Consider the following 288,358-nt stretch of genomic DNA (forward strand, 5'->3'; position numbering starts at 1 on the left):
CAGTCTCACCTCCATCCTTGGTAAAGTCTTTGAAAAAATTATCAAGGCTTACATTTGTGAGAGCCCGGCAGGACAAATTATGCTGAGGGGAAACCAGCATGGGTTTGTGGCGGGCAGATCGTGCCTGACCAACCTAGTCTCTTTCTATGACCAGGTTATGAAATGCCTGGACACAGGAGGAGGGGTGGATGTCGTATACTTAGACTTCAGGAAGGCCTTCGATACGGTATCCCACCCCATACTGGTGAACAAGCTAAGAGGCTGTGATGTGGATGACTGCACAGTCCGGTGGGTGGCGAATTGGCTAGAGGGTTGCACCCAAAGAGTCGTGGTGGATGGGTCGGTCTCAACCTGGAAGGGTGTGGGCAGTGGGGTCCTGCAGGGTTAGGTCCTTGGACCGATACTCTTTAATGTCTTCATCAGCGACTTGGACAAGGGAGTCAAATGTACTCTGTCCAAGTTTGCAGATGACACAAAGCTATGGGGAGAAGTGGACACGCCGGAGGGCAGGGAACAGCTGCAGGCAGACCTGGATAGGTTGGACAAGTGGGCAGAAAACAACAGGATGCAGTTCAACAAGGAGAAATGCAAAGTGCTGCACCTAGGGAGGAAAAATGTCCAGCACACCTACAGCCTAGGGAATGACCTGCTGGGTGGCACAGAGGTGGAAAGGGATCTTGGAGTCCTAGTGGACTCCAAGATGAACATGAGCCGGCAGTGTGACGAAGCCATCAGAAAAGCCAATGGCACTTTATCGTGCATCAGCAGATGCATGACGAATAGGTCCAGGGAGGTGATACTTCCCCTCTATAGGGCTCTGGTCAGACCGCAGTTGGAGTACTGCGTGCAATTCTGGGCGCCACACTTCAGGAAGGATGCGGATAACCTGGAGAGGGTACAGAGAAGGGCAACTCGTATGGTCAAGGGCCTGCAGACCAAGCCCTACGAGGAGAGACTAGAGAAACTGGACCTTTTCAGCCTCCGCAAGAGAAGGTTGAGGCGCGACCTTGTGGCTGCCTATAAGTTCATCACGGGGGCACAGAAGGGAATTGGTGAGGTTTTATTCACCAAGGCACCCCCGGGGGTTACAAGAAACAATGGCCACAAGCTAGCAGAGAGCAGATTTAGACTGGACATTAGGAAGAACTTCTTCACAGTTCGAGTGGCCAAGGTCTGGAACGGGCTCCCAAGGGAGGTGGTGCTCTCCCCTACCCTGGGGATCTTCAAGAGGAGGTTAGATGAGCATCTAGCTGGGGTCATCTAGACCCAGAACTCTTTCCTGCTTATGCAGGGGGTCGGACTTGATGATCTATTGAGGTCCCTTCCGACCCTAACATCTATGAATCTATGAATCTATGAATTTCTACCCAGGGGAACTTTTAGAATCTTTTCTCCAATGCCTGAAGAAGTGTGTTTGTGCCCAAAAGCTTGCAATTTAAAGATTTTTTTTGCAAAAATCTAGATGGCCTAATAAAAGATATCACTTCTACCACAAGTCTTACTGATCATTCGTGAGGTACCTTTAGGCCAAAAGGGTATAAGTCTCCACTTGATGTGTATGTAGATGTGAAGAAGGAGGAGATATATGACATTTTGATTTAGACAAAGTAATTTTTTGCATTTTGGACAAATACCTTTGGGGTGAATTTCCTTGAGTAACACAAAATCTCATTCCTTTCCACCAAACATATATTCCAAACTTAGTATTCCTGAGTACTGACCAAGGGATGAGCCAGGTAACTTTAGGCCAATCAGTCTTACTTCTATCCTTGGGAAAATACTGGGAAAAATCAAAGAACACATTTGTGAAGGCCCAGCAGGGGAAATGATGCTGAAAGGAAACCAGCACAGGTTTGTCACAGGTAGATCCTGCCTGATAAACCTTATAGCCTTGTATGACCAGGTCACACACTGCCTTGACACAGGGGCTGAGGCTGATGTCATCTACCTGGATTTTAAGAAGGCCTTCAACACAGTTTTGCATCCTATTCTCATAGGGAAGCTAGCAGGCTGTGGAATGGATGCTTATATAGTCAGATGGGTGGTCAACTGGCTTAGGGACTGCACCCAGAGAGTGGTGGTGGACGGGTCATTCTCATCCTGGAAGGAGGTGGGCAGTGGGGTCCCACAGGGTTTGGTCCTTGGACTGGTGTTATTTAATATCTTCATTAGCGATTTGGACAAGGGTGTGGAGAGCACCCTCTCCAAGTTTGCAGATGATACCAAGTTATGAGGCAAAGTTCAAACACCGGAGGGCAAGGAGCAGATACAGGCTGATCTGGACAGGTTGAATCAATAGGCAGAATGAACTAGGATGAAATTCAACAAAGATAAATGTAAGGTACTCCACCTAGGGAGGAGGAATCCCCAGCACACTTATAGGTTGGGGGATGACCTTCTCAGCAGCTCAGCGGCTGAAAGGGATCTTGGAGTCATAGTTGACTCCAAGATGAACATGAGCTGACAGTGTAACAAGGCCATCAACAAGGCCAATTGCACCTTATCATTCATTAGCAGATGCATGACCAACAGATCAAGGGAGGTGATGCTCCCCCTCTATGTGGCATTGGTCAGGCCACAGTTGGAGTACTGTATCCAGTTTTGGGCACCGCACTTCAAGAGCGACATGGAGAATCTGGAGAGAGTTCAGAGGAGGGCCACTCGCATGATTAGTGGCCTTCATGAAAGATGCTATGAGGGGAGGTTGAGGGATCTGGATCTCTTCAGTCTTTACAAGAGACAGCCAAGGGGAGACCTTGTAGGTGCCTATAAGTTTATCAAGGGAGGACAACAGGGAATTGGAGATGTGCTATTTACCAGAGTGCCCCTAGAAGTAACCAGGAATAATGAGTGCAAACTAGGGGAGAGTAGATTCAGGTTAGACTTTAGGAAGAAATTTTTTGCAGTAAGGGTGGCCAGAATCTGGAATGGGCTTTCAAGAGAGGTGGTGCTATCACCTAACTTGGAGGTCTTCAAGAGGAGGCTTGATAGTCAAATGACTGGGGTCATTTGACCTCGGTCCTCTTTCCTGCCAGGGGCAGAGGTTCAGACACGATGATCCTTTGTGGTCCCTTCCGACTCTACAATCGATGAATCTATGTGACTCTAACACCTTTATGGGGATACTATGAGCATTATTTCACTGTGTCTGAGGTGTAAGCTTTATGAATTCAGGAGATGAGCTTTCATCTTCAACTTTACTAGCCTCCTCACTAACCTTTCTAGAGGTTTGACAGGCTATGACACTGACCCATTTCTAATAATAACAAAGCCTCAGGAAATGACAGTGAATTATAAGCTCATTGTTTTCTGACTACAGTAAAGAGCAATTCCCTTCCAAAAGCAAGTTCGTAGCGTGAATTCTTCTCATTTCAAAATACTATATGTGACAGGATATTTCCTTATTTAGAGCCTAAAGATTTCCCCTTATTTATCAGCCTGTTGAAACAGAGGAGAACTTGCCATCTGCCTCATTTTAGAATGGTTTTATTGACAGTGGATATTATAGTTCATCTTTTAATGTAAAGAAAGAAAAAAATGAAATATTTGCAATGACTCTTTCTGGGTACCTGATTTTCTTCTGTCTCATTCATGGTGCTTTGCAGCTGCTGGGTAAGTCACTGTTGTTTATCCTCAATAAAACTGAATATGAAAATGCTTTTATTTTTTACTTTGCTCCTTAGGCATTTTATTAGTGTCATAAACAGCCTAACTGTTCTTTTTTTAAAATTTAAGACAATATATGGTATTGCTGGGATATATTTGAACCCTCTCAGGAGAAGACATGGCTTCACACAAGAAATAAGGAGAGAGGGAGTTCCTAACAGGAGATTAGAAAATGGCAGAAAGAAGGACACAAGACAGGGCATTTAATTCTGAATTTCCAATTTTCAAACAGTTATGAAAAGATCATTGATGGCCCTGTGAGTGCGGGTTTGGGGTTGGGGTGGGCTTGCAATAGGAGATGAGGAAGTAACTAGACTTGTTTACCTTCCCCTGCCATTACATCAATTGTCCAATGACCAGACAAAGCAGTTAGCACTATGGGTGCCTCTGACTTCTGCAAGCATGGGAAACTGGCTTCTGCTCTCTCTCTCTCTCTCTCTCTCAAACAGATCAAAAGTAAAAACCCAGCCCAGAATATTTATATAGACAGGTACTTTTATAAAGAGCCACACCATCAGGCATATAACTGGAAATATAATAAAGGTATAATGTGTGCATGGGTGTAAACAAAAAAGACTAAGTATGTTAAGGTGGAACTGGGATTAAGAGTGCACACCAAGAATCTATGGTAAAAGAACTCTTCTGCAATACTGTATTTACCTGAAAAAACAAATATTAGAAACACAGGAACTTCACAGTTAAAAGTGAATATATTTGAGTGCTAAACATTTCAAACTGTGGAAATGCTCACCTAAGGCATCCAAACAATCTTAAATCTTCCTCTGGAAGCTCCTAACTTCTATAGCCTTTTAAGTGAATTGGGCCTTGTCTGGGCCCTACCTTTAAATGTAGGAGAGGCAAGCTCAGACCTTGGCATCAATTTCTTGAAGCTACTGAGGCTCCCACATTTCCACACATAGTCCTGCAGAGTTCTTCCTTGCCTGTGGTAGGCTTCTGGTTTTGTTTGGGGCAACCTGACAGGAAACTAAGGAACAGAGGCACAACCAAGACATATCTTAACTATAGTTACTTTCCTTTTAAACAGCATTATGAAGTTACAGATGTTTGCCCCCACATTCTGATCTCTCCTTTTCTGTGACTTGATGGCCTTGCCAAGCTTTCTGGCCACTGTGTCTAGGCTGTGAAACTTTCATACCTTCCCCCAGTCATGCTAGTTAAGGAGTCTATTATTCTGTGGGACTGGGACAATAGTTAAGAAGGAATTAAAGATGCACCCTAAACTGCACATTCAAGTAGGTGTCAAGTACCTTTCGTAGGTCAGGTAGCAGTTTGGAATGCATTACAGTAACATACTTCTGTGCAAAGCTAAATGTGTCCAGCACCTAACATAAAAAAGGATTTCAAAATCAAAAATGAACTTGTAATTCAATATGGATTCTGAATTTGACTTGGACATATAGGACACGTCCAGACAAGTATGGTAATGTGGTATGTGGTGCTACAAACATGTTTGCAGCACCACATACCATGCAGCCTAAAGCTCTCTGCACAGAAAGGGCATGCTGCCCAAGTGTGCGCTGCTGTTTTTTTCCCATGGTTTTTTTGACCCCTGGATATCTAGGGGTCAAAAAAGACTGGGAAAAAAACCCAAAGCAGTGCATGCTCGGGCAGCATGGGCTGCTAAAAAGCAGGGCCAGGCTGCTGGGAGCTGTGCTGCAGCTGCTGGCCAAGCTCTGCCCAGAAGGATCACCATGGCTGTACCTCTGGGAGGCCCCAGGACCCCAGGTAAGGCTGCTGGGGCCATTATAGTGATGGGCCCAGCCTCCTTTATGCCACCCAGGGCAACTTGCCATGTGCCAAAGTACGTGTGGCACGGGCATTCCCTGGGAACAAGAAGCACTGGTGCAAGGTGCACCACCGCTACTTGTCCCCAGGGAACCAAACATCCATACACTTCTGGATGCACCCATACTGTTTTGTCATAATATCAATACAATCTTCTTTTGTATACAACAGGTGGTAGGCACCTCACTGTGCTGAAAATCCAGCTGAGCTCTAATCTGTATCTATGGACACCAATTTCCTTAAAAAATCTGGTCTGGAATAATTTTGTTTCAAATCAGTATGGATGATATTAACTACTTTTTAAAAAAAATTAAACTAAAGTGTTCTTGAAAAGTTATATTAATACCAGCTAAACAGATATTTTATCGTGTGTATTCCTTAGCTCTTTAACAGAGTACAGTGGCTGTGTCCACATGTGAACTTTACTCTGGAGTAGACTAATTAGCTGTGGAGTAAAACATCACCGTCTATACATGCAACATTATTAGGCTGCAGTAAACTAATTAACACCATTGTAAGATAGTACTGTTTAGGACAGTACTATCTTACAGTGGAGTAATTAACTGCAATTAAATGTATGTGTAGACACTGACCATGGGCATAAACTGTGCCCAGTCAGCCCAACCAGCAGAGGCCCAGACTCCTGTCTGGTGCCTAGCCACATGGCTTCACACTTTTAGCACCCTCACGCCCCAGCCAGTCCCTCTGCTGCCTGACCCCAACTACCTAGAACCCAGGGCAGAGCAAGGCAAGAATGGCCCTGGCACAAATTGCCCCACCCCAACTCAAATTGCTGCTGTCTGGGGCTCATATGTAGATGCTTCACCTGGGAATAGTTTACTCTGGCTGAAACTGCTCTAGAGTTTATTGTTTCAAAATAATTGCACTTATAGATGCAGCATATATCATATATATATGATATCTATATCTACTTCACCCAGAGTATATCATATCTATAGGTAACAATATGGGAAAGGGTGAAAGTCCCTGAGATACCCCTAATGTTTGGAAAGGAATGGTACTACATTCCTGTAGACTTTCTGAAGTCAGCAAAAATCATGGGTCCAATGTGTACTCTCCTAGATCCAGACACCCTCCTATTGACTTAAAAGGTCATCAGGGAAGCCAATTTGCTTTTAGGTACCATCAAGTTAAAATAATTAAGTTAATATTTTTAGTGGCTATGCATGGCTATCTACATTCTAGTGAATGGTTTTTAGAGCCAGATATACTTTGGCTTCCTGTGCACTTAAGCTTTGTGGTTGGATGACAACATACAATCACAAGGTATGTGTACCAATTTTTCTCATGTTTCATAGTTTCATAGTAGCTAGGGTCAGGAGGGACCTGAACAGATCATCTAGCCTGACCCCCTGCCACAGGCAGGAATGAATGCTGGGTTCACAAGACCCCAGACAGGTGATCATCCAACCTCCTCTTGAATTTGCCCAAGGTAGGGGCAAGGACCACCTCCTTGGGAATTTGGTTCCAGATTTTGGCCACCCGAACTGTAAAATATTGCCTTCTGATCTCCAACCTAAACCTATTCTCCATCAGCTTATGACCATTGTTCCTTGTCACCCCAGGTGGTGCTGGGGAGAAAAGAGCTCTGCCAATTTGCTGTTGATCCCCCCGATAAGCTTGTAGGCAGCTACCAGTTCCTCACTCAGCCTCCTCTTGCTGAGGCTGAACAGGTTCAGTTCCTTCAGTCTCTCCTCATGTTTGTTGGGAGAAAAGTGAGCTAAGGAAATTTGGGCTAAATGATACTACTATCAAATGAATGCATAACTGGATAGTAACACTCAAAAGACAACTGTCAGTGGTCCAGTGTCCAACTGAAAGGAGGTATTGAGTGGTATCCTTCTTATTGGCAGATTAAAAACTGAATATAAGTCATAGAGTGAGAATATGAGTGGCATAGAATCATTCCAAAACAAACTGAAGAATATTAAGGTTGTATTACCAGGAATGATGTAAGTAAGTCACAGAGGGCATGTCTACGCATGTAATTATTTGCGCCTAAACTTAATACACCTTTGTTTAAGGCGCATGAAGGTGATTTAGGTGCACATCTACACTTGGGTGCCCTAATGTGCATTAAGGCATGTTAAAATATGTGGAGAAGCTTGAGAGAATCCAGAGAAGAGCCACGTGCATGATCAGAGGTCAGGAAAACAGACCTTATGACAACAGGCTGAGAGCAATGGGACTCCTTAGCCTAGAAAAGTGCAGGCATAGGGGTGATCTGGTGGCCACCTATAAGTTTATCGGGGTGTTCACCAGGATCTGAGGGAATGATTGTTCACCAGAGCACTACAAGGGATGACAAGGTCGGACGGTTATAAACTCCATCAAGACCAGGAGGTTCCTGGCTGAGATACAGGACCTCCACTTAACCCAGGAGGTGCACAGTCCCACCAGAGGAAATGCCTTGTTGAAGCTGGTCCTGGCCACAGGCGATGATCTGGTAAGGGGGCTTCAGGTCCTTGACCACCTGGGTGATAGCTATCATCGCTTGCTGAAATTCATCATCCAGCGCAGGGTGTCAAGGGCCTGCAGCAAGGCGGTAGCCCTAGACTTCAAGAGGGCCAACTTCAACGAGTTGAGGAGATTGGTGGAAGAGGCGCTGGGGTTCTTGAGGGCAGGGGAACTCAGTGCCCAAGATGAGTGGTCGTTCCTTAAGGAGACAATACTCAGGGCCTAAGGGGTGACAATCCCAACAAGCAAGGGGGGGAACGAGTGCCCCAAAGCTCCCCTGGCTCACCAAGGATGTCCGGGAATGTCTGGTTGCCAAAAAGGCGGTGTACATCCGGTGGAAGAGGAGGGGGTGGGCTATCTCCAAAGAGAAGTATACCTCCACTGCTCGGGCCTGTAGGGGGGCTGTTAGGAAAGCTAAGGTGGACATAGAGCTAGGACTAGAGTCGAAGATCAAAGATAATAAAAAGTCCTTTTTCAAATATATAGGGAGGATGAAGAAGGCACCGGGAAATGTGAGGCCCCTTCAAGATACACTGGGCAAATCTGGTGGTTGCGCCAGAGGAGAAGGCAGACCTCTTTAACAAATTCTTCACCTCTGTTTTCTTGTGCAGGGACCGGGACTCCCCCACCATGATTCAAGATGGACTCAAGGGGAATGCCTCCAGACCTAAGGTTGAGGAGGACTGGGTTAGAGTGCTTCTGAAGGGTCTGGACATGTTCAAATCAGCAGGTCCAGATGCTCTCAACCCCAGGGTGTTGAGGGAGCTAGCAGGGGTTATTGCAGGGCCCTTGGCATGGCTTCACAAGCGCTCGTGGAGCTCGGGCCAGGTGCCAGATGATTGGAAGATAGCCAACGTGGTCCCCATCTTTAAGAAAGGGAGGAGGGAGGACCTGGGCAACTATAGGCCTGTCAGTCTTACCTCAATCCTGGGGAAACTCTTTGAGAAGATCATCAAGGAGCACATCTGTGATGGGCCGGCACTGGGGATGATGCTCAAGGGCAACCAGCACAGTTTCATTAGGGGCAGGTCATGTCAGACCAACCTGACTGACTTTTACGATCAGGTCACAAAAGCATTGGATGCAGGTGTTGCCGTGAATGTAGTCTTTCTGGACTTCAGCAAGGCCTTTGACACTGTCTTCCACCCCATCCTCATTAAAAAACTAGGCAACTGTGGCATCAATGCCTACACAGTCAGATGGATTGCAAATTGGCTGAAGGGTCGTACTCGACCTGGGGGGAAGTGGGCAGCGGAGTCCCCCAGGGCTTGGTCCTTGGGCCCGCACTGTTCAATTTCTTTATCAGTGATTTGGATGACGGGGTGAAAAGCAACCTGTTTAAATTTGCTGATGATACCAAAATTTGGGGTGAGGTGGGCATGCTAGTAGGGAGGGAAAGACTGCAGAAAGACCTTGATAGGTTGCAGAGGTGGGCTAACAAAAACAGGATGCGTTTCAATACTGACAAGTGCAGGGTGCTCCACTCGGGCAGTAGTAACTGGCAGCACACTTATAAGATGGGAAACTCCCTTCTTGAGAGCACGGAGGCAGAAAGGGATCTTGGAGTCATTATTGACTTCAAGATGAACACTGGCCGACAATGCGAGGTCATGGTCGGTAGGGCTAACCAGACCTTATCGTGCATCCACAGGTGCATCTCAAGTAGGGCCAAAGAGGTAATCATCCCCTTCTATGTGACACTGGTCAGGCCACAGCTGGAGTACTGTGTCCAGTTCTGGGTGCCGCACTTCAAGAGGGATGTGAACAAGATTGAGAGGGTCCAGAGGAGGGCCACCCGCATGATGCGGGGACAGCAGGGCAGACCCTACAATGAGAGGCTACAGGACCTGAACCTGTTCAGCCTTCACAAGAGAAGGCTGAGGGGGGACCTTGTGACCATCTATAAACTCACTAAGGGGGACCAGAAGGGTTTGGGGGAGACCTTGTTTTCCCTAGCACCCCCTGGGATAACAAGGAATAATGGCCACAAGTTGTTGGAGAGTAGGTTTAGATAAGACATCCATAAGAACTACTTCACAGTTAGGGCAGCTAGGATCTGGAACCAACTTCCAAGGGAAGTGGTGCTGGCTCCTACCCTGGGGGTCTTTAAGAAGAGTCTTGATGTGTACCTGACTGGGGTCTTTTGAGCCCAGTTTTCCTCCTGCCTAGGCAAGGGGTCAGACTTGAAGATCTACAAGGTCCCTTCTGACCCTACTTCTAGGATTCTAGGATTCATTTCAGGCTGGACATAAGGAAGAATTTCTTTACTGTCCAAGCCCCCAAGGTCTGGAATAGCCTGCCACCTGGGTTCATGCACCTACATTGAATGCCTTCAAGAGAAATTTGGATGCTTATCTTGCTGGGACCCTATGATCCCAACTGACTTCCTGCCCCTTGGGCAGGGGGCTGGACTTGATGATCTTCTGAGGTCCCTTCCAGCCTTAATGTCTATGAAATCTATGAAATTGAGGCATGAATAGCTAAGTTGCATTAGTGCACATGTAGATACAGTAATGTACATTAACGCAGTGTGTATCCATTGACACACACCGCCTTAATGCTCATTAATGCATCTGCACATGCAATAATGTGACATAGATATTTGTGATTAAATTTGATACTTGCTTTAATGGGTATCAAATCTAGGCTCACATAGCTTTAAATCACCATTTATCAGGCTCATTAAGGGTGCACACATATAGAAGTATGCTCTTAATGAGCCTTAACTTGAGTTAATGCACATTAAATATGCAGATGTAGACACACCCAGAAAGTGGTTCTTCTACTCTATTCCACAATGGCAAGGCCTCTTCTGGAGTGTTCTGTTCAGTTTTGGGCACCACACATAAAGAATGATGTGATTAGATGGAAAAAATCCAGAGGAGGGCTCTGTGATTAAAAGTCTAGGAAAAGTGGGTTGCAGAAAGGTTGGAAGAACTGGGCTTATTTAGTCTGTAGAAAAGAAAAGTGAGAGGGATTTGATAACAGCCTTCACATATATGAAGTACATTTATAAAGAGGATGGTGATAACCTCTACTGTGTCCACAGGGGATGGGACAAGAAGTAATAGGCTTAAATTGCAACAAAGTAGATTCAAATGCTACATTACTCAGGGAAAGCACATTTTAAAGGTTGACTAAATAGATGATATTGCCTCCTACCACAAGGTAGAAAAGATTAGAAAGTTATGTAAAGTTTGTTTCTAGTATCAATTTGGAATTTTTGGCCCTTTTTTTCCCTCTTTAGTTGTCTATATGCTACACGGAAATTCATTTGGGGCCCCTGTGTCTTCCTTTTTAAGTTCAGTAACAGCATGCACTCTGAGGGTGCATCTACATGTATATTAATACACTGTAGTTACTGCACATAAGGTTTAATGCTTGCATAACCAAATACTAAATCAATATGCAACAGCTGGCTCTACTGAGCAGTAGTGCCAGTACATGGCTTTTTAGTGATATTAATTGTGCAGTAGCCTAATACTACTGTGTAGTGCAGTATTAGCATGGGCGTTGCCCTGCACATTACTGTGCAGTAGAATTAGGCTACTGAACAGTGAATATCTTGTGTAGATGTATCCTGAGTGTACAAATGCCAGCAGATCAGGTGGCTGGCTCTGATGTACAACAACTGTAGACTTTGATACAGACCAATGGTATGGATTTTGTCCATTGAAAGGTCAGTCTTGCCTTATTATGTATCATGTTTTTGATCAAGCCAGCTATTAAAATATCAAGTTCTGTGCTACCCACTCCCTCTTTCTTGCCTGCTTGGTCTTGCTATATCTAGTTCAGTGGCCCTCAACCTTTTAGACTCAAGGCACCCCTCAGAAAATACCAGTTCTTAGTTTTTACCTGTTTTTTGACTATAGAAAAGTAATAGAACAATTCTTCTGTTGTAAAGAACCCAGAAAGACCACACCATTGGAGAATGATTTTAAAACTGTGAAATCTTATTTGCAATCTCTAATTCATGTATGTACACCTAACAGTACTAGCATTATGTGGTACCCCAATAGTACCCTCTGAAGGATCTCAAAGCACTCAGGGTGCTGTGGCACCCTGGTTGAGAATTACTGTTCTAGTTACTGAATTTTTGCTAATCACTTAAATGAGATATATTTATGCTCCATATCCTCGATGACTTTCATAGATTTTCATAGATTTCATAGACATTAGGGCTGGAAGGGACCTTGGAAGATCATCGAGTCCAGCCCCCTGCCCACAGGGCAGGAAGTCAGCTGGGGTCATAGGATCCCAGCAAGATAACCATCCAGTTTGCTCTTGAAGGTGTTCAATGTAGGCGCTTGAACCACCTCCGGTGGCAGGCTGTTCCAGACCTTGGGGGCTCGGACAGTAAAGAAATTCTTCCTTATGTCCAGCCTGAAACGGTCTTGTAGTCGTTTATGACCACTCGACCTAGTCGTCATCCCTTGGGGTGCTCTGGTGAACAAACGTTCCCCCAGATACTGGTGGTCACCCCTGGTAAACTTATAGGTGGCCATCAGATCACCCCTGAGCCTGCGCTTTTCCAGGCTAAAGAGCCCCAGGGCTCTCAGCCTGTCATCGTAGGGTCTGCTTCCCTGACATCTGATCATGCGTGTGGCTCTTCTCTGGACTCTCTCAAGCTTCTCCACATCCTTTTTGAATTGTGGAGCCCAAAACTGGATGCAGTACTCCAGCTGCAGCCTCACTAAGGCCGAGTACAAGGGGAGAATGACGTCCCAGGATCTGCTTGAGAAGCATCTATGGATGCAAGCCAGTGTTTTGGTCGCTTTACTAGCCGCAGCAGCGCACTGCAGGCTCATGTTCATCTTGTGGTCAATGATGACCCCCAAGTCTCTTTCTTGCATAGTGCTAGCCAACATAGCACTGCCAAGCCTATAAGGATGCTGCGGGTTTTTCTTCCCAAGGTGGAGAACCTTGTATTTATCGGCATTGCACACCATCAGATTCTCGTCCGCCCACTTGCTGAGCCTGTCCAGGTCAGCCTGGATCACCCGCCTGTCTTCTGGTGTGGATGCTTTGCCCCAAAGTTTGGTGTCATCGGCAAACTTGGCCAGTCCGCTTCTGACTCCAGTGTCCACATCATTAATGAAGATGTTGAACAGTATGGGTCCAAGGACAGAGCCTTGGGGGACCCCACTGGTCACAGGACACCATGATGAGTGACTTCCATCAATTACTACCCTCTGGGTCCGACCCCGGAGCCAATTTTCCAGCCAGTGGATCGTGGAGGACCCAAGGCGACAATTGGCCAGTTTCTCCAAGAGGCGATCATGGGACACCAGATAAAAGGCTTTTTTGAAGTCAAGATATTTGACATCAATCTCTTCTCCCTTGTCCGGGTGATAGGTCACCTGGTCATAGAAGGAAATGAGATTGGTCAAGCAAGACCTACCCGCAACAAACCCGTGCTGGCTATCCCTTAAGATGTTGGCATCGGCCAGTCCATTAAGGATGGCCTCTTTGATAAACTTTTCTAAGATCTTCCCAAAGATAGAAGTCAGGCAAATGGGCCTATAGTTAGCCGGATCCACTTTCCTCCCTTTCTTGAATATAGGCACCACTTTGGCCTTCTTCCAGTCTTCGGGCACTACACCAGAGCGCCAAGAGTTTTCAAAGATCCGTGCTAGAGGCTGGGCTATGATGCTCGCCAGCTCCTTGACTACCCTGGGGTGAAGATTGTCAGGGCCGGCTGACTTGAAGGTATCCAGCTTCGCAAGATGTTGCTTCACGAAGTCAGCATTAATGGAGGGCAGGGGATCACCCTCACCTGGACTTCCCTGTCTCGTAGCGGGCGTGGGCGTCCCATGGGACTGATGAAAGACCAACGCAAAGTACCTATTTAATAATGACAAACCCTTTAGTTTGGGGAAGACTCGGGGAACAGCTTTTTCTGGTCCAATCCTCCCCCAGAGCAGAGCAGGAAGGAGATATACAAACTTTCATTCTTGTGAGAAAGAGGTTGAGAACTAGAACATCTCCCTTAAGGGGTGGGAAGTGGGCAGTGGGGTTCCCCAGGGCTCGGTCCTTGGACCCGCACTATTCAACATCTTCATCAGTGACTTGGGCGAGGTGGTAGAAAGCACCCTGTTCAAATTCGCAGATGACACTAAGATGTGGGGAGAAGTAGGCACACTAGAAGAAAGGAATAGGCTGCAAGAGGATCTAGACAGGTTACAGGGGTGGGCCGATGAGAACAGGATGGGTTTCAACGCTGACAAGTGCAGGGTAATGCACCCAGGGAGGAGGAACCAGTGGCACACCTACAGGCTGGGTAACTCCCTTCTAGCCAGTGTCAAGACAGAAAAGGATCTTGGAGTCATCATTGATGCCAAAATGAACATGGGCCAACAAAGTGGAGATGCAGTCAGGAAGGCCAACCATACCTTGTCTTGCATCCATAGATGTATCTCAAGCAGGTCAAAGGAGGTGATCCTCCCCCTCTATGCGGCACTAGTCAGGCTGCAGCTGGAGAAGTGCATCCAGTTCTGGGCACTGCACTTCAGGAGGGATGTGGCCAATATGGAGAGGGTCCAAAGCAAGGCCACCCTCATGATCAGGGGTCAGCAGGGCAGGCCCTACGAGGAGAGGCTGAGGGACCTGAACCTGTTCAGCCTCCAAAAGAGAAGGCTGAGAGGGGATCTAGTGGCAGTCTACAAACTAGTCAAGGGGGACCAGCAGGCATTGGGAGAGTCCCTGTTACACCGAGCACTCCCTGGAGTTACAAGAAACAATGGATACAAGCTAGCAGAGGGTAGTTTCAGGCTATACATTAGGAGGTGCTATTTCACTGTCAGGGCGTCTAGGACCTGGAACCAACTTCCAAAAGAAGTGGCACTGGCTCCTACCCTGGGGGTCTTTAAAAAAAGGCTGAACGAACATCTGGCTGGGGTCGTTTGACCCCAGTACTCTTTCCTGCCACGGCACGGGGTTGGACTTGATGATCTGCTCAGGTCCCTTCCGACCCTACCAACTATGAAACTACAAGGAGCATTTTTCCTCTGGGAGAAATTCAATGAATTCTTGTATGCTTCTCACCTCTACTGGAAGAACGTTGATTCTCTCAGTAGAAATGTAAAACTTGTATGTAGCCTGTAACCTTTATCTCATCTTTGCCCTTTCTTCCAAGCTGACACTTCTACTTTGGACTCTCTCACCCTGAAAGCAAATTACTTCCTCATGTAAAATGCTTTTTTAAGAACACATCAATACTGTTTCTGTGAATGAGGAATTTAAAGTACTGGCCACATTAGCACTTGCTCAAGCTCTTTCCTTAGCCTGTCACTTTACCAAGGACCCAGTTTTGCTACTTTTATCATTTTATCTGTTATCTTCTTTCAAGATAAGCATAATTAATTTTGATGACAATTTTCTGTGAACATGGATGGTTCCTAAGGTGACAGGACATTTAAATGACCGCTGTTTTCTTTTTTTGAGCTCAGGGCTGGCTCTTTGTTCACCAGTGTAATAGTTTACCCAATATTACCTTTTGTGAATCCAGCACAATGTCCCTCTCTATAGAGTAAATGCAAATGTTCCTCTAGCCCCTGAAAATTCAGATGTTTGAGAGAATGTTGTCAGTTAAAGCTGTAAAATTAAAAAAGAAAAAATGAATTCTCATCCTCATTTTATTTCAGTTTTTCTGTTGCTGATGGTATTGATGGGCCTGAGGAAGAATGTCTTGAATTCAAAAGCTTGTCTCACTCGATCGTAGTTACATAGTTGGTCCGATAAAAGATATCACTCTAGAAATCCTTGCCTCTTGGATGATGGTACTTTATAAATAATATCACATACTGTTAGACTGTGGCACATTTTACATTGGTAGAACTACATGCTCCATCTAATTGTAGTTGGGGCAATCATAATTAATGGCAATATTCAATTTCCCTTTTCAGATAATACTGAAATATTTTGGACTGCAAATCCTTTGACAGGTATCCACTATCAGATAAATCCAAGCTCATTTCTAACATGGCACAAAGCAAGGAGTAGCTGTCTGCAGCAGAATGCAGAATTAGTAAGCATCACAGAGATTCATGATCAAGCATTCCTGAAAGGTAAAGTAACAAAGGAATTATGAGAGAAAACACTGTGGGATACCCTGGTTCCTTTGAAGTCAGTGATAAGATTTCCACAAATTTCAATGGGATGGGGATTTTTAATTTTTTTCTGCCTGTCACAACTGTGTCTCAGTAACTTTCTGATCAAGCTTGTCAGCAGCAGTCTTAATGTTGCCTTTGAAAAAGAGAGAGCCAAATGTTCCTTTGTTGCCCAGGCCCTTGAAACCATCACTGCCTACAAGACAGGGGGAAGTGATCATTCCCTGTTTAGGAAACATAGTGATACTGGCCCTCTCTCCATTCCAGGAAAGATTTTGCATTCCATGTCTTCTCATCTCAGTTCATGATGACAGAGTAGCCATAATTTGTTCATATTTTAATTTTTTTTTCTGGTAGTTTTCAAGGAGTATGTATAACTGTAAGGTAAAGCCTAAAGGAAGTTAATATCACTGGGAAATGGGTGCTTTTACAGATTTCAGGAATTAGTCTGCAGAAATAGATGTTTATAACTGTTATGAAGGAGGCTATTAGGCCACAGATTTGGAACATGACAAAGAGGAGGTTAATTATTTTTAAATGTTTATAATTTCCTTCTGCCTTTAGTCTATGGAACCCCTTAGAAGATGATTTTTCAAGAGCTCTAATACGATTATACTTAGCTTTTGTGAAGTTTTGGATTGCAGAATCTAGTAAAAGAAGTAACCTTCCATCCCAGCACTAATATAAAATGTTGATTTGATTCTTTTCATTGACTAGGATGTCAATGAAAAATCTTTTAGCCTTTAAATATCTCTCCATATGTTTAAATACTGTATTCTTTTCAACTATTAGTATGTTTTTTAGTAGTCTGAAAAGTGTCATTTTACTGGATGGTTTTGATTAAGGAAAATAAAGTTTCTTAGCTTTTCATTTTACTTGTTTTAGTGCAATTTACTAATTAAAAAGCAAAGAAGTCTCATTCAATTCTTTTTGTAACTTAGAGCTAACAAAAAATCTCAGCTCTACACTCTGGATTGGACTTAATGCTCTGGATTCCAACAATAGATGGCAATGGATTGGTAGGAATCCTTACAGATATTTAAACTGGGCTCCAGGTAGGTGTTAAATCTGTTTAATACCAGGAATTATTTAAATAGATTTTTCAGCTTGTTTCATGGAGATGCTCTTTGATTTCAAAAGAGCTTTCCTGCTTTCTACTAGCTGAATTTCTGGCCCACCATTTTGATGGTATCGTGCACAAACGCATACTTTGGATTTCAGCTCCAGTATGTTTTTTCTCATTATAAACATGAAATTTGTCCACAGAAGTTGAATTTCATTTGGAATTAGGAATCACCATACAGACTGGAGATCAGAATTCTGTACATAGATAAGGAGGCACTATATCCCTTTAGTTTTACACCAGTATAACTAAAGTAACTCAGTAAGGAATTAGGCCTGTAGTTGCTTATACAATTTGTCTCGTTTCCTATTTTTTATTTTTAGGGACAGTGGTATAAAAAAAAGGTTGTGGTCGGCATGTGCTCATTTCTTCTTTTAGCTTCCTTCCTTGCTGAAGTATATCCATTGCTTCTGACAGGGTAAAATTTGGGGTAGGAGTAAATGTGGTGGTACTTTTCTGACATTGTTCAAAAAAGTAAGTCTTGCTCATGCAGGCTGTCACAACAGATGCCCCAGGATTTCAAAATTTGATCGTGTGAGCTCTTTCATATCTCTTCAGTGGGGCTAACCTAGGGTTCTTGGGATTGATTTTTTCCTTAATTAGGAAGAAAAGTAATGGTGATATTTCCCAAACATTCACATAAATGGATGTCACTTACAAAACATTACACATATTTGTGATGTTTCATATTTTTGAATAAACAGTGAAATAATTAACAAAGTTGACACTTAAATTATCATTACTGGGCTGTAATTATCATAATTGCATGCTATTAATCAAAGTAGGCTTACTATGCAGTAAAAATCCTGTGCAGTAAGCCTACAAGGGAACAACCTAGTACAGGGCTGCTCCAACCCTGCTCTGCCCCAGTGCAGCAGCCAGGGAGAGCTCCAGGATCCTGCCCCACTGCTAGTCTGGGGGCTGGTAAGTTGCAGGGGGTGGTCCCAGTGGGCATGGGGCCAAGAGAACTCTGCCAGTTGCAGTGGCAGCTGTCTCCTGGCCCCATGCACATTGGGAAGGGGCCTGATGTGCATGGGGCCAGGAGAGAGTTGCCCCTGCTGCAGACAGAGCTCTCCTGGCCCCATGCATATCCAGATACACAGCTGCCAGCAAGTCCCCTGATGGGCAAGGGGTTTGCTGGGAGCCACCTGGGGTGTGGAGCAGCTGCGGGTGAGCCCCCTGCTGGGTGGGGGGCCAGGCACAGAGCTTGCCAGTAGCTGCTCTGCTTGGCATAGAGCCAGCTGCTTTAGGGAGGGGCTGGGGCTGGGAATCCAGCCTTTGCTTATCACCTAGAGGAGCTACCTCTGCCCCGCATGGAGTGGGCAGCTCTGGGGAGTGACCCGGGGCTGGGAATTCCATTGTTCTGTTGAAATACAGCAAAATACTAGCAAAATATAGCAAAATTCTAACTCTTAAATACTGATTCTAACCCACTAAAATTTCAAAAAGGAATCCCCAGACTCTGCTCACTCCCCAGAGCAGCCAACTCCATGCAACACGGAGCTGGCTGCTCTGGCTCTGCGGGAATGAGTGAGGGCTGGATTCCCAGAGCTTCTTGCTCCCCAGAGCAGCGAGCTCTGTGGGGGGAGCACAAACAGGGGGCAGAGAGTTCCCCACTCCTGGCTCTGCTCACATCCCAATTCCTGGGGGGAGCTGGGGAGCTAAGCAGCATCAGGACCATGTGGCCCCCTGCTGGCTAGGCTGACCAGGAGTACATTTGCTCATGGCCAGTGTTTACATGTTGCATACTGCACAGTATCTACTGAGCAGTTAGTTTACTACCTATATTTATAGGTAGTAGCTAACTACACAATAGACTAATTTACTGCACAGTAAATGTGAGCGCATGTAGACAGTGATGTTTTACTGTGCAGTAAACTAATTTATTGCACAGTAAAGCATTTCATGTAGACATACAGGAAACCCTCACTATTCATGGGTTTGGCATTTGTGGTTTCAAATATTTGTGGTGCGCCAAATATTCCCCGTGGAGCGTGATGAGACTGTGTTACAGAGCTGGCAGCATCTGCAGGAGCTTCATGCTTGCTGCCGCCAGGCTCCCGCCATTCATGAATGCAGACAACATTCATGAACACAGTTCAGTATTCATGGATTTCGCCATTCATGGGGATCTCCAGAATGTATCTGCCATAGATGGCGAGGGTCTCCTGTACTCACTGAGCAGCTGTGTTAACTTATTACCGAGAGGAATGGGGAAGTTTGTATGCCTCAGAGCTATTGTTCCAGAATCTCTATAACTACATCACTGCTGTAGTTCAAATTAGTTTACATATTTGAGTGGTTTTTTTCACAAGTTAGAGACCAATTTGTTTTAAAAAAATCTGAGATACTGGAGAACAAGAGAATTTCACAAAGGTGCTTGTATAGCTATTCCTTAACCTTGGTGACATCATAGTTTAAGATAGAGGTTCTCAAACTTCTTAGACTCAAGGCATCCATTTCAGTCATTTCTTGACTCATTTCTATTTAAAGAACTCAGCAAACCACAGTAGGTCAGAATGTTTTTGATGCTATGGTATCCCATGTAGGCATTTCAATGACTAACTGTGCTAATAATGCACAGTACTCTGCAACACCTTTAAAAAACAGGGTGCTACTTTACCCTGTCTGTGAATCAGGTAAAAGCAATCGCTGTGGAATTTAGTGTCCCAAAGGTTATCATTTCTGGAGAGGAACAAAATAGGCAAAGTAAAGGTATAAACATTGTGTGCCTAAGGCGCCTCTACACCTTACAAGTATTGCACAATTAACTGGTTAATTGTGCAGTTACCTTGAGACCAGCTACACATGCAAACTGTTTACCAAGCCATAAAAAGCTCCAACCAGCTCTAAAATTAGACCCCGAAAATGTATACAGTATAACTTCATAAATCCGGATATCAAAAATGCAGAATTATCAAAAATCTGGCACTTTTTAAAACTACACTCCATCAGGGAGTAGCAATGGACAGTCCTGGAGCAGCAGAGGGGGAATCTTGCACGTGGTGGCTGCTGCCATCCACCACCCTGAATCGCCTTTCCGCATGCAGCCACTGCTCTGGGACCAGCCACTGCTACCCTCCCCTGCACCCTCACTCCGGGACTGGCTGCCGCTCAGGTTTTAAAAATCCAGAATTTTCACATTTCTGGCAGGTGTTCAGTCCTGAGCATGCCGGATTCATGAGGTTATACTTACTAAATTTATAGCTGATTGCTATCGAGCTTTAATTTGCCCATGTAGCAGGGTCTCCCCTGCAGCTGGGAACCCTGTCACCTGACAGGGTTCCCAGCTGCAGGGGTGCACCAGGCCCAGCTGGGGTTGAGAGTTGCACAACTGAGGGGACTCTCAGCCCCAGCAGCTGCTGACTGGGTTCCAGCAGCACCCTGCAATGTGCCTTCCAGTGCTGGGACCCAGCTGGTTCCAGGCAGCCGCACAGTGCGGCTGTGATCTTCAAGCCCCTGGAGTATGTGTAAGCCCTGAGGCTGGGAGACTGTGGCTGGCTGCAGTGTCCCAGCTGTGGGGGTTTCATTCACCTCTGAGGCCTGGAGATCATAGCAGCTACAATTTCCTAGCTGTGGGGGTTTCGTGCATCCCCGGAGGCTGAGAGATCAGGACAACCACCATATTCCATCCCTGGGGGTTTCATTAACCCCTGAGGCTGGGAGATTCCAGAAGCATGTGTGGCGTGGCAGGAGGCATGATTGTGTAGATTGCACATTAGATCCCATTGCGCCTTTACCTGCATGTGTAAAGAGGCCCTGATTCTACACTACTTTCTGCGCTGATGTAGTCATTTCCAGCTGTGCCAACTAATATCAGAATTCTACTTACTCATGCCAGTGATGGATTTTTTACAGTCGTGTTGCACAAGAATACATAGCTAGGTCCAAGAAAATGGAGATTTAGAGTCAGTATTTTGCTATATTTAAAGAGTAGTTTCTTTTTTTCCTTGAAAATCTGCTACTCAGATATCCTGCTTTCATCAGTTACTCTGCACAATTTGAAATAAACTGAACTGATACTAACTTTGTCAGGCTATAAAGTTATCTAGCCATATCCTATTCTTCAAATGATAATTATTGGCTAAGTAAATGCTAATGAAATGACAATAAATCATTCAGGATGTTGCTCTAGATGATGAAGAAAGAAAACATAATTCACTGATAATTGGAGTGAGGTGATACCTTTTATTCATGTTCTAAATTATTAAAATCAAAATTGCCTCTTGAAATTGATATTTTCATTAAAATTGTGGCTTTGAAAACCATCACTGAAAGTGAAATGTCAAATTTCTGAAATTTGTTTTCCTCTTTTCTCTCTGTATGTTTTTTTTTCCCTTCCTGCTGCTATTTCTCCTTTTTCCCCATTTCCCCTTTGGCCAGTGTTTAACATTTCAGACCTCATCAAGCTTTGGAAAACATACAGATAGTCAAAAAGGAACTAAAACTGTTATTCATGTATCTTGACTAAAATTTTTTCTCTATCAGCCAATTTCCTGAATTACTTACATGGCTGTTACAGATAGCCATGGAGAAGCGGGGGGGAAAAAAACCCTTGAATAAATAGAAGCTATAATGTAAAGTCATCATTATTAGCAAATTATTGGAACTATTTTTAACTCATCATTTGAGAATAACTAGATTTCACATTCATGGTACTCTCAAAGGAAGGCCCCACCTCACCCACACAGTGCATCCAGGGTCTCAGGAGAACAGTTAGAATCCAGATTACATGGGGAGAGATTGTGTGACCCTGTGTACAGAGCTTCCTGATATTCTCCAATCAGGGCTCTGAAATCCACCCAAGTCCCAGATTTAATCTACCCCCCATACAAACTCTGAAGGGCGGGGTTCTTTATAACGTTCATCACAGTAAGAAAGAAATGTCAATAAATCATTCCTACCTTTGGCAGTATGATTTTTGCAGTGTTTACACATATTTTATTTTATCTGTTTTTATCTGTTTTATCTGTTTGAATCAGGAAACCCCGTCCCAGCTCCTGAGAAGTCCTGTGCGGTGCTAAATCCCAGAAAAGAAGCGAAGTGGGAAAACATGGACTGTGATTATAAATTTGGTTACATTTGTAAAAAGGAAAACTCCACTCCAGAGTTCCCCAGTCTCCCCACAGGTAGGTTTAATGTAAAAACATTAATAATGTTTGCTATGTTGTAGAAACTACAATCTGCAAAAGTCTGCCAAGGATAGAAGGGAGGTGTGTATCTTATTTCTATAAAATTACCATAGAAGTTATTTCATTGAGTCCTCTTAGTTGTCATGTCACAACTAACTCGTGGCACTATGTTTCATAATAGAGGAACTAAGAAGCAACTAATGAAAAAATAAAATGGTAACTTTAAAACAAAACTTTTTTTTTTTTTTTTTACAGAATGCATGCTTAACTTGTGGAATTTTTGCCACAGTTTGTTATGAAAGTCAATAGTATAATCAGGTTCAAAAGGAGATTAGACAAATGCATTAAAGATGGATCCATTGGGGCAATTCAACTCAATGTTCCAGGGTGTCAACTAAGTGTAGGGTGTGATAAGGAATGGATCTACGCAGCCTGTTTCCTTCATACTTTTCCTTTAATCCAGGCATTCTTTGCCACTGGTCAAAACAGAGTTTTGGGATAAGTGGACCTTTCTTGGAGTGGCTAAATTTTTCACAGGTATAAAGCCATATTTGCAATTTGTCAAAATAGGTATAAAACAGAATTGTAATTTTATGCCACTAATTTATGCCAAAGGAGAATTTGCAGGTACTCTAATCTTTAATGCAAACAATTGTTCCATGCAAGCATATGCAATGCTTTGTGTTCAGTTGAGGCAGGACAGGAGGAATGTCCATCTTCACTATCTCTATAAAGGGTGTCACAAGCTCTATTTTCCATTTCTTTTAACCACATTCAACTCATGGACCATCTTTGTCCTAAAACATGAAAGTGACAATTTAATAGCAGTCCTAGTCAGAAATATACTGTAGAAGTATAGAAGTGACTGGGTATCCACTGTTTTCTAGTAAATGCTAAGTGACAAGCATTATTTTAAAACTTATATTTAAGAATAACTGAAACTGTAAATAATAAAATTAAAAAGAATGAGTCAAGATTTTTCAAAAAGAGAGCTGAAAGTAACTATATAAATAAGTGGCTTAGTATGAAGGGGAACTGAGTAGACAGGAGATTCTATTGAAATACATGAAGAGGAATCTTCCTGTACTTAAATAATGTATAATGATATCCAATAGGCAGTACTTGAGATGCAGTTGCTAAAGATTTAGAACATAAATTTCAGTGGCCAAAGATTATAATGAAGTGCTGCATGGGACATTATATATTATAAATCTTTCCCAAACTGGACCTTTGACTAAGCTTAAGTACTTATAGTGTAAAGCCCAATACTTTCTTAATATTCATATTTTATATATTTAATACCAATCATATTTTAATTTAACTTGAATATATTTCAGGGTTTTTTTTACCTTAAATTATGTTCATAGTCAGATAGACCATCTGCATTTTGTACAGGAAAATAAACCCCAAAACACTGTCAGTCTCATTTTGCTTCAGTTTTTGTTTTAAATTGCTCTGAAAAGTTTTATTACAATTTTAGAGACATTTCAGCCTATTAAATGCCAAGACAGCTGGTCGTCATACAGAGGTCACTGTTACAAAATTCAGAGAGAGCCCCAAGAATGGAAAGAAGCTTTGGCTTTATGTAAGAAGGAAGATGGAGATTTGGCTAGTATTCACAATGTTGCAGAGTACAGCTTCATTATTTCTCAGCTTGGCTACAGTGAGTATTTCTTCAGAGTGAATAAGGCAGAGGCATGCTTTCATGCCCTTCTCTGGACTCATGGTTAGAGCTACCTCAGCTCAATGAAGGGGTACCCAGTCATTCAAGTTAGGGAGTAAAAGGCAACCAGCTATGGTTATATGATCCCACTCCCATTACTTCCTTGTGTGTTGTTGGCCATAAACACTGGTGTGCCTTAGGCAGGCTAGCCCAGTAGACTATTTGACTCAGGATGATATTTCACCTTTGTTGATTTCTAATGGAACAGCCAGCTGTTTTTAGTTCTGAGAAGTAACGTTAACATCAAGGTCTAAAGAATGAGTAAAGTACAAGGACTAAGTTATATAAAGATAGAAGAGCAGATGGCTCGGAAAGAATCTGAATCTCCACCCCGACACTTCCACAAGCACACACACACATACCACTCTTGGACACCCCTGAAATAGAAAGCCTGAGCACCACTGTGGGATGTAAATTCAGGGCCATATATTTGGCTTAATTGCCAGCCTCTTTCATACATAATGGGGAAATGAGTGGGCAGGGCTTATTTTGACAGTGGCAGTCCCAGTGTCAGGCAGGCAATGTTAGAGCAGAGGTTTTAAACTTATATGGCCCCATGGGCCAGATGAGTGGCACAGAGCTGGACCACAGGCTAGAATGGGTCCATGGACCACCCTCCACCCCAACCTTCACCCCTGCATGCCAAATCCATTGCATGCCATTCTGGCTGCCCCATGATCCATGCCACATGTGATGTACATCTGGATTGACCAGGGTGGGTAGTACAAGTGGCATATATCCCAGAGCAGCTGGAATGGGTGCTGCATGTGGCACAGGCTGGCTGGGGCAGATGCTGCATGTAGTGCAGGTCCCAGACCATCCAGAGTGGGTACCATGTGCTACAAGAAGTGCTCACCCCCATTGGACTGCATTACATGTGGCACCCATTTTGTCTGCTCTGGGAACTGAGCAGCATGTGGCACCCCTCCCCTTCCCCCCACAGCCTGGCCAAGGACCCTGTAGCATACATAACCTTAGGCTGGTCCATGACTGTGCACACCTGATTCAGCTGGAGAAGGTCAAAGAATGACTGGAGCATATGTATGGTACATGTCCTGGGCCCTGCCAGTAGGCCTGGGAGATGCAGGGTGAGCATGAGGGGCCAGATGATGGGCTTTGTGGTTTGTATCTTTGACACCCATGCCTTACAGACATAGATGAAGCAACTGTCTAGTGCCTCCTGGTTGTTCCTTCCATCCCCATTGGTTTGCTTCAGCCAGTCATGACAGAAATTAACTGGAGAGTAGATCTTCAATTGGAAAGCTGACCCACTGATTTTGGTCAGCTCCTCTAAAGGACATGATGATTGACCAACTGACTGCAGGGCTGGTGACAAACCTTCCTCTTCCTACGCTTAGGAGTTATTTTGTTGTTTTAGTTTATATAAGATTGCTTAGAATATTGTTTATATTTCCTGTTCTGCCACACACAAAGAGCTTTTTATCTGTTTGCTAAATGCAGGATTCTCTGAAAAAGAGTAAACCAGGTTTTTTGTCACAGATGAAACGAATATTCCTAAGAGCCTTAACTCCCTCCATGCCGTATCCCAGTGTTTACTAACATAATTTTGTCATTCTAGATCTAACAATGTACACTGTTATTGCATAGAAAGATCAGTTACAAAACTACTGGTTGTATGTTTTTAGAGCCAACAGAAGAATTGTGGATTGGATTGAATGACCTTAAAGTCCATCAATATTTTGAATGGAGTGATGAAACTCCAGTGACATACACCAAATGGCTACGTGGAGAACCTGCCTATGCAAAAAGCCTAGAGAATTGTGTTCTTATTAAGGGACAGGTAAAATAGTAGAGTTGTCTTATAGTTATGCTAATCCTTAACTAGTTCAAGCTGAAACTGCCTTTCATTATGCATTGGGTTTTGAAAGATTTGTATGCCTCTCTCCTCTTTAATTTTGTGCAAACCAAATCTACCTGAAATTTCACATGCTTGATCTTAACCTAAAGTCTATTTACATATGAGTTTGGGGCCAGCCAAAGAAGGCATCTAGAAGGTGAGAGAACTCAAAATGAGGGAGTAGTATTTTTCCCAGTCTCACCTTGTAACGTTTCATAGCTCCTAAAGGAGTTGGCCCAGAAATTCCAAATTGTTTTAATCAAATTACTATAGCTAAGACTAGAGCTTTGATTTACTTTTGGAATCTTGTTGTATATTATTTTTGTTATATTATTATTGTTATTTAATTCACTAAATCATCATGTGCTTCACTGAAATCACTTAGGTGCAAACCCAATTCCATCTCAATGACCATTTCTTTGCTCCCACCCTCTCTCCCCACTGCCACCTAATAATTCCTTCTCCACATGCACTAGAGACCAGCAATTATGCAGTGTAACACCTTTCTAATGTTCTCTGTCATTTTATCAAGATGCATAAGCAGTTTTGGGAGAAGGGAGCATGTACCCATCAGGTTTTGTGTACTTCCACTCCCAAGCAGCAGGGGATCAATTGTTCTTATCCCACCATTGACTTTCCTCAAGCACTCTTGCTGATCATATGCCACCTCCCCAGGAAGACCCCTGGTACTTGCCTTCCACATCTTCTTGTTCTTTTCTGGAGTGGGAAGCTCCCTCAAAGCTGAGACTTGCTGGGAGGTGTTGTCAGTAGACGTTCCTGGGGCTCCACCTCCCCTACACCCCTTCCATGTGCCCACCAGCTGAATTTGGCTGGGTGTTAGTCAGCCTGAACACTTCAAGTGCCAAGCCTAGTAGCATGACCCTGATCTGGGCCTCAAGTGTGAAGGTCTGAATGCTGTGTCTGTTTTACAAGCTGCTTACTGGAGAAGGGTCCTTTGTGTTCAGATCCAGTAACATGGGCCTGGGTTATGCCTCTCAGTCTCATCCCTGACTTCGGACCATGTGCCTATTGGCCACCAGGCCACCTCATTGACTTTCTAAGTCCTGGCCTGGAGTCTCTGAAAGCCTCTCGTTCCTTGGCCCCAAGAGTGAAGTGTGCAGCTGTCCTCTGGCCTTAAGGGAAACCAAAAACAAAGAAGAAAAGAATAACTTAAAGCATCAGGGAGGTACAGACTCAACTACCTACTCAAGCTTCCTGCATGTGCTGCTGTGGTCCATCCCTCGGCATCCTTCCCAGTTCGGGTGTCAATCGCCACTCTGGTTGTGGGGCAGACCCCTCTTCAGGACCCCGTTCTGGGTCCCACTGTGGAGGTATCTCTGGTCACACTGGAGGGAGCACACAACTTCCTCTCAGCTGTTGCTCTCTGCCACCAGCTTTTATCTGAGCCGGTCAGCATTCTCCAATTATGTCATTGCCTTGTGCTGGCTCCAGCTGCATAAACTGGTGGCTGATAAGCTGCACGGGTGGTTTGCTTGTTTGGGGTCATTTTTCATTTGGCATACCTGCTGTGGGTAAGTATTTTCCCATTATGGGGCTTCTATGAGTGTTTCCCTAGGACTGTAGGGGTTCTCCATCGTGGTTCTGGCTCCAGAGAAGGTGTTTCCACCCTTTTTCTCTCAGCGCCCTGAGCCAGAGCAGAACCAAGGGTTATCTTTCCTAGGTGAGTCCCCTTCCCACTGAGTTAAAGTCAATCGTCATCTTTTTTGTCTCTCGACCCTATGATCCTTGCTTTCTTTTCAACCAGTGCCTCCTTCAACTGGAGGGGTGGAGGATGTTCACCACTTTGGCAAGCCTATAGCTGCTGGTTAGGGTACTTTCCCTGTTGTGGAAAATGTGATTTAAAACATCCTCAGGCTGTGGGGGATCAAAAACCTAAGTTTTCTACATGCTGGAAAAATACCTTGCATGGGTGGATGGATTTCCCCTCTCAAATTGACCTCTTCCCCTCCTCCCCAGTAGAAAAGATTTCTGAGACAATAGACCCCTCCATCAGCCCTGAGTCAGATGTTTCAGTGGTGGAAGTTCACTGTGCCTATTCCCCCTTCACTGTGCCTACTCACACAAACTGTTGAGTAGGAAATCACCTATCAGTACTCACATGCTCAGGAGGTGCCTATGGTTGCCTATTGAGGAAAAGAGAGTTCTGTAGTACTCTGAGTAGAATAGGATTGCTCTCCTAACACATGGCAAGATGAGGTGAAATGCGTAGACTTAGGCCTTGTACATATATTCTGTTTCTCCTGGTAGATTTGCTCCTCTCCCATGAGAAACCATGAGTTCAGCCTTTTTTTTTTCCTAGGATAGAAATAGCCATTTCATCAGGAGAAAAATAAAACTGGAAACAACCAGGGTTAAATCACTCCCAGAATTGTTTCCCCTTGGGGAGTGAATGCCTATACATGCTGTGGCTTCTCTCAGAGGAGAATCTAGTCCTCCAGCCTCCTCCTCTCCCCCACTAGAAACATGGGATGTTGCTTGCTCCAGCAGCGAGCAGAACACACCCTCTTCACAATTTCCTCATTGTGCTACAGAGACACACAGGCTGACCATGGGCAGTCTGGAGCAACCAGTCAGGACTGCCCTATGTGCTGCTATCTTTTGTTACCAAGCACAGTAAAAAAGCTTGCAGAGAATGCCAGATGTGTGCCCACCACCCTTCTCCCCCCCCCCCCCAATTCCCTGCTCCCCCACCCAGTTACAGTGTCAGCACTGCAAGCTTTCTACTCTTCAGGGTCTCAACATTCAAATGTCTGTATACATTGCTGTGTGTAAATTTTCTCTAGAACAAACCTAGAAGAATACTCCCAAATTATTTGAATGTATGAACACAGCCTTAGGCATCTAAGCCTAAGAGTCAAAATAAGATCTAAGCCTTCATATCTGAATTTGTCTCCTCAACTATAAAATTGAAATAATAAAACTTACACACCTATTAAAAGTGTTATGCATTTGAAATACTATTTATTTCTGCATGTTTTATTTACTAGCTTCAGCTATGTTTTTTAATATATAGGTTTTACTGTAGGAATATTTTAAAATATAATTTCCTATTTTTTAATACATAAATCTAACAAGGCAGAAATGTTATGGTATAAAACGATACTGACTCATCTCCCAGTATCATGATCAGGGTTGAAACACAGATTAAGAATACAGACACCTAGCATTTGAGCTAGCCAAGTAACCAATAGCAGCAGTAAGCTGTTATCTTCTATGTACCTGTTTCAGACTTTGGAAGCCCTGATGGTTACATAGCTACATTTCTCATCCTTTCATGCCTTGCCCTTTATGTTAGTATATGTGCCTTATTTTCCATTATCACAAAGCCTGTCTCTGTCCCTCTGTATCTCACAGCTTGCCTTTGCACCATTTCAGTCTCTATAGTCATTATATGGAACAATCTTAAGTCAGAGATGGATTCTAAAGAATTTAGTAGGTACAGATTATATATTAACTGATATTTCTCTGCATCTTATAACTTGCCAAATTACATAGATTTTCAAAGGTGAGCAAATACAGGAGACCCTCACCATTCATGGAGGATATGTTCCAGAGATCCCTGCGAATGGCGAAATCCTCAAATAGGTCAGGAGTGCAGCAGCGGGAGCCTGGCATCAGCAAGCAAGGAGCTCCTGCAGACACCACTGGCACAGGCAGCGGTGGGGTGGGGGGTGTGGGAGCATGGCAAGCGCGTGTGGGAAGAATGTGTGTGTGGGGAGAGAGCGTGGATTCGAATAGTTGCACCACAAATATTCGAAATCATGAATCCACGAATGACAAGTGTTTCCTGTACCCCATCCCTGATGCAACACATCCCCCAGCCTCATTCTAATCCCTGCTTCACTATTGCCAACACCTGTGATTTTATTGTCCATCTTTCATGGTGGATCTAGGATTTTGAAAAAGGCAGTGTATCTGGTGTGGAGAAAAATGATAACACATTTTTCTCTATTTAAAGAGAAACTAAAAACTTTGCTAATATGCTAGGGGCTTGTTCAGTTTAAGGTTGAAACAAAACAAATATAACTTTAGCAGAGTATGCATTGATTTGCTATATTATATATTAAGTACAAAAACACAGTGAATTAAGCAAGTAATGATCAAGTCATTAGAATTAAATGTACATCTCTTATTCAGCTTCATAAAACAAAATATATCCTTCTTGAACATCTTGACTGTGCATCCCATATCTCACTAGCAGTTATTTCCACATCTGAGTTCACATTCAGTATGAGCAGACCATTGAGATGCTCTTCACTCATTGTTGAATGAGCCAGGTTTTAAGTCTCTGGCAAGGGTTTTTTATGATATTGCTCATTGAACCATCTGTATTGTTGGGATAACAGGTATTTTAACAAATGGTGACTCTGGTACCTGATACAACCAGGAGATGCAAAAAGATAACCAACAACTCATTGCCTCTCTTTTCAACAGTAATGAAGGAAGACACTCTTTTACTCTAAAATTTGCTAATTGGTACACTTCGTAATTCAAATGGTAAATGTACCTTGCTCCCCACACTCAATGAATTGCTCAGCAGAGTTCTAATGGTGTAGATCTGCCAGGCCTCTTACAAAACAGAGGACAGGAGAGGCATCTTCATTTTCAAGTATATGACAAACTGTGATTGCAAATATGTAAATTAGATTTGAATAAGAAAAATTAAATAGCAATATGTGGGGCATTATCATCAGCATTATTAGCATTGTTCTGTATCATTTGTAGACTTTGGCTTTTGTAATGTAAAGAGAAAGAAAATGAGCAATTTCTAAAGATTATAAATCCTTCTTACTTGTTTTTCCTTTCTTCCCTTTTATACTCAGGAAGGATTTTGGGCAGCTACTGTTTGTGAGAAGAAACGTGGTTACATCTGCAAAAGAAAGCCATTATTACAAGCTCCTGAGGAAGTAGAAATGAATGACCTGGGCTGCCAGAGAGTAAGTGTGAAGTAAATTATTAGGAAATGCATGAGGAATATTTGGCTTAATAAGCTGGTCTCACTCCGTAGAGTAGTTTATCATTGATGGTGTCTCTTTCAATAACAATTGTTGTAAGTATTTTACTTTCACTCTGAAAATACTCAAGGAAATCCAGTTGAAATTCCTTTTTCATGTACGTAAAAGATCCCAGTTCCATACATCTCTTCCTCTCTGTGATACAGTCCATATCTACCATTTAGTCAGAGATCTTAGGCTCTTAGTCAAACTGAAAATGCACACAACACCCACTAAGGGTGTCTCTATCTCAGTTCCCAGGTCTTCTGTTTCTTTAAAGTTTTTATTAGCAATGGGCACATCTAAATGGTCATTAATGTGTAGTGGTTACTGCACATTTAATTTAGTACTTGCATAATCAAGTACTAAATTAATGTGCCGTATCCAAAGCTACTGCACAGTAGTACTGGTGAACACCTTTTTAGTGATGTTACTACACAGTAGCCTAATAATACTGCATAGTAGCATATTAGCACTGTCCATGCTGTGACATACTACTGCGCAGTATTATTAGGCTGCTGCACAATTGTATCTTGTGTAAATGCGCCAAGTAACCATAAAAAACCAAAAGCAGTTCAAAGTGAAGAAGAACTGCCCTTTCCAGCTACCCATCCTAGATTTTTTACTTGTGGGCTACCTGTTTGATCTTTGAATCCTATGCTTAAGTTACATTGTCTCTAACTGGCAAGCTTAGTCATTGGGATACAAAACTCCACTTCTTTAGCCTATGCTGATAAAGCCCTGTGATAGAGGAGTGAATTTATTTCTACAAACAATCCTGGGCTGTATTGCTCTTATATCAGAGGGGTTTAAACCAGGGGTGGGCAATTATTTGGGCCCACAGGCCACATAGGGAGTTTTGGTGAAGTGTTATGGGCTGGGTCAACACCTCCCATCCCTGCCACAATTCACCAAAACTCCCTAAGTGGCCTTGGGCATGGGGAGTCTCACCAAGACCTGTGCAGGAAGGGTGTGTGGTGGGGTGGAAGGGATGGGGCTGTGGGTAGGCAGGGAGCTGCATCTGGGGTTGAGTCCATGGCAGCTAGACTGTGACAGTGTGGGGTCAGGGCCAAGACAGAGCTGCGATCCACTCCCTGCATGCCCCTGCCCATTGAACCCATGTCCATCACACAGCCATGCAGGGTCTGCGCAGGTCCTGCCCCCAGCGCTGTGTATGGGGCAGATGGGCCAGGGTGCCCAGGCAGTGGTTTGGTAGTGGCAGAAGCTGGAATGAGCCACCACTTCTGGGACTGCCAGGAAGTGAATCCAGTCACCACCCCACCCCACCCCAGCCCCACTGCAGGCCTGGGTGGGGTGGGTGGGGCAGGATCGGCCACACGCACTACAGCCTGGCCTGCCTCCTGCACCTGTCTGGGCAGGACCAAGGGATCCACCATGGGCCAGAGAAAATTCCTCAGTCAGATATATTTTGCCCACCCCTGGCTTAAACCTTACCATTTATAAACTATTGATGTCAGGCATCAGTGTTCTATTGGATATCAGACTATTTTTTTATTCTACGGATCTAGAACCCATAACACTTACCTACATATTTCAAATGTCCTTCTAAATAAGAGTAAAGACCGTCCCTTTTTCTTCCAAGGACTGCATCAGTAACCTTGTAAATAACTGGAAGTCCATATTTATCCTCAAAGTCAACATTGAATGCCAAGCGTCATAAAAGATAGGATGAAAATGCAGGTCAGAAGCAAGCAATTTGGGGCAAAAGTCCAGTATCATCCTCTCTGTAACAAGAAGGCTGATCTCTGTGAAGCAGGGAGTCTTCTTTGTTACTTTACAACTCAGCTCATGAGTGGCAATTAAATTCCCTTTCTGTTTCTCAGTGTAGCTTCAACAATGGATTTCACATTAATGAATGATAACTGTATCTATATATATATCTATAGCTATCTATTTATCTGTCTGTCTGTCTAAATATATCTGCCTATATTAAAGGGCAAAGCAAACAATACTTCCCAGTGTATTAAGAAATTGTGTGTGTTTACCTAATGTTTGTTGCAGGGCTGGAAAAGACAGGGCTTTCATTGTTACTTGGTTGGACACACATTTCTAAAATTCTCAGAAGCAAGTGAGGCATGTCAAAGGAGCTATGGCTACCTAGTTACTGTGGAAGACAGGTATGGAAAAAGGCTTTTTAAATCAACTTTTAATTATTCAGACTATACAGTAACATATCTAAATCAACCATTTGACCATCTTCTCCATTTGGAATGATTTCATTAAAATTATAAGCTTGAAGCAGAAAAGAGTTAAGACTAAATCTTTAAAATGTTGTAAAACATGTATGTTCTTTCCCAGAAATGAACAAGCCTATCTCACTAGTTTGGTTGGGCTGAGTCCTGAAAAATATTTCTGGATTGGTCTCTCAGATGTAGAAGAACAAGGGACATTCAAGTGGGCCAATGGTGAAGTTGTTTTGTTCACTCATTGGAACTCAGGAATGCCTGGTAAGCACCTCACTACCATATGATCTGTGATGTTCATGGTTTGACTAACTTCTCACAAGTTTCCAAATGCTGTCCTCTGAGGGGCTAGACAGGATTCAGTCAGGCATCATCTCATGTCCTCATACAGGAAGGTAAATGAGGCACAAGGAGTGAGCTAGCCATCTTAACTTACCTGGTGCAAGGGAATAATGTAGCAAGTTGGTATCCCTCATTCTGAAACTGTGCAAGCAGGGCCTCCAGTGGTCTAAGATAAATACTGGGTAGTGCCTGGGCTAGAGGCGTTTCATGGTCTCAGCCAATCCAAAATTTTAACACAGTAGTTAGTGGCTGACAATACTACACCAGACTTTGAAAAACTGTTGTTGGATGTTGTTGGCAACTTGGACAGCAGTGACCATGAGATGATTGAGTTCAGGATCCTGACAAAAGGAAGAAAGGAGAGCAGCAGAGTATGGACCCTGGACTTCAAAAAAGCAGACTTTGATTCCCTTGGGGTATTGATGGGCAGGATCACCTAGGAGGACAGTCTGAGGAGGAAGGGAGTCCAGGAGAGCTGGGTGTATTTTAAAGAAACCTTCCTAAGGGTACAGGAACAAATTATCCCAATGCACAGGAAGAATAGCAAATATGGCAGGTGACCAGCTTGCTTTAGCAGATAACTCTTTGGCAAGGGACTTGAAGAGTAACAAGAACTGTTTCTACAGTGGCAACAAGAAGAAGGTCAGGGAAAGTATGGGTCCCTGACTGAATGGGGAAAGCAACCTAGTGATAGATGATGAGGAAAAGGCTGAAGTGCTCAATGCCTTTTTTACCTCAGTTTTCACAGAAAAGGTCACCTCCCAGACTACTGCACCTGGCAATGCAGTTTGGGCAGAAGGTGAGCAACTCTTAGTGGTGAAAGAACAAGTTAGGAACTATTTAGAAAAGCTAGATGTGTAAAAGTCCATGGGGCCAGACACAATACATTTGAGGGTGCTGAGGGAGTCGGCTGATGTGATTGCAGAGCCACTGGCCATTATCTTTGAAAACTCATGTCAACAAGGGGAGGTCCTGAATAATTGGAAAAGAGCAAATATATTGCCCATCTTTAAGAAAGGGAAGAAAGAGGATCTAGGGAGTTAGGGAACAGGCCAGTCTTGCCTCAGTTCCTGGAAATCATGGAACGGGTCCTCAAGGAATCCATTTCTAAGCACTTGGAGGAAAAGAAAGTGATCAGGAATAGTCATTCACCAAGGGCAAGTCGTACTTGACCAATCTAATTGCCTTCTATGATGCGATGACTGGCCCTATGGCTGTGGGGACAACAGTGGACATGATATACCTCGACTTTAGCAAGGCTTTTGATATGGTCTCCCACAGCATTCTTGCAAGCAAGTTAAGGAAGTATGGGCTGGATGAATGGACTGTAAGGTAGATAAAATGCTGGGTGGATTGGGCTCGATGAGTAGTGGTAAATGGTTCAAGGTCCAGTTGGCAGCTGGTATCAAGTGGAGTGCCCCAGGGCGCAGTCCTGGGGCTGGTTTTGTTCAATATCTTCATTAATGATCTGGAAGATGGGATGGATTGCACCCTCAGCAAGTTTGCGGATGACAGCAAGCTGGGGGAACTAGTAGATATGCTGGAAGGTAGGGCTAGGATTCAGAGTGACCTAGACAATTTGGAGGATTGGGCCAAAAGAAATATCATGAGTTTCAATAAGGACAAATGCAAAGTCCTACGTTTAGGATGGAAGACTCCTATGCACCAATACAGGCTGTGGACCAACTGGCTAAGCAGCAGCTCTTCAGAAAAGCACCTGGGGGTTATAGTGGACAGTGGGACTGTGCAAAATTTTGCCGGCTATTTCACTTTGACATTGGTTCAACTTGTTTTGAGCTCAAAACAGCAAAATCAAAATGAAACGAAGGTCTTCAAAAAAGCCTCGAAATGAAATGAGGGCAGTCAAAATGTTTCAAAAGTTTTGAAACATTTCATGTTTTGAAGCTGAAGCTGGGCTTGCCTGCAGGGAAACAGAAAGTAAGGAGAGGGAGAGGAAAGAGTGGGGAAGGAGTACTCTGGTATTGACCATGACAGTTTGGCTGCCTGAGATGCTGCTGGTGCTACTGTACTGCTTACTAAGTTATTACCTGCTGTCATTTAAAGTGGTGGACCAGAATGAGGCTGTAGGGGAGGAGGAGACCTTATCGGGGCACACTACCATGTCATGTAGAGGCCCCAACGCCAGTGATGGCATGCCTTAACACACACACAGCCACACACGTCATGAGTTTTGCTTGTCAGCAGCTTGAGGTACAGTTTCCCAGAAACCCCTGCATCTATTTCCTTGAAACCTGGCAGACTTCAGAATACTGGGCTGCATTAATGGGAGTGTTGCCAGCAGATCAAGGGAAGTAATTATCCTACTCTATTCTACACTGAGCAGGCCACATCTGGAGTACTGTGTCTAGTTTTGGACCCCTACTACAGAAAGGATGTGGACAAGTTGGAGAGAGTCCAGTGTAGGGCAACAAAAATGGCTAGGGGGCTGGGGAACATGACTTGTGAGGAGAGGGTGAGAGAACTGGGCTGATTTAGTCTGCAGAAGAGAAGACTAAGAGGGGATTTAATAGCAGCCTTCAACTACCTAAAGGAGGGTTCCAAAGAGGATTGGGCTAGACTGTTCTCAGTGATGACAGATGACTGAACAAGGTGCAATGGTTTTAAGCTGCAGCAAGGGAAGTTTAGGCTAGATATTGGGAAAAACCTTCTTACTAGGAGGGTGGTGAATTCAATGTCATTTTGTCATGAGATTTCACTCGGGTAGAAAAAAATAATTAGCCTTGTTCAATTTTTTAGTTTTCTCCCTTTTGACATGATGGGCTCATGGGATTTGTTAAATTGTACCTTTGCTGCTGTTCTGCATATTCATAGATCATATGTCCCTAACTGCAGTAGATTTTTCCATCCTTCAGCTATTAAAATTAATTTGATTTGAAGCGGAAGTCTTACTTTTTTGATAGCAAAGCCCTAAATTCAGGGATAAAACATAAAAAAGACTGTGCATTTGTCACTTACATATTTTTAATTTCTTGTATGACTCACTAAGGAAGAGAACCAGGCTGTGTTGCCATGGGAACTGGAATTGCAGGTGGATTATGGGATGTTCTTAACTGTGAGAAGGCAGCAAAATTTCTCTGCAAGCAGTGGGCTGAAGGAGTGACCCCTCCTTTGATTGCAGCAACAGTTTCTGATGCCCCATGTCCTGGGGGCTGGGAATTAGCCCCTTATACTAGCTTCTGCTTCAAAGTAAGTATTAAAGTTCAGTGATTCCTTTACTATTCCTCATCCACTGCATGTACTGAAGGGTCAATGCTCCTCTCAGTTACCCAATAATGTTTTGTATACCTGAAGGATGTCTTTTTAGGCAGTTTGTTTCTTTATAGTATTGTCAACCCCATTGCTCAAAATCATGAGTCAAAGTGCCAAACTATAAAGAGAATTGGTTAAAAAAATCACTAGAGTTTATAATATATACATACACATTGGACTCTCTTAGTGTTAGTGCCTCATTTCTAGATATTCTTGCTAACCATTAAGGCTAGAACCTTTTTTTTAAAAAAAATGACAGCTTAGGTTCTCTCTTCCTAATTGCCTTCAAGGGTTGTGGTTTTTAGAAAAATATCAGCTGTCAAGAGACTCGTGATAAAAATCACAAAAGCTGGCTAGATTATTTTCATAAGAAAAAGATGAAAAGTCACGGGAACTTGGCACCTTTCCAGACTTTTTGACAGCACATATGATGCATCTCAAAAACCCAGTTTCATTTTCAGAATTTTGATGGCACCTAGGCAAATAGGAAAAGCACTTTCTTTGTGTGTCCATGTTAAAATAACAGAAACCAAAACTAGAAAGCCAGACCTGCCCAATAAAAGCTCCTGCAGCATAATCTCTTCACCCTGGATATAAAACATGCTAAGCATGGGGTCATTCCTTTAAGGCACTGAACACCATTGTTGTAATCACAGAAAAGCACATGTGGAACTATTTATAGGCTTAAAACAAACACTTGCTTAAGTGATTAGGCCTTTGTAGGATTTAGCTTTATGTCCCTATTTCCTCATTTCTCCCATTAGTTAGATCTGTACTTAATCCATTTCTCAAAAATCTCTTACTTTTCACCCTGGGGTATTTAACATCATGCTATTTTTCCTCCCCCTCAGTAATCAAAATTCCCATTAACACATGAACTAGCTTTTATCCAAATGTACATGGCAACAGTTTTGAGTCTCCCCACTCTCCACCAGTATTTAAACAGCTCAGTGGAAACGGCATTCTGTAATCCAGGTTACAAGTGTAAATATGCATGTAATTTTCCAGGTTGTGTAAGATAATAGCTGCAAATATTTTGCTTGATTTTTATCACATCAGCAAGGTATTTCACACTAGGTTATTATGAAATATTTCCTCATTAGTTTTTTATAAGAGTGGGAAACCAAAGGAAAACCTGGTTTGAAGCTGAAGAATTTTGTAGAGAAATAGGAGGGAATCTGCTCAGCATTCACAGCAGAGAGGAACAGTTTCTAATATGGAAATTGGCACTGTGAGTATCTGTAAAAAACTGCTTCTGCCATTTTAATGATATGTTTATTTAGAATTATCAAATGTACTCTTGTGTCTAGAGCTGGATGCATAAGGGATTTTTATTTTGGTGGCTGCAAAGATTGGGAATAATTGGTTTGGGTTCAAACAAAATAGAATTGTTGTTATTTTTCAGCAAAACAACCAAGATTGTTTTAATGCTCACTCTCCCCTCTCCCCACCAAAAGTTTTTTTTGACTTAAAGATGTTTTGTCTCATGTTGGATTCTTTATAACCACCTTATTTAACTTATCTTCTTTTCATTAGGCTTAAACACAAATCTAAAGATGAAAAGTTTTACTTAAAATGTTGAAACAAATCCTTTTAGCAATTCCAAAATTAGTTTATTTGAAAAATGTCAAAATTAAATATGTTGACTTAAAAAAAAATTCTCCCATTTTTTGGCCAAAACTATTCATTACATTTGTCTGAAATTCACAAATAGTTTCATTTATTTCAAATGGCATTTTTCAGTGAATTTACTATTCATCACTTTTCCCCTCAGCTCTAGTCAACATTTCTGAAATAGTGAATTTAAAGTTAAAATATGGTTATTATATTTTAACCCAACTTATTTTTTAATTGCCATATTTAAAAAAGGGTTCAAGACTTTAGTCTGAAGTGGAGTTTCATAATTTGGGTACCAGATTAGCCCACAAAAATATGAGATAAGAAGTTATTTTAAAAAGAAAAGAACTTCTTCTAGATCTTCTAGATAGGGCTTTAAATTAAGATTGCCGAGGGATGGGGAAACACAGACTGGACCGGAGCTTGCCTCGCCACCAACATACAAGAAAGCTCTGTAGACAGGGACACTAGAAGAGCCACTTCCATGGGAGCTGAAGGAGTAGTTTTCCATCAGCATGACAGGAAGTTGAAAGCCTCAGTAGGAGGACTCAGGTACCTGTACACTAATGCCAGAAGCATGGGGAACAAGCAATTGGAACTAGCCCTCCTGCTCTCCAGTGGGCATTTTGATCTAGTAGGGATTATGGAGACCTGGTGGGACTCCTTACATGATTGGAGTATAGCCATAAATGGCTATGCCCTGTATAGAAGAGACTTAGTAGGGAAGAAAGGTGCAGGTGTGGCTGTCTATGTGAAGGAGCATTACACCTTCTTGGAGGCCAACATTGGCTCCAAAGAAGGACGACTCAAAACCCTTTGGGTCAAACTGCAGGTGGTTGGAGAGACCTAACTGTAGGTGTGTACTACAGAACAGTAAACCAAGGGGAGGAACTTGATCTAGAGTTTGCCTGAGAACTGACAGAGGCTGCACATGCACAGGACATGGTCATCATGGGTGACTTCAATTACCTAGACATCTCTTGGGAGGAACACTTGAACACTCGGCCAAGTTGGGTCAGCTGTGTTCCTTTCTGACCTGCATTGAAGAGATTTTTTTTTACTTGGGAGGTGCAAGGGCCAACCAGAGGTAATGCTCTTCTAGACTCGGTCCTGGTTAAAGGAGATGACCTGGTGACTGACTTAAACATAGAGGGCAGCCTGGGCTACAGTGACCATGGAACCAGCACACTCACTGTCCATCACAAGGTGGACAAATTAGATAGCAGGACCGAAGTTTTGTTGGACTTCAAAAATGCAAAATTCAGCAAGCTCGGGTCATTAGTAGGGGAAGTGCTGCGGGACCAGGGACCAAAGGCAAAAGGAGTACATGAAGAATGGTCATTCCTTAAGGACATGATCCTTGAAACACAAAGGAAGTCCATTTCCACATGGAGGAAATGTATCAAAAGGGCTGGGAAGCCCTCTTGGCTAAACAGGGAAATCATGGTCCTCTTACGAAACAAGAAAGAGATGTACAAACAATGGAAGATTGGGGCATGTCCCAAGGAAGATTATACAGCAATGGCCTGCACTTGTAGGGAACAGATTAGAAGGGTTATGGTGGCAACTAAACTAGAATTAGCAGTGGGGATCAAGGACAACAAGAAGTCCTTCTTTATGTATGTAGGAAACAGGAAGAAAACAAATGGGAGTGTGGGGCCACTGCTCAACAACTCAGGACAGCTGGTTACCAACGCTCAGGGGAAAACTGAACTCCTGAATGACTACTTTGCTTCAGTCTTTCACATGGCCAAGGGGGAAAACATACCAGATAGAGTACAGAAGGAGCAGAGTAGGAATGACTGCCTTCCTACTATGGCCATAGAACTGGTATGTGACCAATTAAAAAAATTAGACATGTATAAATCAGCCGGCCTGGATGAACTTCATCCAAGGATGCTGAAGGAGCTGACTGAAATTATCCTGGAACCCCTGGCAATGCTCTTCCAAAATTTGTGGCACTCTGGAAAGGTCCCTGAGGACTAGAAGGGCACCAATGTTGTGCCCATCTTCAAGAAGGGGAGGAGGGAGGACTCGGGTAACTATAGGCCAATTAGCCTAACTTCTATCGCAGGGAAAATCCTGGAAAAATTCACCAAGGAGTCTATTTGCGATAGGCTTGCAGAAGGTAGGATTCTGGATGACAGCCAGCATGGCTTCGTCATGGGCAGGTCTTGTCTTACCAACCTCATCTCTTTTTACAATCAGGTAACTTGCCACCTGGATAAGAGAGAGGAGGTTGACATTGTATACCATGACTTCCAAAAACCTTTTGATTTGGTATCCCACAATGTTCTCATAAGAAAATTAGAAGACTGTGGGTTTAACTGAGAGACAGTTAGGTGGGAAGGAAGCTGGCTATGGGGTAGGGCCCAGAGAGTTCTACTGAACAGATATATGTCCTCTTGGCAAGAAGTGGCCAGTGATGTCCCTTAGGTGTCGGCGCTTGGTCCAGTGCTTTTTAACTTCTTCATCAATGATTTGAATGTGGAAGTGAAGAGCTCACTGGCTAAGTTTGCGGATGACACCAAATTATGAGGAAGCATGATCGCACTTGAAGATAGGCTGCAGGTACAGGTGGACTTAGACAGGCTGGCAAGTTGGGTGGATCAGAACCAGGTGAGGTTTAACATTGAGAAATATAAAGTGCTCCACCTGGGGATGAGCAATCCCCTGCACACCTACAGACTTGGCAATGCCAATCTGACCAGCACTATGAATGAAAGAAACTTGGAGGTAATAAATGACCACAGTATGAACATGAACCAGCAGTGCAATGTTGTAGCCAGCAGAGCAAATAATACATCAATCGATGTATCTCAAGTAAAACCAAGGAAGTGATTCTTCCACTCTACTTGGCATTGGTGAGACTGCAGTTGGAGTACTGTGTCCAGTTCTGGGCACCGCAGTTCAACAAGGACATGGAAAAGCTTGAGAAAGTACAGAGAAGGACCATATGATCAGAGACTTGCACAGCAAGCCATACGAGGTAAGGCTGGGACTCTTCAGTATGAGGAAGAGAAGGCTGAGAGGGGTTTTAGTAGCAGCTTACCACTACATCAGGGGCGTACATCAAGGGCTCGGTGAGAAACTGTTCACGAGGGCACCCTAGGGGAAAAATAGGAGCAATGGTCACAAACTCCTGGAAGACTATTTCAGGCTTGACATTAGGAAAAACTTCTTCACAGTCAGGGTGTCCAGACTGTGGAATAAGCTCCATCCAGAGGTAGTGCAATTCCCTACCCTGGAAATCTTCAAGAGGAGACTGGACAATCACCTTGCTGGGGTTACTTGACTCCAGTTGTCTTTCCTGCTTGGTGTGGGAGGCTGGACCCGATGATCTTCTGAGGTCCCTTCTAGCCTACATTCTATGACTATGAAAATCAGACAGTTAATGGCTGATTTCAGTCAGCTACAAAATGCTATTGTGAAATGTCAAAGTCTGTTGTTTCCCCGTGACCTAATATAAATGGGTTTATTGTTGTGTAAAAAGGCAGTTTAGAAATTCGGATTTAGTAGATATATTATATATAAGAGGCTCTCTGGATTAAACTATGCCCTCCTGGTTGAGTGGCTATACAGTAACCAGTACCATGAGGCCCCCATTTCAGTTGTGAGCAATATGTGCTATTATATTAGAAATACAATACTGTACAATGAATAATATGAAAGAAACCTGGATTACAGAAAGGGAACAAGATTTTTAATTAACAATATTGTTTTATAATGCTTTAGTTTTGATTTTTTTTTTTTTTTGTTAAAAATGATTAATACAAACTCCTACCTGCAGTTGAGAGAAGATACCTGAAAAGAGACCTTTATCACTTTGTTATAGGTCGGAGATACTGCTCCAAGATATATTTCATCAAAAACAAGATAAGAATTGTTATACTGACCAGACTCCATGATCTGCTCGGGTGAAGCCATCTTGTGTGGTAGACAAGGGGCACAGTTAGGGAGTTGGTTATGGTACTATTATTACTGGACCACATTAACAATGTCTGCTAGTGACTGCTTTAAAGAATGCCAACTTGGCAGTGTTATACCTGGGTCTGCTACCACCTTCGGATTGCCAGAGAACAACATGCTCATCATGCTGCTTACATAGGAAATTATAGCAGGCAGGGTTAGCGTAGGATCTAGTTTTATGTCCTCTGGGGAGGTGAGGCTGATTTTCTCTGACCAAAACCACATAACATTTGTGGAACTTGCTCCAATATGTCCAGTAGCATAATAAAGGTGAGGTGACTGTGCCACTACCTCCAGGTACTGATGCTGGGTGGGGGGGAGAGGATGAAAAAAAAAGAAATGTGACTGCATTGCCTGACTAACAGCCCCCTTGCCACTGGCAGCACAGCTAGTGACGCTTCCCAGTGTGGTGCTGCTGCCCAGTGTGCTTAGGTGTCATGGTATGCTTCTGAAAATACCAGTGGTAGAAAACAATCAGAAAGCTTTTTTTAAGAGGTCCATTTACAGTGGCCTTCATACACAAACAGAAACAAAAAGTGCATAAACACATCTCCTTCCTTTCCAGGTTCCTTTTAAGAGAAAATTTTATAAAGAAATGCTGTAACTTCTAACATTAAATGCTGTAACTTCTAACTTGTGTTTTTAGGGTTTACGTTATCTTATCATTACTTACAATTTATATTGTGTATTTCAGGGATGAAGGATTTTTCTTTCAGCCTTTCTGGATAGGTTTGTTTCACTTGAATCCTGATGATGGGTATTTCTGGATTGATGGCTCTCCCGTGAGTGCTCTAGTTACTGGACAATACTTTTCTTTCTGACTTTTATGATATTGTTTTCCTAATCCCTTCTAGGCCCTTTCCTACTTCCTTTCCCTTCCCTTTTAAATTTTCATATTTGGGTTCTTACTTGATTTCATACTTGGCCCATACTTCATGAACAATTGGAATGGTTTAGTGTTAGTAGTTGCTGCTTGAAGGAAGAAAACTGCCACTGAGTCTCTTCCAAAGCCATCAGACAGGAGCATACATAATCTGCATCTACAGGTACATTAAAATAGACACAAGCAGAGTCTATTGCCAATCCCTAATGCTTCATATTTTGTGAAATGTACATCAATTTGGAAGGATGATGTGGGAAAATACCCTTCAGTAGACAATGTGCTAGTGAATGTGGATCAAAGATACTTCTCTCTAGGTCAGCACTAACTTCTAGAGCAATTTGCTTTCCAACAGAGTCTGTTTGTACCTAAGGATGCATACAGAAGTTTAGGCTGCCTGTCGGGGAGGTGCTCTAACTAGGGTGCTTTACATGGAGCACTGTGAGTTCGAGTGCCATTGAAACCAACAGGTGTTTTCCTGTTGTGTAATGGTGGAGAGGGAGGGTGGTTCAGAGCCTTTCTGTACTGGCCCAGGCCAGCAGGTGGGGGCACTCCAGCAGCTTGCCAGGAGGCTGCTGGATCACCCCTCTCCCTAGTCTCACTCCCCCCCACCAGGTGGCAACTGTCAGCAGCAGCTTACTGAGCCTTTCACTGTGTGCCCCCTCCAACTATTCCTGCTGGGGTCTTGGGGAGAGCTGGGCCAGGCCCATAAGATGCGGGGGGGCTCCATTTAACCTGCCCCTCCATGTGAGCATCTTGACAATGACAGCCTGGAGCTAGGGCTGGGGGTGGGAAGCAGATCTCCTTTGTCTCATGGGCCCAGCCCAGCTCCCTGCAAAAGCCCAGCAGGGGTAGTCAGGCTAGGCCTGTAAGGCAGGGGGCTCTGTTTCCCCCCAACTCCCTGCCACAACTCCAGATGCAGCAGCCACAAAGCAGCTGCTGTTAAGATGCTCACAAGGAGGTAGAGGAAGAACGGAGCCACCCCTACTGCATTGTCCCATCCTGCTCCCCCCAAGACCCAAGCAGGGGTAGCTGGGGGGCACGTGCAGCTGGGGGCACCTCTTCCTCCTCCCAAGCAGCTACGCAGGGAGGAGACAGGGGTTTTCTCTCTTCTGTGTGATAGTCCTGGGGGCAGGGCTGAGCACCAGCCCAGTTGTGCAAAGCTGCATGAGTTGCAGGGGGAATCACCTGAAATTAACTCTCCTGGAGGAACCGCACACAGATTCTCTAAGGTGCTCTGCCCTGCAGCACACTTGTCTGATACTACATCAGATGAGTGTTAAATTTTGGTGCAATTAGCCATTTTAAAAGTCCTCTGCAGCCATGAGCGCTTGTTGTGTTACAGCTACAGAGTGCTTTTGGGGGCCTCATCAGGTGAACAATTTAACTGTACACAGGCTAAAGTTGGCTCACCAAGAAGGTTTGTCCCTTCATGGGTATGAGAAAAGTCCCTGAGTATGTGAAGTGTGTGAAATACAATCCTTCCATTTCATATGGTATACTATGTTTACTCCTGTTTTATAACACCCATCCACCCTGATGGTTCTTCCTGATCAAGATATACACAACTATTTCAGCCCATCTGTGTTGTCCCATCAGACATATGAATATCAAGATAGTGCAATAGCCTCATTTCCATCTGACAAAGTGTGTGTATAGATTCTGCAGCTCCTACTAGTCCTAGAAATGAAATGTCAGAAGACAAGCCGACTCTGAGGCTGTTTAACAGATCATAGCTCTTCCTCATACTGAAGAAAATGGTAACAGTGCAATGCTTCTATCATAGGTAGTTTATGAAAACTGGAATGAAGGAGAACCCAGTAATGATAAAGGAATTGAACATTGTATAATGTTTGAAGGCTCAACAGGAATGCAATGGAATGCTACATACTGTGAACACTTGCTTAATTGGATTTGTGAAATAAAAAAAGGTAGGTTTACTTCCTCATTTAATTAAAGTCATAAACCAAATCTTGTTGGACTAACTAAAATTAAAAATAGGTGTGCTACTGAAATATTTTTGTATGGGAAAAAAAGAAAAAAAGAAAGTGATGTAAAATATGAGGGCATAAATTCAATTCTTTTAATTAAAATATTTCTATACAGGAGGTCAAAAAAGTCTCTGCCACTTTATTTGTAACTTTATCTGCTTAATATTGATTGAACTGACAAAGCGACAATGTCTATTTCTTCTCATCTTGTGTCTATACTTACATCTTTTAAAGCTTTGCTAAGGGGAGCTGGATCAGAAGCAATAGAGCTCCAGCTTCCATAAGTAAATAGGTGTGATATTAAATACTTTTGAGAAAATAATAATCAAACTCAGAGAGATGAACCATCTACTTCAGCAAGAGGGTAAATAGTTAAGAATTTAATTCAGGCCTAAATTACTTCAGCTTCCACCAGCATTTCCCTGTCAGCAGGGCCCTAAGCACCAGAATGTACAGAAGTAAAGGCTTGTGGCAACATCTGATTTGCCTAGTGGCATAAAGACTGCCACAATATAGCTCAAACTAGCACAGTGCAAAAGTGACCTGGCAGGTATTGTGGTCAGTGTGCCTGGGTATGTGGTGATTTGGTTAACTGAGGAATAAATCACTCAAATTCAAATAAAACAATAAAATATTTAATGCATTTTGATCTATTTTCTGCCCTCCATCCTATGTAGAATTCCAGTGTCCTTCCTCCCACACCTCTCAGCTGAGTATTTTAGTGCATAAACAGAAGGCCTGGACACCCTGCAAGATAGGGGGTAGGGACCAAGAGACTTTGTCTGACGAAGATGTCTGGGAAACAAGGTTATAAATAATTCCTGCCTACAACATTGCAATACAGATGGTTAGGACCATTCAAGAAAGCAACTGGGGTTGAGAGGAAGTTAGGAATAAAGAAGCAGCTGCCTAACAGGAAATGAAACTGGCCCACTCCTGAGGTCTCCTGGACAGCAAGATCATTCTCAAACACTGAGAGGCATTACATTTCCACACTGAATACATTACCCTAATGGAAAAATCCATGCTATTTTACTAATGGATTACTCATGACAAATATGCCCTCAGGCCATTGGCTTTCAAGCAGCAGCTTGAGACAAGTTCATCATATGGCAGTTCTTTTTAGCACTTTAAACACTACATTTTATGTGGTTTGTTTTTATCAGCTCTTCACATAGTTAGTCAGAAGGACTTAAGAAACTGAGAGGCAGAGACCTGAGTCAGTTTATTTTAATCTTCAATTACCTATTAGGAATAACAACGACAATAGCAATAACAATAATCATGATAGTAATAAAAACACCCGAGGCTCTAAGTATGGATTTGTTTTCAATCATTTTGTTGTTACTGCAGAGAAATAATAGAAATTCTGCCCTTACTTGCTGGATTTTTTTGTATTTAACTCTGTAGTTTGGCCTGAGTATGACTGAGGAACTTTAATAGTCAAACAGTATGGGATATACTTATTCCCTGAAGACTGGCATATCCACTTTTATAAACTGGTACATTTTGTTATAAGAGATCATTATTCTCATATGTATGGCAGCCTTACCAGGAGAACTGAGGCATGAATATAGTGGGAGCCCATCAAGGGCAATGATACTGGGACACAATGACTGGGCCTCTATCATCCCTGCTTTTACAGGCCTCTAAACCAATATCATGTGCAATGGCTAGCAATTTTAACAATGCAAAGCACCTATCCTCTCATTTTAACTGTCTAGGGCACTCTGACTCCTTTCCAGTGGTGAATCTCCCCATATCAAGTTAAAATAATATTTAGATTGATTCCACCTATCTTCAAATCATTCAGCATGGCACATAGCAACACTGATGGTGGATTTTTGGGAAGTATTCATGTCTGAGATTTTACTTTTTTTTTTTTACAGGTAGACAATAAACCTATAGTAAGCATAAGGGTAACCATTAGTAGTATGGAGCAAACTATATTACAGAGATATTGTAACTGATTCTTGACTAAACCTTACAAGGTCAAGGAAGTCAGAGTTTGGGTTACACTTAAAAAAAAGTCCAGATATGCTAAGGTACAGAGATACTTATCTAATGCCCTTGAATAACCTTAGTGCCAACCTATATTAGCATTTTAAAGAGAAATATGAAAAACATCTAAGTTTGTAAAAATCAGATTTATCTTATCTGTTTTCTGTTCCTTGTTCTTTGCATTTCTGTTCCTCATTCCTTTTGTTGCTATTGCTGATTCATAACATTTTCCCACTAAGCAGAGCAAATAAGGAACTGGGAAAGGTAATGGCATAAATAATGACCCATATGCAAAAAAACCCCAAAACCAAACAAACAAAAACCAACCAACTAAACAAAGAAAAAAACACCCACAAGACATTCAAAACACAATGGCATCTATGGAAACTAAGACACTATAGCTGGACCTAAAATAAGAGATGGATTAGCTTCCCCCTTCTAGTCTACCTCACAACAGAATTGCAGCTCTACATTAATCTGTTCCTCATAACTTCTCCTTATTTGGCAAACCTTGGCTTCCCTCCTGGCTGTTCTGCTCTGCCAGTGTTCCCACACTGTACATTTTTTAGTTTCAAAATGAATCCTGCTTTTTCCATGCAACCCTTAATATTTTGCTCAAACTTCCTACACTCATCACAAAATGCCTATTCCTCTCTCTCTAATGTCCTCATGAATAACAAACCTGGAGCACAAGGGGAAAGGGGCGGTAGGACTGAGACACTGAGTAGGGACACTACATGGAAGGGCTTAACTAACCTGTAGGCTGTCCTGGGGCAGGCACCCAGGGTGGGTATCACCAAGGATAACTTTTGGTATTGTTCTTTGGCAGGGACAAAGACAGGAAAATGGTGGGAAGGAGTGGTATTGTATTGCTTATTCTAATTTTTTTTAAATAGAATGATGTGGTTCCTGGGGGGAGGGCGGGGGGGGGGGGGGGGAGGATGAATGGGGGTTTTTTGTCTCCTGTAAGAGAAAGGAACAAACAGATTTGGAAGGGGAAATGAAAGTGGGGAGGGATGCCCCTGAGTGTAAGAAAGGGGAATGGGTGGAGTAGGACAGCCATGCCACCTCTGCTATAGTGGGAAGCCCATTCTTGGGAGGGACAGTTGCAGGGCTTGTCCCACACCAAGCTGCGTGGAATAGTAGATACACTGGAGGATAGGGCTAGGATTCGGAGAGACCTAGACAAATTAGAGGATTGAACCAAAAGAAATCTTATGAAGTTCAGGACAAGTGCAGAGTCCTGTACCTAGGACAGAACAATCCCATGCACCAACACAGGCTTGGGGACTGACTGGCTAGGCAGCAGCTCTGCAGAAAAGGACCTGGGGGGTTCAAGTGGGCAGTAAGCTGAATATGTGCCAACAGCATGCCCTTGTTGCCAAGAAGGCTAACAGCATACTGGGTGCATTAGTAGAAGTGTTGCCAGCAGATCAAGGGAAGTGATTCTTCCCCTCTATTCAGCACTGGTGAGGCTACATCTGGAGTGTACTGGGTCTAGTTTTGGGACCCCACTTCAGAAAGGATGTGGACAAATTGGAGAGAGTCCAGCATAGGACAACAGAAATGGTTAGGGGGCTGGTGTACATGACTTACGAAGAGAGGCTGAGGGAACTGAGTTTATTTAGTCTAGAGAATAGTAGGCTGAGTGGGGATTTAATAGCAGCCCTCAGCTACTGGAAGAGTGGGTCCAAAGAGAATGAAGCTAGACTGTTCTCAGTGGTGGCAAATGACAGGACAAGGAACAAAGGTCTCAAGTTGGATCATGGGAAGTTCAGGTTAGATATTAGGAAAAAACTTTCTCACAAGGAGGGTAATAAAGCACTCAAACAGAGAGGTTGTGGTATCTTCATCCTTGGAAGTTTTTAAGAGCTGGTTAGACAAAGCCTTGGGTGGGATGATATATTTGGGGACAGTCCTGCTTTGAGCAGGGGGTTGGACTAGATGACCTCCTGAGGTTCCTTCCAAGCCTCATTTTCTATGATTCTATGTCTGCTTAGGTGTGAGGCAGGGGAGTGGCAGGGAATACAGAGATATCTTTCTTTTCTAGAGGCAGTCAATATGAGTTGGAAAGCAAGGTTGGATTGGTGAACAGGAGGGAAGGGAGGTTAGGGGAATGTTTTCTTTGACTAGAAGCAGAGCAGTGGGAGGGAGTGAGGTAGTGACTGTTTTTGAACTAAGAGGGAGAGTGATTGCTTGTGCCCTTCTTTCAATATTTTATTCTTGCTTCTACTTTTTTTGTCTTTTACTGTAAGCCACCCTGAGTCTTTTTTGGGAAGGTGGCATATATATCTAACAAACAGAATGGTAGAAGTCAAGAAGGACACTGGGAATGTCTTATGAGTTATGATATTTATATGAGGTCTGTGTAATTTTCAGTCCTTGTGATTGGTTTGCATTGATGTAGGTGGGCCACATCTCACTACAACTTGAGCACCTCAGTGTGGTTGGTTCTTACTCCTCTAGTATGAAAAGAATTTGAATGATATAATTAACCATATGCTACGGTGCATCATGATGGTCTGAAACCATGATTTCACTTTATGAAAGACACTGTGGGTGCATCTATATGAGACATTTACTGTGCAATTAACTAACTGTGCATTAAACATATTTAAATACAAGTACTACCCTGATGCAGAGTTTTTTTGTGCATGTCAGTGTACATGCAGATACTGCCCTGGCTGGCTGGTGCACAAGGTGCTTCAGTGCAGCATTAGCCAGTAGGCAGCCCCCAGACTGGAGTGTCTTCTGCCCCAGCCAGCCACTCCACAGCCTCTTTGGAGGATACATGGGCTGGCAGGCTGACCCCCTGGGTTCTCTGCCCACTTGGGCCGCTCTGAATGGGCTCCACATGCAGCACACGAATAAACTCTGAAGCAAAAAGCTCTGAAGTTTATTCATGAACATTAATCACATGTGTAGATGCACCCTGTATGCATTCACATCTCACACACTTCTTTCTTTGAAATAAGACATTGAAATTCTGAGTGCATGTCTTAAGCAAAAAATCATGATTTCTACACCACAATGGAGGCAGGGGAGTGGTGAGCCAGTACTTTGACAGGTAAGACTGGAAAATTATTTTTTCGTTCATTTTGCCTTGCCGAAACAAAGTGTTTATCTTATTTGTAAAGTGCCTGCAATGGGAATGGATTGAAACTTGTAGTTTTCATAATGTTTTTTCTGCATGGAGGATTACTGCAATCCACTACCTTGATGTTTTTATTGAAATGTAACTATTTAATAATATTCTTATAAATGTAAACATTTTCAACTTAATCTTATGTCATATGTCAAAAATCTGTAAAGCACATACATTATACTTAGTATTTCACTTAATCATGAAGTCATTAGCTACTACATAAAATTAATCTCCTTAGATAGATATGTAAGAAGTATTATTTATGCTTTTTTTGTTTTACAGGTGCATCACTAAAACCTGAACCAAGTACCATATTTGGTAGGGGTTTTTTTCTCCTTTTGCCAGATAAATATTATTGTATGATATACAAAACTTATGTAGTTCAAATACAAGTATAGCTTATATAACTTCTTTATCTTTCAGAATATGAAGTCAGTGATGATGAATGGGTTAAACATGAAGATAAATGGTACTATTTCAGCATAGAGAGTACCTATATGGAGAAAGCCCAAGAAATGTGCAGGAAGAATTTTGCAGATCTTGTTGTCATTGATAGTGAAAGCGAACAAAAGTTCCTATGGAGATATGTAAGGACCAAATACATTGCTTCAGAAATAGGTTCAACGTAGGTTCAGCCTAATCTTGCCTTGAGCAGGGGGCTGGACCAGGTGACCATATAAGGTCCATTTTAGCCCTACTTTCCTATGATCCTCTGCTGAATATGGATTGTGTGCAGTTTACTTTCGGAGATTGTGCAGTGAAGTACTTCCATAACTGTACTGCACCTTGTTCAGGGTTTATCTGACCAGCTTGGTTTGTTCATTATATTTACATTCTTTCTTTGGCTCCTTCTTAGCAACAACCTAAATATAATGCAAAATAATGATTCCCACCTGATAGGCTTGCAAAATCCAAGTGTAGCAGGCACGTTGGCTGAGACATACATACAGTACTGGGCTTTTATTGTTTAATCTAACAACTATTAGCTAGTTTGTTGATCTCCCAGTTCCAATAGGGCGTGTCCTGAGCTTCAGGTTTTTCACTTGTAACAGAGGGGCACACTGTGAGAACAGAGGCAGAGGACACAGGAGAGCACTGACATTGACAGCCTGCCTCATTCTCCAATCCCTCTCCCCATGGAAAGAGAGAGGAAAAAGCAGAGCATTGTGGGATGCTGGAGGATCCAGCAAGCTCCTATTGCTCTCCATAGACTATCAGATGTAACAGGAAGTGCTTCAAAATGAAGTGCTTCTGAGAAATTACTGTTTTCTACAAAGTTATTTTTGGAGCACTTTAAAAAATATGTACATCTGTCCAGTCACCCTTTGAAGTGTGTCAGACATATGAAATGCTTCAAATATCCTGAGGAGAGTGCTTTGAGAATGAGATCCAGCAGAGCAGCTGAAAAAGTAAAGGCAACAAAATTAAAACCCTGGACCACAGCCCTATTTTGGAATTTATGTATTTATTTGTCCCCTTTATTTTCCCTCTGGGGAAGGAAAGAGAGAGACAGAGGGTGTGTGAATGTTGGCAGAGAAGGGAGACACAGACCTATATGGGCTATCTCCTTTGCTAGAACTCTGTAAGGCTGTGCAGCCAGGAGACAATGCTGTACATCTCTGTCATGCACCCCTTATGCCTTCTCCCTATCTTTATCTTCTCTATACATGTGCATCTCAGAACCACAAAGTACCCAATCTGGGAACCACAAAAGAGGAAAACTGCACCACAGTGATGGTTGAGCCCTTCCCAGGATGTAGTTGATATAAAAAGAAATGTTTTAATTTTTTTTGTCTTAGATTCACTATAAAAACAGAATGGATTCATATTTCATTGGTTTATCTGGGAGCTTGGATCAAAAGTTTAGGTAAGTAAAGAAGCAGCAGTAAGGATTGCAATAATTAATGACACTCTTAGCATGGCTAAATTAAAGAGTTGTGGGAGCTTCCATTTCAAAAGTGTGATAACTCTGTTGCAAAAATGTGTTCCAGTACATAGTCTCAGTAGACAAGTCTCATATTAAAAAATATATATTTATAAATCCTTGGAAAAGAGTGAGTGAGTAAAATTCATTCCTAAGTGTTCATCAATTTGTTTGGTTTGCACATGTTTTGAAATGTTATTCCTTCAAAAGAGACAAAGCTCAGCAGATTCTCGTTCTTGGGATTGTGAGCCTTCTTATGGATATGTATGGTGCAGTACAGGTAGTCCTTGACTTACAACATTTCGAGTTACAACGTTTCATACTTACAACGTTTATAAATTGACACCTGTTTCAACTTTACAATGCCAGTTTCAACTTACAATGCTTGATCTGATGCAATGCCATGCCATGCCAGCGAACAAGTTCACTATGTCACTCATCTCCCTGGAGAACATCTGTCCAAACTTCCTTGTACACTTTCTTTAAGAAAGCAGACTGTCACAGGGAAGAGGCCAGGGAGGAACCCCGGGGGCAGGAACCCTTGGAGGGAACTGAAAGTAAAAGAAAAGAAAAAGAAAAATACTTACCTGCAGCAGGACCCACAGCAGACAATAAGGGGGAGTGGCCCGTAGGCTACCTTGGATACATATAGGGCCAAACATAGGCCAACTAATATCGGGTGGGTATTGGTCAGTAGGCCAGGGAAGGTGGAAATTAGGGGCAGCTGGGCCCCTCAGTGTATATCAGCGAGCTTTTTTGTGTATTTTATGTTTCCCACTGTTGGAGGGGTTGAGGAGTAGAGCTCGTGGAGCCTGATTGTTAATTGAGCCTTTAGGTAGTGGGTAGCCTCAGGGAAAACGGGATGGCCTCAGGCTGCAGGTGGAAGATCACGGGCTGTTTACCCGTAGGCAGAGAGGACCACCCTGGCGAACATCTTCAGGGACTCAACAGTCAGGGATCAGGCCAAGAGAACATCGGTGACCCGTCAAGGCTGGGTATAAGGGCGAGGTAGAGGGGAGGTGGAGTCTCACAGAAGACAGCCAGACAGATGTCCCACTGTCAAGAGACTCCCAGTGGTTGGACCCTTCACTGAAGGAAGATTCAAAGTCGTGGCAGGCGAGATTGTGAAAGACTACACTGGGGTAAATATCCACTCAATGGAACACCGGTGACAGAAAGGCGAACATCACCGAACATCCAGGCCAGAGCAGCACGGGACCAGATATTCAAGGCCAGATGAGCACACAGACAAGACTCCAGAAAATCCTGCAGCCAAGACTCCTGAGAAGACTCCAGCCAACAACCCTTCAAAAAGTCCAACCAAGAGCCCTTCAAAAAGTCCAGCAAAGTCACCTTAAAAAAGTCCTTCCAAATCAATATGATTGCTATTTACAATATAAATATATTAATGTAGCTATATTACTTATCTATAAGTGATCGACTACAAAATTCTGGGGTATTTTAAGTGAAAATAGGGTATTAGGCCTTGGTTCAGGAACCAATCCCCCATTTATAACATTGTTTCTTATGAGAAAATTGGTTCCGAGTTACAATGTTTTGACTTAAGACGCAGTTTTCAGGACCCAATTGTGTCGTAAGTCTGAGGACTGCCTGTATTACTGTGCTTGCCTCCTTGCAGAAGGGACGAAGCAGGAGGAGAAGGAGTGCAGGTAGGGTGGCCATCATAGAGGACATTCCAATTTTCTGCTACTTTATCCTCTATTGATATGGAACCCGATGCATTTATGTCCTCTATTTTTCTCTTGAAGGGGGATGCAGGAAGTGTGAGTAGATAAACAGATATTTTTCTTGAAGAGAAAAATACAGGACATAAAGGTTGTCCAGGTCCGTATCAATAGAGGACAGAGGACAACCAGACTGTCCTCTATGATGGTCTCCCTGGGCGCAGGGGAGAGGCAGGGCAGGGAAAGCCTGAGCCTGCTCTTATCTGTTTAGTTACTCACAGCTCCTGCATCCCCCTTCAAAGCATCTTGCAGCACTCCAGGGTATCCCAGCACCCTGGTTGAGAATAACTGCACTAAAGCATTTAGAAGGAATGAGGTAGGCAGAAAAGGTACTAGAGTTAATTCCTCTATACTGATTGATATGGCTAGTGGATGAAAAATGCAGCAAGTCTCCACAACATGCAATGGCAGGTTTCAGCCATACTGAATTACTAAAGGAACTAAGAGAAAGCTGACACTGAGAAGAACGGTGTTTTGCCTTTCTAAGACTGTAAGCTTTTTGAGGAATTCAGCCTTTTATTATACATTTTTATAATGTCTATTATACAGGGTATTGATGAGGATGTAGCCTGAAGCTACTACTATGGAATAAGTAGTATTAGTACTACCACTACTACTGAATAAAGTCTATATTTTCTAGTTGATGGTTGGGGCTTTCATGACAGCTCACATTACTAGTTAAGCAATATTTCTTTTAATATCTTTGTCAAATGAAAAACCCATGAAAAACTAAAGTTTTTGTGAGACTACATAGCCAGGAGCTAATGTCTGGTGTTTTTAGCTGGATGAATGGAACCCCTGTGAACTATGTAGCCTGGGCCCCAAATGAACCTAGCTTTGGAAATGAAAAATGTGTGGTCATGCATAAAGATTTTGGTAAGTAAAATGACAGTATCTTTGGATCATGTGTTTATGTAAATATATTACTGGGAATTGAAAAATGTGTCCCAAATATTAGGGATGTGGATAACCTGGAGAGAGTCCAGAGAAGGGCCACTCGTATGGTTAAGGGCTTGCAGACCAAGCCCTACAAGGAGAGACTAGAGAACCTGGACCTATTCAGCCTCCACAAGAGAAGGTTGAGAGGTGACCTTGTGGCTGCCTATAAGTTCATCACGGGGGTACAGAAGGGAATTGGTGAGGTTTTATTCACCAAGGCGCCCCCGGGGTTTACAAGAAATAATGGCCACAAGCTAGCAGAGAGCAGATTTAGACTGGACATTAGGAAGAACTTCTTCACAGTTCGAGTGGCCAAGGTCTGGAACGGGCTCCCAAGGGAGGTGGTGCTCTCCCCTACCCTGGGGGTCTTCAAGAGGAGGTTAGATAGGCATCTAGCTGGGGTCATCTAGACCCAGCACTCTTTCCTGCCTATGCAGGGGGTTGGACTCGATGATCTATTGAGGTCCCTTCCGACCCTAACATCTATGAATCTATGAATCTATATGCATATATTCAGAACTAAACCATAAAGAGGTGGGAATGATTTATGATACCATCCTTGAGGTATTCTGGGGCAAGCATCAATGCTATGTGAAAGAGGGCTTGTGTGCAACAGTTTCTGTTTGTTCTCAATGGAATCTCAGTTCTGTTTAACTGACAAAGTTTGAGGCTCACCTTTCTGAGGTTGATACCACAAATGTCAATCCCAGATAATAACTCTATTTTAAACTTATTTTCAGGTTTTTGGAGCAAAATAAACTGTGGAATTCGAAATGCTTTCATCTGTGAAAGGCACAATAGTTCTGCTCATTCAGGAGTTGCTCCTACAGCATCTTCACCTCAGGGAGGATGCCTTGAAACTTGGCTTTTGTTTAACAATCAGGTTCAGTAACACAACAGGCCTTTTATAATATTTGGGCAGAGGAATTAAATATAGAACAAATAATTTATTACTTTTTCTTATATTGCATCATATATAGCATCATCCAAAGGTGTATTCTAATTGGCTGACTGAGTTTGGTGATGTCATACCCATGTTAAAAATTCTAATACCATTAATTAATGACTTTAACAGAATAGTTGGGCTGTTGTGGTCTTGTGATGGTCCAAAAAATGTGCAAGAAGCAAGGTTCTTCTGGCAATATCTTTTATTGGACCAATGGTATGGTTGGAAGAGATGTTAGACAAGGTTTGGACGTGAAATGTCCTTCCTCAGGTCTTGCTTCTCTTTAAAAAAGTATTATTATTGAATATAATATTACCATAACTAGCCTTCTTTTTCTACAATTTGTTTTTGATGTAAACACATGTAGTAAATGAAAATGGCAGCTGATATACTGAACTAGAAGTGTAAACAGTTTTCTGAATGAAAGAAAATTTTAAAAACTTATTCGGTCACATTTTAAGTAAATAACAGCTCCCCTCCCTCCCCCCAATTAAATCAATTCTAAAAAACTTCAGACTTAAATTGTTCCTTCACTGTGTTAAACAGAAATACACTGCTATGAAAAACTAATAAGGAACTCAGTTATGCTCTTTCAAGGGCAAGAAACAGGGGAATAGACAGTCTCATTTAAAAATAAAATCACTCATATTCTGCACTCAGACAACTGAGGAAGATTAGCCAGTGGACTGGGAGTTTGGCTCAAAGACTCTGACAACCTCATGCAAGAAGCATGCTTGAGCAATACCTGGAAAAACAGAAACACCAAAAGTACTGTGCACAAAGTTTATTTCCAAACAGACTGTTTGTCTTACACAAAACGTCTAGAAATAAACAGATGTTAACTCCACTGCTTATTACTCTCAGGTGATTTCTCTGTGTCATCTCAACCCTTCCCTAAACCATAATATTTTTAAGAGACAAAGAGCAGTCATATCATTTCAGTCAGAGTGAATTTTATTTCGGTTAAATTTCAAACAGAATGAAAAAGTAATAAGTTCCCTAAAAAAGCACAATTCATGCTCCCAATGTTACAGGCTACACCTGAGCTGAATGGAAAATGACACAGCCTTTCAACAGACAGTAAATTCCTAGAAATGTGAAGCTTAAGTATATGTTAAAGAAAGCCATATTGCATAATAATAACTACCTCGTCTCATCAATAGGTCTCAAAGTAATTTACAAGGGAAATAGATATAATTATCCTTATTTTAACAGATCAGGCAACTGAGCCATGGAACAACAAAATGATTTGTAGGCCAACATCAGAGCAAATAACAGAGCCCAGATCTCTTAATTTCTAGTCCAGAGCTCCATCCACAAATGGCCACTGTCTTCTCTTAGTTATACTGAACTTCTTTCCAACTGGCGTATGTAAACCTTCATAGTGCTGCCCAAACAGCATCACTTTAATACTCTGTATCATAATATAACATTTTAAAATTCGTGTTTAATGAACTTAAACCAGATCTCATTCATCTAGGACACGTCAGGTTTGAATGATCATTGTCATGTATGATGGAGTTTGGAGCTTTGTAAACAAACTGAAAAAAATGGGGAAAAAATCAATTTGGGTTGAACTGAAACAGAGATTTGATTTGAAATGTTTTGCACAACCCAAAACAAAAGTTTGTGTCATTTTTGGGTTATTAAACTTCTTTGTTTAACTTCTCATCTTTTACTTCATGTTTTTAAATGCTATTTTGAAGGCAAAAGTAAAAATTTAACACTGAAAGTGTCCAACAAAACATTTCAGTACTTACAAATTTTTTTGCAGAGTTTTAAGTTTTTTCCTGCTTTTTTTTCTGGCTAAAACTCTCTCGCACCATTGAAATTTTGCTGCACATTATTCTCATACTATATGCGCACTTATAACTGTTTAAACTATAATTTACATTTTGTTTAGAATTTCACAACAGTATCTGTCTAATCCTTTCTTCCCCTCACAGTGCTATAAAATTTTGGGTGCCAATGAAGAAGAAAGATTGAGCTGGCATTTGGCAAGAAATGCTTGTATAGAATTAAGAGGAAACCTGGCTTCTATACATAATGAACAAGTGCAAGGTACATCTAGATCCCTTCGTGGTAAATAAGGTTTCATCTGGTTTACTTAAAACAGGGGTGGGCAAAATGTGGCCCGGCAGCCGGATGTGGCCTGTCAGGCCATTCTATTCAGCCCGCGGAGCCCCTAAAAAATTTAGAAAATTAATTAATCTGCCCTGGGCTGCCTGTCATGCTGCCCTTGATGGCTTGCCAAAACTCAGTAAGCAACCCTCTGCCCAAAATAATTGCCCACCCCTGCCTTAAAACAATCATAAATATTGGTTAAACTGCAAAGCTGCAGCTGCTATAATATAGTATGCTGCTGTTGCAAGCAATAGTTAAATATAGGGAATAATGATAATAATATAGGGCAAATGCAGGTATCAAATTTATGCACGAATAGCTAACTCACCTTAATGCATATCCGGATGTGTTAAGGTGCATTAACGCTGTGTGGGCATATCTACATGTGCCTCTTTTAAGTGGGCTTAAGCTAAAATTGCAATTTTAAGGTGCATTAAGGTCGTGCCCTTAATGTGCCTTAAAATAGGTGATTTAAAGCTATGTGAGCCTAAATTTGACACTTGGATAAAACAGGTGTCATATTTAGGCGCAAATAGCTAAGTTGAATTAGCCCATGTGTAGATTTGTAGATGTGCTAATGCACATTAACATGTTGTGCGTCAATGGATACACACCACATTAATGCACATTAGCACATCTGGATGTATGCTAGTATGACCTAGCTATTCGCAGCTAAATTTAATGCGCCTTAATGTGCATTATCACGTCCACAGGTAAATGAGCACCTAAATCACTTTAATGTGCCTTAAACAAAGGCGCATTGAGTTTAGGCATGCATAAATACACATGTAGACATGCCCCTTATGTTGACTGACTTGGGACTAACTTTAGATTTTAGTCCCAAGTCAGTCCACACACCACATTAATGCATTAGCGCAAGCATGTGTAGACAATGCTTAAATCACCTTAATGTGCACTGGGCAAATGCACATTAAGTTTCAGCACATGTAAAAGCACACGTAGACACACCCACATTGTTGTTTTCTATGAACAGGTTATAGGGCTGTGGACAGAAATGCATTTGTAGCATTATAATTGCCATAGCATTTTGAAGCACTACAAAAATTTAGCACAAATATGGGAGGAAACAGTACTGTAGCAAGGGCAGTGCCAGTGGTAAAGATCCATTTACTTCAGTCATTGGCTGCAATTACCATAGTTTATGACTCACCAGCCCCTGATAACTTCCTGTACTTCTGCTCCCATTAGAAAAGCCTTGCAGCATGATGAACAAGATCCTAAAGAATGTTGATTATAACTTGTTACTGCATCTTTTTCCTGGGGAACTATAGGTGGGGCTTTTATACTGAGAATCTTCCATTAGTATTGTACTTAAATAAATTTTTCTGTCTCATTAAATTATACTATATACATTTCCTTCCATTTCACCATCAGACATGAATCTAAAGTTATACAATGTAATAGAACACTTGCAAGATTTTTCTGTTTAGTCCTTGAACTAATTTGCTGTTGCCATAGATTAAATTCTGGACAAGCAAGTGTCCTTATTGTTTGAGGAAAGACAATCCTTCTAAAACCTTTGGCATTTTTCAGCCTTTCTCACCTTACATATAAAGGATATGTCTGAAACCTGGATTGGACTGATTGATATAAACACTGAACAGGATTATCTTTGGACAGATGGAAGTGTGTTTGACTATTCCAAGTGGGCCCAAGGTTTCACATTTAAAAACGATATCAGCGATAGCTACTGGGGCGATAGGATATATCTCAACCAGGAGGTAAACATAAACAGACCAAATATTGCTAACCAACCATAAGCTAGCTAGCAAATCCAGATATATATAAACAGCTCAACATGTTTCTCATTTGCAGTTTGAATTTAGTATACAGGTAAACTTCAGATCAAAGTAGTACAATACTCTAAGGACAGGGTTCAAACTTTTATTACACTCATACTAGCAATTCTGATCATGTGTATATACATGTGCATGTGTATGTATGTGTATATATATGTGTGTGTGTGTATGTATATGCATATATGTATATGTATGTATATATGTGTATGTGTATATATATTTGTAGAAGTCCAGGATGATAGCAGAATTTATTGAATTGACAATATCTAGAATTCTTCAATTTTTTTTAGACTTTGCTTTATTACCTCTTCACCTTGACATGGAATGAATTAAAATAAATAAATAAACCAGTATATTAAATATGAATGGATACATTAAAGATTAATAATACTCTTTAGCATGCTCCTGTACACCAAGAATAGCCTGGGAGCATCGTAAAGGATTTAAAAAAATTCTTTCCCTAAAATTACATTTAAAAAATAGTTACTCATTCTCCCTTGTTAAATGCTGTTATATTATGTACTGGATTAGAAATTAGAGAATAAAACTGTCTATTGGACCTGATTTTTTGCAAACAGTCTAATTTTCTACCACTCTTGCACTTTTACCTACAAATTCTTGTATCCTTGTTCTGTAGAGTGCTTGCATCGCAATGATGAAGAGATCTGTAGAAGAAACAGGATACTGGGGATCTGCAGGTTGTCAACATAAGAAAAGCTATGTATGCCAGATGGACAGCAGTGAGTTCCATTTCACCGCCTTCTCAATTGAAACACATTTATGAACCCTTAGGCTTCTATGCTTGTGTATACACTGGGTGCATCTACATGTATGCTTTACTGTGGAATTGACTAATTACCTCTGGAGTAAAGTGTCATTGTTTACATGTGTGCTGGCATTAGGGCACAGTAAATTAATTAACTCCATCAGGGGCAGTGCTATCTTACAGCAGAATCATTTACTGCACAGAAAGCATGTGTGGATGGTGACCAGGACCACAACAGCTTAAGCCAGGCCAAAGCAGCCCTGGGCTGACAACAGGTTTGGGGGGTTCATCCATATGACTCCACACTTTGGGCACTCTTGTGCCCTCCACCTCAACGTTGTCACCTGGAGCCTGGGGCCAGAGCCGTCCCTAGGGGTGTGCGGGGCCTGGGGCATATCAGCCTGTGCAGGGCTGGAGGGTGGGGATGGCGACTGCTCGCAGAAGCCAGCGGCAGTGTTGGTGGGGGTGGGGGGAGGTGACAAGTGGCTGGAGCCAGCGTAGGGCCCCCCAAAGCATGGGGCCCAGGGTGGCCACCCCAATTTGCCCCCCCAGGGATGGCCCCAGCGGGGCTTATCCCTGAGCTTGCTGTCAGCCCAGGATGGCTCTGCCATGGCTCAAACTGCTAAGGTCCTCAGCACATGTGAAGATACTGTACCCAGGAGCAGCTGACTCCAGCATGAACTGGGCTGGAGTTTATTGAGGCATACTAGTTGCACATTTGATTTGCCCTCTTGGCACTCAAGCAACTGGTATCAGAGAGCTTCAGCTGTCATTTTATCAGCTTGGATACCAGATGGAATAGCAATTATGAGCCAAAGGATCATAATAGACCTGCATTTTATGACCTTGAATGAATTTCCCCTTCAGCTCAGCTTTGCTTCCTTAGATTTTACCCAGGAGGAGTGGATTTAATCCACTGTGCTGATTGTGTGACAGGAAGGAAGTTTAAATTTTCCCTTTAACAGGCTGCCACCAACATTTAGAAAAATAACTACTGGTTTTGGATATTTCAGTTTTTGGATTCCAAGGCTGGGAAACCTTAAAAGAACCTGACATCCAGAGGATTGATGTTTAACACTTTCTGAAAATCAAAGCCCTTAATTTGACTTATACACTCAGAAATAACTTGTGAAAATCTTGGCTTGAGAAATAGGAAAGTTTGTTCCTGGATGCTAAACCATAATAAAAGTTAAAAAATAGTTACCAGTTTTGCAGTATTGAAATACTATGTGGTTGTTGTTTACTGGGCTTTAACTTTCATGGCACGAACTTCCCTTTTTAACTCTTCTGCCTGCAGCCTGTATGCCTCAGGCCTACAGCTGCCTATATTAGTCTTGACCCTCTCGTAAGTGAAGACGTCTGTATGCACATAATTCTGTTGCATAATTTTGTATCTACTTAATTCATAAAATCAAAACAAAAATGGTGTAATAGATACCTTGCTGAATATATGGAAAATCCAGAAGTGACTTCAGGTATGCAGGCTGCAACTAAACCATGTCTTAAAATTAAAAACTAAACAAAAGCATTTTTGTGGATTATATTATTGGCATTAAAAATAGTTACATAGCCCATCTGAGTCTAGCAAGTGCTACATAAATATAATTGGTATTATTTGGGGAATTGAAAACTCATGACCCAGATTCCCTTCTAGATCTTCAGGTTAGGAACTAGCTATGGAACAGATGCATCCGGAACATTACAGAGCCTGCAGGAAGAAGTAAGGGGAAATGGTGGCTTCCATTTCAGAGCAGATTGGGTATCACATCCTTTCCTCCAAACAAGGACATAAAGTTGCCAGAGTAGTTGGGGTTTTCATTTGACTGGCAAAGAGCAATCTGCCGGTGCCATCAGTGTTGGGTGACCACAAAGGCAGTTTCAGTCAAATTTTGCCCTAGTCCTTTGCGGTTGCATATTTAGCTCAAGTGAGCCAAACCTGAGGATCCTGCTTCTGGGTATGGAGCACCAACAGGAGAATGCTGGTTTAGTGTTCTACCTATACCTTGGAAAGCGAAGAAGAACAGTTGCTTTGTTTGTCTGTTTGCTTCTTTCTATAGGATTAAGTTCACCCTTGCTTACTTCTATTTGGAGGACCTAAGTAATATGTAGATCTCATGCTGGACTTAAATATGTGACCTCCTGTCACAGCTGGTTAGGAAGAAATCCACTCTGTAATAGATATCTGGTTAGCTTTCACTTGTAACCTGATCTGTATGTGTTCCTGTGTCTAGGTTTTAACAGTGAACATATCCCACTATCTTCCCCCTCTGCCAAGCACATTGCTTACATTTATTATCCATTTGAAGTCGTCTTTAAAATATCTGTTTAACCTGGGTTTTAAATGAGGAATGGTTTTTTTTTCTCTTACTGATTGTGATGTTAATTTTGCAATAGAGTAGATCCTAGATACTTCTCAAGATTAGGTAACTAAACCCCACCCTCACCTCCAGAACAGCAGAGAACAGCTGCATGAGGTGTTCCAGCTGTTTGCTGCATCTTTTATTTCATAGTGTGCTTCTTCTCCAGTTACTAGCAGGGAATACTGATCAGCTGCAGCTGAGCTGAGAAGGGTACCCTTTGGAGTAAAACCTGAAATCAACAGTTGAATAGCTGGTCCTTAATTTGGGATCTTGCTTTGCATTAAATTGGTTGTGGATCACACAGATATGAAGGACTTGGGTTCTGTTGTAATACATATATTTGTTGCTCAGTGGTACCACATCTTTCTTTCTTTTTTCTTTCTTTACAACAGAGCCTGAATTATTTTATTCCCCAAAAGTTCCAGTTTCTGACTTGATTCATTATGATAATAGTACCTATTCTGTCATTCATTCCAAAACAAATTGGGGAGAGGCACAAAAAACCTGCAGGGAAAAATCTGCAGAACTTGCCAGTGTTGTTGATATATACAGTGCTCTGTTCCTGTGGATACAGATTTTGCAATTTGGGGAGCCTGTATGGATTGGTCTCAACAGCAATGTGGTAAGCACAGCAAAGAGAAGTAGTTGGGTATTATGAAACTATTCTAAATAGCTCTCTAACTTTCCTTTAACTTTTGCTGCATGCTTTTTATAGGGCTGCCAGAAATACACTCCAGGGCTGGTCTGAAGCTGAGCCTTGGGTGTGTGGGAAATCTTCATATTAGACCATGTCTTTACTGTAGTTACCAGAAGTGAGTGTATCACCCAAGCTACCTTACAAGCTACCACACAAGCAGTTAGCTCAGGTAACAATGCAGAGTATGTGTGGCAGCATCAGTGTCAGATACCCAAGAAAGTACCCAGGTTTCTTGGAAAGCTAATAGAGTCTACAATGATGCCCGTGCCCCGCAATCTATGCAGCATTTTTAAATGAGCTAACTAGAATAAAGGTAGCTTGGGATTACTGGTGCAATCAGACCTCAGGCGCAGACCGATGTTAGGGCCTGGTTCTAACTCATTGCAGTTTACATGAAGCACTATGAGTTAGCGCATGCCTCCCCCACACCAAACCCAAGAGACTGTTGGGTGGGAGGGGCAAGTGGGGGAGCTGGAGCCAGCCTGCACCAGTCCAGGTCAGCTCCAGGGCTGTCAGCAAGGGAGCTCCCAGCTGCTGAATGGCCAGACCTGGTGGGAAGGGCAGAGAACAGGGCCTCACCCTAGCTACCCCAGCTGGGGTACTGGGGGCAGGTGGGGTGGGGCAGTGAAGTGAGGGGCTTCCATTCCCCACTCCTCTCCCTCAGCTCTGGCCTTTACAGCAACTGACAGCTCTGTGCTAGCTGCCCCCAGCTGCTGAGTGTCCAGAATGAGGGGGAGGGGGGCAGGAATGGATCCTGCTCATCTCAGGGGCCCAACCCAGCTCCCCCCAATACCCCAGCTGGGCTAGCTGGGTGGGGGCATGAGGCAAGAGGGTCCTGTTCCCCACCCCCTTCTTCCCAGCTCTGGCCATTCAGCAGCCAGCAGCTCCCTTCCCTTTTCCCTGACAGCCCAAAAGGGTAGGGCTACCCACCAGCCCAGCCTTGCCCCCCACACGATAAAGCCCTGGAGGCAACACAAATTTCCTAAGGCCCTCTGCTTTTGAGTGCCTTAATGTAATGCCTGATTTAACCAGGGTTAACTTTTCACAGAATCGGCAATTTTAAAAGCAATCTGCAGCCATCCATGTGTGTTAAGTCACATCTGTAAAACGTTTCACGGGCCCCATTGCTCAAAAACTGTCACTTCTGTCTGTGCCACGTGACTACAGAGTGTTAGATAGAGGCTCAGAGGCTTCCTTGGGTGCCCCTCAGATCGCATTCCCCCACGCAATCTGCTCCTCTTCTTTCTGTTTCCTGCCCTGTGCTCCCTGCCTGATCTGCAGTTTTGCTTTCTGCTCCCTGTCATGTGCTTCCTAACCATTCTGCTTTGTTTTCTGTTCCCTGTCCTATCTGCCACTCTGCTGCCTGTCCCCTCCCAGATCTGCTGCATGCCACACACAGAGGCTGCCCATGCCACTTGTGGCACCTGTGCCACAGGTTGGCCATCTTTGCCTTGGATTAAGTAGGTCTTCAGTTATGTTCACACAGGTTCAAAAAAAAAGATTCTTTTCTTCTGTAGCCCACACAAGTACATTTATCCTGCTAAGATGGGGTATGCTTGAATAGTTATTTGCCTTTACAAGGGCTACTGTGTTCCATACCCTGACAAAGTCTTCCTTCTTCATTGAAAGCCTCCAGCTGGATTCAATTTACCATAAACTTCAAATCTGAGCCTCTAGGCTACATCAATTCTATATTGCCTAGGCCTTTTCCTTAATTGCTTCATCTGTCTTCAACATCTTTCTAAATTCTGTGTCTCTTAAAAACTTTTCCTTTTGGTCCAGCCTGAGCTCCGTAGACCTGTTACCCTGTCAGAGGTCCATGTCACAGATGGTTGTAGTGAAGTACACCAGGCCCACTCCATACACTCTGGACCCTGAAACAGGTGTAATGTAGCAGCATTAGTACATCAGTAGATATCACCATAGATAATCCTGGGAGAGCAAGCTTGTTAACATGCACCTGGCATCACAACAAGGAAGTTTCAATAGATCTGTCTTGGAGTATACTATGTACAGAACAGGCCTGGCAAATTGTGGCACTCCCTAATTCGGTATTCCTATGGTCTAGATGTGGTCCGTGTTTTCCTCACTGTCATACTGGAGAGTTCTTTCCCTTCAGATTTCATTACTAATCCCTCCCGGTTTTCCCACACAGCTTTTCTGGGCCAGAGTTCCCAAATTATTCTTGGCTGCTAGCTCCTATTTTTATCTGTCTTCTTAGTAAGCCATATACTTTTTATACAGCCTTACTTTAGAAATCATATGGCATCTCTGGAGGAGCTACCTCTTCCAATACACTCTTCCTTAAGAGGCTGAGCTTCAGTAACACCAGGGCAGCAACAACTTTCCTTTAAGAGACCATCAAAATCTGAATGTATAGGGCAGTGATTCTCAACCAGGGTGCTGTGTCACCCTGGGATGGTGTATGATCTTTTTAAGGGTGCCATGAGGTGCAAACATTTACACATGATTCATAAGGTAAACCAAGATTTTTCAAACAGGAATCCATAATATCACAAGCATCCTGACCCATTGTGGTCTTTCTCTTTGCAGCAGAGTTGTTCTATTACTTTTCCATAGTAAAAAAAAACTAGGGAAAGCTGGCATTTTCTGAGATCGCATTGAGTCTGAGAAGGTTGAGAACCACTAGTATAGGGCTTGTTGTTCTTATTACCTGCAGGCTGTTTGGTGTTACTTTGAATATTGTTATGTTAATCACAGTTAAGTTTGTTTTGCTTTTAGACTGACGGTTATTACAAATGGACTGATAACAGGAGACTCAAGTATGCTAAATGGGCCCATGGGGAACCAAAAGCAAGCATAGCCTGTGTTTATTTAGACCTTGATGGAGCTTGGAAGACAGCATCCTGTGATAAAAAGTATTTCTCTGTCTGTAAATGGTCTGATGGTAAGCAGCCAAATGGAATAATTTTGGTTTTGTGACATGGAGCGTGAGTAGCTGCACTGGAGGCTGGATCTGGTTCTACTACAATATATGAATAATTAATATATATTAACAGACAACCTGTCTTCAAAATGCATTTTTCATTCACAGTGGATTCATTCAAAGCACTACTATTCATTGATATAGATCCCTGTTATCTTTTGGGACTCAAAGTTCTCCCTTAAAGCAAAATGTAAAATGTGGTTTATGGAAATGTTTCACAGTTCTTTAGGAGCCTGTAAAAGGAGTCTACTTATCAAATTACATGAATACATTAGAGTTTTTGGAAGTGGCTTTCATCAATGAAGGTATATTCTGCTCCTTGAAAGTAAGCAACATGAACGCAATAAGGTGATGAGTTACTAGCCAATATAGACAGTGGTTGAAGGGCAGCATGAATACTTAGACCTGGTAATTCTTGTTAGCCATGGTTTCTGGTGATTGTTGGCTAGCGGGCTGTGGGACATGCATTGGCATAATCAGAAAGATTGAACTTCGTAGTGATTCTACAGACTGCATATATGAATTTCACAAAGCACTTATAAACAGTCTTTGAGAGAGAACCCAGCCTCCCCTGCTTTATCACTTGAGTTACAATAGAGTCCTTTTAACTGTAGCAGTATGGAGGTTTAAAACCCTGGAGAACTTGGTACTTTTGTGTTAAAGATGTCAGTTCAATCCTTTTGGTGGTGCATATTCCAGCTCATATGTTTTTGCATCCTGAAAATTTCACTCTGATTCTCAGTTTTACATATACTCCTAAACTTAGCCAAAACACCATATTGTGTTTTGTTTCATGTGCATACCAGAATATTCTATATGGTTTCCAATATTAACTTATTACAATCATTATTTTGATTAAGAAAATGTGATGTATGGCTACATATGTTTAAGATATGCACAGTTCTACTTATTGCCTCCTGTGGGTATCAATTAGGGGTTTATGAAATGGGCCATATTCAGTTCAGATTTGGATTCAGCCCGAATCGGAGACAGTGATTTGATTTGTTTATTCGAATCACTGTCCCGATTCGATTTGGCTGAATCCGCATCTGTAGATTCGATGCTAATTTGGAGAATCAGTGATTCTGCCATAGACACAGCTTTAAATGTTTTTTTTACATACCTTGAGGTAGCAGGCACAGCTCATGAATGCTGTGATCTTGGGCAGATGGAGCATCCCAAAGGGAAGGGGGGGAGGGGGGCCCACGCACTTGGCAGCGAACCCAGAAGTGGACCAGAAGTACTTCCAGTGCACTTCTGGGTCCGCTGCTGAGTGCACTGGGATCCCCTCCCCTGCGCTTCTGTAGGACGCTCCATCTGCCCCACCATCTCAGCATTCATGAACCATCTGGTACCTTGAGGTATGTAGAAACAGCATTTAAAGCTGTGTCTATGCCTGAATCATCAAATCTCTCTGAATTGATTCAGAAGTTTCTGAATCAATTCAGAGCGATTAAAGGGTCTCCTGATTTGATTTGGATTTGGAGATTCGGCCACCGAATTGGGCTGAATCTCTGCCAAATAGAATCAGCAACTGAAGTTTTGCACAGCCATAGTATCAATCATATAAATGTTAGCAGGTCAGATATTGGATATGTTTGGTTGCTATAATGTGTACGATCTGATAAGTCTGGCACAGTTAGAGTGTGCTACATCCCATTCTTTCCTCCTTCTCACCTCTACCCACCCTCTAGAGCAGGTGGTGTGGGGAAATATTGTATTACCAAATGATAATGTCATAGGGGTCAGAAGCTTCATTTGTTTGATTGCATACCTCATCACTGGGTGAAGATAGGCAACCCAAAGAACCTATGGGTCATTGGTCCTAAGGTGGTTCACTGAGCCCCTTACAAGGAAGCGAGAGAGAAATAAGGTATTCCAACATTCTTTCTGTTGCCTAAATGAGGACTACTCAAATTCAAGTTACATTTGTAATAATTATGTGAGACTATACTTTGATGGACTGCACCATGTTCTCATTTACTAAAATCCTGGCTTTCTTTAGACTGGCGATTTTTCTTGCTTTAGTTGTGTTTTAGTTCCTCCTTTCTTAAGCTTCATACTGACCTTGATCAGTATTTCTAGCTTCTGTGGATGTCAACGAAGGTGCATGTAAAGGCAAAGAGCATTGTTTCTTTGTGACTCCAAGAAATTATGGGTGCCTATAGACATGTGGGACATCTGTTCCAATGTGCTGTAATTACAGCATGTCAGAACAGACTCGGTTAATTAATTAGCACACACTAGCAGCCTCAGCATCTTGTGTATTCAGCGTCTCCATGTTTCAAATGGTGACGGGGTACTTTAACTAAAACTCATCCAACAAGCTTTAGTTACAGTGCCCCTGCTGCCATTTTGAAGCATGGAATACCAAACGCACAAGACATTGCCAGTGCTTCAATTACAGCAGCTTACAAGAGCCACTCTAATTAAAGCCACTCTAATTTACACATACCCGCCCAGCACTTGGACTACGTGTAAAGTTGTTTTATATGCAGAATGAACTACTATGTACCAAGGCACTACAACACTACTATTTCACTAGTTTCAGGTTATTCCAATGTGCTGTAATAGTTATTTGTGCTCAGAAATCTCCTGGTGAAATTGTTTTCTTTTGTAAAATGCTGATTCATCTAAGACCATATACAGACATTCATTTTTTCCTGGGAGAGTTGCTGCTCTCCTAGGAGAAACCATGACTGTACAGATGTTCAGGATTTTTCTCCCAGAGCAAAAATGGGTTAAAATAAGCTGGAACAATCAGAGTTAAAACATATCTGGGAGAGTTTCTCCTGAGAGAGTGAATGTCTGTACACCATCTCTTCTGAGAAGAGCTACAGCACAGACCTCCAGCATTCCAAGATGTTTTTTTCTATCCTTCTCCCTTCTCCCACAGGGCACTCACTGACTCTACTACAGGTTTCCCTCAATTTATGCTGTACATGCATTCCCAAAGAACAGTGCATAAATTGCATTTGCATAAAGCGAACCCACTTTACAATGTAACAAAAAGGGATAGATTCCCATGGTGAGGAGGGAGGCTGAGACTAGGGAAGAGGCAGGGGGAGGGGTGCCACTCCAGGGGCTGCACAAGGCAGCAAAGCAGAGGGAACAGAGCTGCACTCCTCCTGACCCCAGCTGCAGTGGCCCCAGGAGTCGCTGGCACCAGCTGCCTGTAGCCAATGAGCTGCACCATGCTCTGTGTGACCCCACTCACCTCTGCTCCTGGGCTGTACCATGCCCTGGTGCAGGCAGTTGGTGTTCTCTGCTCCAGGGCCACTGCAGCCAGGGCTGAGGTAAGTGTTGTGCTCTGCACCATTCAGGGCTTCACTTGCCTGCACTTACCCCAGCCTGTGGTGGAGTGGCCCCAGGAGAAGCTGACACCAGCTGCCTACACCAGGGCACAGTGCAGCCCAGGAGCTGGGGTGAGCCCAGGAGCAGTGGGACAGGCAGACCATGATGCAGCCCAGCAGCTGTAGGCAGCTGGTGCTGGCCACTCCCAGGGCTGCTGCAGCCAGGGCTGAGGTGAGTGGGGCCATGGCCCTTTCTCCTCCCCCCCACAGACTTACCTACTTGGGTGGGGGGTGAGGGCGGATATCTACGCTGATCGCATAAGAGTGAATTTACCTTTTATATAATTAATTATGGATTTAAATATACTCATCACATAAGAGTGAATTCGCATATAAAGAATCTGCATAAATCGAGGGAAACCTGTACTCAGAATTTTTCCTGGTGTCAATATTCAGAACTTCACTCAACTCTAGTAGTAATGAATAATTCAGACCTTTATTTGTTGCATTGTGAGTGAAGTGTGACTTTATGGGGTAATAACTGCCAATTACAGGAAAGTGCTTGACAGCATTTTATTAACATTTACGAGCCCTATTTTTAAAAATGATTCTATATAGAAGAAATAACAAAATAGCCCAAATTACATTGACTTCAGCAGGGCCAGGACATCATCTATCCTTTCTTAACAGTTACAGTTCCTACAGACCCTCCACAACTTCCTGGAAAATGCCCTGAATCAAATGATGACCAATCTTGGATTCCTTTCCATGGTCATTGCTACATGTTTAATACTGATGAAATAAAATGGAGTGAAGCATCTGTTCAGTGCCTTCAATTGGGTAAGAAGCAATTGTATTGGTATTTTCTTTATATCACACTTCAATGCTCACTTTGTTCTTTTGAATTTTGCACTGTTTTTGTTATTTTGAATCCCAGGACAAAGGGCTTCTGTACAGTATGGCAGCAGTGCCCCAGCTTGTACAGCCCTAAGTCCACTTTACCCACTTCCTCACACATGCTTCAGGCGTAGAAACATGCTGGAAAATATTTCAGATGGGACATCAGATTGTTGTTCTCAGGCACACTAGAGATGAAGATTTGAGCCTGGCAGCAGAGGGACTTCCTAGATTGTCTTCACCAACATATTTCACAATTTGGAGCACAGATACAGGAGCAAGCAGTCAAAGAGTGCTCAGGGGTGGATGGCCTGGGATATGCTACCTCCATGGTATAGGGAAGCAGAGGCATAGTAGGGTTGGTCCACACTTGGGGCAGTCACAATGCACAAGGCCACCATAGTGGTTATTTCTGTGCCCCCCCCCCCCCCCCCCCGGGACAGCTGCTGCCCTGGTTCCATCCCCCGTCCTAGGTACACTGTCTCTAGACAAGGATCTAAACTGTTCCCTCTCCTGCATCCTTATGACTTTCTCTACTCCCTGTTAATAAACCTGTTTATTCCCTACTAGCCTACTTCCTGTAGAGGGTTTTATAATAGAAACTCCTACTATTAAAAAAGGCTGGTTTCTAAAGCAAGATGGAGTAGTAAGTGTTTAATCATAGGCTGATTTGTTTCCTAATTCATTTTTTAGGAGCTACTTTGGCTTCCATAGAAGATTTGGCTGAATCAAACTTTTTAACTGTCAGTATTGAGCCCCTTGCAGACAAGACAAGTGGGTTTTGGGCAGGAATATACAGAAATATGGATGGTAATGATTTTAATTTCAATAATTTATTATAAATATTCTGAATGAAACAGACTGTCTATAACTATAAAAAGCCGTCATAACCTATCAGGATCTAATGCATAGAAAATAGAAATTCATCAGGAAATAGTTTGAAGAATTTATAAAAAAAGATGTGAAGTGTTTTGCTTAGAAATCTTAACTGGAGATTTTGTTCTTATCCAGCCAAAATAGATCCCTTAAAATATTGTAGAAAAGAGATTTATGAGTTTTTTGTTGTTTCATTCACAGTAGGGCCCATGAATTTTTGTTTTGTTTCAATTTGTTTCAAGCTTGAAATGCATCAAAACAGCCTCAAATTGAAACATTCAATGAAATTTCACACAGCCCTAATATCCAGATCTAAGATAATCTGCATTTACTGTCCCTTGTAAAAGAATAAGAGGAAGTAAAATCTACTAGTATATTATGGAATAAATGACAGAAAGAAATATTAAAAATCCCTTGCAGAAAATAGAAAAAAATAATAACAGCTGATGACACATTTCATTAATATCTTTGTTGATTATTTGTTCTGCCCTTTTAATACATTTTCAAATTTATAACTTTAGGGGGGTGGTTATGGCTAGACAATGCTGCAGTAGATTTTGTCAACTGGAATAAAGGGGAGCCTTCAAGTAATCGTTCTGATTACTGTGTGGAAATATCTGCCTCATCTGGGTACTGGAATACCATTCCCTGCTCTTCCAAAAAGAAATCTGTTTGTAAAAAAGCAAAGAGTAAGTGATATGTTTATTCTTTTATATTGATGCTTATGGTTTTATTTTAATGGTCAGACCACAGGATATGTATTGTTTGAGTTGTCTAGCTTACAATATTTACAACATTTTCCCTCTGCTGTTTGTTTATCATACAGTGCCAAAAATATATGTATGTGTACATAATTTAAATACCACATACTCAAAGACCCATTTATAAACATGTAAATATTGTATAAAAACATTTTTGTATTCTATACTAAACTGTCACAAACCACAGTTTATGTTAAGTAACTATATAATTATTAACATGACAAAAATGGTATTTGCTCTCAAATGAAATATTTGGTACAAAGAGAGGAAAGGGAAAAATAATCAAAAGAAAGCAAGTTAAAAAAATGTTAAGTAAAGACTGTAAATTTAAAACATGTTTGAAAAGCGATAAACAGGCCAGTTAAATGCTGTTCTACAGTTTATTATATGCTCAGAAATATATTGTAGTAGGCAAGCTCCCCAGCTTTCTTTCCATAGATGAAATAGGTGACTTGACATTTTATTAGTACATGTAAGTAAGCAGGATATTGGCCCTTTCTATGCTGCACATGCTTCAGACTTTTCTATAAAGTTATACTCTGTCAGCCATGTCAAAGAATGTTCAAAAAGTATCTAAGGATAACCACAAATCTTTGAAAATACTTTAAATGGCTCTGTGATGCTTTTCTTCCATTTTTCCTACTAGCTTTAATTTTCTCCCTCCAGACAACAGGAATTACATTTAAACAATTTTCTTGTCTGCCTCCTATTGTGTGAAGATACAGGGTGTACTTTGTTAAAGTGAAGTGGCCGATCTAATTCTGGATAAGTAAAAATAAAATGAAATCATTGTTCAAATTCCTGTGGAAACCTTTGGAAAGCAAGTAAAAAAGGTTCAGTTAGCACTTATTTTTTATGTTTTATTTCTGTATGATTCAGGGTCATCTGCTTTTGGCAGGAAGGAGAAATAGAGAAATATCATGAGTCGTGCTACTGGGTGATATTTCTGACTCAGCTCAAAGAGCAACATTGTACAATGCTTTGATTTCCTGTCCAGTTTTGCAAACCACAAAGGTTCTGAACTTTCTGAGTTTCACCAATTATTACTCTCTTCTCCTAAAAGAACTGAAAGTCTCCAAAAGCAGATAACAATTTCTCATGCAAGTGACATCGTCGGGTCTTTATAAAGGAGTTCCTATTTTAGGGCAATTTTTTATTTTCTCTCAGGAGGTCAGAATTGAATGTTCTTTTTCATCATGAGCATCCTGGAAAGCATTACATCAGTGCTGACACACGATTGTACCTTTGCAATTGGATGGGTCTGGTCCTTTTAGTGCAAGTGCAAAAGTCAGTGATGGAGCAAGGAGCGGTCTTATACAGGCTGTAGTTACACATGCATTTCGGAACCTGCATTAGGTGGCTAATAAGTGAATGCTGCACCATCCTAACTTGTGGTATAGTAGACACATTTCCTTTGTGTTCCTATATATGCTGGAATATGCTATCCCTCCCAAGATGCGATGCTTCATGGTACTTCTAAGTCCTGTCCAGGACAATGCCAAAAGGATGTGGTCTGCTTCTGCACATGGTTCAGTAAAGGCAATATTATACTGCCAAATGTGTTCATGGATTCAGTCTCATCTAGTTTCTATCGAAATGCTCAGTGTTAGAGGTGTTAATTTCAAAAGACTTTCAGAGAGCGCCCTCATTCTACAGCATAAAGAAACTGCATTAGAAAACTGTCAGCTGATATAAAAGAAATGTGTAAGGATGGAGGTTAAGAATGCAAAAGTTGTGTGCTGTGAATACTACAGCACATTAAATAAAAACCTGTCTTGAATAGTCTGGGTATAACATAGGAAATCAGGTCATTTTTTCATTATTCAATAAGTGGGGCCAGCTGCTCTCTTATTCTAAGATCTGTTCAGTGTAGCATATATGGGCAAGGAATGGGGAACCATCAGAAGCCTGCTATGTCAGGTTTGTAGGAGAGTTGATAATCAAGCCAATTTGGATAACTTGACATCCCCAAGACCCCTACAAGTGAATTCTTAAGCAGGACTCAACATCTTTGCACCAAGTAATACATCAGGGAGAGAAATCAGAAGAAAGCAGGGTGGGCCACTGGCTGTTTTGTGGGGATTCAAATTAAATATACATTTAAGCAGGCTTGAAGACTTATCAGAAGAATAACAAATTAAAATAACTCTGTGCATAGAGAAAGGTCATTTAAGCACGTGTCTGACGTTAAATACAGTCAGGCCTCGATTTACATGGTGGTTACATTTTTGAAAAAACACTGTGCAAATAGAAATCATGTAAAAGATACCAAGGGTCTATGGGAAATAAGGGTTTAGGTTCCAGATGTGGCTGATAATTTGGGTGATAAATGCCCGTGGAGCCAGGGCTGAAAGGGGTCTTCTTGGTGGGGGCTGAGCTGGGCTGGGCTTGCGGTGAGTGGCAGCAGCACTGAAAGGGGGTTGGGGGGGGGCTACAGTGACATTTGGGGTGGCTGCAGGCTCCCCCGTAGCACCCTCCCAGTGCTGCCACCACCCACGCCAACATATGAGCACCTTACCACATGGTGAAAGAGGCAAAGGTTTACTATACATCAGCTGTACCATGATAACTGCCCATATGTATGAGCTCTCACCCCGGGTTAAGTAGAAGCTAAGCTGTGGTACTATAGCCTTAGTGAATGAGGGGTTAACTACTCTGATTTAGACTTCATTTGTGAGTATCTAAGAGCATGCACATGGGAAATTACTGCAGAGTAGCTGATGTACAAAAAAACTACTTCCCTTTTCACTGGTAGTAAGTTGTTCATCTCTCTAGACCTAGTGAAATCAGTGTGACTATTCACATTGATAAGTATCTTGCTGAGTCAGAGTCAAACTATGCTTTGTATATTATTTCATTATTAATCAAAATGTAAATAAAACATATCTATCACTCAAGTGGTTTTGGTTCCATCCTAATGAACATCAAGTTAAGACAGGGGGGACAGTTAGCTTTTTTATTATTTTTATTAAATCAGTGAAAATACAGAAAAACTTCTTTGTACCATATGTGTTTTATTGCATATTTAGGTTTAAGAATAACATGCAGATATTGCAGTTTTAGACAATGTGTGTTTCTTTTTATTTGGCAGCTGTTGACATTGCATCAATCAAAAATCTAGCAAATGGTAAAGGTAGGACTATTTTCTTGCAAATAGCTTTAAAATGAAACCCATATAAGATCATGTTTGTTTATTTTGTTTTCCAATATAATTACTTTTATATAAACCATTATTTATGTTTTATGAAAAATGCTAAATATGAAAAATGCTAAAATTTCATACATATTAAGGCAGGAATCTCTTCCTTCTGCAGTAAGAGTGAGTTTTGAATTAATATTTTTGAGATAGAGAGCCTGACATTCCTTTTTTCTTCTCCTTCCATATTTGCAGTTTTCTGCAGTCAGACTGTATGTGTGTTTATTTTAAAAAGTATTCAGAAATAAAATACTGTCTTGCTTCACTATATTCCTGATTGTAGGTTAACCAGTGAACCAGGGGCCTAAGCCTACAGCACCCTCAGTCTATAAATACTTATAATCATAGAATCATAGAAAATTAGGTTCGGAAGGGACTTTAGGAGGTCATTTATTCCAACCCCCTGCTCAAAGCAGGACTATCCCCAACTAGATCATTCCAGCCAGGATTTTGTTGGACCAGGCCTTAACATATATATATATATATATATATATATATATATATATATATAATGACTGCTATATTGCCTGGGAAATATACAGAATACTTTGCACTTTGTTCCACCTCTTAAAGCTGGTCTTATTGGCTAAGTATAGTCAGTTAAAAAGCCTGAGGCAGAATTGATTCAATCTTTGCAAGTTAGTCTAAGCTTCATAGATTGAACTGATAAGCAAGTGAACAGATATTCATTTTTGAATCCTGAAATTCAGCCATATGCCTGCAGTGGCCCAGGCCAGAAGAGGAGGGGCACTAGAACATACCTCCCTCCTTGGCTGGAGTAGATTGCTTGGGCCAAGGCTAGCCCTCCCACCCTGCCAAGTGCAGGGGAGGTGTAAAGCATTGCGGGGGATTGTGTGTTAACTTGAATCAGGAGGGAATCTGGCACAGAAGTTCAATAAACCAGTCCAACTTAAATTAATGAAGTCTGATACTACATCCATCCAGGGTTATGTTAAACCAGTTTCAGCCATTTTGAAAGCAGTCTACGTGCACTGCACTTCTGTTGTGTAACAGAATTTAACTGGTTTTCAATCACTTATACAAGTTTATGTGTAATTTCTATCCCTAGCCATTATCACTCCACCTGGCAAGAACACTTCACTGGTATAATTCTAATGAACTAAGTACCCTTATCTAATTAGAAAGATTACTTGAAGTTCCTGATTTATGTCAATGTAAATGAGTAGAAAATCAAGCTAATAATTTTCTGAAGCTGCAGCCTAGTACTTATCACAGTTGTTGACTAGTAATTTCTTTACATTTATTTACAGAAGACAAAATGGATGAGGAACCTGTCCAAAGAAGAATTTGGATATTGATTATTCTGGTCCTGTTAATTTTCATAGGAGTGGGCATTATGATTAACAACTTATTCAAAATAAAAAGGCTGAATCAACTACAAATGAATGTGCGCTCCAGTAGCATACTGTTAGAGCATAGTGGTGCTATAACAGAAATATAATTGGAGAAAATAAAATCTTAAGCAAAAGTTACATTTGCCTATTGCATTCTGCACATTTTTATACATACTAACTGAAGCTATTAATCCTTTTAAACTACCACAAGAAATTCTCAAACTGTTTCACAGAAGTAAGATTTAGGGCCTTGCCATATGGAATATTTAAGACGTGTTAACTACATATAAATCTACACATTCAAGCAGTAAAACTTGCTTAGTGTGATCCTATCATGGCAATGTCACAACTTTTTGGGTGAGGAATATCTACAGATCCTATTAAGTAACACATATTCAGCTATTGCTAGATTGCTTCTATGAGTTTAAGTCTTCTGTGTGGTGCTGGGGTTGGCAATGACAATCAGTTGATACAGTGCCAGAGCAGGGGCAACAATCAGCTCGTTGTCAGGCTCACTTCCCCCACTACACCTGAGTCTTAAACTAGTGCTGGGACTTGGACCAACAATGAGCTGGTGTCTTGATCTCTGCACTGCTGTGTGTGTCAGTCACATTTTTCCCAGCTCTTCTATTTACCACATTTGTCAATAAGCCATACCATATATTTTCCCTTAGGGCCTTGTCACAGGGGACACTGGGCATGTTTTTTATTTAGAGCGTGGTAAGCATTAGCATGCCATATTAAAGGTTAGAATGTGTTCTACACAGTTTCCTGGTAATGCTTACTATGATCTCCTAGCCCACATACTTCATAGTGAGCTCAAGCCTCTCAATTTTTGCCCAAACTTGTTCATTATCCAGAAGGAATTTCAAGCTTAGACATATGGGGCATGTCCAAATGAGCACTGCTAATTTGCAGTGCAGCAGTTTTTTGGATTGTTGTTTTTTTTTGGGGGGGGGGGGGGGGGTTGACACTGGGAGATCCCAGTGTCAAAAAAAACCCGCTGCTAAAAAAAGTGATGTGGTGCATACAGCAGCATCATGCACCACCAGAAAGGGAGCCTGGCTGGCCAGAGCCATATTCTGGCTTCCAGGCAGGGTCTGAGCAGCTGGCTCAGTGCTGCTGCTGCCCCAGGAGGCCCCCAGGATCCCAGGTAAGGCTGCTGTGGCTAGCACAGGTGCTGGCCTTAGCCTCCTCTACCCCACCCAAGTTACTTTGCTGAGCGCCATAGTGTGCATGCATGGGCGTGGGACAAATAGCAGCCGCACAAATATGCCCCATTGCTACTTGTCCCATAGGAAATGCATGTCTCTGCATTTGCGTGCTGGCTGGGACACGCCCATAGTGAGCATTCCCTCAAGAAATACTCCACAGGCATCCTATCAACTTCATTCCAAAGAACTTGCTGTTGGGACATAGGCTAACGAAGGAGTATGTAAGATTGTTGCAGTGAAGATGACTTTGGGATATATGAAGTTACATGAATAATTGTTTTTCATCTTTGTTAGTTCAGTGTTAAAATCCAAACCACACAAGTATTGATTTTGTAAAATGTGATGTAAACCTTATTAAATTCATGTTCATAGATCAATATATTAATAAGTGAAAGTGAATGTTAATTGCTTTCCTTCATTTGTGGCTTCAGCTCAAGTTTTGTAAAATAAATATGGCTGCATATTTTTATTGGTCAAATTTTTATGACATTCTATGAATATTAATGTTTTTATCAGCTTGAAATTAACAATATGTAAATATACACAATAAAGTATGTATTCCTTAGATGATAATATCTTATTCCTTAGATAATAATACTTAAGTACTGAAGAGCTTAGCATGCAGAGATACTTTTATTTGTGACAAGATGAGCTATAATCAAGAGTCCACAGAAAGCAGATGCTGGATATACTTGTTTTAAAACAGAAAAATAATAATAATTTTAAAAGTGCAAAATAAAACTGTCTTGGTAAAGTTTTCTTTCATATGACTTCATTGTGAATGTACTTTTCTGACTTTTTGATTAGTCCCACACTACAGTATCCCTTGAATTCAGATGCTATGGGTAAGGTACAACATACTGGGCGTGCCTACACGTACATTTACACCAAATTAAACTTACTGTGCAGTAAGCAGAAATAGGCCATCATCTACACATGCAGGCATTAAAACGCATTAACACTATGTGTGGACTGACTTGGGACTAAACTGAGTCCAAAGTCAGTCCACACACACAGTGTTACTGCGCAGTAAGATGTCTACGCATGTGTTACTGAGCAGTTACTAATTGGGCGTAAATTTGACACCTGCATAATGCAGGTATCAAATTTATGCTCAAGTTGGCATAAGCCACCATATTTACTGTGCACTACAGATGTGCACGTGTAGACACCCTCCTGTACTATGCAGTAATTTTGGTTACTGTCCAGTAAATGCACCTACTCAACACCTCATGGTAGCAGACATCCTTCCAGCCATACTGGCTTATTTTACCCTTCTGTTTTCTATGCCAGATTTAAAATGGTCTGTCTGCAAATTACAGGAGAGACCCTGGGCATCAAGAGGCCTGAGGATAAGACCTATAAACTAGAAAATTCCTCAGACCAGGGACTACGCAGGGAGGCTATTGATCTGTATGTGAATATCCTCATACCAACATGTAGCTGTCATATTAAACTAGTAAAGAGAACTTTTTTTACATTCATAAAAAAGGGGTGTTTGTGCTTATTTGAGGAAAAATTTAATGGGACTTTTAGTTTGAGGTTTTTGTCATAGGAAAGGGGGAAAATACATCCAAACAGATCTTTATGCACCCAGATCTGAGTTCTTTTCCCCTACTTTAAAAGAAGAAGAGCTGCTTGAAACAGAAGCATGAATGAAACAGAGCCAAAGATGACTGCAAACACATAAGTGATATAATGTCTCTTAAAGAAGAAGTAATATCTTACATAAGTTATAGATAAAGGGGAACGGCTCTTTTAAATTCTTATATAAAATCGTGTATTCTTGTTAACAGGAATAATTGAAACAGGAACTAAACCGTATTATACTATCTGCTTCCCACGGAAACAAATAACAATAAAATTATTTTCATAAGGGAATTATTTTCATAAAGGATAAAGGAAAATGATTACTAGAGGGTCAGATTATAAAGTTTATGAATGAAACACGTGTGTAAGACTTTTGGTACCTGGCATGAAAATCCATCCTTCCTGTAGCAGTCTGCTTCTTATAGGCAAGTTCTGAGGTGGTAGCATAATTTTTAGATCAAAACTTCAGAAAAGTGCTTTTTCTGAAAGACGGAATGTACTTCCTCCTTTGCAGCATGTCTTGCAAGCACTGACTACAACTGGGAATTGGTCAAAAGTAAATAAAACTTTTCAGAAGAAATTGGCAAAATATTTATGACCTTTATCAAAACAATCTGGAGTTCAATTTTTTTACCCTGGTCTACTTCATATGCTTATTTGCATTTTCTTTAGGGATTCAGCTTGTCTGCTATACATGAAAAAGAAATGTATCTACTCAACTCACTTATTCTTTGAACAAAAGGTATATTTTCTGAAAATGTATAGGTATATCAAATAATAACATGCTATACCTTAATGTTAACATGTTATGACTTAATGTTAAGGGAGGCTCTTTAAGGCCCCCAGCAGATATTATTTCCAGCAAGTAAAAGGTAATGTTGCTCAATAGAAACTGTTGCTTCATGTGACCTGATTCATATTCATAGGACTAACTATCCAAGGGGGAAAAATGTGGCTTGGTAACTTACTTTGCTAGCGCTTGCCTGCAACAGGAGCTGAAGAGCTGCTGGCACCATCCGTAATTCCCCCTCCCTCACCTCCAGCCTTCCACTGTTCTGCTAATGCAAAGTAGGCTCTGAGCTTGCCAGTTGAACTCCCCCTGGGTGAAGCAGCTGCTTCCCCGGCACAAACAGGGGAGAACCTGTGCAAAGGTGAAGTGTGGGAAGGGGAGGGGAGTGGTGGGGCTAGAGGAGAGGCAGTGAGTCATGACATTTCCTTTTTTGGCATCCTGGAGCAGCAGAGTTTAGCATAAGTCACAGGAAGTTCCCTTGCAGGAAGGAGTTGGGGTAGAGGAGAGAGCTGCCCACCTTGGGATGCTGGAGGACCTGGCCTAACTCTATCACCCTATGTATAACATTCAAATTGAAGCATGATGCAAACAAGCTGCAAAGATGTTCTACATTTAACAAGTAACATCTTTGTGACTGGATCAGCATTTTTGTGGCTTGTTCTTGGATAATAAATTGCTTGAACAAACTTTCCAATTTATTTCTCCATTAATACATTAATCATGCTTTAAATGTAATGTTTGCCAGGGTCCAGGAGTTGAACATTTTTTAACAGAATATCAAAAGCAGGCAGGTTTCATAATTATATCCATATCAAATGATACACAATAATCAATTATATATCAGTAACTGGGAAATCTGAAGGCTCCCAAAGCAATACAAACATGGTAAAAACCATTCTATCATGAGGGTAAAACAAGGATAAAAACCATTTTAAAATGCATCCTCTTTCATTCACTGAGTTGTATTAACAGGAGTGCTGCTTGAAAATCAAGGGAAATGATTCTCCTGCTCTTTTTGCCTCTGGTGAGGTCTCACCTGGAGTACTATGTCCAGTTTTGGGCTCCACACTTCAAAAAAGATGCAGACAGATCGAAAAGAGTCCAATGGAGTGCAACAAAATGTTTAGAGCTCTGGGAAGCAATATTTATGAGAAAAAGCTGAAAGACCTAGGATAGATTAGTCTGAAGAAGAGAAGACTGAGGGTGTTAGGGGGTGGGGAATTTGATAACAGTCTTCAAATATTTGAGGGGAGATGATAAAGAGGATGGAGATAACCTATTCTCTATGGCCATAGGAGACAGGAGTCGGAGCAATGGCCTTAAACTGTAGAAGAGGAAATTTAGGTTGGACATTAGGAAGAACTTTCTAACTATGAGAGCAGTCAAACTTTGAAACAGGCTACTTAGAAAAATTGTGGAATCTACATCCCTGGAAATTTTCAAAAGCAGGTTCAGTAGACACTTGTATGGGATGGTTTAGACAGAAATGATCCTGCCTGGAATAGAGGCAGATTTAATAATTATATCCTTGAGTAGAGGGTTGGACTAGATGAGTTGGAGGAGCTGGCTGCTAGTCAACTCCAGTGGCACCACAACCTCAACCAAGTGGCAGCCCATTTTAAGGTAAAACATCTCACTCTCCAAGCAGAGAAGAGACAGTGTAGGAAGGAAAAGGAGAGGCATTCCAGCCTGCAACCTACTGTCCAATGCGGAAAGACCTTTATGGATATATCTGTGGATCAAGAAATGAACTCTTAAGTCACCTCAAGACCCACCAATCAGCCATGGTAGAGATCCTTGAATCAAGGGATTGTTTGATGATAACAATGATGGACTAGATGATCCCATGAGCTTCCTTCCAGACCAACTTTCTTATAAGTGCAGATCCTATTCTCTGTGGCTTCAGGGACAAGACTAGGAGTACTGGCCTCAAAGTGCAGCAGGGGATATTTAGGTTGGATATTAGGAGGAATTATCTCACTATGAGAGTGATTAAACATTGGAACAAGCTGCCCAGAGAGACTGTGGAGTTTCCATCCTTGGAAGTGTTTAAGAATAGGTTAGCTATCCACTAGACTGGGATGGTTCAGGTTGAAATGATCCTGCCTCAAGCAGGGGTTGGACTGGATGCCCTCCTGAGGTCCCTTCCAACTCTAGTTTTCTATGGTCCTATGATTCAGTGATAAACGTACAGCAATACAACTCATCTGTATGCATATGGAACAGTTATACTGTAATACCTAGTGGGCACTCTGAAGCAGCTATTCTATATCTGTTCCCCACCTGCTGTAATTTTTCCCATTTTTTTTATTTAGGGTAGACAATTTATCTCCATTAATAGACTCATTTGCTAAAATCACTTACAAAAAAGATGTATTTTTATACATCTGGGTAGTTGATGCATCTGAGTTATCCTGGGACAATGACCATGAAGACAAGACACTAGTTTTACCTTGAGATGAAGTAAGGAAGGTCAGGATATAATAGTTTATAAGCTCACATAGTTTACCTGGTGGTCAAACTGAAATGCTTTTTTTCATTTTGTTTTCAGCACTATAGAGCTTATACAAATTATTTTTCCAAAGGTAAAAAAAAAATCCTCCTTTTTCAGTAGTAAAGATAAGGCCTGTATCCCATTTGCTAATTTTCTCTATTCTTACCAAGTATTTATTTAAGGTGCAACACTCAACTTTAAAGAAAGGGCACACCTTTGCTCTTTTTCTCTTTCTGTTCCCTGCTATCCTCATTTGAGGTCTGATTGACAATCCCAAATCTGACCCTTTTGTGCAATTTAGTTTATTTCCAGAGGTGGTATTGAACTGTTACTGTTTTATCACCTACATTTCTATGGAAAGAAACCTTGACCTTGGAAGCAAAATTTGAACTGTATATTCATGTTATTTCATAATGATACATGTGACAGGATATTTCCTTATTTAGAGCCCTGAAGTCTCTCCTCATGCATCAGCTTTTCAAAACTAAGGAAGGCCTATCAGCTTATTTTAAAATGATTTTATCAACAGAAACTCATTTCAGTTCCTCTCTTAGTGAAAAGAAAGAAGGAAAGGAAAGAAACATTTGTGATGAGTCTTTTCAGGTTCCTGGGTTTTCTTTCTCTCATTTATTCAGCTGTTCAGCTATTTGGTAAGTACCTGTTTTGTGTCCCTTGTAAAAGTGGATATGAAAGTGCTTCTCCAATGTTTTTTTTCTTTGGGTACTTTAATACTTTGGTGCAGTCTGGTGATACTGCAGCCAGTACTCATGTTAAGTGGAATGGCATAAAGAAATGTGACATAGATTCTTATCCAGGTGTGTTGGGCTCCTTGGAAGGAAGGAGAATATCCCTACAACTGGGAGAGGCAGGGCATAAAGGGCAGAACAGGACCAGAAGCAGGGGCAGAGGAACAGAGCTGTAGTCATGAAGACTCGTAGTAAAACCAATTGCAATCAGCTATATGGAATGAGTTTGGTATCAGCAGGATACCCTCTGCTTGTTTAGATATTTCAGTGAAAAAAGAGACATGAAATTGTGTGTGTAAAGATGTGATATAAAATTGTGAGACTACAGGGATGGGTACGGGGCATAATTAAGGTTTTATGTGAAAGTTAACTCTGAATAAAAATACTAAGGCAAGATCATGGTTGGCTCTGCATATGTGTGCTAGGATGGGGACAGATCACAAAGAGTCTTTCCCATATCATTCAATTCAGGAGCCACATGAAATAGCTGGGCAGTACTGGCATTTAATGCTGCCAGCAGCACTTGTTACCAAACAGAGTAGTTTCAATGAGCCACTAAAGGATAATGCAACTGAAGCCTGAGCTCCATTGGTGTCCAAGGGAAATTATTACAATACCCCACTGATAATATTATAGTCTCCCAAGTACACTAGCTGGCACCAAGGCCAATATTTTAAGCATACTTCATGAGTGCACGAAAAGAAATAGCCATTTACAGTTAACCATTTCAGAAGGCACAGCAGGAAAAAAGTAGATGACATGATTTATAATTTTTACTTCATGCTTAGAGAAATTTAGTACAGAGTCTTCCACTCTTTGCCAGGTGTATCTAAGCTAGGAGATAAGACATACCTTATGTATATCATATGGTGTGTCTAAAGAGCATAATGTAATGCTGTGCTGAATTACTCTGAAGGGCCTAACCTAGACACAGGGAGCAGTTTAGCACTCTGACTGGGCTAATGTATCTGCCCCCAACAACACTTATTAGGGTGGGCAGTACACGATGTTAATGTAGATCTGGTACCCAAAATCTCTCTTTCAGTGATATGTCAAGTATCTTTGCATAACATTGCACTGTAGTATGCAGACTTCCCCATAATGTTCCACATACTGTGATTTGTAGCTTTAGATGGACTAATGTCTGATGGTATAACTAATAAAAGACCAATTGCAACTACATTAAAGAAAGGGATACAAACTGGGCAAGACAACAAGCTACTTTTTGGCAGTTTCTTTCTCTGTTAAATAAGAAATTTCAGTGTAGCACCCTAACACCCTGATCCAAAGAAAATACAGAATAGCAGAACACCTTTTGTACTGAATAGGATAGATGGCCTGTGAAAGAAAAGCTTTATGATCACATATTTACAGAATGCATTATAATATATACATATAGCCTGTTTCTAGTTCAGAAATATAAAATGTAATTCTAATGCATAATATACCAGGTGATGATAACAGGTTGGTACTGTGCGGGCCGGGCCCCGATCCCGCCCTCGTCGCCACACGCGGCGGTGATTCCGATCCCATTCTGGCCACCATGGGCAAGCCGGGGGTGAACCGGGGTCGTACCGGACCCGTCTTCGGTGCACGCGGGCTGTGGCCAGCAGCCCGGGCACGCGGGGTGGGAGAGAACTGCGGGGCGGTTTAGCGCACGCGAGTTAGAATTAGTTACGGAGGCGTAATGGTTGATTGAAAAGATTGTTTACTTACACCCAAAGATGGTATTGGTGTAGGCTGGACAAGTTTCCAGGCACAGCTCCCGCTTGAACCCTCGTTGGAGGACTCTGACAAATCGATTGCTCCCACGGAGTTTGCTAGGCTCCACGGGTCCGGTTAAGTTGGGTTCGAAAAGTTTCCTCGGAGTTATTTAGGCTCCGCGGGTCCGATAAGTTTTCCCCGGAGTTTGCTAGGCTCCGCGGGGTCCGAAGTTACAGGAAAGGGATACGTCTAGGATTGTGCTCGGCGACGGGGAGAGGCGAGAAGTGAAAGCTCCGTAGGCTCGGTAATATTGCCTCTCTTGCCTGCTTACGGGAGGCGCGACGGGTCCACGAGGGTCCGCAGCGCTTGGAGATCTTCACACAGAATCTCTCTCTCTTCCTCCCTCCTCCGGCTTGGGCGGAAACTACCCAAGCCTTTTGTACGGCTAGCAAGCCAATCGCTAGCTGCCACGTGTGCCTAAATTAGGAATCGGCCAATAACATGGCGCGGATCCTAATACAAATGGCGGGAACTTCTTTACAAAGTGTATCACTATGGTGCAAGAAAGAGATGCACACTGCAAAGAAGCTGCAATCCGGCGGGAAATCCCCCGTTGCACCAGAGTTCTCTCTTGCAGCAGAGGACTCTACCGTGCAAAGAAAGTGACAAATTGGCGGGAAATAATTTAGCAGTGCCGAAGCGCACACACAAACAAAAAAATCACAACTTTGGGTTGTGACAGATACAATGAAGAAATACCATAGTTGCTACAATGAAGAAATACCACAGTTCCCTGAATCCAAGACAACTTTAAATTTTAGACCACCCACCAATTATTAGATTCAATAATTGGAAAATTAAGATTTGTTATTATCTTCCATGAATAAAATCTAATTATTGGAGGGTTGTCTTAAATTCATCCCCCAAAACAGCAGTGGGGGATAAGAGCCCAGATCTGCCTTGCCCCCTGTGCCTATCTGCCCCTCTGCCACTTGTCTGCCCTCTTCTCCCAGTGCCTGCCTCGCCACCCCACCCCCCCACCTGCCACCTCAGTGCATTCATCCTCCCACCATTTATCTTCTGCATGGCTCTGGCTCTGGGGCAGTCAGCACTGACAGTGACCCCCCCACCCAAGCCTGTCCAAGCCAGGCAGAAGCAACAGTGGCAGCTCCAGGCCTGCCAGAGGGGCCAGAGCCAGAACTGAAGGTAAGCAGTGGGTGGGGAGAGGCAAGTGGCCGGGAGAGTAGGCAGCAGGGCAGCAAGGGTGCAGACTGCATGGTGTTCCCCTCACTCCCCCCACACCCAAGCTGTACACCATGGGTCTCCCCCAGTGAGAGGTCCCCCCCACGCTCCCCCTACTAAGAGGCCCCTCTACCACCAGGAGTCACCCGACCCAAGGCAGGCAGCAGCTCATCTCTGTCTTCGGCCTTGAGCCTGGAGCTGAAGCCAGAGCTGATCCGCTGCCTGCCTGAGCTGTTACTCAAATCTAAAACAAGGGGTTTTTCCCCACCATGTTGATTGGGGAAGAAATTACTTCTTGGATTCAAGTAAATATATAAAGTTTTCCTAGAGGTCTGTTTGAAAGCCTGCTTGGGAGAAGTCTTTTTCAGAGGGATTTAAGAATAAGGTCGCTTATAGTTATGACATGTTTTAAATCTGGTATAATGTAAATCACTTTTTCTTCTTAGTGTGCATACTTGATTGTTCCTCTATGCCTGTCTGCATGAGTTATTTCTGATTTTCCTCCCTATTAACTAGGCTTTGTGAAGATGCTACCTTTTTCATTGTAAGTGGGACTTGAACCCTGATTCTTTTGATGTAGGAAAAGGTGCATACTTCTTTCAAAACACAGTATAACCACAGTTTACAGTCTTTGCTACCCTCTCTTAACATATTAATTCTTCTCATTTTGTTTTGCAGATAATGAAATCTTTTTAATATATAATGAAGATAATAAGTACTGTGTGCAAGCTCAGAGCTCTAGCTCAGTCATAACTGCTCCTTGTGATCAGAATGCTATCTCACAAAAATTTAAGTGGGTCTCTGTGTACCAAATTATGAGCCTGGCATTCACTTTATGCTTGGCAGTGCCTTCAAAGAAGGAACAAGTACAGGTATTTTTGTATCCTTGTAATAAGACAAGTCAAGTCCAACAGTGGGAATGCAGAAATGAGACCCTTCTTGCGATCCAAGGAGAAGATTTGTTTTTCAGCTCTGGCAGCAGAACAAAAGAGAACATCATGCTGCACAAGGGTTCAGGTGTGAAGAGCAAGTGGAAAATCCATGGAACCTCAGATGGTTTATGCTCTTGGGGATATGAAGGTAAAGTCTGCAAGTTAATCCTTGTATTCTTGTTTATTAATTTGTTTATGTTCCCACTCGGACTTCAGATGAGGGAAAGTACATATAAGGATGAATGGAAAATGCATAAAAAAGTTTAAAATGACATTCCCTTTAGTATGTTAAAGAAATACATATTAGTTTAAATGCTGTAAGGTGGATGTACACTGGTTGGATCATTGTATTCAATGAGTAGTCATTAGTGGCTTGATGTCTAGTTGGGAGGAGATACTGTGTGGGGCTCCCTAGTGGTCTATTCTGTCTACAGTACTGTATAATATCTCATTAATGATCTGGAGAATGGGCTTGAGTGCATGCTTAGCACTTGCAGATAACAGCAGGTTAGGTGGAGTTCTAGACACTGGAGGCAAGGCCTGGATTTCAGAATGACTTTGACAAATTTGAGAAATGACCTGAAATCCATTGGATGAAATTCAGCAAGAAAACAACTAGGAAATCCTGCAATTGAGATGGAATAGTTGCATGTACAAATACACACTAGGGAAGGACTACATAGGTTGCAGAGCTGTAGAAAAGAACTTTGCGGTTACAGTGCACCATAAGCTGAATATAAGCCAACAGTGTGCCCTTGTTGCAAAAAAGGCCAATAGCATGCATGGCTGTATCAATAGGAATTTCACTTGCAAATCAAAGGAAGTGATTCTTGTACTCCAGAGGTGGGAAAAATATAGCCTGTGGGCCAGATCCAGGCTGCCAGGTGACTGGACCCAGCCTGTGGGTGCCCCTGCAGTGCTTTGCATGGGGCCAAGCCCCACTCAATTGTGCCAGAGCAGCCTGCGCCAAGCTCCCGCTGGTGTCCACAACCTGGCTCCAGCCAGCACGTGCAGCTTCTGGTGGGCTCTTCCCAGTGCAGCTGCAGCCGTGTGCTGCTCTGTGCCCCTGCCTCCAGAAGCAGGTCCCTCTTCTGACCTTGCCCCTGCTGCGCTGTGGTGAGCAGCTTCAGCTGTGGCTCCTGCCCCAGTGCATGGGGCTCTGGCTCTAGCTCCTGGCCACCTTCAACTGGAGCTAGAGTGCTATGTGCCCACTGGGAGTGGTGCAACATGGTGTGGTATGGCACAGCATGTGCAGGAGTGGGAATAGAAAAAGTCCTTTGTAAGTCCAGCAAGCTGGGTGCCAGGGCTCCCTCCAGATCACAGAGCTGACAGGTAACACCTGCCCCAGCACATGGGCATCTGGCTTCAGCTCCCAGCCGCCTTCCCACCCACCTGCTCATCCACTCTCTTACACTGGCAGGAGCAAGATTAGAAGACGGATCTTCTACTGGAGGTGTGGGGCATAGAACAGCACCTGGCCAGGCTATTGGCTTGGCCCCAGATGGAACACCATGGGGACAATGCAGATCGCATGCCTGGGCAAGGTCTGCTGAATGTGTTGCACCTCCCCCTCCCCACCCACAGTAGGCATCCAGGACCCAACCCTCCAGCAGCCCCACTTACTCACACACACACCCTTCCCTACACATAACCCACACACCCTCCCAGAGGGCAGGGCCATGTAGGGAGTAGGCCCAGGCCCTGGGCCCTAGCCCAGAACTATCACTGCCCTGAGACCTGGCCCCAAGATCCCAACCTTGCTCGCCCCTCCCACTCCTCAACACTGCTTCCTGCCCATCCACCCTCAGAAGTTTTGGTGAAGGGCGAGGTGGGTCAGTGCCAGGGCCAGGGGTGCTGATACAGTCCATGATAGCTCATCAAAACACCGCATGTGGCCCTTGGACCCAAATAATTGCTCACCTCTGTCCTACTCCATCTGACATTGATGAGGCCACACACATAAAGTCACAGTTTTGCACCACTTACTTCAAGAAAGATATGGACTAATTAGAAGGAGTCTGGCAGGGAGTAACAAAAAACATTACTAGAGGCCTAAGGAACATGACTCATATGGAAAGGCTAAAGGAACTAGGATGTTTCAGTATGGAAGAAAAGACTGGAGGTGTAACTATTTTCTGTGGCTGCAGACAACAGGACAAGAAGTAATTGGTTTTAAATTGAAGCAACGTAAATTTAGTTTGAATATCAGAAAGTACTTTCTCACACTGAGGGTGGTTAAGCACTGGAACAGGCAACCCAGAGAAGTTGTAGAATCCTTAGACATTTTAAGAGGTTAGACAGACACTTTGACTGAAATGGTTTATTCAGGGATGAACCTGCTTTGAGCAGGAGACTGGACTAGATAACCTCTTGAGTAGGGCTGTGCGAAGCTTCGGTCACTGATTCGATTCGGAGGAGATCTGTCCTGATTCGGCAGTCAAATCTCTGAATCCAAATTCAATCAGGAGACCCATTAATCTTTCCTAATTGAATCAGAAGACTCCAATTCAATTTAGAGAGATTCAATGATTCAGCCAGAGACACAGCTTTATATATTTTTTCTACATACCTTGAGGTACCTGGCATGGCTCCTGAATACTGAAATGATGGGGCAGATGAAGTGTCCCATGGGAGCGCAGGGGCAGAAGGGGCCTGCGCACTCCATGGTGGACCCAGAAGTGGACTGGAAATATTTCTGGTCCACTTCTGGGTCTGCTGCCAAGTGTGTGGGGGATCTCCCCCTGCACTCCTGTGGGATGCTCCATCCACCCCACCATCTCAGCATTCACGAGCCGTGCCGGGTACCTCAAGGTACGTAGAAAGAGCATATAAAGCTTTGTCTATGGCTGAATCTCTGATTCTCCGAATCAGAATCGAATCTTCAGATTTAGCTGAATTGAATCAGGACAGTGATCTGAATCAGCGAATCAAATCACTGTCCTCCGAATCAGGCCGAATCTGAATCCGACACAAAGACTGCCCACTTCGCACACCCCTACTCTTGAGATCCCTGCCAACTCTAGTATTATATGATTCAGTGACTGAAAATATAACTAAGGGTAGAATATAATTATACCATTCAAAGAATGTTATTTTAGAATGAAATAACTAAGTTCCCTTCAGCCAATGAGTGTAAATTGTGCATGTAAAATTCCCATGAGCTGGTGATAACACTGAGTAGGTGTGTAAATCAGACGAGTGTTCTTGCATTTCCTTGCTGTTTTATGTTATTCAGGTGTCAATGAATGTAATATTATCCCACACATCTGATGATGTGGAATAGATGGCTTAGAAAGTTGAATACCTCAGCTTCCATATTTTACTACTATTTATGTGCTGGCATTATGATTTTGTCTCCTCAGACTTGTATACATTACTAGGCAATGCCAATGGGGCACCTTGCATATTCCCTTTCCAGATGAATGGAAAATGGTACTCTGAGTGTACAGATGCTGGACGGTCAGATAGCTTACTCTGGTGTGCAACAACTCCTGACTTCGACACAGACCAATTGTATGGATTTTGTCCATTAAATAGTAAGTTCTGTTTATTGATATATAATCTAGAAAACAGATTGTAGTAGAGGAGCAGAATTTTGACAGCAGAATCTAGCATTAAGATTTAATGCCCAGGAGCTGAAGCTAGACAAATGCAGACTAGAAATAAATCCCATGTTGTTAACAATGCTGTTAATTAACAATTTAAACAACTTACCAAAGGTAGTAGTGGATGTTTCCATGACTGGACATTTTAAAATAAAAATTAAGTGTTTCTATAAATAATTGGTTCTAGTTCATACAAATTCTCAGTAAGAAGCTGTTGCTTTTTTTTGCTTAGAGTTCAACCAAACACCAACATTTGGGTCAGAAAAGAATTCCCATACACCTCACCCGTCTAGTCAGGCTGGCAAGGACTGTGGGATTTTTGCCTTCTTTTACAATGTGGAACATGGTCCTTAAGATCCTCTGAGGATTTATTAGCCAATTGCTTTTCTGCTTTGTAATGACAGGGCATTGCTACTGCCCTTGTCTCCCTAGCTTTTCATCTGTGGTAAGTTGTAGAGTGTTCTTGATGTTTCTTGCTTCTGTCTTACAATTCCATTGAGAATGGCATGTTATGCTTTAAAGCAGATGGTTTTTAGGAATCTTTGGGTAAATGGTTGCCCATGAACACAGTGAATTAGACTTTCATGATCTAGGAAATTCCTTCTAGCTCTTCATTTCTACTTTAGGTAAGTAGAATGGGTTTCAGCAACCTATATGATCACAAAGGATCCTTCTGGTCTTTTTGCCCCATTATATTTTTTTCTTTAAAGGCCATAAGGTTTGAGGTACAAACTTGAAAACATAGATAAAGTCCTGGCCTTAATGATTTCAATGCAGTCCAGATTTCATCTCTAGAATACACTAATGGAATCCATTTCCTAAAGAAACAATTCTGTTTTTGCCTTTTGCACTGAAAGAATGTGATTTTACAAAAAATATGTAGTTAAACTCTATTTAACTCTAATCAGTCACTATAACTCCAATCAGTCATCAGGATTGTATCTAATTTCTCTCATACAGATAACAGTACAGACAGACTTTGGACAACAGATGCTTTGACAGGAATTCACTACCAGATAAACTTCCAGTCTGCCCTAACTTGGCACCAAGCAAGGACAAGTTGTCAGCAACAGAATGCAGAGTTGTTAAGTATCACAGAGATGTATGAGGAAAAGTATCTTACAGGTGAATTAACAAGGAATTCTGAATAAAAACTCAGATTTTCTTTTCTGTCTGATTACAAACTTATCAGTGGTATTTGACAGTTACATTATGCTAACATTGAAGAAAATATCCTAAATATTAAAAATTATGTTTTTAAAATGATCTTAGTTCACACACATTCTTAGAAGGTGTTGCATTTTTGGAGGTGTTGATAGTAAACTGAAGAATTCTCATTGATTTAAGTATGATTTGTATCAGGATCAAAGAAGGAATATCAGTGTAGTTTAAGATGAGAGAAGGAACAGTAGTTTTTGTTCCATAGTATAATGAATGCTGCTATTTATATGCTTATTGTATTAAAAAATCATCTCTTTTTCATGTAAAAATCCTGACACTAGGGGGCTTTTTTGGTCTTAAAAAACACTGTATGGACCACTAGACATAAATGTGCACATACACAAACATTTCATAGAATGAAGCTTCTGAATGATTTTGCATCAAAACTCCGAGCTAATTTTGTAACAAAAGTATTAATTATAGAACATAAGACCTCTTGCTTTCAAAGCATAATGTCAACACTACATCTTACAGTTAATGGCATCAAAATGGAATATAAAAATATACTGTTGTTTTGCCATTCTGCAATCATAAATGACCAATATTAACTTATAAGTAAATAGATAAACTACACTGGATTTTGGAAACTACTCAGTAGCCTCTATTAGCCTCTTCAGAACTTAAGCTGTAAAGTGTTTTCAACCAACATGAAGTAATATTATTTATCTTATATTGGTTTTATAGATTTGATTGACAATAGGAGATCTTCTCTTTGGATTGGACTTAATAGTCTGAATTCCAGCAATGGATGGCAGTGGGTTGGTGGCAGTCCTTTCAGATACCTAAACTGGGCTTCAGGTAGGAATAAATTTCAAATAGATGAAAGGGGAAACAATCTGCTAATATATTGTAAGTGGATATCAGTTACAATACCTCAGAAACCGTCTCTCAGCCTTCAGATACAGGATTTATATCACAAAAGTTGTTGTAGTTCATTGAACTGGGATTCACTTTACAGATCTGTGATTAGAAATTTGCTTTTAATAGGTTATTACATTTAAAAATACGTAATAGGACTCTCCAGTTAAGGAGAGTGACTTCATTACAGAAATCAGAAAAAATACATCAAAATTTAACATTCTAAAATCCTACTTAGCTTCAGTCTGGGTAACAGCTTGCTTGCACCTGGCACGTAGAGAGAGGTGCAACAGAGGTAACAAATACATTATTTGTGTGTCTCTTAAATTTATCCAACCTTTTGTGATTATTAACATTTCAAACTTCCAAACTTCAGTGTCAGTGAGATTCAGTATTTTGGAGTCCTCCCCTTTCTAGACCATTTTCTCTTGTTTCCCACAGGGTGTTTGAATGTATGCGTCCTCCTGTTTCTGACATTTCAGCCCTGAAATCTGGTTCACTTTGGTCACAGTAAAAATGAGGTGTTTCATTTTGAACTCATACCACAATCTCAGCAGTCTCTCAAAGCCCACTTTTAGTCAACATTATGTTTGTTTCCTGAGCAAATATATTTGGTTTCCCTTTATCAGTCCTCATCCAAACTTAAAGTTATTTGCCTCTCATATAGTTGGCTGGTGGAGTAGCCAAAACTTTTTCTGTCTTTCCCAGATTCCCTATGAGCTGATCAAACATATCACCCTGGATGAGATAAGGTTTAATATATCCCTTCACCCAGGGTGTTTCTGCATTCCCACACTTATCTGTTAAACAACTGGTCTCAAAATTCAGTAATAAAATTCTCTTTCATCCAGTAACTTTAGCAAAAGTAATTTTTTCACTGAAATTTGTTTATCTTTTAAAAGAAAAAAAATGGTATTCATAAAGATGTTTCCTAAATGTAGAAAATTTCACTTAATTATTAGTCTATGTTATTTCTAACAGTGGGTACTATATAATCACTATGTGAAAAGGTACAAAACAAATTGTCCCTTTAATGATGATGCTATAAGGATTTGCACTGCTTATAAAGAAATGATCTAATTTTGATTTTATTTCTCAAAGGAAGCCCTTCTCCTGATCCTGGGAAAAACTGTGCTGTGTTAAATCCCAGAAGAGATGTTAAGTGGGAAAATAACGAATGTAATAAAAAATTTGGTTATATCTGTAAAAGGGGAAATTCCACCTTTGAGTCCTCCTTTCTTCCATCTGGTAGGTCAGAAATAAAACTTATGGAAAAGACTTTTTCTTTAAATTATATAGATTTGAGTTTGCAAAGATGAACAAAGGAAAATATATATTTTAACTGTATGAAATTATAAGCTTTTTCAGTCAAAAACATTTATTTTCAAAACATTCAAACACTTTCTGTTCTATTTCACTGATTAAATAGGAAAACAATTTATTGTTTCATTTCCCATTGTGGACACTCTCAGAAGAATGTATTCTTTCATTTATCTTGTACAGAAAGTCTACATTTTGGGACCATAAGCAGCTTGTTTGGGGGTGCGTGGGGATGGGGAAAGGATGGCTCCAGCCACTGAGTGCACTTCTGAGCAAGCATGGAGGGGGGGCATGTGCTCCCCGGATCTGTGCGTGGGGTGAGGATGGCCTGCTGCTGCGGACTTTGCCCTGGTCACCAAAGTTGGTTGCTATGGTATTGAGTCCACATATAATTGTAAATGATTTTGCATTTAATTTTTCATTTATAAAAACAAAGATGACCCTCTAAGCCATGGGTATTGTAACAGTCTGTTCATTTTCTTACCAGCTTAAACCAAATTAGAATTTAAATGCATTTAGTGCCTCGTACTTGAAAGAATGAATCCCCTTGTTATTGGTAGGTACTGGATCTGGGCTTTAATAGGAAAGTTATTAGTTGGAAGTGTTCTTAAGACTTGAACTATGGGCTCAAACTAACCTCCCAATGGAAGCCAAGTGGGACTGGTCCCTTGGTAGTAGAGTCTGTGCCTGGCAAAGGCTGAGTGTCATGGGCGGGGGTCCTCCAGGAGGGCCGTGATCTCCTTAAGGCCCCTTCCCCCGTGCCAAGCCGGTCCAAGGGCACCCTCCGATTCTCGCCCGCCACGTCTTTGATGTTTATATAAGTTTGGGAGGCTACCTTACGCCCACTTGGACACGGTTCATTGGGACCTCCGTCCCCGTGGTTTCCCGGACTCTCCATGGGTCTCACTGTATGATGGGTGCTTCCCGGGCACCCTAGCTTTATGGGCTAGGCGTGGCTTCAACCACCCCTTATACCACGCCCCAAGCCTTGCAGTTGGAATAGACGTTGGTCTGTCACATATACACTCACCCTCTCTGGGGTCCTCTTCGTAGTGCTGCCCTCTCTCAGGGATCCTCTGCACTGTTGGCCTCTCTCTGGGGCCTTCTCTGCACTGCTGCCCTCTCTTTGGGCCTTCTCAAGTGCTTCCCCCTTCTCTAGGGCCTTCTCAGCACTGCTGCCCCCTTCTCTGGGGCTCACCACGCCCGCACTGGGGCTTCTCAATAGTGCCCCCTCTCTGGGGCTCGCCACGCCCACACTAGGGCTTCTCAATAGTGCCCCCTCTCTGGGGCTTGCCATGCCCGCACTAGGGCTTCTCAATAGTGCCCCCTCTCTGGGGCTGGGGTCTATGAACCCCGTACGCTGTGCCCTTACTGGTTCTGGGGTCCCCACACTACTGTGGGTCCCCTATGAGGCCTCCTCCAACCCCTTATAGCCTCACCCAAACCACCGGTGTAACAAATAACAACAAAGCAAAACACAAGCCTCTTGGCTACAACTTAACCATAAGCTGCCTGGCTATAACAACATTGCTCCAATGTCCCAGAGCTGCCATCCTTTACTCGGCTTGAGTAGTACCTGAGGTTCTCGCATCTTAGCTCCTCTCTGTCTGGCTGCTGGCAGGTAACTGCTAGCCTGGCCTTAGCCCCTGGGCTTTATGAGGGCCAGGCCCTGCCCCTTCTGGTCAGCTGACCTCCTGGTTGCCCCGGGCAACCCACAGCTGTGCTCCTTATTCCCTGCCAGGGCTCTTTCCCTGGCAGTTTCCCCTCTCTAGGAGCAGAGCACCTTGGTGAGATATACTGGAAATAAAAATGCTATCCTGGGCACATCTACATGAGACTCTACTGTGCAGTAGCAATGAGCTACTGCACAGTAGCTCCTTGCTTTTGCACAGTAGCCTCAGAAAAAAACCAGGAAGGGATGGTTCTGTAACAGGAATGCTGGTTACTGTGCAGACATTTAGTACTGGTTATGCAAGTACTAAATGACTATGCAGTAACCACTGCACAGTCCATTGCTCATGTAGATACCACTGTCATGGCTCATGTAGATATCACTGTCACGGCTCATGTAGATGGCCACTGTCTCTGAGAAGCTGCTTAATGAGAACTCATAAAGTAGAACCATATTAAGAGAGACAATTTCTAGTGCTGCAATAATTCTCAAATTATTCAAAAAGGGTAATTAAGTGCAATGCATTTCATTATATCTGGAATTTTAAAAAGATGACTCTGACCAAATTTGGACATCTTATAATGTTGATATTGCCAGTTACCACTATTCCGGTCCCTTTTTTATGTGGCTTGAATGCATTTATATCAGCTCTACAAAAGTCTCTGTGTAGTATTGTGACAGAGCATCCTTGGGTACCTGTCACTTTAAGGGCCAGAGCAGACATCATAGTGGGTAGTTTTGTGCACAGTGTGGCAGCATAGTGATAGCGAGCTCCATGGGGGAGTGAGAGTCCCAGTGAGACCCTGGAGCATGGGTCATGGTAAGGCACTGTGCCCTATGGATGCCATCAGTGAGGTATGGGACATGGTAAGGGAAGGCTGGAGCTGTGTATAAACCTTGGTATTAAAATGGGAAGCCTCCTGCTCATTACATTAGGTTGATCTCAACAAGTCATGGCAGACAAGGCAGGACAGACTGCCCTAGACGAAGTGGCGGGCCAGTATAGTGACAGGCTATGAGTAGGCACCCTTATCACAAGTATCAAATAAATCCAATATTCTTCTATATATATAAAAATTGAGAGAAAATGCCACCATTGTATTCACCCTATTTTTTCATTTAGATAATTAAGTATAACTGCACCTATTTCAGGCTCTAACTAGAATTATTCTGAATCATTTTTAGAACCTATTAATTGCCCAAATGGATGGAGGTCATATGGAGGTCACTGTTATATGATTCATAGGGAACCCAAAGTATGGAAAGAAGCTTTGACTGCCTGTGAAAAAGAAGACAGCAGTCTGGCGAGTATCCATAACACTGAAGAGCATAATTTCATTGTGTACCAGCTTGGGTTTCGTGAGTATTTCTACAGCAGATAGCAATTTGCATACTTGGGTCATTATAAAACCTATACTTTTTTAGGGCTTCTTGAAGTTTACATTTTTAATATGTTTTTATAAGCAACACAGAGGTAAAAATATGTGTAATATAATTTAAAATGTAATGTGTATGTAAATATATGTATAAAATTTGCAGAATGACTGTTATTAATTTTCAAGCTATGTCTTGGAGGTGTCCAAGATCCAGTAAGTGCAATATTTAGACTTGCTTATTTAACCTTCAGGCATCTGATAATTGCAGGGTCACAAAAACAGAATTTAACACTCCTGAGAAACCAAAACGATTTAATTTCCTGATGGTATGTCATAATTCCACTCTTGAGTAATGAAGGGGACGTAGATGAGACATTTAAGAAGTCATCATTGTCAATTTACCTTGTATGGATTTATAAAATACAGACCTCCTGAAATCCTGCACTCCTAGATTGCTATGTTACAGAAAAAAACAGAATTGAATTTGTGTTCTAGAGCCTTCTGATAAACTGTGGATTGGTTTCAATGACCTCAGGATTCGAATGTATTTTGAGTGGAGTGATAGGACTCCAGTGACATACACCACGTGGCTGCAGGAGGAAACAACCCATGCAAACAATGGGGAAGAAGACTGTGTTGCTATGAAAGGACAGGTAATGTAATGACATTATACCTATGCAGTAATACTGTGTTTTCTTTTTGGTTTTTATTCTGAATTGGCTTAAGAACTTGTTTAAGAACTGTACAGTGATATGGACAAAAAGTACATGGGTTAAAACCTTAGAGAACTGTACAAATGTTCAAGTAATTTTATTATATAAGTCATGCAACCCTTAATATTCTGGTTTCCACACTCCAGTCTACTTCAGGTACTTCACCACCTTTTGTTGACAAGCTTTTAAAACAGATTTGTGACACAGTTTCAGGGATAAAAAATAAGGATCCTGTTTCACCTTTTAAAGCAATATTAGGGAAAAAATATCAGTAGCTTTGTAAAGAATTTTGAATTCTTTGAATCCCTTAATTAACATTTCCTGACTTTCTTCCCAAACTGAGTTCAGGATGGATACTGGGCACATGAAACTTGTGACAAAGAATTAGGCTACATTTGTAAAAGAAATCCATTGCAAGGAGCTCCAGGAACAATACAGAACACCGATCCTTCCTGCCCAAAAGTAAGGACAAAATAAAATCTGAGTAGATTGGTGAAAATAGTTCATTGTCTTCAAAGAAACTTTGAAAATAGCCAGCTATTATGGTATTTTTACCTAGGAATTTTTTTGGTTTTTTTGTTAATCATTTTCTATCTTGAAAAGTATTGCTTTATTTAAGTTAAATCTTATTTGAATCCCCTTTTTAGTCTAGTTATATTAGCCCCATTTGCTCTTAGTGCTCCATTTGGATACAACAGAAAAAATTTTTGTAGCTTTGGGCAGAATGCATCATGTTTATTCCATGTTATGTGTGTAAGTGGATTTAGAACCCTATCCTATCCTGGTCAAGTCCTCAAAAAAACATGATTTCAGATGTGAGTGTTACAAGCATAGATGCAACAAGCAGGGACATAAACGGGGTGGGATAAAATTGCACTTATGGTCTTCACTCCTCCTCCCAACTTTATTTAATAAAATTAACTGCTGTGGTCCAGAGCCCTCTGGCTGGAAGGCAACAGATGTTTTACAAAGGCTTAGCCTCCAGCCAGGTGTAATATAGGGTAGCTCCTTAGTAGAGTAGGAAATTGTATGTCTGTGAGAGTACTACCCCAGGAGGGTATTGACCACAAATATTTTCCCATCATTATTGCAGAGTACAGCAAAGCCAGCTCCACAGGTTTGTGCATATAGGTGCAAGTAAACCTACCTATGTGGCAGTCTAGCATGCCACATATAGTATTAACCTGCATTAGCTTCATAGTGACTTTGTTGCACATCTTTCTCCCACTGCTGAGTTTCACACCAGAATAGTGTTGTTTGCAGTCCCCTTCAACAACAGCATATTCTCCTGATCTCCTAGCAGTCACAATAATAAAAAGAAAACAATGTTGCAGTCCAATAGAATAATATTTAGAAGAAGAAAGACATGAAAGGCAGTGCAAATCTCTGAGACTAGTAAAGCTGTTTGAACCCCGCCCCTACCCCCACTTTTTCTGGCAGCAAATAATCACTTGCTATTTTCTGTACAAAATGTTTTCACAGGAAAATTTCAAAATGAAAGTAGTTTTTTTTTTTCATTTGCAGATTAATTGATAATTAATTTTGATTCAAATCAAAATTTTCAGTATGATTGCAACAGGAGTCTTCACTTTTTCACTTTCTAAAATCCGCAAAACATTTTAAAATTGATTTTAAAACCTTTATTATTCTTTTTTTACCACTATATGCAATAAAATAAATGACAACTTGACTAGTATTCTTTTCACTTTTCCTTTTTTTTCCCGTTTTTCCTTTTTCCACTCAGTAACTTTTCCAAAATAACAGAAGTTTTGAAAATATGTAGTGTGGAAGATGAAAAAAAGGAAACTGGGATAAACAAAAGGATATTTCATTCTTTTGCTTGGAGGGATAAAACTACACTTTTGGGTAAAATGAATTTTTCATCTGAAAAATTTTGTGAAAAAATGTTCAACCTTCTAGTGATTCGTATTCAGCCAGACAGAAGGTTGAGCATCTTATGGTATGTACAAGTATTATTTTTAGATTGACCTAACCAAGATTAGGTCAGTCCAAAGGCACCTATGCTTGTGATGGACCTTTATTCTGATGCATGCTAATTAGCATGTGTCAGAGCAGACTCAACTGAGTCTGCTGCAAATCTGTTAGAGCGTGCTAATTCGCGTGCTCCAGCAGCCTCTTCATCACATGTATAGAGTGTCCCCGTGTTTCAAAATGAGCTTTAGTTAAAGTGCTCTGGCCACCATTTTGAAGTGTGGGACACTGAGTATGCGTTATGCTGTGGGCACTTTAATTAAAGTGGCTCTGAGAGCCTCTCTAATTAAAGCAACCCCCTCCCCCCTTCACTCTGGAGCATGTGTGTAGATGCCCTACATGCGCAGGTGTACTGGCATTCACAGGGCTGAGGCCAGCATAAAAATGACATACCTGATCTAAAGTTAGTTCACCTCAGAAGTGAACTTGGTTTCACCAGATCTAAAATGGAGTAACCTAAAATGGCCTAACAAATGCCTGTACATGTTCACAGCACAGTCCCAGGGCTGGGAAAACTCAGCCGCTCATCACAGCCCCAGGTCTGTGCTGTTCCTCCCCCACAGGGTCTTCTTAGTGCCCTGACTACCTTTCCCCTGATGAGGAACCTCCACTATAGACCTGCCACCATCCTCTTTGAACCCACCAGCTCCTCCCCCACCTCAGGCTGCCTGTACCCAAAACCTATAAATACTTGTTTGAACTTCTAGAAACTAAGTAGTTCAGAGAGGCATGTTCTTTCATAGGCAACATAGAAACCTAATTCATCAGATGCTACTATTCAACCAGACATCTTCTCACTCTGAGTCGGAGTCAGAGAAAACCCTGATCAGATATTCCCATTCATTTTGAGGAATTGGTCTTTCAACATCAGATAGTTCAGAATATTTGAGTCATGTTTTACAAAAAATACATACTCCCATTTTCTACTTTGATCAAGGAAACATTTTGCTTCATTAATTTGTTTCTTTTGCTGGATATATTTTCTCTTCTGAAACGTTATGTAATTTTAAGAAATAAATATTTATCAAGTATTTATAAATTTATGATCACTTTGTTCCATAGGTTTGTCCCTGTTTATTGTGTATTGTTTTTGTGTTGTGTCACATCATATTGTATTATGCTGTACTGTTTGGTTTTGCATTTCAATATTGTATGTAAGTAGAGTGAAGCCCATGTCAGTCTTGTATTAAATTATGTGTGTTTCTGTTGACAGGGTTGGAAAATGCATGGATTTTACTGTTATTTAATTGGATATATAACTGTAACATTTTGGGAGGCAAAGAAAACCTGTGAAAGGAGCAATAGTCACTTAACAACTATACAAGATCGGTATGAAAAATATTTTTAAAATTGTGCTGTTAATGGAATAATCTTAGATTTTTCTAAAATACTTGTGAACTTTAAAAAAATCAGGTAAAAATGGCCTGAACCAAATCCAAAAATATTCTGTTTAATAGGAAATAACGTAGAAAACATAACCTGTTTTTAAAACTAAATATTACATCTTGCCACTCTTGCCAATCTTGTGACTATGTTTGCCAATTCTTCAAGGTGCAAGAAACTTAAAACATGTGTTGCTGTGCTTTTAAAAAATTGCATTCAAGCAGGAAAAAAAAAATTGTATTTGGAAAATTGCTCTTTTGCTTTACCTAAATATGACCTCTGGTTCATAAAAACAATTTCTTCAGTACAGTAACACCTATTCTTGCTAGTTCTGAGTAGTTATCTAGTTCAATGAAAAAACAAGCTTCTAGAGTACATTTAGCATGAGGATGCTAGAAGCTGATAGAAGTTCAGCAGCAGGAGTATAGAAGTTTTCTCTTTCTTAAGTGGCATTACATGTGTTAAGAAATGATAGTGAAGAACATAGTAAGGTAAGCAAAACAAGAAAACACTTCAGCACAAAAGCCAGAATGAAGCCTAGAAGAAAATGAAGAACCTACAACAGACTTCTTTTACTGGATGAGAAAGAAGATTGGAGGAAGGAACCAAAAAGGAAGGAAGGTGGTGACTCCCTTCTTTGAAGGAGAGAGGCACCAACTTGTCAGCCAGATTTGGGGTCCTTGAAATGCCAAATTCGCAAAGCTTATCCCTCAGACCACTACCCTTTCCTTCTACCCTTTCCATGTATGCACCACTGTTACTTCCATGAGTGATACTGAACTGATCAGAGGTGACTGTGAGGCTCTTGGCAGGAGAGATAAGAAGCTTGGAGCACAAGAGGTGTTCTCATCAACCCTCCCTGTGCAAGACAGTTGACCCAGGCAACAACCATTGCATCCTGGCAGTAAATTCCTAGTTGAGACAGTGGTGTTTACAGGAAGGCTTTGGATTATTCAGCAATGGGCAGATGTTCTTGGGAGGAGGGCTGCTGTCAAGAGATGGGATCCATCTGAACAGAATGGGAAAGAGTATCTTTGGGAATCATCTGGCCAACCTAATGGGGTGTGCTTTAAAATAGGTTCCAAGCAGGGTGTTAAAAACCCTCCTCTGGTGACAGATCAAATCATCCAGAGGGGAAAGGACCTGAAGAAGCAGCTCAACTCTGAGAAAGGTCTGGAGAGCCACAGGACAGCAACAAATGGTGCAAAATAGAAACCAGTAGATTGAAGTATATAATATGTCTGATAGGCCCATGCAAAGTGGCTAGTATTCACTTCAGGTTTGGATTTGGCCGATTCAGGGGACAGTGATTCAATTTGTTGATTTGAATCACTGTCCCTAATTGATTCAGCTGAATCTGATTCGAAGATTCGGCTGCTGCCAAATCATCCTAATCTCTGAATTGAACAGGCCCCATCCCTCACCCACTCTCCCACCCCTGTCAATGGCTGCCCCACCCAGCTCCAGCTCCTGGCTCTTTAAAAAACAAACAAACTAGCCCACACTCACTGGTTTCTGCCAGGTGGGGGGGCATCCCCACTGCCCCCCACTGCCCTGTGCTGCATGAGGGGGCTCTTCCACAAGGCCACTGCAGCAGCTGGTGAGTGGGGGCTTTTTTCTTTTTTTTTTAAAGAGCCAGGAGCTGAGCTGGGTGGGGCAGCCATTGAGGGGGGGCTGGGAGAGCAGGCGGGAGTCAGGGGGCTCATGATAGAGCCCCCCCCCCATGCAGTGTGTGGCAGTGAGGGGCAGCAGGGATTGCCCGAATCACTTCCAAAATCAGGCCAAATCTCCTCCAAATTGAATCAGCACCTGAAGCTTCACCCAGCCCTAATGTCTGATGTATATATATAAATGCAAGGAGAATAAGTAAGGAAAATACACAAGATGAGCTGGAAGCTGCAGTCTGTGAAAAGAACTATGATCTGATTGTATCATGGAGACCTGGTGGGACAGCTTTTATGACTGGGATGTTGACATTGAAGGTTATACTTTGTTTTAGAAATATAAAGTGGGATAAGGTGGGTGGAAAAGGTCGTGGTGTTGCCTTGTATGTCAAAAATACGTACATTTGTTCCCTGCTTCAGGAGGAAAAAGATCGCAGTGCAGAATGCATTTGGCTTTAGTTAAAGATGCAGCAGTGATATAACGGTGAGGACTTATTATAAGCTGCCAAGTCAGGAAGAAGAGGTGGATAAGGCACTCTTCAAGGAGGTGACAAAATTATCCAAAAGCTATGAGATGATACTGATGGAAAAGTTCAATTTTCTGGGTATCTGCTGGAAAAACAATACAGCCAAACATAAAATGTTGAGCCAGTTCCTACCCTGTGAGGAGGACAACTTTGTAGTCCAGAAGGTGGAGGATACAATTAGGGATCACCTATCTTGGATCTTGTTCTGACTAATAAAAAAGAATCAGTGGAGGATGTGAGGTGATGGGCAACTTGGGAGGAAATGATCGTATGATACCTTTCTAAATCCTGAAAAAAGGAAAACATGAGGTCAGCAAAACCAGGATGCTAGATTTCAAAAAGGCAGATTTCACCTGAATTAAGAATTTAATAAGTATAATGCCATGGGAAAACAGATTGAAGGATAAAGGTATCCAGGAAAGCTGGAATCTTCTAAAGGGCACAACACAGGAAACCCAAAAGGAAACTGTTCTGACACTATGGAAGCACAGGAAGAATGTCAAGAGACCAATGTAGGCTGTACAAGGAACTTCTAGGATGCCTCAAATGCAAAAGGAAAGCATACAGACAATGGAAGAATGGGCAAGTCACCAAGGAAGTGTATCAGGAAATAGTAAGAAACTGCAGGGACAAACTCAGGAAGGCAAAGATAAAGAATGAGCTGTAGCTGGTGAGGGAGGGTAAGACAAAAGAAGCGATTCTATAAGTATGTTGGTTAGAAAAAACAGAAAGCTGTGGGTCCACTGTTAAATAGCTAGGAGGAATGCTTAATGGATGCAAAGGAAATGGAGCTACTCAACAGCACCTTGCCTCAGTCTTCCCAAAAAAATAACCTGCAGCCCAGCACCTAGTAAAAATTATTTGGATAAGAAATGGGACAAATAGCAAGAGACAGAAAACTTGACGGGTCTGAATAAATTTAAGTTAGCAGGTCCTGATGAACTTCATCCCAGGGTACTGAAAGAACTGGTAGATAAGATCTCAGAGCCCTTGGCAATGATATTCATAAAGGCATGGGAAGTGGATGATGTACCACAGGACTAGAAAAGCACCAATATAATGACCTTCTTTAAATAAGGTGAAAAGGAGGACCCAGGAAACTACAGACTGGTTAGCCTCACCTCAATATCTGGGAAGTTATTGGAGCACATCCTAGGGAAGACCATTTGCCAGCATCTGGCAGAAGAAAGACTGATCACAAGCAGCCAGCATGGATTTTACTTAAAATAAATCATGCCCAACAAACTTGGTCTCCTTCTGTGACAGAGTAACTACTTGGGTAGATGAAGAAAATACTGTGACTATAGTGCATCTGGACTTCAGCAAGGTTTTTGATAAAGTCCTACATGACCTTCTCACAAATTGGAGAAATGTGGGACAGACAAACTGCAATAAGGTACATAGACACTTGGCTCAATAACCACAATTAAATGGATCCATATCTGAATGGCCTTAGGTTTTGAATGGAGTCCCACAGGTCTCTGTCCTAGGTCCTGTGCTGTTCAATACATTTATTAATTATTTGGATACAGTCATAGGAAGCTCCTTGAGAAAGTTTGCAGATGACATGAAACTGGGAAGGATTGTGAGTACAATTCAGAAGGATCTTGACAGATTGGAAAGCTGGGCTGGAGCTAATAGGATGAAGTTCATTTCTGACAAATGCAAAGTGCTGCACATTGGGAAGAATAATTGGGATGGCAGCAACATGGAGAAGAATCTGGGAGTCTTGATAGAACATGGACTCAGTATGAATCTGCAGTGTGATGCAGCTGCACAAAAGGCAAACACAGTCTTGGGATGCATCAATAGAAGCTTTAGGTGGAAGACACAGGAGGTGCTAGTGCTTCTATACCTGGCACTAGTTAGACCTCATCTAGAGTATTGTGTGCAGTTTTAGAGTCCACATTTTAAAAAGGACACCGAGAATTTGGAGAGGGTCCAAAGGCAGGTGAAAAAGATGATAAAGGACTTGTAAGGCAATTCATATGAAGAAAGTAGCGTGTTTATCTTGTGCAAGAGGCACTGCTACGTGTGTCACGTTTTTTTAAGTCTTCCTCAGAGGCACTGGGTGTTGGATGTAGCCAAGGCTGGGGATTTTGACTGGGGTCAAATCTCGGTTATTCCTGGTTAGAGGGTCTTGCCCCTCCACTTAGTGTTGGACTGATTACTATATTTGGAATCAGGAAAGAATTTTCCCCCATGGTCAGATTGATACAGACTGTGAAGGTTTTTGTCTTCCTCTGTAGTGGGGACATGGCCCTCTTCCTGGGATCTCTCAGGTGTATATTAACAGCATTTGCATCAACAGAACATTGGCTGCCATAATCCCCCTGCTTTATCCCTGGGTTAGGGTGTTTCTTGGGTTTTATGTCAGCATTGACTGTGTAGTTTTGCTAAGAAGTTTGACAGTGGATTTTATGGGATGGTTTGGATAGGGCTGCTCCTGCCTCAGGCAGGAGGTTGGACTAGATAACATCTCAAGGTCTCTTCCATCACTATTTCTCCATGTTTCTGTGATTTTATTACTTGATGAAGTATAGATGAAAGACAGGGCATGGGAGAATGAGGGGAGTGAAAGAGGGACAAAAGAGCTTAAGGACACTGAAGATTTAGGAAAGCTGAGGAGAGAGAAAGGAAAAAAAAGGTGTTACAGGAAAGAGAAATTTACTGAGAAACGTTGATCAACTTTTAAATTCACTATCATTTTTGGTAATAAGAAACCATGAGAAAACCAGAATTTACCTCATTTTGCTCTTTCTTTTCTTACCAGGTATGAACAGGCCTACCTGACTAGTCTTGTTGGTTTGAGGCCTGAAAATTATTTTTGGATTGGTCTTTCAGATATGGAAAAACAAGGGACATTCAAATGGACCAGTGGTGAAGCTGTTCTGTTTACTCACTGGAATTCAGCAATGCCTGGTACACTTTATTATGTGAAGTTTCTGTATCTTGAGTCTGTGTTTAAAAAGCTTACTTTTGAAATTCCAATGTGACTGCAGTCATTAGCAATTCTCAAAAACTTCTGTAGAGGATAATACCTCCATCTCCTTTGTGATCTCTATCTCTCAGTGTCAGGCTGTGTGCCTTTGCCTGTTTTACTCAGACTAGGGTATGGAGTACAGTGCATATCAACCATTATTACCTAAAGAAGTCCAGCTCAGTCTGGGCACATGTGGCTCTCCCCTTCTTCAGTCTCTGACCAGTCGTATCCCCTCATAATTTATTTTTATAGTAGATTTGTTAGCTTTATATTCCACCCTCCCCAACAGAGGCTCAGGGTGACCTACAATAAAGGTCAAATAAATAGAAAAGAATAAACACATTAGAATAATATAATATGTTGAGCCTCTCAGAGAGTGCCTTCAAAGTTAACCCTATCTTCTGAAGACCTTCTTGAATAAAAAGGCCTTACAACACTTCCAGAAGATGCCCAGGCCCAGGTTCTGACAAAATCAAGTAACTGTATATTAGACATAAGGACAAGGCATTTATAAACAACCACTATACAAACTTCATGTATGTAAGTCTTTCCTAAAATTTTACCATTGGTAAGCTAGACAGGGATAACTTTTTCTAACACCTCCAATGGAGTCTTAGACCATTTGTACATGCCACAAAAGTGGCCTTTAAAGCAGCTTAATGCCCTTTTGCATCACTTTAATGGTGCAACTGTTTGCATATGTCAGCGGTGTAATGCACATTAAATGACTTCGGGGTGCGTTAGATGACTTTGGAATGCAGCAAAATAAAACATCTCTGAGGTGGTTTAGTTTGCTGTGGAGGGAAGCACTGGGCCCTGTGCAGCTCAGGGGCTGTGCACAGGCAGCCTGTGCAGGCAGGTTCCACTGAAGGAAAAAGAAAAAAAAGCAGTGAGCCTGATCTTTTTTTTTTTTTTTCTCCCCGGAGCCTGCCTGCCTGAACTGCACGGGGACCCAGTGCTTTTGTCTGCAGCTGTAGTGCCCCCCGGGGCCACTCAAGCCAGATGCTTGCAGGCAGGTGCCACCTGGGGGGCACTGCTGCCATTGTGAAGGGAAGCACCAGCCTTGCCCCCGCAGCTCAGGGACCACTCGGCCTGCCAGCAGCTCACCCACCCCTCCCTGCCACTGGAGAGGCAGGTGCAGGTAAGGATTGGGCCCGACCCTTGTGTACACGCCATGGGGATTTACTTTGCCCTAAATTGAAGCAGTGGGTCTTTAAAAACATGTTTTTTAAAAAGCATGTTTTTAAAGACCCACTGCTTCAATTTAGGGTGAATTAAAGCAAAGTAAACCCCCGTGGCATGTACAAATGCCCCTATACCCTAGTCTGTTTCCCCCGAACAATTACTGCTTTAAAAGTGTATCCTTTTTTAACCTTGGTATGGTTCTTTTTTTCTTTTTTGGTTCCTGTGCTTTGAACCTTCTCAATGCAAATGCTTTTTAAGTTGGACAGAAAGGAGGCAAAATCATCAATGTTAATATTTTGGACATTGCACTTTAAAACCTTTAAGTTTCCTGAGTGGAGGTTCTGTTAAGGTTATTTTAAGCCATAGTGTTCCTTCCTGCCTCTTTTCCCAGACAGCCCTTTAGTGAGTTCACGCAGTGTGTTCAAACAATAAGCATCCAAACACCTAGGCCAACAGCTCCAAATCCACCACAGAGGGTTTGTTAGTTGTGGATTTTCTGTTGGAGTGGTAGGAATGAATTGCTATGCAAATTAGTTTAGCTTGATGTTAGACCCAAATGACTTGATGTTAGACCCAAATGACAAATGGCAAAAATTAGAATCAGAATCCTGAAATGTTTTGTTGTCTCTTATGAACATGTACCACAAACCCCTGGGCTAGATGGCTATACCCTGTACAGGAGGAATCGAGTGGACTAAAGGGGCGGTTGTGTAGCTCTCTATGTCAAAGAAAGCTATGTGTCCCTGCAATCTGACATTGGCATCCACAGTGGATGACTTGAGACCCTCTGGGTTAAAATCCATGGGGAACATGGCACAAGGGATACTATGGTGGGAGTCTACTACAGACCCCCGACCCAGGGTCAAGACCTTGACCAAGAGTTTGCCAGGGAATGGGATGAGGCCACATGCTCCCAGTGTATGGTTGTTGTGGGATACTTTAACTTCCCAGACATCTCGTGGGAGGAACACCCAGCCAAACCCAAGCTGTTGCAAAGCTTTCTGTCGTGCGTGGATGACCTCTATCTGATGCAGGAAGTCTACGGGCCAATGAGAGGTAAAGCACTGCTCAACCTGGTACTGGCAACTGGGGATGACCTAATTAGAGGCCTAATGATCAAAGGGAAGCTGGGTTACAGTGACCACGAGCTGATCACCTTCACCATCTGCCATAAAGCTGGCAAGTCAGTCAGTAATACAGAAGTCCTCAATGTCAGGAAAGCTGACTTTGACAAGCTCAGGAGGCTTGTCAGTAAGGCCCTGAAGGGCCGCAACCCAAAGGGGAGGGGAGTTCAGAATGAGTGGTTGCTCCTCAAGGGAGCAATCCTGGATCTGCAAGCAACGTCTATCCCTTCTTGGAGGAAAGGCAGCAAAAGGGCACAGCAGCTCCCTTGGCTCTCCAGAGAACTAGCGGATCTCCTGCATCTTAAACGAAAGACCTACAAAGGATGGAGGACTGGAGCCACCACCAAGGAGGAGGTCCAGACCTCCTTGCACTGGTCCGGACCTGCAAAGAGCAAACCAAGAAAGCCAAGACTGCAATGAAACTCTAGCTAGCTACAAATATCAAGGATAATAAAAAATCCTTTTTTAGATATGTGGGGAGCTGGAGGAAAAGCAAGGGCAACATTGGACCTCTGCTAAACCACATGAAAGAACTGACAACCGATGCCCATGAAAAAACATATTTGTTAATTGGGTACTTTGTGTTAGTTTTTCACCAGTCCTATGGGATGCCCCTGCCCACTGTGGGTCAGGGAGGGCCCAGGTGAGGGAGATTCCTTACCCTCCATCGAAGCTGACCTCATGAAGGAACACCTTGACAGGCTGGATACCTTCAAGTCAGCCAGCCCTGACGGTTTACACCCAAAGGTACTCAAGGACCTGGCAAGCATCATAGTTCAGCCCCTGCCACGGATCTTTGAGAACTCCTGGCGCTCTGGTGAAGTGCCTGAAGATTGGAAGAAGGCCAATCTGGTGCCTATCTTCAAGAAAGGGAGGAAAGTAGATCTGGAAAACTACAGGCCCATCAGCCTGACCTCTATCCTGGGAAAGGTCTTGGAAAAGATTATCAAAGAGGCCATCCTATACAGGCTAGCTGATGGCAATATCCTGAGGGATACCCAGCATGGGTTTGTTGCGGGTAGGTCTTTCTTGACCAATCTCATTTCCTTTTATGACCAGGTGACCTAGCACTTGGACAAGGGGGAAGAGATTTATGTCATATATCTTGACTTTAAAAAAACCTTCGATCTGGTATCCTATGATCACCTCTTGGCAAAACTGGCTAACTGTGGCCTTGACCTCACCATGATCCACTGGCTGGGGAATTGACTCCGTGGTAGGACCCAGAGGGTGGCAGTTGATGGTAGCCAATCGTCATGGTGTGTGGTGATCAATGTGTGTGGGGTCCCCCGGTGTGCGGGGTCCCTCAAGGCTCTGTCCTAGGGCCTATACTTTTTAACATCTTCATCAATGATGTTGACATTGGTGTCAGAAGTGGTCTCGCCAAGTTCGCTGACGACACCAAACTCTGTGGTAAAGCATCCATACCTAAGGACAGTAGGGTGATCCAGGCAGATTTTGACATGCTCATGAAGTGGGCGGATGAGAACCTGATGGTGTTTAACACCAAAAAATGCAAGGTTCTCCATCTTGGGAAGAAAAACCTGCAGCATGCTTATAGGCTTGGCAGTGCTACGCTGGTTAACACTACAGATGAAAGGGACTTGGGGGTCATGATTGACCACAAGATGAACATGAGCCTTCAATGTGATGCTGTGGCTAGTCAAGTGAGCAAAACGCTGGCTTGCATCCATAGATGCTTCTCAAGCAAATCCCAGGATGTCATTCTCCCATTGTACTCGGCCTTGGTGAGGCTGCAGTTGGAATACTGCATCCAGTTTTGGGCTCCACAACTCAAAAACGATGTGGAGAAGCTTGAGAGAATGTAGAGGAGAGCCACGCACATGATCAGAGGTCAGGAAATCAGACCTCATGATGAGATTCTGAGAGCCATGCGACTCTTCAGCCTGGAAAAGCGCAGGCTCAGGGGTGATCTGGTGGCCACCTATAAGTTTATCAGGGGCGTTCACCAGGATCTGGGGGAACATCTGTTCACCAGAACACTCCAAGGGATGACAAAATTGAATGGTCACAAACTCTGCCACGACCAATTCAGGCTGGACATAAGGAAGAACTTCTTTACTGTCCAAGCCCCCAAGGTTTGGAATAGAATGCCACTGGAGGTGGTTCAGGCACCCGCTTTGAATGCCTTCAAGACACATTTGGATGCTTATCTTGCTGGAATCCTATGATCCCTGCTGACTTCCTGCCCCTGGGGCAGGGGGCTGGACTCAGTGATCCTCCGGGGTCCCTTCCAGCCCGAATGTCTATGAATCTATGAATCTAGGGACAGACGTTCAAAAAGCCTGAGACTGAATTGATTCAATCTTTGCAGGTTAGTCTAGCCTGGCTAGGCTGAACCAGTTTGTAACTGGACAGACATTCTCTCTGGATTGAGGAAATTCAGGCACATGCCTGCAGTGGCTCAGGCTAGAAGCCAGGGGGCACTAGAGCAGCCCTTCCTTCCTTCCATAGTGCTGAGTGGAGGGGGGCATGGCCAGGCCCCAGCAGGACTCTCTGATCAGCAAAGTCTGCCTGCAGTATCCAAAGCCTTTCCCTTCTCGCTGCTCAAGGGGCAAGAGTGTTGCCAGGCCTCAGCTTCCAGTTAGCACTCTGAGGCAAGGGGGTGTGCAATGCATGCAACTGTTGATGATATGGAGCTTTTCAATCTCCCTCCCTGCTTCTTTTTTCTATCTGCAGTAAACTGACAGACGAGCAAGTCAGCAGGGGGCTGATAACAGTGTTTATCACCACATCAGCAAAACAATGGCCTCTCTCCATTAGTTCAAACTCTTCTTTAGCAGCCTAACCAGTTGACCTGTTGATTGGCTTAAAACAGCCCTAAGTGGTCACTGTTCTGTCTGCCTGAAATTAGAGACACTCACATACAGAGACACCTCTCAGTATTACCTAGCATACCGCATGCCTAGGGTCCATGGGGCTGGAGTCTGTGCTGGGGGAGATAGGAGGGAGGGAGGGGATCCCTGCTTGTCTAGCAAGCAGTAAAGTGGGGAGGTTGGCCAGGGGGAAGCCAGGCATGCCCTGCTGTACCTGCAGACTCTGCCGGAGCTCCAGCCAGGGAGCAGAGGGGAGGGGCCAGCTCTGCTGTGGAGCAGAGAGTTCCACCCAGCCCAGAGAGTATGCCAGGATGCTGGGTGAGTTGGGTTTATTTTAAACCAGCAAGGGGTCTTGGACAGACATTACATAAACTGGGTTGAGCCAAATCAGTTAAGTCTGATACTTACTACATTCAACCAGGTTCATCTCAAACTGTTTTCAGACATTTTCAAACTGGTTTATGTGCATTGAACATCTGTTCTGTTACAGGTTTAAACCAGTTTCTGATCACTTAAATGGGTGTATGTGTAATGTCTGTCCCTAGCCCTTGACACCAAGGACCTCATCTTACACTGTGCTGTTCCATGGGTTACTGCTCACGCCAGTGCCAGGTAAATGTAAACACTCTCATTCTGACATGGTAGTATTTTACATCCACTCTTCACTGATTTTTGATCCTTTAACTCACCATGACATCTCTGAAGGCTGCATTCTTCCTAGCTGCTGTTGCACTTAAGGGCTTAGGATAGACATTACACACAAACTGGTTTAAAAGATCAGAAACTGGTTTAAACCTGTAACAAAACATAATTTTAGTGCACATAAACTAGTTTCAAAATGGCTGAAACTGGTTTAAGATAAACCTGGTTGAATGTAGTATCAGGCTTAATTGATTCGGGTCAAATCGATTTATGCAATGTCTGTGTCCCAGGGGAGCGGGGGCACTGGGAGACCCCCGCGGCGGCCAAGGGGTCTGCTTACCTCCCGCAGGGCCGGAGGACCCGAAGAAACTCCATGCGCCGGCACTGCCGGCGCGGGTCATCAGCCGGGCATTTATCCGGCTGCAGCTGAGCGGCGGGGGTGGGGCACGCCGGCCGGGAGGAACAAAAGGCGGCCCCGCCGAAGCAGCGGGGCGGCTGAAGGGAGACAGCTGGAGCGCGGAGCCCCAGTGAGCGGGGGATCAGCCGCCACCCGCAGAGTGCGGGACGCCACCGGGTAGAGGCGGAGCAGGCTGCAAGCAGCGCAGCGGAGCACCCAGAAGGGAGGAGACGGGGGGAGAAGTCAGCCCCAGAGGCGGGGCAGCAGCCAGCAGGGAACCCGACGCCCGAGGCAGCGGTAGGCGTAGCAGCTATCCCGAGAGTGGGGCCAGCTGTAGCCGGTATTGCGAAGCTGACGGAGCGGGTAACTGCGGCCGGGACTATTGGGGAAGCAGAGAGGATGTCTGCATCCCAAGGAAGGAGGGATCAGGGCAGCACCCCCCAACTGGGAGGGGCATACCCGGTCCGAAGACAGCCGGTAGTGGCTAGGGTGACCAAGCTGAGAGAGGACGAGACCAGGACGGGTGAGAGGCCAGGACAGGAAGACCTGAGGTGGCGTATGGCCGGGGTGTAGGGGAGGACTGAGCCCCGAGAGTACCTGCGAAGAGGCGTTCCGGCACCAGGGGATACCCCAAGGGAAGACCCCCCACTGAGAGAGTCATCAAAGTCGTGGCAGGCGAGTTCTAGGGTCCCCCTTAATACCAGCCGGGGTAAACCCTGGGCGTACCAACAAAGCTAGGGGGCGCAAGATCCCGAGCCCAGGCGAAGGCGGCGCGCGAGCTCCTAATCGAACAGAGGCGGGTACAGTCTGTCTCAGACCCCTTCCTGGTTTAAGTTAAACCAGAGTGTCCCAGAATCCCAGATGCTTTGCAGCCCTGGGTGAGGCTGTCTGTTCCAGAAAGCAGAGCTGGCGCTGCCCCTCTGCTCTCTTGGCAGAGACTGCAGGCACAACAGGGTCTGTCTTGCTTCCCCTTGCCCAACCCTGCTGCTCGCTGCTCAAGCAGGGATTCCCCCTCCCTCCCATCTCCCACAGCATGGACTCCAGCCCCAGAGACTGTAGGCATGTAGTGTGTTAGCTAATGCTGAAAGGCGTGTGTGTGTGTGTGTGTGTCTCCAATTTCACTGGGACAGGCAGACAAACCAGTGTCCACTTAGGACTTTTTGGAGCTAATCAACAGGTCTGCTGGTACCGTCCCTCCATTCCATCCTTGGAAAAAGCTGTTTAAGAAGAGCTTGAACTAATGAGAGAGGCTTTTGTTTTGTTGATGGGCTGATAAACACTGTGTTATCAGCTCCCTGCTGGCTCCCTCACCTTTAGGTTTGCAGACAGTATGAAGAAGCAGAGAGAGGGAAATTGAAAAGCTAAGTATCATCAACAGATGCATGCACTGCACACACCCCCCTCTTGCCTCAGAGTGCTAGCTGAGGGCTGGGGATTGGCAACACTCCCGCCCCTTGAACAGCAAGTGGGGAAAAGGCTGAAACTATGCAGGCCAGGGTGTGGGTTTAACCTCTCCCTAATCAGAGCATCCTGCTGGGGCCCGGCCATGCCCACCCCCACTTAGCTCAGCACTCTGAAAGGGAAGGGAGGGCTGCTCTATTGCCCCCCGGCTTCTAGCCTGAGCCACTGCAGGTATGTGCCTGCATTTCTTCAGTCCAGAGGGAATCTCCATGCAATTGCAAACTGACTCAGTCTAGGCAGGTTAGACTAAATTTCAAAGATTGAATCATTTCAGGCTTTGGCTTTTCGAATGTCTGTCCCTAGTCAAGGAAAGTTTTCCATTCCCTATTTTGTGATTCCAAACTATTTTCTTTTTGTCCAATTAGCTGAGACCAAAAACCTGTTCCTAATGACACACTCCATGACATTGTACAGTTGAATGACTAATCAAAAGTGAACTCCTTTAAAGCTTTTCTTTTACATTCCTTAGGGTCATGTTGTACATGAAAACATGTGCTAAGTGCACTCATATTGTACCAAAGTTAGGACTTTTCATGGAAGGAGTATCTCCAGATCATATTAAGTGGCATGTTTTCTGCTCATCCAACTGCTCCATGGAGATATGAGCAATTTGCGATCCTGGGGTGGTAACCCAAAATCCACAGTCCCAAGACAGCATCAGAATCTCACACTACAAAACCACAAGAAAGTGCTAAACAAGATGACTGCTTGTCCATTTACAATTTAAATCATAGAAGATGAAGCTAAGATAATGAAAAGCTCCTTTCCAGTTTTAATGGCCCAATTAGCAAAACTCTTTTTTTTGGACAGCCATTTTCTTCTGAATACTAATATAGGTTTACTTTTTTTTAAAGAAATAATAAAAAGAGATTGTATGTTCTTCCATAATTTTTATAACTATATTTTAATATCATTTTCATATCTTAAAGGAAGTAAGCGAGGCTGTGTTGCCATAAGAACTGGAATTGCAGCTGGGTTGTGGGATGTTCAAAACTGTGAAGAAAAGGCAACATTTCTCTGCAAACAACTAGCTGAAGCAGTGACTCTTCATCCTATTCCAGAAACTATGACCAATTTGATATGCCCCATGGGCTGGGATTCAGACTACAGCATTAGTTCCTGCTTCAAGGTAAGTATTACAGATCTAAGCTAATCATAAACTTGGTACATAATAGAGCCAGCTATAAAATTTAAACTTCAGAGAAACCCGAACTATGTAAGAAGTTGGTATATAGACAATTTACAAGTCCCTTCAACAGTCACTTAACAATTGAAAATCTGATGTTTTCTGTAGTTCCTCTAAAATATGCTTATTTTTCTATGAGTGACTATTTCATTTCTCAAAACGGCCAAAGTTTTGCATTGTTTTCATACCTGAGATTTATTTTTTAATGCATGTAATATAACAGTATTCTGTTACAAAATTTATCATCAGCCTTTCATGCGAGAAAGAAACCAAAAGAAATCATGGCTAGAGGCTCGAAATTATTGTAGAGAGATAGGAGGAGATCTTGCTTCCATCAACAGTGGAGATGAACAATATATGATAGAACATTTAGTCATGTAAGTAAATGTATCATAATTGGCCTTTTTGGCTTATCAATATGCTGTATAAAAATAACCAGAGATGCTATTTGTTCCTTGCTGAAATATTGGCTTAAAAACCTACTCATTTATATAGGCATATTCATAAGAAAAAGGATCATGCCAATTAAAAAATCTTTACAAGTTAAACAGAAAGGTGAGGTATCATTTTTCAACTGTAGTTTCAGAGCTCCAAAAATTTATTTTTTCTGTGACAGAATCAGAGTCTTTAGATAAAAGATTAGTGGGCCAACATGTCTGTTCTGGGCTTAGGGCATGGTCGCGTCTTAAAGACTAAACTGGTTCAAAGAAGCATGAGCTTTCACAGTGTAATAGGGAAATCTCTCTCGGTTACTACGTGAGGGCTACAAAGGCAGCAAAACCAGTGAGGGCCCTTTTAGAGAATAGTTTTTGTGGCCAGGGCAAAGATAGCTGGTAGGCTGGAACTAAGGAGCGGCCCCTGTGCTCAGACCAGCTAATAGGCCAGGCTGGCCAGGAGGGGTGAGGCCCAGGGGATATGTAGCCTGAAGGGGGCAGTCTAGCCCTGATGGGTAAAGGGGTGGGATCTCCCTGGTGAGCTGCAGTGAGGGCCTGGAAGCAAAGGGGACCCCTGGTGAGTAAGGGTTGGGGTGGGGGGGGAGTTGTGTGGCTTTTTCCTTTTACCTTGAACAGGAACCAGAAGGAATAATGGATTGCTGTTCAGGGAGCACTTGTTTGTGAATGCCCAGAAAGGCAGTCATTTGTGATTGAAAGCAGTTGCTTGGATTTTTGTTTCAGTTTGTTTGGAGGACCAAAAGTGACTGTCAGGGGAGGTAAGACTCCCATTTCAGGCACCTTTAAGTGTCTGCAAGATGCACCACTTGTGGTCAAGAGATCATGCGCTATGAGAGAGGGAGACAGGAGGGCTCAGAGCCCTATCGCAGAACTTAATTCCCGGCTGTGCCATTGCTACCAAAATAACAAGGCTGGACTAAGTGGACCTAGGGCTGCAGGAAGCAGCTAAAGCAGAAGTGGGCAAAATGGTTGGCCTGACCTAGGGCATGACGGCAGTGGAGCTTGGGCCAGTCTGCCCCAGTTCTGGACCATGCTGTTATGCCTGCAGTATTTCAGCCTCAGCCAAGGAGCAGCTCCCTACCCTGCCATGTGCCCAGGCCAGTCTCCAAGGAAACCCTGGCCCTGTGCTTCACAGCACTGCCACTGCTGGGGTCTCCACAGAAACCAGCTGCAGTGATGTGGGCAGAAGCTACTGGGAAATGAGTCTGTCGTGGACCCAATCTGGCCCATGTGCCAGACTTTGCCTGCCACTGAGCTAGAACAAAATAGATTCATAAATTCATAGATGTTAGGGTCGGAAGGGACCTCAATAGATCATCGAGTCGGACCCCCTGCATAAGCAGGAAAGAGTGCTGGGTCTAGATGACCCCAGCTAGATGCTTATCTAACCTCCTCTTCAAGACCCCCAGGGTAGGGGAGAGCACCACCTCCCTTGGGAGCCCGTTCCAGACCTTGGCCACTCAAACTGTGAAGAAGTTCCTCCTAATGTCCAATCTAAATCTACTCTCTGCTAGCTTGTGGCCATTATTTCTTGTAACCCCCAGGGGCGCCTTGGTGAATAAAACCTCACCAATTCCCTTCTGTGCCCCCGTGATGAACTTATAGGCAGCCACAAGATCGCCTCTCAACCTTCTCTTGCGGAGGCTGAAAAGGTCCAGTTTCTCTAGTCTCTCATCGTAGGGCTTAGTCTGCAGGCCCTTAACCATACGAGTGGCCCTTCTCTGGACCCTCTCCAGGTTATCCACATCCCTCTTGAACTGTGGTGCCCAGAATTGCACGCAGTACTCCAACTGCAGTCTGACCAACACCCTATAGAGGGGAAGTATCACCTCCTTGCACCTATTCATCATGCATCTGCTGATGCACGATAAAGTGCCATTGACTTTTCTGATGGCTTCATCACACTGCCGACTCATGTTCATCTTAGAGTCCACTAGGACTCCAAGATCCCTTTCCACTTCCGTGCCACCCAGCAGGTCATTTCCTAGGCTGTAGGTGTGCTGGACATTTTTCCTCCCTAGGTGCAGCACTTTGCATTTCTCCTTGTTGAACTGCATTCTGTTGTTTTCTGCCCACTTGTCCAACCTGTCCAGGTCTGCTTGCAGCTGTTCCCTGCCCTCCGGCGTGTCCACTTCTCCCCATAGCTTTGTGTCATCTGCAAACTTGGACAGAATACATTTGACTCCCTCGTCCAAGTCACTGATGAAGACATTAAAGAGTATCGGTCCAAGGACCGAGCCCTGCTGGACCCCACTGCCCACACCCTTCCAGGTCGAAGCCGACCCATCCACCATGACTCTCTGGGTGCGACCCTCCAGCCAATTCGCCACCCACCGGACTGTGTAGTCATCCAAGTCACAGCCTCTGAACTTGTTCACCAGTATGGGGTGGGATACCGTATCGAAGGCCTTCCTGAAGTCTAAGTATACGACATCCACCCCTCTTCCTGTGTCCAGGCGTTTCGTAACCTGGTCATAAAAAGAGACTAGATTGGTCAGGCACAATCTGCCTGCTACAAACCCGTGCTGGTTTCCCCTCAGCATAATTTGTCCTTCTGGGCTCTCGCATATGTGAGCCTTGATAATTTTTTCAAAGACTTTGCCAAGGATGGAGGTGAGACTGACTGGCCTATAGTTGCCCAGGTCCTCCTTCCTCCCCTTCTTGAAAATGGGGACCACATTGGCCCTTTTTCAGTCCTCCGGGACTTGGCCTGTGTGCCACGAGCATTCGAATATTCCTGCCAGTGGCTCTGCAATGATGTCAGCCACTGCCTTCAGCACCCTCGGATGGAGCTCATCCGGGCCTGCCGACTTAAAGGCATCCAGTTCTTCCAAGTGACTCTGCACCATCTCAGGGTCTACGCATGGTAGTCTGGCGCCTTGCTGCTGCCTCTCTACAATTCCAGTGAGAGACTTGTCGTGCCCCTCACTTAGGAACACTGAGGCAAAGAACTCATTGAGGAGTTCAGCCTTGTCCCCCCTGTCCATCACCAATTGTTTCTGCCCATTTAGCAGGGGTCCTATTCCTCCCTGGGCCTTCCTTTTACTCCCTATATATCTAAAAAACAATTTCTTGTTGTCTTTTACTTGGGTTGCCATCCTCAGCTCCATGGTAGCTTTGGCCCGTCTAACTGCCTCCCTACAAGCACGAGCAGAGGAGGTATATTCGTCTTTGGTGATCTCTCCTTGTTTCCACTTTGTGTGCTCCCCTTTTGGCCCTTAGGCTGCCCTGGATTTCTGTGGTCAGCCAGGGAAGCCTCCTGGCCCCTTTCCCTCTTTTACCCCGCACGGGGATTGTCTCGCTTTGTGCCCGAAGGATCGTTTCCTTAAGGCACAGCCACCCTTCTTGGGCTCCCATCATTTCAAAACTCCTACTCTGCAGTGCGTCCTTGACTAATCGCCGGAGTTCATTTAAATCAGCTTTCCTAAAGTCTAGCACTTTCACCCTACTACTTACCTTACCCACTTGATGTCTTATGGTGAATTCTATTATTAGGTGATCACTGTCCCCCAGATGGCTACCAATCTGTAGGTCCCCTACCATGTCATCCCCCGTTGCCAATACCAGATCCAGTATGGCATTCCCCCTAGTGGGACCATGTACCTCCTGTGTCAGGTGGAGGTCCTGTACACAGGTTAGAAACCTGCGTGAGCAGTGGTACTTTGCTCTCTGTGTCTCCCAGCAGATGTCTGGGCAGTTTAGGTCCCCCATGACTACCACCTCTTTAGCTTTTATGGCCTCTGAGAGCTGCCTCAGGAGCCCCGCATCTATTTCTTCCCCTTGATGTGGGGGTCTGTAGCAGACCACCAAATCCCTTTCTCCTTGCCCCCCATGTAGCCTAACCCACAATCCTTCTACTTCCTCATCCTGGATTCTGTCTTGATGAGGGTTGACGTATGTTGCTCATTGACATAGAGCGCAACCCCTCCCCCTTTTTTCCCCACCTTGTCCTTTCTGTACAATCTATAACCCTCAATATGTACTGCCCAGTCATGGGACGAATCCCACCAGGTTCCCATTAGCCCTACTAAGTCATAGGTGTTTTGTGCAAGCAGGAGCGCTAGTTCATCCTGCTTGTTTCCCATGCTCCTAGCATTAGTATATAGCCACTTGAGCCCTGCGACAGGTGCCTTTGCTGCCCCCCCGCTCCGAGTCCCAAGGGGCCCCTTATTTTTTACCTTTATGTTTCTTACCTGTGTCATAGTGCTGGCCGCCCCACGTCTTGCAGGTTCCCAATGTTCTCTTTCTTCAGGCTGGGCTGTCCTTGTGGGTGCCACATGGTTTGGTGGTCCACAGCTTCCCCCGCCCTCATCTTCCCCTCCCCCCAGCAAGCCTAGTTTAAAGCCTGCCGGAGGAGATCCGCCAACCTAGAAGAAAACACACGCTTACCTTTGGGGGAGAGGTGAAGCCCATCCCAACTGAGCATGTCCCTCATCGTGATGTGCGTGTCGTTGTCCAGGAAGCCGAAGCCTGCCTTGAGACACCACTGCCGAAGCCGCCAGTTGGTCTCTTGCATGCAGTTCTCATGCTGTCTTCCGCTTCCGTTCACTGGTAGGATGGAAGAGAAAACCACCTGTGCACCGAGCTCCCTCAGCACACCACCTAGAGCACTGTAGTCCGCCATCAGGTAATCGGGGGTTCTCCTGGCCGCATCATTAGTACCCACATGGACTAGGACCATGGGGTAGTAATTGGTGGGCTTGATCCTGGCCTGTATTACCTCCTTCACATCCTGAATCTTTGCTCCAGGCAGGCAGTATACCTCTCGTGTTGAGGGGTCCTGGCAACAGATGGTCCCTTCCATACCTCTCAGGATGGAGTTGCCTATGATGAGCACTCGTCGCCGCCTCCTCTGGGTCCGCTTGGATCTCTTGACCTGTTCGGAGCGTGAAGAACGTGGTGATTCTTCCTGCCCAGGGGTTTCCTCCTCCCCTTCCATCTCCTGCAGGGTCACCAGGGCCTCGTACCTGTTCTCCAGTCGGACTGGAGGAACTGGTACCTGTTCGCTGCGAGCAGCTCCGGTCCTGGATGTGACCATCTGCCACTCTGCTTTGGAGGGCACTCCCCGGGCTGCTTCTTCCATTGGTGCCTGGTCCTGCAGGGAAAGGAAATAGCCGTCAATTTCATCCTCCACCTCCCTGATACCCCTCAGCCTGCTAACCTCCTCCCGGAGCTCCCTCACCTGTGCCTCCAGATCCCTATGATGGGCACCTGCCGGACAGGTGTGGGGGCCTCCAATCTCTGCCCCCCCAGCCCCGCTGGGGATCCCCCGCAGGCCAGGAGGTAGGGGGACATCAGCTCCCCCATGGGCTCGGTCTGGGTGGAGGCCTCAGACCAGCCCCGGTTAGCCATGTCCCTCTGGGCAGAGGCCCTAGCAGCACTCCTCGTCGACACCATTCTAAGCTGCTGTCTGTAGATCTGTGTGGTGTCTTCGCCCTACCCGTACAGGAGTCTCGCTCCTGACCCTTCTTGCCTGCCCGCCGGCGCAAACGCCTGCGCAAATGCCAGCACGCTCTCACAAAGCGCGCCTGTTTGCGTGCTCTGTTTGCGCTGCGCGGCTCGGGAGCGCGGCTCCCTACCGGCTCAGCTATATGTGACCCGGGGGGCTTCCCCTCCGGATCCGGCGCAGCTGTGCCGGGTCCCTCCGCCCCTCTTACCTTCGGGGGATCAGCTGTTGCTGCCCCCGCTGCTGTTTCCTCTGCTGCTGCTGCTGCTGCTGCTGCTACTGCTTCCTCCTCTGCCTCAGGTCAGTAAATTAGTTAGTTAAGGGGGCACACGTGCATGCGGGACACACGTGTGCCTGGATCCTCTCCTTCCCACTGCTGGTTCCCGAGTGCTGGGAACTACGTCACCCCGTGGCTTTTAAAGCCCGGGGTTTGAATTTCCCGCCCCTGCCCCAACAGCCAATCAGGCGCCCCGGTCAAGAGGGTTAGGGCCCAGACAAGTATAAAAAGGGGTAGCCCAGTGACGCAAAGGAAGTCCCCACACTAAGGCTTTGTCAAATGAAAAGAGTAGCAGAAAGGAAAGCTTTTATTTAGAAGGGAAAGGGCTGAAGGAGGAGATACTGCTAAGCGTGATGACAAGAGGGTTGATTAGCTCAATTGAGATGAACAAAGTAAGTACTGTATGGACTCCCAAGTTAACAGTTCCTCCAGGTAATGGGGTAAGAACCCATTGTCAATCCTGCTGAGACTGTGGCTAATGCAGTCAAGCCCATGGATGTTTTCTTGTTTTGAACCATTTAGAAAATGGTTGGTTTCTAAGGGTCTTGTCATGCATTACACTTATGATATCTTATACAGTCATATAGTAATGCTTATATGATCTAAATAAAAAACACTAAGCACCAGGGTTTAGTTCTCCAAATATTCTTTTATCATTCCAGTAGATCTAAGGAATATTTTTACAGGAAACCTCTAGTTTTGTTGAAGTTCTGTAAACACTAAATTGTAATGTGTATGACAATAGGTAGCCTCATATATTATTCTATTATTATATTTCTGTCACATATTTTAGAGACAGAAGTTTAACAGATCAGCCTTTTTGGATTGGTTTATTTTACTTGGATCCAGATGAGGGATTTCTTTGGAGTGATGGATCTCTGGTGAGTGACATAGTAAAATACCAAATATTTTACCATTATTGAAAACTATTAAAAACTAACTTCATAATCTTTAGATTAATTAGGGACTATTTCAATGATAGATATGGATCACAGATAGCTACAATCTACCAGTAGGCCATTAGCTCACTCTTAAAATGACTAAACAACATTAACAATCTGAGATTATGCTGCGTGATGATAATACTTCCTCCTGTGCATGTGCACAGATTGAGAGAGAGAATCAAAGAAAAAAAACCTGATTTCAAGCTGGGAGATAATTGTCTATAATTGTCTTACTGTGGCAAATTTATAATACAGTCCCTTGGGTCTATGTTGAGTTACTGCTTGAAGATATATTTTTCAGTTCCTCTCCCCCTACCCTTAAATTATACGCCCAGCCCATGCCTATACACACCAAAGAGGTCTATATATGACTGCTGGAATCCACTAGCCATGTGTGTCACCTCACTTCCCAATAGCTGCCATAGCACAATAAAGCCCAAGAAGTAAATGAATGGCTTGAAATTTAACTTGAATGCTGTCTTCTGTCTCCTTCTTACACTCTGCTTTCTGTACATCCTTTTACAGCATCTGATAAAGTGAACTTCAGCTCACAAAATCTTGTGTGATATATAGAAATAAAGTGTGTGGTTTGGCAATTGTTTTTATCAAAGTTAATCTGAAAACAGAGTTATTTTTATCACTCCACCACCCAATCAACATGAGACTTCCTCACTTAGGCCTTGCAGCATTTTGAGTAAAATGCACAGGAGTACTTCACACACATGCGCACACTCTCTCTCTCTCTCTTTGGATAGTCTAAGTGCAATTCTACTTTGTTTTCTATATGATTTCAGACTAATATCACTATGTCTCTCTCTTCCCTGTCCTTGTCAGTGTGAGAAACTTATACTCCTTTATATTCCTTCTTTTTTAAAGAGGAAAATAACAATGTTGTATTCTTCTATAGATGAGCTATGGAAATTGGCATGCATCATATGATTACAACAATCCTGGAATTGATCTGTGTGGAACAGTCAGTAAAGAGACTTCCATGAAGTGGAGTAACATGCAGTGTGACCATTTTTATGATTGGATTTGTGAAATAAGGAAAGGCAGGTTACTTTGTATTTTAAATTAGAATTCAGCAGAACAGAGAAATTTCGATGTTGTATCCAACATGGATTTCTATTAACTGAAATGCTTTGAAATATCAATCAGATTTACTGCAGTTTTGTCTTCTGCTTTTCTCTTAAGACAAATTCCATCTAGGAATAAGTAAAAAATACCCCATTTCAATAGTTTCAGACTAGACTGTTTAATTTTTAATTATGAATGTACCTTTTTGTTTCATAAAATACAAGATAATGCAATACAATATATCACAGTACAATATATAACCTGAAGAAGTCAAAATCAAAATTCATATTTTTGATTTTGTCAAAATCAATGTTTTAGACGACCTGAATCATTTCCTCCTTGCTTTCTTTATATCAAGTTTTAAAGTCTTGAGGGTTTCGTTCTAATAAAAAAAATCCAGATTGTGACAGATATTTTAGCTGGTATAATATAAATTCAAGTCATGAGACTATGAGAATCATTCTTTCCGTAAGGCAATATGTTAAGAAATTGAGACACAGTAATGCAGTAAATGTAGTCAGAAAGTGTAAATCCAGACCACATAAACTAGAGGTTAGCAATCTACAGTTTGTGGGCTAGATCTGATTTATAGAGCCATTTTATGGCCATTAGTGTCAAGGGGCTTCTGTAATAGTTCATCAGTGGTGGAACTTTAGCAGTGTTTTGAGGTAGGGAACTTCAGAATTATTAATGAATAAATAGCAGAAATTCTCCAAACTTTTTTGTTCAGTCAGATGTGGATAAACTCCAAGGGCATTTTAGACATGACGTTTTTCTAGGTTTAATCCAGCCATCACTATATGCATGTGGACATCTGTAGTCTGAATTAAAATTGGCTTCAGTCCAAATTAACTAATCCTTGTTGAATGAGGATTAAAGTTAATGCAGACTAGGGCAGTCTGAATTAGGCAATTTAAACTGTATTAATTACAATGTATACACAGCATGGCTTTGAGGAAAAACAATTCTTAGGAACTCAGATAAACAGATAAGGATTGCAACTATCAATCCCCACAAGGGAAACTCACTTGAGTTTTTGCAACACAACATAGCCTATGAGATGCAAAATAACACCTTCCTAAAGTCAAATGTGCCAACAACAGGGCACCCAACTACCTAAATTGCACAGCACTTTAGATAACTGCTATAATGTAGCAGTGCTTCCACAGGCTTATTATTGCTTCCTAATTACTTCCAACAGCATACACTCACACGCAGAGGCTAAAATTGGGTCTGTTAAGGGGCTGTCAATGATAATCTATTAACCCTTAATTCAAATTGAAATTTGATCCTAACTGTGTGATGGGAATCAGATAACATAGTTTAGAAAACATGGAGCACATCAACAAATGGCCCGATAAAGATACTCCTTGTTAATATGCCCAGTTCTTTAGTTTTATATCTTAGAACATGGGTGTCCAACCTTTTTGCCCAGTGAGCCAACTTGGCAGTCCATCTGCAGGCCAGAGCCAGCCACTGTTTCCAATCTGGGCACCCAGGTGGGCATGACGAACACCATCTGGCTGTGCAGAAGGGCTAGGGGGCAGGCTGGACCCAATACAACTCCACAGAGGAAAGGAGTTTGACTCTGCCCTGTGGAAAAGAAAAGAGGTGTGGCCAGGTACAACCCCACCTGGTAGAGAGGGAAGGTAGCATGGCCTGGCCCTGCATGGAGAGGGGATGTAGCAAAGCACCAACCCAGCCCCAACAGGAGGGAAGGGGGCTGCCAAAGTCTGTACAGCCTAAAATGACATTTTACTGAGTTTAATATGTTCTCTAATGCATGTGTCAATCACATGGAAAATGTCTGAATATTGTTTTTTATTTCATTTTTACTAAATAACGAATTAATGTATAAGCAATATTAAATTCACTGGAAGAACATGCATCAGATATTTACATGTTCACATGTTATTTTCTTTATAGGATCACCATTAAAACCAGAACCAAAAAGCTCTTCTGCCAGTAAGTTCTTAAATATTTCCTTTTAGCTAAGAATAACACTGTATAATAAGAATAACTCAGGTATGGCTAGTGGAATTTAATTATTTACATTGCAGATTATGAAGTCACTGAAGATGGATGGATTATAAATGGAGACAAGCAGTATTTTTTCAGCAAAGAAAGTGTTCCTATGGCAAAAGCTAGGGTGTTCTGCAAGAAGAGTTTTGGAGATCTTGCTGTCATTGAAAGTAATAGTGAAAGAAAATTTCTATGGAAATATGTACGTAAAAATTTCATTTTTAATGCATCCTAACCAGCATACACCCCACTCTGTTCATACACAAGAGAAAGTGTGTTGTCACATCATTTTCTCATGTCATTATGCTTGCAGTAGATTTGAAAGTTAAGGTCAGTAAAGGAATCAGAACTTGTGGTAGAGATGGTATCTTTTATTAGACCAACTCGATTTTTGCACAAAAGTATCTTTAATTGCAAGTTTTCAGGCACAAACACCCTTCATCAGGCGTAGGACAAAAGATTGTAAAAATTCTCCTCGGTAGAAATTGAATTTCATATTTCATAGGAGAGTTGAAGGTGTAAAATCTCCTATTCAGAACAGGTCATTTTATGCAGGTTAGGCTAATAGAAAAGTTGGAATAGTCCGCTTACCTTGAAGTTGCTTGGTGGCAAGCAGGATGTAGTCATATTTCCTTCTGGTTATGATGTTTCATATTTCACAGAAGAGTCAAAAGATGGAATGCCCCTCCGGGCAGGAATTTTTTATGTGGTGAGGTATCTCTGAGTTCTGTGATGATGCAAATTACCTCGAACAAAGGCAGGAACAATGTCTCAGGTTTCAGGTGGTAAAACATGCTTCCTCCTGGTAAAACGATGAAGACTTCATTTAAAAAGTTGGCTAAAATTTTATCTTGATATTAGGGTCAATAAATATTCTAGAGAAAGAACCTTATTTCTAGGAAATTAAATAATGTACAATATAATGAAGGCATGATTCAGCTTCTTTTCTGCTTATTAGGTTAAACAATCTAATATACGTGGTTTAAGTCATATGTACTCCTGTGATTTGGATGGGAGTTTTGCCTAAGACCAGTTGTATAGGAGAAGAACTTAATTTTTGCCAGCGCAGTTTCTTCTAACTTCACTGAGCAAAAAATAACTATACCAGCAAAAGTGCAGTTTTGCATGTATACAAGGCAGGTCAGGACAAGATAATTATACTCATCATAAGTTACATCTCTTCACTCTGCTGCTAGAGATAGCTGTGCCAGCAAAAGTTAATAAGTAAGTAGTCCTGGCCTGTGTCAGGTTTGAGGGTCTGGCCCTCACTGAGTCATCAGGTCCCTTGAAACTTTTCAAACATTTCCAGCATAGGAACTATCAGAACAGGTAATATCATAGGGCATTTTTACGTGTCGTCTGGGAATGTATGGGGGGGGTGCTTTAATTAGAGTGGCTCTCTAATTAAAGTGCCCACAACTTCTCATGTACCAGTGTCTCCACACTTCAAAATGGTGGCAGGAGTGTTTTAATGACATTGAACAAGTTAAGCAATGTTAAATAAGTTTTAGTTAAAGTGCCCCCACCACCAAGATGCTGATACACAACACGTGGATGCAGCTGAAGTGTGCTAATTAGCATAGTCCAGCAGACTTGATTAATTGAGTCTGCTCTGACACACTGTAATTACAGTGCATTGGAGCAGCCTCCTGGCACATCCACAAGCACCCATAGAACCCCTCTAAATATTCAGGCAAAAGCATGATAGGATCTGATGTGCAATCCACATGGCAGGAGGCATGATTGTGTGGTCTAGTATCAAGTCCAATCACACCTTATTGCTGGTGCAGGGGGAGCCTGGAATTACAATCCTGGGCTCCCCCTGTACCAGCAAGAAACAAGTTCCTGCTGCTGTGAGTCCCACAGCTGATGAGGTCTGCAGCTGGGACAGTGCATGGGACAGTGTCCTGGCTGCAAGTCTCCTCAGCTGTGGGTTTCACAGCTATGGCAGCACATGGAGTGCACCCCTGCAGCTGTGAGCCTCTGCAGCTGTTGGGACTCCCAGCCACAGAGGACCCCCTGAAAATTCAATTAATAGCATGATATGAATGAGCCACAAAGTTATTGCACATTTTTTGTGGAATAACTTTGTGGCTTATTTTTTCCTTTATCACACCATTAGTTGATTGAATATGTGGCTGGGTTACAATTTAAGATGTGATTAACTGGTTAATCATATCTAAAGTGTAACATATAGATGTGGCCTTTGGGCATTTGTACATAACACAGGGGTTTAATTCTCCCTAAACTGAAACTGTTTTTTTAAAAACACTACTTCAATTTAGGGCAAAGTAAACCCCCGTGGCATGCATACATCCAATCCTTACCTGCCTCTCCAGTGACGGGGAGGAAAGAATGAGCTTCTGGTGGGCCAAACGATCCCTGAGCTGTAGTGGATTTGGTGCTTCCCTCTGTGGCAGCAGTAGCACTCCCCAGGCTGCACCCACCCACAGGCACCCAACTCAGGCAGTCCTGGGAAGCATCACAGCCACAAAGGGAAGCACCAGGGCCCCACACAGCTCAGGCAGGCAGGCTCCAGGAAAAAAAAAAGAAGACCAGGCTTGCCACTTCTTTTTCCCCCACTTCAGTGGAGCCTGTCTTCCTGGGTTGCTGCCTGCACAGCCCCTGAACTTCATGGGGCTTGGTACTTCCCTCCATGGCTGTAAGGTAGGAAACTAAAACACGTCATAGGTGTTTTAGTTTGCTGAATTCCAAAGTCATTTTCTGCATCCCAAAGTTATTTAGGGCACATCGCACTGCCAAATGTGCAAACAGCAGCACAATTAATATGGTGCAAAAGGGCATTTAACCTGCCTTAAGGTTTGGTGTACAAATGCCCATAGTGTCACAGATAAACTCACTTCATTATGATCATCATTGCGGTGGAAGAGAAGGAGAGTGAGGGAGGAATAATATAGAGAAAGAGAATATGAATATGAAGAGGTAGTGATGGAGAGTTCAGAGAGTTCTAAAGTATGGACAGATTAAAAATCTTTGGGGTTTTGGGGGGTGGGGGTTGGGGGGTGTTACCATGAACAACCAAAAGTTTTTAACTCTTCCTAAAAGTACAGATTGTTTTCTTTAAAATTGAAAAGATCTTTTCCAGTGGTATAAATAAATTCAAATGGCTTCACTCATACCACAAAAGAAGTCAAAACTAATTAGACAGCATTTGAGCTGAAGATGCTAAAGTCTGTAACTTTGCAGATATGATTCATGTCTCAATAGAGGCCCTTCAGAGTCACAAATCACAATACAGACTGCCTTCTAGATATTTAGTATAAAAAATTAGAAAAAAATATGGTTTTCACATCAAATTATTCATTAGATGCAAGGGCATACTAACTAACATTATATCCTTGTGTATAGATTTTAAGAAATGGTAAAAGTGAGTCATACACGATTGGATTAATTCAAAGTGTTGATCGCCAGTTTGCGTAAGTAAATAAGCAACATCTAGCCTTATATTATGTAGTGCTTAAATCTTATATTTGTTCAAGTTAAAAGCAGCTAGAGTTAAAAGGTGTGGGTAGTCATATTTTGTGTCGAAATGTATGTAGTCCTTGCATTTAAATGTATTTTAAATTAACTGCCCCAATGGAAATATTTTGATGTGAATATAAAAATGAATATTCTAATATTATAAAAGCCTAAGGCTGTCTGTCTGTCCACAACACTTTATTTGTGCTCTGATTGGCTGACAAACAGCCAATCAGAGTTTGAACACAAGTTCAAACAGGAGCTGGTGGTGGTGGAGCGCCACCATGATAGCGGGGAACACAGGGAATGGAGGGGTGGGGGCGAGGCCAGCACAGCCCTGCTCCCTGGAGGCAGAGGCAATGGAGCAGACAGAACAAGGGGGTAGGGCCAGCCTCACCCCCCCGCCCTGCTCCCTGCAGGTAGCAACGATGGAGAAGAGTAGGGTGGTGAGGCCACTGGAGTTGGCCTCACCCCCCTCCCTTACACCTTGAAGGTGATGGAAGCATTGGAGGAGGAGGGAGTATGGTTGGGATTGTGGTGGGCCAGTAGGGGGCGCTCCTGATTTGAGCTGCCCACCTCACTGCGCCCAACCACCTTCCAGGCTCTGAGTGCCTCCCTGGGGTGCCTCATGTCCAGCCGACCCCTTCCCTGGAGCACACCCGCTAGCCTGGGGTTCCCACTGCCACCATCCAAGGCTCTGGACTAAATTCTGGCTCTGCGCACCTTGGAAAACACAGGTCTGTTTGTCCACTTGGTACTAGACCCAATACCAGCACTTGGGGCACTTCCCCAAGTCAGGGGCTTAATAGGAAAGTCTCCCTTAGTCCACAGATCTAAGGAGCCTCCTCGGCATAATTTAGATCCACCCCTCAATAAGTCTCCCACACCGGTCACAAAGGAGAACTTTATTGATTACAGGGGGTAGGGTGAAAACAGGGTAAAAGGTAGAGCAGTGTCATAGGAATATCAGAGGAATCCCACAGAGCAAACCAGTATGGCTGAGGTAGCCTTTTGATCTCGCATCTGAGTTACTGTAAGCTAAATATCTAGTCGAATCTCGAGTAGCTTACTCACCCGCATCATCCAGAGGTGGTTGGAGTTTTCCTCTGGAGGCAGGTCACTCTTTGAGCATGCAGTTATGAGGAGAGAGCCTGTTTCAGATGGTGAAGCTCCTCTCCCAGTTTCAGATTCACCTTGATGACCGCATGGCTAATGGCTGCCTTCTTCCTGGACCGGGCCTTTAAATAACCTTTCTGACCTCAGCAGCCCGGTCCAATCGAAGCTGCCAGTGCTGGCCACTAGCCAACCAATTTAAAAAGCATCACTGGGTACCTGGGCCGGTGAGCGGGGCTTTTCCCTCCCTGTCCCCAGGTGACCAGAGAATCCACACCTGAGGCACCAGGCTTTTGTCATGTAGGCAGGGAGAAAGATCCCCCTCCCTGAGGAATTCAACACCAGCCTCTCACCCTGGCAGAGACAGATTTCTGGAGAGGGACACAGACGGTGGCATTTCTGCCACAGGGATGCCACGGGTGGGGGGTGGGGTGAGGCCACTGGCTCTGGCTTCGACCTGCCCCTCCCCACTTCTGTCATTGCTGCCTGCAGGGCCCAATGTGGGATGACATTGCAGCGATGGTGGGAGGAGCAGGCCCGATGCGGGTGTAGCTAATAGCTGGCACGTATCAGCGGCAGCAGAACAAAAGGCAAGAAATGAGCCCAGGCCTGACGTGGTGGGGGAGAAGGACCAAGCTGGAGCCAGGGGAGAAACCAGCCCACTGCGGCGGTGCAGGGGGAGCAGCGGGCCCCGCCCCATGCAGCAGTGGCTGGGGGAAGGGAGGAGCGAGCCTCCTCCCTGCCTTGGGCCTGGGCCCACTCCTCCTGGGCCCACTCTTCCCCCCCTGGGTTGCGCTGGGCCCACTGTTCCCCTTGCCATGGTGGGCCAGCTTCTCCCCACCCTCGGGCCCAGTCCTCCCTCGCATCGAGCCCAGACCCACTCTTCCCCTCCCCGCACTGCTCCTCCCCCGCCCCCCATCATTCCTGATGAGCAATTGGCTAGTAGAGATAATAATGATGAAAAAGAAATGTATTCTTTATTTTTACCTTCACATGCAAGGAATTTATTTGTCAAAGTCAGACCGACCATATAAAAGGTCAGCCTAAAATCACATATATACTATGTGATGAATATATTTATTGCATTTATATTTATTATATGTGATTAATATTGTATTATTATTATTTTTATTTTAGAATCATTATTCTTATCTATTATTAGAATTTCTGTTATTATATCACTGTGTTTAAATATGTATATTCACTGTTATGCACTGTGTATATAGTTACATATTTATTATATGTTATTAATATAATTAGTATACTTTTACCAAATTATTTCTGTATTAGAACTAATGGATTGTTGTGTTTTGGGAAAGGAAGTGTTACTGTACTGAAAAGCAATTTAGCCAGTAACTACTGCTCTGTTTTTGGTTCTTAGCTGGCTGGATGGAAGCCCAGTACACTATGCAGCTTGGGCATCAAATGAGCCCAACTTTGCAAATGCTGAAGAAAACTGTGTAGCCATACATAAAAACTCTGGTGAGTTATACAGTGACATTTTGAGATGTGTGTATGGATAAATCTTTCTTTATGTGCACGCCTCCCTTCTTTTTAGCTGCAGAAAAAGTAAATTTGGGAAAATATAACTAAAATAAAAGTTTCTTACTCTGTAGTTTAGAGCTTATGCAATGTAGGCAGTGTTGGGCATAGAAATGATTGTAACAAGTGAGATACAGGAACTGGAATGCAGAGCAACTCAATCTAGCATTAATAAATTTGCTCTGCAACAGCCCAGGGTTAAACACTAAAATCAGTGAGAGTTTTGCTATTGTGTTCAATGTGTTCAGGATTTCCCTTCAAATAAGGAACTAGAATAGGACCAGCCAAAGAACAGGGCACACAGTAGTGCTCTAATTTTCATATTGGAGTCCACATTTAATCATACGTTTTCTCAGGCAAGGCCTCTCTTTCTGTGCACAGTGAGCCATCAGCACGTGCAGTGTTGAACTATACTTCAGTTCTGTGTAATCTCCAGTCCTATTTACACTGGATTTCATCTGCCAAAAATAGCCATCAACCACAGATTACTAATAACATGGTTTTTTTACAAGCATTGAAATTGCAGAGTATTGTATGAACTTCCCATTAGACTTGATGCAGGGCATGTATCATCCCCTGAATTTGTATGCTAGAGAGTACAAACATAAGAGGGGATAGAGTTTTACCACAAATGTCAGTGTCCTCCAGTGACTTCTTTTTTATATTTTAATTCCTTCAGGTTTGTGGAATGACATCAACTGTTATTATCCAAATGCCTTTATCTGTGAAAGGCATAACACTTCCATAAACTCAACATTTGCTCCTACAGAGCCATCCCCTCCAGGCGGATGTCTTGAAGATTGGCTTTTGTTTAAAAATAAGGTACAGTACCAAATACCATACTACTGTATATTAGGAATTGAACATAGAACAAATAAATACACTCTTCCTTTTCAGATATCTTTGGATAATCCAAAATTGTATTCTGATAGGCCAAGGGTTGACAACCTGGAGACCACAGGTTGGATCTGGCATGGGAAGGTGAAGTTTGCAGTGGCAGGGATTGGCAACACATGGCAGTGGGGTCACCTTCTATGCCCTGTACCAACTCTACACAGCATCCTCTGCACAGCATCCAGCTACCCCAGTCCTCTCTGCTCCATGCTGAGCGCTATTCTCTTGCGCCATTACTGCAACCTACACTTACCCTTGCAGCTATATGCAGCGCTATCCATCAGCACTGGTGACAGAAATTGGTAGCACTTGGTGGAGACAGTAAGCTGTGGCTGCAGTTGCGGGGTGTGAGAGCAGCCCTTGGCATAGAGCATGGAGGCTGGGGCACTGCAGAGGGAATTGTCAGGACAGGGTGACAGTTGGGTCATAAACTGTGGCCTGCCATTCTGAACAGTTCCTGACCCCTGTGATGGGCTGATTAGGCCAGTTTGATAATATGCCCATGTTTAACTCTCCTGAAAAGTTCACCTGGTAGTTACCAGTTTCAAATGATTTCCATGCAGGAGGGGTCATTGTTGGTATTAATATGTTAATAGATGAACTCTTACTACTTTTTTAAGCTTACTTTTGCCGTAGAAAAATATTGATCAGCTGAAATTGCCAGATGTAGGCCTGAATGGCATGTGTAAGATCAGACCTCTAAGCTGAAGTGAATTAGAATGAATACGTTATTGATATTTATTTCTGAACAATATACATCCCATTACATTCCTTTTCCCAATGCAGAATGGCTTCATGTGAGACTGCCCACTGATGCACATAAGGGAAATGTTCAAATACCAGTACTTTTTTATCTTTACTTGTACATTAGTCTGCTCATTCTCTGACAGTTATTAGTAGCTCGCTGAACAGAGAGTGAACAGAAGAGGTCAGCACCGTGAACATTTATTATACCATTATTAGCAGCAGCAAGGCTGTGTAAGTACAACATGTTCTGGCAGTGGTAGATCTATATGAATAAACTAGTATATTTCTATAAATAAAAGAGCTGCAATATCAGAAAGGGGCTTTTCTACTAATTTTGAGAGCTCAAAAATGATGTTTTGATTTTCATTGTAGTTTATATGTGGGATTTGTTCCCTTCCTGCCCATCCCCCAAGAAATCGTTTTATAATTACACTTTTTGCTGTTTATTTGGTAATATTTTGTTTTACTCAAAACCTTGAAGTGGTCAGAACACACTTTCCTGCCAATTCTATTATTGTTGAAGCTGTGAGTACTAGAAGACTTTTTAAAGTTTTTCATTCCTGATTTCTTGTGGGAAAATGTATACTGAATATGTCATTTTAAAAATTGTTCTGATTTAAAATATTTCCAATTAACACTTAGAAAATTCAGAGCTGAATTTTTCAAATCTGTGCTATTATTAATACAAGTCCAGCATAACAAATCCTAGCCTCAATAAAAGAACAATCTTAGACTTTTCCATTGAGCAGCTGAATATGCAAAGATTTCTCAACCCTAGATTCAGAGCAACCTTTTGGGTAAGCCCATGTAAATATATACCATATGTTGAAATTCCTTGCATAAGAGATCTACTGGTTGGTTAATTGTTGGTTTCCTTCATGATCTAGTCAAATGTATAGTGACTTGTGAACTCTGGTGATGAACTAATCTCTTTCATTAGCTTGGCAAAAACAGAAAGAGACCTATCAACCCTATGTACAGGTCAATCTCTGGGTAGGCAGAAGTTCAAGACAGATAAAAACCAGGTTACTGGGGGAAAGCTCTACAAGTGCCATCAAAAGAAAGACCTTTATTGGCAGCTTCTTTTTTGGTTCTCTGGCTCATGTCAGTTCTTAACCTCTCCCAGGTTTTCTTTTACCTTATACAAATTTCTGATTCCCTTTTTTCATAGTGCTACAAGTTTTTTGGCTCCAGATATGAGGACAGAGTAAATTGGTTTGTTGCACAGAAAACTTGTATGAACTTTGGAGGAAACCTGGCTTCCATACCTAATGAACAAGTGCAAGGTACAGTACATAAACACTTTCTGTATTAGGTGAAACATCAGTAGTGGTTTCTGAAATGAAAAGATTATATAGATTGTTAGATTCTTTCACTTGACATAGATCAGGGGTGGGCAAAATGCGGCCTGGGGGCTGGATCCGGCCAGCCAGGCCATTCTACCTGGCCCACAGGGCCCCTACAAAATTTAGAAAATTAATATTAATCTGCCCTGGGCTGCCTGTCATGCAGCTCTTGATGGCTTACCAAGACTCAGTAAGCGGCCCCCTGCCCAAAATAATTGCCCGCTCCTGACATAGATTCTGTCACTTACATTCTTTATATATTTTATAATCATACAAAGGTGATTATAAAACAAGTGCCTTCCTCCTATGATTATGTATAGGAGGTAGGCACCAAGGTATGATAATAAAACACATAAAGAAGTTAAGTAAAATAATTAATGCACCATTATTTCGATGAATATATTTTTCATAATGTACTTGCTTGTATGGATTATTGTCTATTTATAAAATTTAATAGCTTTTTTGACAGTCTCAGGGATGCCAATCTTTGCCAGATCACTGCAATCATACTGGCAGACCTAAAGACTGTTTCCCCCGTTCCCATTTGGTTTTGATTTAGTTATCAGAGCTGTGCAGGATAGGAAATAAGTAATATATCCTAAGCTGGTATTCAGAGTGTGGATCAAAGCAACGCAGAACACAGGAAGAACCTGAGATTTGCTCCTGTCAGCAGTAGAAGATACATTATCTTCCCAACTCTGCCCCTTTTCTAGATGATTATCCATATGAAGCAAGTTCAGCACTAGCAATGGCAGATTACCAATTATGTGCACCCTGCCCATGTCTTCAAAACTTCTGCTGAGAATTTACAAGAACATTAAACCCTACAGTCAGCCAGCTCCTCTCAAAGGTCAAAGGCAGTAAACTTATTGTTATCATTCTCTATACTTGTCTGTCTTTTATCAGGAAAATGCTTAATTGTGCCCATTTAGGCAGTTTACTAAGATTTTCCCAAGTTTTTAGTCCCAGAGATCATTGTTTCTGTGTCTCTGTTCAGCTGTGAGCTGCCTTTTTTCTTTTAGTTGGCTGTGTGGAATTCTGTCAGCTTTTAATTTTCTCCATTCTGAATGGCACCAAAACCCACTAACTCCCAGGTCCTATTCCACCTCTCAGCCCTTTAAGCCAGTATATCTAAGTCTAAGTGTGATCCTATGCCATCTTGTTTAGGATGTAGGCACTCCAGGAACTCAGGAAGCCATGGCTTCTGGCTCCAGGTGACACACTGTATATGTATTTCATCCATTGACTCTCTAAACTTCCTCTTCCTTTGTTTAGTTTACGGTGAAGTTAATGCTGTTGCTGATGGCAGTCTGGCAAAAGATTCTGGTTGACATCTCCCCTCTTAGCCAGTTAGAACAGTTGGATTCCAGCATGACAGAGACATGTTAGGCTGTACTAAAACCGACCAGTGAGAAAATGGAGACCTCTGTGCCTTCCCAGACTAGAATATCATAAGCCTATGACTGGTTGGTAGAGGCACATATCATATCTGCCCATTGCTTGAATGGCATAGGTCTGTGCCTCTATAGGGCAGAATAGAATTTACTTTTGGCAGTCCACTCACTGCCCATTGAAAAAATGGAAGAACTGTGCGCCTCCCAGCTGGAATATGCTTGTTTTCCTGAACAACATGCATCATTCTGGGATGAGTGGAGACTAAATCCTTACACATGTCAATCCAAGTGTCTTTTGTCCTGGAAAAGGCAAAGTCCAAGTGGAGATCAAAGAGAGGCAGCTGTAGAAACATCTTCTTTCTCAATCTGCACCTAAGTGCCTAGAAGTCAAGCAGCCAGTAGCCACCTGCAATGCTATCCACTCAATTTGTTTCATTCTTTTTCTTCTTCATCTACATTTCATCCTCCCATATATTTCAACCTCATTTTACCCGGTCATCTCTTTTTCCTCCCTGATATGCCTACATGTTAATTCCTGGGTTCTTTCTGCATGCACACAATGACCAGCAATAACTGGTTATAGATATACAGCATTTCAAATACTGCTACCCCCTCTCTAATGCAAACATACTACACACGCGCACACACACACACACACACACTAGCAGTAGTCTCGCCCAGGCAACTCTGGATAATGAATAAAGGCTGTCACACAACTTGATATGCATTCACCCATACCCACAGCTTCTCATTCATAATCATACTAACTGTATGAGGTTGAATAATTTACCCATTGTAGGTAAATGTGCCTCAGAGCTTTTTGCCTTCCAACTCACATATAGACAGAGACTTCTGTCTGTTGGTGACTACATCCTTATCTACAAATACCTATTAGATGTTTTGTTCTTTTAGGATAAAAAGAAAAACATAGTCTTTCGTTGTTTTTGTGCTGCTATGGAAATTTTTATGTCAGAGCAAAGGCCAAGTAAGTAGACTCCCATACCCCATGTTGTGCCACAATTGCCCAAAGTTTGTGCCTGCAACAACAGTGGTATCAATTTGTGTCACTGTTTAGCAGTAGATGTTTACTTTAAGGTGAGAGGGCACCAACAGCCTGGAGCTACCCACACTGTTCAACGTCCCTGGACAGTGTGCCAGGAGCTTAAAAAGCCTGATCCTGCACACCCCAGGAATTCCCAAAAAGGATCTGTCCCCTCAAGCCCTGGGAGGATCTGCTTGGCTTTCCAAGTTTACTGAGAGGCACCCTGGAGAACCTGGCAGCACACTTCTGTAAACAGGGAAACCCTGACTTGTCTACTTACCAAGACTGGTTGCAACTGGAGTTTTATCAGCCCTCCAGAGAAAGTAAGACATGTGGTTATGAACGTAATCCAGGAAGGGAGAAAAACTAACTTGGACCACAAGACTCACTGGGGAGGAAGTTTCCCAAGCTTGGAAATTGTGAGCAAGGAAAGTTCATCTTTCTTGTTTGTTTATACTGTGGTTGTGCCCCACCTACCAGCCCCAATTGCATCCATGACCCCTGTTAAATTTAGTTTACTTTGGTCCCATAATTCATAGCATATCATCATGTAAAAATTAGATATATAGAGATTAAATTCAGGTAAATAGCAACAGGGGTGTAGGTTCTAGCCGTGTTGGTCTAAGGACATAGGCAGACAAGGTTCCTTGGGTGAATCTGACATCTTTTATTAGACCAACCCAAATAGTTGGAAAATAATTATTAAGCAAGCTTTTGGGTTCAAAAACCCTTCATCAGGCTAAGGAAGTTTCACCAGTTGGTGTGTGCTCTTCCTGGATGGAATGAAAAGTAAAGAAGCCAGAGGCTGGGCTGGTATGCATATAAGACAGGCAGTCAATGAAAATGTAGATTGAGCAGTCAATGGGTGAGAGACAGGCTGGGGGGGAGGGGGGGGCGGCGGGCGGAGAGAGAGAAGAGGGATGAAAGTGGAGAGATACCTGGGGAGTCAGATGTCAGGCAGGTTATAATGTAACATAAATCCAATGTCTATGTTTAGTCCATGATTTTTAGTATCCAGGAGGTTGATGAAGTGGAGTTCATAGGCTCGTCTCTGGGAAGTGTTGTGTAAGTTTCCTTTGAGGATCAGGACTGAGAGATTGGAGAGAGAGTGGTTTTCTTGTGAGAAATGTGCCCCCACAGGTCACTGCGTATTTCTGTCTTCTACCATCCAGGAAGAGCATGCGCCAACTGCTGAAACTTCCTTAGCCTGACAAAGGGTTTTTGAACCCGAAAGCTTGCTTAATAATTATTTTCCAACTATTTGGGTTGGTCTAATAAAAGATATCAGATTCACCCAAAGAACCTTGTCTGCTCTGGTGAATAGCAACACAGTCAAGCAAGAGCTGATAGTTTTGAAAGAGCTTGAAACCTGTTGTCCTGCTTTTTTGTTAACCTATATTTCTTTAGCTTTCTTTTACCTTACAAGGTTCTTTGGCTGAATGTGATATCTTTTACTAGACCAACTTAAATAGCTGGAAAACCTGTACCCTTTTACCTTACAAATCATTTCCTGAGCAAGGGCTTGGGTTACTGGTTCTGGCATAATTTTGCTTTGCCAGATATGAATCTACAAATAATAAAAATTGTATTCACAAGATCATTTAAAAATACATGATTGAGTAAGGTTAATTTGTTTGTATTTTTAACTGTGTCCTTTTCTGCACATACCAAATCTTTGCTGCTAAAAAGAAGGCATGGTCAACTTCCTTTCTTATAAATATTATCTTTGTTCCAGCTTTCCTCACTTGCAACTTAAAAGATGCTTCAAGTGATAGCTGGATTGGTTTGAGTAACAGAAACAAGGGACGCATCTCTCTTTGGAAGGATGGAAGTGATGTCTCTTATACAAACTGGGATGCAGAAGATAGAATGCATAGTGCATTTGGATTTCAATATCCGGTAAACTTTAATTACAGATTATCATCCAAAGGAATTGGAGAGGTCACTGGGCACATCTATACAAGATGCTATTGCACAGCATAGCTCGTTGCTACCGTGCAGTATCATTGGTGGGTAGTAACCATAACAGCAACCATACTGTGCAGTAGTAATGAGCTACTGTGCAATAGAATAAAAAAGCCCATGCAGGGATGGTACTGAGCAGTAATGCCAGTTATTGTGCAGTCATTTAGTACTTGGTTAAGCAAGTACTAAATGACTGTGCAGTAACAACTCCACAGTCCACCACTCATGTAGATGTGGCCACTGAGTCTTTCAATAAACTGCTCAAATTACTTCTTATATAGTTTCCCTCTTTCTCTGCAACATTCATTTTCTTGCAGTTGGGTGCAGATCTGTAATATTTCATGATCCAGCTTCTTCTAGAAAAGAGTTTAAGTAGCTCAAGAGATGAGTATTGCATTAATGCAGTTTTGTAATGACATTCCAAAATGCTGTAGGTTCAGTGGGCTGCCCAGAGCCACAGGTACAACAGAAAATTATTTCCTTTTTATTTGGAGAATATTTTTGATGCATTACTGAAATGTTTGGAGGGAGATTAAGAGTAAGAGTATGAAAGAGTTTTAAATATTTTCTGCATTTTTCCCTTCCAGTTTTTTTTTTTTGAGTTGAGCCTGGCTTATAAAAGGGCAATAAATATTTTTAGAGCAGTGAGCAGGCCTTGTCAGTCTTCACCAGTATTGGAAGAAATTAGAAACTGGCAAGGACACTAATTTATATATGTTGGGCTAACCCTTATCAAAAAACATCTTGTATAACTGTTGACTTTTAAACTAAAAGCCAAGTAGAAGAACAGAAGAACATGAAAACTGCCATTTACTGGGTATAATTTGGGTTATTTTTGCCCATGTGCATCACTTACCTACATTGAATTCCATCTTCCATTTAGCCGCTTATTTGCTCAATAGCACTAGATCCTTCTGTAGTTATTCACAATTTACCTTGGTCTTAACCACTTTGAGTAATTTTGTGTCATCTCTTCATAAATTTGCACAAGCATACACTGAATCGCATACACCTAATATATTTTTACCCCAGTTCCTCCATGCATTCAAAAATTTTCATGAAACAAATTTAATCATTTCAAACTACTCCACTCCCAGTTTTTTCAACATGCACACCCACTCACCTAATCCATTCCACCTTTGTTCACTCTTTCATTGTCCTAGGTATGCAAGCAGACATAGTTTAACGAACCCACAAGTTTAACAATTTTTCCAGGGACTATCTAGTTATATGTCATATCATGTAAATCAGGATTGATACCTTAATCATATCCACCTGGTGGAGAACTGCTGCCCCTCCTCAGGAAGTAGTCCCCACTTATTGTTGAGACTCTACTGCCTGCCCTTAGGATGAGGTTAAGGAGCTGGGGACAAGGATCATTGAGCCAGGGCATCAATCATCTTACTCATCTTCTTTAGGAGATAGTGGGTACATCTACGTGAGATGCTTTACTGCACCATTACCTAGTTTACAAAGCAGTAAGCACATGTGTCTACACCTGTGTGTGCTTACTACGCAGTAAAAATCCCTAATCGCGAGGTAACAAATTTAAGCGCAATTAGTAACTGCAGTAACATACATGTAGATGCAACTCAGCAGCAAATTTGCTGCCAGGTCTGTCCAGCCACTAGGGGGCTGGCTTGAGGCCAGCCCCAGGGCTCCTGGCTGGGAGCCTCTCCTGCTCCAGGGCTGGGCTGGCTCACTGGCAGCCTGTGCCTGCAGGCTATAAAAGCCTGCAGCCATTTTGTGCCTTGGGGGATACATCACAGGCAGCCTGAGGGCAGTCCAAGTCTTATGTGCCCCCCTGGGCAGGCTACAGCTGAGCTGTTCCTGACTTCCTGGAGTCCTTTGTTTTTGCATGACCCTGCACAGCTTTGTGGCTGCCAGGGCACTGCTGCCAGGCAGGTGGGTGTAGAAGATCTGGTGCAGGCTGTTCCAGCCCCTGGCCAGCCTGTCAGTACCCCAGGGCTGCCTGCAGACTGGTCTTGGCAACAGAGCCAGGACCACCTGCCTACTGCACACCCCAGCAGCCTGCTCTGTACCTGCAGCTACTTCGGGGCATAGCCTCTGCTATGTAGCTGCCAGTCCCTTGCCGTGCCCCTGCACTTAGCATTGCTGGCAGCTGCCCAGAATGGCAGCAGAGGGACAGCTGCGAGGAGGCTTAGACAGTCAGTCCAGGACCTACGATGGCCTTCTCCCCATCCAGGCCCACCTCAACCCGGGTGCACACACCCATGCCCTCCACCCAGGGCTCTAACCGGATCCAGGAGGAGATTAATGACCTTGTGGTGCCCAGTGTCTTGGACGGCCAAAGCTGACTCAAGGTGATTCAATAATTACTCGTTCGTCGGGGCGGGCTGGTGAATAGAGAGGCCGAGAAAGCTTTATAGTTGTAAAACTTTACTTACGTTGCTTGCTGTTGCGACGAAAACAGTCCGGTCGTCTGAACAACTACGTTAGTTGTTCCAGCTGGCAGGGCTCAGGCCAGCACGTCCGTCTACAAATCGGGCCGACAGGGAAAAGGATACATCTGGGATTGCGCTTGGCGACAGGGAGAAGAATCGATAGGTGATCAGTCTATCGATCAGCTCAGCCACGAGTCAGATCTCTTCAGAAGCACTCTGCAGCGTGCTCAAAGTTCTCCGACTTGGGCGGAAGTCACGCTAATTTTTAAACAGCTAGCAAGCCAATTACCAGCCGCCACGTGTGCATAATTTAGAACTAGCCAATAGCGGGACACAAATTTACATTCGAATAGTGGGAACTCTCTTGCACCGGGGGTTTTCTGCAGCAACAGAAAGCCTTTACTTTGCAAGAGACTCTCATGTGGCAGGAAAATTCCACCGTGCCGAGGCACCAAAATCACTGGGTTGTGACATGCCCCCTTGCCGACGGCACAACTGGAATTTTAGACACATGAGCACATCATACGGCATCTTTGTTTCAGGACTTACTGACCTGGCAAAGCTTTAACAACCAATATATATATATACAAACAACTTGATAGACCGGTCTTTTCAACAAGTTACAAAATACAACAATTTTGAACATATAACAACAACTGTTGATCATCGTCTGATTGGAGAATGTCTGCTTGGGATTTTCCTCGTCTGGTAGTCAGTCCGTCCTCTCCTATTAACAGACAATGTCAATAAAATACCTAATAAAATGAGAGTAAATAGTGTTATAGCCAGTCCTGAGCAAATGAACGTTCCCCGTCTCAGTGTCTCCTTCATAATCATCACTGTATTAACTTGAATGAACTGCAATCTGGAGCTTGATAAATTTCATACTCGGGCAGTTGTGAATTACTACTTTTCTTAGGGTCAGTCCTGTGAAGAGAGAAAACAACAACACAAGACAAAAGACTCATAATTGGATTTACTGTAAGGATACTGGGGAAACGTTGGAACGGCGTGTCATCCAGTTGTGATGAACGATAATAGGAGGACGATCGGGCTTCTCTTCCAATTGGACAGAATAAGTATTGGGATATTGTCCCGGTCGTTGAACGGTCCCTTTGTGAACTTGTGGATGAGACTGATGGGGGTGCGGTATTGAAATCCACACTAACTCGTCTGGTTGGAACTTGGGCTCCCAAGGTGGAGGTTTCTGGACATTAGCTTCGTCCCATAACAGTTTAGCAGTGTTTAGTGAAATAAGGACATCATGATTAAATTTAGTCTAGTTTTTAAACGTCCCTCCTCCTCTAAGGCGAAGCTGCTCTTTGTACAGACCTATGTGTCTTTCCACAACACCGTTGGACTGCGGGTGGTACGGCAAATGAAGATGCCAGGCTACATTATGAAGACAAGCGAATTTGTCCAGAGCGTTTGAATTGAACGGAGGTCCTCCATCAGACTGAATCTCATGAGGAGGTTGCCAGGTAGCAAATACAGCGGTCAAAGCAGAAATGACAGCAGTGGCATTACTTTTCCGTAGGGGGATAACCTGTAACTGTCTCGTTCCCAAATCGACAACAACTAGTCCTTTATTTGGCGGCTTAGACCCTGGGAGGGGTCCCAGTAAATCTACCTGCCAAACTTTTCCTGCTTGAAACTGTGAAGAATCGAAAGCTCCTAGTTGGTGCTTGGTTTTATGGCACTTTTCTTTAGCACATACCTCACAGGCCTGAGCTACCTTTTCCCAATCGCGCCGAGCTCCGTATGAGGCCGGCTCCGTAAGGATTCGGCACCAACGTTGATGGCAAGCTCGTGGTCCCGGGTGACCCCAATTCTCATGAAGCCACGCGAGGAACGGATTTACTTCAGGATCGGTGGTAGATGTGACAGGCAAGGCTATATCGGTTCGGAATGGATCTTCCAAAAGCTTATCAATTACCTCATGCACTGGATCGGTATCTGGACGATGGGACTTAGTGTGCCTAATTAACAGGAGGCGCACAAATTTAGTTAACATTTCCCAAATATCTTGCCAATCATTCAAATGTTCAGAAGGAAAAGCTGTACCCGTAAGAATTTTATAAATGTATTGCGAATCAATTGCGATGATCGGAACTGGGAGTGTATCGTTATGATGTGTCAGACAATGTTCCAGTACCTTAAGGAATCCTAATAATTCACATCTTTGGGCTGAATTATCATCTGGGTCAGCTTGAAGGATTTCCTTATCGTTGCAAGTTTTGCAATAATATCCATAGCCTCTGCCATGTCGGGAGGTCCCATCTGAAGCCATCCATGCCGGGGCAGAAGTTCCATACAATGTAGGGACCTTCTTCTCATCTTCTGGGCTTGGATCAGGTACCGTGTCTTCCAACCTCCAACAATGCCAGTTGTAATGGTGGGTAAGCACTAGCGTATTCCAGGTCTTAGATTCTCCCTGAAAATGTGGGTCAACTCTGCTGCATCTAGCAAGGGTAACAATGTGGCACCGGGAGTGCGTAACGTCCCATGCCCCCTTGCTAAAGGCTCCACCAATTGTTCGGCTAGGAGGATTTTTCCTATAGCTCCATATCGATGTTGTGCCGCTTGAAGTGTTTTATGGGCTGTATATACTAGCTCATCATGAGAATTATGTGCAACAGCCCACACGTGGTTGGTGGTGAACCCGAGGGTCACGGTTAGTGACTCGCCCAGATCGATGGCATGGAGTTGTGTATCTTTAACCATAGCTAGCAGGCGAAGCAGGTTCTGCTGATCTCTTTTTGTCCAGGGTGTAGACTTTCGGGATTTATTACGGATCTGTCGCTGTAATTTGGTGAGGAGTGCCAAATCACTCGGTCCAATATAATGTCGATACCAATTCAAATGACCTAACAGCTGTTGAAAGTGCCTCTTGGTCGTAGGGAAGAATGTTTTCAATGGATCGATGTTAGGACCCTCATGAGAAATTCCGTGGCGGATGGAACCGATGTATCGAGTACCGAGGAACGTAATGTCATCTACAGGTTGTAAACACGACTTTTCCTCGTTGATTGTCCATCCCTCACTCTGAAGGTGAGTGACTAGTTGACTGACTATACTAGTAACTACGGAACTATCACGACCCATGATGGCGATATCATCCACGTAACTCCAAATCTTTAGTTCCTTTTCTGGGGGAAGAGAGTATGAAGCTCGAAAATTCTTTAGGGTGTTATTCATGGCACCAGTGGCTAGTGATGGAGCGTTGCAATATCCTTGTGGACAGACCGTCCACCTGTACATGATGCCATCAATACACATGTTTAGTATTCCTTCCAGGTCAGTTATTGGGATGGAAAAGAACATATTTTTAAGATCCAATGTGACTCCGGTCCACGTACCTTGTTGGAACTGTGCCATCTCAAACATACATTGTGGCAGAGTAGATGGATTAGGTTGTTGAAGTATCTGACACCTTTTGTTGACTTCTCGATAGTCTACAACCATCCGGGCTTCATTTGGCTTTCCAGGTTTCGCTACCCCCCATCCTGATGACAGGTAGGTGCTGGCTATTACAGTCTTAATACAGCCTCGTCGCTCGAGTCACCTCAGGAGGTCAGTAAGGGACTGCTTTAGTGAACCCTTGGTCGGGATTGGTTGATATCGCCAGGTGGAGTTGTTACGAAGTGTTGGTCGATGCCAATCCTGTTCTGGGATAATGACAGGTAATGCCTGTAGCACTTGTTCTTTAAGGTCAAGCGCTTTTATCCCTGGGATCCCTAAAATGTTGATGCCTCCTAGGACAGCCTCTAGGGGATATCGGTAGCCTTGGACCCAAAATTTTACCTTCGTTGTAACAGCGATAGCGTTAAGCCCTTGTACCTTGATCGTTTTGGCGGTCTTTTGATGAGGTATCATTGAGGTAATCACATTGGTCTGAGCTCTAGTATCGAGAAGCAAGAATGCTTGTTGTTGGTCATCCGGATCGGTAGGGTTGCAAACAGTGAGTTCGGCATATGGTCGAGAAACCATAGGGTCAGGTCTGAACTGGAGAAGGCCGCTGGCGGAGCCGCCAGCCATCATTCATTTTTTGATGAGTCCTCAAATTTGAATCCTAATGCTTCAGCCAGACGAGACTGGCCCCTTTCTCCCAAAATTCATAGCTGCACCTTTGTAAGTCCAGTGCGGGATAGAAGAAAACCAAACATGGTTCTTTCCTTCAGGGTTCTTTCCTTCGGGGTTCCTGGAGGTGATCACCCTTGCTCTCGTTGGGGGATAAATTCTTGCCATCTGGGTCTCAGTGTTCCGGCTGGGTATACTGAAGATCGGTCCCTTATAGTATCAGAAGCTTCTTCACCTTGTTGCATAAGTGCTTGTAGACGTGGGGATGGCCTAAAAGATTTCCCACCAGTTGACCTGCCATTGGGTTCAAGAAGAGTTGGAGTGTAACGGCATTTGCTCCTCCATATACCTCCACACAGGCCTCTATAGCTTCCAAGGGCATTGGGATTGCCCCAGGGTCCGATAGGTGGTGATGAGCCCATCTCTCTTTTCGTTGCATGGCAGTTAGTCCCATGGGATTTGTCCTCGGAGTCCATGAGAGATATGACACTCCAACTATAGCTAGGAGGAGTTGCTCCACGGTAGCCTTCTGTGGACAACCTTCGTGCCAGGTGTGAAATTTGTGGGTTACCTGTCCCACTACGAGCGCCGGGATTGGGATGGGCCAGTGGGCACTGTCTGTGACCACATTCAAATCGGTAGCACGCCCACCACTCCATGCCGCCTGTCGGGTCAAGGCACTTGCTTCTTCTTTGTCCAAGGTGTCAGATCCGAATTCCACTATTAACCGTCCTAACCACATTGCCAAGGTCTCTCCTGATCTTATCTTAGATTCCTTGCAAAGCTCTTGAATCTCTGGTCTGGTGCGTGTGCGTGAGATAATAGTGGTACGTGTAGCACCATCTTCATCTGCAACATGCTTCATCACAGCTACCGGGTGAGCTGCGGTAGAGAAAGAGTTAAATTCTTCATCTGGGAGCGTTGGGTATATCTCTCCTCCCATTGCCTCCTCCCCTTGGCAAGGAGGCGGGGTCATTGGGAACGACGTCACCTCAGGGGGCGGAGACGCTAGGCGGATCCCCGCCGGGTCTTCTGAAGCTCCACCCCTCTTTTCCGGGTTCCCCAGATGGCTCGCGCTTCTTTCGGCGCCATTTTCTACTAGCGGTATCATGCGGTCGGTGCTATTAATAAGCTCCGCTCCGGAGCTTTTTGCTGCCCGCTCCAGCGACTTCTTACCCGCCGTATGCATCTGTGCCTCTAAATTTGATATTCCCTTAGCAGACCCGCTACTGTACGGAACAGCACATTTATCATTTTTCCCTTCTTCCATTTGGTCAGACCCCATCTCGGCACATGACGGCCCTTAGTTTCCAAGTCCTCCCGGAGCTGAATAAGGAGCTCATGGCCCCGCGACTCCGGCACCAAATCCGGACAGTTAAACCAGTCCGTGGGGGTGGATTCCCCTCCTTCCCTTAAGTATCGAATGCATTGAGCGAACTCTTGAGCGGGGGTCAGCTTCTCTGCCTTCCGCGCTTTTACCCCAGCTAGGGATATGGTTGAGGTTTCCTCTGGGGGTCGATAATAGACCCGGTCGCTCCCCATTATACATCCAAACTCCCCAAGGGATAGCTTAGTTCTCCATTCCTTCACTACGGCTTCTTCTCTCTTTACAGAGAAGTAACCATCAATATTTCTTTCATTCCCTTCTACCGCCTGGTGGTAAGTGATATGCGCCCATAGATCGTTGGCGTTCTCTACGTGGCGGGTCCCGGTGCGGCAGGGGCAGCACCCGATTAGGTTCTTCTCCATCACCGTGCCCTTTAATCCCATCCTCGTCGCCATGTCTCGGACGGCCAAAGCCGACTCGAGGTGATTCAATAATTACTCATTCGTCGGGGTGGGCTGGTGAATAGAGAGGCCGAGAAAGCTTTATGGTTGTAAAACTTTACTTATGTTGCTTGCTGTTGCGATGAAAACGGTCCGGTCGTCTGAACAACTACGTTAGCTGTTCCAGCTGGCAGGGCTCAGGCCAGCACATCCGTCTACAAATCGGGCCGGCAGGGAAAAGGATACGTCTGGGATTGCGCTCAGCGATGGGGAGAAGAATCGATAGGTGATCAGTCTATCGATCAGCTCAGCCACGAGTCAGATCTCTTCAGAAGCACTCTGCAGTGTGCTCAAAGTTCTCCGACTTGGGCGGAAGTCACGCTAATTTTTAAACGGCTAGCAAGCCAATTACCAGCTGCCACGTGTGCATAATTTAGAACTAGCCAATAGCGGGACACAAATTTACATTCGAATGGCGGGAACTCTCTTGCACCGGGGGTTTTCTGCAGCAACAGAAAGCCTTTACTTTGCAAGAGACTCTCATGTGGCGGGAAAATTCCACCGTGCCGAGGCACCAAAATCACTGGGTTGTGACACCCAGGACATCGGGCGCAGCTACATGCCACTATCAATGGGGAGGACTATGCTGAGCCACCAGCCTCACCAGCCCCAGACACATGGTAAGCCCTGCACTGGGGTGGGGGGCCACTCTACTCCAGTCCTCACCCCTGCTCCCAGCCTCCCCTTCCTGCCTGGCCTGCCCACACTTTCCTGGCCCTGGGTTTCCCCCACAACACACAGGGAGGTGGGACACAGTGCAAAACTTTATTGAGCAGCCCATGCCCCAGCAGCTAGGCAGCTATAGGCCTCTCACATGCTGAGGAACAAGTCAATGATGGCAGTAATGTCCTCCTCAGCAGCGGTGGCAGAGACATATAGTGATGCCACAGGTAGCATTCCAGGCAGTGGCATAGGTTGTAGGGCAGCCGAGGCTTGCCTTCTCACCTTTATAGCTCAAGGCCCCAAACTGGGAGCACGGGTATGCCCAGGGCACCTGGAGGAACAGCAGCAGCAGGACATAGTAGATTGGGCACCCCTCAGCCTACACAAACAGCTCATCATGCACTGCCAAGGGCACATGCAACAGGGGCACATTTAGGGTTCAGTGGCGGTATGGTGGGGGGGGACGGGGTGGCCCCAGGGCGCTTCCCCAGAGAGGCCTCCCAGCATGGAAGGTGGAGACTTGGCCAGCTCCTCATCCCAGTTGTCCAGAAGTCTCATGCATCTCAATCCTGGGCACCATGGGCTGTGTAGCAGTGTAGCAGAGCAGTTGGCCTGCACAGGGAGATTTTGGGGAGCGGGATGTGGAATCATGGCAGCATGTGCTTCCAGGAGCCTGGCCTGTCCCACTCTGGGGCAGGGGAGGCAGACTGCCTGTGGCCAGCACCCAGTGGCCTGCCAGACCTAGGGGAGTGTGTGGGGATGGGGGGTTTGGTCAGTGGCCACCTGGGCCTGGGCCTGCCCTGCTGACTTACCATGGTCCCTGGGCACCCATGCATGGCCAACCCCCAATCTGAGGCAGGGCAGTGCATGGCCCCTGGTGCAGGGCATCTTATCTCCAGACTGTTGCAAACTTGAACAAAAGGCTTCTGTCTCCTGGCTCTGCAGATCCAGCATCTGGACTTGGGGGAGTGGCCATGGAACCAGCGGGGATGCCAAGTCAGGGAAGCTGCTGCCCAGTGCCACAGCCCTCCAGATGCACCAGCTGCACCAGAGGCACTACAGGATCAGACCCTCCTCCTCCAGCAACGGTTGGTGGTGGCCAAGGAGCAGGAGCAGACCACCTGGGCCTGCTGAGAGGAGAACTTGGCTCAGGAGGAGAGGTGGCAGAACGAGGACCTGGCTCACCAGGAGAGGTGGCAAGTGGAGGACATCACCAGGGAGGACCTGGTCCAAACTGGCTTCTGTGCGAGCCGCCTCCCGATCCCACCCATGTCGCCATGAGCAGGCCGGGAGCGATATGCGGACCCGTCTTTGTGCACGCGGGCTGTGGCTAGCAGCCCGGGCACGCGGGGTCGGAGAAGACCGGTGGTGAGCTAGAATTAGGCACGGACGTGTAACGGTTGATTTAAAGATTGTTTATTTACACCAAAGATGGTCGTGGTGTAGGCTGGACAGTTTTCAGGTTCAGCTCCACTTAAATCCTCGTTAGAGGACTATGACAATTCGTTCTTGGCCCCGGAGTTATTGAAGCTCTGCGGGTTCGGTAGTTTTTCGTATAGGAAGGGATACGTCTAGGAATTTATCGGCGACGGGGAGAGGCTAGAGGCTGTTTGTTCTTTTTCCCGGAGTTGTTAAAGCTCTGCAGGTTCGGTTATCAGGCCTCTATTACCTTTTAAGAAAAGCATTGGGTCCGTAAGGATCCGCAGCGCTTAGAGATCTTCACGCTCTTCTTCTCGAACTCCAATTGCTTTCTCTCCAACTTGGGCAGAAACCACCCAAGCTCTTTATACGGCTAGCAAGCCAATCGCTAGCCACCACGTGTGCATGTATTAGAATCGGCCAATAATGTGGCACGAATCTTTATACAAATGGCAGGAACTCTTTGCACCGTGCATTTCTTGGATGCAAAAAGAAATGCACCATGCAAAGAAAGCTACAAATTGGCGGGAATACTCCTTTGCACCGGGGTTCTCTTCTGTAGCAGAAAACTCTACCGTGCAAAGAAGCTGCAATTTAGCGGGAAAATAATTTAGCGGTGCCGAAGCACACACAAACAAAAAATCACAACTTTGGGTTGTGACATCCCCCCTTGCTAAGAGCATAGCTAAATTATGCTATATACTCATATCTAGAACTTTGTCGTGAGTCGTCAAACGAACAGATAAGCAAACAAACATAAAATTTGCTGTCCTGGGATTGAGTTACATAATAATCAAGAAACAATAATTAACACAAACACATAATCTGTTTTATAACAAAACTGTATGATCAGGGCTTTAGTGGATGTTATGGCGAAGTCGTACGTCAGGCCCTCACTTTTTCCAATGATGTTATCCTTCTCAGGGCTTCTCTTTGCCACGCACTCTGAATCTCGGATCTGTAAACAGAAAACTTCTAAAAAAAAATAGATTAGTAATCTTATTTAATAGATTTAAACAATTTTTATGGCTCATATTCTCAGTTGGATGAAATCGTTGAGGATCCATCATCTGGCTCTTCTAAATAACAAAAACCTAACTCGTAGGCCAATTGCCATTGGCCTGCGTCTCCTAAAATCCGAAGCTGCCGTTTATTGAGTCCAGAACGCTGTAGGAGAAATCCAAACATGTATCGCTTCTCTAGGGTTTTTGGTGGCAGTGGTGGAAAATCGGATTTACGATGTTTGGTGCCTTGAAGTTTAGTCGGGTGTCAACAGTCCGGATCAAGAGATGATCTTGGCTCCATTAGGATATGCAGTTGTGACAACTGACAAAGAAGATTGCTTACAGGTTGATTTACTATTGGACTGAGCAGAATTCAGAGGACGACGATATTTTTTCGCCCATATATCTCAAGGCAACTATCTAAGTTGTGAACGGTCACTGGAACGGTTCTGGGATCTCGTAGATGATGATGAGGCCATGGTCTTATTCGCTGGAGTGATGTTAGTCCCAGCGCACACGCTCTGGGGTTCCAGGCACAGTATGAGACTCCGATAATTGCTAGCATGAGATGCTCTGCGCCGGTATGTTTTGGTCGTCCTTCATGCCATATGTGGGCTTTTTGACCGATCAGTCCTGCAACAAGCACTGGCAGTGGAATAGGCCAGTGAACTTTGACCGCTACCATGTCGATGTCAGTGGCATGTCCTCTACTCCACGAAGCTTGTCTGACCAAGAAGCTTGCTTCTTCCTGGTTCAGTAGGTTGGATCCAAGTTCCACGACTAAATGTCCCAGCCATACAGCTAGAGTCTCTTCAGGTTGGATTCTTGATTCTCTACACAAATCCTGTAGTTCAGTTCTGGTGCGAGCATAGTAGGCAGTAGCAACTCGGTTAGTCGTTGTTGTAGGCTGAACTGCCACTGCGGGAGTCACTGCTGCTGTTACTGCTTCAGGCAGGAGGGGCGGATGCGCTCCTCCGCTTGACTCTCTCCTTCATCGGCAGGAGGGCGTGGGTGGCAGAGGCGTCACCGCGTCGCTAGGCGGGGTTGCCGGAGACGACGCTGCGTCGATGGGCGGAGTCGCTGACCGAACTCTCGCGGGTTTCTCCGAAGCTCCACCCTTTTTTTCCGGTTCTTCCACGCGGTCTCCCTCTTGTTCGGCGCCATCTTGGGCTGGCGTTTCAGGATCCCTTCTCTCAGCCACGTTTTTGACCGCTTGAACAGCCATCTGAAGCTGGGCTTTCAAACTTAAATTCTTGTACATTAGATTAGTAATTGTACGAAAAGTTGCACAGCATTCTCCCCCCTTGTCGTACCGCAAGGCCACCCTCTTATTTGCGGCGCGTTCCTCCATCTCCAGATCTTCGCAGAGCTCGGATGGAAGCTCGCAATCCCTTAATCTAGCCGCCATGAGGGGAGGGAACCAGCCAATTGGCTCCAGTTCTTCACTCTCCTGAGCATATCGTAGGCATCGGGCACGCTCCCAGGTGAAGGTTGGGTTCGTTTCGCCCGCCGGGTTGGGTCCGGCGAGGGACACAGTATCAAGGGGCCTGAACAGGACCCGTTCGTCTCTCATTATACACCCGAAGGCCGCGGGGAGCAAATGTACTTCCCTCTCTCTCGGGGCTCCGTCTTCGGAGACTCCCTCTTCTCCCTTTAGCGCTGATAAATCTCTCACCCGTTCCGCCCGCCTGGTGATAAGCAATATGCGCCTCCAATTCCTCAAAGCTTTTCACTTGGCGTTTGTTATCGCACCAAGGGCAGTTCTTAACCAATTCTAGCTCTAGCGGGTTTTCTCCTAATCCCATCCTCGTTGCCATGTGCAAGCCGCCTCCCGATCCCATCCATGTCACCGTGAGCGGGCCGGGAGCGATATGCGGACCCGGCTTTGCACACGCGGGCTGTGGCTAGCAGCCCGGGCACGTGGGGTCGGAGAAAACCGGTGGCGAGCTAGAATTAGGCACGGACGCATAATGGTTGATTTAAAGATTGTTTATTTACACCAAAGATGGTCGTGGTGTAGGCTGGACAGTTTTCAGGTTCAGCTCTGCTTAAATCCTCGTTAGAGGACTATGACAATTCGTTCTTGGCCCCGGAATTATTGAAGCTCCGCAGGTTCGGTTCTTGGCCCCGGAGTTATTGAAGCTCCGCGGGTTCAGTAGTTTTTCATATAGGAAGGGATACGTCTAGGAATTTATCGGCGACGGGGAGAGGCTAGAGGCTGTTCGTTCTTTTTCCCGGAGTTGTTAAAGCTCTGCGGGTTCGGTTATCAGGCCTCTATTGCCTTTTAAGAAAAGAGTTGGGTCTGTAAGGATCCGCAGCGCTTAGAGATCTTCACGTTCTTCTTCTTGAACTCCAATTGCTTTCTCTCCAACTTGGGCGGAAACCACCCAAGCTCTTTATATGGCTAGCAAGCCAATCGCTAGCCGCCATGTGTGCATGTATTAGAATCGGCCAATAATGTGGCACGAATCTTTATACAAATGGTGGGAACTCTTTGCACCGTGCATTTCTTGGATGCAAAAAGAAATGCACCATGCAAAGAAAGCTACAAATTGGCGGGAATACTCCTTTGCACCGGGGTTCTCTTCTGTAGCAGAAAACTCTACCGTGCAAAGAAGCTGCAATTTAGCAGGAAAATAATTTAGCGGTGCCGAAGCACACACAAACAAAAAATCACAACTTTGGGTTGTGACAACTTCCTGGCCCTGGAATGAGAGCAGCTCCAGGTCTTGTGAGACCAAAATAGGATCTTGGGCCAGGCCATAGAGGATGATGACCGTCATACTCTGGACACTGTCCTGGGCCTGGCAGTCTTGTGAGTGCCTGCTGCTGCCCGGCCCCTGTCCCTAGCCCCACAGACCCCCTGACAGCTTCTTACCACCCCACAGCATGCCCCACCTGGTCCTGGGAGGAGGTCCTCCTGCCACTTCCCTCCCACAGGATCCCCTGGCCCAGCCCCTACCCCTGTGTGCCACCACCTGCCTGGGCCCATCCCTGCTGCTTGCCCCAGCTCTAAGTGGACATTGAGCTAGAGATGTCTGGAATGGTGCCGAGACTGGATGTCAGCCATGCTGGGCCTGGACTCTACCAGCTAAAAGGGGAGCCAACCGCTCCAGAGGAGCACTGGTTGCCATCAACCCTGAGCGAGCCCTCCACCCACCAGATGTGCCATGGCATGCACACCCATGGGGGAACAGCCTGAGTCCAGGGTGCTGGCCAACTGCCCCCAGGCTCTGCCCCTAGGTGCCCCCACCCTATGCCCCCGCCACTCCAGGACAGCAAAACACAGACTTTGTAAATAGTTTCACACTGGGAAGAGAGATTTTTTGATTGTTGGTGGGTGGGGAGGGTGGTGGAGGGAGCTCTGTTTGTTGAGTGGGGAGGAATGGGGGTGTGTCATGAGGAGAATAAAGATTTCTTCTTTGGACATGTGTCTGGCATGAGAGTGGTACTGGAGATGGGCAGGGAGGCCTGTGGGCTGCAAGGCAAGTGGGCTAGAGCTGGGAATGCTTCAGGGGGTGATCTGCGGCTGCTGCCGCAGCTGGTACTCCCACTGCCAAGCCACCTCTGCAACCTGTGCCTCATCCACCCAGGCTTCATGGAACAGCTCTCCCTTGGCCTCACAGATATTATGCAGCACACAGGCTGTGATGATAACCCAGGGGAGATTCTTGTTGGCAACCTAGAGGTAGGCAGTGAGGGAGTGCCAGTTGCCCTTGAGGTGGCTGAAAGCACACTTGACCAACGCGTGGGTCCAGTCCAGGTGCCAGTTAAAGTGGGCCTGGCAGGGGTCTAGGTGGCCAGTGTTAGGGCCTCATCAGCTAGGAGAGGAGCGGGTAGGCTGGGTCTCTGATGAGCAGGGGTGGGACAACCACAGCATCTAGCTGCAGGCCCAGCATCCCCAGTGTGAAGTGCCCACTCTCCATGAGTCCTGCCAGCCCAGAGTTCCTAAAAGTGTCATGCATGGGGTCATGCATGGGCATTATGCACGCTGCCTGCCCAGCCAGTGTTCACATGAGTGAATGTGTCCTGGTGGTCCATGATGGCCTGCATGACCAGAGTGGAATCCTCTGTGGCTATAATAGAGGTGGTCTCCATGTGGCGGGCATGTGACCTGTATGTGGGTCCCATCCAGGACCCCGATATACTGGGGGAACCCTAGTGCACAGAACCTTGCCACCGCCACCTGGGAGTCATGGACATGGAGGACGGTGTCCACCAGCATGTCCTGGAGGGCAGTACACACATCCAGGATGGTCTCCCCAGTGGTGGCCTTGCCCATGCCAAACAAGGGCTGGCTGGTGCAGTGGGCCCAGAGACAGTGGGGCTGGAGGCCCAGGAGAGTAACAATGGCCCCAGCAGTAGCTTTATGGAGCCACTCATCAGTGTCCCTGGCATCAGCAGCTGCATGGTGGTGGTGGCCCTGGGAGGGCACGTTGCAGGTGGGTAGGCAGTGGTTGGTCATGGGGGAGCTGAATAAATCAAGATGGCCATGAGCCAGCCATCAGTCAGTTAGACAGGCCAGCAGGATGATTGTGGTGGCCAGCAGGTTCTTAGAACACTGCTTGTTGCTGCCAGGGCCAGGGACTGGGGCAGCCATAGTGCAGGAAGGCAGGGTAGGCACAAAGTGACTGTGTGCTGCCTCTGCACATCCCATGCTGCTCCTGAGAACAGGAAGGGGCTGCCCAGACAGCACAGAGCGGAGCTGCCTTTTAAAAAGGGCTGCCAGGTAGGCCTGTGTGAAGCGGCTAGTATTCACTTCGGATTTGGATTCAGCCAATTTGGGGGAGAGTGATTCGATTTGGTGATTTGAATCACTGTCTCGAATCGATTCAGCTGAATCTGATTCGGTGATTTGGCCGCTGCCGAATCATACAAATCTCCAAATCAGACAGGACCCATCCCCCGCCCACTCTCCCAGCCATTTTTTTTGTCTCCCAATTCAATTCAGATTTGGTCATTCGACCTCTGAATCAGGCCAAATCTTCTCTGAATCAAATCAGTGACCAAAGCTTCACGCACCCCATTATGCAAGTAACTGGTTAATCATGTAACAAAGTTAGTCTGGCCACGTATGCAAAATAAGACTGGCCACAAGTGCAAAGAAATTATCACGCAATTGACTAGATAATCATGCAATAAATTTAGACCAGCCACACATGCGAAATAATTATCACACAATAAAAATGACTATCCAACTATAAAAAGAGACAACCAGCTATCAAGTCTGTGCTTGAAAATGTGTAACAGCACTATAACTGGTTTCTATCTAGCTTTAATTTGAACTTGTAGCAGGGGCCTTAGAGAAATCACTTACTTTATTAGTCTAGACAAAGATCACCATACATGTGTGGTTGCAGGAAGTACATTTTGCATGTGCACATGTATGCATCCTGTTCATGTGAGTAATTACATTCTTGACTATTTCTAAACCTAACTGAACCATTAAAAGTGATTAACAATCAAAGAATAGTGTCAGTGACATGCAAACTATGTTGTTATTGGTTTTGTTCAGTAATAATCCTTTTTCTTTTTGTAATCATGCATTATGGCACTTTTATTCTTTTTTTGCTCTACCCTGAGGTTATTGTAGTGGTCTGGTGTCCTAGTCGACCATCACCCCTTCACACACTTCCATTGTTATGCTATTTATTTTATTACATTTTATTATTTAATTTGCCCATCTTTCTTAATGAGTGTTTTAACAGCTAAATTAATAAGTAACAGAATAGAACAGACCCTGGTTAGTGAAATGAGAAAGTGTCGTATTGCAAAACTTGTGATCCAAAATCAATAAGAATCTCCTCCACTTCTATGGCTGAATTCATCATGAACTCTTCACTCCCAGCCTATCTTTCACAGTAAGCACCAGTGCAAGCTTTAAAAGTTTCCGTGTTCTCTTTTCAACTTCATTTTAATACTAAGATATAATTGGGATCTGTTCAGTAACAAATGAAAGAGAGGGTGGGTACACAATATTTATAATCCTAGGTTTTGTGCCTTTTCTTTGTGTTTAATTCTCATCTCAGAAGTAATAGTATCACTTAAGCACCACTTCTCTATGGTAATAAAAAGTATAACGCTGATGAGCAGGCTGAGCTGAAAGAGTAGAAGCACTGGAAAGATACCCAGAAAGCAGGTGAAATAGATACTGTCTGTAAAAGGATGCCATAAGGAATAAAGCGTTACTATCATTGTAATGCAAATTTCACACAAAAATGCTATCAGAATTCAAGTGTAAAAGGAAGCAGGACTGATGCTCCCAGGGCTATAATGTAATAGAATTTCCTCCTTTGCTACTGAAGACAATGTTCTTTGGGTAAATCTGATATCTTTTATTAGACCAACTCAAATAGTTGGAAAAATTCTTCTTAGCAAGCTTTTGGGCACAAACAACCTTCATCTGGCTGAGGAAGCATCTACAGATGGTCTCTGCTCTTCCTGGATGGAGTGGTAAAGCAGCCAGAGGCCAGCATGTATGCAAGAAAAGCAGTCAGTTAAAATGTAAATTGAGGTGGTCAGTTGGTGAGAGACAGGGCAGGGAGGAGAGGGTAAATGAGTGTAGCTGTAGTCAAAGGATGAGAGACAGGAGGGAGAATAACTGGTAAAAAGTGGAGGGTTACCTGGGGACTCAGATGTTAGGCAGGTTATAATGTGTCATAAATCCAATGTCTATATAGGCCATGATTTTTTGCATGCAGTACATTGATGAAGTAAAGTTCATGGACTCATCTGTGAAAGGTATTTTGTAAATTCCCTCTGAGGATTCGAACTGAGAAAGTGAAGAGAGTGGTTTTCTTGTGAGAAATGTGCCCCCACAGGTAATTGGGTATTCTTGTCTTTGATAGATTTTTAGTGTGTGTTCAATCTGGTGTGCAGTTGTTGTTTGGTTTCTCCTACATATTTTCCATCAGGGCGTTTGGTGCACTGGATGAGATATATTGCATTTCTAGAGGTGTTTAAGCAACAAACCTCACCAACATCATCACCAGAAGCAAACTTCCTATAGCCCAAACACACCGAATGGATCCGGACCATGCCAGGACAAGAAATGTAAACCTGCCAACACATCTCCACCACCCCCACAATCAATTACTACACCCCACAACAGAGCCATCTACATTCCTGGCTCTTACACCCGCACCTCCAGAAATGTAATATGGGGGCACGTTTGTCACAAGAAAACCACTCTCTCTCCAATCTCTCCCTTCTAATCCTCAAAGAGAATTTACAAAATACCTTTCACAGATGAGTCTATGAACTTCACCTATTCAATCTACCATATACAAAAAATCATAGACTAAATATAGACATTGGATTTATGACACATTATAACCTGCCTAACATCTGAGTCCTTCCACTTTTTACCAGCTACTCTCATTCCTTCCACCCTCCCGCACCCTCCTGCCTCTCATCCTTTGGCTACAGCTACATTCATTCCTCCTCTCTCACCTACTGACTACCTCAATTTACATTTTAACTGATTGGCTTTCTTGCATATCTACTGGCCTCTGGCTGCTTTACCACTCCATCCAGGAAGAGCACAGACCATCTGCAGATACTTCCTCAGCCTGATAAATGGTGTTTGTGCCCAAAAGCTTGCTAAGAAGAATTTTTCCAAATATTTAAGTTGGTCTAATAAAAGATATCAGATTTACCCAAAGAACCTTGTCTGCCTATGTCTTTAGACCAACATGGCTACAACCTACATTCTTTTGCTACTGACATTTTTTTACTTACCGTTTTTTCCCCCTTCCCTCCACCCTCCTACAGAAATCCTGTGTTGTTATTAAAACCAGTCCTCTTGAAAAGACAGGGCAATGGATGATAGAAGGATGTTCTCAACACAGAGGTTTTATATGCCAGAAAAAGAGTGGTGAGTTCAGTTTCACTAATCTTGCAAATTAAAACACATTAACACTTCCATTTTTAAAGGGTTTTGTTTAAAATGTTGGGAGAGTGAGTATGCATGCACACTTGTGCATATAAACATAGTAGAGGAGATCTACAAAGACAATATATAGTGTAAGGCGAGTAAGTTGAATGATAATGGAAGTTATTAAGTAGTTAATAAGTAGTCCCAATTTTGGAATGGTACATTGGATTATTTGTATAATATTTGGCAAGCATTAGTATAATACAGTGGCACTTGTTTGATCTAGGTGTGATATGGGCCAGTGTTACATACACAGCTCCGATTTGTAGTTTATACCTCATCAACACTGGTCTGTTCTGGTTCTGAATTCCTCAAAGAATTCCAATTATTCATAGTTAAGGATTTATAATGTGAATAAACATCTTCTAGGATCAATACTAAACTCATTTGTACTTATGATTGTGTAAAACACATGTGTACTTAATGCTTCCAACCTCAAAATGTGGTTTTGATTACTGCTATTTTGAAAAGCTCAGTTCATCATTGATATTAAATTAGAAGGTTTTCCTATTTACAATTAGTACTGTGCTGCTTTGTTTTTTAATATTCCAGGTGTTTGTTGCTCAGTAAGTAGCACACTGTACATCTAAATCCCAAAGATTATCTTTGTATATTTTTATCTTTCCCCTTTTTATTGCAGACTCAAAATTATATAAACCCTTGACAGCTATTCCAAATGATGGTTTTTCCCATTTTGGTGATAGTAGCTATTCACTCATCCAGTCCAAAATGACATGGGAGGAGGCACGAAAGAACTGCATGGATAGATCATCAGAACTTGCCAGCATTTTAGATCCATACAGCCAATCATTTGTGTGGCTATTGATACTAGAACATGGGAACCCAGTTTGGATTGGTCTTAACAGCAATGTGGTAAGAATATCAGATAGGATGCAACTGATCCAGGTTATTTCAGTCTTCATTTTTCCTATTCAAATTATATGAGCAGCCATTACCATAGCTGTATTTAGCTGGATTCCCCATGCTCTTAAACCAAACATGTCAGACTGCAGAGGTGACCTCAGCAACAAATATTGATGTTAGGATAATCTAGGCCAGAAATTCATCAAACAGAACCATTTAGTAAAGAGCTGATTTCAGTGAATGAATGGCCTTTAAATGCATATGCATAGAAAGAGAGTCTTGACAAGTGGTATTCAACATGTAGAGCTGTGGTAGAGCTTGTAATCTAAATATAGAGCTTGGCCAAGGGGTTCCCATTATTTTCTACCACATGATGAGCTTCTTTTGCCTTCAAAAATGCTCAAAAACTAAATTCATAGAGGAATTAAACCCATGTGTTTGGTCATGCCAGAGATTTAACAGAAGAACATGAAATATGTCATATTGGGTCTGACCAGTGGTCTGTCTGTCTCCGACACTGCAAGCATTAGAAGCTTAGAGAGTCTATATATGTACAGGGCATGTCTAGTATAATTCAGCCCCTGTCATATTCTTTCTGAGTTCAACCATCACTGGTTTGGAGATGTTAGAAGATACGTTCCCTGACTATTCTTTTGAATAGATCTCTTCAGTGACATCACATCTAAAGTTCATACCATACAACATATTCCAATTTTTTTTGGATGCAGTAAACCATTGTTCTTGACAGAAACAATGTACAAAGGGGAATGAGAAGGAGTCAAAGGTATAACAAGACTGAAAATTATCCTGGTTTAATCTTCCTATTTTAACCATTATAATGGTTTAATCTTCCTATTTTAAATTATATTTGGTGTAACTTTTCCTTTGAAGAAACTGGAATATTATGGGTAGGAACCTTTTGTTACTGAGAAAATATTATATTTCCTCTTTTTGACACTGGGGTTTATAAATATTTGGATTGTAAGTGTGCTTTGATATTTTATGTTCCCCCATGTGGAATCATAGTCATGTGACTACATAACCATAGCTAAAGTATAATGGCTTTTAATAGAGCCCTTCTATCTATACTGTTACTCTGTAAGGGAAAGTCAGGCTTATAGTTTTACTCCCAACTTTTTCCTGTCTTCCCTCATGATACCTCTCTTCATCCTAGAACATCCTCATAATTCTTAAATCCTTATTTGAAGTAGAAGAGGTAGAGTAAACTTATTCCTGAGGAATTTCAATTACAGACCACTCTGTGCTCTCATTAATGTACAACTTCATATCTTATTCTAAGCACAGTTCACCCAGAGTACAGCACCATAGATTGTTCATCTAGTGCTTTATTATTATTAATCATAAAACATGTTATTAGTATGTTTTTGTACTGCTATCCAGAGGTGGACAGCAATGTACACAAATGTTAGTTGTATGTTTATGTTATTTTGCTAGGGTAGTATGTATTGCTATATGGATGTAATAAGCCAACCTTGAAGTTATCCAATTGATTTTATTTTCAGACAAATGGCAATTACAAATGGATAGATACATGGAGAATGGATTATACTCAATGGGCGACTAAGGAGCCAAAACAGACAATAGCCTGTGTCTATGTAGATCTTAACGGATTGTGGAAGACAGGGTCATGTACCAAAAAATATTTCTCTGTCTGCAAACATTCTGATGGTAAGCAATGTAATTTAACTGTTTAAACTGGGGAGCATGGAGGTCCATTAACAGGACTGATTAGGATACTTAAGCTGCCAGAGAACATACTAGTCTTAAGGGTTAGACAAGACCTTTGGGTCTTTCAGTACAGGAAAGCAAGACAACAAAAGCACAACTAAGAGGAGATCCTGGAGAACGGAGGTGGTATGTGTGTGCTGAGCACCTGAAAATTGTGTCTGGGGGTGGAGGTATGATTGTGCACACACAGGAGAGTCTTATGGCAAATGAGCTGCTGCTGTGGTGCAGGCTCCTGGTCCTGCTGCTGTTGCCCCAGTGCTGGCTGCTTCTGCCACATAGGCTCCCTTGGGGCTGCCATACTGGTCCACACCATCTTAATTTATTGCAAAAAAAAAGTTAGTTCATTCTGAAAACTGTTAACATTCTTCCTGGAACTCACTCAGTTTGTACTCTAGTGAGGGCATTTTTCATTTATTTTTCACAACCTATAGACCTGAACAATTATCTGCCTGATTTAGTGAATAAATTATGTGTTATGGACAAGAACCCCACTCCCATCCCATGAACTCCATGTCTGATGAATGCAGACTTGCTACAAATTAAAATCTTATTAACTTAGCTACTGCCAGATTTAATGAAGAATGTCAATGCCTCCATGTTAGGTGTTGTGTGGCCCCTGGAGTAGAATCCAAAGGCCAGAGTTATGTGCCTTTTCTTTTCTATGTAATTCAGAGGAGAGTTAAGTATCTCAGAAGTGTGATTACTGAGTGAGAAGCTGCCTATACAGACCCAATAGTAACCAGTGAACATCTGAAATCATACCTCTTTGCAGAGCTTAGAGGCCTGACTCAGAGCTGCAAGGGAAGCTCTTCCATCCTTATGGGTACAAGAGCCTAGAACCCATTCCTGATTGTAGGGGGCCATGAATGTTCACTAAAAAGAGTAAGCATGACCTGGTCTTTTAAAATCCAGCTGGAGAAGGACCAGAAGCCAGGTGATAATATCTCTTCTACTTAAAAGTTCTTAAGAGGTAGAAATATTTGGCCAGGAGGTGGAAGGTGGGTTTTAATCCCTCCTCAGCCTTGGAGATTCAAACCTAAATCCTCCACTCTCTTAAGAGAACTGCCAGTATACAGTCTCTGTAACTGAAACTTGTCCGCTTGGTGAGTAGGGCATTTAGCCCTGTTATCAATAGTATTTCTGTTTTTTTAATCTAAGATTTATCAAAAATATCTTATCCAAAATTTCTGTTTCTAATATAGACTGTGTAAATAATTCTGGAAGGAGGGAATGGGACTCAAGAGCCCTTCTTCCCACCTGAATGTCCTAATTACTGAGCGACAGTGCTCTTCTTTGCTTGCCCTCTTTGACCTGTTCTAGTCAGTTTGGTAACTATCTAAACCATTGATTCTAATTACACTTACCTAATCTGGTCTTCCTGCAAAATTAGAAAGGCATGGACCCAATATCCATTCTTATTAGGAAAAACTAGGTGAGGAGCCACAATGTATTTATATACATAAGCTTTAGTGTGACTCAAGGAGGTTCAACATTACCTAAAATTACCTATGTTCTCCTCAAAGAATAAGGAAGAATACATTAGAAAATAAAAAATTACATGCAAAGCATATTAATTTTATTACTCTATGAGATTTTCTACCTTAGCAAAACAAAAGAAATGTAGCTTCAAGGCTGCATATATCTTAATAGGGACAGAAACTGCGTAAGAAATAGACTTGTATACTCATAGAATGAGAATATAATTTGGCCGAGCATTTACATTTAATTTATTCTCTAGTCCATTTTTTGGAATACATTTTGGTTTCACAAGGCTACTTGTGAAACCACAGGTCTTTTTGTAAGAGAATTGAATACAAACTACATCATTTCCTAACAGTTATGGCCCCGACTGATCCACCACAGCTCCCTGGAAAATGCCCTGAATCAGAAAGACACAGCTCTTGGATTCCTTTCCATGGCCATTGCTACTACATAGAGTTTTCAAAAAGTAGAAAATGGATGGAGGCTTCCTTGGAGTGCAGACAAGTAGGTAAGTGCGGACTTTTCTGAAGAGTGGAAATGTAATTAGCGATTCACAAATAGTATTTTTAAGACTAGTTCAGCTCCTAATAAACTTAGTTCATTACTGACTCTTCACTATTAGTGTTTCATATTTACTATTTGTATTTCACTTGCCCAATTAAATTGGACTGATCAAATCATTATTTAGTTTTTATACATTAGCAAATAGCAACATGCAGAGTTATTAAGTGTTCAGGTCAGTAAGCATTGAGGACCCTTTCCCAAGGTCCTCAGCATCTGTGATTAACAGAAAACAGAAGCTATTGGGAAAGGTGGGGGAGCAGAGGAGAGAAAAACTCTAACTAGATCATCATAATTAAATCTCGGGGAACTGTTCTATGATGCTTAATTACATGTTTACAACATATCCCCAGCGCTCAAGGGCTACATACAGATAATCAAAAAGCCCAAGGCTGAATTGATTCGATCTTCCCAGGTTAGTCTAAACTGCATAGATTGAACTGATAACCAAGTGAACAGACATTCACTTTTGATTCCTGAAATGCATTCACATGCCTGTAGTGGTGCAAGCCAGAAGCTGGGGGGCACTACATCATGCCTTCCTGCTGGGCTAGAGCAGGTAGGTTGGGCCAAATCTATCCTACCCACCCTGCAAGGGGGGGGGGTTAGGGGAGGTACAAAGCATCTTGGGTATAGGTGGATTAACAGATAGGCTAGCTCTGCCCATGTCCAGGAGCGGTACCAAATAGGAGCCCTGAGATCCTCATCAGCAGGGAGAAGAAAGCCGTGGTTTTAAACTTGGCACTGGTTTTGTCCCCAGCAGAGAGAGAAAAATTGTGCCAAGTTTAAAACTGTGGCTTTTGCATTTACTTCCCTGTGAGCTGGAAGTGGGGCCCCTCTGCCAATGGCGGGCAGGGCCAGATACACCACACTGCACTGCACCTCGGCAGGGGGGGGTTGGGGGTGGGGGTGGGGCCAGACTGGGAGCACTACATCATACTGCACCTCTGTGGCCTGGCGGGCAGTGGTGCTGAGGGGAGTATTGGGGGGCTATAGCTCCCCAAATTCATCTTAGCCCCCCCATAGCCAACCCTCCCAGTGCCACCCCTACTCACAGAAACATGGCTTGGTGCTCCCAGCCCAGCCCAGTGCATCTGCGAGGCAGTAGGGGATGTAGCTGGGCAGCAGCTCCCTTCAGGTAAGTGTAATAGGGGCCTGGGGCATGGAGCTAGACCATGCCATGGGCAGCTCATGGTGGGGGGGAGGGGGAGGGGGAGCAGGGAGCTGCCTCAGAGTGATTGAGAATGGGGGAGGGGAGAGGTCCTGTGAGGGGAAAGTGTGTGTGTGTGTGTGTCTGTATCTGTGTGTGTCCATGTGCAGAGTGGGAGAGCGTAGAGTGTGCACCTGTGTCTGTGTGCACACCTGTATATGTGTGTGTACATTTGGCCATGGTGGGGGAGGGGGGCTTGGGAGTAGGGAGAAGAGGTGGGCATGTGCCCCCCTACCCCTAGCCTGGCAGAGTCCACCCAGCCTCCCCAGCCAGCACCAGGAGGAGAAGGAGCCCCCTCCTCCACCCCTGCAGCCCAGTTCCCATGGTGGGACAGGGCCTCCAATTTTGTGTTTGCCTAGGGCCCCAATACACCTTAATCCACCTCTGATCCTCGGATGCTGGGGGACTGAGAGTTAACTTGAAACTGAAGGGGATCTGGGACAGAAGTTCAATAAACCAATTTAACCTAAATCAGTTATATCTGATACTACATCCATCCAGGTTTATCTTAAATCAATTTAACCCATTTTGAAAGCAGTTTATGTGCACTGAACTTCTGTTGTGTTACAGACTTGAACCAGTTTCCCATCATTTATGCCATTTTATGTGTAATTTCTATCTCGAGCCAGTGGGAGGACCACCTTCACATGTGCCAAACTTGAAAATTTGTCAAAGAAATTGCTGCAGCTGACCCTTATTCCTAAGCCACAGCCCCTCCCCTCCAGCCCTGCTGCTGCCTCTCACTCCTTACCTACTGTACATTGCACCCCAGCTTTGCCAGTGTCCCTCACACCTAACCCACAGCCCTCTGCCCCCTGAGCCCCACCAGTGTCCCTCACTCCTGACCTGCTGCCCTCTGCCCCTTCCCAGCCCTGATGCCCAAACAGCTCGCATGTGTGCACTCTCTCTCTTGCACTTGTGTGGGCCGGGAGCAGTCCGAGTCCCTTTTTTCGCGCGGCAGGCTGTGGCCAGCAGCCCGGACACGCCGGGTCGGGGAAGGCAGGCGGCACGCTAGAATTAGGCATGGACGCTTAATGGTTGATTTAAGATTATTTACTTACACCGTAGATGGTCGCGGTGTAGGCTGAAAAACTTCCAGGAAAACTTCGCTTAAGTCCCAGTTTAAGGACTCGGACAGAGCTCTGGATTCACTCACACGAAGTTTGCTAGGCTCCGTGGAACTTGCGCGCAGGGAAGGGTACGTCGAGGGATCGTTCGGCGACGGGGAGAGGCGAGAGGCTGATCAGACCCCTGTAGCCTTCTTGATATACACGCTGGGTCCAATAGGCTCCGCAGCGCTTAGAGATCTTCACGAGACGTGAAGTCTCCTCCTCCTGATGTTCGTGGAGTCCTCCAACTTGGGCAGAAACCACTCAAGGCTTTTATACGGCTAGCAAGCCAATCGCTAGCCGCCACGTAGGAATAATTTAGAAGTGACCAATAGCGGGGCACGAATCTGAATACAAATGGCGGGAACTCCTTGCAACGTGCATTTCTGTGTTGCAACGAAGAAATGCACCCTGCAAAGAAAGCTACAAATGGCGGGAAATAATTCAGCAGTGCCGAAGCGCACACAAACAAAAAATCACACCCTTGGGTTGTGACAGCGCTCTCTCTCTCTCTCTCTTTTACTGTAAGCAGCTGTCGGGGCCTGCGCATAGAGCACATGATCCCCTGACAACCAATCACCCTTTTCAGCTGCTCCCCAGCCCCAAGCAGCCAAGCCGAAAGTGCCAGAGAAAAACAGAGGCAGAGCAAAAACCCAGGCATTTGCTTACATTTAAAAAACCTGACTGGGCAGAGGACAGGGAATCAAAAAAGAGGACAGGTCTGGAAAAATCCAGATGTATGGTATCCCTAATTTTTCACATATTTAAAAATAAACCCCTGGAATAAGTTTCACATAGGTTATTTAGCCAGTAGGAAAAGTAAATATTACATTAATGAGCAAAATGAAAGAAGAGATGTATAGGGGCACAGCTGCAGGGGCCAGAGAGACTGGCACTACAGGGGTGCAGCCTCAGAGACCAGAGAGCACGGGGCCACAGGGACGCAGCTACACAGGGCCAGGGGCCCAGAGCAGATTGAGGGAAGCCAGTGGCTGAAAGCTGGGCTCAACACAGTGGGTCTCAGTTGGACGGCTTAGCTACATAAATAGGGGCGGAAGCCTCATTGGCTGAGACCCCAACAGAGTGAACAAAAGATACATAAACTTCTGCGAGGCATGGGGCACAATAAAGGGGTAGTCTGGGGTCATGCAAATAGTCCTTAAGGCAGTAGCTCATCACCTCCAGATGTTTGTCAGCATAGACCAGATCTGGAAAGCCTTGACGCAGCCTTCTCTTTGAGAACCCCAAGAAACATCAATACATGGCAGGTGGGTGAAGGGGAGTCTGTTCCCAAAAGAAAATTCAAATATAAAGGGACTCTGGGGTGCCTCCAAGCTTTTTCAAAGGCCGGTGAGGATTCATAGATTCATAGATGCTAGGGTCGGAAGGGACCTCAATAGATCATCGAGTCCGACCCCCTGCATAGGCAGGAAAGAGTGCTGGGTTCAGATGACCACAGCTAGATGCTTATCTAACCTCCTCTTGAAGACCCCCAGGGTAGGGGAGAGCACCACCTCCCTTGGGAGCCCGTTCCAGACCTTGGCTACTCTAACTGTGAAGAAGTTCTTCCTAATGTCTAGTCTAAATCTGCTCTCTGCTAGCTTGTGGCCATTATTTCTTGTAACCCCTGGGGTGCTTTGGTGAATAAAACCTCACCAATTCCCTTCTGTGCCCCCATGATGAACTTATAGGCAGCCACAAGGTCGCCTCTCAACTTTCTCTTGCGGAGGCTGAAGAGGTCCAGGTGCCCCAGTCTCTCCTCATAGGGCTTGGCCTGCAAGCCCTTAACCATATGAGTGGCCCTTCTCTGGACCCTCTCCAGGTTATCCACATCTCTCTTGAAGTGCAGCGCCCAAAACTGCACGCAGTATTCCAACTGCGGTCTGACCAGTGCCCGATAGAGGGGAAGTATCACCTCCTTGGATCTGTTCGTCATGCATCTGCTGATGCACGATAAAGTGCCATTAGCTTTTCTGATGGCTTTGTCACACTGCCGACTCATGTTCATCTTGGAGTCCACTAGGATTCCAAGATCCCTTTCTGCTTCTGTGCCACCAAGCAGGTCATTTCCTAGGCAGTAGGTATGCTGGACATTTTTCCTCCCTAGGTGCAACACTTTGCATTTCTCCTTGTTGTATTGCATTCTGTTGTTTTCTGCCCATTTGTCCAACCTGTCCAGGTCTGCTTGTAGTTGTTCCCTGGCCTCCGGCGTGTCCACTTCTCCCCACAGTTTTGTGTCATCCACAAACTTGGACAGAGTACATTTGACTCCCTCGTCCAAGTTGCTGATGAAGATATTGAAGAGTATCGGTCCAAGGACTGAGCCCTGCGGGACCCCACTGCCCACACTCTTCCAGGTCAATACCGACCCATCCACTACGACTCTCTGGGTGTGACCCTCTAGCCAATTCGCCACCCACCGGACTGTGTAGTCATCCAAGTCATAGCCTCTTAACTTGTTTACCAGTATGGTGTGGGATACCGTATCGAAGGCCTTCCTGAAGTCTAAGTATACGACATCAACCCCTACTCCTGCATCCAGGCGTTTTGTAACCTGGTCATAAAAAGAGACTAGATTGGTCAGGCACAATCTACCTGCTACGAACCCGTGCTGGTTTCCCCTCAGCATAATTTGTCCTGCCGGGGTCTCACAAATGTCAGCTTTGATAATTTTTTCGAAGACTTTGCCTAGGATGGAGGTGAGACTGACTGGCCTATAGTTGCCCGGGTCCTTCTTCCTCCCCTTCTTGAAAATGGGGACCACATTGGCCCTTTTCCAGTCCTCTGGGACATGGCCGTGCACCACGAGCATTCAAATATTACCACCAGTGGCTGTGCAATGACGTCAGCCAGTGCCTTCAGTAACCTCAGATGGAGCTCATCCGGGCCTGCTGACTTAAAGGCATCCAATTCCTCCAAGTGACTCTGTACCATCTCAGAGTCTATGCATGGCAGTCTGCTGCCTTGCTGCTGCCTCTCTACAATCCCAGTGAGTGCCCCTCACTTAGGAACACTGAGGCAAAGAACTCGTTGAGGAGTTCAGCCTTGTCCCCCCGTCCGTCACCAATTGTTTCTGCCCATTTAGTAGGGGTCCTATTCCACCTTGGGCCTTCCTTTTACTCCCTATATATCTAAAAAACATTTTTTTGTTATCCTTTACTTGGGATGCCATCCTCAGCTCCATGGTAGCTTTGGCCCGTCTAACTGCCTCCCTACACGTGCGAGCAGAGGAGGTATACTTCTCTTTGGTAATCTCTCCCCGTTTCCACTTTGTATATGCTCCCCTTTTAGTTTGCAGGCTGCCCTGGATTTCTCTGGTCAGCCAAGGAAGCCTCCTGGCCCCTTTCCCTCTTTTTCCTCGCATCGGGATCATCTCCCTCTGTGCCCGAAGGATCATTTCTTTAAGGCATAGCCAACCTTCCTGGGCTCCCATCTCTTCAAAACTCCTTCTCTGCAGTGCATCCTTGACTAATCGCCTGAGTTCATTGAAATCAGCTTTCCTAAAGTCTAGCACTTTCACCCTACTAGTTACCTTACCCACTCAACGTTTTATGGTCAATTCTATTATTTGGTGATCACTGTCCCCCAGGTGACTACCAATCTGTAGGTCCCCTACCATATCATCCCCCGTTGCCAATACCAGGTCCAGTAAGGCATTCCCCCTAGTGGGACCGTGTACCTCCTGCGTCAGGTGGAGGTCCTGTACGCAGGATAGGAACGTGCGTGAATGGTGGGACTTTGCTGTCTGTGTCTCCCAGCAGATGTCTGGGTAGTTTAGGTCCCCCATGACTACCGCCTCCTTAGTTTTTATGGTCTCTGAGAGCTGCCTCAGGAGCCCCAAATCTAGTTCTTCCCCTTGGTGTGGGGGTCTGTAGCAGACCCCTACCACCAAATCCCTTTCTCCTTGCCCCCCATGTAACTTAACCCACAATCCTTCTACTTTCTGCTCCTTCGATTCTGTCTTGATAAGGGTCGATGTATATTGCTCATTTACATAGAGCGCAACCCCTCCCCCTTTCTTCCCCACCCTGTCCTTTCTGTACAGCCTATAACCCTCAATATGTACCGCTCAGTCGTGGGAAGAATCCCACCAGGTTTCAGATAGCCCTACTAAGTCGTAGGTGTTTTCTGCAAGCAGGAGTGCTAGTTCATCCTGCTTGTTCCCCATGCTCCTAGCATTAGTATATAGGCACTTGAGCCCTGTGACTGGTGCCTTTTTTGCCCCCCAGCTCCGATTCCCAAAGGACCTCTTTGGGATGGCACCCTGTTACACTGGTAAAATGTAGATAGGTTACCTGGGGTTATCAGATGGCAGGCAGGTGTCATAAATCCAATGCCTATATTTAGTCCATTTTTTTTGTATCCAGTAGATTTATGAAGTGAATTTCATAGGTTCGTCTACAAAAGGTGTTTTGTAAATTCCCCTTGAGGATTAGAACTGAGAACATGCTATGAAAACATGTTATGCTGTATGTATTTATGTTATTGTTATCACTGATGGATTATGTTACGCTGGCTATGTATATTTTTATGGTTTTGGATATGGTTTAGCCAGGGAATTTAAAGAGTTGGCAGAACTCCTAATGATCCCTTGCCATTATGTTGTAGGGCCAGGACAATTGCTACTCACCATAGCAAATGGAAAGGAGCCTTGGTGGGATGGGCACTCCTGTGCCTTGTCAGCCTTTGAGGGGGGCAATCAATTCTACAATAGCAAAGGCATCTGGGAGTAATGGACTGTCAGTATGATGGTTTTCAGATATCTCTGCGTGGCCAGAAACTTTGAGAGGGTTCTGATGACTCATGAGCAGGGTGGATAAAAATCAATGATTATTTTTAATTAAAAAAAATTAGAATGTTTTTATTTAAATTGGATTTTTTAATATATATATGTTTTAAAATCATCAATAAAATACTAAATTTCTCTGTCATTTAAAAAATAACAGTTACAATTAAATCTCATCACAACCATCCTAAACCTACACTTACAGTCTCATAAAAATGAATTAATCTCTCTGTTACACACACATATTTAGTTACCTGCCAATCAAACATGGGCATTCATTTCAGTTTTTCTGCTCATGAAAATGGCTCTAGTCTGTCTGTCCAGCCTAACTACCAGCTCTTGCTTTTTGAAAGTTCTGAGCTTTCAGTTTCTGTTTCTCAGAAGACTAAAGTCACATGTGTAAAGACACAGGCTGGATAGGACTGTTGTTGTTCTGTGCTTATGTGGTGGTGGAGCTGGGCCAAGCAAGGTGGAAGAGTTAGTTAAGACACTGTCTTAGAGAGATAATATAGGAAATGATGGAGGCAGAATAGAAAGGAACAGTGGAGTGGACTGGAAAGAAAACAGGAAGACATTATTCAGTAGTACACACACAGCTTCCTATATTCCCCCACACTTTTGCCACAGAAAAACTTTCTTGGCTTCTGGGCATAAGACAGACCCTATCTGGGAATATTTTGAAGAAATTCCTTCACTGGGTAAAAAAGGAAAACATGTCAAGTGTAAGCAGTGGAAGAAGGAGATTCAGGGCCTAGTTGCAAGAATGAAACATCATAGTTAAAGCTGCATATTGGGAGAAAATGATGTGGATGAAGATGTGGATATGTCTGAAGAACAATGTGGATCAACTGGTTAGTAAATTAAATAATTCACTTTGCAATGCATAATTCTTCAAAACTCTCTCTATGCCTTCTTAGTTTGTGTGATTTAACAAGTAAATCCCCAAGCTGTTTGCTATGTTCGATGTTGCTAGAAAAAAAAGTTTAGCTTAGCTAATCCTTATGGATTGTTTAATTAGCTAACTACGTTTAGAATATATCACCCAAGTTTATGGTACAGAAAGCTGCAGTAAGAGAAATCTAGAGTTGCCAGTTTCCACTGGGTGTCATTTTCTTATTTTATATTACATAATACATGCCCCTTATTTTGGAACATCATGGCCCCAGACCATAATGGTGATGCCATAAATCTATTCCCTATTTGACTTCAGCATAACTCAGCTTTCCCAAGGGAACCCCATCCTATCCTTGTTTTCTCAAAAAACAGAAGTGCCAGTGAGTTCAATGGGCTTACTCCAAAATTAAGTGCACTCTAAGTGCAGTCAGTCTTAGCTTTTGTGCTAATTTGGAATCGGAGCTGCATCCTTGCTGAAAAAAAAATGTAAATGATGAACTGAATAATAGAGTGAGAAGGACTGAGAAGAATGACTATTCAAAAATCATTTTTGTTTCAGGATCCCACTGAAGCATAAGAGAGTTTGACTACCTATCTGCAACAACTTCTGAGTCATCCACGGGTACTTTTAACAGCAGTACTGCAACTAAATGTATTTCAGACAACAAAGTATCAGTATCAAGCAAAGGATTTCAATCATCCAGTAAAATCACCACCATGGATAGGCTTGTAGTAAGGACCAGCAAATACCAAGAAGACACCATATATGAAAAGATTGCTTGGTTCATTTATGCCCCAAATTCTCCTTTTCACATTATTAACAATAAACACTTCATTAACATGGTTGAGTTCTACGACCAGGCTACACTCCACCTGGCAGAGCAGACATTGGTGGAAGGTTGCTAGATACAGTGTGTAAGAAGGAACTGGTACAGTGTGCAAGAAATACTGAGGGGAAATTTGCCAGTTTAAGCCTCGATGGGTGGAGCAAGGTACACAATGATCCAGTAATATATGCCTGTGTGATAACAGAAGATGGGGTTGCATGTCTTTCAGAAACCGTAGATACATTGGGAAATGCCCACACAACTGAATATTTGAAAGAAAAAGGAGTGAAAGCTGTAACAAACTGAACAAACATTCAACTGTCATGTGCGCAGTTTTGTCACAGACAATGCTGCAAACATGGCAAAGATGAGAAGCTACTTAGAAGAAGAAACGGAAGGATGCTCCTTAATAACATATGGCTGCAGTGCCCACTTAATGCATCTTTTAGCCAAAGACTTAAGTACTTCTCCAGGACAAAAAGAAAATATTGTTGAAGTCACAAAATACTCCCATAACAACCATTTTGCTTCAACTTCACTGAAGAGAGCAGGAGGATCCAAACTAATTGTCCCTCAAGATGTTCAGTGGAATTCTGTGGTTGATGGTTTTGAACAATTTAGTAACAATTGGCCTCTTCTCATAAAAAAATTGTGAATAAAACTGTGGTAAAATAGATGGAAGTATCTCATCCAAAGTATCTACACTGGATTAAAGAGGAATGTAGAGAATATGCTCAGTGTACAGAAGCCTATATCCATAACCCTAAACAAACTTCAGAGAGATTGTTGCTGCATTGCTGATGCTGTTGAAATTTGGAAGGCACTTCAAGAGACATTGACAAAAGAAATACCTAACCAGAAAGTTAAATTGCAGGCAATAAAGAGCGAATGCATCAAGCACAAACTCTACCTCATTTTCTTGCAGACATTCTCAACCCCAGATATAAAGGTAGATGCCTAACTTCTGAAGAAGACGATGCTGCCATGGCATGGGCATCTTAAAATCACTCCTCAGTTATGCCAGTCATAATACATTTCAGGGCTGGAGGGGAACCATTCAAACAGTACATGTTTACTGATGATGTTTTGAACAGTCATTCCCCTGAATTGGTAGAAATCATTAGCCAGGCACCTTAACACAGAGTTCCTTCAGTTGCTAAGCCAACTTTTCACAGCAGCAGCTTCCTCTGCAGGCACAGAGAGAATATTTTCATCGTTTGGTATTATTCACTCAAAGCTAAGAAATTGCTTGGGAGTTGAAAAAGCAGGAAAACTTGTATTTCTGTTTCAGTCTATGAATAAAAATGACAGTGGGAGTGGGGAAGATGAGATCTAGTTATAGAAGTTTTAAGGAAAGCGTACGTTTAGTGTCATCAGACTAAACGTCTGTTAGACATTGTCATCAGACTAAATGTCTGTTAGACGTCTGTTAGAGTTAATAAAATTTGAAAATTTAAAAAAAGAGTTTAAGGACAGATGTTGTAAAATGCTGTCTTGGGTTGTAAATTAACATGTTTTAGTGATCAGATTTGCGCCATTGTTTAAGAAATATGTGAAGAAGTATCAGTGGGAAACTTGATTTAAATCAGGGTTTTCTCTTGATTATTTAAATCATGATTTAAATCATCACATTGTTTTAAATCAATCTACCCTGCTCATGAGCATTACAATTATGCGAATTGCAGAGCTATCTAGCCTAGAGTGTTTGTCGTTGCATCTCAGTGAACTCTTTGAGGGTTCACTGGTGCCAGTTATCAGGACTGGTAGAATCAGCAGGAAGGCTGATTTTTAGAATGCTGGCCTGGGTTCTCAGGGGAGGCTAGCAGTAGCCAGATGAGAGGATAAAAATCTGTACTTGTTTTCCATTTCTATCTCCAAACCTATAATCTGTTTTGTTTGCATAATTCTTTCATCTTATGTAATAAATCCTTTTGTTTGTCTCCTTAATGGTTGCATATGAAAGCAGTGACTTCTGGGCAGGTGATATTCCAGGCTGACCCCCCCCCTACACCCCCCCCCAGAAAGAGGCCCATAACCATCAGTGGTGGCCACCTGGAGCAGGCAGAGATTCCTCACTGCAGCTGCAGTCTAGTATAAGGGCAGAGGAACAGAGGTGTTTAGATAGGGAGCTATCTCAAGCCAACATTTGTCTATTCCTTGGAGCAGCACAGTGAGGAGAAACTCAGGGCTCTGGGGTCCCACACAAATAGGTTTGACGTGACCACAATGGATATTTTGTGCAAAAATCAGTAGTGTGCCTCTCAAGATTTAAATTAACCATACAACTTAAGAATATATGCTATCATGATGCTTCAAAAAGGCAAGATATTTTTTTCAGGCTAAAGCTTATATTGTGTCTTGTTCCTTAATGCTTTTCAGGTGCTCGTTTGGTTTCTGTGGAAGACCATGCTGAATCCGTCTTTCTGTCAGATAGCATAAAGTCACTTAAAAAACAAAATAAAAGGTTTTGGATAGGAATGAACCATAATGTGAAAGGTAATTTCTTAATTTAAGCATGTAATACTATTGCCTGTAAATAGGCAAAATAGGTTGTTTGCATTTCGGATCTTGCATATTATGAGGAAATTAATGTTAGACTATTATCTCAGATATATCTTTACTATGTAGGACAGATATTGGGAGACAATCTTGCACATTTTCATTTGTTTGTTTGTTTGTTTATATATTTATATGTTTGTGTACATCACTGTCATTAAAGTGTTTGGGCGGATATTTTTCAGAAAGTAAAAATGTTCTGCGAAGAAATTAGAGAAGAATATTTTACATGGTTGATGTTTAGTTAATTGATTATAACTAATATTTATTTAGGTATGGATTTCAGGATAAAAATATGATAAAATGAGAAGGATGAATAAAATACTGGAAATAAGTAAAGGAAATAGAAGAGAATGATCACCTCTATATAATACAAATTTTCTTTGACAGAAATAATAATGACAATTAGTATCTGTTAATCAGAAGCCAATCGCTGTAGCTTTTTAAGATCTTAGTTTGCAAGCAAGATATGAGAGTATAGTCTTTATTTTCAGGAAAGATAATCTAAAGCCAGCTATGAGAACTGCACAAGGCTGAAGATTATGGAATGAGAGATGTTACTTAATGTTAGAGTTGACCTAGCAGTGACAATTTGTTTGGTGATTAAGTGAAAACATTATAACATACACACATGCACACACACACGCACCAAAATCAAAGTGCAGAATTCTATTACTAGCTATGATGCTGGATCTGTCAAAAATGTTTTTTGACATTTTAAATGTGTCTAAACAGGCATATTATCCAAATACTTGTTTTTAATATTAGGCCAGAGGATATGGGGAGGCAAGACTCCAGTGGATTTTGTCAACTGGAAGAAAAAAGAACTTACAAGTCATGAGAAAAATTGTATTGCCGTATATGCACCACTTGGGTACTGGATTACTGATCCATGTTCTCGGAAACAAGGATATATTTGTAAAAAACCAAAGAGTAAGTACATACTTAAGTATAGCTTTAAATATTAGCACCTAGGGTGATGTAGGAATGTATGTGTGAGTCCTTACCTCCTCATGTGGGGGCTAGAGCGGTAGTAGCAGTACAATTTGCTGCTTCCTTAATGCAAGCTTCCCCAACCTGGACTGTGGTGGAAGTGCAGGATCCCTGAGGGCTGCTATTCTGGTGCCTCTGTTGCATTAGCACCCAGGGCTTGTGCTCTGCCCTCTCAAGTTACACTATTAATATTTACAATACATAAGAGTTATGTTCATGATAGTTCTGCAAAAGTATTCTATAAAACGTGTGCTATATAATATAACATTTTTTAAGAATAACTAAAGCGTATGTATTTCTGCATGTCTAAAGAAATCATAGACATCTTATAGACTTAATGGCAGGCTAGTTTAACTTCCATTGATTTCCACGAGGCCAAGATTTCAGCAAAAAAACCCCAAACTTCTGAGTTTGAAGCAAGAAGTCTGTTTTTACCTCCTCCTAAATTTTAGGGGAAAAAAATCTTGCTGTGATTTAGGATCAACCTCCATGGAGATGAGGTTCATAACTGTATTTCAGTTATGCTATTTCTGTAGCATGCTATGATTTTGGTCCAATAGGGTCTCTGATAATAGTGTTTGCCAAAATGTTAGCTGAGTCTTAGAATAGATGTTTTTTGGAGGAAATGTAAGGGATCAGTATTTGTTTGATTAAATGGGAGAGACTCAACTGGTACCTCCCTTCAGAACATAACTTAAATATATTGTGTGAATTGGAAAAGGTTAGTTAACTTGTAATGTTTATCTTTTAATTTGGTTATTGAATTACCTAGAAATCCCCTAAGGGTTGTTGGTTGTAGCTGTGTTGATCTAAGGATATAGGAAGACAAGGTTCTTTGGGTAGATACGATATCTTTTATTAAACCAACTAATAAATGATGTGGCTGAAAGCTTGTGTTTGTGTCTGAAAACTTGCAAAGAACAATTTTTCCAAATATTTAGTTGGTCAAATAAAAGATATCACAGAAATGCCCCAATACTTTAATCAGTTTACAAAAGACCTTGTATAACCTAATTGCCTGCAACATGAGCAACTAGACTTGATGACTCAGGAAGTCCCTTCCCCTGGGTATTACAAGCAAGGACCTATCCCATATTTATCACCCAACTGAAGCCACAGTTCTGCCAGAGTGTGCTTTCTGAATGTATTTTTAACATTATCTCAGTAGTTATGAGTAAACAAAACTCTAGTAGACTTTTTTCAGCTGTAATGAAGGAGAGCCTTCAAAAATGAGAAGTGTGCTGGAATGTATCATCTGGATAGTGAAAATTAGGGCTGTGTGAAGCTTCAGTAGCCAATTCAATTCGGAAGAGATTTGGCTCAATTCAGGGACCGAATCTCCAAACCCGAATCAAATCTTGAGACTAATTAAAAGCTCTGAATCAATGTAGAAAAGATTTGGAGATTCAGCCATAGACTAAACAGGCAGCTGATAGCTGCCCCCAGCTGGTAAGTCTGTTGGGGAGGGGTGAGGGAGGGATTGGGCCTGGGGCTGGGACAAGCTCCCCAGTCAGGGCAGCCGGGGGGCGGGCGGCATGTTACTTGGGGAGGGGGGCAGAGGAGGCACTGGATGCAGGTGCAGCAATGCTTGGAGCGGGGCCTCTGCCCTGGTGCCGCTTGCCCAGCTAGCTGAAGCAGCGCCAAATCTTTTGGATCTGATTTGGCTGAATCGAATCAGGACAGTGTTTTGAATCTCCACATCCAAATCACTGTCCTCCAAATCAGCCAAATCCAAATCCAAAGCGAATACTTGCTGCTTCGCACAGGCCTAGTAGAAATTGTACTTTCAGAAAGTGCTTATGTACTTCTAAGTACCAGAGCCTGATACAGGACATACTGGAAAACCTGCAAGAACTTGATTCCCTGCCAGATATCTTGGTTGAAAATATTCACATGCTTATCAAAATTAGCCATTTAGAAATTCATGCATTCTCAGTTGCATATTATGTGATGGCATAAAAAGCACGTAGAACGTAGAAGTAGGTGCTTTCAGGATTTTATGGTTGAATCTACTTGAGATCATGCAGCATAAATATTTTACTTGTTTTCTTTTTAAAAGTTATTGATGCTGGACTAACTGAGAAACAACCAAAGAATAAAGGTAGGATTTATTTCCTTTAAAGAAAATTAAGGCAATTCCTAAATACAATAAAAGCATAATTATTTAGAATGAGTTTTGGGACAGTATAATTATTTTAAAAGCATTCCCTGAATAATAAAAACAATATCTTTATTTTTTATATAAATGCAGAAAAATGATTTAATATGAAGTTAAATTGGTTTAATATAACCTTTTATTTTTCCTTTTTTGTTTCTGTTAGCAAAATATCTCTATGGATTTAGAACATGTATGTTTAACGTGCTTCCTGTAGAATTACATTTACAGATATCACTTTGGTTTAGAGATATCACTATCAGAATATTGCTATCTGTAATATCATCCACATGTATAGCAGTTTTTGTGTATTTGCAGGAGAAAAAATGGATACAGGTGTTCTTACATCTTCCACCAGCATTCATTGGTTCGTAGTTGTTTTGGTCCTTATTCTAGTAGGAACGGGATGTGCAATATGTTGCTACTTCAAGAAAAAAAGGCAAAAACAAGAAGCTATTGCAACTGAAATGAGTAACATACAAGGACATGTGGATTACCATGAGTGAGGTGAACACAGTCATTCAAATTGAAAAAATGACTGGCTAATATATGGCAAATGTTAATAAAATTAAAGCAACTGGAAGAAATTAAATCATAGACCAGCATTACTTTCTGTTACCAACTTAGTAATATTTTTATTGTGAGTATGTATGTATGTTTGCAAGGTATACACAATATAATGGATACTGATTATTCATTTTATAGTTGTGCAACACTTCTAAAAGTCAGTTAAATGAAAATATATAGTGTACGCTATTTATGAAGTAGGCAAACGCATAATATTTAAATATCTAAAACACAACATTCACTAACATTCCAGATTTTACAGAGGTCTGAGTTGCTAACACTCAGGAAGGACATTCTAGTTATGCAAATTGTGAGAATTTGCCCTGAAATGTATCCATGTAGCTCCACTCCAGAGATCTTAACACAGTTTTAGCAGCCAGGGCTGCATGTAATCTCTGCATTTAAAAGATTATGGGGGAAATGTTTGCCACAGTGAACTCAGTGGGAAAACTGCCATGGATTCCAGTTACTTAAGATTTTATCCTGCATATCTGTTTCAGTCAGAATAACCTTGGGAGAGCTATAGCCATATGTTGATAAAATTCAATAGAAAAGCATTTATAGATTGTTCAGTATATCAGTTCAGAACTACAGTGTGTCTGTAATATGTAAAGACAGAACATTAAAAAAAATTCCAGCTTCACAATTTTAGATTTACAGAAATCTGATGATAAAAACATATAGAACTTCTGTCCCATGTCAGTTACAAAATTTACATTTCACCAATATATTGGTAAGAACAGTTTCCTTTCTTTTGTGCCATCAACTTCAGTTCCATTAACTAAATAACACTAGAAATTTTTCTACAGTCTTCTATTTTTTATAATATTCTGCAAATACAAATATTTTCCTATAAAATTCAAATCATCAGTAAAAATAATTTAAGAAAGTGATGTGTTCTTTACACAATCCTATTTAAGTAACAATTCATTAAATGGACTTTTTTGTGATCCAGCTAAGCATTTATTTGTGGCTATGACCTGGCTTTGGCTTCTCACTTTCTAAATTAGAGAAATAAAAGAGGTATAAAATGATACTTAAATGAAGTCCTTTTTCATTTTTGTTTCAATTTAATTTAGTTGCATATTTCATTACAGACCTTTGCAAACACGTCTATACCACTCTGATTGCCATATGATACATCTGCAGAACCAAACTCAGTGACCCATCTACATTAAAAACCCTTGACTTGCTCCCCACAAGCAGTCTAGCCCCCTCCACATGCTCACCTGATCATCAGAGTCCAAGGCTGGACTTCCATCTAGCCAGATGGAGGCTACAGTACAGTCAGAACTCATTGATGCTAAGCAAGATGCCCACCAGTGGCCCTTCTGTGTACCACCTCCTGCTTCTACTGCCCACAATGAAAGTACAGGTCGAGACACAAGTAGTGTATGTGATTCCTAGACGGGGTCCTCTAGAGAAAAACAAAACGTTAAACAGAGTCCTTCTAGGAATCAGTCTGCCCACTACTTGTCTTTTCTTTTTTACTTCATATATGCAGATCAGAAAGGTAGCAGGGGCAGCCTGCATGGCTGAAGGTGACCTTAGTGTTACCTCAAAATAGAGTTGTTGATGTAACCCTGAGGTGTTCAACCTCCAGCCTGTGGGTCAAAAGCAGTCCACAGAGTCATAGGTATCTGCTTCCTGGGGCTCCTTATGGGCGGGGAAATTTGTAAGTGGGGGAGCAGTGGCAATGAATATGGCCACCCTCCAACACTGCCAAATTCCTGCAGCAGGCTGGGGCAAAATCATGCCTCACCCTCCACTCCCATAGCTGGATTGGTCAGAGCCATGCCTTTTCCTCACATGAGACTGGGTTGGGGCTGGGCTGTGCCCCCTTCCCCTGCAGGGCCAAGCCACACTCCTGCCTGCCCCCCATAGGGCCAAGTTGGAGTCAGGCTGCACCCTGTCCACCTCTGGGTGGCCAGTAGGACCCTCCTGTGACCGTCCCATGCCAGATCAGGGCCACCAGCTGGCTCTGACCTTTGGATGGCCTAAGTACTGGCTGTCTGGCTCACTGGCCAAAAAGGTGGAGCACCACTGATAAAACCTATGTGATTCCCTGATCAACTGAAAAGCTATAACAATGCTTGGATTAGAATGGTGGGGACAGTATTGCATATTTTTGTACCTCTCCTATTTTTATCTTTGCATATTCTTAGGGAGTTGGAAGACTAGTTTTTGGGCTCAAACGAGCTCAATAAGGTGTTTATCCAGCCACATCTTGAACACCTCCACAGATGGTGATTGCACCACCTCTGTTAGGAGTGTGTTCCAGATTCTGGTAACCCTTACAGAAAAAAAGTTTTTTTTTATGTCAAGCCTAAATCTTCCCTCTATTAGATTGTGACCATTGGTCCTCTCCTCTGAAGAGTTGCTTCCCCAGAACAAGATGGGATCTGATTCCTAATCCAAACAGTTGTGCCTCCTGCCATGTCATACACGCATAGCAAGAGGCACAATTGTTGGGAATGAGGATCACATCCCAAATGCACCACTACTAGCAGAGAGCCTGGGGCTCCCCCCACCTGAAGGCTGCAAATCTATGGCCCCCCCCACCAAGACCCTGGGATCTTTTCCTCAAGCCTCTCCCCAAGTTTCTCTCTGACTCCAAGATTCCCAGTGGACATCTAAAAGACACGTCTGCAACTGGTCCAGCTGCACACATGGTTTTCTGACAGCCCAGAATTTGAGGACCTTTTAAAATGATGTGTGCAGCTGGGCTGCACATGCAGTTTTCTGCTACCATGGTGCATGGCAATCCCAGGATCAGGTCTCTAATCCCAGGGTCCCATACATGCAGCCCAGCCCAGCCCAGCCCAGCCCAGCCCAAAAAACTGCCCAGACCCTGCAGGACAATGCAGTCAGCTCTCTGGATCACAGGGAGCCCCAGGGTTCCCAATGACTTAACAAGTGCCTTGCCTGCAGGGGTACTGCAGGGCATAACATTGCCAGATTTCTAGAGGGAGGAGCCTCTCATCTCTCTTTACTGGAGAACCTTGCAACCCATTCCTCTGGCAGTTCACTTTTGGCAAGGATCAGAACTGTCTTAGTCCTGATGCTGACTGCTTCCCCCATGCCAATTCTGTCAATGATTGTCAGAATAGGGCAGGTTGCTACACATTCAGTTAATGATACCAATAGATCCAGGGAGGTGCTTCTCCCTCTCTGGCATTGGTGAGGTCACAGCTGGAGTACTGTGTCCAATTCTGGGCACCACGCTTCAGGAAGAATGTGGATAAGCTCAAGAGGGTACAAAGAAGGGCCATGCATCCTATTAAGGGCCTGGAGGAAAGGTCTTATGAGGAGAGACTCCAAGAACTGGGCCTGTTCAGTCTGAGTAAGAGAAGACTGAGAGGTGACTTGATAGTTGCCTACAAGTACATTAGAGGTGAACATCAAGATCTAGGGGAGAGGACCAATGGGCACAAGCTAATAGAGGAAAAATGTAGGCTGGACATGAGAAAAAACTTTTTTTCCATAAGGGTTACCTGAATCTGGAACATACTCCCAGCAGAGGTGGTGCAATCGCCATCCTTGGAGGTGTTCAAGATGAGGCTGGATAAGCACCTAGTTGAGCTTGTTTGAGCCCAATAACTTCCTGCCCATGGCAGAGGACCGGATTTGATCATTATGCAAGGCCCTTCTGGTCCTTTGATTCTATGATTCTGTGATACCATACAAATAAACCACATATTTTGTGGAATATCTTCATGGCTGTTTTGTCACTTTATGGTACCATAAATCAGCTGCACATGTAGCATTGTTACTATTTATGGCATGATAACAATGCTAATTTAACCACAAGTATAATGTAAGGAGGATAAAAAAACACATGCTATTGAAAAAATTGCAGAAAGGCCTTCCAATCATGGTAAAGGGTCCTGACATCAAAGACCTGAAGAGAAGAATCTTCAGCCAGAAAACAGATCTGGAACAGGACCTAAATGGGGGGCAGGTACCCCCAGAATAAATCTACAATGAGAAACAGGTTCTATCTAATGTCAATTTATGCATATTGTGATCCATCTAAATTCATATTTGATTAGACTCTCATGCTGATCCTTATATATCATCTGAGGGATCAAGGTAGGCCCAAAAAAATTAAATAGCCTAAAAGAATGATTATAAGAAAACTTTAATAAACTTATTCTGGAAGTATAGTGAATTATGGAACTTTTTTATACAGAAGGTAGAGAGGCCAACTAGGTAGAATCTCTTCTTGATTTACTGCTCAGAAACAAAGAGCATTGGTTGAGAATGTGAAGATGGAGGGTAACTTGGGTGACAGTGACCATCTAAACCCAGCACTCTTTCCTGCCTATGCAGGGGGTCGGACTCGATGATCTATTGAAGTCCCTTCCAACCCTAACATCTATGAATCTATGAAACGATAGGCTTCAAGATCCTAATGGGAGAAAGGAAGAAAGGAGAGCAACAGAATAAGGATACTGGATTTTGGAAAAGCAAACATAAACTCAGTGGGCACTGGTTGGTAGGATCCCCTGTGAGGCAAGTCTGAGGCGAGGGGATCCTACCCACTAGGGGGTAGGATCAGGAGGGGCGGGGGACTCCAATACACCTGCTTCACCCTCCAGTGGGGATTGAAAAACCTCCAGACGAAACTCTCTCCACTTCCTTTCCCCCTCCCATTCTGGAAGCTTTGCAGACTGGCAGGGAGGCAGATACAAGTTACAGAAGATGCAGTGTTTTGAAACATCTTCATCAGACCTCTCATGCAATGAGGGTTCAGATTTTCACTCAATCAGCCACTTTTAAATGGTCTGCAGCTGTGCACTTGTGTTTGGTCATGGTTATAAACTGCTTTCTGTGGCCAGATAGGGCAAACATTGTCAATTCTGCCTGTACCTCAAGTTCAGGTGTTTGAGTAAAGAGATCTCAATGCTTGGGATACTTGGTCTCACAGTAAACCCATTACCATTAAAAACGTTAAGCAAGATTTTTATTTCAACGGCACCTCTTACACTCAGATGTGCTGGAGCTGTCAGTGCTGCTGCTATTATCGGAGCCTGATCCACACACACAGAAAAGGAGAGAAAAGAACAGCACAGAGAGATGCAACTTCTGTTCTGATGCTGACTCCTATTTCCAACTTCACAACTAGAGAAAAGCTGGCACAGAACATAGTTTGCCACACCAAGACCAAGAGGAAAGAGAGAGAGAGATTCCTTTAAGTATACCAGAATAGTTAAAGCAGTACAATTTTCCTGGCTAGACAAGGAGCAATTGTTCTCTGATTATGTCTTTGCAGATAGACAGTTGGCTGCTGATTAATTGGCCCTGGCTACATCTATTTACAAAACTTTGTTTTTCATTTTATTTTATGGTAAGTACCCTGATTGAAAAGATAAAGGGATCTGCTCTAAAATATCTTTCCAACTGGTTTACAAACATTAATAGCCCAATAAGTGTGCTTAAGCTTAAAGGGAAAACAGAAGATAAATCCTTGAACTAGATCAATAAGGTACCATAATACTGGTAGGACAGATGTTTCTCTGTTTACATATGCACTCCAATGCTGTACCTCAGGGTTTTCCTGCCTCTGGGGACTTAGCTGCACTTGACTTGCACACTGAAGCTTGTGGGTAAGCAGTGGAGACTGGATACCCTCGATGTCTGCAAATCACCAGCATGCCAGGAAGATCTGATAAAATTTTAAATGCTCCCTTGAATGAAGTTTTTAAAAAAAAGCTGCTGTTGTTATGTCCCACTCATTTTACTTTGGAGTTTGGCAACCAATGCCATTAGTGAACATTCAGTGTCAACAATGTCATGATGTTGCTCTTAGAGATGTGTCAAGTACCAGAGCATGATCTTGTTGCTTTTAAAATTAACCACAGTAGCAATACTGTGCCAGTTTTTGTGTGTTAACTGCAGAATCAAGCCAGCAAATTTGTCAGGTACTTAGAAAGAATTTCAACATTTCACAGGAAAAATTCTTCTGCCCTCTTGTTCTTTCCTCTTCCCATCATAGAACTATTTGTGAAATAAATGCCCTTGCTTTGCTCGTTGTGTACTCCAGCAGTCCACATGAGAGGTAACATGATGCAGTGGTGTTGTGGGGGGCTCTGTTATTCTGCTCTCCCTGCTTTCCTGGATCATGGAGATCTGCAGAAGTAAGGACACCAACATATTAGAGTAGATTTTGCTGTGCAGATTAGGTATCACATAGTTTCTAACTCTGTTTTAGTCAGGAAAGTTTAGATATTAGGAAAAAAAATTTACTAGGAAGGTAGTAAAACACTAGATGATCAAGTTGGGGCTGGTCCTGCTTTGAGCAGGGGGTTGGACTAGATGACCTCCTGAGGTCCCTTCCAACCCTAATTTTATATGAGTCTAAGACCTGGGCAAACTGGTACTGAAGTCAGGCTATATGAAACATTGCTTTTCAAAATCCTCACAGAAGTGTTGCAAAATATGCATTTTAGTTAAATCAATGTCCTTTTAAGCAGAAAAAGGACAGAAATAGGTAACAAGGAAGATGATGGAAAAGGAAATGGAGACATGAGGTTCTGAGAGTAGGAACATGAGTCTCGCTTTCCAGTTGCTGCTCAAGATTTAGCTAAACCATGAAGGGGTGGTAATATCAGTTGGTTCACTCTCTTCACTTGGTTAGGACATCTTTCAAGATCATGGCCCAACAGTGAAATAATGGATCTTCAGGTCCCAGGAGATGGTGAGGATGGCAGCCAGAATGGTGAATCCCATTACTTTCAGTTTATCTGTCCTCCTGGGACCAAATTATGGTCTGCAAAGAGAGATGATGGGTGGAATATTCCATCTATTATTTTGTCTAACAATTTTGATTATTTGCTTTCCAGTGCCAATCTCCTCTTGTTTATTACATATGATCTTAACACAATTATTGGTTGGTATCAAGAGGCTGACCTACTCTTTCTATCCTTAACTTTCACTGTGCTACTCAAAAAATACTCTTTTTCTGTATGCTGTGATTTAAATGCATTTCAGCACTGTTCAGAAATGAATGCAGAATAAAATATTAGTAGCCAATAGTCATTATCACTAGTCAATAGTGTGTGTGTATGTATGTATACTCATGATATTTTCATATATCTGTATCCTATTTTTTATCTGTAGATCTGAAAGCCAGAAAGGACCACTGTGATTACCTAATCTGACCTTTTATAGATTTGTGGAGTATTTCAGCCAGGAATTCCTCCAAAAGCACACACTCTCTCTCTCTCTCTCTCTCTCTCTCCCTCTCTCTCTCTCTCTCTCTTTCTTTCTTTCATCAGTATTCTTGTATTATGTGGTAGTAATTTCACATCTTTCCTTGCCAGACTTTTTTCTGCTGTTGATTTCTTGGTGTGCAGTAGTTTCAAATGATTAAATATTATTTTTTTAGTGCTTTTTCATTTTTGAACTGAAAGCAATTATTTTACCCTAGAAGACATCTTATTGAGTTTACCCCAGGATGACCAGTATAACCTACTTAGTGTGGGGTCCCACAATTGTGGGATTACACAAAACTACAAGAAATATCTTGAAGAAAATCATAGCTTGTATCTGGGTTATATTAACTGGAGTATTGTTTGCAAATCAAGGGAAGTGATGCTTCTTCTTTACTTGGCACTGGTGAGGTCTCATTTGGAGTGTTGTGTCCAATTTTGGGCGGTATGCAGTGCACTCATCTGTTTAAGATACAGAGCTGTTCAGTCTCCCTCCCTGCTTCATCAGACTGTCTGCAGCAAACTGACAGGCAAGCAACCCAGCTGGGGCCGGGGTCTTTATCACCTGATTAGCAAAACAATAGTTTCTCTCCACATTACTTAAAACTTCTTAAACTGCTTACTGGCTGACCTGTTGATTAGCTCCTGTGTGGGCTAGGAGCGGTCCGAGGCCCTCAGGGGTTTTTCGCGCGGCGGGCTGTGGCCAGCAGCCTGGACACGCTGGGTCGGGGAAGGCAGGCAGCACGCTAGAATTAGGCATGGAAGCTTAGTGGTTGATTAAAGATTATTTTACTTATACCGAAGATGGTCGCGGTGCAGGCAGGAAAACTTGCTTGAGTTGCAGTTACAGAACAAAACAAAACAAAACTCGAACCTGCAGGGCACGAGAGTACGTCACAGGGGGTTTTTGGCAACGGGAAGATGCAGAACATGAGAGTACGTCGCAATGGGTTTTCGGCGACGGGAAGATAAACCTGCAGGACTCGAACCCGGACAGAGCTCTGGATACACTCACACGAAGTTTGCTAGGCTCCGTGGAACTTGCGTGCAGGGAAGGGTACGTCGAGGGATCAGGCGGCGACGGGGAGAGGCTAGAGGCTGATCAGACCCCTATAGCCAGCTCTAAGGTACATGTGCTGGGTCCGATAGGCTCCGCAGCGCACCTAGAGTTCTCCTCAAGATGTTTACGGAGTCCCCCCTTGCAGGGTTCTTCTCCGGAGATCTCCAACTTGGGCGGAAACCGCTCAAGCCTCTTATACGGCTAGCAGGCCAATCACTAGCTGCCACGTGGGAATAATTTAGAACTGGCCAATAGTGGGACACAAATTTGTATACGAATGGCGGGAACTCCTTGCACCGTGCATTTCTCTTTTGCAACCTAGAAATGCACCCTGCAAAGAAAGCTACGAGTGGCGGGAAATAATTTAGCAGTGCCGAAGCACACACAAACAAAAATCACACGCTTGGGTTGTGACAGCTCCAAAAGCCCTAAGTGGTCACTCTTCTATCTGCCTATCCCAGTGAAACTGGAGAGACAGACACACACAGACACCTCTTAGCATTAGCTAGCATACCACATGCTGGCTATGGTCTGTGCTGTGGCAGAAAGGAGGAAGGGATCTCTACTTAAGAAGCAAGTGGTGAGGGGAGGGGAGAAGGGGGACACGGGGAAGCTAGCAGACCCTGCTGTGCCTGCATGTCTGTGCAGAACTCCAGCCAGGGAGCAGAGGGCAGGGGCCAGCCCTGCTGTGGAACAGAGACCCCACCCAGCCCAGACAGCATGCTGGGATTCCTGGAGACTCTGATTTAACTTAAACCAGCAAGGGGTCTGGAACAGACATTGCATAAACTGGTTTGATCCAAATCAGTTAAGTCTGATACTACATTCAACCAGGTTTATCTCAAACCCATTTCAGCCATTTTCAAACTGGTTTATGTGCATTGAATGTCTGTTCTGTTACAGGTTTAAACAAGTTTCTGATCACTTAAACTGGTTTATATGTAATGTCTGTCCCTAGCAAGGGCTAAAAGCTAGTAGTAGGCAATCACTGAATAATAGTCTGCCTGACTGGGAGGCTGGGAGCCATCTGGAGGTAATGACCAACTAATGAGGGTACAGCAATAAATAGGGAAGAGAGGGAAAAAGCTGTGTTGGGGAGAAGCTGACTTGTTCTTCTCCTAACATTTGGAATGGATAGAAGGGTTAGGTTTGGTTTGTTGTGAATTCAGGGTTGTATTGGAAAAGAATAAACTGGCCTGAGAACTGACTTGTCTGTCTACAACAGCAGAGAAAGAAATCAATTTACACTCATTTCAGCTGAAATCTGGTCAGAGCTCATGTTTGGTAGTTGGGAAAACATTGGAAAGAATTATTAAGTCTCCTGTCCCCTATCCTCCCCCCACGACCATAAAAAGCAAGCTGTGAGAGTCATTTTGTAAGCCTACTTATTCTTATATATGTAATTCCTGGAGCAAATCACAACAATGTAATTAATCTAGTCTGCAGTATAATTGGCTAAGAAAATCTGATGTGGTGCCACAAATGATTACACTTGAATCTTAGAAACTATCTATAAACTGTATTGCTCAAAACAAGATGATCACCTGGTGAAATTCAACCAGAAGAAAGAGCATATTCACTCCTTGCTGCCTTGACAACAGTGTCAACTGAGTCAGATACCTAACACTGGCTGAGTTGCTACTTATCTAAAGCTGTGAAATTGATAGAAAACATTTCAAAAGATAATGTTGTACTTCATTCTGTTTCTCAGTATCAGTAATTTAAATCCACCAGGCTGGTTTAAAAAATATTTCAGCTACCCTAATATGTATGGAAAACAAATATGCACCCCAAAAAAAGCATTCTTCTCTTTCCAGCCTACTGTATCATGACATAAAATCATGTTGTCCATCCTCCAAAGGAGGCAATTATTATCCAAAACAAATATACACTGCGGGCATAAACAAGCTACCTATGCCAGTTTCAATCTAATCTGACTTTAGATGTAAAGGACGGCACCCTATCACAGCACATACTGGCACCTAGTGACTGAATAATATACTGCAAGCTCAATTATTTTCAGAAAATATGACTTCTGGCTGTTAACAGAAACAAAAATAAAAATCAAAGTTGTGTTTTTCCCACTGGTTAAAGTATGGAAACCAGTTCTATAACGCTGGTTTGGGACCAACATAAAGTCCATTAAGAAGTCAAAGAACAGTTTTCCATTTAGTGGGGTAACATTTCCTGTGAATATTTTCTTAGCTTAGCATGTCAAATAAAGAAAGGCTGGTTTCTTCCTGTCTAAAACTAGAATACTAAGCAAAGAAAAAAATACTTAGCCATTTAGTTAGTCAAAATAGAGTATGCTAGCCATTTTTTAGACTCAAGGAACCCCTGTTAGACTCAAGACACCTCTCAGAATATACCAGCTCTTAGTTTTCACTCATTTTTTGGCTATAGAGAAATAATAGACTAATATTTCTGTTGCAAGATGCTCAGAAAGACCAGATTAAGATGTATTTGACACTATAGATGTCCTATGTGAAATCTCTGGGTTTATTTGTTTATTTGTGTTTATTTGGGTTATTGTGTAGGTGTTTGCACTCTGTGGCACCCTTAAAAAGATACCATGCCACCCTAGGTTGCCACAACTCCCTGATTGACAATCACTGGTCTAGACTCTCAGAATCACCTTTTCTTTAATTTGAGAAGAATGAAATGTAGTGTGTCAAGAAATGAGTTGGAGTTAATCCAGCCCCATAATTTGAGGTGAGGAACAAAAGGGCTTCCTATTTGCCTGTATATGGTTAACTCATTCTCCTTTTATTAGCTTCATGAGGTTTAGCTTCTGCTCCCAGATGGTGTTGTGGGCTGTACTTCCTGACAGCACTGTTCGTTTCACTAATGTTTCCAGAAAGGCTGGTATGAAATCAGATCAGAAGGTAGTAATAATAATAAAAAAAAATGCTGTGTAGGGTATTTTCTGCTGCTCCCTTCTCCTCTGGGTTCACATATTCATTTATAAATATATCTCTAACAAGACTGGGATCATTTATAACTTAATCTTGTATTGTTTATTCCTTATGTACCAATCTTCCAGAACTGTTTCTTTAACATCTCTCTTTTGGTTAAGTTAAATTAAACTAAGTGGCTGCTTGGTATCTGGCATGTGTACAAAGGAAATATAGGACAGTGTTTCTCAACCTCTTTAGACACAAAGCACCCCTTGTTACACTCCAGGCGCTCCTCTGGAAATGCTAGTTCTTAGCATTCACTTGTTTTTTGACTATGGAAAAATAATAGAGCATTTCTTTCTGTTACAGAGAACAAAGATTACAACAGGTCACAAGGTTTTTAATACTATGGATTCCTACTTGAAATATCTAGGTTGATCCTGTGAATCATGTTTGCACACCTAACAGTGCTAAGAATGTGGCACCCTGCACCATCCATAAAAGGATCTCAAAGTACCTCAAAGAATGCTTCAGCAACCTGGTTGAGAATCACTTATACAGGATTCCATTCAAGACAATGCATTAAAAGTTGCCACTAGATTACTTTTCCTACCTCTTAAAATAGTAAATATACATACCCCAACATGCATTGTCAGTGGAAATAGTCCATCAATATGAGAATGATGGTCTTCCAGTAAATAGGGAGGTCATGAATGGGTATGTCTACACATGCAGTTAATGCACCTGGATGTTCTTTGCAGAAAATTCAGACACATTAAACTGCCCCCATGTATGTGAACATGTGCCTGTTGGGAGCAATTTTGCTCCCAATGGAAGCAGTTTATTCCAGGGCTGCTCCTGCCCTACTCTGCCTCACTGTAGCAGCCAGGGGGCGCTCTGGGCTTCCCTGAGTGCCAGCTGGGGACTGGCAGGGGGCATAGGAGCTGGTCTGGATCTCCACAGGGGGTGGGAGGGATGAGGTTGTCCTGGCAACTGAGACTGCTGCATCCCAACCACTTGGAAATTGGGTTGGGACCCGATTCCCATGTGGTGGGCAGACAGCTGTCCCTGCAGCCAGCACAGCTCCTCCAGCCTCAGAGTTTTTTCCAGGCAGCAGCAGGCCCTCTGCTGCCTGGGCTGGCACGGAGCAAATTGCCAGGGGCTGCAAGGGCTGACTGGTCAGTGTCTACATGTATGCTACTGTGCAGTAGCTAATGTGCTGTTAATCTAGTACCTGTATTTCTTGGTACTAGCAAATTGTGCATTAGCCTAATTTACTGTGCAGTAAGATGCATGTGTAGATGCTGATGCTTTACTGTGCATTAGATTAGTCTAATGTGCAGCAAAGCATCTCACGTAGATGTGCCCACTAAGCCTAAAGATGACAGAGGTGGCTGATCCCAGATCCTCATGTTTGATTGTAGATGTGGCAAATAGTTCCAGGAGGAAGGAGTAGATTCTGGTGATGTTGGATCACAGCTCTTTCCCTTTGTCTCTGATGTCTATCAAACTCTATAGTGAAGTGAATTTGCTTAAAATGATTCATGCTTTGTCATACATCATGGTGCCACTGGGGATGATTCAGTGCTTGGGTTTCCCAGGGATTAACATTAATATTGCATTTCTTCAGAATGGCCTTCAAGGTGTCTTTGAGTCTTCTCTTCTGCTTACCTCTAGAGTGATAAATATCAGTTATTTGGGAGTATACGACTTGTTTTTGGAGCCAGCTGTTGGGCATCCTTAGGACATGTCATGTCCACCAGAGCAGGTACTGTATTAAACATGGCTTCAATGCTGCTGGTGTTTGTTTGAGATAGAACACTGGCATTCATTCTTCTGTCCTTCCAATTGATATGGAAGATTTTCCATAAAAGCAAAAATGGAACATTTGCTTGCTAATGTTGATGATAATGTTCCAAAGCTTTCAAGTGTTTCTGATATGCCATCTCAGTTTCACACCCATGCAACAGGGTAAAGATAACAGTGGCTTGGCAGACAAAAAGTTTGGTTTGGGTTCTGATATCATTAAGAACATGGTTTTGGAGTGTCTGAAGGCAGCACTGGGAGATGTTATTGTTATCTATGTTTACTTTTTGGGAAAGGTGGCTACCCAGGTAGGGGAAATGCTTAACATTCTCCATGGATTGCCCTTTTATTGTAACATGTGGAGGAGAATCTGGTTGGTTTTGGTGGGTTGATAAAGGATTTTGGTTTTCATGAAGTTGATGAAAGAAACCCATGCATTTCATATGCTTTACAGAAGCAACCACGAGTGATCTGGAGTTCTTCAGTTTGATGGATGCACACAGCCCAATTGTCAGCATATTGAAAATCATTAATGGAGGTGTTAGTTGTCTGGGATTTGGAATGTAACCAGTTGATGTTAAAGACATTCCCATCTATGTGATATTGAATGCTGATTCCAGGTGGAAGTCTATCAGCAATGAGATGTAATATAGCTGTGATACAGATGGAAAAGTGTTCGTGCAATTACAGATCCTTGCTTGACTCCAGTTCTAACAGGGATGCAGTCTGTTTCCAAGCCATTGCTCAGGATCATTCCATCATGTTGTTGTGAAGAAGTTTGATAATGGTAAAAAAATTTGGTGAGCATCTAAATCTCATCTGGATCTTCCATATGGCTTCTCTATTGATTAAATCAAAGGCCTTGGGTCAATGAAGGCCAAATAAAATTTCCATGTTCCTCAAAGCACTTCTTGTGCAACAAAAATCATATGTATTATACCTCTGAGTAGTCTGAAACTATACTGGGACTTAGGTAAAATCTCCTCAGTGAGGAAAGTGAGTCTATTGAGGAGGATGTGGGTGAAGATCTTCCCAGCTATGGACAGGAGTGCAATACCATGATAACTGCTGCAGTACAATCTATCTCCTTTCTTGAACATGATAATGATTTTGATATTTTTCAAATCACTTGAAATAAGTTAACATTATGGTTGCCATTATAATATAAAGCCAATCCCTACCCTCAGCATATAACATTTGAAATAAATGAACACAATAAAATGCACTGAGCGACCCAGAAGAAAGTACTAATTCAGAAAAGTTTTTGTTGGTGTTTCCTCTGACATTACTGTCTCCTTTATAACGTTGGGTTAAAGATAATGTTGAACAGGGATTAGTGACTGCACGTTGCAACATGGTCAAGTGAATTCTGACACTTCCTGAATATTCACTGAAGTGGAGTAAATTATTCTACTATACAAAATAAATATTTCTCTTTAGTAAATGTTTGAACAACTTGTAGCCAAAAATATATCTTGGCTATTAACTAAATCTCATATATGAGTCATTGGGATTAAAGTAATGATTTCTTGTTTCAGAAGCATAGATAACTCCCAAAGTAAACACAAATATATTTTGTAGCTGTTAGTTGTATTAAAATTTATGCTTTGTATAACCTAAACTAGCTCTTAGATTAATGATGAGATGATAATTGCAAACATTTTAAAAATTCTGATTCCACCCAGCAGAGGGCAGTGGTACCAACTGCTAGCATGTTATAAGCAATAAAGACTATAAAAAAGTTATATTTTTAATCTTTATATTATATGTAAAAAATATTCTATATGTTTTAAGAACAGCATAATAAATGTGTGAAAATGAAATCTAACAAATAAGACCAGATTGGAATCTTTTATTCTCAATTTAACTCTACAAGTCTTGTTGATTCTGATTAAATTGGACACCATTTGCAAATTGCCCTTCATGACAGGTTTGGTTTCACAGAATTTCACCAGTGAGGCTTTACAGAACCAGAAGCAGCCTGTTTTGTCACATCACGGCCATGAGCCAAACTGACACCTTCTATGCCAATGCTTTTACTTTTTATTAGTACTAATTCTGAAATACCTTTGGCTTTTCTTTCCTGAATAGAGATGGTTTCCTGAGTCAGATTTTAAATGTATATTTCCATTGTTAATATATAAAAAAGAAAAGGGAAACATGAAACTTTGTAAAAGGTTGCCCAGAAGAGGGTGATTACTCGTATTTTTCCATTTTTGCCTTTTTATGGTGTATAAAGCTCTTGTGGAAACTTTTTTCAAAAACAGTTAAAAAAAATTTCTAAATTCCTAAACAATTACTATCTTGTCAAATGATTTCCTGAACCAGGCCTTAGACTATAGGCCTATGCCATGTCTCTGAAAAAACAAAGAACAAAACTCACAGGCAGTAGTATAACTTGGGGAGACCAAGCAGGGCGCCAGCTTAGAGGGGGTACCACAGTGGCGGTCCCTAGGAAGCCCACACTGCAGCTGCCACCACTAAATCAATCCATTTTCAGGGAGCTTGTGCTGAAAGAGCAGTGCACAACTGCAGCTGCCTCCTTCCCATACCACCCAGAGCACCAAATTTTAATTTATACCTCTCCTGTCAGGCAGGAAAAGGGAAGCCAGCCAAGGTGGCTTTCAGCCACTGCCATGCACTACCAGCTCTAGGCTGTTCAGCATACATTTTATAGCCATGAGGCTGTATCAGTTTCCTAAATGCCCACTGGAGGGAAGTGTTGTCTGAAACCTTCCCAGTATTATGGACCAGTGCCAAACACATGGGCACAGAAAAGGGTGCAGAGAAATGGATCATTCCTCATGCTTATATCTAGGTAATTTTTCTCTGTGAGTTACTTCTTAGTGGTGTCCAGGAGCAAGAACAGGAGTGAGGCTCACACTCTAGGCTTCCTTTAATGTCCTAATAGAATTACTTTAATATTTTTCTGCCTGATAAAAAAGTATTCTAAACTTTATAGGCTATAGTGCACACAAGTCTGCATTATAGTGGTTTCAAAGATATTTATTAATAAAAAAGCAGAATTTTAATTAAACAGCTGAATAGATCCTAGAGCCCCTCAACAACCCACTGAAACAGAGTCCAGATCGTGGATCTTTTTCATGCTGCTACTCTGAGTCTTCAGCTGTAGTAAAACAAGTCTTTGCTTCTCAGAAATGCACTAAGATAAGTGAATATCAACTCAAAAAGGCTTATAGTTACACAAAACTGGTATTTTAAATGGAAGCCCTTCATTCATTACTAATAAAACCTTAGATGCTTGAAAAACAATATCGTACATTTTGCTGTGAAAGCTGTTTGTTTACTTCTTGGGTTTTTCAAATGACTGAAATCCAGCTAGATTCAACTGTTTAACTCTGGTTTTCTTGTGTAAGCAAAATGTGGTTTTAGCTGTTCAATATAGTGGAGAGGGATTTCATATTTTTTAAACAAAATTAAAGCTTGGGCCTCCACCATGGTGACTTGAGATCCTTTCAAGGTTGTCATGGGATGTCACGTGATATTAGCACTGTTAGTTGTACAAACATAATTTTAAAAATATACCCAAAGTTTTCAAATAAGAATCCATAGTGTTAAAAATAATCAGAGCTATTGCGGTTTTTCTGAGGTCTTTACTGTAGAAAAAATGCTGTATATTTTTTCCATAAGTTAAAAAAGTGGGGAAAATTAAAAGCTGGCACTTTCTGAGGGGTGCCTTGAGACTAAACAAGGTGAGAACCTCAGGTCTAAACCAAATAAGAATGCCCTCATAATCTCTTAATATAAACAATACAGTAAATTATGTTATACATAACTTTTAACACATTTTAAAGATAAACCGCCTTAATTCACTGTTAGTAACTAAAACTTTTTGAACTTCAGTTTATGAAAGTTTGTGCTATATGTCCACTTTGGTTAGTCTATAAACTATAAATTTACCCCCCTCCCCCCATTAATATTTTGTGGATCATATACACCTAGAGTTTTGTCACTAATAGATTTGCCGGAGTATTTATTGTCCCAGACATTTACTGGGATATAATTGATAGTTATATCAATAAATATAGTAACATCTATCTGAAACAGGGGACCCATTACTTTAAGAGGGAAGAGCAGTAGCCTAGAGCTGCATTTTGATGGTTGCATCTCAGTTTAGGCCAGCTACTAAGCAAGTAGCTCTGCCATGCAAACTGTAGCAGGGAGGATCAGGCTGCTCCTTGAGCTAAAGGGGGACACCAGGGTGTAGTAAGGCAGCTGAGGGGGACATGTGACCAAAAAAGGGAGGGGGAAAAGCTCAGCCCTGAGCCAAGGCAGTCAGTTAAACCCTGCTCCCCAGATAGAGAAGAGCTCCTGACTGCATGGAAGCTAGATGTCAAGAGATAGTAATGCATGATACCCCAGCAGCATGCATGGAGGCAGTATGTAGAGACCCAAGGTAGAGTACATACATATATTAGAGACTGAGTTTATGTCTGCATTTTGTGTTTAAATTACCAGAGGACTGAGTTTTACCTGTAGGGTAGGCCTGTGCGAAACTTTGGTTGCTGATTTGATTCAGAGCAGATTCGGCCCAATTCAGCAGCCAAATCTTCTAATCAAATTGGGAAATCCATTAAAAGGTCCGAATTGAATCCAAAGCCTCCAAATCATTTTGGAATAGATTCGGAAAAATTTGGATTGGCCAGGGAGAGGCAGGCACAGCTGGGTAGCTGCAGGTTCTCCTGTGGCTCCTCCGGCTGTGCCTGCCCCTCCCCAGTCAGGAGGAGCTGCGGGAGAAGCCCCCGTGGATGCCCTGCCCAGCCCTATGTCCTGCCCAACCCCAGCCTAGTCCCGACACTTAAAAAAAAAAAAAAGCCCCACACTCATCAGCTGCAGCAGAGCCTGTGGGGGCTTTGGGGCCTTTTGGTAGATCCACCCACTATGCAACCCCTGCTCCCTGGGTGCCCCCCCTGCCGGTCCCCCCCCCCCCCCATGGCTCCAGCAGTTTGAGAATAAAAATAAAAATAAAAAACCTGCAATTACCGGCAGTAGCAGGGGCTATGGGGACTCTGAGACCATGTGGCAGAGCCCTCCGCACAGCCCCTTCTCCCCAATCTCCCCCCTAACCCAGCCCAGTCCCCAATGTCTGCCCCACCGGGCCCCAGCATCCCAGCAATTAAAAAAATAGAAAAAGCCCTGCACTCACCGGCTCTGGCAGTGGGGATCAGGGCCTCTGGGCACTCATGGTAGAGCCCGCCCTGCACATCATGGGGCAGTGGGGATCACTCTCCCCCATCTGGCACCTGCATGGCAACTGCCCCATGGTGCAGGTTCAGTATGGCTCAGCAGAGTGCCATGCACTGTCTGGGAGTTGGGGCAGCTCCATGTGTCAGCTGGAGCCCAGCACTGCTCAGCCCCAGTGGCCCCAGCTCCCAGACAGTGCATGGTGCCCTGCCAAGCTGCACTGCACCCTTGCCATGGGGCAGCTGCTGCATGGCTGCCAGGCAGGGGGGCAACTCCTACTGCCTCCCACTGCCCCATGCTGCATGGCAGGGCCTCTACCACAAGCACCCAGAGGTCCCAATCGCCACTGCCAAAGTGTGGGTTTTCATGGATTTTTTTTTTTTTATTTCTGGACTGCTGGGGCTGGGTGTGTGTGTGTGTGGGGGAGCATTAGGTGCGGGGGGGGGGGTATCAGGGAGCAGGAGCTACACAGGCAGCCCTGCCAGGAGGCCATCTCTTACAGGCAGTGAGTGCGGGGCTTTTTTTTTTTTTTTTGCTTTTTTTTAAGTGCCAGGAGGCTGGGGCTGGGCGGGGGATGGGATCAGGCAGGGCAGCCATGAGAGCTTCTCCTGCAGCTTCCCCCACCCAGAGAGAAGCAGGCACAGCTGGAGGTACCGTGGGGGCTGACTTGGAGTAAGACTCATGAGGCATGGGGAGAGTGATTTAAATCACGGAATTGAATCACTGCTCTCCGAATCAGCCAAATATGAATTGAATACTTCCCTATTCAGACAGACCTACTGTAAGTGTAGTGTGGAGGCCACAGGAGAGTGTCTGAGGAGCCCTTTGTGTTTGGGCCCTGGAAGAACCAGGGACTCAGAGGGTAGAGAGCCGGATGCGGGCTTAGGCCTAGAGGGCTGATGCCCGAGCCAGATGGGGCTGAGGCCAAGAAGGCCAATGCATGAACAGCTGGACTGACTTGGAGGGCCAGGATCACTGCCAATTGGGCAAATTTAGTGCCAGCAGGGTATGAGTAGGGTGAGGCAGTCAGTGAAGAAACTTTGGCAATAGATGGAGGGTTTGGCAGTGAGGAGGACCAAGGGTCCAACAAAGGAAGGGATGGGAACCTATGGTAGTGCCACCCGGATGACTCCAAGGCTCTAGAACAACCTCTCTATGTGCTAAAAAAAGTTTCATCAAGGCAGATGAGACAGCACAAGGGAGTACACTAAAAATCTGGAGTGAGGGGCAGGATTAGTTTGGCCATTAGGGGGTGCCAACGCCACCCTCAGGTCTGTCCTGTCACTATATCCTTATGTTAAACCATTCTGTATTGCCACTGTTTTTCACTTAGAACTGGCTAATGCACATGGATGCACATACTCTTCCTGTCTTCTCACCTACTACCCAATGAACACCTTATTAAACTACACTGCAAAAAGAGGGACCCTCTCTTCTCATACACAGCTGAATGGGGACTATTGGTGGCATGATAAAATGAGGAATAAGCTACAAAATTATTCCACAAAAATGTATAACTTTGTAGCTTGTTCCTGTCATGCCATTAATTGAACATATGGCCAGGAGCTCTCCTGTGGATGAAAGCCCTGTTACCTGGCTGGGCTCACAGGCCCAGGAACACTCCATGCACTCCCACAGCTGGAGGCCCACAGGTGATAGGGCTCACAGCTATGGGACCACCCCATATGCAGAAGTGTTATAGGGTGTTCCCAGAAGCTGACTGGGTTCCCAGTCACAGGGGAGCACCTGGCCATATGTTCAATTAATGGTGTGATAGGAATGAGCTACACATTTTTATGGAATAATAATGGCTGCTTTCAGACATTAAAGAACAAAAAACAAAAAAAAAAAAAACCAAAGCAAAACCAAAAAAATTAATTTTGCTGAAAGAAACAGTGCATTATTTCAACCCAGCATCTCTAGCATCTGTAAAGATCAGACACTTCAGTGGGGCTTTGACACTTTTAGCTATAGCTGATTCAATCAGCTATTAGATAAAAGTGCCAGAAGGCACCCAGTCTTTACAGATGACATGTGAGCGGGGTTGAAGTAATGCACTGCCTCTTCTGGGCATGCGCAGGGCTCAGCACAGGAATACACCGAATTTAAAGTAAAGCACCAGGATTTGGAGAGGGGCGGTATGTCTTTGTGACTTATTCCTTCTTTTATCATACCATTAATTTTTTATCACACCATTAATTGATTGTACATGTGGCCAGGACACAACTTAAGGAATGCTTAACTTGTTAATCATGTCTTAAATGTAACATAGCAGGGGCCCTAGATCCAACAGTGATCCCATTATTAACACAGATCTCACAGGCCTAGCGTTGGAAGAGCATTTAAATGTATCTTTAGCATTTACGAATGTGCACAAGTTGCAATTATTTCAATGCCAATCTTCCTACACCCACGCACAGAGTTAACCATATTGTAGGAAACTGTTTTTGCTGGATTAAGGCAGGATATGCAGTATCTTGCATGATTCAAACTTTTAATTCTTGACAAACGTGTTTGAACTAAAGTAAGGAAGGTCCTAGAATTATAGCAATAGCTTTACTCAGTTTTTACTTATTCTACATGCAAACAAACCAACCATAAATTATCAGTATAGAGATTTAAGGATTTGTTAATTTTAGGCTAAGAGAAACAACACATAAGGAATTACTTACACTACCATGAGTGGGTACAGTAAATTTCAATATCTCCTTATGTCCACTTTGCCTCAAAATAGCAGAAAAATATAGTAGGACTGCCTTTTCTCTAAATTCTTTCTGCCATGATCTCTCAAAATGGAGTCAATCTACAACTGGTCTGTGTAGTTTTGAGGCATTAGATATGTACTGAAATTATGGTTGGTGAGTGTTGCCTTTGAATTTGGACCTGGAACAGACTAGACTTGCTGCCCCAAAGCAACGTACCTCAGCTCTAGCCTCACTTCTATGCAGATCACATCTCATTTTTTAATAAAAATTCTGAGGAAAGGACTTGCTTGATATAAATTAAATAAAAATTACCAAGTAGGCTGCTTGCAAACGTTAAAAAAAAACAACAAAAAATGTGCTTTACGGGAGTGAAAGTGCCTTAGTTAGACCCAGCTCCGCAGTGTCTGTGTAGATCAGGCATTTCAGCGGGGCTTTTTGGTGCTTTTAGTAAAGCTGATTCAATCAGCAATTAGATCAAAGTGCCCCAAAAGCCCCACTAAAACACCCAATCTATACAGACACTGCAGAGCTAAGTCTAGCTAAGGCACTGCCTCTTCTAGGCATATGCCGGGCTTGGTGCAGGATGGTGCCGAATTTAAAGTAAAACGCCTCCTTTTTTTTTTTAAATGTTGGCAAGCAGCCTTAATACCTAATGCATTTATGGTTTTCCTTTTAGGCTAATGAATGACAATTGATTTATTCTGCCTTCACTTGGCCACATTCTATTTTACAGTTGATGGTTGTGCATTGTATTCAAGTGCATCTACTGCTTGTGAATACAAAAATAATGCTTATATAAGGAGGTCATTAAAGATGAGATTTACTTTGACATTTATAGCATTCCAAAATCTGGGAAGCATGGAGGAGGAGAGCTCTGTCTGCCCTTTTACAGGCTGTAGCAACCAAATATGACTGCCAGAAAAGGGTGGCTGCTCAGTGATTATTGGTAGAGAGAGGCTAATAGGGCTATGTCTCACAACCTTTTTTTATTTTTAAATATGCAGAACTAGATAACTTACACTAAAGAAAATTAATAGAATTGGCCTCAAAGCCCTGAACTATTAAGGTTGATTTTCTTTTTAAACAAAGCTTGAAACACTAGGGATTTCTAGAAAATTAAGAAAATCTAATGTGCCAATATTTCAAAAGGGTAAACCTGGTTAGCTAAAGGCCATTTCACCAGACATTAATCTTAGCCAATTCACAGGAAGTCATGTATTGAATGTAATCAGTAAAGAATTCAAGGATGGTAGTATATTAATGACAATCAGAGTTTTATGGGAAACAAACATGCCCAACAAATTTGATATGAAGCTCACAAGTTTTATTGATAAGCCTTAACATAGTATGCTTAGCCTTTCGTAAGGCATTTGACTTTATCCTGTCTGAAATTCTGATGAACTATATCACTAAATAACTAAAGCCCATATTAAAGGAATTAAACACATGATAACTGAGGAGTTACCAAAAACGCTTGAAACTGGGGAGTCAATAAGTGGGAAATAATGTTTCAGTGAGGTTATAGCTAGTGGGATCTCCAGGGATGTCACTTTGGTTCAATGCTATTTAATACCTTTATAGATAAAAGAAAATATAAGATCATTACCAGTAAAATTTAGAGATGATCCAGAAATTGATAGTCATAACTGATGATTGAGAACAGGTCACTTATACAGACTGACCTGGATTGTTCAGTAAGTTATGTTCATTTGAACAGCTTGTATTTTAATAGTTAAATGCAAGGTTATATATGTGGGAACAAAGAATGTAGGTCACAGAAGATGCAGGGACACCAATAGGATAAATAGGTAATCAATGAAATACAAGTTACAAGAGTAAGGCCAAGGTGATGAGTGTAATCCATGGATATATAAACAGGGAAATATTAAGTAGGAGGAGGGAACTGATATCCCCTCTGTATATGGCATTATTGTACATGCCGTTTGTAGATGACACTTTTTAATGGGTTTAAAGCGGGTTAAATGCCTTTTGCACCACTTTAATGGCATTGCTGTTTGCACATTCAGCAGCATATTGTGCATTAATTCCAGTCACTGTAGCACATTTGGTGGTGTAATGCACTTTAAATGACTTTGGGATGTAGCAAATGACTTTGGGGTGCTACAAAGTAAAACACCTCTGAGGAGTTTTAGTTTCCTACCCTACAGACACGGAGGAAAGCACCAGGCTTCGTGCAGCTCAGGGGCTGTGCAAGCAGACCGTGCAAGCAGCAGCCCAGGGAGACAGGCTCCACAGAAGGAAAAAAAAAAGTGATGAGCCTGATCTCTCCCCCACCACCGCCAGAGCCTGCCTGCCTGTCTCAGCTGTGCGGGGAGCTGGTGCTTCCCTTTGCAGCTGTGGTGCCCCCCAGGACTGCCCAAGCCAGGTGCCTGTGGGTGGGTGCCACCTGGAGTGGGGGGTGCTGCTGCCACGGAGGGAGGCACCAGCCCTACCCTGCAGGTCAGGGACCACTCTGCCCACCAGCAGCTCCCTCTCCCCTCCCTGCCACTAGAGAGGCAGGTAAGGATTGGGCTCAAATATGGGTGTACATGACACGAGGGTTTACTTCACCCTAAATTGAAGTGGTGTTTTAAAAAAAAAAACACCACTTCAATTTAGGGAGAATTAAGCCCCCATGTTATCTACAAATACCCATTGACAGCATTATTGGAATACTCTCTTCTCTGTGGGCTGAGTCTTGTAGTGGTGGAGAGGCTTACATATCTCAATGAGCCTCAAAGATACGTCACCCAGAGTCTCACACTTCTAGCAGGGTCACTCACAATGAACAGAACCGAGGGGAGGTTACAGACGTCAGTCCAACCCCAAGTCTTCAATCGCAGATTAGGTCGAAGATGTCAGGACTTCAATGGCTGTAAAGACAGAAGAAGGTTCCCTTGCCACTGGACCCAGATCTCCACCTTGTCAAGATTGTGCGGTTGCTGATTCTGCACACCAGCTTCCTCATGTTAAACAGTCATGTGCAGTCTTCTATCACAGGAAATAACACACTCTCCTGTACCAACCTCCAAAAGCTCTGCAGTGATAGAGACAGGACTGGTGAATATGGCAGTGTCTGGCCATGAATCTGCACACAGGCAAAGGTAGCCTGATGGTCATTTTGCACCTGGGCTGAGAGAGGGGTGCAATTTGGAAGCTGCTACCATAACTGAGCAGTTCTATTTAGGATCCCTTCTGGTCACCTCACATGGGAAGGGGCTAGAAAAACCCTAAAGGCTGTTTTATTTGCTCCTGGATGGATAACTGCTTCCAGAGGGATCGCTCTCTGCAGTTGAAAACTTCATAAGAAGACAATGATTTTCACAACATGGAATGTTCACATCTTGATGGATAACCAAGACAATGAACAACCAGAAAGAAGAACAGCTATCATCCCCAGGTAACAAGATACATCAGCATTGTAGTTCTGAGTGAGACAAGATGACCAGATGAGGGTCAGCTGAGGGAACAGGGTGGCGGCTACTCCTTCTTCTGAAGACGGAAATGGCCCAGGACAGACATGTTCCTAGCATCAGTTTCCCTGTCAAAAATCAGCTCATCAGTCAACATATTGAGTTCCTATTAACAAATGTCTTATGACCCTTTGTCTTACGCTTAACGACAACCAGTATGCCACCATCATCAGTGTTTCCTCCAATGTTTGATGCTGATGATGACATCAAAAAACAATCCTACTCCAACCTTGAACACATACTGACTAATACTCACAAGAAGCACAAGATCATTCTCTTTGGTGACTTCAGTGCCAGAGCTGGATGTGACATGGAACTTTGGAGTGGCACCATTGGGAAAAAAGGAGTAGAAAAAGCCAGCTCCAGTTGCATCCTCCTCCTGAACAGATGTGTGGAGCATTTTCAGACAGAGGAACAAATACAAGACCACCTAGAGACACTTCACTCTAAGTACTAGCAACTCCTTGACTATGTTATTGTAAGAGCCCCTGATTGAAAGGATGCCCCTATCATGCAAGCCATACAAGGAACTGATAACTGTTGGATAGATAACTGTCTTGTCAGATCCATTATGAACATCCCACTTGCTCTGTAACACCAAAACCAGCCAAAGTAAATCCAAAGGACTCTCAACACCAAGTCTCTTCAAGACTTAAAGGTCTATAAAGATCTCTGACAGTGATTACATCTACATATGCAATTAGTGTGATAAGCACCAGAGTTTATTGCTCCTGGATGCACCATTTGCACATGCACCTGGAACCACAGCATGTTGAGTTGAGTTAAGTTGGAGCAGCCCCAGCTGTCTGGTGGCCCCAGAGGTCAGCCTAGCAGTCCAGGGCTGCTCCTGCTTGTCTTAGTGTGCTGCAGAGGAGCTGACTGGGGCACAAGGGTGCTTCAGTGTGGAGCTAGCTGGTGATGGCTTAAGAAAGGTATTTAAAGGTCTGATTTTTGGGACTAGGCTTATGGGGGTGGGGGGTGTTTGTGTGTGTGTATATGCATTAAAATGGTTCGGGATGGGCAGCAGAGGTTAACTGATTTTTAAAAGTCTGGGTCTCGTATACAGTTTTCTGAGCCTTCAGAACCAGGCAGGCTGTCTAACACAAGAAGGCCAGCAGATACACACGCAGCCTGGGAAAGTGAGGGCATGTACCACAATGTTCCATAACATGAAATAAGGTGGCACCAGCTCACAAGGCCAAAGAGGAGAACCTGAAATTCCTGTTTTGGGAAGGGTGTGCATGTGATGGGCTTGGCATATGCTGATGTAACAGGATATGGACAGCTTGACAACCACAGAGAGAGAGAAACCAATCAGTGACAGTCAGGGATGAACAGTCATCAAGAGTCATCAGGAGGGAAGGCAAAAGCAGAGACTTGAGAGCAACAAAGATTCCTCCTCCCCATTCTTCTCCTCCCTCAGAGGGGCTCCAAGAAGGGGCCCTGTACCCAGGAGGGGTCCCTGAGGCCACCATGAACAGACAGCACACCACCAGCCCATCTCATCCACCCTGGAGGGGGGAGGGAAGTGGGTCTCGGCATCCCACCTCCAGGCTGATGACATGCTGACATCTGACACCTAAGAGAGAACCTTAGAGTGAAGCCTGCATCCTGGCCAGACATTTCTTGACTTTGATGACAGCTTTAGAATTGGTAGCTATAGAATTGCTTGATTGTCAGTATTTTTTTCTTTTTTCTTTCTGTGTATAAATAAATTTTCCTATTGTTGAATGGAAAGGTCGTGGTGGATCTGAGGGTGGGTCCTTCCCCAGAACCAGGCATCTGGGTCCTAAATCCAGAGCCAGCAGCTGGAACACAGCCCCTGCACTGAAGCACTTTCTTGCCCAAGCCAGATGGGTCAGCATGTACACATGTGGGGCTGCAAAGTAAAAAACTCTGCATCAGGATAGTACTTGTAGTATTTACAAGTACTATCCTGCTGTGGAGTTAATTAGCACTGCTTGTGTAGACACAAGATGTTTACTGTGGAGCTAACTAAGCAACTCCTCAGTAAATTTCTCAAGTAGACATGCCTAATGTCTCCATAAAAAACTCTCTAATCTGCCCACAAATGAAAACAACACTGAGGAACTTTGGAAGGAGTTCAAAACTGCAGTCCATATGCCCTGTGCTAAATCCATTGGCTATGCCACCCATCGACACCAAGACTTATTTGATGAGAGTGACACTGAGATCCAAGCCCTCCTCACTGGAAGAGAAGGACTTATTCATCTCAGCAGGAGAAAAAGACGTATCGGCCTCTCAAAGCCAAAGCTTACAGGAGGATTTAGGAAACCAAAAACTAGTTGTGGCAAGATAAATCTAAGGAGATAGAGCTCTGTGCTGACAAATATCTCATGCACAGCTTTTTCCAGGCAATGAAAGTCATCTATGGCCTAACTTTACATAATCCTACTTTCCTGTGATCGCAGGATGGCTTCATAGATTTCATAGACATTAGAGGCTGGAAGGGGCCTTGCGAGATCATTGAGTCCAGCCCCCCTACCATAAGCAGGAAGTCTGTTAGGGTCAAATGATCCCAGCAAGATATGCATTCAAACACCTTTTGTATGAGTCCAGAGTAAGTGCTTATACCACTTCTGGGGGAGTCTGTTCCAGACCTTGGACACTTGGACTGTAAAGGAGTTTTTCCTTATGTCCAGTCTAAATTGGCCTTCCAGAAGTTTATGGCCATTAGACCTTATTATCCCTTGGGGATCCCTGGTGAACAAATGTTCTTTCAGATCTTGGTGTGCACCCTCCTTACTTATATACTTATAGGCTGCCATTAAGTCTACCCTGAGCCTTCTCTTCTCCAGACTGAAGAGCCCCATGTCATTCAGCCTGTCCTTGTAAGGCTTGCTCTCTTGGCCTTTGATCATGTGGGTGACTCTCCTCTGGACTCTCTCAAGCTTATCCTCCTGAAGGGCAGGCCCAAAACTGGATGCAGTACTCTAGCTGCAGCCTCACTAAGACTGAATACAGTGAGAGGATAGCATCCCTGGTTTTGCTTGAGATGCATCAGTGGATGCATCCCAGTGTTTGGTTTGCTTTGCCAGCTATGGCATTGCATGGGTGGCTCATGTTCATGAGTGGCTCATGGTCAGTCAAGACCCCCAAATCTCTTTTGGTCATGGTGCTAGCATTGCCAAGCCTATAAATATGATGCTGGTTCTTACTCCCAACATGGAGCACCCTGCATTTCTCTGCATTAAATGCCATCAGGTTTTGGTCCTCCTACCTTGTGATCCTGTCCAGGTCAGGCTGTATCCCCAGCCTATCCTCCAGTGTGACTGCCTTTCCCCATAATTTAGTGTCATCCATGAACTTTGCCAGTCTATTCTGATGCCCGAATTCAGATCATGTTGAAGAGTATTGGCCCAAGCTCTCAGCTCCCAAAACATGTGCTCTACTCCCAGTTTAGTAATAGCTTGAGATCTCGTGGTGGCCAGAGGAAACACTACAGGGACACATTGAAGACATACCTCAAGACAGTGGATATAGATGTCAAGACCTGAAGCTATGCTTCAGCTCAAACAGAGTATAGCTTTGATTTAGAAATTGCTGCATGGGGTTGTTTGGCCCGTGCAGTAAGCCAAACTAGATGATCATCAGAGGCCTAACCAGCAAGCTGTGTGTTCTGGGCAAAGCCTGGAGGGAGGGGTTGCTGAGCACCAGGGACCAGAAGGGGAAGTGGGGAGGGGAAGGTCCTTCCTATCCTGGGGAGCCAAGTCCTCAAAATCCCTGGCTGCTTCTGGCATGGAGCTGTCTACCCACCCCTGGTGTTTGCTACAGCTGTTGGCTGCTGATTTGGAGGTGTGAGGCGGTGTGGTGGGCCCAGTATGGCAGGCCGAATACTGGCTGGCAGGCACTGCCTGCTAGGGCTGTGCGAAGCTTCAGTCCCTGATTTGATTCAGCAGAGATTCGGCTCAATTCAGTGAACGAATCTCCAAATCTGAATCGAATCAGGAGATGTTTTAATCTCTCTGAAACAAATCAGAACCCTCCAAATTGATTTGGAGAGATTCAGAAATATTCAGAGATTTGGATAGACACAGCTTTAAATATTTTTTCTACATACCTCTAGGTAGCAGGCAACTCGTGAATGCTGTGATACTGGGGCAGATGCAGTGTCCCACAGCAGTGTGGGAGGCTCCCCAGCACACTCAGAAGCAGACCCAGAAGTGGACCAGAAACACTTTTGGTCCACTTCCAGGTCTGCCGAGAGTGCGCTGGGGATCCCTGCCCCCCATATCCTTCCCCAGCTCAGCAACTGGTGCCTCCTGTGTCTGGGGGGGGGCACCCAGGGTCCCTCCATGGCTAATCGCCAAGCCAGGGGACTGTGAGAGAGCCCCCCAGTGTGCTCCCTAGTGGACCTGGAAGTGGACCAGAAATACTTCTGCTCCACTTCTGGGTTCACCGCCAAGCACATGGAGGTCCCCCCCCCCCCCCCCCGCACTCCTGTGGGATGCTCCATGTGCCCCAGCACTGTAGTGTTCATGAGCTGCACTGGTACCTCGAGGTATGTAGAAAAAACATTTAAAGCTGTGTCTGCAGCTGAATCACTGATTCTCCGAATTGGCATTGAATCTTCAGATTTAGATCCAGCTGAATTGAATCAGAGGCAGCAATCTGAATCAACGAATTGAATCACTGTCCTTGATTCAGGCCAAATCCAAATCCCCGACTGCCTGCCCCCTCTTCCCTCCACAAGCCAGCATTGGACCCGCTGCACTGAATGCACCCTCCCACATCCTCGAATCAGGCCCACCCCTCCCTGCACCCCCAACTCCTGCTCACCACCAACTCTCCCCACAGCTCCTCACTTACCTGAAACTCCTAGTGGAACAAGCAAGGAATGAGAACCTACTCATTGCTGCTTCTCTCTGGGCTGGGCTGCACTCAGCCCAGACAGCATCTGCAGTTTGGCAGCAGTGGCAGTGGTGGGCAGGTTCCCCTTCTCTGCTTGCTCTGGCAAGACAATGCCAGGAGCTGCAGATGAGGCATGGGGCCAGAGGGAGAGATCTGGATCCCTGGGTGGGGGGACATGGAACATAGGTGGCAGAAGGCCAGGGCTAACAGGGCTCAGCCCTGCCAAATTTTTTGTAGCAAGCAGCGATAGCAGCAGCACCACAGCACCACCATCCCACAACGCTCAGCACTGCTCAGTGTGCAGCCACTCCTCTGCCACCACCTACAGTACGAGCGCATTCTGGCACTGCAATGGCCCTGCAGGAGGGAGGGGTGGGGGTCAGGCAGGGCTCAACCCCACCAAAATAATATTTTCCCCCACCACTTATGACAGGGGATGGGGAATCCCAAGGAGTAGGGGAATGGGGGGAGTCCCAAGGGGCAGGGGAGGCAGATTGTGTGAGCACCAGGGTTGGATGACCCCAGAATGGGAGAGGAAATTCTTACTTGCAGGTGCTCCCCCAGCTGCCTCCACTGTTACTGTGGAGGAAGCTAGAGCAGTTAGGAACAGTGCCTTCTAGGATGCTGGAGGACCACTCCCAATTCATTTTGGGTCCTGTGGAGCAGTCATACATGACTGCAACATGAGGTGCCTAAAACGAATTAGAAATAATCGTCAATGGAAGATGATTATCTCTAAAATGCTCACAGGGCCCTTAGCACGTTTCCTTCCATAATGTGTGGACACTCCTGCTTTAACGGCCCTTAACACATATTCAAATTAGCATGTAACAACACCATGTTACACTGCATAGAGACACATCAAGTTAAAGCAAGGACAAAAATAGCCAGGTATATGAAAGGTAATTTTTTTACTTGATGATCTTTAATCACAGTCTGCTTGAAAAGATAGCATGATGTTGAATTTTTCCTATCTTAAAAGGTTCTAGAGCCTGATCAAAAGTTTCAGATGAGTTTTTCATTGGAGAATATTTATTCACTGACAACAAAACGTTTCAGATGAAAATGTTGATTTCAACAAAATATGTTTAAAATAAAAATATTTTTAATATAACAATGTGACATTATTTTACATAAAATTGTTTCATTTTATAAAATAAAAGGTCACCATCTATATAAAACATTTTAACTGACCTAAAAACAAAAACCTTTCTAAAAAAATTACTTTTGCAGATAGCATGCTTTGTTGACTTGATCTAGAATGGAAACAAATTTGAAATCACAGAATTTCCTATTAAATGAAATTCCAGTTCCTGTAAATCTAAATATTTTATACCATATATGTTGCTACTAATGTAATTATAGTTCAATTTGGTTTTCATTACCCTTAGTTTTTTCCCCTTTTTCACATTAATCAGATAATGTAAAATGTTAATCTTTGAAGGAGTCTTGGAAGGGTAGATTTTAGCTAGCAAAAGGTGCTTGCTGAAAATTTAGCTAAGAAAAATATGTCAATGCTGTGCTAAAAAGTTTTATTTAGGTACTATACTTTTTGAATTGCATGAAGATTTTAAATGTAATTTTGTAAAATATTATATTTTATTTAATATATGTAACATTTGTGCTCAATTCATGGACTTCCTGAACTATTGCAGTTCAGGCCCTCATTACTGTTACAGGCTGATTATAATGTGGATATGTTCCAGTGACTGAAAGAAGCCTGGTCAGAATTCCTGTGAGGAAAACAGATTTTCTGGGGAAGAACCAGAGAAAGAAAGATCAAAGCTCAAAAATATGAAAGAGATCAAATAGACTATACAAGCAACTGCTTGAATGCGCTTTTTTTTCTGGACAGTAGGCTGTTGTGAAATAAGGTACTCTCTAATATAACATTTAACTATGATTTGATATTTCCTTTAACCTATTCGTCTTCCTTGAAACTGAAAGTACCTGAAAAAAGACATTCAGTGACTATAGACTGAAAAGGTCTTTATTAGTAGCAGCCTCCCCTGGTAATGACTATTTTAGTTTGGTAATTAAATCAGAACTGAAATGGTCAGTTGATTCCCTTCACGATTAACATCACAGCGTAGGATGCTGTCACAAACTCCTGCGGCTGGTAACTTGTTATGCAAGAACTGCCATGCTAAAGCAGGAAAGGCAGAGTCCAGCTAGTCCCGTATCCTATCCCTGACAGCGCTACCTCAAGTCACTCCAGAGGAAGGTACAAGAAACTTCATGTTAGGGAGACTTGGAATAATCTACTCCCACCTTTGTTTTTCTCATAATAAAGACTGGTTTCAACCCTGAAGCATGACATTTAATGCATTTTCTAAGACCTGTCAGTATTATAATTATTATTTCCTTCTGTCTGGAGGTTTCTAGATAGCTTATTATTAATACCACAGTGCAATGACTTTGTCATGCCCACACTGATTTAACAAAGTTAGTTATGGCACAATAACATTATTCTGAGAAGTACAGCTCCTTAAAGTAGCATATTGACATCACAGTGCCAATTATTCAGAGTTTCTGGTACTGTCACACCTAGAAATGCCCTTTTTACTATGGTTGTACCAGACAATAGCCTGATGGCATTATAGTTTGGTTTCTTTTGTTCATAAATAAATTACACAAGTACATCCATGCTGTCACTAATGCAGGGAAATCTCTACCATCCATGGAAATGAAATTCTCTCTTCACTATCATTTTAGGGTGCAGATGAAGAATTACATCTGCATCTGTTACTCTATTGCCTTATAGCCACGGAGTCACTGATAGTAATACTTAGTCATATTATGCTTTGATTTTTGGTTACTAAAGTTATTTGTTTGTTTGTTAATTTCATCCCCCATAGCACCCTTTATTTCCTACACAGATGGAAGACCAAGTTCAACTCATCTTCCCTCACCCCCCCCCCCCCAGCCTCCCCAAAGAACAACAGCGGGTCTTTTTAAGAAATGTTTGCTTCCTTTACATTCTTTTCACTAATAGTGTTGTTAGAAAGCAGAAATAGCATTTGATAATTCTGACCCTATCAATAAAGACAAAGCTGGAAATCTTCCAAGAGCTGATATTTAGTGTCTCATCCACGGGATAGTAGAATCAGGTACCTAGATTATGCTTCACAAGAATGTAGCTCCAGATCTCAAGGAAGTGCAATGACAGAACCATGTACAGATAGCTTATTTTCAGGCTTAAGTAACAGTAACATCAGGATATCCACATGGATTTATCTAAATGGCACCAAAACAGCCAGAGCTTTTGCATTTTTGTATGTAACTTCATGCCACTTTAGCTGCTACATGTGGTGAAAAATTAATGGTCAGTGAAGAGGTAAGTGTAGCTCCTTTATATGCCCAGATTTGAAATCTGAATTCAAGCTTGCAGCCCTCCAGCAGCTGGCCCTCACATGGCAGATGATGCTACTCTGTATTAAGTAATGTATGATCAGTGTCCAGTAAACTGGACAAATTGGATAAAACTAGTAGAAAGCAGGAAACCCATACATTTGAGAATAGGGTCTCAGAGGAGCAATTTTTGCTTGAGGATGTTCTTAAAGAAGGAGCAGTGTTGAGAGAGTTATAACTGAAAATTTTTATACAAGTACATTTATATTCTGTGTCTAATTTTTTGGATTGGAATTAAATTCAGTTTCAGACATGGCTAATAGTTCCTGTATTTGTACTAACTCCTAGCTAATTTTCTAGAAGAGTATATGAAACAATATCTGATTTTACTGAAGGGGAACCAACTGAGCAGTTACCACAGGAACAAATAGGGTGTTTTTCTTTCTTTAATAAAATTACTATTTTTTCAGACAAAATGCAGAAAACATCTGATATGGTGCCAAATGAAAAGTTATTTTTTAAACTGGGGAAGATCTGTAAGAATTGTAAGCTGGGTAAGAAATTGATAAAAAGGACATAACAAAATACATACAAAGGTTGTGTTGAAAGAGAAAGTATCAGGCTGAAAGGTGGTTACTAGTAGAAGATCAGTCTTGGAACTCATCTTCTTTAATTTTTTCACTAATATTCTTGAGACACAAAGTAGGTGTGTATTCATGAAATTTGCTGATGCTACAACATTGGGAGTCATTGTCAATACAGAGAAGAATAACAATATAATCCAGGAAGCATTGGATGAATTAGAGGGATGGAGTAATAGAGGTTGAATTAAAATCAAAAATACAAAATGTAAAGACACTTAGGTATTAATAAGAAATTCTACACTAATCTGAGAGCTTGTAAACTCAAAACAATATAGGAAAAGGAAGACTGGTGCATACTAAGCCACCAGTAATGTGAAGTTCTGAAAAAGGCAAATGTGATCTTAAGCTGTACCAGGCTAGGCATTTCCAGTAGAGATAGGAACTAGGGGTGTGCGAAGCGGGCCCTATTCAATTCAGATTTGGATTCGACCCAAATCAGGGACAGTGATTCAATTAATTGATTCAGATCATTGTCCCTGATTCGATTCAGCCAAATCCGAATCTGAAGATTCGATGCTGATTTGGAGAATCAGCTATTCAGATACAGATACAGCTTTAAATTTTTTTCTACATACCTTGAGGTATCAGGTGCAACTCATGATCGCTGTGATACTGGGATGCATGGAGTGTCCCACAGGAGTGTAGGGGGGCCCTCCACATGCTCGGTGGTGAACCTGGAACTGGAGCAGAAGTACTTCTGGTCCACTTCTGGGTCTGCTGGTGAGCTTGCTGGGGGGGCCCCCAATGCCTCCTTGGAGCATTGATCAGCCACAGAGGGACCCCAGGTACCCCCCCCCCCCAGACCCAGGAGGCACCAGTCGCTGAGCTGGGGGACATGTGGGGCGGGGGGTGCCCCTCACGCTCCCTGGTGGACCCGGAAGTACTGCCAATGCACTTCTGGGTCTACTGCCAAGCGCACTGGGGAGTCCCCCGTGCTTCTGTGGGACACTCCACGCACCCCAGCACTGCAGCATTCATGAGCCCCTGATACCTAGAGGTATGTAGAAAAAAAATTTAAGGCTGTGTCTGTCTGAATCTCCAAATCTTTCTGAATCTCTCCAAATTGATTTGGAGGGTTCCAATTGTATTTGGAGAGATTAAAGGGTCCTCTGATTTGATTCAGACTTGGAGATTCAGCTACTGAATCAGGCTGAATCTCTGCCGAACTGAATCAGGGACTGAAGCTTCGCACAGCCCTAATAGGAACCTGTTAATGCCATTATACCTGGCATTGATGAGCCTTCATATGGAGTACTGTGTACTGTTATGGTCACACATGTTCATGAGACAGGTTCAGGGAAGGATATGTCTACATTATACCAGCAGAGAGCTCTGGCCATGACAGCCCTGAGCATAAGCTGCCCATCCACACCCCACATTTGCAAATGCTTCAGTAAGGCTGCTCCAGAGTCATCCCCAGTGGCCACTCCCAAGCCAGTGACCCCTCTAGAGACTAAGGTCTCAAGAGTCACTGCAGAAAGACACCCAAGCATCTTATCATTAGTTTCTAGATTTCCAGCATGTAAATGGGAGGCAGTAGGTGGGGCATGCTTAGGAAAGGCTGGTCAGGACACACTGCTGCTGTATTACAAACATGTCCCACAGACATTTTCAGTCTAGAAAACCAGCGCTTAAAATTGGATATAAGTGCCGTCTATAAGTACGTCATGGAGATAAACAACAGGGAGTAGGGGTGGAGAGATCTGTACAGACTAAAGGACAGCTCCCACAGGAAGTTTTCTAAATGCAATTTTCTAAATGTAGATCTCATTTTAAATCAAGATTAGTTTTAGTCATGCTGCCTCATATTTCCTTTTATATGTTGCCCTTTTTTGTAAAAGGCCTCCATGAACAGAGAGCACACAGGCATAGTAAATGGCTTCTAAATTTAAGATTAGAGAGAAGTCTCTTCTTTGTTGAATATCCACAGTCTCTCATACTCTTGAGGAATTGCTTTGAACTAATTGCAGGAAAGAAAAAGAATTAATTTCATTCAGAACAGCAGAGACAATATAGTGAAAGCCAGAAAGAAGACACACAATTTAATTCAGAACAGCAGAGACAACATAGTGAGACCCAGAAAGAAGACACACAAATAATTTCATTCACAGTTCAAGATAGACACAGATATTCACAAGCGAACAAGGCAGACAGATATACAAAAGGATTCACACACACACACACACACACACACACAGACCTTTTGCAGCACAGTAAAGATCAATATGAAGCGTGCTGGAAAGGCAGGTGCCAGGTCTTCTGGCAGGGGAGGGAGAGGGGGTAAGGAGAGAGCTAGAGCTGCAAGCCCACCCCCCCATCACAAACACAGACACATTCTATTCCTGAGCAGCCATGACATCAGTGCTGCCAGTGAAAGCCAGGTGGTGGGAGCAGTGTCTGCACCTAACGTCCCTGCATCTGCTTAATCTCTGCTCAGTCCAGAAGTGGGCACCAGCAGTGGAATCACTGCCTCTTCCATCCCAATTTCAGTTCTCAGCATAAGCCTCCCACTGCCAGAGGAGCTGGAGCTGGAACCAGGAATGCTGAGCGCACTGGCTCAGGCAATTCTGGGGACTGAAGGGGAATGAGTTAGTGTTCTACACCCCTCACATTTCCCCTAGACCCAGGTGTCCTCCAGAAAGCAGCACCTCAGAGGAGGCTGAGGTTGCAAAGGCAAGTGGCTCAGCTGAGGCAGCTCCTCCTGCTGTTCAGCCCCAGTCTGCTGAGAATGGGGGGAAAGGCAGGATCCTCGGCCTCAACCCAGAAGCAGGGGAGTAGTGTAGTGTGGGATCATTTTGAGGTAGAAGATGATCCCAGGTTTGCCATCTGCCAGCACTGCCGAAGGCACATGAGCCATGGCAAGGACTTGAGACACTTCTCCACCATGGCCATGCTGCTGCATCTGAGGAGGCAACACCCCCTTGCCCTTCTTTGTGCTGCTCAGCCTGGCACCAGTGCGAGTGTGCTGAAAGGGAAGTCCCCCGCTCACTCCAAATCCCCCTTACTCCCAAAGCAGAGGCAGGCCACCCTGGACCAGTGGAGGAAAGGTGGACAGAAAGTGGGGCACATTCCCAAGGTGTGCAAGATCACCCAGAGCAATGAGGAGATGGTTACTCTGGATAGCCAGCCCTTCTCCCTAGTTGAGCAACCAGGGTTCAGGCAGTTCATAGCACTTCTGGCTCCATTTTACAAAGTGCCGGCATGCACCACCTTTAGCAGGGCAGTGGTCCCCTCCCTGTGTCAGGCATGCAGGGAGTACTTGAGGGAGGAGCTGTGCAAGGCAGGGCTGCAGGTAGCCTTGCACTTCACCTCCAGCATCTGGAGCAGCTGGGGTGGCGATCACACCTACCTTTCCCTCACAAGGCACTGGTATGATCAGCCAGGCCATTGGTGGGCTCTCCTCCAAGCCAAGGTGCTGGATGAGTCCCACATGGCAAGGGAGATCATAGTGATCATGAACTGTATGGTGCAGGGGTGGCTCATTGGGCAGGCTGACCTCACCTGCAGGTTCATGGTCACCGACAACAGGGCCAATATGGTGAAGGCTGTCTGTGATGCCAACCTTGTTGGCATCTGCTGTGTGGTACACAGGCTGCACCTAATAATGAGGGATGCCTTGGAGGCGGACAGGGCTGCCAGTGACGGAGCTGCCACCAGTACTGCTACAAGTCAGCTGATTTCAAAATGCAGGAAGGTGATGGGCTACTTCCACTGCAGCATCAAGGGGGGGCAAGATGCTGTGGGAGAAACAGGCAGAGCTCAGCAACCCACAGCACAGAATCATACAAGATGTGGAGACTTGGTGGAACTCCACATACCTGATGCTCAAGAGGATGGTGGAGCAACAGAAGGCCATCCACGAGATGGCCTTGCTTGGAAAGATAGGGATTAGCGCCCCCCTGAACAGAGCTGAGTGGGGTACCAGCTCCCAGATGTTGGTGGTCCTCAAGCCCTTCCTTGAGGCCACTGAGACCCTTAGCACTGGCGATGCCCTCCTCAGCCAGGTGATCCCCCTAATGAGGGAACTGGAGAACCAAATGGAGAAGTTCCAGGGGATCAATGTTCCTGGCTGGGGCAGGTCACTGTCACCAGCCGTGCAGGCACTGGTGAGGTGGCTGAAGGAGGGCATCAGGAGATGGCTGGATCCCTTGCAGTCCAGTATGGTCCACATGATGGTGGGCATGTGCGACCCAAGGGTGAAGGGGACCATGTGCACTGACAGCCCCCAAACCCTTGATCATTGGACACAGGTGCTGGTGAACAAAGTCAGGGAGGCCGAAGTGCAGAGGCATTGGGATGCGGAAGAGGGGGATCCACTTTCCCGTGCCAGCACTCCCAGTACCAGCACCAGTGCCAGCACCAGCCAGTCTCCTCCATGCCAGCCACTGCCAATGTGGGCCATGGGCATGGCTTCAATGCTGGGGTCCAAACGCACCAGACCCCAGCTTCGGGCAGGTAGCACTGAGGCTTTGGTGGCTACCTAGTTCACTGAGGATGTGGAGCCACTGGAATGTGACCCCTTGGCCTACTGGGCAAGCTGCAGCCAGATGTGGCAGGATCTGGCCACGGTTGCCCAGCAACACCTAATGTTCCAAGTGAGAGGGTGTTCAGCATTGCTGGGGATGTTGTGACACCCCACCATACCTGCTTGGATCCTACACTGCTGGAGCAGCTGGTGTTCCTAAAGGTGAGCCTCCTGCTGTTAGGGTTCTCCAAGCTCTACCTGCAGACGGACTCAGTGCCACCCTCCTCACTCCGTCTGCATCAATTTCCTTTTTTGAGGTTTTGAAAAGCCAAGTAAAGCCCCAACTGGAGGGGGCACTAACTGCATCACCAGCCAGCAGAGGAAGAACATGTCCCTGCTGAGCTCATTCCCCTGCCAGGACGAACTTGGAGGTATGGGACTGGGGCTATGGGGAAGGAGGAAGCCCCAGGTCCTGGGCATGACCACTAAAATTGCACCCTGCCAGGGTAGGGAGGCCTGGTGGGACTGCTGGTGGTGCAGCAGCCCTGTAAATGCCAGGACCAACGATCCCCTAGTGAAAGGCAGGGAGGAGGTGCCATAACCTCCAGCTAACGCACGCATGCACAAAGTCCTGGCTGGGGAATGACCAAACCTGTCACGTCTTTGACAGACCTGACGCTTGCTGGTTGCAATGCAGTTGTGAGGCTCCCGGTGAGCTCAGCTTAGCTGCCCGGGATGCCAGCTGTAGGGTTGAAAACCCCCTTGTCTGGCTGAGGAAGCAACTGCAGTTGGTCCTGGATGGAAGGAATAGTAAAGAAGCCAGAGGCTGGCCTGGCCCGCAATGCAGGCAAGAAAGCCAGTCAGTGAAAATGGAAATGGAGGTGTCAGGTGGGGAGGGACAGGCTGGGGTGGGGGGTGGGGGGGAAAGAGGGGTGTAGCAATGCAGGTAAAGTGCAGAAGTACCTGGGGTGTCAGATGTCTGGCAGGTCACAGTGTGCCAGAATTCCACTGTGTATATTGAGTCCATGAGTTACTGTACCTACTACCTAGGAGGCTGATGAAGTGCAGTTCATAGGCCCCGCTCTGAAAAGTGGTTTCAGTTGTAATTTGTTCCCTCTCAGGATCAGGCTTGAGAGACTGGAGGCAGAGTGTTTTTTTGGTGAGGCATGTGCCCCCACAGGTAGTTGGGTTTTGTTGTCCTTGATAGATTCTGGTGTGCAGTTTGTGGGGATGCTGGAGATAGTTGGCAGGTTTTGTGTTTTCAGCTGTAGGAAGTTGGCTTCAGTTCTGGTGATGAGGTTAGGTGCTTGTTTGAATGTACAAACCACTTTTCAGAGCTGGGCCTATGAACTGCACTTCATCAGCCTCCTAGGTAGTAGGTACAGTAATTCATGGACTCAATATACACAGTGGAGTTCTGGCACACTGCAACCGGCCAGACATCTGACACCCCAGGCACCTCTACACTGCACCTGCAGTGCTACATCCCTCTTTCCCCCCTACCCTACACCCCAGCCTGTCCCTCACCCCCTGACACCTCTATTTCCATTTTCACTGACTGGCTTTCTTGCCTGCATTGTGGGCCAGGCCAGCCTCTGGCTTCTTTACTATTCCTTCCATCCAGGACCAACTCCAAGTACTTCCTCAGCCTGACAAAGGGGTTTTCAACCCTAAAGCTTCCAAAGATACATTTTTAAGTACTCCTTTTTTTTTCATAATACACACATAGACATAAAAACACAAGATAAGCCATCAGACACCATGAATAACATCATATTTCCAACACAACACAACATCTTTACTTCTTGCTGTCAATTTCTTTCTAAAATGATAGGCTCCGTGACAGTTCCATGTGGGTACCTTTGATGCTGCTGCTGCTGCTACTGGTGTTGAGCCAGCTAAGTTATTGTACCTGTTGTCACATACAGTGGAGGACCGGGCGTAAGGCTGTAGGGGAGGAGGAGGCCTCAGTGGGGCATGCTGCCATGTTGTGCAGAGGCCCCAGCACCAGGAAGGGCACACCTTAACACACACACAGTGTCACCCACCCACAACACAAGTTTTGCCTGTCAGCAGCTTGGGATGCAGGGCCCCAAACGACAGACTCCCCCAGCGAGACTCACACAGCTGGCAGACAGGCTTGCCATGCCCTGGCAGGACCCAGCACTCCCTCAGGCTTGCTCTAGGACACACAAAGCTGGCAGGCAGTCTTCGCAGCCTGGCAGGGCCCAGCACTCACTCAGGCCTGCTCTAGGACACACACTCATAGCTGGCAGGCTTTGTGGCCTCAGCAAGAGCTGCCACCCCTCCAGTTTTCAGCCTGCTGCGCCTTAACACACACAAGATCATATGTCACAAGTTTTGCCTATCACCAGCTTGGGGTACAGTTCCCCTCCAACCCCTTCATCAATCTTCTTGAAACTTGGCAGGCTTTGTGGCCTTGGCAAGAGCTACCACCCGGGCAGTTTTGACTACCTTGTGTTGTAATACGTAGATGTGACAGGAGCTTTGCTTTCATGCATTTGGGGTACAGTTCCCACCCAGCCCCTGCACTGATCTTCTTGAAACCTGGCAGACTTTGTGGCCTCAGTACGAGCTACCACCCCTGAAGTTTTCAGCCCCCTGTGGTGTAACACACAGCCATGACATGTTTGGCTTTCAAGAATTTGGGGTACACTTCCTCCCAAACCCCTGCACTGATCTTATTGAAACTTGGCAAGCTTCATGCTCTTAGCAGAGGCTACCATCCATGCAAGTTTCATCCAAATCATACAAAAAACAACAAAGTTATAGATCTTCCATTGATTCCCCATTATACCCTACGGCTGGATCTCCAAGGCGGCTCGAAAGCTTCAGAGCCGCTTCGGAGGGATAGAGGCAGAAACCCGGTCCAGAGCTCCGGATCAAATCATGGCCATCCAAAGTGGCTGGATCTGAAGCCAGATCGGATCGCTGCCGACTCACACAGCCCTATCCTTTAGCATGATAAAGTAGAAATTGTTCCTGATCTGGAATTATACAACTGCATGATGTGAAACATTAAGAGTAGTTATTTTGTATTTTCTTATATTATATCTAAGCAGTTTCTTATATTTTAACAAATGATCATTTTATACTTTATACTTTATAAAGCCAGATGCTATTTTCTCAGGCACCTGAAAGACAGTTAATGCAAAAGCTGATTAGCTCTCCCTCCTTGCTACTTCTTAGTAACTTAGTCTTATAGCCACAATGATGGCATTTTATAGAAATGGAGGCATTAATGAATTTTCAGAGACTTGAAAAGGTGAACACTGCTGCCTAAGTCCACTTAGGGTGCATCTACACTTTAGTCCCTCCAATGGACATTTATGCATGGGCTCCGGAGGTGCTTTAATTAGAGTGGCTTCAAGAGATGCTCCAATTAAAGAGAATCTTGTGTATCAGCATCCCATGCTTCAAAATGGTGGCAGGATCACTTTATTTAAAGCATGTAGAACAACCTTTAGTTAAAGTGCACCTACTGCCATTTTGAAGTGTGGAGATGCTAATACACTAGATGCAGGAGGCTGCTGGAGCATGGTAATTGTTTTCTCCAATGAACTGGAATTACAACAGGTCAGAGTAACCTCCTTGCTCATGTATAGGTACCGTCCAGTGTGAAGTACTAAAGAAATGCATGTTAGGTTGAATGCATGTGGTTTTTAAGTGATGCTTAATGTGCAGTAGCTTATTTTACTGTGCAGTAGCATAATTGCACAGGTTTTTTACATGATGCCTTAGATTACTGCACATTAAAGCACGTGTAGATGGACTTTTAGGGCACGTCCACACATGCAAGCACATGCACTTGCAGCAGCTCAAATAGAAGTGGTGCAAATTTGAGCCAAAGCTTTTTGCCTCAGCTCACGTGCTTGGACATGCACATTGTTGTGGAGCAAATTGTGGAGCACTTGGGGCAAAATAACCCTGCCTGGCTCCTCCCAGATCTGCAGCCAGGGGGAGCTAGAGCCCCGGGCCAGCACCTGTGCTGTCCCCAGCAGTATAAAAAGCTGTCCTGGAAAGTACCTCAGGGCTACTAGGTCTCAGGAGCTTCTGGGGCCCAGTCAGTTGGTACCTGGGGACACTACCCCTTGTGCCAGGTAGACTGCTGCAGCAGCCCTGAGCATTCCCTGCACCCTCTACCCACTGCTGGGGCCTGGCAGTGGGGGCGGCTGCCTGGCTGTGACCTGCTGCACACCTGCCAGACTTGGATGGGGACTGCAGAGCCAGTAGAGGAATCTGCCCCTCTGGGCCAGCTGCCAGTGGGCTGAGGCTGCAGGGTTGGCCTCTGTGTGGCACTACTGCCATGTGTGCCCTCTGCCTAGCCATCTGGGCAGCTATCACCCAAAAGATGTTCTGGGTGTGGTGGCCTGCTTTGAATTGTCAAAGCCTGTCCTCCTGGCTCCAACTGGCCAGGAGGTCAGGTACAGCCAGCTGGGTCCAAGGTGCCAGCTCTGAGCAAGCAGGGTCCTAGCAAGAATTCTGGTGCTCCCTATTGGAAAACTGAAAAACCCCTGATCAAAAAAATCTCAAAGTCACTTTGTAAAATACTCCCAAATCCATGTTCCTCCACAATTAAAACAAAAGACCACTGTAAAGGGAGAGAGAGAGAGAGAGTGAAACAGAAACAGCAATCAGTTGGACAATGTTTTATTGATATATCTACAGTGTTAAAGCAAGTCTCTTATCATAATAATAGAGTGAACTCTAAATACATGTTTCATGAATTCATGAATATATATTTTGCTGCCCTCCCACAGGGGCAATGGCCCCTACACAAGGACTACAGCCCCCCAACAAGGGGTTCAGCCTCCCAACAGGGGCTATGGCCCCCACACAAGGGCTATGGCCCCCACACAAGGAGTACAGCCCCCCCAACAGGGGATTCAGCCCCACAACAGGGGGTTTGGCCCCAAGCAAGGGCTATAGCCCCCAACAGAGGATTCAGCCCCCCAACTGGGGGTTTGCTCCCCACACAAGGGGTACGGACCCTCCAACAGGGGGATCGGCCCCCACCAAAGGGGTATGGCCCCTCAACAGGGGGTTCAGCCCCCACACAAGGGGTACAGCCCCCCCCAACAGGGGCCAAATGGTCCCCACAGGGGCTACCACCCTCCCTGCAAGGCCCACATGGCCCACCCCAGCCCCCCAATTGCTGCCCCACCTGGCCACATCTCCCACCAGCTGCTGCAGCCCACCAATGGATGCCCCACCCAGCCACACCCCCCGCGTGTTTCAGCACCAGGGTGAGGGGCCAGCCATGGAGATGCTCTGGTAGCCAGAGCATCTCCCTGGAGGACCCAGCCTCCAGTTGCCTCTGGGCATGCTCCAGGACCATGCCCTGCTCCACTTTTTTTAGTTTCAGTTTTTTTAGACCCCTGGAAAAGTAGCCCTTAGTGTATTCATATAAATGTTTAACTTGTGAGAAGGTTTTTGGTTGTAGCCATGTTGGTCTAAGAGCATAGGCAGGCAAGGTTCTTTGAGTAGATGTGATATCCTTTTTTAGACCAACTGAATAGTTGGAAAAAAGTGGGAGTCTGTGCTGTTCACTGTGAACTGCACCCAAAAGCTTGCTAAGAACTTTTTTCCAACTTCTCAGTTGGTCTAATAAAACACATATCACATCTACTCAAAGAACCTTGCCTGCCCATAACCTGTGAGAGTTTATGTGCAAACTTTCAGGTGGAAGGGCATATGTAGACAAAACAGGGGCCCTAAATTGAAGTGGTGGGTTTTTAAAATCACTGCTTCAGTTTAGGGCTGATTAAACCCCCATGTCATGCACACACCCAACTTACCTGCCTCTCCCATGGCGGGAAGGGGAGGGTGAGCTGCTGGTGGGCAGAGCAGTCCCTGGGCTGCAGGGGGGGCTGATGCTTCAGACAAGGCTAAAGTATTTAATTAATTTTTTACTCCAGGCTTTTCAAATAAGGCAAGCTACTAGATGGTGAATATACTTGGTAGCAAAGGCAGCAATGGAGATAAACAATCTAGAGCGGTAGAGTAGTTAAACAACATACAGAAGCTAGATGCTTTTAAACTGACAGGGCCAGATCGGATGCACTATAGGGTACTGAAGGAATTGGCTGAGGTAATTTCAGAGCCATTAGCTATCCTCTTTGAGAACTTGTTGAGACTGTGTGAGGTCCCAAATAACTGAAGAAAGGAAATATATATGCAGACCTAGAAGAGAATAAAGTGATCAGGAACAGCCAGCATGGATTCACCAAGAGAAATTCATACCTGACCAACCTAAGTTCCTTTTATAATGAGGTGGCAGGCTGTGTGGATATGGGAAGAACAGGGGATGTGATAAACCTTGAGTTGAGCCAGACTTTTGACACAGTATCTCATGACATTCTCATTAACAAGATAAGGAAATACAGACCAGGCAAAAATACTGTGACATGGATAAATAATTGGTTGGATAATCATGCTAAAAAATAAGTCATCAATGGCTCAATCTCTAGTTGGGAAGAGGTATTTTCATTAATCATTAGGAAGATGGAATTGAGTGCACGCTTAGAAATTTGTGGATGACACCAAATTGAGTGAAGTTGCAGATGCTCCAAAGGGTACAGCTAACCTGGATAGACTGGAGAAATGGTCCATAATCAATCAGATGAGATTCAACAAGGACAAGTACAAAGTCCTACACTTGGGACAAAATGAGTCACGCACAAATGCAGACTGGGGAATGAGTGGCTAGGTTGCAGTACTGCAGAGATGGACATGGGGGTTATAGGAGACCATAAGATGAATAAAATCCAATTCTGTGCTCTTGTTGCAAAAAAAGCCAATAGTACACTGGGTTATATTAGCAAAAGTGTTATTTGTAAATCAAGGAAAGTGATTCCTCTGCTATAGTCAACACTGGTGGCCCAGTTCCTGGAGTCTCTCCCCATAGGGCCTATCTTCCAAGCTCTTTACCATATGGGTGGTCCTTCTTTCTACATACTTGAGCTTATCCATATCTTTCTTGAAGTGCAGTGCCCAGAACTGGACACAGTACTCCAGCTGAGGCCTCACCAACACCGAATAGAGGGAGGAGCAACTCCCTGGATCTATTGGCCACGCATTGGCTGATGCACGCCAGAATTCTATTTGCCTTTCTGGCAACCTCATTGCATGGTTGGCTCATGTTCATCTCCCAGTCAATTGTGACCCCCAGGTCTTGTTCAGGTGCTGTGCCAGCCAGTGGACCACCACCCATTGTGTAGTTATCAGCCTTTCCAGATGAAGAGATGAAGGACTTTGCACTTCTCTCTGTTAAACCTCATCTAATTCTGTTCTGTCTGTGAATCCTGTTTGTCAAAGTCATCCTTGATCTTTACCCTATCCTCTGTTGTGCCCGCATATCCCCACAGCTTAGTATCATACGTGAATGTAATCATTGAGCTTTCCACCCCCTAGTCCAGGTCAGTAATAAATATATTAAAGAGTATGGGTCCAAGCACCGAGCACCAATCCCTGGGGGACACCACTGGATATGGCCCTCCAGGATAAGGTCATCCCATCAATTATAATTCTCTGGGAGAGGCTTCTAAGCCAGTTGCCCACACACCTCACTGTAGACTGGTCCAGCCCAGTACCCTTCAGTTTGTTTGAATCTCTTGGGAAACAGGACCAAGTTCTAAGTAAATGATGTCAACCTCATCCAGACGGCTAGTTACAGGGTCATAGAAGGATACTAGGTTTGTCAGGCATGATCTACCCTTTATAAAGCTGTGCTGGTTTCTTCTTAACACCCCGTCAGTTACCAGCTTGTGATTGATGGCCTCCTTAACAAATTTTTCAAAGATTTTACCCAGGACCAAAGTCAGGCTGACTGGTCTGTAATTTGCAGAGGCATCCTTCTTCCCTTTCTTAAAGATGGGCACCACATTAGCCCTCTTCCATCCGGGACCACTCCTGAGTTCCATGACTCTTCAAACAACTTGGCCAGTGATGCTGCTATAAGCTTAGCCAGTTCTTTCAGGACTCTTGGGTGCAGGTCATCTGCCCTGCAGACTTGAAAGCATCCAAGTGTTGTAGGAGATCCCTCACCTGTTCAAAAATTGATTTAATATATTCTCTTGTGTTCTGTCTTTTTGTGGGCATTGACTGTGGGCTGCCCCTGAGCATTCAGTAGGGGTCCCACAGTAGATCTCAATTTTTTTTCCTTGCTCTCTATGTATCTATAGAAAGACTTTTTGTTGTCTTTTATACTGGTTGCCAGCTTGGTTTCCATGTCTGCCTTAGCTTTCTGTGTCCCATATCTGCAGGCCCTGGTGATACAGGTGTATTCTTCTCTGGTTGCTGATCCATTCTTCCATTGCTTATGTGCTTCTTTTTTCTTTTCAATAACTCCCTAATATCCCTGTTAAGCCAAGTGGATCTCTTGGTTCCTTTTCTGACTTTGACCACATGGGGATGGTCTGTTTTTAAGCTGTGAGAATTGCCTCCTTAAGGAAGCACCACAATTCCTGGACTCCCAAATCTTCCAGTCGCTGGTCACAAAAGGTCTCTCCAACTAGCTTCTTGAGTTTGCCAAAATCTGCCTTCCTGAAATCTAGGGCTTCCATTCTGCTGACTGATTTCCCAGTCTTACAGTGGATGGTAAATCTTATCAGGTCATGATCACTGTTGCCCAGAGTACCACCAATCCTCAGATCACCTATGATGTTCTCACCCTTGGTCAGCACTAAATCCAGTGTGGCCTTACCCCTACTAGGCCTTTCCACAACCTGTATCAGAAACAGATCGTCTATTGTTGCCAAGAAGTCGGCTGACCTGCTAGAGGAGGCTGAGTGGTCCTCCCAACAGATGTCAGGGTATTTGAAGTCACCCATGACAATCTTGTCTCTAGTGCTAGCTGCCTCAATCAGCTCTTTGGAGAATGCCTGCTTATACTTCTCATCTTGGGAGGGAGACCTGTAGTAGATTCCTACCATCAGGTCTCCCTCTCCTGATTCCCCTTGTATCCTGAACCACAGGGTCTCAGGGGACCTTTCCCTACTGTCAAATGTGACCTGCAGGGAGGCGTACCCCTATTTCACATAAAGGGCCACACCTCCTCCCTTCTTCCTGACTCAATCCTTCCTGTAAAGCCCATAGCCCTCAATATTCACTGCCCAATTGTGTGTGTCATCCCACCAGGTCTCTGTCAACCCAATCAGATGGAATTCCCCATCATCCAGAAGGAGTACCAGTTTCCCCTGTTTATTTCCTATGCTTTTGGCATTCCCATAAAGACACCCGAGTTTGCCCCTAGTTGCCTCAGATTTTCTGTCAAGCTGCCTGTGTCTCAAGGTGTTGGTACTTATCTGGACATCCATTGCTTGAACACCCTCCCATGTATCATTGTGGCTCAAGGATTGATGCACAGCAGTGAAACCTTCTCCCCAGCCCCAAGACATGCCTAGTCTAAAGCCCTCCTCAACAAGTTGGCAACTCTCATAATGAAGAGCTTGTTCTCCCTGTCTGTGATATGAATACCATCCCTTGCATGTAGACTGCTATAGTTAAACTGCATAGCAAGGTTGAAGTATCCAAAGCCCACACAGTAACACCATCTCCTAAACCTTTGGTTGGCCTTCTCAATGCACTCCTCCCTCTGATAGCCATGCCCTCTGACTGGAAGGATTGAGGACAAGACCACTTGTGCTCCTAGGTCCTTGAGCTTCTCCCCCATGGTCTTGTATTCTCTCATGGTCCTCTTAGGTCCTGAGAAGTAGCTCTCAGGGCTACTTCTCGCTGTGTCATTGGTGCCCACATGGACAATGAGCATGGGGTAGTGGTCAGTAGGGCAGACCAGTTTAGGGATCTTTGCCATAACATCTCTAATCCTGGCTTTTAGAAAGCAGCAGACCTCCTGAGCAAAGGGGTCTGGATGACAAATGGCTCCTTCTGTGCCTCGCAGCAAGGAGTCTCCTACGAGTATCATCCAATGTTGTTTCCTTGCTGGGGTTGGCTGATCCCATATGGATGCACTGAACATCGGTGGTGTGAGGGCTTTGCAGCTGTTGTGGGACAACTGTTGTTGTGGAACTGTGCTCTTTGATAGCAAAACAAGAAGGGCAATGTTTTTGTTCTTTTCCTCTCTTTTTTGCTATTTTGGTTGAAGGAAAAATTACTTTGCAGTGAAGTATATAATAGTGGGTGGCTTCCTGTGTGGCCTCATACAAATCATTTGTTTCCAGTAAAACTTAGTTCTCCATCTTAATTTACTTAGATTGTAAATTTGTTGGGACAAACACTGTCCTTTATTTTCTGCATGGGCAGTCAGCATCCACAGGAGAACTCTGAAATCAACTAGGCATGGCTACAGTATAAATACATAAGAACAGTTACAACCACCTCCTTACAAGTGAAAGGAACACTACCATAAGTGGAAAGAAGGTTTCCTTAAATACATGCAGCAATTCAGGACTTATTTCTTTTTTGCATTAATATAAGTGGCTTTCCACTAAACCTGGGTAGTCTTTAGTTTGAAACTCATCACCTGTTGTCTAGTACAGGGCATGCTTCAGAGCTATAGATTAATATGTAATGTCTACAAAAAGGCATGTGTGCTGCACGTATCATGGGTAACCTCTGGGTGTGTGGCATGCAAAAGATTGAGGAGGGGACAGGAAGCACAGAGTATGATAGGAAGAAGAAACCAGAGCAGGGGATCAGGGAGATAGCACAGGGGAGCATGGAGAAAGCAGAGCAGTAGATTAGGAAGGGGAAGGGATTGGAGTAGCACTTGTGGAGGGTCCAGGACTAATTTGTGGCACTCCTGCCAAAAAGGTTTCCCCCCTTTCCCTCACTGTCCTAGATAATGTATTTCAGTACTATTTCATAGATTTCATAGACATTAGGGCTGGAAGGGACCTTGGAAGATCATTGGGTCCAGGAAGTCCAGGAAGTCAGCAGGGATCATAGGATCCCAGCAAGATAAATATCCAAATATCTCTTGAAGGCATTCAAAGTAGGTGCTTGAACCACGTCTGATGGCAGGCTATTCCAGACCTTGGGGGCTCAGACAGTAAAGAAATTCTTCCTTATGTCCAGCCTGAAATGGTCTTGCAGGAGTTTATAACAGTTAGACCTTGTCATCCCTTGGGGCACTCTGGTGAACAAACGTTCCCCCAGATCCTGGTGGACACCCCTTACAAACTTATAGGTGGCCATCAGATCGCTCCTGAGCCTGTGCTTTTCCAGGCTGAAGAGTCCCATAGCTCTCAGCATGTTGTTGTAAGGTCTGTTTTCCTGACCTGTAATCATGCATGTGGCTGTTCTCTGGACTCTCTCAAGCTTCTCCACATACTTTTTGAAATGTGGAGCCCAAAATTGGATGGAATACTCCAGCTGCAGCCTCACCAAGGCTGAGTACAATGGGAGAATGACATCCTGGGATTTGCTTGAGAAGCATCTATGGATGCAAGCCAGCATTTTGCTCACTTTACTAGCCACAGCATCACATTGAAGGCTCATGTTCATCTTGTGGTCACTCATGATCCCCAACTCCCTTTCATCCATAGTGCTAGCTAGCGTAGCAATGCCGAGCCTATAAGGATGCTGCAGGTTTTTCTTCCCAAGGTGGAGAACCTTGCATTTTTCAGCGTTAAACACCATCAGGTTCTTGTCCGCCCATTTCCTGACTCTGTCAAGGTCAGCCTGGATTGCCTTCCTGTCCTCAGGTGTGAATGTTTTACCCCAAAGTTTGGTATCATCGGTGAACTTGGCCAGTCCACTTCTGACTCCAATGCCCACATCATTAATGAAGATGTTAAACAACATAGCCCCTAGGACAGAGCCTTGAGGGACCCCAGTGGTCACAGGGCACCATGACAATTGACTTCTGTCAACCACCACCCTCTGCGTCTGACCACAGAGCCAATTCCCCAGCCAGAGGATCGTGGTGGACCTGAACCCGCAGTTGGACAGTTTTGCCAAGAGGCGATCATAGGATACCAGAATGAAGGCTTTTTTAAAGTCAAGATATATGATGTCAATCTCTTCCCCCAGTCCAGGTGATAGGTCTCCTGGTCATAAAAGAAAATGAGATAGGTCAAGCAAGACCTACCTGCAACAAACTCATGCTGGGTATCCCTCAGGATATTGCTGTCTGCTAGTCTGTTAAGGATGGCCTCTTTGATAATCTTTTAAGACCTTCCCTGGGATAGAGGTCAGGCTGATAGGCCTATAGTTTGCCAGATCCACTTTCCTCACTTTCTTGAAGATAGGCACCACATTGGCCTTCTTCCAATCTTTGGGCACTTCGCCAGAGCACCAGGAGTTCTCGAAGATCTGTGCCAGGGACTGAGCTATGATGCTCGCCAGCTCCTTGAGTACTCTGGGGTATAGATTGTCAGGGCTGGCTGACTTGAAGGTGTCCAGCCTCTCAAGGTGTTCCTTCATGAGGTCATCATTGATGGAGGGCAAGGAATCTCCCTCACTCAGGCCTCCCTGTCCTGGGCAGAGGCATCCCATGGGACTGGTGAAAGACTGACGCAAAGTACCCATTTAGTAGGTTGGCTTTTTCCTGGGCATTGGGCATCAGTTGTCCCATCTGGTTTAGCAGGGGTCCAATGTTGCCCTTGCTTTTCCTCCAGCTCACCACATATCTAAAAAAGGACTTTTTATTATCCTTGATACTTGTAGCCAATTGGAGTTCCATCACAGCCTTGGCTTTCCTGGTTCCCTCCCTGCAGGTCCGGAGCAGTGAGGAATATTCCTCCTTGGAGGTAGATCCCGTCCTCCATCTTTTGTAGGTCTTTCTTTTTAGGTACAGGAGTTCAGCTAGTTCCTTGCTGAGCCAAGGGGGCTGCTGTGCCCTTTTGCTGCCTTTCCTCTGAGATGGAATAGCCTTAGCTTGTGCATCTAGGATCACTCCCTTGAGGAGCAACTGCTTTTCCTGAACTCCTTTCCCCTTGGGGTCATGGTCCCTTAGGGCCTCACTGACAAGCCTCCTGAGCTTGTCAGTCAGCTTTCCTGAAGTTGAGGACTTCTGTATTGCTGTTTGATTTGCAAGCTTTACGGCGGATGGTGAAGGTGATCAGCTTGTGGTCGCTGTCACCCAGCTTCCCTTCAATCATTAGGCCACTGATTAGGTTGTCCCCAGTTGGCAGTACCAGGCCGAGCAGTGCTTTACCTCTCATTAGCCCATAGACTTCTTGTGTCAGATAGAGGTCATCCACGCATGAGGGGAAGCTTTGCGACTGCTCGGATTTGACCGAGCACTCTTCCCATGAGATGTCTGGGTAGTTGAAGTCTCCCATTACAACCATAGACCAGGAGCATGAGGCCTCAACCAATTCCCTGATGAACTCCTGGTCAAGCTCTTGACTTTGGGTGGGAGGTCTGTAGTAGACTCCCAGCATTGTGTCCCCTATGCCATGTTTCCCATGGATTTTAACCCAGAGGGTCTCTAGTCGTCCACCCTGGCTGCCAATATTGTCTTGCAGGGATATGTAGCTCTCCTTGACATAGAGAGCTACACCCCCACCCCTTTTGTCCACTCAAATTCTCCTGTACAGGGTATAGCCATCTATACCCATGGTCCAGTCATGGGTGGAGTCCTACCAGGTCTCCATTATGCCTATGGCATCATAATTATTTGTGTTAAGCAGGAGGACAAGTTCCTCCTGTTTATTCCCCAAGCTCCTGGCATTCGTGTACGGGCAGGCAAGTGTCCCCTTAGGGGCCCTTGCCTTGCCTACAAATTGTTCCAGGGCTAGGGCAGGAGTGGACTCCCTTAAGTGCCTTGGCCTGCTGGCTTTGCAAGGGTTGCTCAGTGGGCCAGCAGTGCTGGTAGTCCCTCCATCCCCCAGTAGGCTTAGTTTAAAGCCCAGTGGAACAGGTCAGCCAGTCTGGCTGAGAAGAGCCTCCTCCCCAGCAGAGAGAGGTGGAGGCCATCTCCTCCCAGCAGCTTGCTGCCTCTCTCACCAAAGAGTGGACTGTGGTCATGGAAGCCAAAGTCTTCCCGATGACACCAGTGCCTCAGTCTTTGGTTCACTACCTGGATCCTCCTCTCCCTCCTCAGCCCATAGCCTATGACTGGGAGGATCGAAGAAAACGCCACCTGCACCCCTAGACCCTTTAGCACTGCTCCCAAATCCCTGTAGCACTTCATGACCCAGGTGGGAGCCTCTCAACCATGTAATTGGTGCCCACATGAATAAGGAGGATAGGGTAGTGGTCAGTGGGCTGGAGGAGCTTAGGGATCTTCTCCGCAATGTCTCAAATACAGGCTCCTGGGAAGCAGCAAACTTCCCAGGCTAAGGGGTTGGGGCGGCAGATTGCCATCTCAGTCCCCCTCAGGATGGAGTCTCCCGCGACAAACACTCTGCATTTTGTCTTGGGGAGAGCAGGGGTGGTAGCTACAGTAGACCCTGTCTTGCCTGTGGGAGCTGGCAACTCAGCAGGCCCTGCTGCAGGAGGTTTGTACCTTTTGCAAAGCTCCAGTGGGGCAGAGACCTTGGTGCAGCAGGCCTTGGGGCCCTTGACCACCTTAGTCCAAGCCCTTGGCTGGACAGAATGGGAGGTCCCCAAGTCCTCCCTTGTCCTGGAGGGAGACCGTGGTCTACCCTCCATCTCCCAGGGGAGAAGGGCCTGGCAGTAGGAGTCGATCTCCTGCTCACAGTCCCTGATGGCACGCAGTCTCTGGACTGTGGCCTGGAGCTCCTCCAGCTGGCACACCAGAGACCCCAAAATTATTAATTCATTTTAACTCATTAGGCACCCATGCACATGCAGCAAAGCTGCTCTGACATGCTGTAATTACAGTGTGTCGGAGCAGACTCAATCGAGTCTACTGGAACATGGTAATTACTGTGCTCCAGCAGACTCCAGCGTCACCTGTATCAGTGTCCCCATGCTGAAAAATGGCAGCGGGGGTGCTTTAACTAAAGTTCATTCCCTATTTTTCAGCACAGGGACGCTGATACATGCAATGCTCTGGGTGGTTTAATTACAGCAGCTCTTGGAGCCACTGTAATTAAAGTGCCCCTCCCCCCACTCACAGAGTACATGTATAAACACCATTTATAATTCTTAAAATATAACATATTGGTAAGACTGACAAGACAGGCCAATGAAGCTGAACATCTTGTGGAGGTCTTAAAGTGCTGAAATTATTTATGGAAATTAATTTATTGGCATTAATGTTATATATTACTTGAATTGTGTAGGGAATTAAATCTTTTCATATCTCAATACACTCTCTTTGGATCTAATTACATCAGACCTGCACACATCACCCTGATAACGTGTAAGAAATTTGCAGTACCACAGGTTTTTTTCTTTAATTGCTATGATTTTTTTTTAATTGCTATGATTAATCTGAGGGCTCATAGCTCATTGGCTTAGTTCATCAAAATAACTTAGTATTTAAGGAACGAGAGTTCAGTATCACTAGCGATGTTCCTCAGCAAGCTACAAGCTACCAAAGGGCTGTTGCTAAGCTGATGCATCCGTTGTCTCCCACTTTGCCTTACAAATAAAATGAAGCTGTTTGCCAAGGTGGTGGGGTTCACAGCAATGTTTTTGTTATCAAAGAGCACAGTTCCATAAAGAGTTTTACTATTCTCACATCACTTAATCATTGATATTTTAAAAAACAGCAAATTGCACAGTGCCGCTATTCATGGCATTTGTGAATGGTTGACCTGCTTTTGTTCTCCCAACAGCTGTGTAGGTGGAAGAAACAGTGAGATAAGTTGCAGTAAATTCTTACGAGCTCACTTAAGAAAAATGAGCATTCTCCTCTTCCCCAACCAAAACCATGCCCAAATCCTTAAAAAGAAGAAGGTAGCTGTATGAATTTGCCATGTTTCTTATAGTGACATTTTATATAACTGCTGTCTCTAACATTCATTAAAAATTGAAGTTCCGAACTTATTTTCTGAAGCCAAAATAGATTGGCCTAAGAACCATTTTTAACTATCTACTGATAAAATTGGATATGAATTTCAGGGCACTCCAGTTAGAAACATAAGACTGGAGTGGGCTTTCTGGGACATTGAGTCTAGTCCTCTGAATCTGCATGCAAATATTTAGCAAAGGTAAGAATTCCCCAAAACCAGCACTTGAAACCTTGCTCACAACTACTAATCACAAAACAGAAGCCCTAACAATATCCTTCTACATTATCTACTGAAATGACAGAAAGGTAATAGGTTAGTATATGCTCAGAGGACCCTAAGAAAAAGCCAATATGACCTAGGAGAAAATTTCCCTAAGTGTTCAGTACCACTCCAACTGGAATCACAAGACCCTCTTCTAAGGACCCTCAGAGTTTTCTAAGTCTGGCCAGAACACTAGCATACCTTGGTCAAAACTCACCAGCCTTACCTGGAGCTAACATTTTGCTACTTCAGAGAAAGGTGAAAACAAGAGCAACTCAAAAGAAAACAAACCAAAACAAACTACTTCCTCTTTGCTCCCATAGCTGAGCTATTCCTTTTTTCCATTTCCAATGATTCCTGTTTCTTTGCCAGCCTTAAATGTTTGGCAAACATCACCAAACTGGGTCCAAACAATTCACACAGAATCCCTCTCTCACCCCCTTTCTCAGCCTGTGTTTAGCATGGCCCCACCTTCCATGAAGCTGCCCTGCACCTTATTTGCATATTTATTTTGGACAATCCCAGGATTCATGACAAGAACACCTCTTTACAGTAATGAGTGGGGGGATAATTAGCACATGGATCCTTTGTCAGGGGTGGGTACCTGGAGTACACAAACATACCAAGCAGTGCTCAGTTATGGGGTCACCAGAGCTTGAAATGCTGCTGACTCTGGCAGGGCCCAGCCCAAAGAACTGTGGTAAATCATGCTTTTTGGCTTTGGATTAATATCATACATAGTTTGTACTACATATAAGTGGGTATGTCTACATGTGAAATTAATTTGATGCAGTAAACTCTGGTGCAGTTCATGCTGGAATGTATTGCTCCCAGGCACATGGCATTATGCCATTCCTGGGGTAGCTGTAGCAGGGCACAGAGTGTAAATTTACACAGCATGTAAATAGGTGGAAATAGAGGTTAAAGAAGGGAAGGGAGGGGTGAAACAAGGGGGAAATAATGCCAAAGGTAAATATGGGAGACTCTACTGTAGTTGAATTCTCCAAGGTAGAAAAGAGGTGGGCAAAAGAGGAGACTCAAGGCATTGAGTCTATTTAAGGAGTGCAGTCACTCAGTTTTGGGACAGAGAGAAGATGAGGGTAAAAGTGAGACCTAAGTATCAGTGGTGCAGTAACATCTGTAGAGCAGTGTGAGTGGGTAGGAAGAATGCTTTTTCCCTCCTGCTCTCCATTTTCTGCAGCAATCCCATTTGTTCAAATTTGATTCAGGCATGACATTGGAGGGGGGAGAGGGTTGAAACTCTTGTTCTGTTTTTTTGGAAGTTCATGGTCTGTTCTACATGAGCAATGTCCCTTTAAAAATGAGAGTTCTCTACAGATGTTCAAGATAATATTTCTGATTTGATTTCATATATGCAACCAGAACAAACATTTCAGTGAAAACAGAAAGACATGTTTTCATGAGATATAGAATTATGCACAGCTTTCAATAAGATCGTGAAACTATTGCAGAGTGCTTATGTGCATTATTCACCACAGGGGGATATATTGTTCAGTAGACATTATGCATCCTGCCATCTGCTGATGCTATTTAGGGAACGTTTATAAAATGATAACTACTAAAATAATTAGCTAATTCATTTAATAATGTGATGCCTAAAACTGGCCAAAAAGAACATGTACTAATTCCTATCCACCTCCATTGTTACCTTAAGAGCGGTTCTCTCCATAGCAACTGAAAACTTTTCAAGGCTGCAATAAACTAATCCTCTCCAGCTTCCAGAGCACCATCAAGGAATTTTAAAAACATCGGGCATTCCAGCAGCTAAATACTTTTGGGGATTCAAAAGGCCATAAAGCTAGAGATATTCAGTCATTCTTTTTTTTTTCTCCAGAAGGTAAGAAAATAATGTTAAAAATGGTTGTGCCCCTATAATCGTGATGCTTTCTAACCTCTTTCTAACTGCTTAGTTGAAACCAAAATTCTTTTTTAAACGTCAAAGCCTTTCTTTACATCTACTCCACAGCCAACTATTCTTTGATTGAATGCCAGTTTGTAATTCAGCAAAATTGTTAGTGCAATCTACTTAACATTCTGCTAGAATAACCTTATTATTTTTAAAAGTAATCAGACCTGTATTATTTTACAGTTAAGAGAAGATGATATTGTATATGGCTATTTAACCTATGTAGTTTATTGTTAACCAATATATGTATAGTACCCAAGAACTGCTCACCAGCAAAGGGAAAATTCATGGCTGGAAAACAAAAGTTAAAAAACTCTTTCCCCATTACTATGCTTCTCTGGCAGGATGAATTAGAGTTAAAAGAAATCTGACAGTGAGGTAGCATATGGGCAGGATAGTAGTCACTTTGACTATTTGGAATGCTCTCTTTGCATCTAGAATTTTTAAAGTGAGAATTAGTTGCCTTTTGTGTAGTTTAATTTTTTACAAGCTGTTTGAACAACATTATGATGTCTGACTTGTAACTTTCCTCTAACTATAAAGCAGTATAAATTCTGGTTACCATAAGATTTTTCTTTTTGTTTACAACTCATGTTTGTTAATGCTTCTAATGTGTTTTGAAGATGCAGACCACTATATATCATTACTAAATATCATCGTTACTGTACATTTTTATCAGAGTTATTTCATCACGCTTTATCTGTACTTAGTGTACATGAATGTTACCAGTCCTTGGGAATCTTTGTAATGGAGTAAAAGTAACGGTATTTTCTTATACTTACTAAAGAAGATTATTGTCAAATACAGTAGCATAACACTGAAATGAAAAATGACTATTTAGAAGTTTTGTGGTGGGGGAAAGGTAGTCTGATTCACCTTCTTATCCATAATTCTACAGAATTTTTAAGGCTACACTTATCTTAGTTTCCTGTTATTTCAGGCTGTAAAGTTTCTACAGACCCCCTGTTGTTCAGAAACAGCTTGTCACTGCAAATCAGCTTAGCCAACCAATTAATAAATCCTTTCAAACATATTGCAGTCACTCTAATTAAAGGGTTTTTTTTTCCTTTGCCATAGAAATTCCTCCGGTTTCAAGTCTAACTTGTGAAGTGCATACCACATTACAGCACTCAGCACAGACTTGCGCTACAGAAAGAAGAAGAAATGTGCTTTCTGACCAAGCATCCAACTTTTTGGGTGATATATTCAGTTTTCATATTCAGTACAATTACTGCAGAAGCACAGCCTAAGAAAGAGCATAAGCAGGATGGCAGCTCTGTGCTGATGGAAGTTTTACGCATTCTTTCAGCTGACAACAGCACTGAGTTCCACAAGAACCATTCACGGGAACTGATCAAAATATTGCTGGAGAGAATTGAATGTCCACAGCGGACTAATGGGATACAGGAGGACTGTAATCTGGTTAGTGCCTCAATTAATGAAGGAAACATTTAAATGAGTTCTAAAATCATTATATTAGGATGAAGCCACCTTGAATCTTGGCCCTGTAAGAAGTTCAGTCTTAAACAGAAATGAACTTCTGAAATGCTTTAATTGCAAATTATTTATATGGCTGATCTAGTCTTGTAAAAAGAAACTCCAAATATCAAGCATACTTAAAGACTTAGTATCATTTACTTCTCACATATCGGTAATAATTTTCCCCATATAATTTTCAGATATTTTTTAAACTCTTCAGTCTACAGTGAAAGCACTAGCTTGAATTTGCAACATCAAAGGCTGTTCATGGTAGGTAGAGATAAATGAACACAATGGGAATGGCTTTGTAAAGTTTTATCATTATTGTTTTCACTTGGCCCAATGCAAGGCTAGTTCATATCCACAGGCCATTTCCTCCATGCCTCTAAGGAATGGGTGAGGTCTTTATAAAACTGACAAGTCAATGGAGACCAAGAGCAATGAAACTACAAAGCTTTCCAGGCTCTGGAAATGGAAAAAAAAATGAGTATCAAAATTTTAGGACCACAGCTTTAGAGAGAACTTAGTCTCAATTTACCAGGCAACTAAGGACTGGGGGCACCTATACACATGTTGGATGTCTGCTCCAACACATCCTAATTAGGGAACGGAGGCACAGCAGCAAGCTGTGCTAGGGCAGACAGACAGGCAGCCCAGAAATAAAGAGCTGCAAACAGATGAGCTAAGCTGCAACAGGAGAAAGCAGGTTGTTCATCAGGGTCAAAATGGGAAATCCTGTGTCTGGTTGTAGAATGACCTGACAGGAAGTGGCAGGGCATGGAAGGCACATAAAGCCAGTGCCTGAAGCCAGTCAGTCAGTCTGGACTTGCAGGTAGAAAGGGGAAGAGCTGCTGAGCAAAAGGGCTACAAAAGACTGACCCACTGAGAACAGAAACAAAGAGGGCTCACTTTGGGACCCTGGGGCAGCCTCCCTTTTTATAATCCAATTTTTCCAATGAAGATGTGACAGGTAGAAAAAGAGGGAGGGTACTCAGGAAGTCTGAGTGGGCAGGAACTGTATGGCCACTTGGGCTAGGGACAGACATTACATATAAACCGGTTTAAGTGATCAGAACCTAGTTTAAACCTGTAACAGAACAGATGTTCAGTGCACATAATCCAGTTTGAAAATGGCTGAAACCAGTTTGAGATAAACCTGGTTGAATGTAGTATCAGATTTAACTGATTTGGCTCAAACCGGTTTATGCAATGTCTGTCCCAGACTCCTTGCTGCTTTAAGACAAACTAGACTCTCCCAGCATCCAGACATGTTCTCTGGGCTGGGTGCTCCCACAACAGGGCTGGCCCCTCCCCTCTGTTCCCTGGCTGCAGCTCTGACACAGGCTGTGGCCTACTCCCCCCGTTCCCCTGACCACTTGCGGCTAAGCAGGAATTCCCCCCTCTCCTCTGCCTTGCAGAGAAGTGCCTGTGTTTTAGCTAGCACACCACATGCTGGCTATGGTTCCTGCTGAATCAACAGGTAGAATCAACAGATAGCTGGTAATATCCCTCTGTTGTTTTCTTAATGGGGTAATAAACACTGAGTTAAGGGTGATAAACACTGTTATCAGTTCCCTGTTGGGCTAATTAGAGCATCCTGCTGGGGTCTGGCCATGGCCCCCCTCAGCTCAGTGCTATGGAAGGGAAGGGAGGGCTGCTCTAGCACCCCCCAGCTTCTAGCCTTAGCCACTGCAAACATGTCCCTACATACCTGGGATGTCTGCGCAGTTACAAACTAGTTCAGCCTAGCCAGGTTAAACTAACCTGCAAAGATTGAATCAATTTAAGCTCTGGCTTTTTGAATGTCTATCCCTAGCTCTGGGGGCATCATGGCTACTCTTGCAACCTCAGGCCCATTACACCTGCCCATATAGCAGTGCAGAAGCAGCTATGCTTCTCCCTGGTTAAGAAGCCCCAAACAGCACAGCATTCTGGAGGATGCTGCTACCAGGTTACTGTGTAACTATGACCTATGTTTGCCTCTGCCTATATTTCACATTGGGTATATTTGAAAGGATGGGTTGGGTTAACAAGAAGCTCTAGATTATATTCTGCCTCCCCAAAGGGAGATGTGCTGTTGGGATCCAGCTCACTGATAGAGGACAAATTTACCTGAACCTAAACTAGATGTCTAACTAACAAGACAGGGTTGAAAGAAAATGGGGAGCAAGAATTAGCCAGCTTTTGTCCAGCACATTTTCAACTTCTTAATGAAGTGCCCTAATTAGCAGGCATTGGGCTAAACTGAGCTGTGGGCTCCATCACTCCTGTTAATAATTTTCAGAAATGTAATTTCTTTTCTGGAATTTTCTTATCCATAGTTCTTCAGTCTGCCAGAGTTTCTTGGTCTTTCAGGCCTTTCAGTTTACAATGAACTTTGCCTAAGGTGACAGTGAAAGGGGCATAAGTATGGGAATAAATGGAGTCTTGCAGAGGCATTTTGTAATATTGCTGTTTCAACATATTCTACCTTCCCTGAAAGTGTAAGCCATGCCATGCAGAGAGCTTGTATAAGGCATGTGCATTATTTCACTCTTTCTCAAAACATGTTTTGAGGACTTAATCAGTGTGTAGGTCTTTTCCTGGTTCACTGCACAGGGGTGAATATTACATAACTACCTAATCGGAAAAATTCATACATATTTTTTAAAAATCCATAAAAATACAGGCCTAATTTTGCTGTCTTACAGTGATACAAAAACAGAGTAATCCTGATTCCTTTCACTTTTACTCTGATGTAACTGAGAGACAAATTTGGCTCTTTGTAGACTTAATTCTAAAAACTTAATGAATGTATGAGTGGAAGTTGTGCAGAAATTAAAGAACAGTTTGGTGCTAGTGACAGTTGTCTGCAGTGTGGGCAAGAAAGCTTGTTTAAGTCCATGGGGATCCTTGAGCTGGCTCCAGTGGCCATTGGATCAGCCTTAAATGGGGATAAGGCTTTAGGCACTGGTCCCATTACTCCCAGGTAGAGAGGGTTATAGAACAGAATATGGCAGGTGGGTAGCTGCTTCTAATATTGCACAATTTTACTTTTTTGCCTACTGATCATAATTTTACCACACAGTTCTGCATTGGTGCAGACTAAAGACTAGGCCTTTAATAATAAATCTGAGCTCCCCTCTTCTCTAATCCTAGGTATAGGAGATTAATAATGATGTTATTTAAACCTAATTTCCATTTCTTTAATAATTCACAGTGCCTTGAACCAGATGCTTTGTTATTAATAGCTGGAGGAGATTTAGAGGACCATCTCAGTGAAGAAGTGTTCCAGAGAATTTCTCTCATTCTTCTCTACTATATTATTCATCAAAGAGATATCTGTTCTTCCAAGATCAGTCTGAGTAACAAAGACTATAAATTTTACCTGCACAGCTTGCTCAGTTTAAGGCATGATGAAGACTGCTATTATTTTTCACGGAATGAAACTGAAGATATTTTGGCTGCAATGAGGCAACGTTTTAAAACTTCTGAAAACCAGGTAACAAAATATCCAGTAGTTATAAACAACAAAATACTTGACAAAGATAAAATGGCTGTGTGCTAGATCTGCCATAAGGATGCACTTGACTAAAGTGTTCTCTAAAAGACTACACCCAATTGGCACAATTTAGGTAATTCCCAAGTCGATCAAACGCTGCTTCCAACTGAATCTGAATCAGATTCTGGTCACTGTATCCAGTTCCCTGCTAATCCCTCTCCATTCCACCTTCTGCCCCCAGCTGGATGTAACAGGGAAGTCACCCAAAGATGTGGCTATCTCCTGCCATTGACAACTATATTTGAAGCTAATTTTACCTAACATGGTAAACGCCTCCTGGTGGAAAGAGTTATGCAAAAAAGACTACATTCACATTTGGAAAGGCAAATAATACATTCATTTATTTAACTATAAACATCCTTTTAAAATAATGAAAAAGGTGTTGCTTACCTGTTATTTATTGTTGTTTGTTTATGTTCGAGCCTGTGGACTAAATAGGAACAGGGTTCTGTAGTGGTTGGAACTGTACAAACAAAGAATAATAAATAGTCCTGCCCAAGTAATTTACAATCTAAGTAATCTAGTCTCACAGTTTAAAGTAATGAAACATATTTACTAGATTTTCAAAGTAGCCAGATATTATGACACTTGGTTCCCAGCCTGTGACCTGGGGGCAGAGGCCCTCCAACATTATTCATGGTCAGAAGATACAAGATGTCAGGTTTGCAGGGAGAAAAAAATAAGAGGTTTCCCTCTCAGCATGTCACTTGTTCTTTATTGTTGCCCATGGACTGAGAAATTCTGGGAACCATTCGTGTAAGAGATCCATTGACCTGTGTGAAAAGTTTATCAGATCCTTTCATGTCACACAACCTTGGTTTTGTAATGAACCTGAAATTAACTTTTTTCCCCATCTCCCTGCTTTTTAATTTAGACTGTACTCTAGTAGCACTAGTGAGAGCAAACAGGTTAGATGCCTTTGACTAGGCAGCCTGAGCAGAGGGCCTGCAATTCCTTTTTCCATTAGTGTCCTTTGTGTAATCATTTCCCATCATAAATTATTAATTGACTAGGATGTTTGGTTTTAAGTCACAGTGAAAGTGCTGATTTCCAGGAACTTGAGCAGTATCTGAGCAATTATAAAGAGGCATTGGTGACTATTTGGCATGTCAAGATTAAGTAACAGTCTATCAAGTGCTTTACTGTGTGGTCTGTTTATTTACAGTGGCAGTGCAATCAGAAAGCCTGTTTAGTAACTGTGACTTAATCATGCACCAAGATGAGGACAGAGAGAAACTTTATCTAAGACGCTGAAGAACTCTACAGCACATCTAATGCCTTTAATCATAGAACCCAGGGTTAGGGGAAGAGACATTTAATCCAAGGACCAGAGAAGAGAATCATTTTAGTCAGTTGTCTGCATTTTACGGTTGTATAGCAATTGTGTCCTCCTCAATCACAACCACTAATTTATCTAGTTAGAAGCAGAGAAAGATCTTCAGGTTGTATGGTAAGATACTGACTGTAGATCAGACTTTTTATGATGTGTACAGTATGAGATGTGTGTGGGCTTAATAGATATTTACTGCATCTATGGCTTTTTAAACTCAGTCCAGTTAACTTGAATAACACCCTATTAACCTGTATAATTTTGTCCTTACTGCTGTTTGCAAATAGTTAGCAGTATGCCATTAGGCAAGGCAAGGTCACTATGACTATGTATCTGAATCTTTTGTTTCCAGAAAACAGACAAGCATGTTGGAATAGTATAATTAGGAGACTACACCACCTTTAGAACAAAATGAAAATATGATTCTAAATGTTTCTGATGAGAGTTGATCAAGGAGGTTCAAGGTTCAGACCAAAAGTTCAAACCCATTTGCAGAAGTATGTTTGTGTATGATATGTACTGTAATGAGGTTTGGTCACTGTAATTGCATGCTCAGTGTACTTTCACTCCTGTCATTATGATAACTCTATATGTAGTTGTACTAAATGCATGTAGGTATTCATTCACAAACTATCCTTTTCTTTACATTTATCTCATACATTTCCTCCTCTTTGGCTCTCCTAGAGACTTCAGCTGTGATCAGGGCTTCATTGTACTAGGCACTACAAACATGGCACTACAAACATGTACTGTGAAAAAACAGCCTCAAAATGCTTGCAATATAGACAAAAGAGACAAAGGTAAAGGAGAAAGTGAGCATTTTTCACACCCATTTTATAGATGAGCAATAGAAGTAATTAAAGCTGTTACCCAAGACTGAATCTGAAGTCTGTGGCAGAGGTAGAAACTTCATCTAGATTCTCTGAGTCTCACTCCTCTTAGTCAAAACATCCCTTCCTCTCTTTGCTCTTCTGCCCATTTTAGGGGTTTTACTAGCTGTGCTGCTGGAAGCAAAATTCTTAAAAGACATGAAATGACATGAAAAATAACTTGAAAAGTAACTAATTGGCCATAACACTTTTAACTGTTGCCTCAAGTTCCTTTCCTTCTTCCTAGGCCTAGGTCTTTCCCCTTATGTGACTGAAATGAATCTCACATAATCCTCCTTTTTAGAAATCAATCTTAGGTCCTGTAGGTTGTTCCCATCCTCCTTGAGCCCTCTGTTCTTTTCAGCGCTGTCAGTTATGCCCTACATCATAACATCAATGTTGAGCTTCTGCCTAAACATCAGGCTTCTGTCCTCTCCAGCTTCTTCTCCTTCCTCCTGATTATGTTAACTAATGTGACTAAGAATGTCTTAATTCAATTATCTCCTGGTTTCAGTGCACTGATGTAAGTGTTCTGGAGAAAAAAGCTGATATATTGGACAGTGAAGGTGCAGATGAAAATACGCTTCCTCGCCTGGCTGCTACAATCATTACGTTGGCTCTCCAAGGAGTCTGCATGGGGAAATCAAATTTACCTGCCCCAGAGTTCTTTATAAAATATATTTTCAGTTCTCTAAACAGCACTAATGAACTCCAACTAGCAGGTAAGGCTGCGTATTTCAAGTTGCCTTCTGTGTCAGTTTGTATGTAGTACTTACCGGAAATGGCAAAAAGATTTTATGCATTTTGCTAAAGAGAACTTCAATTTCCTCTTCATCTAATATTTACTAGGTAGATTTCTTCTAAGTGCAAGAAGAATGCTGGGAGGCAAGTTCACTTTTAGTTTGAAAACCCTTTTCAGTCACATAAAACATATCTCTATATTTCCACTATTAATTAAAGTGATATTAGTTACTAGATCCTGGGGACTGCCCAGAGTAGCCTCTCTCTGAGACTATACTAGACACAACTGTAGTGTGAGGTAAGGGAAGCTTCTGAGAGAAGGTGCTGTAGGCATTAGCCATCTTGTCTTGACTGGATACTTTATGATCTCTACCTGATCCAAAAGTTTGCACCTTTCCCCCTACCCACTTTCTAATGTCACTCACATCCAGTGAGTTTAGAACATATAGGCTATTTCTACATGGTAAATTACTGTGCTCCAGAGCAGTGTATGTGAGGCACAGCTACCATGCTTAGAGTTTAGAAAGCAGCTCTCCCAGAGCAATGCATGAGCTTGAGGACACTGCTCTTGGGAGCAGTTAGTATACCATGTAAACATGGCCATAAAGTCCATTTGAAATTCTACAGTTTTGTCAGCTACTTTTCTGGATACAGCTACACTTAATTATGAATATGTACACCCTAGAAATGGACCAAAGAATAAGGAATCTGAACAAGGGACCTAATTTTCTAACCGTTGAACAGCAACAGCTCTCATTAATCTCAGTAAGAGATGCTGGAAGCTCAGCACTTGGGAAATTAAGCCAATTTAGATGCCTAATACCAGTAAGAGCTAAAGTTAAGGCAGATAATGTTTTTTGTCTTGTGGTTCATTGGCTAATGATAGCACTTTATGAGAAACTCAAAAATACTAATTAATCTGCATGATGCACTACTGAGAAAAGAAAATATTGTCAGTCCTGTTACATTATATTGAGTCAGAGGGGCAAACTGATAATTAAGATTGCAGAGCAAATAAGCTGAAGCACAGAGGAACTGAAGTCTCTCAACTCCCAGTCCCACTTTCTAATTCCAAGACAACATTACTTCAATTAAACCTGGGTATTTAATAAACACCTGCCTCTTAAAAACTGTGAACATAGCACTTATAACGTAGCAGTGGATACAGCCAATCATGGTGCAGCTGTGCTGTATGTGATTACATACAAAACTAGGTTCCCCTGAAGTCAAAAGCAAGATTCCCATTGTGGTCACTGGATGCCACTCCTGGAATCCAGAGGATATTCTAAACAATTTTTATAGTGTTTATATGTTTTAAGCTTATATTGATTATTATAGTCATTTGTCATTTTAAATGCATTAAAATTGCAATTGCAAACACTAGAAAAAAAATTAAAGCTGACTAGTTACTTTGCTAGTTTTTGTAACAGACAAAACTGAAACATTGATAGGAGCTAAATGTTCTAAATAACATGTGCTATAAAATAATGTGGGGCTACATACACTTTTAATATGTTTACTAGTTAAACAGCCCTTTGAAACAAATTGCCACCAATTCATTGCCATGAGCTTAATGGACAAGTCTCTAGTTCACAAAAATCATTTTGGCCCTTACTCGGCAAATTATTCCATGCAAGCCCAGGGTCCTTCACTACTAAATAATTTGCAGCCAGTTCAAATAAATAATTACAACAGAGGATTGCATGACATAAAGGGTGAGTTGCCTTCTCTCTTTCTTAGAGATTTCAAGAGGAAAACATGTTAATGTCACAATGTGGAAATATATCCGCCAGTTTATGGATGACTTTAGACTGCCAAGCTGTCCAACTTGAGTCTTTTATCTCCAAATTTACTAGAGGAAAAAATTGGTTATTAGTTAAATTAACGTACTGTATTCCATTTTAAGTTGTCAACAAGTGATACTGTGAGATATTTCTTTTGTGTTTATAACAAAGTGACATCATATTTTCTAATAAATTCCTAGAAGTAGATGAACTTCTAAGCAAGCTGAGGTCTGGAGAAATGTGCAACACAAATAGACAAATCCATAGTCACAAAAGAAGGCAACATAGTATGACAATGAGAGATACTGGGAACATAAATATTCCATTTACATCAGAGCATAAGAATGGAGAATATATGACTGCTTATTATGAAGATAATGAAAAGAATGCTGACTGGGATCAGGTTAATTCATTTTTACTTTTGTCATTTTCACTTGGTGTAGTTAGTAAATTGTAACAGTGTAAGTTAAATTGAAAACAGATAACACAAAGAATAAATAACTTCAGCAAGTGAAATGTATTAATTTCACACATGCACAGATCCCATATATGGGTGTTAAAAATAGGTAAAGTTAAGATGTTGGCATGTGTCAGTAGAAACAAATATACACGTGGACTTTTAAACTATGCATTTGCTTAAATAGTATTGCCTATGGAACTTGACCCTGTCCTTTGACCACTGACACTTGCATATAATGCACTAAACTGGGCTGGCACATGGATTGTTGTGAGATGGGATTAAGTATTGGTTCATAACAAAGGATTTCAGTCATACTTTCGGTCTGTATAAGGTTGCCTTAGAATTATTCTTCCATCTGTTCCAAGGCCTGTTGGGTCTCATTTAGGCCATCAGGAATCTTTAAGGGTTGAGGGAGCCCCAAGGGCTATTCAGACCCAGGAAGAAAATACATATGTAAAGAAAGAAATATTTAATGGAAACTTATAGGCTAAGTACAGACAGTCAAAGAGCCCAAGGCTGAATCCATTCAGTCTGTGCGGGTTACTCTAAAATGCAGAGATTAAACTGAGAAACAACTGGACAGGTATTCACTTTTGATTCAGGAAATGAAACCACATACCTGCAGTGGCTTAGGCTATAAGTCAGGGGGCTCTACAGCATAGTTTTCTGACATGTAGCCAGCATAGGCTATGTGTTCACTTCCTCTTCCTGTTGCCCCCGAGGTCTCTGGGATTGGCAGTCCAGAATCACAACAGTAGGACTCTGCAGGGTTGCTCATCACTTTCTCTTCCTGCTTCCAGGTACATTTTTTATTTGTAGTCCATAGTCACAACCAGCAGTATGTTTTTAGCAGGGCAAGGAAGCTCTGTACTCAGGGGAAGGGAAATTTAACCCTGCTCCCTGGCCCCAGGCTCCAGCTGGGATTTTCCTGGGGGCGGGGGCAGTCCCTGCCTCCCCCCACCCAACCCTTCTCTGCTGAAGCTGACAGCACAGCACAGCCCAGGGCTGGAAAGCATGCTGGGATGCTTGGGGACTGTGATTTAACTTGAACCTGGAAGGGGTCTGGGGCAGAAGTTTCATAAACCAGTTTCACCCAAATCAGATAAGCCTGATATTACATTCAACCAGGTTTATCTTAAACCAGTTTCAGCCATTTTGAAACTGGTTTATGTGCACTGAACTTCTGTTCTTTTACAGGTTTAACCCAAATTCTGATCACTTAAAATGGTTTATGTGGAACTTCTGTCCCTAGCCATAAGGTGACAGATACGTGCTTTTAAAAGGTTTCATATGAACTCCATGGAGACCAAAAGCTCCTTCTATAAAATGTATAGAGAACTGTAAGCAGGGGAGGTAGAGTCCTTGTATGCCCTCTGAAAAAGTCAAAACACTCTGGACCACATCCAATTCTGGGCATCCAGCATTTACATATCATTATATCCCACCCTGCTCCGGCCCCCTGCTTAGGATAAGTTTTAAAGAGTTTAAACCTAGATGATGGCATCTACCAAAATAGGCATGTTAATGATTTTACAGAGACTTGACATGGAATAGAATCACAGTCAAGTGCCTTACAGCTGAAATAGGATCTGACACAAAGACTGATGTGGGTGATTTTTAAGCTGAAGTCAGTTACATACAACTTTTTCCCATACAATGAAAAAATAAAAATATATTGTTGATGAAAGTGACTAAGCTGGCAGCTGACCATTGTCATTTAGACTGAGGACAAAGAGCTGGGACACTTCTAATAAAGTAGGCTTTTTTTTTAACATTTAGGTTGATTCAAAGTCAGTGTTTTTACTCTTTTGTGTGGGATAAGAGATGTTCTTCAACTTTCTTTTAATGTACAATTGAGACAACTGCTGAGATGAATGCTGTTCTGATAGTTTACCCAAGTCAGTTTATTGCATTTTGAATTCATATCCCAACTTCATAATCATTTCCATTTCTGTTGACTTCAGGAGAAGGTCTAGTCCAGCAAATGTTTCAAGCAAATATGGCCCCAAAATAGCATAAGTGCAGGTTGGAGGCCAAGAGCAATGCTAACAGTACAGAAAGCAGAATTTCCCCAGGTAGAAGCAAATTTATAAAAAAGAGCATTTTTTTAGAGGGTTTTGGTTTTTTTCCTCAGACTTCTAAGTGTTTCTTTGAATCAAAGGAGTTGAATATAGGAGAGTTTTGCGGAGTGGGATGTCAAATTGAAAGCCAAAGTATTTTTGTGTAGCTTGTGCAAGATTGTAAAGATACACCTGGAGAGAGGAGATTTGTCATTCTTTTCTGATCTCTAACTTCTATTTTTAATTCCATATCACTTCTAATCAGCCATATATGTTTTCATTGCTGGATCATTTCTTTGGAAGAGTTTGTGTTCTAGGGTTGTAGCTAATTTTATCTCTTGTTTTCTGCATGTGTCTTAGATACCCATTGTGTTTCATCAACAGCAAATGCTGTTACCTGTGAGAGAGAGACTGGTATATGGCTTACTTCTGCCACTTTAAATAAAACTTGTAATCCATTTTTTCAGATAATAGTTTCCTATGCAGAAATATAATGCCAGAAAAATAGGTCATTGCTTTTTTTTTTTTATCCTCTTTTTTTCTAATGATTTTGAAATGTACATAAAACTTAAGTTAATCCAGTGATCTAATTAAGGCAATAACATTTAGTCATATTAAACTATATAAATCATATCTATAATGTTAATTTATACTTTCTCATTAGATAAATTTATGTGAGGGGAAGGAAAGTTATCCATCTCTCTGGTTTATTGTCAGGGAAACTGTAATTTTTTTAATTATTCCCCATCAAGAGTGCATAGACTTTTTTTTCTTCAGTAATAAAGGCCCATATCCTTCCATTCTGATGTTAAATGGGCCATAAGGCCAAGGCTTGTAGGGAAATGTTAAAGTCCTAATATGTTATGTTCATGTGAAAGGGGTACAAACCCTCATGCCTCATGTCAGATCATAAGATATCTTTTAATTTGCCCATGAACAGATTTTACAGTGATTTAATACTTCCTCTGAAGCAGCTGATGCTGGCCTCTGTCAGTCAGGATATCAAACTAGATGGACAATTTTTGTCCTTACCTGGAGGACAATATACAATATCCCTGTAGCTAGGATTGATTGATTGATTGATTAATAAAATTATTTTAAATATATACAATTAGTTAATTAATTTTATTTTTAATTATAAAAATATTTATTTTTGCCTTTTACTCATGCAAACTACCACTTTAGTAGAATACGGGTTTTTATCTTAATATTAGATGAACAAAGACTGGAAGATTTCATCCATTATTGATATTATTTAAGAGTAAATAAAACTACAAATTTCTTCCATTTATGCAGTATGAATCCTCCTAAAGAAGTCAATCAGTTTTGTAAACTTAATTATGAACAAATTATATGCAAGAATTACTTAATCATTAGCAAAATACAGATGCACATGGCAGGTGGGGCAAGAACTGAGGTTTACTTTTACTCTGTTCAATGCATGAATGACTTGTGCCCCCAGCGGTTGGGGGTTCACAGTGGTAGCAAAAGCATGGCGGCGGTAAGCTGGGAGCTCCCTCAGGTAGCTATGGTGCTGTTGGGGGGGTGGGGGCGGGTGGTGAGCACCAACCAGGGGTCAGCAACCACCTGCAGATGCTGCTGGCAGCCAGCGGCAATCGCTGACCATCCACAGATGCTACTGGCGGTGTCAGCGGTGGGGGTGGTGAGTCACAACCACCCACAGGTACCGCCAACAGGGTCGGCAGCACCTTTTCATAGGGGGTCACTGCCACACTCAGGGGGTGCACATACACCCCCTACGTGTCGCCAGTGATTCAATGCTTAGTACATTTATGTTCAAAGAACACAATTTCTTGAGCAAGAACTTTGTGACTGAGAGGTTCCTATGAAAAATACTATGAAAATTTAATAATAATAACAAGAATAAGTATAAGTAGTCAGTACTAGAGCTGAATAAGAAACTGTTTCCCATCCCATGAAATGTTTTTAATTTATTTTTTTTATTTCTCATTTAGCAGTAGGACAAAACCAAGACTTTTAGGGGGTTTTCGCAGAAAAGTCTACTCCAGGCTAGCCAATGACCTGTTTGGTCAGGGCATTTATTTTAGAAGACTGGTTCAGAGCAGGGATCTGAGCCTGGGTCACCCAAATTAATGCCCTGACCGTTAAGTTATTTTGCAGTATTCACCATAAAAACTAGGAGGGATGGGGGGAAAGTATCCCATGGAGCTTTGCAAAACTGATATATTCATGAGAAAAGGTTTCATTTTTGTGGCCAGCAAGCTGTTGGAAATTCCCATCTAGATCTAGTCAGAACATTCATTTCATAACTGAACTAGAAAATGGTATTGTTTTCCTAACACAGTATTGGGTAATTGGTTCAGTGCTGATATGAAAGAGAGAGCAACACCACACTTATTGCAGTATCTGATTCTCCCTCCCTGTCTCAAAGGATCAATCCAGCCTGAGTCAGTTAGCAATATGAAAAACAGGAAAGGAAAGGAAAACATCAAATCATGTTGTGTATCACTATCACTGCCTTTACTTTTACTCAGCATGATGAAGCAAAACCTTTAGTTCAGTTATTCCAGTGTGCCAAGAGAGTGATGGAAGAGTGCCACAAGATCCTGTTAAGGATGAATGTCCTTCTTCCCTGTCCAGCACCCCGCACCTGCCCCAGCTATTCCAGTGATGCCTGAGGCTTCTCCTTTGGGGACTGCTGGCTGCCACTGCTGCTACCTTCCCCTGCCATTCCCAGCCCCCCAGGCAGTCCCTGTGCTGGTCCCAACAGCATGATCTGCTATGATTGGGTAGGTGGATGGACAGATGCACAGACAGAACTGTGCTTTGCAACCTTTCTTGTCCCCTCCACTCCTCCCACACTCCCAAACCCAGCAGGAGAAGCTGCAGCGATGGTCACCAGCCTGTGAGAACATGTTGGAACAGCCTCAGCATCAGGAACTGCCCTGAGGTACAGACCAGAGATCAGACAGTAGAAAGAGTACAGCAAGGCCCTGCTCCCCCTGCCCCTCACACCTCTCCCCACCTTTAAGTGGCACCAGCTAAATAAGTGATTCTCTACTTTTAGCCTTAAAGCTGTCCCGTCTCCCCCCCGCCCCCATATCTTTTCTGAATTTAGATCTGACTCAGTGATTTTTCAACCAGCATGCCACAAAATTCAAAAAAGTGTGCTGCCAATTTTAATTCAGAAAAAAAAAAGTGTGCCCCAGGTATCAAAAGTTTGGGAAACAGTGCTTTAGGAATTACATTAAAAATGGATTCCAAAAGACAATTGCATACCAAAGCTAGATTATCTCACTATTGCTGCTCTAAAAGTAATAAGCACCATAGGGATCTTAGTATACCCTTATTATGGTTCAACCCAATAAACCTTTATAACTTCCATTTGCTCTCTGTATTATGAAGGACATAGATATGCAGCACAAATACAGATGTAATTGCAGTACCACCACAAATGCTCTGCCTGCAAACCTCCTAACTTTTTGTGCTTTTAAAGGTAGCTCAAGTAATTTTAAACCACATGTTAGCTCCTCTTTGGTAGTAAAAATAGTCTTGATTAAGAAATATGTTATACATATATTTTAAACCCTCAGATGATGTAAAATGACTTCAGTGGTAGCCATCCTGTCTCATAAATGAAGATTAGGTCCACCAAAATGGATTAATAATGATTCAGAATGATGGTCATTTTAAATGATGTAACCAGGACAGAACAGATTGAAAACTAAATTTTTCTTCAGGGTTTACTTTTCAAGTCCATGATTGTATGTGATTTGAAGAGTCCTTTGAATTCACCATTGACCTAAATATTAAACTCAGGTTCTCTGTTTTAGTAATCATATATACTTTTCTGTGTAGGCTTGCTTCTCTGCCAAAGAGCTTGTGAAGATAGTTTTACAAAATAATCCTTTATCCATTTCTGAAGAGCACTTCAAGCAAATCAGTCCAGCAATCATTCAGCAACTACTAAGTTGCTCTTGTCAGCTTACAGAATCCAAGCAAACAAAGCCTCCACCAACAATCCTGGAAAGTGAGTTATCTTGCCATTGTTGCCCTTGCTTTGTAGAGGGATTTCATTCATTAGTATTGAACCAAAAGAAGAGTCAGAGCCTGAGAGAATTCCATAGTGTTTGTGCCACATAGCATTATTATAGCATTATTATAGTGAGAAAAGATGGGATCCAAGTCCAAGCAAGACTTAATTTACATATTTGAGGGGAATCTCATTTAAGCGTACCTTCTGCAGTGACGGTCAGAGATGGCGGTGGGAGATATAATGCCTATGGGCTACGGCAGGGCCTCTGTGTAGCTGAGACCAGTGTTCTGCTTAGCCACAGTGTTCCTCTGGGTTTATCCTAACAGAACTTCTTTGGTTTCAGTTCAGGGTAACTCAAAGTGGTGGATCAGGCCTGAGAGCTGTATCCCCTGATATACTGTGTCACAATGCGCTGAATTACTGTTGCTAAAGTGTTCTCCAGAAAGTTACTGCATATGATCTTGCAGATTTTCACTTTGTGAATTTTTCACAGCAAAAGTAAATCATCTTGCGAAAGGATAATGATGTGAAAGGAAAGCACTTTTTCAGCTGCATGTACCTATGCCCAGCAAAGTAACTACATGAGCTTCAAGATTTGTTTAACTTGGCCTGGAGAAGGAAGTCAATTTGACACACTTGTATGGCTACAACTCAGTCCACTGAGTATTTTTATCTGTTGTGAAGTATTTTATTAGCATCTAGTAGCTTCACATCACTGATATGGGTGGTAGGCTTCCCAAGTATCCTCCCAGCGAATCATCTGTCTAGGACTGCTGGAGCCTTTAGACCCTTGAATTTAAACTATTGTTTAAGCAAGATTAATTAGGATGCTTCTGGGAATGAACTGGATCACAATTCCCTGTTGTATACATGAATGTGAATGGTCACTGTATAGTAAATAATATGGTAGATTATGGGATGGAAAGAGGTCTGTGGACATCATGTTAGAATTAAGAGGAAAAGGAAGTGCTGACACTCCCTAAAAAGAGGTCTCTTTTTCTTCAAGTCCTTATTATTACCATATTTTCCAAGCACTTCACAATCTTTAAGGTTGACACCACTGTCAAGTAGGGAAATGCTACTGTCCATCTTTTACAGATGGGGAACCAAGGCAAAGAGTGGCTAAGAGTGAGGGTTATGCAAGAAGTCTACAGCAGAAATGGGAATTGAGCAAGGTTCCAGGTTCCTAGTGACCTAACCACTCCCTTAATGATGATCTTATATGGAAAAATATTTTTTGTGAGTGAAAAGCCAAAATAGTCATTAAAAATGAACTCTTAAACCTCCCATTTTTCTGAGTCCAAGCAGGAATGCATGTGTGTAGGTTAATCCCCACATAAAGCTCAGTATCTATAATCCATGGTATAAGACAAAGGCCTTTATGACCATCAGAATGTCTCTGCAGGTTTAGAGCCTAAGCTGGGGATGTTTCCAAAAGGAATAAAAAGAAAAGCCACAGTCCTGATGTAAGGCAAATGAAACCTGAGCCTAGGACTAGGGGTTTCAGTGCCAGTTTTTAGGTGACTTGCTGTGTGGTCTTTGGCAAGTCACTGAAGACTAAGCTGTCAAAAGTATCTACTAATTTAGGATTCTTGAGTGTTGGGCAGTATAACCTGAGTTACCTGGATCCAGACTGTATTTTACTTTATGTGCCTAAATTCCAACCCTCACCCCTCCAGATACACTGTTAGGTGGAGGGCCGTGCCAGCCTGGCTCCTAGGGCTAGACAGGGAATGCACAGAGCTATACCTGCTGTGGCAAAAATTCCTGAGGGGAGGGAACCATATTGGCATCCCCTTCAATTGACACCTCAGGCTGATGTCCTGCTTGTCCTTCCCTAGTTATGCTACTGGCCAGAAGTAAAAGAGAATGAGAGGACACATGCGTTCCTTTTAGTCCAATAGCCCAGTGGTTGGGGCACTTGCCCAGGGAAGCAAAAGAACTGGGTTCCAATCCCCCTCCCTCAGCTTCCCATCCCTAACAGGCTACATCTCAGGCTTCCCAACAAAGTCCACTAACTGCCACACCACAGGTTAGACCCATTTCCAGCCTCCCTTTTGTGCAGTCCTGCTGCACCTTCCATGTAATATTCTGAATAAAATGGATAATGTTCCTTCCCCATTGTGAGCCAAGAACCAGGCTACATGCCACCCTCTTCTTTCTAGAACAGAAACCATCTCATCAAGCCATTCTTCCTCTGCTTTGTTTTCTCCATCCCAGCTTCACAAAGCTCCCTCTTTTGGTTACCTAATGGGCCAGCTTCAAAAAAAGGGTAAAGGGTGGTCCTTTTCTGAGGAATAGAAGACACAAGTTCAATCTCCCTTATGGTGAGGGGGACCTTGTGCCTGGGTCAACCACGATTTGGTAATTAATAATAATTAAGTGTCCTAATGACTAGGCAACTGGGCTAAAAGGTGGAAGGTTTCTGCTATGCCTCCTCCTTTGGTGTGTCCTAGTTTGGTGGTTGCCTCCTCAGTAGTCCTAGTTTTTGCCCAACTAAAATTTCAAGACTTGTCCATTCTACTTTTCCAGGCAGCTGCCTAGCTGAAGCATAGTTCTAACTGGCATGTTCAGTAGAACTGAACAGGCAATACTCAAACAGAGCCTTGCCTAAATGCCAATGTCAAAGTCTGCATTTACACACCTGTATATGGTCCATAGGCAAGTGGTAGGGGGAACACGGGGGTGCACATGCCCCCTAATGGGGCTGGTGCCCCCCCCCCCCCGATGGCCAAAACTGATGCTCTTGGTAGGGCTGGTGCCCCCCTTGACAGGGACACCGCCATCGGCAGCTTCTGGAGGTTTTCCCCCTGATTCAGGAGGAACCAGTCCTTTTTAGGCATATAAAGTGAAATAGGCTCAACCCCTAAGGTCGGCCCCTAATGCCCCTTCATTTTGTGAGGTGCTGAGCTGTCACAATCATCACTGATTTAAAAAGACCACTGAACCCCAAGTTAGTAAATACTTCAGAGTATTCTGGCTTTAACATAGTTGTGCTTGTTTCTCACCTACCTCATAAAATGGAGTAAAGATTCATAAATTCCTGTTGTAAAGTATAAAGATGTAAGCTGTTCATAAACTATAAGTATTATTTTTTCAGCCTTCCAAACACCCTATTAAACTAGGAAAACACCCTGACTCAATCCCTAAAGGAAGCCTGTGCCTGTCCACAGCAAAAAACAGACATAATTTAGAATAAGAAGCTTAGGCCCAGATCCTCAAACTTATTTATGCTTATCATTCCCATGGGAATTAGGTGTCTGGGTATTAGGCATCTACATATGTTTGAGACTCTGGGCCTTTGTCTGTTCATTGTACACACTCTGTTAAGCTAATAAGGTAGTATTAGCTGTGAATATTTATAAGGTCCAGTCATGGTGAGCAAGTGAATTAAAAGTCAGTGAAAACAGAAAAGAGAGACAATCTTGCCTCCCCACAAGTAAGGTATCTTGAATTTCTGTCATCTCCACAGTAGGAGCGTATCTGTCTTTTATGGCCTGGTATCTTGGGGTGGGGTTGTTCCCCTTCAAGTCATTGTAAAATGAATTCTTTGTAGGTCTTGTCCCTTCCCTTATGCATTTAAAAGAAGAATGTAGTACTGCTCAAGCTTTTCGTACGGGTGTGCTTCAAATAATTAAATAATGAATGATTAAAGGTACCCTTGGTTTTTTTTGTTTCCTTTTCCCCATAGAGTATGGCTACAGCACTGTTGCAGTTTTGCTTATTACTATCGGATCTATGTTTGGTACAACTCTTATTTTGTTCCACTCATGTCAAGAAATCTATACACTCATTTTGCAGCTGTTTGTAGGTTTAGCTGTTGGGACCCTTTCTGGAGATGCCCTGCTGCATCTAATTCCACAGGTAACATGCATGATTCCTATATGTAAAGAAATGCTTACTTTATGATGCTGCCTTCTTTCCATTCTTCTCCACAATGATATCCAGAAAATCTTGTATCTTCAACCTAGCCAATGTTCATGTGCTCTTATTTTTATAAAATAAAGTTTTCCATGTGATTTAAAAGTCATAGATCTAGCCCTCCCATTGCACTATCCACTTTGCAAAATCAGAGAAAAGTTGAAGAGTAAGAAGCAGAAGGCAACAGATGATTAACTCAGAAGAAATGTGGGTCCTATTTTCACGCAAGGTTCTCATTAATAAAATATAATGGAAGAAAAAAAATCTTAGAGAAATATCTTGCAAACCAGTAGAGATAGCTATAGATTTTGTGTCCTGTGTGAAGCCAAGGAAGGAGTCAAACATATTACACTAACCCTGTGTCTTGTTGTTGGATTGGGAATAATCAAGAGCAAGCTGGTAGATAGTTGTCTAATAATCACCTATCTGTGTCAGGTATAGGTAGTTTTCTATGTTGGAAGGGCCTGGAAGGCAGGACTGGAAAATACCAAAACATTTAGGGAAGTAAGTGTCATTAAAAGTAGCAAAAACCAAATGATTTTTTTTTAATTCTTTTTACTTCACCACTTTTTCCAGATTCTTGGGTTACATAAACATGAAACACAAGACTTGGAACACATCTACAATGGGAAAGAATATGTTTGGAAACTCTTAGGAATGATTGGAGGAATTCATGGTTTTTTTCTGATAGAAAAATGTTTCTTTCTTTTGGTATCATCAAGTGACCAGGTAGAACTTTATTTTTTATCTCTTTTTAAATCACTAATTTCGAAATTATAAACTGCATTAATGAAGTAAAATGAACTATAAAGTGCTGCTTCCCAAACTACTCCTACCTGACTTGCCTTCAATTTCTACTTTACGTTGTTCCATAGGTTTTATATATTTAACTCTAAAAAGAGTTAGTTAATTTAATTATTGTATTCTATAAGCAGACTTTCCTAGCTAGCATGGGAGCAGTGTGCATCTATACAGAAGTTGTTTCATTTAGGCTCTGTCTGGAGAGCTGAAAGAAAAATGTAAACAAAGTGCTTTTAAAGGCACTGTGAAACATTACACGTTAAAATTTACCAAATTGCTAACAATTTGCTGTCCCAATGGATTTTTAAAAAGAATATAGATGTTGAACTTCAAATCTAGTATTATTTTAGTGTTGTCTCTTAGTTGGATACCATGCATTCAGTAATTCTTTTATTTTATCTCAGCATGCCTGGTGTCTGAAAATGTCATTATCCACAAGGATATAATGTAGCACATAACACGATGCTTCATTTATTCTCTCAGTATGGGAGGCCATCTTAACTTTGCTTCAAACAGCTTTACTTTTGCTGCTGCTGTTTTACATAGGATGCTTAACCACTGGCCTGACTTAGAAACCTATTCCTCATGCATCCAAAATACCCCCACCACCACCTTTAATGAATGCAGGATTGAAACACAAGAACACCACATAACCTAAATGGAATGAGAATAGTATGAAAATTGTAACGTTAGGATTTTACATATGAGATTTTAAGATGAAGTTGTAATTCAACTTATAAATAAAACATAATGACTTTGTGTTTACTTAACCAAAGAGAGGGAGACTATTTTTCTCCAGGTCTTTAAATGAACACTAAACATTACATTCTTTATTAATCTCAGCTGGGAACTCCAAACCTTAGTTTTTAAAACAAAATCATTTCCTACAAATGTTTTGAAGTTCCCTATAAAACACTAACTTTTTATCAGATTCAGTTTTCTGAACTGAAAAGGCATTAGAAAATGTTTAGCACAGCTTGCAGTCTTTTCAACTGTTCTTATTTTCAAACTAAGATCTCTCATAGGTCATGTAAACGCTAAATCTGAACATGAAACTGACAAAGACTGCACCTGTATCCATCTGGCTTCAGAACTAATTAAAAAGCATCTTCATCCAGCAGAGCCTTTCATTAGTTAATGGGCGCTTGGGGCATTCCCCTGACCTCCCAGTGGATTCTGAATTAAATGACCATTCAGGCAGAGACAAATCTACTTTAACCATACATTTGGTAGGTTCCTGATATGAAATGCTTTACTGACTTGATTTCCTTCTTTCTCTGTATCTCAAAGAATAAACCCAATTAATATCATAAGTTAATAATATTTTTCAGAGTTTATTAATTTTCTCATTCTGTGGCCTGAGAAAGGATGTATTGTTAAGTATCTGTAGATTTCTCAGTACATAATAAATCTTTTCAGGAAGATTTTAATCATAAATCTTTATAAAGAGCATCTACAAATACCTAACGGAAAGATGTAATTCCTTTTGCCCTGAATGTTTTAAAAAAATTGCCGTTTTCCTTTTCTTCAAAAGTAAATCCCATGCAAGGATGTAACTACCAAGCAGTCCAGTTTAATAAGGACAGTCCTGGGTTGAGAAAGTTCTCCCAAAGCAATTTAAGAGATGCATGATTTTTGTCCTGATTTAAATTTTTTGTCCTAGGAAAATAAATATTTTATTAATGAATAACCTGTACCAGAGGGTGCTCTACTGTGACATAGCATACCCATTTCCTTGAAGCTCCTGGCAAAACACCTTTCAAACTTTAAGCTAGAGTATGTATTGAAAGATTATATCCAAAAAGATTACAGCATATAATTAGTTAACAGCTGAAATCTCAACCTACATGTTTCCATTCATTTGAATATGTACATAAAACCAGACAACTGAAAATGCCTAATCACTAAGAAATTCCAGTTAGATCTATGGAGCAGTGCTCAAGCATCTACATGGTTTGCTAGATTTTAGCGCTTTTTTTCTTTTTTTCTTTTTTTCTTTTTTCCAAGGGCAGTCTCTGCTTCAGATTGTCTGTAATTTCAGGATGTATAACTGCAGTTTTACTTAAATTGGTGGATCTCAAATATTTCTATGGACCACTTTTTATAGAAAACTGGTTATCAAGAAATGACCCATGGGCCACTGTCGATACACCGACCACGGTTGTTGCCTGAATGCATGTAAACAAACTAGTGAAGGCAGAACGTACTAAATTTCAAGTTGCATGATCACTTCCTGTTTACGTTAACGACCAAAACTGTCCTAAAGCTATGCATGGATAATAGGAACTAACGTGACTTAGTCAGTTTAGATGAGAGCTGCCCATGTTTTTCAGAACCATGTGCATAATTATTAGACAAACATTGGTTGACTACAAAAAACTAATAAATCTTTCAGGTCAATGATTAGTCTTGGATTTTTGACACAGAGTTCAAAGTGATGCCATGTGAATAAATACTATGAGAAAACTTGGAATAAATGCTGGAATTCATATGACTGGCTACACTCATGGGAAACAAAGTTGTTGTTTTCTTAAATGTAGAAATAAGAGACATTTTTTTAGTCTATGCCTCAGAGGCACACAACCCCTTTTTTACTTCACCACCACAATAATTGTAGTAAAAGAGAACCACACAAGACACACTGCAGCCGGCATGCATTGCAGTTCTGTTCTTTGGAGCAGTGAGTGCTGACTCGCACAAAGTATCCTCTTTGTGAGCTCTGTATAGGCAGCTATGGCAGTTTTAATACCTTGGTTCCCCAACTAAGCAGAGATTAAGACTGGAAATCTAGCTGGTTCTCTATTTCTTTGCCAAAAGCCCTTCATTTCCCAGAATAGGGAATACATAGTTAGATTAAGGCCTTGCCCCAGTTCTAAAAGTTGATAGGCAAATCAGGTTCAAACATGAGTTCAAACCTCTAGTGTCATGGGCAAAGCTATTTGTTACTCCAGAGGAATTTTTTACAGCTTGAAATGAGGGTGAACTCCTGTAGTGCTAATACCACCTCTACCTATCTACAGTAGATTTGGTATCAGTTCATCAACATTGTTGCCCGGCTACTAATGACTGCAACTGGTTGCAATCCTCAGTTTAGACAAAGACTAAGGGGTTGAAGTGGTGCACCACAGTGAAGGAAATTTGGGGCCCAGTTCTGTTCCAGTTGGTAGGCACCGTGCATGAAAAATAGTTAACACAAAAAGAGGATGGCTCCTCTGCTGTTTTTATGACTTACTCCTAAAACTAAGATGAAGGCGTGTTACAAAAGTAGGTATATTAATATTTCAAAACTCAGGCAGTCCAGTACCTTAATATTTGTTTGCTATCTCCAAACAATATTTGTTGTCATCTCCATCAGGATCATGCAGTTTCAAAGTGGCCAATAAGATTATGGACTCCATGAGTCCATATAAATTTCAGTCTACTATTTTTCCTTAAAAATGCTTTCACACTACCCAGGATTATGATACAACAAAGCTCACTGTCTCATAATAAAAACTGTTTAAATTCCCTGAATTGTAACACAGTCCTATTCAGCTCTGAATTTTAGGCCTAGTTGTTTGTATGTCAACAATGAAACATGATCTTCTCAAGAGCCCACAATGGTACCGAAATGGTTTTATTTATGTCTGAGTTAGATTAAGAGTACCTTGTGGAAAAAATAGCCACGCGATCAGTGTTCAAATAGTAACTCCAGTCATGATAATGGCATAGTTGTAGATGACAGCAGCTAATGTTTCCTGCAAAAATCAGTGAAGCTATTTGACTTTTTACTGTTTAATAACAACAGGTTGAAACAGCCTCTATAACCAATCCATTGTCTCTCCTCTTAATTAGAGAAGTCCGGAAGATTCTGAGTCTGCTGCAATTCCTACAGACAATAAGGCGACCAGCAGAAAATGTTAGTATTGGTAAAAAGACTAAACAGGCAACACAAAATCCTAAGATTTAGGATGGGATTGAAAGCATGAAACTGGCTCAGCTCTGTGTTTTGTGTTACATCATCACATCCATTGCTGCCTAGCTACATAATTAAATCTCTGTTTTAAGAAATGTTTCCAGCTAGCCAGCCCTATAATTGTGAAGTTCATTAATCTTAGATGGTCCTCGCTTCAGTGTCTGCTTACCCACCACTGTGAACTATTTTTCCAAAACCCTTCACTTAAAGGGAAACTCTCACTTGTTTACTGTGAAGCAAAAGCAGAAGCACATCTTATAGGCTGAATCAGAGATGCATGAATTTTTGTGAGCCACAGCTCACTTCATCAGATACTATGACTGGACATGCACTGAGCAAAATTTGATAGTCCTGGTCACTGTGTGTCCTTTCATAGCATAAGATGAAAGCTTATCCATCTCTGATTCAGTTAGTCTATAAAGTGCACCTGTATCTTGCCTTCTGCCTGACTGCAGATTAACACAGCTAACTACCTGTCTACAATTTACTGTCATTGCTCTTCATTTCCTGACTCACCACACTGAAAAAAAATGCCTCCCTTACTCCTTCTGTCTCCTTCATGGTAATGAAATAGCTTTATTAAAATCTGCAGGGATTTATGCTTCATATGGAGCTTTGGGCTCATTATATTATTCAAGCTATTTTTTGACCAACCGATTCTCTTATTGTCTGATTAAGTGAATTAAGAAATTCTTCTCATTGTCTCTGTTTGGCTTTTCTTTATGAAAAAATGAGACACTATAGTACAGACCTAATTCTGCTCTTGAGTATATGTATATAACCTCTTTACATTCATAGATGTTAAGGTTGGAAGGGACCTCCATAGATCATTTAGTCCATTTAATATCGTAGCAGGGATAAGACTAAAAGAACCCTATGTTACCTAAAATCTGTGTATTTATTATATTCTTTTCCCTTTTGTCTAGTGACACTAAGGTTTCAGGACCTGACCCAAAATGCTTTGGTAGTCTCATAAGGCTCTGCTAGTTCACTTTTCTTTGGATATTACAGGCTTCGTTTCCATTTTGTTATGGATTTTACTTTTTGAAAACTGGATTCTGGTTGCTTGATTCTGACCTTTCCTTCAGTACATCATCAAGTACCCGTTTCACTGCTACTATCTACTTCATCTCTAGATTTTGCAATGCTGTTTAGTCATCACTATCTACTAAACATCAAAGATATTCCAGGCAGTGTCAAGGTTATCTGCTCCAAATATAGTACGTCTCTATTTGAGATAATTTTCCAAGTATCTCTTCATTAAAAATTCCCCACTCCGTTTCAGGGGTTTGGGTTGTAGCCGTGTTGGTCTAAGGGTATAGGCAGACAAGGTTCCTTGGGTGAATTTGATATCTTTTATTAGACCAACCTAAATGGTTGGAGAATAGTTATTAAGCAAGCTTTCGGGTTCAAAAACCCTTCGTCAGGCTAAGGAGGCTGCAGCAGTTGCTGCGTGCTCTTCCTGGATGGAATGAAAAGTAAAGACGCCAGGGGCTGGGCTGGGGAGTCAGTTGCCAGGCAGATTGTAATGTATCAAAATTCCAATGTCTATGTTTAGTATACTGATCTCTAGTATCCAGCAGGTTGATGAAATGGAGCTCATAGGCTCGTATCTGGGAAGTGTTGTGTAAGTTTCCCTTGAGGATCAGGACTGAGAGATTGGAGAGAGAGTGGCCCTCCTGTGAGAAATGTGCCCCCACCGGTAATTGGGTGTTTCTGTCTTTGATAGATTTTCGGTGTGCGTTCATTCTGGTGCACAGTTGTTGTCTGGTCTCTCCTACATATCTTCCATCAGGGCATTTGGTGCATTGGATGAGGTATACTACATTCCTGGAGGTGCAGCTGTAAGATCCTGGGATGCTGATGGCTCTGTTGTGGGGTGTAGTAATAGTGGGGGTGGTGGAGATGTGTTGGCAGGTTTTGCATCTCTTGTCATGGCACGGTCTGGATCCTTTTGGTGTGTTCTGGGCTTGAGGAAGTTTGCTTCTGGTGATGAGGTTGGCGAGGTTCGGTGCTTGTCTGAAGGCTAGGATGGGTGGCTCTGGGAAGATCTTTTTAAGAATAGGGTCTTTTTCTAATATGGGTTGCAATTTTTTGAGGATTTTCCGTACAGGTTCAAGGGATGGGTGATAGGTCATAACCAGCGGTGTGCGATTTGTGGGTGTTTTTCTTCTGTACTGCAGCAGTTCTTCACGTGGTATCCAGATGGCTCTTTCAAACGTGCGATCTACCTCTCTGGAGGAGTGTCCTTGCTGGGTGAAAGCCTTTTTAAGATTGGTGAGGTGGCAATCCCAGGTGTTCTCTTCAGTACAAATGCAGTGGTATCTGAGGGCTTGGCTGTATATCACAGCTTTTTTGGTGTGTTTCGGGTGATTGCTGGTTCTGTGCAGATATGTATGTTGGTCTGTGGGTTTCTTGTATACTGTGGTCTGTATTTTACCCTTCTGGATACTGATCCTTGTGTCTAAAAAGGGGATGTTGGTGTTGGAGTATTCTAAAGAAAGTCGGATGGAGGGATGGTGACTATTGAATTTCTGATGGAACTCAATCAGAGATTCCAGGTTATCACTCCAAATGATGAAGATGTCATCGATATATCGTAAGTACAGCAAGGGTTTGATGGTGCAGTTCTTGAGGAAGTCTTCTTCCAAGTGGCTCATAAAAAGGTTGGCATACTGTGGGGCCATTTTAGTGCCCATAGCTGTTCCCATCATCTGGAGGAAGTGTTGATTATTAAAAGTGAAATTGTTGTGTGTGAGGATGAAGTGTATAAGCTCAGTGATATCTTTGGGTCTGTATTCTGTGTTGTAATCTTGTTCCTGTAGATATGTAAGGCAGGCGTGGATGCCATCCTGGTGTGGGATGTTGGTGTATAGGCTGGTAACGTCCATGGTGGCTAGGAGTGTGTTGCTGGGAAGGTGGTCTATGTTTTTAAGTTTCCGTAGCAAGTCTGTAGTGTCTTGGACAAAACTTGCTCTGTGGGTGACAAGCGGTTTTAGGATTGATTCAACAAAACCTGATATTTCCTCAGTTAGGGTCCCATGGTTGGATATGATAGGTCTGCCAGGGTTCCCTTTGTTTGTGGATTTTAGGGAGCATGTAAAAAGTCCCCGGGTTAGGTAGTGGGGGGATCAAGGTCTGTAGTTTTTCTTGTAATCTTGGTGGAAATGATTTGATGGTATTGTTGAGTTTTTTTTGGTGAAAAGGGGAGTAGGATCTTCTTGTAGTTCTTTGTAGTAGGTGGTATCAGAGAGCTGTCTGTTGGCTTCCTTTATGTACTCCTCACGGTTTAGGATGACTGTGGCTCCTCCTTTATCTGCTGGTTTTATTACTATTTGGTGGTTAGATCTTAGAGATTCTATGGCCTTTTTCTCTGGAAGAGAGAGGTTGTTGTGGTGGCGCATGTTGCTGATTATTTCATTGTTCATTCTTTCCCTGAAGTAGTCAATATAGCGGTCAAGGTTAGGGTTTCGTCCACTGCGAGGTGTCCAATCTGATTTTTTTTGGGCTTTTTGGCATTGATCTTCTCTTGAATGATGTCAGAGGATGAGTTGTTGTTGGGAGTGGGTTTAGTTTGGTCGTGGAAATATTCTTTGAGGCGCAGGCGTCGGAAGAATTCTTCTAGTTCTCCACATTGAAGTATTTTATTAGGGTATTTTTCTGGACAGAAATTTAGGCCTTTAGAAAGGACAGATTTTTCAGTTTTCATTTTTTTGGGTCATAACTCAGTCCTCCTGCTGCATTGGAAAACTAGGCATAATATTGTCTAAGAATATTTTGAGAAATAACAAACTTTCAAAGACTTTATTTTGATACTTGATACATTTTTTTGACTAAGACCTAAATCAACCAAGGGATTTAGGCATTGGATTCCTGATGTAATCTTTCAGGCACATGATGGAAGCCCTTGAGCTCCTTGGACAATGGATGGGAAAAGTGAGGTAGCTCAGAATGGGATTCGCAACAGCCAGCAGACTGAGGATGCCACCCACAGTAGCTAATATGAAACACAGAAGACAGTGTATGTCTTAAATTACACCTGTCTGGATTTACATACCTAACCCTGAGTGCTGGGGACATAACTCCCTCTCCTTGCATTTCACAGCCATGAAACTACACCTGGAAATAGATGCCTAAGAGAAAACTGAGAGAGGAAATCACACATTTCTTTCTAAAAATGGCTGGAAGAGGTACCAAAACCACCCTTTTTTATACTTTGCTTCTGGTTGAAGCATTCACCCAGGGAGTGGAAGACCAGGTTACAGGCCATTCTCTTCCTGAGGGGTTAAAGTCCACATCTTTCAGCTCCCTGGACATGGCCATCCATAGATCATACTACATCCAGTGGGGGTCAACTCTTTTGACGTGTATGCCACAAATTAGCTCCACACCTTCCCTGAGCACCACTCTGATCCCTTTCCCTTAACCAATTTTCTGCTCAGCTTTCTGTTCCCTGCCCTATTCTATCTCCTGCTTTGCTTTCTGCTCCCTGCTCTATCTACCACTGTGCTACCTGTCCCCTTCCCAATCTTCTGCATGGCACAAAGAGGCTGCCTATGCCACTTGTGGCACCTGGATAGGCCATCCCTGTCCTTGGCAACATGGATATCTCCTGAGGCTGGGGGCATTGAATTCAGGGTGTCTACATCTGCTTAGCTATTGTATAAAAAGGGGTGTGTGGTTGAGGGGAGAGGGGAGCGGCATTGTCTAGCTGTAGTTCTTGGACATATGTGGCCACTGCTGCTATATTTTATGTGGAGCCAAATCCTGTTGGTGTGCAGAGTAGGCCTAAGATAAACACCAAGATGCTAAGCCCTGACAAAATGGAAGCAGTTCTGGACATGCACAGAATCAGAGTTTTAGGTGCTTGGGGAATTTTCCAGCCTAGTCATCAATGAGTGAGGCAGAGGGATTTACTTTTGCACTTGCATGTCTTAAATTCCAGTTAGATCTCCCTTTAGGTAGCTAAGTCCTTTTTATGTTTCTGACTGTAAGATCCTTTCTCTCTGTATCTCAGCAAACAATATCAGCATTTTGTATTTGCATTTTTTGATTCACATTAGATTTATCAGAAATGTTTTTGTATGAAGCATATGGTATTAACCATGAAAACATTGAACTAAAAGCTTTATGCTTATGGGCAAAGGTAGATCAAATTAAACCCTGTAAATGCGAAATCATGTAGTAGAAATCCAACCTAAGCTAGCTAGAAAAATTAAGAAGCAGAATCTGCTATGGGCCCCATTTCCTGGTTTATTGCAAAGAATGCACCAACATTTACAAATGTATTGCAGGTTATTCAGAGATGAAGTATTTAAATTAAAATGCTCATTTTCAGAGAGATACTATAGGAAATTGTAGAGTAGAGCAGTAAAGTGTATTCACGTTTGTTAAGAACATTATTGTTATTTAAAATGGAATGAAGAAAAATGAGGAAAAGCCTTCAGGGTTTTTCATGCATGGATTTTCTTGGATGTTGGTCCAGTGTGTTCACAAAGGCTACATTTGCAAAAGCTTTAAAATGTTTCACATGCCATAAAGTTACCCTGACCCCCATTTTATATTATTGATGATAATATGCTGGAAGGAGTTCCAGTAATTACACTATTCCTCTTTCCACAACTATTATTTAAATAAAACAGACTAAATATCTTATGGTGAGCTACAGTTTCATTCTAGCCAATACTTATGACAAATCACAAACTTACTGTAGTGCAGCAATATATTATTTCTGTGTAACTCTTGTCTTGTACTATTGATTATAAACTGCCCAAAGTGTTTAGAAAAAGCTGTGTCTTCTGGGGACATCCACATTTGGCTCTGTAAGCTGGCAAGAATATCTAACAAGCCTGCCAATATTACTGAACCCATAGGGCTCCCAGGCAACTGGGCAGGATTTTCTGAATACAGTTGTTAGGCTTTTATGCTGTTTTTGTTTTTGGGGTTTTTTTTTTTAATAACAGTTTGAAGGCTTTGGCTCTAGCCAGTTTATGTAAGAAAAGCATCCCCCCCAACTCTGTAAAGCAGTCTTCTCTGGAAAAATGGTATTGCAATAAAACCTTGTAATAACAATATCCACCTTATATCCACCTGTGAAATACAACCTTACAACCCAGGGTAGTCATGTTGTATCTATGAGGTGGTAGAGGGTAGTTAGAAAAGCTGATGGTTTATAGGGACAAATCCTGACCCTGCTTATATAGTCAGGGTGAAGTTACACGTTACACTTAGATCATACTAAAATCATGGAGTGTTAAGTGGTGTTAAAGTTAGTACATGCTGTGAACAGTTGCAAGTTAAGGGTTAATATTGTTTCTTGCCTGCAGGGCTCTTACTTACCACTAGAGGGCTGGTGAGTAGGGGTTTGGCCAGGAGACAGGGAACCTGGGTTCTATCCCTACATGGGGTGGTGGGGCAGTGCATCCTGGGATACTGAAGGACTGCAAATTCCTCATTTTATCTCTATGAAGGAGACTGGAGTTACCCTAACCCAAACTAGGTAGCCCAGCCCAGAGTTAACCCTTGCCTGAAATGGTGTAACTTTGAGACATGCAGAGGGTATTTAGCACTACTTAATGAGCTTTACCATACAGACACTCATGTTTTAAGTATCCTTGTTGTAGTCTAAGTGTAACTTCACCCTCAGACAGGTATGCCTTAGCAGTGGGACAGAACCACTGCTATTTTACTATGCATGCAGAATACACAGGCATTGGGCAGGCTTTCTGGGAGGTATGTAATGTGTGCTGCATATGTGGTTATGAGTGTGGATGGAATGAATTGTCCCAGGACCAAAAATGGTTCAGGATTTTGGCACCAGTTATAAACCTGCCCTAATTATTGAACTCTATGGCCCATAGCTATAGCCTACAGCTTATCTATAGCTGGGAGAAAAATGTATTTCCCCTGTGTATGAGTTCATGCAACCCAGCTGTCTGGTCCAAGTAGCGAGCAGAAGATTTATCCTAAAACACTTAGGCTAGGGACAGACATTACACATAAACCAGTTTAAGTGATCAGAAACTAGTTTAAACCTGTAACAGAACAGCTGTTCAGTGCACATAAACCAGTTTGAAAATGGCTGGAACCAGTTCGAGATAAACCTGGTTGAATGCAGTATCAGACTTAACTGATTTGGCTCAAACCAGTTTATGCAATGTCTGTCCCAGACCTCTTGCTGGTTTAAGATAAACCAGACTCCCTCAACATCTTGGCATGCTCTCCAGGATTGGTGGGGCTCTCTGCTTCACAGCAGAGCTGGCCCCTCCCCTCTGCTCCCTGGCTGCAGCTCCAGAAGACACTGCAGGTACAGCAGGATGTGCCTGGCTTCCCCCTGCCCTACCACCTTCGCTGCTTGCTGGACAAGCAGGAATCCCCCACCCCCCTCCCTCCCATCTCTCACAGAACAGACCCCATCCCCATGGACCCTAGGCATGTAGTAATCTAGCTAATGCTGGGAGTTGTCTCTGTGTGTGTTTCTCCAATTTCACTGGCACAAGCAGACAGAACAGTGACCACATAGGCCTTTTTGGAGCTAATCAACAGGTCAGCTGGTAAGCTGTTTAAGAAGCATTTGAACTAATGGGGAGAGGCTATTGTTTTTCTGATGGGGTGATAAACACTGTTATCAGATCAGTTTGCTGCAGACAGTATAAAGAAGCAGGGACAGGGAGATTGAAAAGCTCCGTATCATCAACAGATGAATGCACTGCACACCCTCCCCCCTCTGCCCCCTTGCTTAGGGTGCTAGCAGGGGGCTGGGATCTGGCAATACTCCCGCTCTTTGAGCAGCCAGCAGGGAATAGGGAAATGCCTCCATTGCCTCAGTCCAGAGAGAATGTTTGTCCTGTTACAAACCAGTTCAGCCTAGGCAGATTAGACTAACCTGCAAAGGTTGAATCAATTCAGGCTCAGGCTTTTTGAATGTTGGTCCCTAGCCTTAATGTATTTCACTATGCATGTGGTTAGTAGTCTTCCCAATGCTGAATGCTGGATCACAAATAATGTAATGTTCAGTAGGGGTGTGCAAAGCTTCAGTCACCGATTCGATTCAGAAGATTTGGCCTGATTTGGAAGCAGAATCACCGAATCCGAATGGAATTGGGAGGCCAAAAAAACCACGTCTGAATCGATTCAGGAAAAAAAGATTCGGAGATTCGGAAGGCAGTCTTTCAGGGGAACAGAAACTGAGAAGAGGGAGGAGGAGTGGGGAGGGAAAGACTGACATCTGTAGCTGGCCAGTGACTGTGATCTTTCCCTGAGTCCCCTTTCAATCACAGTGCTCTGTGGGAGGAATGTAGAAACAGCATATAAGCCTCTGTCTGCAGCCTTTCTGTTCCTTTTGTGAGCTGTTTCTGCCTGAGCAAAAGAGGGGCTGGCAGCTGCCCCAGAAACAGGTGGGCAGGCAGAGATCTAACCCGCACTGGTAAGGCCCCCTGTTACAGGTTACCATCCCTGCTGTTTTCATCCAAATCTGCCTTAACACACACAAGTGACACGAGTTTTGCTTTCAGCAGTTTGAGGTACAGTTTCCCAGAAACCCCTGCATCTATCTCCTTGAAGCTTAGCAGGCTTCATGCCCTCAGATGGGGCTACCATCTCTGCTGTTTTCATCGAAATCTGCCAAAAATTGACAAAGTTATAGGTATTTCAGTGATTCCCCATTATAGTCTATGGCCGAAACACTGAATCTCTCCAAATCAGCACCAAATCTTCCGAAGCTGATTTGGACAAATCAATTAGGGACAAAGTGATCTGAATCTCCAAATCAAATCACTGTCCTCTGAATTGGCTGAATCTGAATCCAAATTGAATATTTCCCTATTTGCACAGGCCTGAGGTTCAGTGCTAAAGCAAGGTCATGGAAAACGAGGGAAAAGGAAAACAACCACCTCTATTGTTGATGCTAAAGACAGGAGTGCTATGCATGATCACAGTGTTCATTAATTGACTGGAACAAAGGTCAGAACTAATACGCTATGACACTGTACTAATGATGGTGTTTTAAGGTGTTTTGCCTTTTGAATCCTTTCTCCTAATGTAATATTTCCTAAAGATGAGGCTGTGAAAACATTAATTTTGTCCTACTCACAGTGTTTAAAGCACCATTTACATGAGGCTAAATTCTTTCCTTCATTACAGCTGTACACCTCTCTGACCCAAGTTGGATAAACTCCTCCTTTTAAGGAAAAACAGTTTGAGATGGGAGGAAAAGCAAACATGAGCCTGAGCAACCTAGGGTGAAGTTAATGAGAAATCCTTGGAGTAAATCACTAATGGTGCTCAGACCAAATCTAAACTTTTTGTCAAAATAGTCTACCTGGTTGTTTTTTTTAAAAAGAGACAAAAATAGGCTATTGCCTGGTATTTGCAGTTCTGAAATATATTATTGGCTGTTTTTTCATGCTAAATTATTGAAACCAGCACAATAAGAACAAAAGTACAATAAGAACAGCCATCTTTTAGTTGTCTTGGTTTTTCACAACACAAAGTTTGGGTTCAATGAATAGAACAGGTTTGTAGATAGGTAGAAGTATGTGATACATTTTTGGTTTTACTTTTGATTTTGTTTCCTAGGCAAAGGAATTAGTTTGTTAGCAATAATGGTTTTGGTGGGTGACAGCCTTCACAATTTTGCTGATGGCCTGGTAATAGGAGCAGCATTTTCATCCTCAACAGAAACGGGTGTGACAACTACTATTGCTATCTTATGCCATGAAATTCCCCATGAAATGGGTAAGCAAACATCATTGCTCATTTTTCCTAACCAGTTTCATGGTCTTGGGTAACAATGCCATTTTATAGGATCCTGCCTTGTTCTACCTTTGGTATACTGGATGGATCAGGTGAAGAGGGCACAGCCCTCCTTTTACCCCATCTTCTTCATAAGTAGTAGTGAATCTTTCCCTAGTGCCTTGCTGCCACTGAACACAATATCCTCAAGAGGATGCATCAGCCAGAAAGGGTTGGGCTGGTATGTCCAACCCCACATCAATTTGTCATATGCTGTAATGTATCATACAGCTCTCACTGCAGATCTTTTTTTGATCCCACTTGAAGGTCTATTTTGATCATGCTGTTCCCTCCACCTAGCAGCATAGCTCTCTAATTAAGGATAGGCTGTTGCTCTTAACTAGGCACCCAGGAGCAAACAAAGTGGTGAGCTGTGGTTATGGCTGAGGAAACATGGAATTCAACGAGGTCCTCACCATGCAATCAAGGCACTAAGAAGTCCATACCCTACATTGGGTTTAGTCTTGCTGCTAGTTATAAGCAATGCTGTGGATACACAGGACTGCTTTCAGTAATATAGGTGGATCTGCTAGCACTGCTTTTCCTACTCGCTATTTTTAGCCCTACATGTATACATAGATCCCTCTAACTCTGCACTGTGGAGAAGCAACCTCTCAGTGTACTGGTTCCAGAGACTGCAAACACTTTTGCTAACTGATAGACCAGAATGATAAAACATTAATTACAACCAAACTGGTGTGGGTGACAAGACAATGCAATTAACTTTCCTCCAAAATACTTGTGCTACGTGACTTTGATGCAGTGGTATATAATAGAAAAGGAACATTTTAATGGGTAATTCTGATATAACTTATCACAGGGCTAACTGGGAGTACCTTCACTGAAAGCAATGAAATTACCCTCCCAAGATTAAAATCAAACCCACCATTTTCTTCTGACATACAGCACCTGTAAGTAAAGACAGATATAGTCACAAGGTTTCTGCTGGCAAGTTCCCAATTAAGAAAGCTTTAGAAACTCTGGGAAAGCATGTGGTTTCACATTTGAATGTATCCAAGTAAGAAATGTCACAGATGCCCCGAATCTATTACCCAATACATTGTGTTTGTGTATATCTTAATTATCGTGTGATTTACTATCAGATGATTTTGAAAATGTTTTATCAGCTGTGTAATAAATTGTCTTCCTCTTATTTTTTCTATGCAGGAGATTTTGCTGTGCTGTTAAATACAGGGCTCTCTACAAAAATTGCAATTCTGATGAATTTTATAAGTGCACTAACTGCTTTCTTAGGGCTTTACATTGGCCTTTCTGTATCTACCGACCCATGTGTTCAGAACTGGATTTTTACAGTCACAGCTGGAATGTTCTTGTATTTATCACTAGCAGAAATGGTGAGCACTGCAGTCTCTTCTATTTTCCTTTGAACATGTCATAAAAGAGCATAGCAGAGAAACTTAGAAAAAAACTCTTCTTGTAAACTCTTTAAGGAGATTGTAAACTCCTTAAGGTAGGGGCTGTCTTCTACTCCAGTTTGCAAAATGCCTAGCAAAATGGTCTTTTCTGCACTGCAGCAGCAGCAGGGTCTGCTAAGGATCAGACCAAACATGCCCTGTCTAGGCTGCATTCACTTACACCTTCTGATGGGCTCTAAATCCCAAATTTCAGCTGTGGGGCTCCTCTGGCCTTGTTATCAGTGGCTGCTCTCAGGAAAACCAAAACCTGAGGGCTCAAGCGTGGGTTCAGTGGGAAGAGCTTAGAGCAGTGGTTTTCAACTTTTTTTCATTTGTGGACCCCCTAAAACATTTTAAATGCAGGCTCAGACCCCTTCAATAATTTTGAATGGAGGTGTGGACCCTTTTGAATTGGAAGTGTGGGTATTCACACACTTTTGATTGATCATAGTCACCTTTAGACAGTCTGTGGACCTGTAGGGGTCCCAGGAAGTGACCCCTAGGGGTCTGCAGACCACAGGTTGAAAACCACTGGCTTAGAGCTTTGTTAGTGATAAATTTTTGGATTTGAAAAATGCCTGCAGGTGTGGATGTGCAGAGTTTAAGCACTGTTCTCACCAAAAGCCACTGCCGCTGCAATGTGCACAAACCATGTAGAGCCCCATTCATTTGGGTGCCTGAGCACAGCCACAATAAACATGTTTAATAACAAAAAGGGCAAAACAAGGGATACAAAGAGCATAAGACAATAAGAGACACTGAAGGAACTAAATTTTGTAGTTCCAAAAAGAACAGACTAAAAAACCCAGGCATCTCTAACTAGTTGTTAATGAACTATGTCAGCCAGTAATATTCACCTGGTTAACTCTTTTCCATTTTTATTCTCCTATATTTATATACACTTCATTTCCTTGTTTCAGTAGGGACTTGATGTATATAAACTGAAATAATCTGAGAGATTCTCTGTGTTCTTTCTGGAAAACCAGAATTATGAAGCCCAGAAATCTTGCAAGAATGTCTCCATTTCCATCCCAGTTCCTCTCTCAGAAGTTTGGGATAAGTTGCTAAACATATCAGATGTCTGTCTGCTTTGATATTTTTCTTCATTATTTATGATCCCAGGCCAGGGCCAGTACTTGAGGTGTTGGAAGGGATTATGGGCAGAAGTGCCTGAGATGCCATTAGTATTCTAATTTGTTTCTCTTCTTATACAGATTTGTGCATATCCTTTTATGGCATCTGATAAAGTGATCTTCAGCTCATGAAAGCTTGTGCTACACACACACTCACACACACACTCTCACACACACACACACACACACACACACACACACAGTATAACCTCATAAATCCGGATATAAAAAATCTGGAATTCTCAAAAATCTGGCATTTTTAAAATACTCTACATTGGGGAGTAAAGGAGAGGGAAGCTTGCACGTGGCAGCTCCCACAACCATCCACCACCTGGCTCCATTGCTCTGGGACCAGCCACCACAACCATGCCCTCCCCCTCCCCCCTGCTCTTTGACCGGCCATCACTCCAATTTAAAAAATCCAGTCGGGAGGATGACAGATTTATGAGGTTACTAGCAAATTGCTCGTCAAAAATGATGGGGGGGGAGAACGGAACCCCATGTCCATCCCTGAGCCCCCCTCCGCCACTCCTCATTCAGCCCCACTCCACCCCCAAACCCCACTGCTCCTTGTCCTCTCTGGACTGAGGCAATGCAGGCACATGTGCCTGCATTGCCTCAGTCCAGAGAGAAAGTTTGTCCTGTTACAAACCGGTTCAGCCTAGGCAGATTAGACTAATCTGCAAAGGTTGAATCAATTCAGGCTCTGACTTTTTGAATGTCTGTCCCTAGCCCTGAAGAACGGGCTCAGTACATTATTTAGAAATGTATCTGTAAACACTGTATTCAGTCCTGGGGTATGCTATCATCAGTTTAGCTACAGAAGCAAAAATAAAGTTGAAGGTATTCCTTAAAGCTTATCAAGGAGCTGCCTAGGCTTTCATCATGTATATGAGCAATCTGAATATGGCCTAAAGCAAACACAGGGCACTGTATGCTGTTTAAGATTTCTCTAGGAGTAAAGTAGCTTAGTTTGCATTAATGGGGTATATCTGACTGCTCCACTGAATTAGACCTCTCCTGGTAAACTAACTTTGCATAATTCAGCTGTTTCTCACAAATCAAAGCTACCCATTAACTGCCAACTAGGGCTGTGCAAAGCTTTGGGTGGTGATTTGATTCAGCCGGATTTGGTGGCCGAATCCCCAAATCCAAATCGAATCAGGGGACCAATTTAAAGGTCCAAATCAATTCAAAGCTCTCCAAATCTTCGGAAAAGATTTGGAGAGCTTTGATCATTTGGACAGTCCCTGGTGGCTGCAGCAAGGAGCTGCAGCTGACTCTGAATTGGTAAATACTAGGGGCCAGGGAGTGGGGGCTGGGGGAGAGGGAATGGGACCATGGGGGAACCCCTGCCACCCCACTGACCCCCCCACTGCTCCCCCAGCCCCCTGACTCCCCCACCACTCCCCCAACCCCCATCCACTCCCCCAGCCCCCTCCATGGCTGCCCTGCCTGCCTCAGCTCGGTACTTTAAAAAAAAGCCCCTGTGCTCACCAGGTGCTGCTGGGTGGGGGGCAATCCCTGCTGCCCCATATTGTATGGGAGGCTCTGCACAAGCCCCCTGACCCTCACCCTTGCTCCCCCAGCCCCTGCATGGGTGCCCTGCCCGGGCCAGCTCTGGCCCTTAAAGGAAAAAAAAAGAAAAGCCCCGAGACTCACTGCTCCTGTGGCAGCCTCAGGGCATCGGGTGGCTCGTGCAGAGCTCCCCATGTGGCATGGGGCAATGGAGGGCAGCAGGGATTGCCCCCCCCCCCCCCCCACCTGCAAGAACAGAGAGTCCAGGGTTTTCTTTTTTTTCTTTTTCTTAAAAGGCCGGAGCTGACCCAGGCAGGGCACCCATGGGCGTGCTGGTGGAGCGGGGGGTGGGGGGTGGGGGGCTTGTGCAGAGCCCCCCATGTGGTGTGGGGCAGTGGGGGGCAACAGGGATCACCCCCCACCTGGCCGCACCCGCTGATCTGGGGCTTTTTTTTTTTAACGAGTGCTAGGAGCTAGGGCAGCCATTGCCAGGCTGGGAAAGGGGCAGGGGACGGGCCTGGCCTGGCTGGGCCTGCCTGGCTGATTCGGAGATTTGGCAGCAGCTGAATCTCTGAATAAGATTTGGCCAAATCGAATTGGGACAGTGATTTGAATCACCAAATCAAATCACTGTCCCCCAAATCGGCTGCATCGAAATCCGAAGTGAATACTAGCTGCTTCACACAGGCCTACTGTGCATTTATGTGTTTGATATTATAGTAAATGAATTATTGCAAAAATTTTTAATAGCATATTCTAAGAACCTATAAATTTAGTCTGTTTTTTTTCTTACAAATTACAAATACCTGACAGTTAAATAGAAAATCAATTGCACTTTATATATTGTGTATTATTCTGCACAGATAGAGAAAATCTCTGGTTTTTATTAATATTCTTCACTTTTTTTCCCCCAGCAACAGCAACCTTCATTATCCTTGCCAATGCTATACAAAAAACCTTAACTATAATTTTCACTATCTGTTCTAAGACTTGCACATCCTTCCTGTGGTGGTCAGAGCAGCATCTACAACAAACAAAACAAGGTCACTGATTTCTGCTTTGTGAAATACTGATGGAGGCTCATTGCCAGGGCAGCTCAGTGACTGCATCCTCAATTGAGGTTGTGCAGTAACACTTCCATGGTTAATTAAAAGGCTTCATTTTCTAAAAATGTCATTCTGTCTCCATTAGCCAAGCACTGAGATATACTCATTTTAACAAGAGAAAATGGAAAGTAGAAAGAGTAGTGAAGACAGACAGCAGGATTCCTAATAATCATCAGACTGCTGGAAAGGATTCTGGAAATCTTCATCTTCTTGTTAAGCAAATAAAAAAAAATGACTTGATTTTGCAAATGTGCATGCATGTATTTAACAATATTTTTCTGTTGATGTCAATGGGCTTAAGGATAAGCACAAAAATAAGTGTCTGCAGGATCATGTCCTTAGTTGTTGTTTAATGGATAGGAAACACCCTGCCTGTATGCTCTGTGTGATCTACACAGTGAGAGATTTGTTGTACTTGACCTATGTTTAGACTGAGAACAGAACATGCTTTTGTATGTCAGTAATTATGATCATCCATTAAAATACCCTCAAAAATCTCTTCTTTAATGTTACTGTTATCCAGCAAGTGGTTATTTGTTTAGTCTGGATCAGTACTGAGGAATCAGTGCACGGAGTAGAACAGAACAAATCACTCATAGCAAAATAATTGTTTGATAAATTTAGCATCTTTTTCTGTTCTGGAAGGACCCAAGCTTGCAAATACTTCAAGCAAGCACATAATTTTGCTTTCCTGAGTAGTCCTATAGCAGTAATTTATCACTTTATTTGTTATTGAAAATTATTTACTAATCTAATCATTTTATTATCTCTGAAAATAAATGAATTACCTGCTTTGAAATCAGAGGAGCTTCTGGGTGCTCAGCTACTTACTGAAGTACCTAATTAAGGATTTGGCAGCCTGACTTGAGGCCTCCATTTCTTAAAAAAAACAAAACCACACACACACCCGCTTGGCCAACAAAGTCAGATGAGGTCACGTAGTTATAAAGGTTAAATGCTGTGCAGAATAATACTTGCTGAAGATTTATTTTATTTTTTAAACTATACTTAAAAAATATAGTGATAGTGTATACTCTTGTGATACTGTATTGGCACAAACTGGCAGCAGCATCTAGGGGGATGAACAATACATTGGCAGTTCTCTTGTTTAGTTAGTAACTGGTGGATCAACCACTGGTTTCTCCTCTCAGTACTTTCAGGGTTTGTCTACATAAGATGTTTACTGAGGAGCTACCTAATTAGCTCCACGGTAAAGTTCCTGCTTCTACACGTGTGGGCCCCATTAGGCTGCAGTACTAAATACAACTACTATCCTGCAGTGGCATCATTTACTGTGCAGCAACGCACATGTAGAAACTGATGCTGCCAACTAGCCCTGCACTGAAGCACCCTTGTGCCCCAGCCACCCCCTCTGCAGCACACTGAACTGGGTCAGAGCAGACCCAGGGTGGCAGGCTGACCCATGCAGATCCCTTGCCAGCCAGGGCTGCTCTGACCCAGCTCAATATGCTAGGGTCCTGGGTGCACATGTAAACTCTGGTGAGATATGTACCAGAGTTTATTGCTTAGCATTAATTGCACATGGAGATTCACCCACAGTTTCTTAACTTTCCTATGTGAAAAGTTGATGAGGAGAATGCAGGAGTAAGGTGGCTACTGACTTGAGCAGGGAGTAAATCCCGGTTGCTTGTTTCCCCTGAGCAGGAACTAAAATCAGGGCTGACTGGTACCTTGTGTCACCATTGTGAGCATGGCACACAATTCCTTGTTTATTTTGACTGCTGTCAGTGGCCCCTGTTTGGTTTTCATGGCCTACCTCAGCCAATGGTCATTTGCCTTCTATGCTTCACAAGGTCATATAGGATGGAGCTCACTGGTGGCTATGACCTATAGCTGATACTGTGGCTGCAGTTCATTTTTATTTTCATATGCCATGAATTGAGAAAAGGGAGTATGCACATAGTAATATAGTTAGTAGACTGAGAGTGCAGAGTAGCCTGTAAACCAGCAGTGGGCAAAATGGCAGATGTGGCCAGCAGCCGGACTCCACTTCCCAGCAGCCTCTGCCTGCATGGCTGGGGCTGGTCTCCATGCATAGTGCAAGGCTGGGGTTGCCGTGGAAACTGGCCCCAACCATGCTGGCAGGGTGCATGGCAGGGCAGGGCAGGGGCTGCTCTGGAGTCACTGGGATCTTGCAGCGGGGCAGCTTGGGCCAGGGCAGAGCTGTGATCTGCTGCCTGCATGCCCCTGCCCAGAATGTACAGGCTGTGGATCGCAGCTCTGCCCTGGCTTCTTGCAGCGGTGACAGCATCCCTGCCTGGAGCATGCAGGCAGTGGATCATAGCTCTGCCCTGGCCCTGGACCAAGCTGCCCCCACCACAACACCCCAGCAGCTCTGGATCAGTCCTCTGCCATGCCAGCACAGTTGGGGCTGGTCTCCATGGCAACCCTAGCCTTGCACTATCACAGTGCAGCTGTGGCTGGGGTCTCCATGGAGACCGCCCCAGCCATGCGGGCAGAGGCTGCTGGGAAATGGAGTCCACTACTGGCCAGATCCAGCCCACAGGCCAGACTTTGCCCACCCCTGCTGTAAACTGACATAGGAATTCCACTTGCGAGGATCTTATTTCTTAAATAACTTGCATGCAGACTATCTTACTAACATAGTATGAATACATACCATAAATACTCATTGGCATCAGCAGAAATAATCTGAATCTGCATAATGGAGGGGAAAAAATGAAGTTTTCTATCATTGTGTCCTTAGAGATCTTGGTTGGTTGGTTGTGTTTTGTGGATATAGACTGGTTACAGAGTTGGACTTGTTAGGGAAAGGCCCAAACTAAAACTCCGGTTAGACACTCCTGGATTCAGGTTAAGATCTGCCTTCACTGTTGGTACTTCCTTCCAAAACCCCAAGATCTGAATGCTTGCAACTTGGCAGTTCAAATATTGCTCCAAATTTGTATTAGTCCAAAATTAGAGGTGTTTAAATTTATTTCAAATTCAGGGTTCAAGTTCAAGTCTCAAACTTAACTTGAACCCAAGTACACACAACTCTATAGCAGGTCAGATTTGGAACAAATTTGGATTCACTGACTTGAGGGAGCTAAAATCTGTGGGTTTTGGTTTTGTCCATTTTGAGATTCAAAACTTTAATCTGGAGACAGCTTTTGTAGATAGGGTTTTGATTTGAACCCATTTCTACATTAAAAATTTTATCATGTTTTAAAGGATATAAGTACCCAAGAAAGAAAAAGATAGTAAATACCAGTAAAATACTGTGATTCTATAGTACTATCTAAAGATAAATTTGCACCTACAATAACCAATGGAAGCATACCGTTTGATTGCTAGGGGTGCATATAATATAGTTATGTGAACATTATCAACATAAACACAAAAGATAAAAGGAAATAAGAAAATAATTTGAACCTGATGCATATTTTCATAGACTACTATGGATGTAGTTACGATGCAGTATCATGAATACTGTCATACAAGACATCACGTAAGGAGAAAGGGAAGCTTCAATATTAAAGTAGAGTTTAATATGATGCTAAAGATCTGGTACCCTTTTATTTCATCTAAAAGTTATGGAGATAACCATAAAAGCTCATTTTTGAATGCATATTTAACAGACTATACTTTTCATGTATGTACTTCTTAAACCCAGGGAAACAGGATTTTTGCCAATTGCTTTCGGTGGGACTAGGACTGGACCCTATATATAGTACAGAAACAAAATGTCTAAAACTGGTTTATTCCCACAAATGGAAATCACTAATTTGACTAAGTAAGCATTTCCTTATATGCAATTATGTACCGTTATTAAAAAATACTGAAAATGTAGCACATTTTGTATATCCATTTGTAACTCTAATATTATAAAAGAGATTAAGTTGATGGAACAAGATTAATTGAAATATTTCACTCTAAGTATCTGTAATTGTATAATGTACAGAGCATGCTACAGATTTGTAACTATATTCAGAAACCAAGGATTTAAAGTCTCTTTTTTTAATGAAGTTTCTCTTGTTTTTCCATAAGACATTTTTCCCAGAGTTGAATATATCCAGCTCTCATTCTGATGTCTTATTCTTTTTTTAGCTTCCTGAAATGACTCACATTCAGACACGGCGCCCCTGGTTGATGTTTCTCCTACAGAATCTTGGATTACTATTAGGTTGGCTTTGCCTTTTTCTTTTAGCTATATATGAAAAGAAAATTAAAATATGAAGATTATACTGGAAACCTCCCCAATTATGAATTTGGATATCGTTATTTCACTTTTGTATGTGCATTAGTGATTTCTAAATTAAGTTGTTGAGATTTTGTATCTGAAGTAAACTAGGTAACTTTTATTTTATTAACTTATTCAGAATTTGCAATGGGTTTTTTGTAAAGAAGAATGTTTAAATTTATGCTTTATTTGTTACTGAGTTTATCAAATCTCATGTTCATACTCACAGGAGTGTCTGGTTAGTTTTTACTGTGTCTGTTCTAGCTAAACAGTCTTAGTGATCTCTGCTACTCTGATTGAAGAAAAGAATAAAAATATATATATATATAACATAACTAAACTCAAATGCACCACCGCTGAATAATCTAGGCATAAAATTATATTACTACTTAATGCCAAACATAAGTTTATTTCTATGAAACTGGAAAAATAGTAAAAATAAATTATTGAGTTAAATGCGACAAACTCTCATTTTAATATACTATGCATTATCTATTGTTGACAAAGTAATGAAGTATTGTTGTTGTGTCCTGCCCACCCACTGCAGTAATGGAAATAATGGTGAACATAAGGCTGTGGCAATTTACTACGCGGTTTAACAATATCAGAACACCCGTTCCAAATGAGCCGTTCATGTCTACACTTCTGTAACAGAGAGCTGGAGGATCTTGTTACTTTAAGAAGAAAAACTGAAGCTAGAGAGGCCAGGCAGTGTCAAAACCCTGCTGCCCACGCAGTGGAGAGGCCCAGTGGGGTAAAGCGTTGCACTTGCTGCTGGTCAGGAGATAGCCTAGAGTGAGCTGGCTACAAGGGAATAGGCAGCTGGAGACCTGAGGCTATGATAGCTTACTGCAGGTTTGGCAGCCCACAGCACGCAAGAGGAACTAAACTTGAGTCTGACAGGGCAAGGCTAGAGCTGGAGCCCAGAAGCTGGGTCTAGCGCAGTGGAAACTGAGCTAAGTGGCCCAGCAAGAGAAAAAAGGGCAGAGGCCAAGTAAACCAAGACCCTTATGAGAGACTGATCAAACTGACTGGACAGACAATATATGAGAGGCATGGGTGTGGTGTGAAGGGGAGGTTGGAGACATGTTATTAGCCCGTAAGGCAATAACTATGGACATCTGTTGTTATATGTGGGAAGCCCTGAGGCAGCTTCCCTTTTTCTGAAAGATTAACATCCAGGTGGGGTGGGCAAGTGAAGGGGGAGTGACCAAGGGAATTAGACCAGTCAAGGGTTGATCAGCCAACAGGGGGCATTGCAGCTGCCCTGGGATGAGTGCCTTGTTACAGCTACTCATTAAACCTAGGGAAATAGGATTTTTGCCAATTGCTTTCAGTGGGAGAAAGATTGGATCCTATATATAGTACAGAAACAAAATTACTAAAACTGGTTTATTCCCACAAATAAGAATCACTAATTTGACTATGTAAGCACTTCCTTATATGCAATTATATATGATTATTAAAATATTGAAATTTTAACACATTTTGGATAATGATTTGCAACTTTAAGATGATGGAACAACGTTTTTGTACTTCCAGCTATGGCAGTTGCTCAAATAATTAGAAATGTCATCCTGTTAGGTATTGATTTATTCCTACAAGTATAATATGCTTTTATGAGAGAGCTGTTTGGGTAACCTAAATAGCAACCTGTGGGTATGGACTTCTCCTAAAGCCTGATCCTACAAACCATATTTTTGAGTAATTAACCCTATTAACATTACTGGGATTATTTCTATTGGTAAAAGTCCACTGATTTAACTAAGGAGTCCAAAGACAGGCTCTAAACAAATTTGCCAGTAATAGCCCAACTCTAGGTACTGACTGATTTTGGTGAGGCATTGAGCATTAGCTTTTATTGTATGACTGCATAATAGCTTTGTTGTTTCTTAGACTGACATTTATTTCATATCAGGAATTTGCTTTCTTCTCCCCTTTCCCCCCACTTAATTTATTTTCTGCAAATGAAGTCAAGGATTTGTTCCTTGAATGGAGGAATAGTTATTTTTCCCTGGGGAAGAGTCAAGCAAGGGAAAGCCATGTTACAAAACAAAAACATGTTCTTTATACAACCAAAAACACATTGTTTCTTCTGTCTTAGGGGCAGGTGCACAACAAGATCACTGTGGATTAATTTACCTGGAGTTTTACTCTGAAGTAAATTTACTCCATGTAAGCAGCCAAACTAGCTGCTCTTTTACAGCTGCTGGTAGCAGTGTCTATCAGTCAAACAAAGGGCTACCCTGCGATGACTGACTAGGGGAACGGGCACATGACCAATCCAGCAATGTAACTCTCACCAGTGTACAGTTATTCCTCACTTTGAGGGGTAGCTTTACCCCAGAGTGGAATGTCTTACCACACTTAAAGGTGTTTTAAAGCCTTAGTGGACTTTCCTTAGGATATCTAACACTTATACAGCTACTAATTATACAATTCCTATATACTTATAAAAATCTCTCTCAGTCCCTCTGTCCTTGAGTTCTTTCTCTGTAAAATGGGGCTGATGGTGAATGTGGGCTGAATAAATTACATTTCACTTTGTATGATGCTCAGATAGTAATGGCAACAAAATAGTAAATTAGCTTTACTCCAAGGTAAAAGTAGATTGACACTGATCCAGCCTCTATATCCAGCCTGGGGCTACCAGAGCCTCTATATGCAGCCTGCCAGGCTAAGAGCAAGCCACCAGAAGTTGTGGGGTGTGGCCTGTCTGAATCCAGCCTGGGGCACAAGGTGAGTTTACCACTCCTATGTAGAATAATGATAGATTGTAGTTAAAAGCGGGGTGTGACAGTGGCGTGCTGCCATCACAGGCACAGACTAAGGGCAGGAAGGGTTGTGGGGCAGACACAACCCTGAGACAGAGCCCCGGGCGGGATTACTTACCTCCGGGAAAGATGGCGGCGTCGGAGCTGAGACTGCGGCAGCAGCTGCAGCCGCAATTACAGCCACGCAAGCCGGCATTACGCTGGTTATTTAAGTAGCTGTTCCCAGTGAGCAAAACAGCTGAGCCAATTGCAGCGGCCGTGGTGGCCACCGCGGGAGAGTTCAAAAGCCCCGTCAGCACCCGCAGGCAAGGGGAGCGAGAGAGAGAGAAGGAGAAGGCGGGCAGCACGGCCGGTGTGCTGGAGCTCCCCCTTGGGAAAGGCACCAGCAAGGCTGCGCCGGACCCACGCTGAAGCTGAGGCAAGGTTTGGAGCCTCTGACAGAGGCAGGAGGAGGCTCAAAGCCTCTATCAGAGGCAGGTAGCAGGAAGCTCCCTGTCCTACCCCAGGTAGGGAGCAGAGAAGCACCAGGATCCCTCTCGGGAGGAGGGAATCAGGGGCAGCAACGAGGCCCCCTGCACAGAGGAGCAGGTACCCTAAGGGAAATAGAGACAGGGATAGGTGGAACCGTCCCTAGGGATCGCTGGGTCCCAGACACCAGTCCGGGAAGTCTCCCTGCCCAGGCAGAATATTAGTTCTAGAGGAAAAGGGGAGGAAGAAGGACTGCCAGAGCTAGCTGAGGAGCCAGTGAGAGTAGAAGACAGGCTGGCCCAGTGATATCACTAGGCCTGTGTCCCCACAGTTGGAGGAAACCAACGGTAAGCCTGCAGTGCACCGCAGGCCACCATACCACCAGCACGTGATTGGTTGGTGAGTGGACGGGGTGTAGGGGTGGCGGAGCCCTGTGGAACAACAGAAGCATCAACCGTAAGTACACCTGCACTGGGGAACCCCTCAATTAAAAAACTCCACTGAAACCCTCTCACAAATCAAACATAACAGCAAAGTCGTGGCAGGCGGGACGAGGGGAGGGGCTACCTAGACGACAGGTGATACCGGACTCGAGACGTCCGTCATCACAGGGGGGATGGGGCTTTGCTGATTAGTATATTGTCCAGTTTGATGGGAATTCACCAAATCAACTTTATAAAACCAAAACACTACTTTTTGGGCGTTATTTTTATCATCTTGTCAAGATTTCCCATGAAGACTGAAGAAAAGCACAGGACAAAGCTTTATGGAAAGGGAGTACAAAGTAGTGGCACTGCATTCATTTCTTACACTGGAGAATTCTGCAAACCTTGCTCAGAGAAAATGGTCCTATATTTTACTCAGCACCAATGGGGCTCAGCACCAGTTCCCTTTGTTATTTTTTCAGCACATCTCCAAGAGGCCACATTCTTCTCTCTGTTCATCCAAGTTTAAACTGGCGGAGAGCAGAATCTGTGAACATTGCTAGTGAGGCAAGTCCCAAGTAATGACTGCAGGAGTTCCTCACTTGCAGTCTTTAAATCAAAAGTGGATATCTTCTAAGAGCTATGCAATTGCTCAAGCAGAAGTTATGGAAGTAATGCAGGAATTACTTGGTGAGATTTTACAGACTGCATAATGTAGGAGGTCAGATTAGATGGTCACAATGTTCTCTTTAGGCCTTAACTCTACATGTATTCATTTCATTAGCAGAAAATGTTTTAATATTTCACTTGATTTTTCCTACATTCTCAGTTTTCAGGAGTTCTATGATTAACAACAAAAATAATTTCCCCTGCCCCTCTCACACATGCATAGAGGGAGAAAAAAACCTATTTGTCAGAATATTTTTTCCTGAAAAGTAAAAGGCAGAAGACCTCATTAAAAGTAGCTCCAATTCCAAACTGCAAGGGCTTCCAATCACAAGTGGGTTGACCAGTTTCTCCTTTCTTGCTTATGTTAAACATTACTCTCTGGCTTCTAAGATAAATAGTACCTTCCTTCTAGCTAGCTTTCTTACTGCCCTTAGAACATTTCTTGAGCCCATTGTTATGTTTGAACACTCCCATCTCTTCCAACAGTAAATTTTGTGCTTTAAAATGTGAACATGGCATATATCCAAGGGCAAAATGATGCACAAACTTCCCTTATAGTGAAAGAAACATAGTTAATTTTAACACTGTACCCACCATCAGTAAATTTAGTTAAGCTGCTATGTATCTTCATTTTGCCATTTGCTCCAAGGAAGTCTGCTGTGATTATAATAGGTTTCAGTGTACCTGGGCTTAGAAACTAATGTCAACCCAATTTATATGAAAGTGGAGATTAGAGCAGAGAACGTTAAAGCAAGTGGGGTCATTAGTTTTCATTGCTTTACCTCTCATTTCTTTCTCTTGTTTCAAAATAATCTGCCCCTATTCTTAAGAATGTGACTGTAGTTACCACAGGAATCTTCAACCAAGAAAACCCTGCAGTTTGATTCAACAAGCAATATTTGGTGTGTCTACATGGTGCATTAAGTTAGTATTTGTAATACTAACCTGTAAATAAAAGAAACGTGTAAATACTAACCTGTTATAACTAACCTGTAATAACAGGTACTAACTCAATGCACCGTAAATTGGCGCTACTGCCCATTAGCGCAGATAAATACTTTTAAGTGAGGTTAATACACATTAGACTACATCTGCTGTGTATTTGCACAGTTTCTGCCAGCCATGCTAATGCGCAATAGAATTAGACTTCTGCACATTAAGCATCCTGTATAGATGTGCCCAATGAAAAGGAACAGGTTTGTGCTTTGCTTTTTCCTGGAGGCACAAAGGAGGCAGAGAATGTATTTAGCCTCTTCTTCCCGGCTGCAGGATCAGATGCACAATGGGGGTCATCGGTTCTGGTTACACTGAAGGCAGTGCTGAAACTCCATAAGGTGAGAGCTACTTCTCTGCAAAAGTGACAGGGCATGAAGGAGGCAAGGTCATGTCTAGAGCTCTGTTTGGTTGTACTCTTCATTATAACCTCCTTCAGGCCCAGAAATAGCACTTTAAAGGCGTGTGTAGATGGAATGAGGGCCCTAAATTGAAGCAGTGGATTTTTAAAAACACCGCTTCAATTTAGGGCCAAGTAAACCCCCATGTCATGCAAACATCTGTGCACTTACCTGCCTCTCCGGTGGCGGGGAGGGGAGGGTGAGCTGGCGGCAGGTGGAGCAGTCTTTGGGCGCAGGGGCAGCTGGTGCTTCCCTCCGTGGCAGTGGCACCCCCCCCCCCTGCCCCGGCAGCATCCACCTACAGGCACCTGGCTTGGGCAGTTTTGGGGGGCACCGCAGCTATGGAGGGAAGCACTGGGCCCCTGCACAGCTCAGGCAAGCAGGCAGGCAGGCTCCAGGGGAAAAAAAAAAGAGATTGCCACTTTTTTTTTCCTTCGGGGGAGCCTGCCTTCCCAGGCTTCTCCCACGCTGCCTGCATGGGATTCCTGCAGAGTCCCTGAGCTGCACAGCGCTCCGCAGCTGTGGGGCAGCAAACTAAAACTCATTGGAGGAGTTTGTTTGCTGGGCCCCAAGTCATTTAAGGTGCATTACGCCACTGGAATTATTGTGCAATACGCCACTGATGCGTGCAAACACCAACATCATTAAAGCGGTGCAAAAACATTTAATGCACTTTAAAGTGTTATGCATATATGCCCCTTTTTTGGTCTACACACAGCCTAAGGCTGTAAACAGATGTCTCATTTAAGGTGATTTTTTTTCAAGGTCAAAACCCAGGACAAGAGAGGAGCAGCACAGCTCTTTAAACACATAGTCCTTCCAAGATCATTGCTGCTCAGTGTCCAGGTAGAGCGCACAGCCTAACAGGCTTGGCCCTGGAATGACTGTCAATTAACTTGAGTGAGGCACTATCATGCACAGCATTCTCTCAGGAAAAGGTTTTAGGACATTTTAGTTCTCAGACTTTATATATAGGTATTTAAAATGAAACAATGGCCTTACAGGATCTTGGAACAAAAGGCTTTCTTTACAGAAAAATGCAATGTCAGTTTACAATGTCTACAAGAAGGCAATTCAGAAAAGGATCTACAGGCTTCAAGTGGAATATACAGTCAAGGTACAAGCATCTAGCATCTTGTCCAGGTAGGAAAAGGATGATCTAAGGCTTAAAATGCTAGTGTGTGGCTTGGAATGGATAGATTAAAATCCCTGCTCTGCCACAGACTTCTAGTGTGAACTTAGGGCAAGTACATATGGTTAGATTTTAAAGGCATTTAGGTGCCTAATGGTGCAGATAAGCATCTAGTGGAATTTAAAGCACTTGGACACCTAGCTCTTATTGACTGGATGAGGCCTCTATTTTAAGTCCACCAGGCAGTAAGACAGATGAAGAACAACAAAGCTTCTGTTCCACATGGCATACCAGCTGAGGTCTTCTAAGTTGGTGGAAACTATGACCAACAAGCTCCACATACTGCTTTTTAAAACACTCAGGAAATTCCTGCTGACCGAAGGAAAATTAATATTGCCACCATTTTTAAAAAGGGAGATAAGTCTGATTCTGGAAACTACTGAGGTATTGCCCTTTTCTCCATCTCTGGAAAGATCCTTGCTCAAATTATGCTGAACCAACTGCTCCCTCTTGCCAAGAAAATCTTTCTTGAGTCTCAGTGTGGCTTCAGACCATTGAGAAGCACCATGGACATGACTTTTGAAGCCAGGCAGATCCAGGAAATATTCCAGGAACAACACGAGGAACTTTGTGGCCTATATTTATTTGACCAAAGCCTTCAACTTTGTTAGTCGTGAAGCTCTTTGGAAGATCTTATCAAAGTTTGGCTGTGTAGGGAAATTTGTCACCATCCTAAGTCTCCTTCATGACCAGATGACTACAGTGTTTCCATTCTATCCTCCTCCCAACCCGCTATGGAGGCATCTGCCATTCAAAGCGCTGGCATTAAGTAGGGCCTATGTAATCACATGAATTCTGTTTTCCATCTTTCTTGCAGTCATCAAGATGCTCATCTGTGACTGTCTGCCACACGGCATTGGCATCAAGTACAGGTTGCATGGGAACCTTTTTAATCTCTCATGCCTCCATGCCAAGACCAAAATTACTTTGGTCTTGATTGTGGACCTTCAGTATGCTGATGATTGTGCTATTATTGCAAATACAGAGGAGGACCTACAAACAGCCATTAACTGCTTCTCTCAAGCATACCAATGCCTGCGACTGACTATTAACATTGGAAAAACAAAGGTGTATTACCAACTTGCTTTCATAGATTCATAGATGCTAGGGTTGGAAGGGACCATTGAGTCGGACCCTCTGCTTAGGCAGGAAAGAGTGCTGGGTCAGATGACCCCAGCCAGATGCCTATCCAGCCTTCTCTTAAAGACCCCCAAGGTAGGGGACAGCACCACCTCTCTTGGAAGCCCATTCCAAATTTTGGCCACCGTTACCATGAAGAAGTTTTTCCTGATATCTAGTCTAAATCTGCTCTCTGTCAGTTTGTGACCATTGTTCTTTGCTACCCCAAGAGGCGCCCTGGTGAACACAGCATCTCCAATCCCTTGCTGTGTCTCACTAATGAATTTGTAGGCGGCCACAAGATCACCTCTCAGCCTTCTCTTGCAGAGGCTGAAGGGGTCCAGGTCCCTCAGTCTCTCCTCATAGGGCTTGTCCTATAAGCCCCTAACCATACGAGTGGCCCTCCTCTGGACCCTCTAAAGTTTATCAACATCATTCTTGAAGTACGGCACCCAAAACTGGATGCAGTACTCCAACTGCGGTCTTACCAATGCTACATAGAGGGGAAGTATCACCTTCTTGGTTCTATCTGTCGTGAATCTGCTGATGCATGATAAAGCGCGGTTAGCTTTGCTGACAATTTCATCACACTGACAACTCATGCTCATCTTGGAGTTCACCATGACTCCGAGATCCCTTTCCGCTTCTGTGCTGCCGAGAGGGTCACTTCCCAGCCAGTAGGTATGCTGGATATTTTTGCACCCTAGATGCAGCACTCTACACTTGTTTTTGTTGTACTGCATCCTGTTGTGTACTGCCAACTTTTCCAACCTGTCTGCAGGTCTGCCTGCAATCGTTCCCTACCCTCCAGAGTGCTCACTTCACCCCAGAATTTAGTATCATCCACAAACTTGGACAGAGTACACTTCGCACCCACATTCAAGTCACTGATGAAGATATTGTAGAGTACAGGTCCAAGGACTGAGCCTTGCGGGATCCCACTACCCACATCCTTCCACATCGATACTGACCCGTCTACTATCACTCTCTGGGTGCAACCGCTAAGCCAATTTGCCACCCACCAGACTGTGTAAACATCTATGTCACAGCCTCTTAATTTAGTTATGAGAATGGGATGAGATACTGTATCAAAGGCCTTGCTAAAATCCAATCAAATCCCCTGGTATAGATCATCACTGACAGACAGCAGCTGAAGAGTACTGAATACTTTGCATATGTTGGGAGCTTTCTCTCAAAGAGGGCCAACATGGATGAGGAGATCGAGTATAGGATCTGATGTGCTAGCTCTGCCCTCAGAAGACTGAATCATCATGTGTTCCACAATTACAATATCAGGACTCGAACAAAACTCCTACTGTATAAGACTGTGGTAGTTACAACTTTTCCCTATGACTATGAAGCTTGGGTGACCTACAGAGACTACCTGAAAAGCCTGGAAGGCCTTCACCAGCTGTACCTTTAAAAGATCCTGAGAATAAAGTGGAAGGATAGTTGCACAAATGCCAGTGTCCTCACGGATGCTAACACCACCAATATGGAAATATTGATCATTCAGCATCAGCTGCAGTCGACAGGGTATTGTATGCACATGCCTGATGTATGTTTACCAAAACAACTGCTATATTCCCAACTTAGCCAAGGACAAAGGACACATGGGGGCCAGAAGAAACACTTCAAGGGTACTCTCAAGGCAAACATTAAGAAATGTGGCATTGACACCACAAATTTAGGGAAAACTAGCCCAGGACAAGGCTACATGGTGATGCCTTATGAGAGAAGGTACATCTTTCTTTGAGGACAACTGTCTTGTCCTGAAAACAGAAAAACTAACAGAA

General features: G+C 43.2%; 3 protein-coding genes across 3 annotated transcripts; all 3 read left to right on the plus strand.

Annotated features, from left to right (window-relative positions):
* Window positions 1-3,354: 3,354 nt before the first annotated feature.
* Window positions 3,355-78,942, plus strand: LOC102567543 (macrophage mannose receptor 1-like). Its single transcript, XM_014601567.3, has 28 exons — window positions 3,355-3,612; window positions 15,855-16,016; window positions 17,000-17,113; window positions 22,164-22,310; window positions 23,794-23,976; window positions 25,683-25,837; window positions 30,739-30,852; window positions 32,932-33,047; window positions 33,229-33,377; window positions 36,463-36,662; window positions 37,829-37,956; window positions 43,006-43,093; window positions 44,978-45,122; window positions 50,611-50,646; window positions 50,752-50,915; window positions 52,128-52,195; window positions 54,779-54,873; window positions 55,677-55,819; window positions 57,829-57,943; window positions 59,561-59,748; window positions 60,464-60,566; window positions 63,345-63,574; window positions 66,392-66,557; window positions 70,580-70,729; window positions 71,480-71,596; window positions 72,184-72,351; window positions 75,515-75,556; window positions 76,891-78,942. Exons 1-28 carry the CDS (start codon window positions 3,552-3,554, stop codon window positions 77,079-77,081), a joined length of 3,738 nt encoding a protein of 1,245 aa, XP_014457053.1. The 5' UTR covers window positions 3,355-3,551; the 3' UTR covers window positions 77,082-78,942.
* A 4,627-nt stretch (window positions 78,943-83,569) lies between these two features.
* On the plus strand, window positions 83,570-179,696 carry LOC102567778 (macrophage mannose receptor 1). The gene is made up of 30 exons (XM_059729057.1): window positions 83,570-83,712; window positions 87,433-87,834; window positions 91,049-91,222; window positions 92,252-92,416; window positions 93,197-93,310; window positions 94,472-94,618; window positions 97,548-97,721; window positions 98,234-98,391; window positions 98,800-98,913; window positions 101,657-101,772; window positions 106,791-106,939; window positions 115,576-115,775; window positions 116,082-116,209; window positions 122,801-122,888; window positions 123,859-124,003; window positions 125,955-125,993; window positions 126,089-126,252; window positions 129,420-129,487; window positions 132,025-132,125; window positions 132,865-133,007; window positions 134,998-135,112; window positions 139,344-139,507; window positions 158,745-158,847; window positions 159,548-159,780; window positions 161,295-161,460; window positions 163,358-163,510; window positions 174,769-174,885; window positions 175,714-175,878; window positions 177,998-178,039; window positions 178,412-179,696. Exons 1-30 carry the CDS (start codon window positions 83,652-83,654, stop codon window positions 178,597-178,599), a joined length of 4,296 nt encoding a protein of 1,431 aa, XP_059585040.1. The 5' UTR covers window positions 83,570-83,651; the 3' UTR covers window positions 178,600-179,696.
* Window positions 179,697-235,484: 55,788 nt separating this feature from the next.
* Window positions 235,485-278,940, plus strand: SLC39A12 (solute carrier family 39 member 12). Its single transcript, XM_019497428.2, has 11 exons — window positions 235,485-235,816; window positions 239,073-239,354; window positions 242,128-242,335; window positions 244,339-244,541; window positions 250,499-250,670; window positions 254,368-254,540; window positions 255,174-255,326; window positions 259,233-259,296; window positions 268,930-269,088; window positions 270,313-270,500; window positions 278,389-278,940. Exons 1-11 carry the CDS (start codon window positions 235,559-235,561, stop codon window positions 278,515-278,517), a joined length of 1,989 nt encoding a protein of 662 aa, XP_019352973.1. The 5' UTR covers window positions 235,485-235,558; the 3' UTR covers window positions 278,518-278,940.
* The last annotated feature ends 9,418 nt before the right edge of the window (window positions 278,941-288,358 follow it).

This window comes from Alligator mississippiensis, chromosome 5 (assembly GCF_030867095.1).
Source record: "Alligator mississippiensis isolate rAllMis1 chromosome 5, rAllMis1, whole genome shotgun sequence".
NCBI lineage: Eukaryota > Metazoa > Chordata > Crocodylia > Alligatoridae > Alligator > Alligator mississippiensis.

Excerpts from the sequence above, each read along its gene's own strand:
- SLC39A12 (XM_019497428.2), top strand. The coding sequence starts at position 235,559 with ATGTGCTTTCTGACCAAGCATCCAACTTTTTGGGTGATATATTCAGTT. Across the intron at positions 239,355-242,127 it reads TTAAAACTTCTGAAAACCAG|TGCACTGATGTAAGTGTTCT; the intron begins GTAACAAAATAT and ends TCCTGGTTTCAG. Across the intron at positions 255,327-259,232 it reads TGGTATCATCAAGTGACCAG|AGAAGTCCGGAAGATTCTGA; the intron begins GTAGAACTTTAT and ends CCTCTTAATTAG.
- LOC102567543 (XM_014601567.3), top strand. The coding sequence starts at position 3,552 with ATGACTCTTTCTGGGTACCTGATTTTCTTCTGTCTCATTCATGGTGCT. Across the intron at positions 17,114-22,163 it reads ATATTTAAACTGGGCTCCAG|GAAACCCCGTCCCAGCTCCT; the intron begins GTAGGTGTTAAA and ends TGTTTGAATCAG. Across the intron at positions 57,944-59,560 it reads ACATAATGAACAAGTGCAAG|CCTTTCTCACCTTACATATA; the intron begins GTACATCTAGAT and ends GGCATTTTTCAG.
- LOC102567778 (XM_059729057.1), top strand. The coding sequence starts at position 83,652 with ATGAGTCTTTTCAGGTTCCTGGGTTTTCTTTCTCTCATTTATTCAGCT. Across the intron at positions 83,713-87,432 it reads TTCAGCTGTTCAGCTATTTG|ATAATGAAATCTTTTTAATA; the intron begins GTAAGTACCTGT and ends TTTGTTTTGCAG. Across the intron at positions 115,776-116,081 it reads GCATTAGTTCCTGCTTCAAG|CCTTTCATGCGAGAAAGAAA; the intron begins GTAAGTATTACA and ends ATTTATCATCAG.